The sequence below is a fragment of the Panthera pardus genome, unplaced genomic scaffold (genome assembly GCF_024362965.1).
Source record: "Panthera pardus isolate Hobbes unplaced genomic scaffold, ASM2436296v1 HiC_scaffold_13, whole genome shotgun sequence".
Lineage (NCBI taxonomy): Eukaryota > Metazoa > Chordata > Mammalia > Carnivora > Felidae > Panthera > Panthera pardus.
The window spans coordinates 18,025,005-18,313,362 of NW_026526688.1; the positions used below are offsets into that span (position 1 = coordinate 18,025,005).

The following is a 288,358-nucleotide window of genomic DNA, read 5'->3' on the forward strand; positions in this document are numbered from 1 at the left end:
AGTAACAGCTGTTCCTCTGAAAGTACATGCTTGCCTATTAAAGCAAAGCTCCCATTTCTCAGGGATACCACTAGTCCAGGGAGGAAACCTGCTAGAACTGTGACATATGGCCACTTTGTGTGTGTGTGTTGTCAGCCTCTTTTATCAGAACATCGGAGGCAGTGCTCTCTTAAAGAATAAAACAAATGGTGGCTTAAAAAAAAAAAAACTACTTACTGTCATTTTTTTTGTTCCTATTCTCTGGTGCATCTCAAAATCACAAACATCTTTTCTTAAGACTTTTGGCTTGTTACCCCAATAAGAACTGAAAGGTCTGGACTGTCATTATTTTCAATTTGGAGGCAAATGTCAGCCTCTTTTCTATTATGAGAATAAATGTGCAATGTGGAAAGGAGGTTCACTTTGGCATAGATTTATCTTAACTTAAATTGAAGGGCTTTTGTGAAGATTACTGAATTGATGTTTTCAAATTCTTTGGCATCCTTAGATGAAAGTACTAAGAGTTTTTTTTACTATTACAGTGGTGTTATAGTAAACAAACTGCTTAGGTGTTTTCAAGTTTCAATCCTTCCTGCCTCCAACACAGCAGGTGTGGTTACATGACACGTGTTCTTCTCAGTTGTGAGGTGATGAGAATATTTTGAAATATGTAAGATTTTTTTAAAAATATTTTTTAACATTTATTTGTTTTTGAGAGACAGTGAGAGACAGAGTGCGAGCAGGGGAGGGACAGACAGAGAGGGAGACACAGAATCCAAAACAGGCTCTGAGCCGTCAGCACAGAGCCCAATGTGGGGCTTAAACTCACGAACCATGAGATCATGACCTGAGCTGAAGTCGGATGCTTAACCAACCGAGCCACCCAGGTGCCCCCAAAATATGTAAGATTTTAAATGTTAATTATACATGCACATAATGCCTAGTTAAGTTTTGAATGTATTTCATACTTTGGAAGGAGAAGTAAAGTAAATATCTAATCCTGTTGCTTATTCTATGATTCTATAGAGCATCTTTTTGGCCATTTCCCTAACTGAATCTAAGAGGAGATGTTCTTTAACATTGAACTTATTCTAATTCTGAAATGAGAATTCCAATAGTATGGGATTGTTCTATTCTATTGTGTCTCCAACACTCCATGTTTTCTTCATGTATCTAGCTTATGATAGAAAAGGATAAAAAAAAATACCAAACACACAGAAAACCAAAAGATAGCTTTAGAAAATTATGTACATTTCATCTTTTAAAGGCTTTAACCTTTGGAGTTGGGAAAACTCATTTTTTCTTGTCTCTTAAAGATATATTAAATAGTCACCCTGATTCACTCAATGGACCTTGAACATATTATGCTAAGTGAGATAAGTCAGACAGAGAAGGAGAGGTACTGTATATTATATGTGAAATCTAAACATGTCAAATTGTTAGAAAGCACCATGGTGGTTACCAGAGGATGAGAGATGGGGGGGGGGGGGGTAGGACAGATGTTTAAGAGTACACACTTGCATGGAATACTAAACTAGCACTAGGCATCTAATACCCAGTATAGTAAATATAGATAACAAAATTGTATCATAATCATCAAACTTTCTAAGAGACTAGAACTTACTGCTTCTAACCACTAAAAAGAAAAAAGATCATTATGTAATGTGATAGGCAGAGGGGCTAATTATGACTACAGTGGCAATCATATCACAATATATATCAGATTAATATGTTGTTCACCTCAGATTTGTACAACGTTGTATCTCCAATATATTTCAATTAAAAAATTTAAAATGGAACAAGAAAAAAAAGAAACATCTTTCATGTAAGAGATATAGCAGAGGCTTCAAAGGGTAAAATAATAAATGCCCAAATGCCCAGTGCAACCATTTAACTGAGATGTAGGCTTTTTTTTTTTTTTTTTTACAAACAATGGACCAAAACTATTTCTGCTGACATTATTCCATGGCCCAGCCCAAGATTTAAAATAATTTTGTTGAAAAAAAGAAGTCACATCTGTTTGCTCTGAATTTTCTTTGATAAGGATATACTTCCTAGAAGAAACTGGCATGCTACTGACCTTGTAGGGGTTTATGATTTCACTGACAAGAAAATAATTACATACATAAAATAATTATTAAATATTAAAACATCTTATTTTAGAATAGGCAATCATTATAAGACATTATTCCAACCTATTTACTCTAAGTGGCATAAGATTTCATAGAAAGATATATTCAAAGAAAAGCTTCTTGGGGATGATGGTAGTAGTGTTCATGACACAAGTTATAAAAATGATACGGAAGCATTGGGAATATAGCAGCACCCAGGATGCCATGAATCGATGTGCCTGAAAATTTTCAACAATACCAATTTTAGATTTTATATCAGAAGAAAGACCACTTTCAATGGGGAAAAATATCGTTTTATAAAAACAAGCTTTAAAAGTTATAGGTATTTCATAAAATGAGAGACTATGGCCAAATAATTCACACTAAAGATGCTGATTCCTTGGACAAAAGCTTAATGAGTTCCTGTTAGGTACAGGGCAGAGCTAGATCATTGGAGGATATAAAAATGCACCTGCTGGTAAAAGCAGATAATCTAGAGATGAATAAAGGTAGCTAATCATGTTACAAATTAACTTATGATACATGCAAATGAGAGGCCATTGAATCATAAAAGACATGATAAAAATTCCAATGGAGGTATATGTCAAGATTTAACAAAGGTTCTGAGAGCTGCAGTATGTAAGAACCTGATTTAATTATGAAAATCTACCACCTTAACTATTTCCATGAAATTCAAAAGCTATGTTTATAAATACATCAGTGGACTTGGGAACAAAAACTCAGAACTTTAAGAAACTTTTGGTAATGTCGTTTAAGTTCTTAGGATAATGTGCTTTATTTTCACTAAACTACAGAACTGGTTATGATCTCAAGTCCAACCTCAGGTGAGAACACAGACAAATGTTTAGATATAAATAGTTGATTCCAGCTGGATTCAGCTTCCTTTTAAGTAGCCAGTCCTGTAAAAGGTACCTACTTGCTGTGATGAGCATTGAGTCTCACGAGTTACTAATGCTAGATAGATATTTACTGGTGAAACTTATTCCAAAGACAAGTGATATGGCAATTTGGTGGTTTGTGGATGATACTGTGTTTTGAAAAATACCACACTGCATCCAATTCCATTGCTTCTGGTCTATACTCCTTCCTAGCCCACAGAGACTCTGAATTTGAGACGTCCCTGCTGGGCACATAGTTAGACAAGGAGCCAGTTAAAATTCACTGTTGTGGTGGGAAATAGATACATGATTGACTTAAAGTAATAAAGAAGGTAATTTCAAAAACAGAACCAAGGCTAACAAAAAAATATTTTGAAAATGAGGTAAAAAAAAAGTTCATGGTTCAACTAATTGTTGAAAGATTTCGGTTTAGTGAGGAAAAAATGAGAAACAGCTCAGCTTCTCTCACACATAGGCTGTATCTAAACAAACTTGATTATTCATGGAACGATTTTTTTTTTTATTATTAAGATATTTTTACTATATAGAGAACAGGCATAAAAAACTCTGTTGCATATTGGATCTCACTCTTTGCAGATAGGTAACAGTTAGTTTTAGAAGAAATATGATAATTAAATATAGAATCACATAGTGTTACTCAAAGCAAAAATTTTGCTTATGTAATGCTTCTTGCATTTGCTCATTGAGCCTGATATGTTCTCTATAGAGGTTTGACTATGGAATATATGAATCAGTAAATTTTCTTTCTCTTTATGGTACATATTCAAGCACATTGACTGGCCATATTTTCTTCCTACTGCCTAAATCACTCCCTAGATGTGATTTAGCTGCTTGAATATTTGTATCTAGTTCATTTTCTACTTTACTAAAGCAACGCTTTCCAAGAGTAAGAAAAAAAAAAAATGAATTCCTGAAAATAATTAGCATATGACCAGACAGAGATTTACAAAGTTTGTGTTCAACATCTATCTTTGGCGTAGTTAGGGGTAGGGGTTGAAAGTTCAAGTCCTAAATAGTAAGTTTAATTGCTGTGTCGTGTATCTTCTTTTCATCTCTTCACTCTCCACCCTTCTCCACCCTGCTCTGGGCTCTGGAGGTTGACCTATAGGTTTCCCATCAATGGGTCTTTCTTGTCTTCAGGCTATGTGTTGGGCACAACCTCTAGGGACACTGGAAGGAACGCAGTAAGCTCACTTCATCTCTTCTACAAAGATCTGTCTCTTCCTGGTGTTTGTTTCATGTCCTCTCTTTGTTGGTCTCTCTCTCAGGGTTTTGCTCCCTCTTTGTTATCCCTAAAGGCCTAGTGTGGTAACTGTACCCTGCCATTCCTGTCTCCAGAATATTGCCCTCTTACAGTTTCCTATAATCTTGCCTTCACCTTATAAATAGTCCCTCTACTATACTTTTAGCAAATTTATTACTTCACCACTGACTATCTGATACCACCTTCAACACAAAACTCATACTACTTGGCCAGTGGATTAATGATATTTGTTGTGCACCCAATGGCTTTCAGGTACTGCTGCACCACTTATTTGCAAGATAATCAGAAAATTTATCCCCATTGTGGGACTGGGGAAGAAAAACAAACATTTATTGTTCAAAAGAGTGTAATTCAGGCATGGTTTTTGAAACTACATTAAGGTTTTTGATAAAAACCATAGTCACAGGGTCTCATGTTCTATTTATTTCCAATTTTAAAAGCACTTTGAATACACCCATGTTTCATGGTTCAGCTGAATTCAGGAAAAGTAAATACTTGTATGAGAAAACAACTTGAGTCAAAGAAGCTGTTGGGTAGTTGTGAAGAAAGGGAAATTAATCTCTCTCCTCAAATACAAACATCTGCAATACATCTATACTATATAATTTTGATATGGAGATACTGAACACATGGTCAAAAGAATTCTACACAATGTGATTATGGGGATATTCTTCATTTATCCATTGGTCTGCAAAAGATTTCGAAAAATAGGGCTACCCTTAAGCATTCCAGACAGATTTAAAGAATTCTGGAGTTTGCCAAAAATCTAGAAGATATGATACAGTCTGTTGGTCTGATAGGATATTATATACAAGGTAATTAGGTTTGTTATGTTCTATACAAAGAAGACTTTCTGATACTACTCAACTGAAAATCTCAAATTTTTCACTGGATGCCCATTTAATTATATATAGATTTACATGAGTATTACATACATAATATATTTCTTATTTTGAACCTAATGAATCGGAGCATGGTTTTAGTCTAGTTTTCATTATATTGTTATTGTAGAAAAAAATTCACACGGCTTTCTGTTCATAGCACTATTGTTTTTCAGTTAGCAAATGCAGATGTAACTTCTCATGTCCTCTTTTTTAAATGTTTATGTATATTTACTGAGAGAGAGAGAGAGAGAGAGAGAGAGAGAGAGCAGGAGTGGGGCAGAGAGAGAGAGAGAGGGAGAGAGAGAATCCCAAGCAGGCTCCTTGCTGTCAGCATGGAGCCCCATGTGGGGTTTGATCTCATAAACTGTAAGACCATGACCTGAGCCAAAATCAAGAGTTGGATGCTTAACCGACTGAGCCACCCAGATGCCCCAACATGTCCTTCTTTTTGAAGGGAATTCAGCTGCATTTTTCTATCGAAAATGGGACTTTAATAGAAATGAAAGATTTTTCTTCTACTATACATCAAAATGAGGGCTGATATTGTCCGGAGCTAAAGTAAATGCTAATGATTTCTCTCGGGTGTCTGTAACTTTATACATTCTTAAGTTTTCTTTCTTCTCTGGTGTGAAAACAGAGAATATATGTATCTTGTCAATGCCCACTCTGGTAAGTATTATACCTAGACCCCTATCCTGCCACCCTGTGAAACCATCCTTCCCGGCCTGAAATTCCCCCTTCCTTTCCACCACTGCATAACCAGCTCCAGTATCTTACTCTATCTTAGTCTGGCAAACCCAACCTGATGTCCCTGCAAACAGAACTTGTCATTTGCTGGTTTCCACATTTCTATTATGCATGTATCATACTGCAACTTTTCTATGTCTGTTTCTGGACCATCCTGTGAGTTATTTGTGGGACTGAACCTTGTCTTTGATGATTAGCAAACTCTTTAGAAAGTCAGTAGTAGGCATGCATGCTAAACTCTTCAACACTATTCTGCTTCTCATTTATGCAGAGAACATAGAATAAAATAACTTTTACTGGGTTTATGAGAACCAGAAATTTAACTTGAGTATAGTTTTTTTTTTTTTTTTTCTACAGTGTAAGCTAAGGGAAAGAAACTATGTTTGTGATTGTATCTCCAGGCAAATGTATGTCCATTAAGAATCAGTGAATGTTTGTTAACTAAATAAAGAAGAAATAAAAAACCACAAACTTTTACCATGTATCTTCCTTCATGATATAAAATGCATCAATTTTTCCACTAAAAAAACCCCAATTTTTAGGGGGTCCCTGGGTGGCTCAGTGGGTTGAGCATCTGCCTCTTGATTTCAGTTCAGTTCATGATCCCAGGGTCATTAGGATCGAGCCTTGCATCAGGCACTGTGCTGAACATGAAGCCTGTTTAAGATATTTTCTCTCTCTTTCTCTCTCTCTCCCTCTTCCTCTCTTCCCCTCTTCCCTGCTCTGTCTCTCAGAACTTAAATTAAATTTAATTTACTTAAAAAAAACAATTTTTAGCCTTTTGCTGACTCGTTATTTCCATTCAAGCTTGTGAGCATTTCCCCATGGATGGGGTTCACTTTCCTTTCAATATATTTCTCATTTTCTATTGACTAAAAAGGAAAGGGGTGTGTGTGTGTATGTGTGTGTGTGTGTGTGTGTGTTGTGTGTACACGCGGTTTATCAGGGAGGAGAAACGCCCCTTCCCTGATCATGCTGAGTTCCGCACAGTCCCTGACAGCAGCTCCACTGACCTCTGTTTCCGGAAGCGGAAGTGGAAGCGGAAGGGCAAGTAGGGCTGTCGCGGCACCCCTGCCGGTCTTCTCCTCTGAAGATGCTGCTCCTCATCACACAGAGTCTCCTAGAGCTCTTGCTGCCCTTCCAGCTGGCGGGCTGCTCTTTTCTCCTGATCTAGGGACTTCCTTTACTGAGTACCTCAGGACCGGAAGGCTAGGCCTGGGACACCGAATTTGTTCTTGAATTTATGAACTGTGCCCGGTGAGAAACTTAAGTGCTCCTGTCCTTCAGTTGCCATTACAGATACGGGCAAAATAATCCTTTTTATCATCCCACAGTCCATAAAATGAACACCAATTCATGGTGTGGGCATAATTAAAGGAAATATTAAATTAATTGGACAGACACCGATGTAAGGTCTCAACAGTAACTGACTGTGGCTAAGTGCATTGCTTTAACTCTCAGATTGTATTTCAAATGACTATTGCTGAGAGAACTCCCAAATATATTCTTGGCCAATATGATTTCTTTTTTCTTTTCTTTTCTCTTCTTTTCTTTTCTTTTTTCTTTTCTTTCTTTCTTTCTTTCTTTCTTTCTTTCTTTCTTTCCTTTTTTTAAAATTAAAAATTTTTTTTTTTTTTGAGAGAGAGACAGAGCAAAAGTTGGGGGGGAAGCAGAGAGAGAGGGAGACACAGAACCTGAAGCAGGCTCCAGGCTCCAGGCTGTCAGCACAGAGCCTAACACGAGGCTCGATATCATGCACTGTGAGATCATGACCTGAGCAGAAGTTGGACACTTAACTAACTGAGCCACCCAGGAGCCCCCATCTTTATTTCTTTCCTTTTTTTTTTTTTTTAAGTTCACCGCTCTACTGGGCCTTGACAATTACATTAAAAATGATATTTTGAGCCTCCCCACAATTTTTCCTATGGCCTCACTGAAAAATGTTTGCTTTTTTGCAAGGTTGCAGCGCTTAGAACCAGGACTAAGGATTATGGCCACTAAATTCCAAGTCTTCTTTTATATGTTTGCTTCAAAGCAGGCTTATATTTTCTTAGTATCTTTTATCAGTGTATCAGTCATCAATAAAATAGAAGAGGATAATTCTGACCAAATTAATAGCCATTTTTCCTGACACATCTGATAATGTCCTTTAGAGATAAAGAGTTATATGCACTTAGAATAATCTCTTGAAACTCTTTCTTCAAAAAATATATATATTTTTGGTGAAGTCTTATGTTATTTTTCCTTTTTAAGAGTCTAGATCGTGTATAATAGAGAACATAAATTCCCTTTCCAGTGACTGCTATGTTCATGCTTCTCATTTTATTTTATTCATTCTATTTTATGGATTCTGCAAAGCTGACTTTCAGTTAACCTTATGCTCCCTGAGGCTAAACTTTTGATTTAAAATTATCTGAGGCTTTGAACTCTGGATTCCCTGGTGCATACAGACCCATCTTTAGGTGACTCAGAGCTGGAAGCCCAGCTTTCAGAGTTGGCATCGACCCTGGGTGCACTAGGTGGCTGAGAGTTGGACAGTGTTGTCCTGAAGCTCAGCGACCTGCTAAGAATTCCTTGTCTAGGGCCAAATGATGCTATAGACACAGGTCCAGTAGTATGCAGTCCATTTCAACCTCTTCGGCATTTGGCCAAGCAATTTATGGAAGACCTCATACCAACACCATAGACTTCTTTTTCCCTTAACCTTCAATGTTGATCATTGAGCCAATTCTGGAATATCCACTTCACCTCCCCCATCAATGCCCTTTGTTCTTATACCAAGCTTAAAAGGTTTGAGAAAGTTCCAGACCTATTGGACCCAGTAGCTCTGTCTCCCTCCCTCAGTAAGTAATTTGTATTCCTATTTCACTGCAAAGACCCACGTCATCTCTGGCAAGTCTGTTTTCCTAATTTGCCCTGAAATCTTTATCACTAGGTTTTACATTTATTCGGAGTGTTCTCCCTATAACTGAATAAGTGATTGTCTCTTATTAACCTCAAACTCAAACTCACGTGCAAATTCAAGTCTGTCTTCCATGTAAACACAATCTAAAGATAGAGGAGCCCATAATTTGAAGTTGAAACACTTGAGTTTGGGACCCGGTTCAACTTCTTATAAATTTAGGTGACCAACTTGAAATGTGACCAGCATTACTAGTATTACATGTGTTATAATATTTTTGCCTCTTCCTTTTTATTTTCCCATCAGTGTCTAAATCGTCTATTCATGGAAATCCCAGACATGGCTTTGTGAAACACTGCTTTGATAAACTCCTTGCCCAGAGTCAAACTCCTTGGTGTCATGCCTAAGAACTACCTCATATTTACCCAAAGATATGCTTTCACATCATCATTTTCCCTTCAAAACTCTCTGCTTCCCAGATCTGCTATCTCTTGAAACCAATAACAGACTACAATTACTTCCCAATTACATACCACTCTCCTTCTCTTTGCCTTGCTTACTCCAATTATTCAAGCCCAATCTGACTATGATGTCCCATATATCAACCTATTAATTTCATTTAATATCTAGTTGAAAAAATCACACTAGCTAGGATTGTGCTTTATTCCTTGTCTAGAGGCCTTGTCTAGAGTCCTGAATTGCATTATTATTATGTTAATTATTTTATAGCCCCTTGCTTAACAATTTATGCCAAAGAAAGACTTTATTTTCTTTGTCCTGATTTTCTGATACGTAATATGACGAACATTATATTTTTTCTCTTCATAGGTCTTTATGGGATTTTATAGGTTAACTAAAGCATTCTGATGAGCTTCTTGAATAAAGATTAATAAAGATAAATACAGTAAAACCTTGGTTTGCAAGCATAATTCATTCCAGAAGCATCCTTGTAATCCAAAGCACTTGTATATCGAAGCAAATTTCCCCACAAGAAATGACGGAAACTCAATTCATTTCACCCAAAAATATTCATATAAAAATGATTACAATACTTTAATATAATATAGAATAATAAATAAAATAAAAAATAAAAGAAAAATAAACAAATTAACCTGCACTAACCTTTGAGAACCTTCATGGCTGGTGTGAGGGAGACAAGTGAGAGGAGGATTATTGTGTAGGATGACTTTCCTTATCACTAACAGAATCACTGCTATCCATTGGCTCAATGGAATCTTTCTCTGCTTGGGGGCCTTTGTATATGCTTGCACGGAGGTTGACTACAGTACAATACTAATAACCTCTTGTCCTTTACTGTATTTAATGTAACTAGCAATAAGACAGCAGAGGAAAGGGTCCATATCTGCAGGTTAGAATGAAGCAAAGCATTCCTAAGCTTATTCTTGTATGGAAAAGCAAAAGACTGTCCATAAGGGCTCTGAAATGACAAAAAGTGCACTAATGCCAGTTATGGGCACTTTCCAATGTTCTGAAAAATCACTGATTTCTGCCAAACACCATGGCCAGAGACCAGGCATCCAAGCGAGGGAGATGATCACCCACAATCCATCGGGGAGGGGGGAGAAACCATTGGCTCAGTTGTGATCATGTGACATTCAGTGTCACTAGTATTACAAAACATCGCTCATTTATCAAGTTAAAGTTTATGAGAAATGTTTGCTCATCTTGTGGAACACTCGCAGAACAAGTTACTCACAATCCCAGGTTTTACTGTATTTTTACATTTGCCTGTCAGTTTATTTCCCTGTTTATTAGTGTCATTTATATGCAATTATTGGTGAGAAATTTATTTTTTCTCAGCTTTTAAACATCAATTCATAAATGAAAGGTCAAACTGTGGCCAGTCGCCATTGTGGTGTAGATGGAGTAAAACAAACACATGTAAGTTTATGTGTATTTGTTAAATATACTAAAGAAGAAAGAAAGGAAGGAAGAAAGGAAGAAGGAAAGAAAACAGGGAAAAATAAAGAAAATAAGAAAAGGAAGGGAAACAAAAAGAAATTCCCTAAGGCAAATGACTGAGAATTTGCTAGCAAGTTTTCACTGAGCTCATTTACTTAAACTCTGATTTAAAGATAGAATATTTTATAATAGAACCATATATGATCCAGAAACCTAATTGCATCTTTACTGCTGGAAGCAAGTGGATGAAGTGGATGAAGAAATCCCCCTTCATCCATGGTCTTGCTTTCGCAGTTTCAGTTACCAGAGGTCAGTCCCAGCCCAGAGACAGATGACCCTCCTGATGTATCATCAGAAGTTCAATAGTTGCCTAATGCTACATCATTCACCTTAAGATATCTTAAGGGAGAGAGACACTACATTCACACGACTTTTGTTATAGTATATGTTGTTATAATTGCTTTATTTTATTGTAGTTATTATTCTTAATCTCTTACTGTGCTTAATTTGGAAGTTAAACTTTATCATAGATATACATGTACAGCACTTGTACCCCAATGTTTATAGCAGCACTTTCAACAATAGCCAAATTATGGAAAGAGCCTAAATGCCCATCAACTGATGAATGGATAAAGAAATTGTGGTTTATATGTACAATGGAGTACTACGTGGCAATGAGAAAGAATGAAATATGGCCCTTTGTAGCAACGTGGATGGAACTGGAGAGTGTTATGCTAAGTGAAATAAGTCATACAGAGAAAGACAGATACCATATGTTTTCACTCTTAGGTGGATCCTGAGAAACTTAACAGAAGACCAGGAGGGAGGGGAAGGGGGAAAAAAAAAGTTAGAGACGGAGGGAGCCAAATCATAAAAGACTCTTAAAAACGGAGAACAAACTGAGGGTTGATAGGGGGTGGGAGGGAGGGGAGGGTGGGAGGTGGGTATTGAGGAGGGCACCTGTTGGGATGAGCACTGGGTGTTGTACGGAAACCAATTTGACAATAAATTTCATATTAAAAAAAAATAAAGAAAAATTAAAAAAAATATATGTACAGGAAAAAAGCATGGTATATATATATGGTTTGGAACTATCGGCAGTTTCAGGCATCCCCTGGGGGTCTTGGAATGTATTCCCCCCATGAATAAGGGGGGCCATTTATACTGTGGTTCTGTCTGTTTTAACTCGGTCTTGAAAGAAAGAGTAACCTGCAGGCAAATAACAATATCCAGTTTATAAAATGCTTATATTTTTCCCTAAGATGAAGACCTTTTCTGTGTCTGCCAACAAGTTTTCTTTATCTGGTGACCAGTGAAGGTACCTGACAGTTTTCATAAACTGAAAAGTTATTGGGGGATATTAATTTCAATTTGAAAACCTCTAAATATGATTCAGTTTGTTTGAGCAAAAACAGCTTCACTTTTCTGAGTCCCTACACTCTAGCCCTTGTGTTGATCTTGCTAATGGGTGGCAGTGTGTGGTCTCTTAATCTCTTTGGGTCTCTAGTCATTCTGGAGGTAAATCATTCCTTTTATAAATCCTATATAATAGGCATTCTTAGCCTGGTTGGATAATCAATACTTATAAAAAACCTGATAAAAGGCATGACCTCCCTTCTCAATATATATACTACTTCTTTTTTTTTTTTTTTTTTTTTTAAGATGCTCATATCTTCTGCTGGATAAGCAGCCATCGTGCAAGAATTCGTGGCAATCAAGCCCCATCACCAACCTGGAACTCAGAATGTGCAAAGGCCCATTGTAGTCTCTCAGCCTGCATAGATAGTACGCTGGCACTTACCCTAAGCTCTGCCACTTGAATCATCACACCTAGCCCTGGGAGTTTGTAGGTAAAGCTAGTGTCACAAAGAGACAGGGATCACTTTGCATTTATTCTGAACATTCAATGTTCCAGACCCAGTGGTGAAATATCGTGTCTGTTGGCAGTGGGGTCCTCATCAATGCCTCCTGTGGTGTGATTTTCACTATTGCTTTGGATGTTTAGCTTCCTTTGTTTTTGTAAATGATTTATAGACTCTACAATATCTTTCTAATAAATTCAGTGAAGTATCCAATATCCTTCAAGTAAATTCCTTTTTTTAAAAAAAAAGCAAAGTTAATTTATTTATTTTCAGACAGAGACAGTGTGAGTGGGGGTGGGAGAGACAGAGAATCCCAAGCCGGCTCCGTGCTGCCAGCGCAGAGCCCAACACGTGGCTTGAACTCACAAAACCAGAAGATCATGACCTGAGCTGAAACCAAAAGTCTGATGCTTAAGAAACTGAGCAACCCAGGCATTCCCACACCCCCAGTAAATTCCTTTTCTAGGTAAATTCACCAGAACTGATCTCTGTCATTTGCAAACAAGAGCCCCAATACACATAAAGGTAAGAAAAAATCCAGCCTATAATTTCAGTGTTTTAACGGGCCCCCATAAGCCCATCCACGGATTCTGCCTCCCCCTCTCAGTCTAATGGTGTTGGTGATTTTGAGGGGCTGTGGAAATGGGGGAATAGCAGGAAGGGCTGGTTAAGGATGTCTGCTCTAAAGTGCATCCAGTTTATTTTTTTTTAAAAAATTAGGGGTCTGAAAGTTTCTCAGTGCATTAATATAAGAAGAAAAGTCACGAGCTTATGAATATCAATTCTAGAAAGTCAAATTTATTTAGGAAGTATATACTTTTCTTCCCAATTATGTACTTTAAATCTTAGTTCTTGTTCATTTTGAGCTGAGGAACAGGGCAAATCTCTGCTCACTGAACAAAGTTAATCAAGAAAGGTCCTTCATTAATTCTTCTGTAGAGGAAGAGGTTTTATTAGTGAGAGACAGCACAAGCACTTACATATGGGTTATCAGTAGACTCACAGACACGTGAGTCAACACTTCTCCCACACAAGTCTTTTCATAAAGAATTTCAGGAAGTTTTACCATGTGAGTTAGTCTCCCGGATATATTCTACAAAGACAAGTTATAAAAATCAACTTCAGAATGTTTACAGAGCGAGAGATGGCCTGCTGTTGAATGTCTAAGTTAACATATAGTCACCCTACTGCATATCTCAGTGACCAGCTAGACACAAACACTGTATAGATTTTGTTAAAATATAAGTAATTGGCATTTGGGCTAACAAGATGAATAAGTGGTGTGTGTGTGTGTTTGTGTGTGTGTGTGTGTGTGTGTGTGTGTGTGTGTGTGTGTGTGTGTGAGAGAGAGAAAACTCTCTTCCAAAGTCATCAAACTCTCCTAGCGGAACTTACAGCAGCACTTATGAAGCAATTATTATCATTAAAATTGTGAACAGGGTCAGCTGGGTGGCTCAGTTGGTTGAGCATCCAACTTTGGCTCAGGTCATGATCTCGCGGTCCGTGAGTTCAAGCCCCGCGTCGGGCTCTGGGCTGACAGCTCAGAGCCTGGAGCCTGTTTCAGATTCTGTGTCTCCTTCTCTCTCTGCCCCTCCCCCACTCATGTTCTGTCTCTCTCTCTGTCTCTCTCCGTCAAAACTAAACATTAAAAAAATAAAAAGTAAATAAAATTGTGAACATAAAAGAAACCAGAAAGTATGGGATCCAGAGAGTAGGTGAGCTGGGCAGGTGACATGACTTCAGAAGACGGAGGCAGGGGGAAAACAATTTTCTTGGCACTCTTTTGTGCTTTCTCTTGTGATTATGTAATCTCCTTCTAGATGGGCCCCCCAAAAGTTCAAAAGTAGTCTTTCCTTTCCCCCTTTCAGAAGCCAATTTCCTTGGAAACACAGAGACAAAATGTCTGCTGGCTACCTCGTTTGTTTATTAAAATGTATGGTCTTCCCTCCACTTATACCTCAGCTACTGGTAGGGAAGGCTAGCAGCACCTTCTGCCTGCACGCACTTCTTGCCCACAGCCGGCTAAGTACCATCAGCAGCGGCAGCCAGACGATGCCGCTGGTGGGAGCCTTAGAATTATTCATTGTACACAGAATTTATCTTAATGCTTCCGGAAGTCTCCAAAGTGAGATCTGTTCCCCAGGCAGGCATTACGTACAGGAAAGCAGACCTTTCCCACTCAGGCTGGGGCTGAGTGATCATCTCCACGACAGAGTGATTCTCCATGAGAATGGAGTCTTTGGCTTCTCTGCTGTCAGGGGAGTTGTTTATGGCCATTTACACTTTTGGTATAATGAGGACACCTGTTTGCTAATAACTGAACTGCGGGTATCACGACACAGGGTATTAAAAACTGACACGGGACTACACTGCCGATCGCAAACAGAGACAGATCTTTGCTCTTGGTAGCTTAACAGACCATAGCTTTCCTAAGTAGCTAAACTGTCTTACAGATTTTCTAGTATTTATTGCATCTCACTTTAATAAGCAGTTATTATAGTTGAATAACTAATTATTTTATAGCAGGTGTAACAAATACCCTGGAGGTGTCATCAATTAAAGTGTTTTATCGCTGCTTTTTCTGTGTCGCAAGGTAATAATCAAAGGCAGGGCCTAAAGGAAATAAAATGAGTTCCATTAGTGAAGCAAATTAAGATTTCATTTTCAGTGAGACTCGTATGCTTCAATGCTACATGCTTCAGTTCAATACTAGCACAGACCAGAAACAATAATTTTACTGAAGTGATTTGTGCTGAATGTGTGAATAAGCAAAAAAAAAAAAAAAAAAAAAAAAGATCTGCCAAGTCTATTCAGGGGCCATCCCTCCTGGAGGAGAGTGGCATTTGGGTTCCTTTTCTCTTTTCGCTGGAAGATTGTATAGAGAAGACAAAGTCTTTCTCAAGTCCTAATTTGTGACTATGGTACGGAGGGTGAGACTGAGAAATTAAGACAGGTTAGAAAAAGGATACCTCGCATACTTCCATGGGTCTATATGGAGGTGATACTTGAAATTAAAGACTAAAATCAGAATGCTAAGGTATTGTTTTTTAACATGTCTGCAGCAAGGTATGTCGATTAATATCCTTTTTGAGGAGTCAGGGGTCAGACAAACTGTAATAGGAATTTACTAGTTCTCTCAGGATATTGATAAATATAACTGTTGATGCAAAACATCAAAAGTAAAAGTAACCAAGCAATCAAAGGACTTAACTCCCAAATCACCAACCCCCTTTTTGATGACATATATTTATGTAATCATGTGTATTGAAATATTTATGCATCTGTGTGTATAAATATATAAATAAAGTATATATACACACACATATATACTGTATATATATACATATATATATAAATATATATATATGTATATATATTTGTTTTTTAGAAGCAGTTAATGGAATCATGGAATATTTGAAATACAGAACTTACAGGAAGTTTTGAGCATCACATTATCACAGTATTTCTCTATTTTTTGTAATAAAAAGATGAGGACAGAGAGTTGAATTGACATGTCCAGTTCCCACAGTTAATGGCCAGGGATAGCACTTCCTTAGTGTATAACACTATTTGCACACAATTAATAATCTTTCTATGTCTCTACTTTAAAATTTCAGCTTAACTCACTCTAAAAAAATAATTTTAGTTTGGCCTCAAACTTAATCTCCACGTTTACCAATATAAAGAGCATCTGCAGCCTCATGTAAAATAAAAAGTTAATTTAAGTTGCTTTTGAAATTCATTTAGTGCTTAGTATCAATATTCTGACCTCTGTTATCTTGAGAGTCAAATGTGATCATATTCACATAGACTTCCGACTCTAATGAGCTACAAATGCCCACCTGGCCAGACAGAACCTCAGGACCAGTCTTTTCTCAAGTGATCTCAAGAATCCCCAAAGTGGGGCACTTGGGTGGCTCGGTTGGTGAAGCGTCTGACTCCAGCTCAGGTCATCATCTTGTAGTTTGTGAGTTCGAGCCCCGTGTCAGGCTCTGCGCTGACAGCTTGCTTACAGCCTGGAGCCTGCTTCGGATTCTGTCTCCCTTTCTCGTGCCCCTCCCCCCGCTCACACTCTGTCTCTGTCTCTCCCAAAAATAAATAAACATTAAAAAAAAAAAAAAAAGAATCCCCAAAGTGGCAATGATTTACTCAGGAACACAGCTCTTGGTGTTCTTTATTTGCAGATTCTTCCTGGAGGTTTGCTGTCCCTAAGTCCCAAGCCTCTGCTTAAGATGCTACTTGTCTTGTTTCTCTGCAAGCAAGTAGGGAGACTGTGTGTGACCAGTCCCTGTGAGGTTACTTGGGCCTCAGTACAACGCCTCCTGTGCTCAGAGTCTCACAACATCTTCAGGACACTTTTACTGTGTTCTTCAGATGGAGTGTTCAGATTCCAATGCCCCCCATTTTCTCCTTTCTCCCTTCACTCCCTTCTAGCCCCGAAAACCTTCTCCATCTTCCAGAAAACATTATAAGGTAAATGAATCCTGGCAGAAGAGGAGAATGCTGTTTACCTGCCCACACTGAAGAAACATTCAGGTTCCAGCCTCACCCTGCCAAGACCCTGCCAACTTTTAGGGAAAATCTGGAGACGCATTTTACTTTCTGAGAGACGGCACAAAAGATTGGTCATCATTACTCTAATTATTCACTTCTATTTGCAGGGATGATGAAATTTTTTGTGGTTTGGCCAAAATATCCAGGCTCCATTAAGATATACTTTCTTGAGTTACTTGAATAAAAACCATCTCTGAAGCAACCTCGAAAAGGAAAACTTTACTTTAGTCTATGCTTCTAGTGCCTTACTTTCTAGAAGTTCCAAATGGACCTCAAGACTTTTTCCGGGCCACTGACATGGAAAATGATAGTTGACAGTCAGTGGCCATTAAAAACCATTCTTGCTGTGCTGCCGTGGCATTGGGCAGCCATTACTGTCATGTTGTGAGTAAAAAGGGTAGAATCATGGTATTTTAAAAATGGAAGGGAACTTAGAAATAATTTTGTTCAACTCCCTTGTCTTATAGATAAAAGTAGTCATGTAACAATTTGTCATTTTATACCCAATTTGGAAGCTTGCAATATTCTTCTATAAAATGAAAACATACAATCAAATACGGCACAATTCCTTGCAGACATACTTGACTCAAGCATCACATTTTCACTCCATTTAACGATTGCAGTGGTTGTATACAGTGGTAACTCCCATCCTTGATTTATAACAACTTTGGGTGCACGTTAGACTCCATCCATGAAATTATTGAAACACCTCAAAAATAATTCACATTTTAGTAAAGAATTCCACAAAATTCTTTCATAGTAAGGGAAAATTTCACAATAAAATAAGATGAGATAGATAAAGCAGCTCCTAAAATAATGGGATTCTTGGAGCACTGATAAAATTAGTTGAAGGCCGAATGAATATCTCGATGTGTGAGGAGGAGAGCAAAGATAAGGAAATTTACTTTACGTTTTCATGGGTAAATGCAATAATATTTCAGTTTCTGAAAATTCTATCACTATGTTAAAATTCATTTCCAACTCATCTGATTGCCTAGTTTCCCTTGTATCATGTTATACCAGCCTTGGATCTTCATGGCTCCCCAGTGAATTTCCAATTCCTTGCCCTTCATAAGAGCCATCTGTTGTATTCGAGTTTGCACTGGATCTGACATAAACATTTACGTGTGAGTTCCTCTTGAGGAGGGATTGTGCCTACTAAGTCCTTGGAACTTGGTACCAACCAATACATAGTTGCTAAGTTTATTTTTCTCAAGGTATCTTCTCTAACAAAGGTTACGTTACAGGGCCAATTTAGCTGAGGCCAGCACACTAATTTTATATAATTAATTAAAATGTTTGAAGTGGTGATCAAAGCATTCATTGGTGGTCACTGAGAGCCCTAGACCATAAGAGCTCTTTTCTCAGGGGTTGAAAAATCTCTACTTAAACAAATACAATGGTCATAGGAACGGAAAATATTTAGACAATATTTTCCCCATGAGCCAAATTCTGATGATGGAGATCCACTAGAATGACTGCGTTGACATAGTTTATATAAGGGCCATCAAGGTACCATTGACTGGAAGCAATTTGGTTATAATTCACTTGAGAATGTTGTGATGCCTGCATTGTCTTCTGAAGTCGACTTATAAAATCAACCAGCATCCTCATAGACATATTTAATAATGCATTCAAGCAGGCATTTTGCCAAATCCCTTTGAGACAGTATTAAATAGAAAGATGTTTTAAACATTCATTTTGATGAAGGGCACGTAGGTAATGACCTTCTTCAATCCACAGAGCTGATACACAATAAAAGCACTGGCTAACAGAGAATTTATTATAGTAAGATGGAATTCATTTTTGGTACACTGGATATTTAATCTATCTGTGTGTTCTTTATTTCAATTTTAGAGGAGTTTTTTTTTTTTTCCTAATTGTGAGATTAATACATGCTCACTGTAGAAAATTAGGAAAATACAGAAAAAAAGGGAAAGATAATAAAAATTAACTCAGTTCTAAAAAATAATTACTTACTGTTGCATAAATCCTTTTAAATAAAAAATACACATATATATGTATATAATTTTTCTAACATTTATTCATTTTTGAGAGACAGAGAGAGACAGAGCACAAGCAGGGGAGAGGCAGAGAGAGAAGGAGACACAGAATCTGAAGCAGGCTCCAGGCTCTGAGCTGTCAGCACAGAGCCCCATGTGGGGCTCAAACCCACGAACCAAGAGATCATGACCTGAGCCCAAGTCGGACACTCAACCGACTGAGCCATCAGGGCACCTGGATGGCTCAGTCGATTGAGTGTCTGAGTCAATATATATATATATATATATATATATATATATATATATATATATATATATAAATACATAAATATATATATATATATATATTTATATTTATTATATTTTCATACTGGCTTTTATATTTAGTTCTTTAATTTTATTAAAGATTTTTATATTTATTATCAAATTAAAATTGAACAGTACATACTATTGTATAATTTAATACTTTTAAATATAATGCATTTAATGGAAGTTTTAATTATGTTAAGCAACATAATTAATTTCTCTGACTTTCTATATTTCATCATTTATATAGTTTCCTTGTTGTTATTATGAGTAATTCTTTGATGAGGGGTTTGTTATTATGAGTAATTCTTTGATGAACATTTGTGTATTTAAATATTATTAGCTCCTTTTTAATTACATAAAATTTAAGCATACCAGAATATGATTATACCTTGTGTCAAACTGCTAGAAATAAACATTTGTATAAAGGGGTGGGAGAACCGTTAAACTCTCTTGACAGAGTCAGATTGTTCTCCATAAAATTTGATCCAGTTTTTTGGATGACATTATCAGTTTAGGAGAACCTGTTTCCTGCTCCTTAATAAATTTTATGGTAATATATCATCTAAAATCCAGGTATTTGTAGGAGAGAAAGATATTGTTACTGATGTTATACTGCATAAATATTATTTTAATAAGGTTTACTTTCCAAAAGAAGTATTTGTATTTATAGTTTATGGAGAATTGTGGTAGTTCCTTCTTCCCTTTCTAGTTCTCACCCTTTGACTTTTTTTTTTTTTTTTTAATTTCCTCTGCTCTTCATGCTAACTGCTTTCAGGGTCCTGAATATGCCATAATTTTTGTTATCTCTGGGCTTCTGAATATTTCTGCATTCTTCTGACCCATTTTCTCCTGGCCTCCTCCTTGGCCACATTTCATCCTACTCATTGTCTGAGGCATCCTCTGTGTCCTCCTTGGGGTGGGCTAGGTACCCCTTTTCTGGGTTCTTAAACACTGGGTGACACCTCTAATATAGCATCCTCCCCCTCTCTCAGAAATCAAATTGATTGTGCCTGTCCAATTGATTGTGTTCTTTGTGAGATGGTGAAATACCCAAGGACACAGAATTTTATCTGAATGGGATAGAAAAGTACTCAGCACAAACTAGGCTTTTGGTGAATGTTTGCTGACTCCCTTGTGCATTATGTAATTTTTTTTAAGTCACCATGTAGATTAGGGTTTTCAGTCTAGCACTCAAGAATATCTGCAATTTATTTCCAGAAAAGTTCTTGAAATTTGTACAGCCTATCACTAGATTTCCAGTAAACTTAAATAAATTTAATAAATGTTTTCTGTACAATGACGCTTAAGAGCAAGAGCCTTTAGTAAGGCATAAAAATAAACATTACCTAGTCTAACTAGTAAAACATGGTTAGAGAAAAATATGTGTATCAATCCCTCTAAAGATGATTATTGAAGAACATTTTAAAAACGTTTTTGTAATTGGATTATCTAAATGACTATCAACAGGACTTTAGTTGTACTGGCATGAAAAGAGGGCCACATGAAGTTGTCAGGGAAAAACGCAAGCTGTAGAACAACATTACAATAAGATTTGATTATGTATGTTGAACATTGTTAGAAAGCATATGATAAAAGCACGAATAGTGTTTACCTCTGAGGAAGTTGATAAATGGAACATGTGCATTTTTTACAACCAATATTAGTTTTATTATGAATAAGCAAACAATTGTAGCTTATACTTAGAACACAACAATCTACAGTATATTCAGGTTGAATAAATATTATTGAATAAATAAAGATTATTTACAGATTTAATTTGCTCACTTGAAGAGAATGGTGAATAAATGTAAAGGTTCCAGGGGGTAGGGGATGCTACAGCTAAACTATTAACAACATGTAAAACATAATATGTGGGTGACAAAGTAAAGGAGCTAAGATTACTTATTTGAAAGTAGGACATATGGGAGTGATTTCACAATAACCATTTTGTGAGTGGTTACTACACATAATGCCCCCACTGGGATGGCAATGAACAGAAATCCCAGACTCATGGAAACTTGGAAAAGGTGTGTGTAATTAGGAATCGGGATCTGTCCATGATCTGGAAGGCAGACCTCTGGACACAGCCCAGGGACAACAGTTGGTCTACACGTGAGCAGATATTCTGAACATGGAACACGTGGGGCAGCACAGGTGTAGGCCAATCAGAAGGGACACAGGCTGTCACACTGGGGGAGAGTCCTAGAAGCCCATTTATGGCAGTATTAACCTTTTAGTTGCTGGACAGAGATCAGCCAGGGGATCATATGGCATAGGTCTGGGCAGTACTCAGTAAGCCATGGGGCTATGTCCTTATAACAATCCTATTTTTCAGGGTTTGTAATGCTTACCCTTACTATTTTTTCATATTCTAGAATTTGTTATTAGATGCTCTGCTCATGAAATATGTGTTAAATTAAGACACTACATATGTATTAAATGAAAATACTTGTAGATTCCAATGGCTTAAATTGTGGTTTTCTCCTTGGGTTTCTCTGCCTCTTTAACTCCCAGTCATGTAAATATCTTTGTAACTACTCTTTGGACCACTTTTACCCTGAATAAAATGGCCTACTTGGATGTCATTCACCTTAGCTTCTTTGGCACGGTTTCTAGAAGTTGGTATTTCTTTATAATAATGACTTTACAAACATGGGGAGTTTAGAGATGTCCTCGGGGCTACTAGTGAGTTTTGCTATTGTAACTTTTTACTTTAAGAACAGCTAAAATGTTTCAAACTATGTTAGTTAATAATGTATTTATTTGTAAATATAGTTCTTGGTGGGCCCTTCACAATAACATCTTAATTTTTCTATAGCATTTCACAAGACACTTGGTATATAATATTTCATTTACTTATTGTAACAATCATTTGAAGTAGATAATATTATTCATATTTTATAAATAAGGAAGCTGAGGCTCAGAGAAATCAAACTATTTGCCTAAATGTACATGACTTATAAGTTGCATAATTACAGCTGAAAATCTGTGACTTTTTTCTACAAATCTAATGTTCTTTCTACAGCATTCTACTATCTTATGAGTTTGCTCTTTTTTTTTTTTTTTTTTTTTTTTTTCATTTTTAGCATTGACTACAAGTAACAGTTATACTTAGTTTGGCTTTCAAAGATGTTTTAAAGGATTTATCAATTTTTAATGGACTAAAACCCTTTTCCTTTCAGGATGTAATAAAAATTCTCAATTACATAAATGTTGATTAGTTGGTTTTATAATATTGAATAATAGCCTCCATTGACAAAAATGTATCAGTGCACTCTCATTCCCTTCTTTCACATCCCATTTTCATTAACAAACCTAAAATACGCGATGTGGTATGAATTCCTCTATGTATTTGATAGTCCATTGGGGTTTGTGCTATATATCCCACAACTGTCACCACCCTCTAACCTACAGAAGCTGATGCCTGCCTGATGAATTCTAGATTTTTGCATAACAGAAGTCAATGGCCACAAGTCCATTTGGATTTTAATAATTCAGAACAAATTTAGTACAATTAGAGTGGGACAGTTCCATCTTACCTGGCAAAATGAGAAAAAGGTAGACAAACAATTAATTTGGTTAACTCAGGAGTATTTTAAATAAAGACTGAAATTAAAGTCTACTGATTCCATTCATCAGTGTAAGCACTGTATGTCCAAGGGAAAAATCATGTGCAGATGACAAGGATTTGTCTATTTTCTTTCCATTAACAGTAAAATATAGGCACTTTTGCAGCCAAAGAATCATATGCTATATATCTATGGAATATGAAATGTCTATTAGAATATAAAATATCTTGTACTATTGTGATGGCTAATTTTATGTGTCAACTTGATTGGGCCAAGGGAAGCCCAAATAGCTGGTTAAACACTAATTTGGTTCTGTGAGGGTATTTCCAAAAGAGGTCGGCATTTGAACAGGGAGACTGAGTAGAGCAGATATCCACCCCCCGCCCCCCCCCCGCCCCGGCCCGTGAGTGGGTGTCATCCAGCTCACTGAAGGTTGGAACAGGACAAAAAGGTAGAGGAAATTTGGATTTGCTCTCTGCCTGCCCGATTAAACTGAGAATTAGATCTTCTGCCTTCAGCTGTCCTGGTTCTCAGGCTTCCACACTCGGACTGGAGTCTACATGACCCGCAATCACCCCTCCAGTTTCCGGGCTCCCAAACCACACTACTGGCTCTCCTGAGTCTTCACCTCGCAGATGGTAGCTTGTTGAGACTTCTAAGCCTCCATAATCGGGTGAACCAATACCCTACATTAAATCTCTTTCTACATATAGATCATAATAATATATCATTATACTTATAAATTATATATCTAAAAAGAGAATTAATGTAAGAGATGTAATTATATGTGTTATATATAATTATATGTCTAGAAAGAGATTTAATATAAGATTTAAAGGTATTTAATATGGCATTAATTAATGCATAATGTATATTATATATATATCTTATTGGTTATGTTTCTTGAAGAATGCTGCCTAACACAACCATAAACATCCTTATTTGCTGGCTGTGCTGGACTGAATAATAATGCCTCCAAAAATGTCTATGTTTTAATCCCAGAAACTCGAGAATGACCTCATAGAGCAAAAGGGACTTTGCCAATATGATAAAGTTAAGGATCTCCCCATGGAGAGATTATTCTGGTGGGCCCTAAATGTAATTACAGGGTCTTTACAAGAAAGAGGGAAAGGGGGATTTGATTGCAGAAGAGGAAGGTACTATGATGCTGGAAGCAAGATGCTATGCTACTGGCTTTGAAGACGGAAGAGGGGCCACCTGCCAAGGGATGTACTTGGCTTATAGAAGTGGGAAAAGGTAAGGAAATGGATTGACCCCTAGATCCTCTAGAAGGAACCAAGTCTGCTGACAGTTTGCCCTCAGTCCCATAAGACTGCTTTCGGACTTGACTTTCAAAACTGTAAGATAATGTAACTACATTGTTTTAAGCTACTAAGTTTGTGACAATTTGTTATAGTAGCAGTAGAAAACTAACACAGTGGTGGAGCCTAGTCTGGATTTTGTACTCTCCTGATAAAATCCCTATATTCTGTCTTTTAGACATTATACATGGTACATTTGCTCCTGGACATTTTAATCCCATAACACGGAGGAAGGCATATGGAGAGGCCCAGGCATAGACCCAGGGCTTGATGAAGGTCTCACTCAAAGCTGGAAACATTCCAGGGGAAGGTAACTGTGGATCTATGGGTCTGGTTGGGCTCTAGGCAAGCCTGCCTTGCTGAACCAGTGTTCAACAGCCAGTCCTTGGGAGAGAATTGTCCAGCCTGGGTGCTGCCCACTTACATATCAGTACACACAAGCAGATCACGGATGGATAAACCAAGAGAAGAAGTCACATTCTCTGGTAAAATATCCCTATAAAGTACGATCACTTACTGGACTCATCTGATCAAAGGAGACAGACATGCAGAATAATGAAGCCCAAGAATTGCCCGGAGAAGGAATTTAGCATAATTTAAGAGAGAGTTTTTTGGGTACAATTTTAACAGAGAAGAAATACAAGAAATACCAAAAGAAAAAAAAAAAAAAAAAAAAGTATAACACCTGAGGTTTGGGAACACATGCTTTATTTGCCCTGTGCAGCATCCTTAGCTTTTACCAAGTCAGAAATGGCAAGAGAATGGTGACCATCAGCCGGCTACTCTCTCGGCAAGCAGGCTGACCACAAAGGAGCTCGATCATTTTAGGGTGGATTTATCAACTCTCACATCTTTTTTGGTGGCTTAAGACTCGGTAAGCTGTTTCGTAAACCAATAAACCTAAACTGCAAGCACAGAGTCTACATTTCTGTGTGATAATCGGTTTACCCCTGGGCACTCTGACTTTGTTTGACACACCCGCTGCTTTGCCTTGTTTCCCTCTGAGTCATAATCTACTTGAGATGCTTCTGAAGTAACTCTATTGTAGCCCAACGATTTAGAGAGACTTCAGGATTCAAGGTTTTCACCTTTGACTCGCAGCTGTCTTTTTCCTATGAAAATGGGCTGGGGATAAATTTAACTGATACGGCACTCAATCATTACTCATGTTTGAATCTCCTAAGAAGTGTGGCCAGTCAGCTTATAAAGCTGTAGGATAAGTTCTGTCTTAGAAGGATCCTTGACCACAGATTCAAATAAACCTCACAGAGGCAGTTTTGTGCATCTTCTATACCTGACAACGTGTTTGAGTCCTAAAAAACCAAGTCATTTTCCAAGAAGATTTTCAGCCCAATGAGTATAGACGTCTATTGGACTCTGCTATCAGTCTGTAGTGTTTGACCGGAAATGGACACAGAGGGAACATAGTCCGTGCTCAAGCCAGATTGCTATTACACATGTAGGAAGGACAAAGCACAAAAGGGTTTGAAGTGCAGTGCCTGTAATGAAGACTTTGTGTAGCCTATGATGGAGGCAGCTCAAGGGCACGCGGGGCACTGTGGAACACCTGGGAGAAGGGCTTTGAAGCACGATGTCAGCACGTCCATTTGATCTGTACTACATGAGACATCACCTAATACTCTCTGTTCTTTCATTCAATGCCCTGATTTTTGGCTCCTTCTGGATCTCTACCTCTGATCATTATCTCCTGCTTCTTGGCAGAGAGAAGAGGCATTCAGGTGAGAGAAAGCATGGGCAGAAGGGGACTCTCGGTATAAGGGTGAGACCGGTTTCTGGGAAAAATTATTTTTCTTAATTAAGAGGCAGATAATTCAGGTTGAACACATGGTGGAGAGGGTGAGGACCTGAGTGGATGTACCATTGTGGATCTCAGGTCTCTGAGTGTTTGGAATTAGTATCAGTGATCATCAAATACGTGCCAAGAATATTATCATTGTTTATAGATTGAATAAATACTATACGTCAATTGTGCTACTAATTTTCAAATATAACAAAATATAAATTCATTTTTAAACACTAGTAAATTCAAATGAACTTAATACTTTTCTACTTTTCATTTGTTCCTCAACCTACCACATAAAAGTAATAGTACCATCATCTGGACATCTGTAAAATAAAGAGGTTTTTTTGTTTTTTTGTTTTTTTGTTTTTTTGGTTTTTTTTTACCCTTCAGATTCTGGAAAAACAGGAATAGACAAATTATGACACCTTGAAGGATTAAATGCTTTTTGGATAAATGGAGCCATATTTTTTTCAAGTACATATAGATATTCTGTCCACACAATATAAACCTGCCATTGGATGAATTTTGTTCATTCATGAAAATGAATGCATTAGGGAATTAAACTAGTTTCTTTCTTTCAAAACCAGTTGTCATCAGGTGCATCATTTAAAATGAAAACATAAACATTTCTTTTTTTCCTCTTAGAAAAATAGTAGATATTTAAAATATAGATATAGATAAGAAAAAGGGGGCAATTTCTCACAATTACACCACCCTAGATATTTACTATTAATATATTAATATCTAGGTATATATCCTTCTAGAACCTTTTAAATATACATGCTTATGTATGTTATTAAAACAAAAAAAATGTTTTTCTAGGTTGTATTTATAGCCTGTTGTATTTTTTCCTTCATTTACCAACTTAGGATCAACATCTTCCATGAGAAGACATGCTGTTAAAATCCGGAATTCCCTACTAAATAATTTTCTTTAAAAAAAAATTTTTTTTTAATGTTTATTTATTTTTGAGAGAGAGAGACAGACAGAGCACGGGCAGGGGAGGGGCAGAAAGAGAGGGAGACACAGAATCAGAAGCAGGCTCCAGGCTCTGAGCTGTCAGCACAGAGCCCCACGTGGGGCTGGAGCCCACACACCCTGAGATCATGACCTGAGCCGAAGTCAGGCTCTCAACCGACTGAGCCACCCAGGCGCACCCCCCTACTAAATAATTTTCAAATAAATCTGTGATTGAGGTAAATTCCGGTTTCTAGGGACAAGACAATTCTTATGTTTCACTTTGAAATCATGCTTGGAAGGTATGACAAGTTAATGTGACTGCACAGATTTTTTTCCCAACACAGCTTCCTCCCAACTAAATAATTATAATTTCTTTCCTTATGCTACATGTTCTTTTGTGCTTTTTATTCTTTGTCTGTGATTAAAACCTTTTTAATTAGGAGCTAGAGAATTCACTCTAATTTAGGGTTCATATAAAAATCAGTGGCCTGGACTTAACAATTCTAATCTTTCACTACTTATGGTCCTCTACTAGGGTGCTTTTAGGCAATACATAGCTTCCTATTTCTAGAAATAAAAGCTTCTTTAAAAGCCTATTAAAAGGGCCCTATTGATATCAAATAGCACTCTAGTATTACACAGATTTTAGTTTAAATGAGATAGAACCATGTTAACTAAGTTTCCTTTAATAAAAATACAAGCTTGCAAACGCAGACCTGTAACATTTCCACAAGCTGTAACCTCGGGAAGGGCAAACCACATCTTCAGAAGATAAATTTCAGACTGAAAGAATAATGGAAGGGACTCCAAAGAGAATTTTAAAAAAATAATTAAGCGTATTAAAATTATATTTATGGAGCAGCTGACAGGATTATACTTATTGCCTTTGGTAAAATGGCTATTAGTGATTATAAACACTACTTATAATGGCAAATATGTTCTACGTTGACTAGTGACCAGCTATTAACCAATGCAAGAGACAAAATGAGAACTAGAAGCCTTGATATAAAGACTTAGGTAATATCTCTCTAAAAGGGGATTTTCAAAAACCCAAAGTCATTTATTAGAATGAAAATGAATTTGGCAGAAAGTACACTGGCCCACCTGGAAGTCAGAGATCTGAGTTTTATTTGGCCACCGCCACGGATTCACCACGCAATCCCTCATATATCCCATTATCTCCCTGGATGAGAGTTTACTTATCTTTAAAATGAAATGATGGAACTAAGGGCTCACGAATATTCCATCAGCCCTGACATGCTCTGATCAGGGTACTATCATTCTTACCAGTGTCGCAGAGACTGTCACCTGCTTCCTCCAACATCCATTTTTTCCCTTCCTCCTTAGAAACAAATCTTGATACTTTTAACAGGGCATAATTTGTCCTGGAATAAAAGAGAACATTTCTCAGTTTTCTTGTAGCATGGTGTGGTCATGTAACAGATCACATCATGGAACTAAGGTCATGGAACTAAAACAAAAAAAAACAAACAAAAAAAAAGAAGCAAATGAGTTGGCATGGGACTTTGGGAAGCTAACTGAAGCTTTTTCCTCCTTTAGGTCCAAGACTCAGATGTGCTGGCTTAAGCCAGAGAATCACCTTGGACATGAACTGACGTTGAGAATGGAAGCCATTGCCTAGATGACAGAACAAGGGCAACATCTTGGGTCTCCCTAATGATACCACAGAGTCACCATATATGTCCTGGTGGCCTGTTCTGTGCTGCTTTTACATGAGAGAGAAGTTCACATCTCTCTTCTTTAGGCAATGACATTTTTTTTTTCTGTTAAAGGCAGCTATATTGAATTCTAATTGATGCAGTCAATAAAATGTGATTACTCGTTGTTGTAAAATAACTACAACTACCAATTATTTTGCACTTAGTAGATGCCAGACACAGTGCTAAGTGTTTTATGGACATTGCTTGATTTGATTTGCACAACGAGAATACTTATGAGTTAGGTATTATTATCTATAATTTACAAATGGGGAAATGGGAGCTTAGAAATATTAAAGAGTATCTACAAGGCCATGTAGCTTATGTGACAGAGCCTAGATTCTAAACCAGATTGGGATGATTCCAAAACTTATTTTCTCAATCAATATCACCAGTTTAATGCAGTCATTATTCCCTGTGGGTCAAAGATGCACAAAGAGCACAGTGTTAGCTAGTATTTCAAGAAAGCCTTATACAATTGTCAAGACATAGACAACATTAAATGCAATCTATTCCCTGAACAAAATGAGGAGACAAAGATCCATCATGGTTACTATAACACTGATAATAACCGTCCCCAAACCTTACCTACCTAGGTCATCAAACATTTTACCTTTACGAGGTCAAACATAGAAAGTAACATTATCTAATAGTAAAGATTCTGTTGGGGATTAAATATGACGATGTACAGAAAGTGTGTAGTAGAGTACCAGGTTCACAATAGGTGCTCAATAAATGGTATCTTGTAGCATTATTATTTAAAAGATCCATAGTGATGTTGTGAAAACTTGGGAGAGTCAGAAATATTAGGTTCAAATACAACCTCTGCAACTTGGTGATTATGTGGATACAGTCCAGTCATTTAATTTTTTGGCATGTAGTTTCCTAAGGAGTGGGTTACTTATCTTACAGAATTGTGATCGAGGACAGCGTCTCCCTTCCCGATGGCCGACATGTTTCAGAATCCCAGCAAATGGAAACATTAATATTTACTATTGTCCTCACAGGATTTAAATCAACTTATTTGCCAACAGTTCTTTTCTTGGAGGTGGGGGTGTCGCCCAACTCCCATGGGAGAGTGTTTGCTGTGGGTGTGGCTGCACTACAGCAACGTGTGTCTGGAATTAAGAGGCTACTGAGGTTGGCTTCAGCTGGAGGCTGCCGGCTGCAGTACATCCTGTGGCAAGGCGGCACCCTGGGCCCTTCGGCTGGGCCTGCCTGACTGCTTTGCAGTTCAGGTTTGTCTCGTTCAATTTTTGTTTCTGTATATGAGATGGTCTCCTTTCTACCTTTGCACTATAGCCAAGGCCATTCCAACCTCGGTGGGGCAGCGGGAAGACTTTGGGGTCCTTGTGGGAAACAGAGCGTAACTGCTGTGGGAGAGAAGGACCAGGCCAGCTGTGACCGTACACAGAGGGCACCCCATGTGACAGCACTGTCATGTATTTGTTGCTCGTTCTCTTGGCAAATCTTCACTTTGTTGAGAAACTTGTTTCATAGAAATCAAATAAGAAAATAATACAGAGTGAAAACAAGGCTTTTCTTAGGTAAATAACACTTACTTAATTCCTTCTGACACTAACAATTTATTTAGAACGCTATTAGAAGTTCTAAAGTTATTAAGTTATTAAGTCAAAACCTCGTGCAAAGTTCTAAACTAGTAAAAAAAACAAAAACAAAACCAAAAAAACCATTTTCCCGTCTCCCCTTCCTCCTTTCCCCTCCATGCCAGGTGTTTATCTCAGGTCTAAATATCCATAATACCACTTTTTCTTCCATTTTAAAATTCCCAAATTTGTCCTCTTCGCTGATGGAAAAAAGGGTGACTCTAAACTCCTGCTTCTAGGCTGCTAGGGATTAGATGGAATGCACTGGAAGCCTGGAGAGGACAGGTGACTACTGACTCTACCCTTGCACATCACAGCTCTCCTCTCTCAACCTACTGCCCCAGGAAAGGCATGCTTTGCCTGTGTGGGAGGGAGCTGAGGAAGTCTGAGCCATCCACAACCGACCATCTGAAATCACTTTCCCAGGGAGCCGAAGACGCACATGGCCAGACACTGCTCTGCTTTTCAAAGAGTGAGTCCTCTCTTGTTTCCTAACTGCCACTTAAAAACTCCAGACAAAAATTAAACTGTTGATACATGCAACCGAGCCTTAGCATGGAATAACTTCTTTCAAAGAGATAGCAGTTTTTTGGGGGTGGGGGGTGGGTGGGTTGCTAAATTGTGATGTGAAATCAAGGTCAATTTTCTTTGATAATAAATATGTATAAATCAGAAAGGCTGATAATACTACAACAGGAAAAGAATGTAGAGCATTTGGGGGCTTAATTGTGCTTCCATTCTTTTTTACGACTGTGTACTTTGAAGGAAAACGCCAAGTTCTGTTTAGGTCTTTTGTTGAAAATAATTTCCAAAGACCTACCTTACCTGAGTCTTTCTCCTGCTTTGCTTTTCTATTACCATTAGAATTACCCTGCCGGGTATTAGAATTAGAATTAGAATCAGAATAAGAATTGTGCCCCTGCCGGGATATCACAAACAGCAGTGGTGTTTGCTTACTTCTAGCCCATTGCACATCTTCTTTAACCTAGAATTAACCATGTTTTATTTAAATCATCAGTGAATTAACCAAACTGCAAAAAGAATATTTTAATCTCTGTTCAATGGGTTTTCTCTGATCTAGAAAAAAATATGCTTTATGATGGAACTCATGAAAACTAATACATGGGGCGTCTGAGCGGCTCAGCTTGTTAAGCAACCGACTCTTGATTTTGGCTCAAGTCATGATATCGTGGTTTGTGAGTTCGAGCCCCCCATAGGGCTCTGAACTGACAGCATGGAGCCTGCTTGGGATTCTCTGTCTCCCTCTGTCTCTGCCTCACTCCCTCTCTCTCTCTCCCTCTCTGTCAAATAATAAAAATAAAAATAAAAATCAAATCAAATCAAATAAACAAACTTAAAAAAAGAAAACCGATATTTATCTCTGGCTTTCCTCTGCTCTAAATGTTGTGTGACTTTTAAGGCATTCAAAGATTTCTAAGCCAGTTTATACCTTGACTTTTCTTAGAACTCTATAGTTTCTTTTGTGGTATCTGAAGACTGACCTGGGCATAGAGTTTCTGTGCGCATGCAAAAAGCATGAGCGCCAAGACCAGAAACCAAAGTCCACACGCCTGTCTTCCCGTGGCAACTTCTGCCCCCCACACTGGGCCCACGTCACAGCCCCTGGGGTTCCAAGTGAGCAAATGGGAGCCTTGCTTTCTTTTTGCTCCTGGGCATGAGTTGGTTGTGGTCACAGTCACACAGTCATCCTCACTGGGGTCACCTTTCCCCCTCCGGACTATGTCCCCAGGTCTCCTCACTTCCTGGCCCCTTCTTTCCCTTCTGCCTCAGTTTCCCAACATGCTCCTGGTCTTTAAAGAGCCCAATGGTTATGACTCCCAAGGAAGTCAAATGACTAACATGTATGCTATAATATTTTTTGAGTGAGATGGCAAATATGGGAGAGAGAAGGGTTAAAGATTTACCTTGGACAAAACTCAACTTTGGAATTTTCATACATTTGTTTATATATTAGCTCCTGTCTACATGGGTGAAGGTAAGGGAGAGGAAGGGAGGGGCTGGTGGCCAGGAGAACAGAGGGAGCGAATCCTGCAGAGTTGCTTTCTGCAGCAGCTCAGAGGCCTGGGATCTGGGCTAGGCTGGGCGGCCAGCTAGCTCCTCCTTCAGACAGACAGTCTCCTCCACTCCCTCCTTCTCAGCTCTGGCCCTTACATCAGAGAGTGTGGAGTAAGCATTTTCTCTCACTGCCGGGGGGCATTTACGAAACTGGCTCGTTCTCCACACACCCCACCCCGCCCCCAACAACCCCGCCTATTTTTTTTAATCACAAACTGGAGTGAGGGGAAATACTCATTGTTGGGAAGTTAGATCTTCTCACAAGGTCAGTTTGTGCCTATTACCCAATGAGAAGAGAACAATTTGAGCAAATGATCACATTTAATTAGAAAAAGAATGAGGCTTAGCTCATAATGACAATGGGCAATTTGAGTAATTAAAATTATTTTAGAAAAGCATTGATTTCTTCTAAATTAAAATATGCCCAGAAGCTATATATATACATATGTGTGTGTGTGTGTGTGTGTGTGTGTGTGTATATTCAGATAACTTTTTTGTTATTCAGTCTTTCTCATTTTAAACCACTTGTGAACTGACTTTTCCATTTATGCAAGAGGATGTTCTATATCTCAGAATAATAATTGAAAATGCCCCCATAAATACTTTAAATTTATGAGGTTCTCACTGGCTAAACTACAATTCCTTTAGTGTAACAGCTGAAGAAAAGCATAGAATTCTAGAGAAAACAGTTCTTGGCTTTAACTTCTTTATGTTCAGCAGCCTTATTATTGTCAAAATTCCCCAAATTAAAATGTAAAACTCCGCTTCTTGGCTGGGCTCGGTTACTTAACCTTAATAAAATATAAGAGTCTGTTTCATTAATCGGAAACATACCAGACACAGTGCATGAATTTTATCTTCCACTCTGTCCTTTGTATTTCAGAATGATGATAATAATAATAATAAAAATCCTAGGATTTGGCAGCCAGACAATTGTGTTCTCTTTGTTTCTATCATGTTCCTATGTAAAATGAATTTCTCAGACAGACTAAATGCCTTAAGGGGCAAAAATTCCAATGATCCTCTCCCCTGGAAATCTTTAAAAATAGAATAAACTTTCATTTGTCTGGGTGTGGTTTAAGCACCGTCTGTCTTTGGCAGAGGGATGGTTTAGTTGACCTACTGATGTTGCTTTAAGCTGCATGATCACTTAGGGGGAGAATTTTCCTTTAATCCTTGCCAGATTCAATTTATCACAACAATGCATGCTCTTACAGATGTAGTAAAACAAAAAAGGGGGTGCAATCTTCTTTTCCCCTGTAAAGTAATAAAACAATTTCTCAAATTTGAGAAACTAAGATTAAATCAAGAAAATGTTTGATTTGTTTCCCCCTCTTCAAACTTCTACTGAAAGATAGTGAAATATGATAAATAGCATGCTTTTTAAGACAAGATGTTTTCAAACAACTGGACCAAATCAACAAAACGGAACCATATGCTTCATGAAGACCACCTTCATATTCCTCACAGGAACCTGAAGCTGGGCATCTGGACAGAGGTGGGGGGAGGCACTGACCATGCCAAGGGGTGCTGATGGGCACTGACAGAATGGGGAGTGGGAGAGGGCTGGGGAAAGTGTTTTCACAGATACGGAACCACCAGTGTCAGCCCAGGCCCTTGTTATATGTGCGTCATGTGCCCTCCTGTTGACCGCCCAGACACTCTGTGGACAGCCACAAATTCCCCAGAAGGCCAACTGCACCCCCCCCCCCAAACCCTTGCACCTGGAATCATTATATAATGAAAGTTTCCACTTTCCTCAGAAACACCAAGGGAAAAAAATAGTGTTATTATGTCAGTACGTTGCTCATTAACACATATACACACACGGAGGCCTAAGAGTGGGTCAGTTTTTTAAAACTATTATTTATAGTCAAATTCTAAGTCAAATGTATTCAAGTGTTCACCAATTCCTTCTCTCTCTCTCTCTCTTTTAAACTTTATTTTGAGAGAGAGAGAGAGAGAGAGAGAGAGAGAGAGAGAGAGGCAGAGAGACAGGGAGACAGAATCCCAAGCAGGCTCTGTCCTCAGGGTTTGATCTCAAGAAGGGTGAGATCATGACCTGGCAGAGATCAACAGTCAGACGCTTAACCAACTGAGCCACCCAGGCACCCCTTTTTCTTTCTCTTTCAAGAGAGAAGCCAAAGTTTGTTTTTAACCATCAAGCTTTATTTAGGTATTATTTCCTTATCTGAAAATACACCCGTTGTATGTGTGGAGATCAATGTTTTTTAGTGAATTTATAAAACTGTGTAATCATCACTACACCCCAGTTTTAAAATGTTTTCCTGCACTTCAATAAGTTCCTCATGTCCATTTGTAGTCAATCGCCTCTCCGATCCCCAGCCCCAGGCCAAGCACTGACTGCTTTCAGCTCTACAGATATGCTTGTTCTAAAAATTTTATCCAAAAATTGTTTCTTGGCCTTTCGGCTAAGATCATGTGTAAAAATTTTACACAAATCAAATAATACAACAGGGGGTCTTTTTTTGAATGCTTCTTTCACTTAGATGATTTTGATGTTCACCTGTGTTGTATATGTGTCAGTAGCTGATGCCTTTTTATTGCTGAACAGTATGAACAGTATGCCAATGTATAGATATACAGCATTGCTTTTGTTATCAGTTCACTAGTTGGTAGACATTTGGGCTTCTGATTTTGGATTACCATGAATACGCTGCTGCGAACATTCAGTTGCAAGCTTTGTGCAGATTTAAGTTTACACTGTTCTTGGGTAGATAGCCAAGAGTGGAATTTTTATTCCAGATGCTAAGTTTATATTTAACTTTTTAAAAGAAACATTGCTTTCCAAAGTGATCGCATCATTTTACATTCCCTTCCGCAATGTATGAGGATTCCAATTGTTCCTCGTCAACACTTGTTATTATCTGAATTTTGATTAGAGCCATTCTAGAGTGCGTGAAGTTATGTCTTACTATGATTTTGCTTTGCATTTACCTAAAGATTTATGATGTTAAGCATCTTTCCAAATGCTTACTGGATATTTTTTATATTTTCTTTGGGCAAATGTCTATTCATATCCTTTACCCATTTTTAAATTGGGTTGTTTGTTTTAAAGTTTTATTTTTTATTTGAGAGGGACAGAAGCAGTATGAGCGGGGAGGGGCAGAGAGAGAGGGAGAAAGGGAATCCCAAGCAGGCTCTGTGCTGCTGACTCAGAGCTTGATGTGGGGCTTGAACCCATGGAACCGTGAGATCATGACCTGAGCCAAGACCGAGTTGGATGCTTGGACTGAGCCACCCAGTCACCCACTGAGTTGGACTGAGCCACCCAGCCACCACAGGGTTGTTTGGTTTTTTTATTATGAGTTGTAGATGTTGTCAACTGAAAGGAAGGCACTCAGGGTAGGTTAGTAAATGCTTTATTCATTGCCTTAGTAAGAACACAGCCCAGGAAACAGTCCTTCGCATTGCTCTGAAGAATAGCTCTGGAGTTATAGGGGATTATATGTCAACAGGGGAATGGGGTTTACACGCCTGCAAACACTTCTCCAAATATTTGTGTGTCACAAGGCATACGGTTTGGTTGATAAAATTAAGGTTTACTGATTTCCACAGAGACATGTGTAAGACCCCTAGGTGAGCTTAATAAATTATGTTTCTATCATAATTGATTATTCAAAAATATCATTTGCATGCCTCTGCTTAACTGATTTTCCAGTTCTTCCTGTTATGTTTTTAAGTTTTTATTTTTAATTCCAGTTAGTTAACACACAGTATTATATTAGCTTCAGGTATATAATACACTAATTTAACACTTCCATACATCACCCTGCATTCATCACAGGTGCACTACTTAATCCCTATCACCTAGTTCACCCATGCCCCCCACCCACCTCCCTCCCTTCTGTCAACCTTTGTTCTCTACAGTTAAGAGTCTCTTGGTTTGCCTCTCTCTTTTGTTTCCCCTTTCCTTGTTTTGTTTTTTAAATTCCACATATGAGTGAAATGATATGGTATCTGTCTTTCTCTGACTGACTTATTTTGTTTAGCAATATAATCTCCAGCTCTGTGTCATTATAAATGACAATATTTCATTCTTTATGGCTGAATTATATTGCATTATATAATGCATTGATAGGCATTCTTCTTTTGTTGTTGTTGTTGAAGTTTCCTTTTTCTTAATAATTTATTTATTTTTTAATTTACATCCAAGTTAGTTAGCATATAGTGCAACAATGATTTCAGGAGTAGATTCCTTAATGCCCCTTACCCATTTAGCCCATCCCCCCTCCCACAACCCCTCTAGCAACCCTCTGTTTGTTCTCCATATTTAAGGGTCTCTTATGTTTTGTCCCCCTCCCTGTTTTTATATTATTTTTGGTTCCCTTCCCTTATGTTTACCTGTATTGGATCTTAAAGTCCTCATATGAGTGAAGTCATATGATTTTTGTCTTTCTCTGACTAATTTCACTTAGCATAATACATTCTAGTTCCATCCACGTGGTTGCAAATGGCAAGATTTCATTCTTTTTGACTCCCAAGTAATACTCCATTGTATATATATACCACTTCTTCTTTATCCATTCATCCATCGATGGACATTTGGGCTCTTCCCATACTTTGGCTATTGTCGATAGTGCTGCTATAAACATTGGGGTGCATGTGCCCCTTCGAAACAGCACACCTGTATCCCTTGGATAAATACCTAGTAGTGCAATTGCGGGGTTGTAGGGTAGTTCTATTTTTAATTTTTTGAGGAACCTTCATACTGCTTTCCAGAGTGGCTGAACCAGTTTGCATTCCCACCAGCTGTGCAAAACAGATATTTCTCTGCATCCTTGCCAACATCTGTTGCTGCCTGAGTCGTTAGTGTTAGCCATTCTGTCAGATATGAGGTGGTATATCTCATTGCCACCACTTCTTCTTTACCTATTCATCAGGTGATGGAAAGTATGGCTGTTTCCATCATTTGGCTATTGCAGATAATGCTACTATAAACATGTACATCTATCCCTTTGAATTTGCATTTTTGTATTCTTTAGGTAAATACCTGGTAATGCAATGGCTGTATCACAAGGAAGTTCTATTTTTAACTTTTTGAGGAACCTCCACACTGTTTTCCAGAATGGCTGCACCAGTTTGCATTCCCATGAACAGTGCAATAGGGTTCCCCTTTCTCCACATCCTCACCAACATCTGTTGTTTCTTGTGTTGTTGATTTTAGCCATTCTAACAGGTTGGGGTGGTATCTTATTGTGGTTTTGACTTGTATTTCTCAGATGATGAGTGACATTGAGCATCTTTTCATGTATCTGTTAGCCATTTGGCTGTATTCTTTGGAAAAATGTCTATTCATGACTTCTGCACATTTTTTAATTGGATTATTTGTTTTTGGGTGTTGAGTTTTATAAGCTCTTTACATATTTTGGATAGTAATCCTTTATTGAATATGCCATTTGCAAATATCTTCTCCAATTCTGTAGGCTGCCTTTTAATTTTGTTGATGTTTCCTTCCCTGTGCAGAAGCTTTTTATCTTGATTATGTCCTAATAATTTATTTCGTTTTGGTTTCCCTTGCCTCTGGAGACATACCTAGAAAGAAGTCAGTAAGGCTGATGTCAAACAGGTTGCTGCCTGTGTTCTCCTATAGGATTTTTATGTTTTCATGTCTCACATTTAGGTATTTAATCCATTTTGAATTTATTTTTGCGTCTGGTGTAAAAAAGTGGCCCAGTTTCATTCTTTTGCATGTAACTGTCCAATTTTCCCGACATCATTTTTTGAGGAGACTTTTTCCCATTGGATATTCTTTCCTTCTTTGTCAAAGAGTTATTGCTATAGGTTCATTTCTGGGTTTTCTATTCTGTTCTATTGATCTAGCTGCCTTTTCCCCCCCATACCATACTGTTTTGATAACTACAGCTATGTAATATAACTTGAAGTTGGGAATTGTGATGCCTCTAGCTTTCTTTTCTTTTTCAAGATGGCTTTGGCTATTTGGGGTCTTTTGGGTTCCATACAAATTTTAGGATTGTTTGTTCTAGCTCTGTGAAAAATGCTGTTGGCATTTTGATAGGTACTGCATTAAATGTGTAGATCTCTTTGGGAAATATAGATATTTGAACAATATTTGTTCTTCCAATCCACGAGCATGGAATGTCTTTCCATTTCTTTGTGTCCTCTTAAATTTCTTTCATCAGTGTTTTATAGTTGTCAGAGTACAGGTCTTTCACCTCTTTGGTTAGGTTTATTCCTTGGTATCTGATTTGTTTTTGGTGCAACTAAAAATGAGTTTGATTCCTTAATTTCTCTTTCTGCTGCTTCATTATTGGTGTATAGAAATGCAACAGATTTCTGTATGTGGATTTTGTATCCTGCAACTTTATTGAATTCCTTTATCAGTGCTAGTAGGTTTTTGGTGGAATATTTCAAGTTTTCTATATAGAGTATCATGTCATCGGCAAATAGTGAAAGTTTTACTTCTTCCATACAGATCTGGATGCTTTTTATTTCTTTGTGTTATCTGGTTGCTGTTGCTAGGACTTCCAGTACTGTGTTGAATAATAATGGTGAGAGGGAACATCCTTGTCTTGTTCCCCACTGTAGAGGAAAGCTCTCAGTTTTTCCCCACTGAGGATGATATTAGCCATGGGTTTTTCATACATGGGCTTTATATGTTGAGGTATGTTCCCTCTAAACTTACTTGGATGAGGGGTTGTTTTTTTTTTTTTTTAATCACAAATCGATGTTGAACTTTGTCAAATGCTTTTTCTGCATCTATTGAAATGGTCATATGGTTCTTATCCTTTCTTGTATTAATGTAGTGTATTATGTTGATTGATTTGTGAATATTGAACCACTCTTGCAACTCAGAAAGAAATCCCACTTGATCATGGTGAATGATTTTTTAATGTATTGTTGGATCCAGTTTGCTACAATTTTATTGACAATTTTTGCATCTGTGTTCATCAGGGATATAGCCTGTAGTTCTCTTTTTTAGTAGTCTTTACCTGGTTTTGGTATCAGGGTAATGCTGGCCTCATAGAATGAATTTGGAAGTTTTTCTTCCTTTTCTTTTTGGAATAGTTTGAGAAGAATAGGTATTAACTCTTCTTTAAATGTTTGGTAGAATTCGCCTCTTAAGCCATCTGGCCCTGGAATTTTGTTTGGAGGTTTTTTGATTACTCATTCAATTTATCTGCTGGTTTATGGTCTGTTCAGGTTTTCTATTTCTTCCTGTTTAACTTTCATAATTCATATGTTTCTAGGAATTTATACATTTCTTCCAAGTTGTCCAATTTGTTGGTATCTAGTTTTTCAAAGTATTCACTTATAATTGTTTGTATTTCTGTGAGTGTTGGTTGTTATTTTTCCTCTTTCATTTGTAATTTTATTTATTTGGGTATTGTCTCTTTTTCGACAAGTATGGCTAGAGGTTTATCAAATTTATTATTTTTTTCAAAGAACCATTTCCTGGTTTCATTGATCTGTTCTATTTTTTGTTTGTTTTTTTGTTTTAGTTCCAATATGATTTATTTCTGCTCTAATATTTATTATTTCCTTCCTTCTGCTGGCTTTAGGCTTCGTTTATTGTTCTTTTCTTGCTTCTTTAGGTATAAGGTTAGGGCGTTTGAGATTTTTCTTTCTTCTTTAGGTAGTTCTGTGTTGCTATATACTTTCCTCTTAGGACCACTTTTTTTCTGCATCCCAAAGGTTTGGGCCATTGTATTTTTTAAAATTTTCTTCTTTGATTTCCTGTTGATCTATTCATTGTTTACTAGCATGTTGTTTAACCTCCATGTATTTGTGGTCTTTCCAAATTTTTTCTTGTGGGTGACTTCTCATTTATAGCATTGTGATCAGAAAAATTTGAATGGTATGATTTCAAGTTTTTGGTATCAGGGTAATGCTGGCCTCATAGAATGAATTTGGAAGTTTTCCCTCCTTTTCTTTTTGAGGCCTGATTTGTGACCTAATATATGATCTATTCTGGAGAATGTCCCATGAGTACTTGGGAAACATGTGTATTCTGTTGTTTTAGGATGGAATGTTTTGAATATATCAGGTCCAGTGTGTCATTAAAAGCCATTGTTTCCTTCTTTGTTTTCTGTTTAGATGATCTGTGCATTGATGCAAGTGGAGTGTTAAAGCCCTCTACTATTATTGTATCAGTATCAATTTGTTACTTTATGTTTATTATTGTTTTATATATTTGGGGGCTGCCATGTTGGGTGAAAAAATATTTACAGTTGTTAGATCTTCTTGTTGGATTGTCCCTTTTATTATGGTGTAATGCCCTCCTTTATCTCTTGTTACAACCTTTGTTTTAAAGTCTAGTTTGTCCAATATAAGTATTGCTTTCTTTTGCATTCATTAGTGTGACAGACGTTTCCCCATCCCCTCACTTTCAGTCTGCAGGTGTCTTTCAGTCCAAAATGAGCCTCTTGTAGGCAGCATATAGATGTGTCTTCTTTTTTGTCCATTCTGACACCCTACGTCTTTTGATTAGAGCATTTAGTCCACTTACATTCAAAGTAATTACTGATTTATAGTTACTGTCATTTTATTACTTGTTGTTTCTGAACATTTTCTGTAATCCTTTCTTGTCTTTGTTAGTTTTAGTCTCTCCTTTGCACTCAGTGAGTTCCCTTTAATATTTCTCGCGGGGCTGGTTTAGTGGTCATGAACTCCTTTAGTTTTTGTTTATCTAGGAAACTCTTTATCTCTCCTTCTATTCTGAATGATGGCTTTGCTGGACAGAGTATGCTTGGTTTTTTTCTATTCAGCAGATTCAGATTTTTCCTATTCAGCACTGTAAATATATCAAGCCATCCCCTTCTGGCTTGCCATGTTTCTGTTGAGAAATCTCCAGTAAGCCTTATGGGTCTTCCCTTGTAAGTTAAGGATGGCTTTTGCCTTGGTGCTTTTAAGATTTTTTTCTTTTTCACTATATTTTGCAAATTTACTTATAATATGCCTTGGTGTTGACCTGCTTTTGTTGATTTTGATGGGAGTTCTCTGTGCCTCCTGGATCTGGATATCTGTTTCCTTCCCCACATTAGAGAAGTGTTCAGCTATTACATCCTTAAGCAATTTTCTGCCCCCTTTTATTCTCTCTTCTTCTTCTGGGATTGTCATTACATTTGATAGAGTCACTGACTTCCCTAAGTCTATTCTCATGTTCCATAATTCTTTCTCTCCTTTGTTCAACTTCATTATTCTCCATTATTTTGTCTGCTAGGTCACTAATTTGTTCCTCTGCTTCTTCCAGCCTGCTCTTCATTGTATCAAGCCTGTTTCCAATCTCATTTTTTAAACTCTTTTATCTCTGTGGTAAGGGTATCCCTGATTTCTATCCTTTCTCAAGCCCAGTGAGTATCCTTATGATTGTTGCTTTAAATTCTCCATCAGGCATGTTACCATATCTATTTTGCTTAGATCTCTGGCCATGGCCTAATCTTATCCTCTCATTTGGGATAAATTCCTCCATCTTGGCATTTTGTCTAGGTCTCTGCCTTCATCTGTGTATTAGAAAAGACAGTTATGTTTTCTGCTGTTCAACATAATGTCTTTATGAAGAAGAGCTCATGTAGTGTCCACAGCCTGGCACTTCAGGGAGTGTCTCTGGTGTGTGCTGCCTGCACTCTGCTGTTGTGTTGTGGCTTCTCTGTCCTTCAGGCTGGTCGTCTGCAGAGGCTCTCCTCGCCTGTTGTGGGCAGTGTTTGGTCCTTGGCCTGAGTGTGGTGAGCTTTAACTAGGTGTGCTCTGGTCTGCTTGTGAAGTGATATCTGATACTACTTTCAGGAGAACTAAGGCCCTGCAGAACTCTCTGGTTGGGAGATGTGGTGTGGGCAGGGGTTTGTGCTGGTTTTCTGGGGGAAGGGCCCGCCCCATTGGGATAAAGGCAAACTTGGCAGAGAGGGGTAGTTTCACCACAGCACATGGGGTTGGGGCTTGGTATAAGCAAGTTAGGCAGCCAGTGTAGGTGCTGGCCTGCTTCCTGCAGGTGGCTCTATCTTTATGCTGAGGGGTAGGAGAGGGAAATGGCTCCAGTCAGCTCCTTTTTTCCCTTAAGAGGTGTCTCCATGAACACTGCCTCTCAGAGACATGCTCCAAGAAATCAGATAATTTCCCAGCTGTGTACCCCAGGCGTTTTTCAGATCATTGTTTCCATGCTGTCTGCTTCCGGGGTTTTTTGCCTGCCTACTTTCCAGGAGCAGCACAGTGCCCTCCGTGCTCTATCTCAGTCAAACTGCTGACTTTTAAAACTCTAGACTTTAAGCCCTACTAGTTGCAAGAACTCATGAAATTTAGCCCCTCTCATTTCCAAGCCAGTGGCCTTGGGGAAACTTTCTCCTTGTGCATTCCCCTGCATGCTCCTCTCTCTCTCACTCTTCTCTGTGCCCATGGCTCCCTCCTCTCCACAGTACCCACGATCCATTTCTCCCCTAAACTACATCTCTGCACTTCCTATCATCCCTGATGTGGCCTCTTCTCTCCCATTAGTCAAGGAGGTTGTTCTGCCAGGCTTCAGGTCTATTTCTGGGGTATTTAGGATGATTTAATAATTATCTAGTTGTATTCATGGGATGAGACAAGCCTCAGGTCCTTCTACTCCACCATCATCTCCCCTCTCCTATAAGCCAGTCCTTCCTGTTATTGGTATCTCCTTCAGGTATCAAGGAGTCACAGAAGGCACGGGGCATGGAAAGGTCACAAAAGGCTGACATCAGTCACCTACTACAGTTTTAGTGTACAATGTTCTTCATAGATTATGGATACAAATCCTTTGTAAGATACATGATTTGAAAATATTTTCTATCAGGCTAGGGCTTGTCTTTTAACTTCAATGGTATCTACTGAAAAACAAAAGTTTTAACATTTTGATGCAGTCCAATTTATCAATTCTTCTTTTATAGATCATGATTTTAATGTTACATCTAAGAAATCATTGCCTAACACAATTTCAAAAATATTTTAGCTCACATTTCCACTAGAATTTTTACAGATTTATCTCTTACATTTAGGTTTATGATCCGTTTTTCGTTGATTTCTGTGTATGGTGTCCTATAAAGATTTAAGATTATTATTATTGCTTTCTTTGCATATGAATATCCAATAATTCCATTGCCATTTGTTGAAAAAAATGTCCTTTCCCCATTGAATTTCTTTGGCTCTGTCAAAAATCAATGACCATAAATATTAGGTTTATTTCTGAACTTTCTATACTGTTCCATTGACCTATATGTCAATTTTTATGCTGATCATACTGCCTTGATTATTGTAGCTTTATAATAAGTTCTGAAGTTTATAATAAGTTCTGAAGTTCCCCTTTGTTCTTTTGTAAGTCATTATCCCTGTACTACTTCTTCCACTGTAGGCAATGGTTTAATTTCTAATCCTAGAAGATTATGAAAGAAGAGATCATCTTTTCCTTTACACTTCTCTCATGTGTTAGGATCTTCTTACTGGCTCTTATGTAAATCAGTTTTTGCAACATAACATACCACCTCAGAACTAGTGGCTTAATAGAACACACATTTATTTAGCCCACAACCCCAGGAGTCAGCAATTTGGGATGTGCTCAGCTGAGCAATTTGTTTTTCTCTGGCTCTTTTTCATGTGTCTGTGGTCAGCTGCCAGCCCCTTTGGTAGTTCTCCTTCCGGAGGTTGACTGGATGGCAGCTGGGGCAGTGGTGGGTAACTGGGTCATGTGTTTCTCACCATCCTCCAGGGTAGCCTGAGCTTGTTTCCATGGTGGCAGAGTACCAACAACTCTAGAAGGAAAACTTTTCAATTCTCTGCTAGCGTATCCTCTGTCCCATTGGCCAAAACCAGTAACAAAGCCAAGACTAACAATAATTTGGAAGAGTTTTGCCAAAAGTGAATACAAGGATGTATGAACTAATCGAAGGTACTGCTGGGGTCAATCTACCACAGGTTTTGGCAACATGGTGAAATTACCTGCTTCAAATATGAAGAGAACCAAATTTCTGAGTATGAACCAATCAAAATTTAGCAAACCAGTTATTTCAAAGTAACAGTTTGGGGTCACTGGGACTTATTCTTCCACAGATTTCCAATCCATAGAGCCCACATCTCATCCAGTAGCTAACACCAAAGACTAAGGACATAGGGAAAGAAAATGGTTCCTTATAATTTTCCTTAGGATCACAAAACTTTTAGATTGGGGAAACTAAAAGAGTCCAAAATATTTCCTCAATTAGAACATTTAGGGACCTTCAATTCCAACCCTTCCTATCTTAACATGATTTACTTTTAGAACAGAATAATCTTAGAGATCTTCAGGATCATAAAGACCAAACCTGAAGGTTGTACCTTAGAGCTTCATTGAAAGGGTAGTGCTCTTTACCTAAGTCTAAGCACCAGGGCATCCTGACATTAGGATTCACCACTCCTGTATAAATAATCAAACCACACAAGTGTTTTCCTGTATTTTTTTCTGGAAAAAACATCACAAGCAGCTATCAGCGTTTTGGTAGGAGATGAAGCTTTAATTCCTAGTTCATAATAGTCAAAATTAATTCATTTTTATCTTTTTTCTCACTATCTATGTTAGACTCTCTGCTGCCATCACTGTTATGAAAACATTTGGAATATTTTAGCAAATGCGTGGGCTTGGAAGTAGATGAGAGGCAGGAAGCTGCACGGTCTGGGCTCAGATTGGTGAGTTAAGATTACCTGCTTCAAGCTGTAAGTATTTGGTGAATAGTTTCAGTATGTTAGAACAGTAGCTATGGATTAAATATATTCTTGAAAAAAATTTTTAATGTTTATTTATTTTTGAGAGAGAGAGAGAGAGAGAGAGAGGGAGAGAGAGAGAGAGAGAATGAGTGGGGGAGGGACAGAGAAAGAGAAAGACAGAGAATCCAAAACAGTCTCCAGGCTCTGAGCTGATAGCACAGAGCCCAACATGGGGCTCAAACCCACAAACCGTGAGATCAGGACCTGAGCCGAAGTTGGATGCTTAACAACTGAGCTACCTAGACGCCCCTAAATATATTCTTTGGGTCAACCAGGAAAACTCACCACCTGTGACATTATATTGAAAACAATAATTTAGCAAATAGCTTTGCAAATATAATCTCTTTGAAAACTGGGGTAAATCTGAGTTGTCTTTATTTCAGAACATTATAGATAAAGCTGGATCAATATGAGAATTTGGAAAGACTTTTCTGGCTAACCTAACCAATTAAATCAATTCCATCCAGGCAATATAAGTAAAGTTGATTTTCTCCTCCTCAGGCAAGTTTGTTGATTAAAATGATTATTTTAGTATTTTATGGTGGGATTGCAGATGTGGAACTGGACCCTACAAATTTAAGTCATTGCCAGTCCAGATCACTTCAGGTGCCTAGTAAGACTAGTTGCTGTTTGTTTGTTTGTTTGTTTTTTAAGGTTTATTTATTCATTCTGAGAGAGAGACAGCATGAGTTGGGGAGGGGCAGAGAAAGAGGGAGAAAGAGAATCCCAAGCAAGCTCTGATACAGGGCTCAAACCCACAGACTGTGAGATATGACCTCAGCCGAAAACCAAGAGTTGGATGCTTAACTAACTGAGCCACCCAGGCACCCCAGGACTAGTTTCTTAATGTTGGTTGTCCTGGCTGTCATTGTATAAAGAAGCTTCTGAGGAAGTGAAGGCTTGTCCTTCGTCAGAGATAGGTGTAGTTGCTGCCTTGTAGAATGGAGGTTTAATTGAATCACCTGCGGGCTTCAGACTCTGTTTAAATATGTGGATGAAACAAGAAAGATGATGCCTGACAAAGACGAGTGGCTTTGTTAATTGAATTTGCAGTGGAAAATTTACAAGCTTTAATTAGTATAAAATAAGCCACAGAAATAAAGATAGTGATTAAAGCAGACTAATCTGATTAGAATCACAATGTGCGTTGTTACAGGCTAGTTGATGGTAGAGACTCCCCAGCGGAGTCTGGCCAGATGCAGGAACCCACTTGGAGGAAAAGGGTACTTTGCACCCAAGCCTGGAGCTGCCTGTTGGATCGCTAAATCATTTGGGGGGCGGGGGGGGGGATTATGCCGGAAAAACACTGTGAGAAGCGTGGGCACTGGTGAATTGATAAAAGCCTTCTTTCTGGGAGAAAGCCTATAAAATCCATGACCACCTGCAGTGAAGGGAGCTAAAATTAAACTTCAGAACCCTCACTAGCTGAGCAAGATTTCACCCAGCCTCTCAAAACTTCAAACTTATGAAAAGTCTGGAGAGTCAGAAGGTGGTTAAGTTGTCCATACTTTCTTAGTTCACACCCACACAATGAAAGCAGTGTCCATTCGAGACATTTAGACAAAGAATATCCAAGTATCCTGCGTGTTGAGAGAAATGTTAAATTCAATGCAGTACAAATCACAACATTAAATTACCATGTAAATCCTCTCCAATGTTCAGTTTCTTGATCTAACTTCTATCAAATTAATTTTAGTTTATGAGTGTAGGTAGATGGAAACTGTCCATTTCCCTTCCAGCAATTCCCAGTTCTCCCCCTATTTTCTAGTTTGTAAAGCTTCCAATCACCTCAAAGCTGAATGCTAAAACGGGTCACGTGTCTCCATTATTTTCTATGTGCATATGCGGCATCGTGCATGAGGCTCTCGTAATATTTAGATAGTCATGCACCAACAGAAACCATGACAGAACTTCACTTTTCAAACAAATCGTAACCAAAGTTTTTAGAAGATATTCAATTATATATTAAATAAAATGGCCTGGTTTATATTGACTTAGGCTTCTAATATTTGGTATCAACTATTTTAAATGTTTATTCCTTCAGTATGGGTTTATTATAAGAATAGATTTTCCTTCGGTGTTGCAAATGCTGAGACATAAGAAGAAATTCATTTTAAGTGGCTCGTCTTATGACAGAAGGTTATGGCCATTTCAAATCAAATCATTTAAAAAAAATAGACATTTTTATTGTTAATTTGATGGCATAGATTTCAGCCACAATTGTGTCACCGTGGTCTACTGAGATGATTTAGTTCAAAATAAACCAACATTCTTCACTATAGAGTTTTCATTAAAAATATCTACTAAAAGAAGAGAATTTTCTTTGGTGCTTATGGCTAGAATACAAAAAGGTGGAGCGAACGACTGCCAAAATATACTTGGATTAAGTTTATTAATTCACTTCGTTATCTGTATCTAATTCATCAACTATAATTCACAATATATAATTGATGTCTATCACAAAAGATGATATGAAGTTCAATTTCAATTGCACTGCTATGCATTTGATAACAGAAATGTTTTTGTCTCAGCCAATGAATGTTTGTTGAGAACCCCAGAAGATGCAGTATTCTGTCCTGTGCGTTGGTATCTTTTTCAAAGAATATATGTGATCTGGTGAATAGATAGGATACTTATCTTTCTTAGATTTTTAATAGAGACACACTGCTAATGTGTATTCAATACAGATATTTAGAGATACAAATAATAGCTAGGTAGGACATTGATTCTTTAAGTTCAGAGTCTGTTCTCCCTTCCTCCCTCTCAGTCTGAAAGCTCTTAGGTGGGGCTGAGCAAAGCGGGCAGCTGTAAGTGGCAAAGGCAGTGACACAGGACAGGTGTTGCTTGAGCAGGTCGAGGATGGTGTCTGCACTGACTGGGGTGGGGAGTTGAAGCCCCACTGAGAGGGGTTGGGATAAGCAGTTTTCCTGCACAGGGAAGGACAGGTGGAATGCTTATGGAAGCCCCAGAAATGGGTGGAGAAGACCGACTGGGTGAAGAGTCCACCTGTGGGATGATTATGGCCTGGCCTGTGGCGTTGGGGCTGTGGAGGGTGCAAAGGGCATGTGCATAGCCTGCCAAGGAATACAGAGCCCAAGAGGGAGGAGGAGGCTCCCTGTGTGCGGGCACCGGTGGTGCGAGCCACCATGGGATATGAGGGCTGAGAACAAGGTGAGGAGGGCACCCTGGTGGGAGACAAAGGTGATGGCAGCAGCATCTGTGTGCGGATTGGAGCCCTGCATGCAGACGGCACCTGTGCAGGGGCGAGGCGACTGTGGAGGGGGTGGTAAGGGAGCATCCACATGGGATTAGTGGTGCGGTGGTTTGCTGGGGGCACTGGTTACCCTGTGGTGACTGAGTGAATAAGAGAGTATAATGAAGATAAAGGGAGACAAGTTTCTCATCGTAAGAAACTGAGAAAGATAAAAAAAAAAAAAAAAGGGAACAAACCCATGGGGTTAATTTGGAATTATGGTATTGGTTTGAACTCATGGTTTTCAGTATGTAAGTATAGATAGATATATACCTATATAAATAAATATTGATCAGGATGTACGTGTGTGTGTATATCTATATCATATGTGCATGCACACACACACACACATATATTTACTACCTGTATCCAAAGAGAGAGCTTAAGAGCAATGATATTCTTGTGTCACCCAGATGCTGAAACCTAAAATCCATGCTCCAGTACAAGAACTGGGATGCCTTGGAGAAATGGCGGATTCTAGGACGGATCAGGATAATTACATAATAAATGTGAGGTATCTCAGTATGATGGAAGATAAGGAAGTACTCAAAAGAAAGAAGAGGACATTTCAAAAAGACATAGAAATCCAGATGGCCAAACAAGAGACAGGTTTAGCATCAAAACAAATAATAATAGTAAACATGTTCCTTACAGTAGACTACCAACTGCTTAAGGTATAAAAAGTAAGAGGAAAACCATGTGGCAACCATCATAATAATAATTCAGGCAAGAAACATCAATGGATGCAATGAAGTGGTAGAAAATTTGATGAAGAGTAGAATAGGCTCTTAAATTACCTTCACAAAGGGATGAAGAGTAATTTCTTCGGTAAAGAAATCTGCCACACAAAACTTAACCAAGTGATCAAGGTGAACATTAACACACAGGACAAAGCAAAATTACATAGCGCTTGATAGGGTGCAATGAGACCATAGCATCACATTCGCGATATCTCTGCCAAAAACAGATAACCCAAACATAATCATGAGGAAACATCAGACAGCCAGAGTGGAAGATATTTATCTGAACAACTGGCACGTAATTTTCGAAGTTACCAACGTCATGAAAGCCAAGGAAACCCCAAGGAACCGTTTGAGATTGCAGCAGATTCAAGAAACATGGTCACCAGATAGGGTCCTCAATTGGAACCTTTTGCTAAGACACATACTCTTGCCCAGTTGGGGAAGCTTGTATGTGGATTAAATGGTGGTAATAAATTAATATTAAGTTCTTTATTTTGTTTATTTATTAAAAAAAAATTTAATGTTTATTTTTGAGAGAAAGAGAGAGAGAGAGAGGGAAAGAAACAGAGTGTGAGCAAGGAAGGGGCAGAGAGAGAGGAAGACACAGAATCTAAAGCAGGCTCCAGGCTCCGAGTTCTTGCACAGAGCCCGCCTCTGGCCTCGAACGCATGAGCTGTGAGATCATGACCTGAGCTGAAGCTGGACGCTTAACTGACCGAGCCACCCAGACATCCCCTAGGTTCTTTATTTTGATTATTATATTGGGACTTTGCAGGAGAAAATATTACTTGTAGGAAGTACATTCTAAAATAACTGAAGGTAACGGGACACAGAGGCAGCAAAACTATTCTGAATGTTTGAAATCATTTCAAATCATTTCATTGAAAAAAAATATATCAGGAGTCTAAAACAGTCTGTTTTCCAGAGCTGCCTGTGTTATGACCTGGCTGTTTGAGGGAGGAGGACAAATCACTTCAACTCTTTATGTTTCTATTTCTTCACCTCTTAAATAAGGGAGCTGGACTAAAGCACCTCAAATCTCTTTAGAGATCTAATACCCTCAGGTTCTCAGGTGTCAATCAGGAACATTGTACTTAGGGGTTAGGCAAGAAGGGGTAAGTGGTAAAAAGCTCTGGAAGAGGAATCATCCTGGCTGCATTTTGTGAGAGTGGAGATTCGCTGTGTGCCAGAAAGAGGAAGAGGGATTGTGCAGGCAAGGAAAGTGCTCAAGCAAACAGTCTGAGCAGAAGTTACACAACAGGAAGAGACAAGATCTTATCTTTTTGCTGAAAGGCTTCTTGATTCCCCTCCTTCTCTTCATCCCACCTTCCTTCCTCCCTCTAGCAGTTATTAAGCAGTTCCCACATTCAAGGCACTGGGTGAAATACTGTGGAGGGTAGAGGCAGAAAGGATAGTTTCTGCTCTCAAATTGTCTTCAGTCTGGTAGAAGAGGAAACACATGGATAAAGCAACAGCAACCACAACACCAAAATCCCCCCCAAACTCTGCTTAAACTACACCAAGTTTGCCACTCTGAGGTTCAGAATTGAATTAGCCTCTTTCTTGTTCAAAAATCATTCTCCCTCCCCTCCCCCAAAGCATTCTTTCCCCTTATTTGACTGTTTTATAGACTAGGTGACATGTGGCATTGATAGCTGTATGTTTTATCAGGAAAAAAATAAGCCTTGGTCAAGTGAGCAGTACTCTACAGACTATCTGCTTAATGCCTCTAGGAATAAAATGGAATTTATCTCTTTGATTTTTAAACCTCAGAGAAACTCTGCTTCCCTTTTCCTACCACAGGAAAAACTGCAATTTAACAATTGATACATGAAATGATTAATTTTATTAGGGTAAAATTGTGAAATAAAATACAATGTGAATTGGGTTCCTCTTAATATAAGCCATTTTTTAAGCTGGTAAAATAATAATATGTATTAATTTATATAATATTGTTATAACACTGTACTGTGCATTATATTGTAACGTCAGGGAATTTGTATGTATGCCACTGAAAATCAGTAAGGGACTTAATCCACAAAATCCATATTATTTTCTTTATCAGTCGTTTTGGAAAAGACAGAAAATTATAGTGCTTGAATGAAATATGTTTTTAAAATGAATTTTCCAAATAAAATTTCCCCTAATGTTCATCCTTGTTCATTAAGCCCACATAAAAGGGACCAAAGCAACCATTAAGTGGAGGTTCAATGGCTCTCTGTTTAAAGCGAACACTACGGTTCCAACCCATAATGTGTCTATTGTTTTGGAAAATGCTAATTGTTAAATTGATTGTGATATTCATGTTCTGGCACTCCAGTTGAACACTGCACAATGCCCCATGTGATGATGGAGAAGAGCTTGCTGTTTGATGCACAGTGCTTGGCATGTCCACGTCTATCTCAGTTGTGAAAGGTTGTTTCAGGGCCTTGTTTTTCTAAATGTGAATGGCTCAGACAAGAGAACGGTAACACAAGATACTAAATTATGCTTATTCCTTTCATCAGTGAAGTCGCTCAGATGAATAGACGGGGAGCAAGGAAGCTGCATGTTACATATTTATAATGGATTCTGAGGGTGGCTGAGAAAGCCAACGCAGCATGGTTGAGTGCAGGATGTACTGGGAGTTGGGAACGTGGTTCTGGTCCTGCTCTGGCTCTCTCTGACTGTGATATTGGCACGTTACTCTTTGGGATCTTATCTAAGGAGAGAGGGTTAGGACAAAATATTTTCTGAGTCCCTTCCAGTGCTTTTAATATGAAATATCATCATGTTAAATTTCTCGCTTGTTACGGCACTTAATATGGAAAAAACTGACAAATAACTTCCAAGTAATTTTTCATCAGATAGATACCAAGTCCCTTTTATGTTCTGAGAACAGTGTCTATACCAAAAGTGTAGGATTAATACATGTAGCATGTGTTATCAGGAGTGTATAATTTAGCCTAATACTGGCAGACTAATGATAAATTTAGGGCGGTGATATTATAACAAGTCCCATAATATAACTAAATGTAATGCACGATCCCAGATTTGATGCTCAAACAGAAAATAAATATTGCTATAATGAACATTTGTTGGAAAAATTATACTGAATTAATATCAAATTTCCTGAGGGAGATAATTGTATTGTGGTTATTTGAGAGAATATCCTGGTTCTTAGGAGAGACATGCTGACATATTTGGGGTCATGATATCTGCAACCCAGTCCCAAATGATTCAGTAAAATGTATGTTTATACACACACGCTTATACATATGTATGAGAGAGGCTGAAAGCAAACACAGCAGAATGTTTACAATCGGTGAAAGTAGCATATGGATATTCCCCACCCCCTCTTTTTTTTGAGAGAGAGACAGCAAGAGGGGAGCGGAGGGGCAGAGGGAGAGAGAGAGAACCTCAAGCAGGCTCCACGCTCAGTGTGAAGCCTGACGCGGAGCTTGATCCCATGACCCTGGGATCATGACTTGAGCCGAAATCAAGAGCCAGATGCTCAATGGACTGAGCCACCCAGGTACTCTGGGTATTGCTTTATGATTCTTAAATCTTTTCTGAACATAATAGCTAGAAAAAGTAATGTGTGATAAAATGTTACAGGAATGCAAGGATAATTGCATGCAAGATAATTATAATAGCTAGTCTAATAAAACAGGATGTTAAACCATCTCATTTTATAAGTCTGCGGCCCCACAGATGAAACATATTGGTGACAAGTGTCCAGTGATTGATTGTGAAGAGTAGCTCCATTCTCATCGCCCCCCCCCCCCACTGGATGAGGTAAGATGTGGCCCAGATCATGTCCAGCTCATTGGTTTCTTCCAGCTCATAGGCAAGAAGATTATTCTGAGGCACAAGAATGGTTAAGTAACTTGCCCGAGGTCACACAGTAGGTAACAGACCAAGGAGTCAAAATCAGGCTTTGCCAAGTGGTCTCCTACCTTTACCACTCTATAGTGCCTCAAATAATCCTATGTGAACTCAGTTTGGATGTTTCATGTTTTCTTTTTCTTCTTTCTGTCTACTTTTGCAAGTTTAGTTTGGAACAAAAATGTCCAAAGGAGCTCAAACCATGGTTGGATTATTATTAGTGAATTAGACAAATTGAAACTTTGCTGATCGGATTACTTCCAGAACCCTGATCGTTGTGATTTGGCCTGTCATAATGATTGTAAATGGTTATCCTGATTTATCTGGTCATTGATTTTGAAGACTTTTAGAGCAATAAGATCGAGTATATGTAGCAAATTGGGTCTTTAAATATATTTTTTAATGCATATAAAATCTGTATATCTTATAGGAAATAACATCCAATCCATCATGAGGAGAACTGAGATTAAAATCGGAAGACTGAGGGGCGCCTGGGTGGCGCAATCGGTTAAGCGTCCGACTTCAGCCAGGTCACGATCTCGCGGTCCGTGAGTTCGAGCCCCGCGTCAGGCTCTGGGCTGATGGCTCGGAGCCTGGAGCCTGTTTCTGATTCTGTGTCTCCCTCTCTCTCTGCCCCTCCCCCGTTCATGCTCTGTCTCTGTCCCAAAAATTAAAAAAAAAAAAACAAAAAATAAACAAAAAATAAACGTTGAAAAAAAAAAATCGGAAGACTGATATTGAGCACACCTTCTCCGAGCTTTTCTGAGCGCGACTCTTCTAGGAATGGTGTCTCAGGAAAGATGCTAGATCAGCTTGAGGCAGGATAAGACTTCATTTTGAGTTTAGGGAGCTGTAAGTATTTTGGAAGATAGGAATAAAGTCATGAAATTTTCTTTTCACGTTCATAAAAATATAAGGCACGGTCACTTAGACAAAGACACTTTGGGGTGAAAATGGTGAATGCTCAAGAGCCTTTAGAAAAATTATCTACAAGGGTGCTTAGAAGAGGAGCTGGCATGGGAGGAGAGAGGTTACACTTTAAACTTAAAGGAATATGGTAATCTTTGGATCCTGCAATTTGGAGCAAACTAGTCTTGCATTTTATTCCTCTGATGTTTGTTTCTTTTCACTGTGAAGATTCAACCTTCAAAGCAGAACCTGACAGGTTGTGCTCTGCTCATCCAGCCTTCTGGGCATCTGTCTTCAGGTGAATTATAGCAGCAAATCTGGGAGTTCACTCCTGTTCTCGGTGCTCGTTCATCTCAACCAAGTGGCAGCAGAGGCCTTAAATGAGCCATACAGAAGTGCGTGCCACAAACATCTTCAACTGGGAGTTTTGAATAATGTTACTTTTAGGTTTTTAGAAAAGTTTTATCCTGTTCATCACGAAGCCTAATGAAACCCTATTTTGCATTCTGAGAGGAGGAATTGTAATGTGAATATGTCTCAGAATCCAAATTATTTAAGCAGTAATCCAAAGAAATTCCTTGTCAGAAGCAATATTATTTTGTACATGCTAGAGACGAGGAACCCTTGAGCGCTATCCCCCCAGAACTCTTGAACAGTGACTAGTGTATATATATCGTGAAGAGAGTTACGCCATTAATTCTTGACATGTAATGCATTCCTTTCTTTGTATCTGATATTATTTTTAATAGTATTTCTGTCAATTCTCTTGAGATAACAAGTTGTCTACATTGGAGAAATTTTTATTCATTTTGTCTGAAATTTATACCTTTTCCTCATTTTACTTTCTTTTTTTCAGTTTCACTGAGATGTAATTGATATACAGCACTCTATAAGGTTAAGGTGTATAGCATAATGACTTGACTTACACATGTTGTGAAATGATTCCCACAGTAGGTTTAGTTAACATCCAATATCTCATATAAATACAAAAAAAAAAAAAGGCTTTTTTTCCTTGTGATAAGAACTTTGAGGACTTCCTCTCCCAGAAACTTTCAAATATGCTGTATAGTTGTGTTAACTATAGTCACCATGTTATACATTCCATTCCCAGGCCTTGCTTATATTATAACTAGATGTTTCTACCCTTTGACCACCTTCCCCCATCTCCCCCACTCCTTGCCTCTGGTAACCACAAATCTGCTTTTTTTTTTTCCAGATTCTAGATGTGAGTGAGATCATGAAGTGTTTGTCTTTATCTTATGTCACTTAGCATAATGCCCTCAAGGTCCATCCATGTTGTTAAAAATGACAAAATTTCCTTCTTTTTTTTTATGGTTGAATAGATATTTTCCTTTTGCTGTTATCCTGTGACAAATACAGGCCATAATATGAATTAACCGTTGGTTGCATTTAATTGATTTATTATATAATGCTTGCTTTACTTTCTGGTTGGTTCATGTATATAAGTACTGTTTCTGTTCAGTTTGGGAGACATGCTGGGGCCTCAACAGAGAGGGGGGGAATTAAAGATATACACAGGATCAGGCTAAAGGAATTCTCCTGTGGAGAGCTGGTGGTCTGTACACGGGGAAGGCTGGTGTTTTATATAACAGTGCCCAGGGAACAGTGGTGACCTTGGTGACAATCCAGGTAGGGTTGCTGTCCCAGGGATCTAATCAGTTGAATAGGACATGGACACAGGAAGTCACCAGACAGGGGTAAAGATGCAGTTACAAAGATGTGATCACCTTAGTTTCAGGGAGTTCTAGCTTTAAGGAAGGTCACAGCCAGAAATTTAAGGGTGGAGGGAGTATGCCTAGTCCCTGAGGTTAGAAGTTTGTTGGTAAAGTCTTAATGCATTTGAGGCCTAACCAAAAGGGCTAAATTTCAGGGCAGAACCCCAGCCCCGGTGGCAGAAATAGTAGGCTCTCTCCGGAATGCAAAGGGTCTTCAAGATAAATTCAGACTGTGACCAGGCCTTAGTCTAAGCTGGTGACTGGATTACGGATACTGGGTTGGGTCAGAAAAATAAATTCCATTTTTCTTTGTTGGTAGTCCTGGGGTTCATTGACAGTTAGGATTTGTTCAGGTGCTTAGTGAGGCTAAATTTTTCAGATACAGGATCAACAGTATTAGGGAAGATTTCAGCGGTCAGGAACCAATAGATTATAAAATTTTTGAAGATGCTTATGTCTGTTTCTATCTCAGCTCCCAAAGCCTGGCACAAGGCGGATGCTCAGAGTAGGTGCTGAGTTGATATTTGTGAATTGTGCGGTCTGGTTCCCAAAGGATATTAAGTAAATAGTTACATCCATGTCAAGATTTGCATGTCTAGATCTGCTTAGAATGATTCTAGGATATATTCAGATGAAAGATCTAGTTTATTTTCCTATTTATGAGAATGATATTTAAAAATATTTCCTTTTAGTGTTTCACTTACTAAACTAAGTTAAAATATTAGCCTTTTTAAAAATGGAATTAAACCTCATACTCATTTCTTTATACCTCTAGATCAGTTATTAAGAATGCAATCGTGGTGAGGCTTGCCACATTGAAAAATTAACATTACGGAGACGATATTTCTGCCAACTTCAGAGTTAAGACATTGCTGTCATTATTAAAGCAGGATATTTTTCATATATATAAATGACGCTTCTGAAAACAATTAGAGGAAGTGCCACTTGAACATTAACAGGGGGGATTTGTCCTATGTCATTCACATTCCCTCAACTTATTTGCCTTAGGAATGTTGCACAGACTTACATCTCTCATACATTTTGTCCTCAGGGGTAGTATATTTCCTCCCCCTGCCCCCATACAGCAATTCACAATCCAGTGTAACAAAGCATGTATATTTTCCATTGTATTCCATTATTTTTCCTGCCTAGGGGCTCTGTTTCCTTATAAAATTGTGCTTGCTGAAATTTCCTTGGTAATTACTAAGTTCAACATGCTCTTTTTTCCATATACGAGACCAAAACTCAGAGAGTTCACATAACTTTTTGCCTGTGGCCCAACAGTTGCTAATGCCTACATCCAGATATCCTATTTTCCAAACTATTCATTTTTAAATATCATCTATCTCAAATTTGAAAACCACTGATGAAGTACTTATTTGATTATTTTTTTATCACCATCTATAACCAGTGGATTTGTATGATCCCTATTGCAGGCTTCTCCCCTTTTTGAGTACCGTCTACTGTTCTCTAATTAACTCCATTGTCAAGCCACATGACAACATCTAGATATCTGAAATACTCTGTAACAAGTCTTTGTGTTCTCATGAAGGGCAATACTCAAATGAAAAAAAAATTTTTAGGGCACCCGGGTGGCTCAGTCAGTTGAAGGTCCAACTTCAGCTCAGGTCATGATCTCATGGTTTGTGGCTTCGAGCTCCGCGTCCTGCATCAGGCTCTGTGCTGACAGCTGGGATCCTGGAGCCTGCTTTAGTTTCTTTGTCTTTCTCTCTCTCTGACCCTTCCCTGCTCATACTGTCTCTCTCTCTCTCCCTCTTTCTCTCTCTCAAAAATAAATATTTTTAAAAAATTTTTTAAAAAGAAAAAAAAACCAGGAAAACATTTTTTAAAGTAGCCAAATATCCAAATGTTTTCTAAATTCCCATGTTTAGGGACACCTGGGTCGCTCAGGTTGGTTGAACACCCGACTTACTGGGCTCAGGTCGTGATCTTGCGGTTTGTGACTTTGAACCTTACATCAGGCTCGCTGCTATCAGCACAGAGCCCACTTTGGATCCTTCCCCCCCTGCCCCCCCGCCCCTCTTCTGCTTGCGCTCTCTCAAAAATAAGCATTAAAAAAGTAAAAATAATAAAACGAATTCCCATATTTATGGCATTCTGTGGAGAAAGTCTCCAGATAAATATCTATAAACCTTAACCTTCAAACAAAAATGTCTTCCATGTGGATATTTCCTAAAGTCTATCCATGTTGTTCTGTGTAAGAAACTGAAAGACTAATGTTGCCTCTGCAGAAATACCAACTTAATGTTTTTAAATCCATCTTTCATATTACCTCATCTATTAGAATGTAACTACATTTACGTTTATATGGGTATTGTGTTCTTGATGGTATCTTCTGATCTGTATCATCATCAACGTGAACATTAAGCCCATAATTAATGTAATACCAGCAAATAGAAAGTAAATATTTGCCAAGCATTATCAATTAATATGTACTCTGGGTCACGAATTTATGTATCTCTCTGTATCTGCCTTTTTTTTCTTTATAGATGATGTTGCATAAACATACTGAAATATTCTGAAAGCTCAGGTTAACTGTATTTAAAATCATATTTTGCATGGCAATACAGGCAGCAATTGGCCTTGTTCAGGCACTTCTTTGAAAGGGATATAGAAGGGTGCCTGGTTGGCTCAGTTGGTTTGGATTTCAGCTCAGGTCATGACCCCAGGGTAGTAAAATTGAACCCTGTGTTGGGCTCCAAGCTGGGTGTGGAGCCTGCTTAAGATTTCCTCTCTCCCTCTTCCTCTGCCCCTCCCTTGCTCACCAAATGTGCTCTTTCTCAAAAAAAAAAAAAAAAAAGGATATTGAAATTGTCAATTCTCATTTGCATTAGATTCAAGTTTATATCCTGAATAATGCCTCATGCAATTATATTGCCTCAGGATTTTATAAATTACTCCTATAAAAATAAAAAGGAGTTACTTGAAGAGAATTGAACTTATAGAATACTAAACAATGTTTGGATTATTAGTTAACTCATGTATATAAAATTAATGTATAAACATTATATGTGTGTTTAATATAACTCTATATGTATATGGCCACTCATTTATGTATACATACTCCTGCCCATATAGTCAGTACCTATTAATTGAGCACTTACTTGATTCCAGGCACGTGGCTAAGACAGGAAATACAGCATGAACAAGACAAACCTGGCATCCATTCTCCTAGATCCTGTCAGGCACAAGAGCGCCCCTAACTTCTCCCTCGGCAGGCATGGCACAAAGACGTCCGTGCTCCTGAGCCTGGATCTCCTCAGGTCGGGGCTCTTTGGCAGGGCTCTTTGACTGGACCAAGAATGGCATGGGAATCAAAACCTATTTGCCATTCCTGACTGTATATTTACGTGTATACGTAGTAGGCTGTTAAATTAGATGTTTCCATCTAGAGACCCAGGCACAATAGATAACAAGAACCAAAATAAAATTTGCCCTAGACCACCATGATGAAAATTATTAATTCAAGTTTGAACTTTTTATTTGGGGACTGGTTACATGATTTGGGGTCTCTTTCCAGGAGCCCCTCAAGAAGATCAAAAGTAAGGGTTGACTGAGATTGGGAAACGATTTTGTGAGAACAGTTTCTCTGTAGAAATGGTATTAAGAGCCACAGTGCCCTTAAGGGGTATAGCCCTTTCACCTAAGGCTACGGACGACTTGGCAAGTTTGCAGTTAAAGGACCACAGGGCACTGGTGCCCCAGTCAGGCTCGAGATAGCTGCACTGGCTTGCGTGGAAGAGAAGAATGCTACGGTTGGGAAGAAAATGCATTCCTCACCAACACACGTCAATAGGGTGTGACTCCAGCATCAGAGGGCATCACACTGAGGACATTTAAAAATGAGTCCTGCCCACGGGGTTTTCCCTCCCGGGTAAGAGGATCCAGGTGGTAACTAGCCGTCCCATCGGGGACAGAAGCTGAAGTGGGACTGAAAGCCATAGGCTCAAGGAGAGACACTGCCATGTCACAGGAGTGGCAGTTGATGGGGCCTGCAGAGGGAACTTCAAAGAACTCAGATAAGCACCTACACAGGAAAGTCAGCTTTAAAACACCTGCAAGGTCTAGATAGCATGACACCTGCCTATGACAGTGGTGGTCATGTAGGAAGTACAGGTATTTCCATCAATTTTATATCTAAGCTCCCCAAACATTAGCTGGTGGAAGCAGAAAGGAAGCTTCTTCTTCCCCACTGCTTGCTACAGGCTTCAGCTGAAGGCAGAACTGAGATTTAAGTTTAAATCAAGTTAGAACTTTGCAATATCTGGGAAAGGAAATTTACATTGCTTGAGCAAATTTGGTAAAGTTATCATAGCCCTTTCTATTATCTCAGAGTGGCCAAAAGGTTTCTAAAGGTCTTCATTGTCACTCAAGGGCAGGAGATGGGGTGCAAATACTGAATGGGTTTAAAGGGATAGAGGGAAGCAAAAATAAAACTGCTTATATAATTCACTCATTCATTTATCCATTCATCCATTGAATATTTATTAAACACCTTCTATGTGCCAGGCACTGTTTTCAGTGCTACATACACGCGAGTGAAAAAAAAATACTAAAAAAAAAAAATCTTCTGCTCCACAGAGTTTTGTTTTTAATTTTTTTAAAATGTTTTATTTATTTTTGAGAGAGAGACCAAGTGTGCATGGGGGAGGGGCAGAGAGGGAGGGAGCACAGAATCTGAAGCAGGCTCCCAGACGCAGGGCTCAAACTCACGAACCGCGAGATCATGACCTGAGCTGAAATCAGACACTTAACCAACTGAGCCACCCAGGCACTCCTGCTTCACAGAGTTTCACACTTAGGGAGTGTATGTTTAATGTCAAGGAGACATATACATATAAGCACACAATGATGAACAGGTGTACGAGTGAGTTGCCCAGACATTCTATTTATTTTCTACCTTTTCTTTAAAAGTTTTGGTGAAACCCAAAGGTAGTATAGATAAGGAAATCTCATGATTCTGGTCTTCTCTGTTGACACGATTATATGTGAGGCTGTCCTTGAATGAGTTCTATGATCATGTTCATTCATATTGCCGTATTCCTGCATCATGGTTGCTAAGTTAATTACCCAGCTCTCCTAGTCTGCAAAGTTCAACCTTCAAGTACTGCTTTTTTCCCCAACTATGTATATAACTCAACTTAATTTGGCTTTGGATATTTTGTTATAACACTTCAGGTTTATGCTTAAAATTATTTCTGGGGCATAAAAATGGGCCACTGTCCTGCTCCTCAGTACACAAGACCATTGAGAAGAAATCTGGACTGTGCTGACAATTTCTGCATGCGTTTCCAGGCAGGGATGAATGAGCAGGATTTGTATAATGCGATTTAACCAGGATCTGGCTCGTCATTTGCTTTGACCACTCCTCTCTCTTCCCACCCCCGACTCCCAAATGCACACGGAGACATAGCTTGCCCAGCAGTTCCTACTGGTGAAGGGCTGGACAAAAAGATCGCTTTGACTCACAATGGGAAGAGAAAAACGTTTATGCTGAATGCTCTGTTGTGGTGTAAAATATCTTAAATGTAGTGTGCAGCTGTCTTTCTGAAAAATTTGCTCTATAATTCTTTCATCTTCACTTATGTGTGGTGGACCTAACTTAAAACCAATGAAGTCCAAATTTTACAGTTGAAACATTTTGATCATTTAGCAGAAGGAAAATGAAGTCCTCTTTTAATTAAAACATTAAAATAATTATTGATCTATATTTAAAATGAAAAATTTATAAAACACATAAAATTTTAAATTCTCCTGATAGACATTTGCTTAAAAACTTTTTGGGCATACCTGGCTGGCTCGGTTGGTAGAGAATGTGACTCTTGATCTCGGGATTGTGAGTTCGAGCCCCACACGGGTCATGGAGCTTACCTAAAAAAATAATGTAAAAAAACCTTTTTGAAAATATCATGCCCAGTTTCTTCTCATAACAGGGGTACCTGTTGCCTAGTTTCGGGCCCATAGGCTTCTTTAAATGCCATACTGATATTCCTTAAACTGTCATGTGAATTTTTTTTTTTTAAGTTTTAGTTCTCATATGTATAGTAAGAGCCCTTCAATGTTTTTGTCAATGTAATTTAGCCGTTTTGAACAACCGGTTTGGATGAACAGTGTTTATTATATACTGGGCCACTTCTACTTGTGATATGGATAGATAACATTTTACCGTCAAGTTTGTTCAACAAAACCATTATTGCTTTCTTGCTGTGCGGACACGGCATTGGTTTCTGCGTCTGCTAAAAAATAGTACTTGCCTTTGAGGAGCATATCATCCAATGTGTTGGGACAAAAGAGAAATGTAGATTGTCATTTATACTTTTATAGTGCATAGGATGTAAATTTGTAATTTTAATAAAATGTGTTAAAAGGCGAGGTAAAAATATGTGCAGATTGTTACCTATTTCTTTCTAATTTCTAATTCCTGACTAACTCCTATTAATGACAGGACTGGCACTCTGACACGAGACAATAGGTTATAAGGAAAGGTTACACATAAAATTGATCAGAAAGACTGCAAATGCTGTTGTTGCACGCATGAACTGTGAAGGGTGCTGTTAATCCTGAAGAAGTATGTGTTAATAAACAACGTATATTGAATATACTGATTAAAGCTGTCTGATTAATCCAACAGTAAGTGCTCTAGAGCCATTAAATTGAGCTTTCAGAGAATTATCATCTACTTGAATCTTTTTAATTTATCAAATGCTCCTAATATATTATTTACCACTCACTGGTTTTTGAAGTCACAAGAGAAATGCTAGTTGCACACTTAAAAATACATAACTGGGGATAAATTAGCAAAATAATAAATCATCCAACAATTCATCTTACCTTTCTAACCTTACGTCATAGTTAAGTGTTACTCCCAAGTAAATCTCTGGAGACACTGTGATAGTACAGTGCCTAGTTTCAAAGTACGTATTCATACAAAATTCCCTTTGCCTGCCAGCTGGAGCTAGAATTCTGAGAATTGTACACTTCAAGTACATATTTAAGGAAGAGCAAGTATGTCGACAGGCCGTGATAGAAGATACATAGTGAACAGAGTCCACACACTCAAAGCTTAAGTGTTCAGGGAAGTAGAAACTATGTTATGGGACCAGAAGATTTAGGAACATTACAATAGCCACAGATGTGGCTTCATCTAAACATTAACATTTTATAAAATACAAAAATACATATTATTAGTTTTATGAATAAAGTTAAGAAGTTTTTAGATGGGATGAGCCCACAGCGGTGGAAATCAACATCACCTGCAGACCTCTGACGGTCAAAATGATTCTCTGTCCATAGAATGAATAAATTAAATAAAATAAAATTTGCAGTTGCGTGTATGGGTGAGCATTTCAGTATAAATAACATTAAATTAGATGTGGCTATTCTTGTACATATTGCCATTTTTGTCCTGCTCACAATCCATTTGCCATTTCTCCCCCACTCCCAGCTCGCCCCAGGGAAGTAAGATAGAATCAGGGAATCTGAAAGAGTAGTGTGATGTGTGCAGGGAGTTGAGGGCACAGACAGAGCAGGAAGTGAAATGTCGAGTGGGTACAAGAAAGAACAGGAGCCCAGGATAAACCACAGCAAGATGCAATCACGCTCTTTTTAGATGTTACATTTCAAGGTTGTTCCTGAGTTTTATTTTTTAGGAACTCCTGTGGTATTTGTTGAATCTGACCATAATTTGGTCCCTGGGGCAAAAGGGCAAATGTTTTGAAAGAGTTTCTATGTATAGATTTGGGGGGGGGGAAGCATTTTTATTCTTATACAGAGATTTCTAAAGTCAGTAGTTGGTTGACCATCTGAGAATCTCAGTCATTATTGTTGCTTCCCCAATGATGGAGGAAGACATGATGCCATTTGATGCCTTGTCATTTCAACCTTCTTGCATCCGCTTTCTGTGAGATGTTCCCTAATATAGTTTATTAAATCTGAAGCTGCATACCCATTATTGAGTAGCTCCTAAATAGTTTTTAAGCAAAGTATATCACAACAGTTCAATAATACTCTTCTTACTTGACTTTAAAATGCCTTCTCTTAGCCTGTTGTTGCAAACAACATTTTATTCTATACAATATTTAGGTGAAGGACCATGGGAAGGAAATGTAGAATTAGTTGTAGAGATAATGACCATTACTATAGATCTTAGTGTGTTGAAAAGTGGGTGTCCTGGGCAAATTCTACAGGTAGAATTCTGACACATGGGATCAAATATCTCACATATAAGAAATTACCCCTAGAAATATTCCAGCTTTATTTAGAAAAGTAGCTAATTTTTTGTGAAGATGCAGTTCTGTCTCTAATTTTAGTGCATCTAGACAGAGAAACACACACACATATGTGTATATATGTATGCATATATAATATATAATCCTATATTTATGTAATCATATTATATATAGTCATTATAAACATATATATATATATATATATATATACACACATACAAATAAATTTGTCATCTAAAAAATGTTCTAATGGTAAGACTATGGGAATACCTTTGGAACCTATAAACATCATGCTTTTTGGAGAAAGTGTTCATTTTCTATATCTATTTAAATTATTCTTTTGAGAAGCATTTCATAGGCTTTCTGCATGTACAGGATGTTAGGTAGAAATCTAAATTATATTCTAGTTTGGTGGGAATATACCTGCCTTTAATACATCACAATTACCTCACAAGAGGTATTTCTGTTGCCTCACTTGTAACTCTGTGATGTAAATTCTGACGCTTCACAAATTGGCTCTGATGATTATGATATCAACAACTGCTATACATCTCCTTGGTTAGGTTACATGCTTAATTAGTCATGTTTCATTTCCTTTCTGGCTTTCACAGAAGTTTCTCTTACATGACATGAGTTTTGGAAGACAGCATCCTCTGAGGACTCCCATTCCCCCATCTTTAGAGAAATTCCTTCTTGAAAGAGGCAAATAGCACAACGTTGCACCCAGACAGGAAAACGGGGTTCTGGATGTGGAAGGTGACTGCGGACAGAGATTTCAAGATCAAAACTTTCAAAGTATGTTTCTGCCACTTCCCGTGTCACCTACGGGATTGCACTTCGTCTTTCTTTACTTCGTTTCACCTGTCAGTTAAAAAGGGCATAATATTTATGTTCATCATGTCTTGCAAGTCTTTCAGTTTTTTGATTTTTTATAAAATGAACTCTTTGTTCGTATTGAAGCAAGCCCATATTATTAACAAATGATACAGTCACAATGAAAAACTCCCTTCCTATGCAGAGAGCCCAAGGGACAGCACCCTTTCCTATTTTTCAGCTGTACACCTTTGCAAATGGATGAGCCTTGCGCCACTGCCTAAAGGTCAGAAAGCAAAGGATCTGCTGATTCAGCAGGAAGGATAAAACCCTAGAGTTTCCATTCCCTACCTAAAATACCTAATCTCTTCTTCTTTGTAGAAATAAAACCTGGGAACACTTAGGGAAGACCAAAATTTTATTTTTGCTGAGACCCCAAAGTTTTGTCCATAATGTCTGTCTTCTGGGACTCTATTATTCTGGTAGCTGCACCAGAGAAATAAGAGTTCAGGTGTAGCTCACCCAGCTCTCAAAGGTTCTTAGAACCCCAGTCTTCACCACTGTGCACAACTCAAGGAAGCTTTCTCCTGCAGTTGTTTGTTCATTTAGAATGAGGGAATACACATAAACTCCTGACTCATTGGACTGATGGAGTCCAAATTTTGAAAATATCTTCCCATTTTATTCTTTTTCTTATCTCTCATCTGGTGTTGTCACTCCAATGAAGAATACTAACACTAAAGATTTTTTTTTTTTATGTTTATTTCTTTCTTTTGAGAGAGAGAGAGCACGGAGAAGGGACAAAGAGGGAGGCAGAGAATCCCAAGCAGGCTCCAGGCTGTCAGTGCAGAGCCCGACATGGGGCTCAAATTCATGAACTGCTTGATCAAAACTGAGCAAAAATCAAGAGTAGGATACTTAATCTAATGAGCCATCCCAGGTGCCTTAAACTAAAACTAAACTAAAAACTAAAGATCTTAAAGCTAAAGTACTTAATTCTAATTACCATTTTGGAGCTAACAGTTTTTAGGGAGGCAAAACCATCACAAACACTAAAATTAGATTTGGGGACTGTTTCCATTATAATTGTAAATTTTCTTCACATTATTACCAGCCTACTTCTTTCAGTAATAATGAGGAATACTATGGCCATCGCTGTTTAAGTCTATGATTTAAAGTGTGTTTACTATTTCCCATGTAGCATTAAGCACTAAACTAAGAATTTCACCTGCCGAACTTGAATTTCACTTGACAGGCATAAGCAGGTGGCCACTGTTACTGCCCTCATTTTATAGATGAGGTGTAAGAGGTTAAGAAGCATTTACAAGGTCCCATCCCAGTAACTGGCTGAAAGAGCACTGAGACTCAGGTTCGTCCACCTTCAAAACTATCTGTGCCCTCTCCTGATGACCATGCAATGCTCTGTTAAATAGCATGATGCACTACTGGTTAAAGACTTCTCATGTGAATATTTTTTCGCTGATTTAGGGTTACAATAATCCCATAAAATAGACTGTCGATGTAATAACAATTGCCAATGTAGTCTGTACATTTTATAGCCCGATGAATAAAATAAACCTCTCCTCTTCTACGTGAGCAGGAGAGTGGCTTGTTTGCGTAGGTCTCCTCTTGTGCCTGATTCCCCAAAACCGTAGCCTCTATGTTTCTAATCTCTGCAGAATTCCCTAGTCTGCTACTATGGCAGGAAGAAGGCATGGGAAAGATGCAGTCATCGATTACGTGAGAAAAGGGATTGAAATGAGAGACACAACCTGTCAAAATTTCTTCTTAACCACTATGAATGCCTCAACATCGGTCAGATGTTCTTTTGTGTGTTTCTCAAAAGTGTGCTTACTGATTTTCTTTTCCGATACATTTTAATTTTTAAGTGGTACATACATATAATAAAAACTTAAATAGGAAAAAAAAAAAAGACACCTAAAAGGCGTGTAACAGGAAAAGTCTGTGTTCTCTCTGTTTCACCTCTCCCACTTTCTAGTTTCACTGTCCAGAGTGACATTCAATTCGTTTAGCTCAGTCCACTGGTGGTAAACCTCCACATCTCTAAAGAATATGCTTAGTAGATTGGTACTTGACTTTTTAACTGCTGATATTACTTTCATCCTATTATAAGAAGCACGATATGAAGTATTTCACAACTTTGGCTAAGTCAACAGAATGTACTATCAGTCACTGATGAACTAAATAATGTCCCAGAAAATTAGCACATACTTTTGTAATTTTTTTTTTAATATATAGTTTTCTTCTCCATTCTGTTTTCTGTCTCTGGAATGACTGTTTTTCAGATTAAATCTCTAATATCCTATATTCTTTCTCAATTTTTTTATCACTGTTATTACATATTCTTAGAACTATTCTGTTCTTCAGCTTCTGAGCTTTTCTACTTATTAATTTTTATGCATCAACTTTCAAGCACTATTTTTTGATCTCTAATTATGCCTCTTTAAAAGTAGTGGATTTTATAATTTAGTGGAAGCACTGTCTTCTCTACTCTCTTTGAGGATACGGATTATAGGATTTATTTCCCTTTTGTGTGTGTACATGTGTCTCTGTGTCTGTATATTTGTTATTTCTTTTGCTTTTATATCTCTCAAATTCTGCATTTTCTTTCAATGTCTTGTGATTTTTGTCCATAAACTTATTTTTTTAATTTTTTAATGTTTATTTATTTTTGAGAGAGAAACAGTGCCAGCAGGGGAGGGGCAGAGAGAGAGGGAGACACAGAATCTGAAGCAGGCTCAGGTTCTGAGCTGTCAGCACACAGCCCGATGCGGGGCTCGAACCCGTGAACTGCGAGATCATGACTGAGCTGAAGTCAGACGCTCAACCGACTGAGCCACCGAGGCTCCCCTAAACTTATTTTCTAAGAGCAAGGCTTGAAAAAATTGTTGATTAGCTCTGTTTTTTTTTAATTAATTAATTTATTTTGAGAAAGAGAAAGCAGGGGAGGGGCAGAAAGAGAAAGAGAGAGAGAGAGAGAGAGAGAGAGAGAGAGAGAATCCCAAGCAGGCTCTGCAGTGTCAGTGAGGGGCTTGAATCCATGAACTGTGAGATCATGACCTGAGCTGAAACCAAGAGTTGGACGCTTCACCGAATGAGCCACCCGGGCACCCCAAGAAGCTCTGTTTAGGAGGAGAGGACTTGTCAGTTATTGGCACCACTAGAGCACAGGTCAATTTAGCTTTTCACTAGGTATGTCCGAACATCAGTATCTAGAGGCCTTTCGGAGAGGAATCTGCTGAGAAGTCCTTATCCATCTCCTATGACAGGCAACACAGGGCGAACAGGGTGCAGGAGGACCAACTTGTGTGCAAGCATTCTGAAGTAGGTCCAGAGAAAAGAGGTGAGAATTCCATAATCCTCCATTTGCGTTTCCTTTTTTCCCCTACTTTATTTTGTTCACCCCAATTCTCTACTGTGTTTTGTGTCCCCCACATCCAGAGATTCTGTTCAAATGATCCACAAAAGAGCACCCAGCCTCCTGAGGGGGTGAGGGTGGATGATTTTCTAGAAAAACAGAAATTAGGGTATTGATCTCACAAAATTGGAAAAATTTAATAATCTGTTTACCATAAAGTAAATATTATTTCTATTTTAAAAACATAATTTATTTTCAATTGCACAAATATTATATTAATCTATTCTCTTTTGACCACATTTGACCAATACAAATAAAATCTTTTTCCGCTACAATCAACTTCAATCTCCTTCTCTCTTCTTAATAATAAAGTATTATTAATTTAATACGTGTGCTTCAGTGACCTATAGTCTGTGTACGAAAACTGATTCTCAATATTTTTATTATAATTTACGTTCACGTTTCTTTATTGTGGTGGTTCTTCAAGTGTTGTGCCCTGATCAGCAGCAGCAGCATCGTATGTGAGGCTGCTACACATGCACATTCATGGGGCTAAAATTAACAACTCGGGAAACAACAGATGTTGGTGAGGATGCAGAGAGGTTGTTACACTGTTGGTGGGAATGCAAACTGGTGCAGCCACTCTGGAGAACAGTAAGGAAGTTCATCAAAAAATTAAAAATAGAGATATCCTACGGCCCAGCAACCGAACTAATAGGTATTTATCCAAAGGACATAAAAATGCTGATTCGAAGGGGCACATGCACCCCAGTGTTTATAGCAGCCCTGTCAACAATAGCCAAAGTATTGGAAGAGCCCAAATGTCCATCGACGGATGAATGGATAAAGAGGAAGTGGTATTTGTATACAACGGAATATTTCTTGGTAATCCAAAAGAATGCAATCTTGCCATTTGCAACAATGTGGATGGAACTAGAGTGTATTAGGCTAATCGAAATAAGTCAGACAGAGAAAGACAAATATCATATGATTTCACTCTTCTGTGGAACTTAAGAAACGCAACAGTTGAACATAGGGAAAGGGAAGGAAAAATAAAATTAGAACAGAAAGGGAGGCAAACCATAAGAGACTCTTAAATACAGAGAACAAACTGAGGGTTGCTGGAGAGGAGGTATGTGGGGGGATGGGCTAAATGGGTGATGGGCATTAAGGAGGGCACTTGTTGGGATGAGCACTGGGTGTTATATGTAAGTGATGAACCACTAAATGCTACTTCTGAAACCAATACTATACTATATGTTAACTAACTGGAATTTAAATAATAAAAAAAACAAATGCACATTCATGGGCTCTACTCCAGACTACGACTGAATCAGAAGCTCTGGCAATGGGGATTAGCAATCTGATGTGCTCTGAAGTTCAAGAACCATGGATCTTGAGAATTCACAGTGACGATGGGGAAGACAGATTATGAAAATTGGTCCAGAAGTCCAGTGTTAGACAATGTTCAGAGATGGCAGAACATGATGTTTCCTGTCTCTTCGAATACTTTTCATGAATACTTTTCATGGTAGGTCAATGAATAATGATAATAGAATTTAGATCATAGAGAACTTAATCCTGGTCTTATTGTTGATTTCAGGGAAGAGAAAATACTTAGATTCCTCCGGCCCTCCCACTCTCCTAAAAACTCTAGGGAAGCAGCAGCGTTATTAGAGATGACGGCAATGGTGACACCCTTTTTCAATGCTTAATAAAAGCTGGACAGAAGCAAACGCTTTCTATCACCATCTCTTACCAAGCAGAGAATAAGATTACATTTCTGGCTCTTTCAGTTTAGTTACACATCAAAATTGTATTTCCCTTTACACACTAGTAAAAACTTCAGGTTAAGAATTTGGAGAATCAGATGCTTGCAGGGACTGGGCTGTTTCTTAAGAAGCTGTGCACCATTGGGAAAATTACTTTTGCTCACTGGTCCTTAATTTTTCCCATGAGCAAAACAGAAATTGGACTGTATGACACTCTGTCATCCCAAGATCCTGAACACTGGTGATACAAGGCAGAAGGAACTTTAAAACGAGAAGATGCCTCCAGGAAATTGGTTCCCGTCACCAAGTCAGAAAAACTCCAGAGCCTGGACATTCTTTATCTCATCTCACTTTGGAGGACCTCATGACTCATGACTTATCCTGCCTTTTCTTTCTTCTTCTACAACCTACCCAAGGCCAGCCTACATCTCTCAGGTGGCACTCAGCTGCACACACCTGCCCCGAGAACACGTGCCAGGAAAGCAGCAGGTAGAGTGGTCCTTGCCATGGAGGAGGGGCAGGATTAGCGGGGGGCTCTGCTGTGGCTCCTGATCAGTGAGCAGTGACATGGCTGGGAGGTACTGGCCTGGTCAAAAGAATGTTCTTTCACTTCTAGCCTGTTCTCAGCACGCTCCACAGAATGTACTATGCTGGCTAAGACTAAGAGTGTAGATAACATAGCCTCAAGCACAAGCCTATCTCCTAATTGGAAAATTCCAGGACTGTAGGGGAAAGGTGAGGTGGTGGTGTTGCGCAATCAGGCGACAGGCAGCTTAACACTCACAATTTGACTGAGAAAAATGGAATTATTTTATAGTCCAGTGGGGTCCGAATTGTTATTCTACTCAGATCTTTATTGCTTGGCCCTTGTTAATTTAATAAGCAATCTGTATCCCTAGTACAGAAAACAAATAGGTTTTATAAGAGAAGGTCTAAAACTGAAGTGGCAATAACATAACTGAGAACATAGTTTTATTTATTTTCCTCAGTGGCAGATTGTATTTTCTGTAATTTCTGTGCAAACAAACCAATATGGTATTCTTCTGAAGGGCATAATTGGAATGACAAAACTGTGAAGTCTCCACTGACTGTACTACCGGGGAAATGGACGTGGGGACACAGTAATTTAATTTTACCAGGAGTTACTATTCGGCTAGATTACCACAAACACGAGGAAACTTCTGCAACACTTCTCACACACTTTGCCCCCAAATATTGCTTCTGCTTTGGAGAAATTACTTTCCTAAAATAGCACTTAATTAAAAAACATCTGTGTGTACAGTGAACAATAACTACATTAATATGAGTTAACCCTCTAAAGAATAACTCTGGCATCTTTTTCTTTGCAAATGTCTCTGGGCGACGTGCCAGGAAAATACAATAAAATTTACTAGGCTGAACGTTGTGTCTTTCCTTTCCCTTTCTGTCTATCCATCATCTATGCCATTCTTAAAAAAAAAAAATTCTTATGATTTTACTCGAAATTTGAGAACCTTGCTTTACAAGGCAGAAAACTGCCTTATATTTTCAGTGTTACAGTTTGTTTCAATGGCACGATATTACGGTCTCTTTGTAAAACCATCATCTTTCTTTGAAGTTGATTCCACACATTTTCAATGATCTATATTTTACACATACTGATGCAAACCCTTCATCACTACACCTCACGGGGCTCTCATCCCCGCCTTGTTGCACTTTGCATGGTCTCTTCCTCTCTCTGAATCATAAGTCACGAGGAGGCAGGGCCATTTCCAAAATCAATTCCTGGCAGAAGAGAAAGGGCCTCCATGCATCAGGAAACCATTTCAAAGGTTAACAGTTTATCCAAGGGCATTAATTAAACTTCTTTCATAAATAAAGGCTCAGTGCTGTCAAAAGGTGGAGTGCATGAGGAGACAATTCCAAGGCTATAGCTTCCTTCACAAAAAAGAAATGAAGCTCTTCTCAGACAAAGCCTATTAAGCACATTCACTTCCAGATTGTTAGATGTAACAAATGAGCGGGAGAGACAGACAGCGGAAGAGCCCTTAATTCAAGGAACAAAGGACACTTTCTATGTTTTCTGGCATTGTGGTCCCGTCTCTGAAAAATTCCAAGAGCACCAAAGAAGGGGATAATTAAGCAATGATTAATACCAAACCAAAGATGACTCTTGAGGTTCATTTGATATCAATTTCCTTCAGGGAGAGTATCTGCTTATTCCTTATAGCACTGATCCCCATCTATAAGATTAAAAATTACACAGCCCTTATTAAACAGTTTAAAAGAAGTGGAGAATTTTCTTCCCTAAGCTTTGACTGATGAGATTCTCTGCAAATTTATAAAATAAGAAAAATGGAAAAATTACAGAATAAACCATCATAGTCACTTTTGTTAGTGAATTTTTATTTTTAGGTTCATTTTCAGCATTGGGCAAAATAACATCAAGGGCAAGGAAATAAACAGCCTGACTTTTGTTGTCACGTGGGTACCAAGCCATATCAAGATGAAGTGCAGGCATTAGAAAATTGTAAGTGAATACTGGGCAAACAGAGACCCAGAGCAGCTTATCCACTACTAGGCACGTATTTCTTCGATGTGAGTGAGAGACATTGTTATGGATTACACAGAAAGTAGATAATGCAGAAAGAAAAATCAGTTTAAAATATATTTAATAAAGGGGCACCTGGGTGGCTCAGTAAAACATCCAACTCTTGATTTTGGCTCAGGCCATGACCTCACGGTTCATGAGTTCGAGCCCAGATTTCGAGTCCCCATCGGACTCTGTGCTGGCCGTGCAGAGCCTGCTTGGGATTCTCTCTCTCTGCCCCTACCCCACTTGTTCTCCCTCTTTCTCTCTCTCTCTCTCAAAATAAATAAATAAACTTTAAAAAATATTTAATAAAAGTTCAAAAGATAGTTTAATTTAAGAGGCCTTTTTTTTCTTTTTGTATAGAGATTCAACTGAGTTTTAAGTGGAGACATCATAGCTGCTAAATCTTTCAAAGCTAATTGACACAAAGGGATAAAGTATAATCAATCCCTAAGCTTCAGCTTCAGGTTTTTATTTTTGGTCAGAAGAACTCTTTCCAGGCATCCATTTGCAGTGGCTAGACATTTTCCCTTTCTCTTGAAGACCCAAACAGTTAAGGGCAGAAAAGCAAATAAGGTGGATTATTTTTAAGGTGGACAATGTCAGGGATGGCCAGGCCTGGATACTGGCTAAGTGGATAAAGGCAAGGGAGACGCACCGAACGTCTGACCACTACTAGGTACAGGGGATGGTACCACCCAGAATCTAAAGCACCAGAGGCAGGGTTAGGGCCCAAGGTGCAGAGGAATCAAGAAGAGATGGGGAATACCTCCCAGGACACAGAGACGTGCTTTGTTCCATTCTGAGAGTAGATTTTCTGACTGAGACAGAATTGGCTTAAGAAACCATAACTAGGATACACTAAAGATTCAGCTACTTTATTTTTTCTAAATATTTATTTATTGAGGGTGGGGGAAAGGGAGGGACAGAGAGAGAGAGAGAGAGAGAGAGAGAGAGAGAGAGAGAGAGAGAAAATCCTGAGCAGGCTCCACACTGTCAGCCTGGAGACCAACAAATGACTCGACCTCACAAACTGTGAGACTATGACCTGAGCCCAAACCAAGAGCTGGACACTTAGCTAACTGAGCCACTCAGGAACCCCAAGATTCCCCCATTTTAAATCACGTGATATCCAAATCTTCTTCTCATATAAAGAGAGGCTGGTATATTCTATGTAGGGAACCATACTATAATAGCAGGGAGTATCTCATTCAAAACTAATCAGGGAATCAAAACCCAGGGAGAAAGGGAGATTTGGAGCCTTGCAGGGCCCTGGAATTCACAGCCCAGAGACTAGAATTGTGGAGACATGGAAATCAGATGAGGGATCCAAGAATTCCAGAATTGGAATACATGAAAATAAAAATCCCACAAAATAGATGAATCTGACAATTTTCATCAAAAGAAGATACAAATACATAATATTATGAATGAAAAGGGGCCCACACTACAAATAGAAACTAAAAAGATAATGAGAACACTACCAATAACTACGTTCCTATAATTTTGGAATCTGAGATGAAACAGAAAAAATGTAAGGGAGAATATATATACATGCAGACATTATTTCAAGATGGTTAAAAGCTCAAGTAATCCTGTAGGTATTAGAGAAGTTAGTCTGTAAATCTTCAAATAAAACAGCTAAATAAAAATAAAAATAAAAATACTGAAATAAAATAGCAGAGCCAGGAGTTTTACAGATGAATTTTACCAAATGTTCAAAATGCAGACTATCCTTTTTTTTTTTAATTTAACAAACTCTTTCTAATGGTCAGAAAAGAGGGAATATCTAACTTACTCCACAAGAGAAGTATAATCCTTATATCAAAAGCCAAATAAGGCATGTAAAAGGATACTACACATCAATTTTACTCTTTAAAATATATGTAAAAATCCTAAAAATAGAGATTTAAAAAACTAGAAAATCAAATCCAATATATATTTGGAAAGAGAATATACCAAGACAAGATTGGGTTTACCCTAAATATATAAAGAGGAATTATCTTTAAAAAAATGTTCTTCGGTTAGAATATTGTATGCTAAGCTGGATCCCCATAACTGCTCTTAAAGGCAAGACTTTTTTCTTCTTTTTTTGGGTAAATTATTGTATTCCTAGTCTTCAAAACAGATCTATACCCATAGCAGATAGATTAATAAACTAATTATTGTGGTTGTTAAAGTGAATGACAAAGGGTGTACAATCTCATACAATATACATTGATAAAACACACACCATATGTTATCATATGATATGTATGCATTTTAAGTAAAGTAATGGAAGTATGTGTAACACAAAGAATAAAAGTAACTGAAGACTTAGGCAAAGGTGAACTATGTATAAGAAAGTAAAAAGATAGCTTCTAAAATGGTCCCAAATCCCTCACCTTTTGGTATTCATGCTTCTGTACAGTTCTCTTCCCTAGAATATAAGCTAGACCTAGCGACCTCCATCAAATAAACAGAATACCATATGGTTTCACTCTTATGTGGATCCTGAGAAACTTAACAGAAACCCATGGGGGAGGGGAAGGGGAAAAAAAAAAAAGAGGTTAGAGTGGGAGAGAGCCAAAGCATAAGAGACCGTTAAAAACTGAGAATAAACTGAGGGTTGATGGGGGGTGGGAGGGAGGGGAGGGTGGGTGATGGGTATTGAGGAGGGCACCTTTTGGGATGAGCACTGGGTGTTGTATGGAAACCAATTTGACAATAAATTTCATATATTAAAAAAAAAAAAAAAAGGTAACCATTGATAAGACAAAAAAAAAAAAAAAAAAAAGAATACCCCAGCAGTGATGGAACATCACTTCCAAGATCAGGTTACAAAAAGACATTGACTTACATTCTATTCCCTCTCTATTGCTTTCTCAGTTGCTTGCTCAAACTGCCATGCAGTGAGCCATCCTATGAAAAGGGCCCTTTGGCAAGGTACTAAGGGGCGGGGGGGGCCTCTGACCAACAGTCAGAAACTATGGAACACAATCCAGCAACTATGGAATACAATCCAGCAAACTGTGATGCGCTGAATCCTGTCAGCAATCCTGTGAGTGAGTTTGGAAGAAGATCTTCCTTTTGACAAGCTTGCAGATGAGAATACAGCCCAGGCCAAAATCTGATCACAAACTATGAGGTCCTGGGGCAGAGGCACCCAGCAAAGCTGTATCCACAGAAATTGTGAGAAAATAAATGTTTGTTGCTTTTAAACACTAACATTTGGGTAATTTGTTATGCAGCAATAGCTAACTAATACAGTTGGGAATAAAATAAATACATCAAAATGTATATATTTGTATTAGCTGGTGGATACACAATTGCTAGAAGCCAAGATCCTGTCTCTAAGTTAATGGAGAGTCAAAGCAAAGAGGGACATGGTTTACATGTAACACACTGTTCAGATCATAAATTAATTGCTTAGGAGAATCATAGCGTTTCTTCATTTGGGAGCCAGAAGCTAAAAGGACCAGTAGGAAATATCTCTTCTTTTTAAGGTGATCTCTGGTAATAGACTAGGTTATGTCTTTAACATTATCACTACACTGAATAAATAATGATCCACAGGTCCACTCTCAATAGCTACCATCTCTCAATATTTGTCAATGACAGAATACTGAAGCTTTATGAGTGCTTTTATGAGAGGCTACAAAAAGAGTATTAACACATGATTCTGATGGTCAGGCTTGACCTTAGAAAAAAATGAGAACATCCAGATGTATGGATGAATTAAGGCTCTCTATATATTTTTAAATTTTTTAATGTTTATTTATTCTTGTGCAAGAGAGACAGAGCACGAGTGGGGGAGGGGCAGAGAGAGAGGGAGACACAGAATCCGAAGCAGGCTCCAGGCTCCGAGCTGTCAGCACAGAGCCTGACACGGGGCTGGAACCCATGAACCGTAAGATCATCACCTGAGCCGAAGTCAGACACTTAACTGCCTGAGCCACCCAGGCGCCCCCTAGCTCTATTCTTAATAAGAATTGGAGAGCATAAACTTCAGGGTTGTAATCGGAGCCAAGAACCAAAAGTAAAGATAATTTGTCATGCAGTTTTGAAAGAGGTCCATACATTAAAAATAAATCAATAGGGCAGAGGGTAGGATCAAGGTCCTTCTACAAAAAGTAAGTACAATATCTGACGCTTTTCCAGTACCCAATATAGACAAGTCACTGCAATAGGAAGTTGTTCATGTAGGAAAAAGCAAGAGCAGTCCACCCTTTTTCAGCTCTTGTGGTCAATGCCAACTAGTTATGGCATGTTATCTTGTCAGTGAAATACAATAGGCCTATGGAGGGCTACCAAAGCTTTCCAGGCCCCATAGTTTCAGATGTTATGCATTTCTCTCCTTGGAACTGCCCATTTCATCTTGAAGTGGGAAATAACTACATAAGGTGTTCAGAAATGGATAGTATCTGCTTCCCTCAGAAGGTGAAGTTTTACTTTCTTCAAAACCAGATGACCTTAAAACAGGAACCTTATAACAGGAACAGCATATTTCATGTGCTATACAAAACTAGGTAATAATTTTTTCAATTAGAAGATTTTATTAAATCTACTTCTCTTTTCCTTATACCCCTATAATTTTCTGCAACTATTACTTTTTCTGTCATACCTATCTCCTTGATATAATTGATAGGCTTTCTGTTTATGTAGCCTATTAGAAGAGCAAATCTTTTCTGCTCTGTCTTTTCCTCAATATGACCAAAGGGAACATGAAATCATGGGGATTTATGGAGGGAGATTTGTAAGTCTTTTCTTATTTAGTTGTACTGTGAGATATAAGTTAACTTTTGGACCCTCTCTTCAAGAACAAGTTATTTGTTATCAAATAAGTTCATGTTAGTGGATCAGACACGGATAAAGTGTTTCTATTATAACCTTGTTAGGTGTGTTAGAGTGCTCTGAGTTCTAGAATAATGGTTTGCTCTCTTGCACACACTTGACTTCCATTTCCGACTACCCTCTCTGAACCACCCTTGGACTGCTGGAGAGTAAATGTCTTTTCACATAAACCTGAACAGTCTGAGGACGGCTAAACTACTCACTGCAGCCATTTTAATAGACACAGCAGATTAGCGCATGACTGCCTCAGCTATTGTAACCATTATTGATTGACTGAAAACACAGTCTACGAGAACCAATTAATAATGTCATGGCTGCTTTGTAGCTTGTTGAACTCACGTGGCCTTACCCACTGGTAATTGTGGCACTCTAGTGTTCAAGGAATAATCAAAACTTACAAGAAAAATAAAACTATAATGAAAACCATTTTAGAATATGAATGTGGCATATGTGAATTGAATCACTCATTATCCAAATTTCTTAGTTGACTTGTTCAGTATTTAGATAATGATCCCAGTTAGATATGGAAATGGTGAGACCAACTGATATTACCTCAAATGTACTGAAGAACATTCACATATGTGGAATAAAGTATTACCCAAAATAATTAACATTCAGCCGCAATTACAGAATGAACATATTGCCTTCTCTATCTCGGCACTGCTGTGTTTTATTTTTTATGGGACTTACTTATTTAGTAACTAATCTAGGATATTTGGTAATTTACAGTGAGGCTCCTCATCATTAGTGTGAATTAACAAAATGGCTCTGTTGTCCTTGGTAATTAGTTTGAGTAGGAAATGAGGAAAAGACGACACATTTTGAGGGTTGCTCAATACTACCTTTATCTTTCTTTAATGTCTGTGAGCTAAATATGGAATTTTAATTTCCTCCCTAATTATCGAGGAGTTTTTTTGCTAAATGGGCATATCCCCCAGGCACACTTGCTTATTTTCACAATCTGTATTTTCACCTCACTCTTCTGAAGTGTGCTATTTATGAACTTGCACGGTAGTACCCAAACATTTCTATAGGAAAGAAGGAAAAACTAACCAGTGTTAAACAGCACTGAAGAAGGTGTTAAGCCTTCTTCAGTGATATCATCTCCTGGGGTCTTCCCGTTATCGCTTTGAAATGGTGTGGGGCCTGTTGACATGAGTACTTTCCTGGCATTCCAGGTGGGTAAGCTGGTATTCACACTTAGGTCTAATTCTGAAGCCCACAATCATTGTGACAAAACAGCACATTCTGGTGCACATCCTGAATTGGCTTAAATTTGGTCATCTCTTAAGCATTCCTTCTCAGTTACCCTTGTCATGTGAGGCTGCATAGCCTTCATACCTTTAGGTGGTCAGGGAATATGAGATATTCAAGTTCATATACCTCTATCTCCCCTAGACTTGGCAGATTCCATGGAAACTATTTCTGTACGCACCAAAAATTCTTCTGATATTAGTATCAATGGACACTTTCTGCCCAAGTAGAGTATGTGAAATATTTGAGTTAAAACTGGGCCCACATTGGAGTATATATCTACACTCCAATCAAACAAGCTAGATAAAGACTTGTCATTTTGGTCAAATCCTACATTGCCAACATAATAATAATGCAGCGACACTTTATCGATTGTGACATATATTTTAGGCTTTTATCCACCTCCTGCTAATAGGTAATAATTATCCAAGTTTTTCAAATGAGAAAAATGTGGTTAAGAAGTTCACCCCAGGTCTCATAGCTAGTAAGTGGCGGTGTTAAACTAATATTTTCAACTTGCCCATCATTGGCTGACAGTTTCTATTTTCCTGGTATTAGTTATATGTAATATTCTCTCCTAATACTGACCTTTGGTATTGCATTTATTGTGCTAAGATTTTTTTGTCTGCTCTACCAAGAATTATAATGGTGACTGCAGAAATTGTTTTGAAATCAGTGGTAATTCTTTATATGAAGAGAATTTTGAAAATCCAAATCTTTCATCTTATTAAGAAATTAAGACAAAAATATGTATCAGTCTTCCTGTTGACACAAAGGTAAAACAGACCCTTATGCTTTAGTCTATTTTCCCCATACAGTTCTTGCTTCATACCTTGAGAGGGTCATCCCTGGATTCCCAGATGAGTATTATTCAGAAATTCAGGTAGTGAGGACGAGTAGGTTGTGGCCACTCACAGGGGTAACCAGCTCTGAGAAGAATGATATAAACTTAGATTAAAACAAATGAAAATGCCATTTGCGCTCAGTTATTATTAACCTATGACCAATGATCACACATAGGGATCTAGCTATAGCTTTGGAAGGGAGACTGATTAAGGACAAGTATTAATAACAACAAGACTGTAAAGAGCCTAAGCTTACCCCAAATTCCCATTTACTGTTCAAAAGTCTTAAAAAGAGAAAATTATCAGAGGATTTATTTAATATGGCTAAAAATAACTTGTAGGTGCAGAAGACCACTCTTATTCTGTGGTCTTCCAAAGCTTCAATTGCACAATGTCGATTTATACATATATTTATACATTTTATTCCTCCATGTGTAATAAGTGCATTAAACATATACAAAAACAGAAAGTAAAATTTATCAAATAAAATATATTCTTCCTATGCTCCTAATGTATTGTCTTGTGATCTCTCTTCCCTTGGATTTTTATATTCCAATATGGAGCCTCACTCAAATTTTTGCCTTCACGTATTAGCTCACAGAGCTTATATACAAAAGCTATAATTTGGTGTTTTTAGTTCTAATCTTACCATGTTAGGTAAACTGTGGATTTTCTCTAGGAAAGTAACAAACAGGAAATAAGCCTTATTTTACAAATTCCCCAAACCGTGATCGGAACTTGACTGGAGCAAAAATGTTCCTATTAACACTGTGCATCACCATACAACTTCTGCTGAATGTATTACACCCTCAAAGAGATGATCCAGTCAGAAGTTGGAGAAAAGAAAAGTATCTGAGTGGTATGCCTGCCTATTCATATTTTCCACTTCTAAATCATATCCTCTTATCTTCTACTGCAAACAAGAAAGGTGGGTTGGGGAGGTCGAGGAGTAAGAGTAAGAAGCAAGGGAACTACAAAGATAGGGAGGAAAAGAACAGACAAAGAAGAGAGGAGAGAGGAATGAAAACTGGTAGGACATTTGTGAGAACATTATTTACTCTCCAGTAGGGCAAAGTGAAAGTCAATTAGGCCACCAAAGACCCAGAAGCCCCTTTAGCGACCCTCTGTTGATGGCTTCTTTCCCAGCTAAGTGGGGAAACTGGTTGCATAAATTGCTCAAAGTGCTATTGAAATCTATCTCCTGGAGGATTCTGGAATATGTCTCTATTTGAAGAGCCTCCTGACTGTGACAATGACAAACACCCATTGTAGGACATTGAGAGATGGTGTTAAACTGTGGAAATACAGGGCTTTGTGATTCACATACTGCAGAATATATGCCTATTGATTTTTCTTTTCTTCTAAGAAAATGTCCCTTTGATACATTATGGCTGCAAGATTGGAAAGTATAGCTTTTGTTTTGTTTTGTTTTAAATTGATTTCATTTGATTTTCCAAAAAAATAAATGATATAGAGATTCCATTCAGGTGGACAGTTGTCACACCAAGTTTGACACTCCTATAAGTTACCTGGGCCTTAAGACTATTGGCATCTCAGGCACATGAGTGATATGTACATTTCAAGGAGGATTTACTATTTTCTCCACTCCTCCTCCAAGTTTCAAAGGGACAAAAATTACCAAGAGCCAGGAAATGGTATTAATACACCTCACTGGATTTGTAACATTAATATTTTCATATTCATTAAAAGAGAGTAAAGCTCATAAAAATAATCCACCTTATCATCATGATCACATAGTTATGCTGTGAGGCAAATTCATCTATTGGCTACCTACCTCTCTATTTGTATCTAATCTGTTATTCTTAGTCCTTTCTTTAGCGATTGAAAAGAAACTGACAAAAGTTAAGTTTTTTGTTCTTTAGATGCAGTTTCTTTTAACAGCACAAATATGTTTGATAAATGCTACTTTTATATATGTGATTTATGGCATATGAAAATGATCTCTTGCTAGCTGTTTTCAAATGTCTGTTCTCTTGATGCTAATTGAAATCTAAATGGGAAAATAAAACCAAAAAATCTAGAATAATTATCTTAGGACAAGTGTTTACAGCCCTTTAAACCGTTATCTACATGATGAATTGCACAGGAAGGAGCCACAGCCATTGAATGCAAAGTAAGAGGTTTCTGCAATGGTTACATTTTATAATTCCCCCTTGATACTTAATTCCTGGTGTGAAAAAAAAAAAAACAAAAAAACTTTTGGCTCTTTATTAGCTAACTTGAATATATTTTGTGGTCTATACGAAGTAAATTCTTCCAGGAGTTTATAATCCAGAAAGTATACTTGGTACTTTGAAACCTCTTCGGAGTCATGTATTGTTATTTCATCCAGGATTATACTTTTTGAAAGGAGCGTGTTACCAAGTTAACTGCTCTGTGGGTGCCAGAGAGAATGAAAGCTAACTCAGGGAACTGACAAGAAACTTGGAATAAGCAGCCTTTTTTTTTTTAAATCCCAGGTCTTCTTAAAGAAATTTTATAACAACCTTGGAAAAGTAATTTAACATCCTTTTCCCAATTCATGAAACAGAGGAGGATTGCACTTCATTTACAGGAAAAAAAATTTGTGACAATCAAAAATGTTGATAATATAAATCGGGATGAAAATAAAAACTGTGTCATGTTTTACACCTTTTAAAAAGTTAGAAGTTGTCGAAAATTATGTAAGAAATTAATTTTTAGCCTTTTCCTCTGTTTGTATTACATTGGGGATTTGTGGTTACAAAAGAATCATAAACTTTTAAAACTGGAAAAACCTCAGAAATAATCTATTTTACAAATGAAGAACTTAAGATCAAAGTAAGTAAAATGGCATGCCCGAATCCTGCTGAAGTTATCCTTCTTAGCACTCAGGTAAGACTGAAAATCATAATCACGCACCACTGTGCCTTCTCGGAGCAAACCCCACTTCAGCCTTATGATGTGAAGTTTGACATGGAAGACGCTTCCACATTCTTATGTGACAATGACTTCCTGGCAGTAGATGGTCGGTCTGGGGATATTGTTGATGATGATGATGATGATGATGATGATGATGATGATGGTGATGAAGGAGGAGGAGGAGGAGGAGGAGGAGGAGGAGGAGGAGGAGGAGGAGGAGGTGAAAAAGAAAGAAAGAAAGAAAGAAAGAAAGAAAGAAAGAAAGAAAGAAAGAAAGAAAGAAAGAAGATGGAGGAGGGGGAGGGGGAAGGGAGTAGGAAAAGGAGAGGGGAAGGAGGGGGAGGGGAGGAGGAAAAGGGAGAGGAGGATGGGGAGGGGGAGGAGAAGAGGGAGAAAGAGAAGGAGAAGAAGGAAAAGGAGAAGGAGAAGAAAGAGAAGAAAGTGATGAAAACAGCCATCACTTACTTGTTCAGGGGTCACCATAAGCCCTTAGTTAAAGGGTTTACTTTGAAGCCCTAGGATGCATAAATTTGTTTAATTCTCACAGTGCTCTGGGATTGCTACTATATTATTTATATTTTCCAAATGGAGAGACTGAAATAGGTTCAGTACTTTATCAAAGATCAGACATCTGGGAATGGGCAGAGCTATAATTCAGGGTGGTTCCAAAGCCTGTGTACAATATATGAAGCCCCAAATTAAGGCAGTCAGGACAAACTCCTTAGAAGATGAAGCAGTATTATGAAAAAAAGATACATACTACTGTATTCTGAAGTGCTTAGCACTTTATTATTTTTATTCTTGCTTTCTTTCATTTAACCAGTATTGATGACCACCTCCTCTGTGCCAGGCTCTAGGTTCTATGGGGGCTTACAAAGCAGTGAAAAAACAAAACAAACATGGGCCCCATCCTAACAGAACCTACATTCTCATGGAGAGAAGCAGAAAATATACAAACAAACAAATAAGTACGCAACAGTTGTAAGTACTCTGAAGGAAAGTATCACATGCAGTGCCAGAGATCTCTCTCTGTTGGGCGGGCACAGAGAGGTTGAAGTTTGAATGGTGAGAAGAGACAGCCACACCAGGATCCAGGATGGGAGAGTTCTTGGCCCCAGAAACCACTTATGGCAGAGGCACAGTGGCAGAAAGGCACTTGTTGTGGTTGAGGCACAGAAGGCAGCTACGGAACTGTGGATTCATAAGCTGGCTGGGAGGGAGAGTTGGAGGAGGGGGGTGAGTATGGAGAGACAGCTCGGCCAACAAATTTGGGTTTTACTGGAAGTCACTGGAGGGAGCCACATGATTTGATCTATGCATATCTATTCTCAGAGATAGGCTCATATTTTCTGTGAGAACTAGACAGTAGATATTTCAGGTTTAGTGGACTCTCTCACATGGGCACCACTGTCACTGCTCAGTTCTGCAGCTGTGGTGTGAAAGTAGCCATGGGCGACACATAAATGAATGAATATGGCTGTGTTCCAGTAAAACTTCATGTACAGAATAGTTTGCTGACCTCTCTTCTAAAAGATCACCTGCACTGCTATGGAGATAGGACGAAGATCTGACAATTATAAAGAGTGAGAATCCCCTGTGTAGTTCAGACAGGCATACTCTCAGAGCAGGGTCATGTTCAAAGAAAAGCCAATCCCACTCCAAAACACACCTGTAAAGCAGTTGTAAATCTTTGAAGAGGTGCCTCAAAAAAAATGTCAAGGAAGATTTCCTTTCCTTCCTCATGATAGACAAGCCCTCCTAAAATCCTTATTTATCATTGTTTTCCCCAATCTCACATACAGTGCTGTCACCTAGACTTTTCTTCCTCTCTCCAAACTCACCAAATCCAGCCCACATCGACTCTAATCTTCTCCTCCTTAGTTCTTCAGAACCTACTATTTCCTTTCATGCCAACAGTTTTCGGTTTTCATTGACTCCACCACTTTGTAAATCATCCATAATCCTCACCGTGTCTACCTTTTCTCCTTTCATGTTTTAATTTACATGGACTATAAATCTAATTAATCCCTTGAAAACAGCCTTGACTTCCTTGTTACTCCTTGGCAACACTGTTTTTACCAGCAAAATCCCAGACTTGGGTTAAACCCAACTATCTTACACTGACTTCCTGAGCTCTGTCTAGATCCATGACCATGATGCCACCTGACAGCCCACCTGCCCCTAATCCCAGCACCTTCCCTTGTACAGCTTCCTTGTTCACTCTTTGAAAGAATAGTTTTATGACTTTTCCTCTTTCTCTGCTACCTCTAATATCCCCTCATTAAGATTTCAGTGAATGACATTTTCACATATTAGTTGAGAAAACAGAAGTTCTCGGAAGGCAACTTTTTTTCCCACCATTAAATCCGTCGAAACATTTCTATCTTTATCCACATGTCCCACCTTCCCTTCTCTCCTGTGATGGTGGATGAAGGACTCCAGCTCCCATCAAAGGCAGGTCCTTCACCAGTGTCCTGAATCTCATCTTTTTCCACTTTGAGGATTTTATCCTGCAAATAATTCTCCTTGTCTTTGTTTTGTTTTGTGTTTTGCATTTCAGTGTTACATTCTCTTCTGGATTATTACCATCCACTTGCTTTAGTATTTCCTGGCTTAAGAAAACCCTGCTCTGGGCATACAGACCCATATCTCCCTACAACTACTGTCCTAGTTCCCCTCGTCTCCATCCACACTGTCTTCACAACCCACTCCGTTTGGGCTTCCATTACCACCAATCTGCCGAAACTACTCTTGTTCAGGTCACCAGTGACCTTCATGATATGCAAGCCAATGGTCAATTCTCTAACACTGCTGAATTTTCTCTCTCAGAAATATGTGACATCATTCATCACTCCTTTCTTTAAAAAGTTCTCCAAAGCATCACAATTTCATGGCTTTCTTTTTCTTACTTCACTGATACCTATGTATTTCAGTGTCTACACTGTCTTTTCCTTCTGTGCTCAGCACCTTAATATGTGGATCTCAGAGTTTGGTACTATGCCCTGTACATATCAGGATCCAAACCTCTCCCCTAGGATATCTCATCTAACATTAAGGTTTTAATACCGTCTATATGTTCATGACTTTCACATCTATATTTTCAGCCCAACCTCTCCAGGATCATGTGATCACCTATTTGACATCACCACCTCCTTCTCTAACAGGGAACCCAAATTTAGCAGAGCCCAAAGAAAACTCTTGTTGGTTTTATCACCTAATTTATTTCTGCTCTTACCTTTCCATCCACCCTGTTGCTCAAGACTAAAACCTAGAAGCTAATGTTGGCACTTCAATTAGCTTCAGTTTCCATATCTAACCCCATGCTGAGTTTTGTCAACTTTATCTCCAAAATATACCTGGTATTGATCCATTTTTCTTTTAACCTCTACTGTGATCTTCATATTCCATGTCACTTTCATCACAGCATGGGATGCAAAAATTTGCCATAAGTAATCATTAAAAAAACAAAAGCATGATTTCTTAGCAACCTGAAGCAGATCACATTTTGTTCCTATTCAACATCTTCCCGGGGCTTCAATTGCCTTTAGATTCAAATTAATAAAGTTGAAATCCTTCATCATAACCTACACGCACCCTATTCTCTCTCCACTCACCTCAATTTTTCTGCCTCTCATCCACTACATTCCAGCTAATAGGTACTGACTGTTTCACATCATTGTTTTATCTCCTTTTTGCCAAGGCCTCTTCAGATCACCCAATCTAATAGAATTCATTCCCAGGTAATTTTTAACATCATTATTCTGTATTACTTTTCTAGGAACTTCTGATCATGTCTGAAATGATTTTGTTTGCACAAGTACACAAGAGTGGGGCCTCATATGTTTAGTTTCACCAGGACCTAGAACTGTCTCACACAACGTAGGAACTCAATAAATATCTGTATAATACATGAGCCCTATTTCTTCTCCTTAATTCTCCAACAATACATCTTTCATCTTTATCTTTAACCTGTAAAGTAAAGGCCCAAGAATTGGTCAGGAATAAATAGACTTCTTGTCTGTAGGCAGAAACTAAGGCTAGTCCATGATTATATTAACATTTTATTCCAATAATTAATAAAAATCCACATCTATTGAGTTTTCTTATGTCTTTTATTTCTCTTTATATCATCTAATTTACCTTATGTATTATAATGGAAAGTGTTTTTTTTTTTTTTTTTTTTTTTTTTTTTTCCAATTATCCCCTCCTTGAGAGAGCATCCCTTCCTTATTCTGCAGTAATTCTGCTGGAACCCTGTGATCGGGTGGAATTGATCTTGCTTTCCTGGACCAAAGGCTGGACCCTTTGGACCCATGACCTGGACAAAGTCCTCCTCCCTGGAAACCACAATTAGCTCAGGCTAATTGATCAAAAGCATGATCAAAGCATGACTAATTGTTTCTAGGAATTTAAGAGTAGGAAGTTGCTATATTTTTCTCTGACAGTTCTGGAATTTTATGGGATGTTATAGCTCATAGTACCAAAAAAAAAAAAAAAATGAGCTAGCTACTTTGTAACCATGTTCATAAGACCTGGCTACTGACTGGGAATGAAGCTAACCTAGGGAAAATAGTCATGAATGGTGTAAAGAAACAGAGGAAGAGCTATTGTTTGAGCACATGGATGCCATTTGAGTCAGTTAGCACTTACCATCTTTAGCACTTTTCAATAACTCATGAGCGTAAATTCCTTTTTTGCACCTAACACTAATTTGAATTGCATTTCTAAAACCCTCATCCTATGAAGTCTTAACTAATTCAACTTTTCTTCTCATTTTACAGTTGGAGAAAATGAAGCTCAGAAAGGTTAAGAAACTTGTCAGAGAGAAATTTTTTTTAATGTTTGTTTATTTTGAGAGAGAGAGAGAGAGAGAGAGAGAGAGAGAGAGAGAATGAATATCCCAAGCAGGCTCCTTGCTATCAGCACAGAGCCTAACATGGGGCTTGAACTCATGAACTGTGAGATCATGACCTGAGCCAAAATCAAGAGTTGGATGCTTAACCAGGTGCCCCCAGAATGGAAATATTTGAGCAAGCATTTCTGAATTCAAGTCCTATGCTCTTATTCATTACTATATTTCCATATATCAGCAGACTCAGGAAATCTTCATGGATTATAGCTTGAAATTTCATATTCATAAACTACCCCTTTCAAAATTTGATTCTAATGGTAAATAGAATAGGTCTAATATGGACCAGAATTTCAATCATCCTGATAATATTTAAGAGTTTTTCTTCCACTTTAAATAAAATGTTTTATTAGATTTTTTTCCCTTTGGTGTATATCCAAGTTTCTGCACAGGAAAAAACATATTACATTAGCATAATGTTTTGAATTTTATATTTGTTTTTTATTCTGATTTTCTCAATAACCATTATCTAGTCACGGAATGAAGCTCAATTAAATGATGGCATCTGAAGCAATTAAAAATTATGTGGAATTATGTAGATATTGAGATAAGGGTTCATAAAATTTATAAATCAATACCCACAATTGAAGTAAATGTGCAAAATTGATTACTAAGAGAGCGTAGTATCTTTTAAGACAGTAAAACATATAAAAAAATATTCTCTCCTATATTGGTTGCTTTCCAAATTACACAGAATGAATATGAAAGACTAAAGGAATACAGGTAGAAAAAATAAAAAATACTTAAATTCTCATTTCATACTATTGGTAAGTATTCCAGAATGCACAAATAAGTAAAATCAACATTAGCTAATGCAGGAATAGGAACGAACAAACTAGAACATTCTTTCACTTAGAGGGGAGGTTGACAGAACTCAAAGTTTATGCATACTGAATTGCACCACACTAATGGCCTCATCATACATCATTTTGCTTGTTGTAGATGGTTCTACTGCCCACTCAGTTCATCAATCAGAAAACTTTGCCATCTTAAGATTCCTCTCTGATTTGGGTTCAACTTCCCTGTTAGAACCATTTCAGCTTGGCCTTCCTGTCTTACTGATCTTTTTTTTCAGCTTTAATGAGACATAATTAACAAACAAAATTGTAAGATGTTTTAAACGACCGTGTGATGATCTGATTTACACTGTGAAAGGATAATCCCCCCATGAGTTATTTAATGCATTCGTCACCCCCCATATTTATCCCATGCCCTTTTGGTTTTGGTGAGAATATTGAAGCTCTGGTGTCTTAGTGAATTTCAATTGTACAATGCAGTGGTACCAACTGTAGTAATCAGGTGATATATTAGATCCTCAGATCTAACATATTCATCCTAGAGCTGAAAGTTTGTGCCATTTTACCAGCTTCTCCTGATTTCCCCCACCCCCTACTGATTCTTAAAGACTGGCCACTGCCCTTGTTCAGCATCTCTTGCTTGCTTGATAGTAGAGTCTCATCTTCTTATTAGGCTTTAGTAGGCTCTATTACAATCCAACCTCCATAAAGCTGCTAAGTGGTTATTTAGAAGCACAGAATTGACCATGTCACTTTAATGTTTAATACCCTTGAAATCTCTGTTATTTGAAGGATAAAGTTTAAAAAAAGGTTCATCCAAGAAGCATTTATTTGTTAGTCACCTTACCTGGAGATGGGATTCAATGTGGAATAAAATATGGGTCTTCCCCTAAAGGAATGTGAACATAGGTGTGTGAACATAGGGGGCTGTGGAGTCGGCCCACACCAGATCATTTCAATATAACACTGAAGGCGTTACTACAGAGGGAACCCAGAGTGTAATGGAGCTCAGGGCAGGCAGATTTAGCATAGCCTAGATTTTCAGGAGGGTTTCCTGGAAGGAGGATGCCAGAGTTAAGGTCTAATAAATCATTCAGGCTCAGAAGGAAGGGGAGCATAAAAGGTTATCCAGGTAGATCTAGGATCAGAAGAAACCATATCAAAGGATACAGCATAGCATTTCTCAATAACGGCAAGCAATTTAGTGTTATGAAAACACGAAATGTGAGGTAGGAGGTAGAGGTTCAGACGCGTGGAGAAGAAAGTAGAAATGAGGTATTATGAAGATCGCATGCACGACACAATCATTCAACAACTACTGATTGTTTACTGAAAGCTGCAATCAGGCACTTGCTGAAGACGCAGAGTAAACCTTAAGTAACTAGAGTTGGTAACATTGTATTGTAGACGTGAAATGTGCTAAAAGAATAGAACTTAAATGTTCTCCTCTCAAAAAATAATTTAAAAAAGAGATAAATATAGGAAGTGATAGATAATTCCTAGAAGGAGGAAATCCTTTCACAAAGTACACGTACATCAAATCATCTCAGTGCGCACTTTAAATATCTTGTAATTGTGTCCGTTATACCTTAATAAAGCTGGAAAAAATGTGAAAAAAAGGAATAAAACCTCCTTTCAAAGAACATGCAATCTAGCAGATGGCACCAGGAAATGCTGTTGAAGTTGTTATATTTAGTAGAACTTCTACACATAGAGCAAAGAATTCCAACTCTAGATCATTGCCCTGGTGTTTCATTGTTGGGGAGTCTCCTGAGATGGCTGGGAGTCCTTGTCTGGAGTTTCCTGTTACTGCCTTTAGCTGTTGCAGAAAAGACATGTAACATTTGGGCTGTGCCTGGGTCTCTCGCAGGGGGGCTGGCCCTTTCATCTGTCTTTGCAGAGTGTCATACAGTTAGTGACAGAGAATGGACCTGAATTCTCCAACACTCCATGGTTCTTCAAGGGATGAGGTAAGGTTCCTGCCCCTCTATCCACTACTTTCTCTGTTCTCCGACAAGTAGATGGATTACTAACCTCATTGGCTCAGAGTTAGGGAATGCTTGATTGGCCACATTTACTTATTAAATAAGCATGTCTCATTGGTTTCCTACTCCATAAAGCTGGCTAGACAAGAAAGCCAACAGATATCTACTTTTGTCCTCTTTTTTCCTTCACATGTGAGCAGTGCTTGCCTTAGTTTCTTGTGGCCATCTGGTGGTACGATTCATTCCTGGGGGAAGAACAGATTTTACTTGGGTCTAATTTAAGCCACCCACCTGCTCAGTTCAGTTTACCGAACATCTAGGTTTTGTGCTTTAGTGTAGTTAATAATTGAATAGCATTTTAACTTTGCTTCCATTTGTACCACTTAGGTATCCCATCAGAGAAGACATGAAGCCCTGGCAACACTCAGGTGTTCCTGGGAACTCTGGACAAAATCACATCTTAATGCCTTTGGAACCACCCCCTATAGCTGTAAATGCTCCCCTGTTAGTGGGGAGTAATACAGAGACACTTGGTTTTAATTCTATTTACACTGATATAATTATATAACCCAGACAACTATACTGATGGCAGTCCATTTTTCATCTGGCAAATTGTTTCATGTTACATGTGACTAATTTGATCATGATTTGTAATTTATGTGGGATTCTCCTCCCTTCCCCACTGCGATAACCTAACATAACCCATTTGAATTGAATCCCTGTGTGAACACCAGATCAAGTTCATAGACTATCCTCACACTTGTCAGAAGAGAAATATTTACCTGAAGGCCTTTTAAGGCATTTGAAGAATGGGAATCAATGCTTTCTCTTCTGGGCAAAACTGGTAAAAATTCGAGTAACTCTTTTATTACATGTAACAAAAGCTCTTGAACAGAGCTATTGTTAGACTCTGTGGATAATTATCAAGGGAAATGCTAAGCTTCCTTCATTAAAGACTTGAAGAAGTTATCTTGGTGAGACAGAATTCTTGAAATCAAAAGCATTACTTTGATGAAATTCTGTGTTTCCCTTCGATACCATAATACTATGCCATATTAATATTTTTAAGACTACACTTGGTTTAACATTTACCATGAGAACTATAACTTACAAAAATTTGTTGTTCTCAAATACAAATAGTAATGGAATCTGTAATCTATATATACCCTCCCTGCTACAGTTAATGATGGCTCCATTACTTGAAGTGCTCAATAAACCAACTGTTTCATTACGCTGATGACGTGATCAACAAAACTGCTAACTTCACCAAATGTAAGGTTTATACATAAATGGAGACAGGCTGTGGATTCTAGTTGTTTTAGCTTCTTCACATCAATTAAGAAAAATCTTCACAGCCCCATGCATTTCTGGAGGAAATGTGTGTGTGTGTGTGTGTGTGTGTGTGTGTGTGTGTGTGTGTGTGGTGCAGGAGAGCGACAGTCACTATATTCCACAAGCCATTTATGCTGTACCGAAAATAAGAGGTCAGTTTTTGTATAAAAAATACCAGTTTTACCTTTAATTGTTTTCTTGGAGAACATACCTGCCTTAGTTTTGTCTTTAATTTTTTATTTCTTTTCAGAGAGTTCACCTCACTTTACAATTGTGTGGCAGCTTTGAAAATTTGTAGGTGGTTGTTAAAAATTTTACATTTCATTTCAGTTCCAAACCTCAAATAATACATAATTTTTTGTGGGTTATTATTTTTCTGTAATTTAGCATTTTCTAAGGATTTGATACTTTACAACTGTATGGGTACTTAACATCATGATAAAAAGTTTTCAGTAAGTTGCATAAGAATATGAATAGTATTAGCACAACCTTCTGCCCTCTGAGCCAGTGTTGATTTTATGAAGTCTTTTTGTGTTCATAAGTACAATACTATTGTACCTATTGAAGATTCACTTGACTTTTTTCCATAATTTCTTTAGCAAAAATTGAAACATTGTTCATGGTGGGTATATGACTTTTTCAGACTTAATATGATTCTGCCCACATAGAAAGTTTCTTTTTAAAGTGCAAATATGATATTACAACAATCAGTGACTAATAAACAAATATAAATAACTCGTGAATGCATATACATGCACACATATGATAAATTTATAAAATGATATGAAAAATATGGAAATTCTTTGTGCCAATCTGATGAGTGACATACAGAAGAAAAAATAACTTAAGATTAATAGTATCTTTCCTAAAACAATGAAAATTCAAAAAGTTACCCAAATCCAGATGAAGTATTTAGAAGGTTAGAAAGAAAAAGCAGTCATTTGCTTTCTTACATTTGTACTCTATCCAGTTCAAGACTGGAAGCAAAAATTATAAACTACGGAGGAATTGCTATGTTGGGCCATGGAGTCTAGCCCCAAATTACAGACTACCTATATCCCGAGGATCATCCCCTATTTACCAACTAAATTACTTCCAGAAGCCAAATCGTTCTTCAGTAGTAAATTGGGCATTTAGGAAGTCTTGCACATTGTTTAAAATCCCTGAAAGAATCCCACACCCTGTGCGGGGCTGTGCTCTCGCATGGCAGATATTCGACACGAACCCCTGAAAGTCCCCCTCTGCTCTGCTCAGCGTGTGCTCTCGGCCCTCCCCTGACATCCAAGATGGATCCCCCAAACTTGAAGAGCTGTGAGGATGTCATGCCTCATGGATAGGGTACACCCAATTAACGTGGTCTCTCCAGTTTTCAGTCCTGCAATTCTGGGAGAATCTTATTAATCTTAGGATATAGCCTTGACACTGCTTTGTGCCAGACCGTGGCGTAGTAACCTGATGAGAACATCTCCTGATGAGCTTTTCCAAACCCTGATCATAAACCAGTTCTGCAGCCTGGGTGTCTAAAAATAAAGAATATGCTTCCTTCTAAAGAGGAAATATACTTTCTGTGCTGCAAAATTTTCAACAATGTACACTTTTAGATGACTGCAGGATGCCATGTATTTGGACTAGAATAAGAAATGTTCATTTAACCCCCTGCCTCCGGATGTTTATATATTGGTTGTCATGTAGACTTCGCTAAAAGTGATGTTTTTATAAGGAAGACAGGTTTTGGGTAGCACCTTCCTTTTTCTACATTACTTTTCTCTATACATTAACATTTCATGGCTGTAAGGAGAGCTCCACAAAGACTTTGACTGTGGTGTCACATGATAACACATTTTAGCGTTCAAATACTGTGTTTTACGCTGATTGAAAAATGACAATCTAACTTATGGCCTCTGCTTTTCCTCTTGTTTCCTTCTATCTTCCACTCTCCCCCGACCTGAGACCTGTCCAGGGTAAATTAACATTAACGATTTTATTTGGTTCCAAGAATGCCTTTCTTCCCCTCTCCATCCACCTCTCTCTCTCTTTCTCTCTTTCTCTCTCTCTCTCTCTCTCCCCCTCTCCCTCTCTCTCTCCCCTTTTTCTTTATTTTAATGTTCACAGGAGTGGGAAACAAATGCTCTAATCTATATATACAATTCAAATGATCAAATGTGCTTGGGAACTAAGCTGGACTTCTATGGGTTAAACAAAGTTCAGTTTGAGCACTTAAAGTGTGTGAAAATTAATTCTCTTCAGATGTCTGTGCGTGGAAAACCAATACAAGCCTATTTGCTGGGCTTTTGTTTGTTTTTTTTTCTTGCACATCACGGTGGTGTTTTTCAATAGCTCTTTTGCACCAATCAGTAACAGGCCACAATGGTGACACAAGCCTTTTGTTTGCCTCATCTGACTCTGCCTCATTTGCCCTCCTCAGATCCTGCCAACATGAGGAACAAACATAGCCAACACTGGCTGGCTCACAACATGCCCAGTAGTTCCTGTAACAGAGGGAAGCATTCCAGTGCCCTGTCTGATCCTTCTGACCTCTGACTTCTCTGGATCCACTCTAGCTAATCTTCTTGAGATAAAAAGGCAGTTCTTACTAGCTTCTTACCCTCAGTGCCTGCAAAGCTAAGAGAAGAGCGAGAGGATGGTGTTTTGTCTGCCTCCTGAGTACTAAGGTCTTGGAGCAAGGTCGCAAATTACCAAGAGCCTGACTTCCACACCTCGTTTTACCCTTCTCAACAAAATGCGCTCTGGGGCTTAATTGCTGGGCCCTCCTGGCAGCCAGCTCTTTCTTGCACACTGTTGAGCAAGGGTCATGAAGAGGTGAGTGGATCATAGGGAAACCTTGTATGTGTATTCTATATGCCTCAGATCACTAAAGGGAGCTATGCAAACATATCAATTTGAGTATCTATCCCTGGGGCTATATTTATGTTCTGGTAAGAGCAGGGATCCAAAAACTAAGACTGCTAAACACACCTGACTGACCAAAAAAAAAAAAAAAATTGACCTTGTTTCCATGTATGTTACTAAAAGAGTAAAACAATCATTTAAGCAACATAAAAAAGAAACTACCTGAGACAGAAAGAAATGACATTTATAAAGACAACCTACCATTAACGTTATTTTTGCAGAACGTGTATCTTCTTATAGCTTTGTTTTGAAACTGTTTAGATGATGTCAAAGCTGCATATTTTAAAACAGCAGTAAGATGAAAATAACAAAATAATAATAGTAAAATAATAAAAAAATTTCTCAATGGCCACTTTTTTCCTTAAAAAAAATTTTTAACTTTTATTTTAAGAGACAGAGAGCATGAGTGGGGGAGGAACAGAGAGAGAGGGAGACACAGAATCCGAAGCAGGCTCCAGGCTCAGAGGTGTCAGCACAAAGCCCGACGTGGGGCTCGAACTCACAGACTATGAGATCATGACCTAAGCTGAAGTCAGACACAACCGACTGAGCCACCCAGGTGCCCCTTAATGGCCATTTTTCAAAAAGTCTAATAATAATCTGATACTTCAATAAGATCCCAAGACTTTAATATGTCCCTCACATTTTACATGTGTTATTTTAAGTAATTATTATATAATCTTGCTGAGGAATTCTTGTTGCTTTCCATTTCATACAAAAGAAAGCTGTGGTTCAGAGAGGTTTTAACATTTGGTCCTGGTCACAGGGTTCGTAAACAGTAGACCCAGGACTGAGTTCTTTTCCTATCACCGAAGTTCTTTTGCATGTTTGAAATTTATTAATAGATTAAATTGTTCTTTTTTTTTTTCTCTTTGGTGTAACACTGCCATAGTGACCGCAAAAGAAAGAGATCGATTCAAAATGGTTTCTTCTAAGACTTCCTCCTTGGACTTGACCACTGACATAATATGCGCCTGTGTCTGAGCTCTCTCCACTCCAAGAATGAATGAGCCCCAACAGTTCAAGAAAATTGAAAGGATTATAAAGTGCTGTATTGGAAAAGGAGCAAGAAATCCGAGGAGCATCTATTAGCTGCAACATGCCAATAAAGAGGGAGCCGGCACTTTTCTGGCTCGGCCAGCGCCTGCAGCCTCGCGTGCCCACAGAGGTTCGTTAGCACACTGAACTCGCCTCAGTCTTGCAAACAAATTGCAAAAGAGAGAGATAAACTGTGAGAAAGTGACCCTTTTATAGCAAGATGGTAAAGGTAAAAGGAGAGAAGTAGCCTAGGTAGCTCATGCTTTTCAAATGAATACAAATTTTAAATAGGAAGGAAGATGCAGATTATAGTAGATTCTTAAAACTCAGGAGTGCAAACTTGTCAAATCACTCAGTTGCACACCTGAAGCTAATGTAACATTGTGTGCTGACTATACTCAAATAAAAAAAAAATAGAAAAAAACACAACACAAACTTTAAACACTTTGATGTTTCTTTAATTCACATTTATCCAATGACTCTAGTGAAAATACAATTCCCATGTTGAAACGATAATGGAGTTAGAAGTAAAACTCATGACTCATGTTTTGTGCATTTACCTTAGTTCATTAAACATCAGTGATTCTTTGGATTGAACCATTTTATCCCTTCTGCTGCAAATTCTTGAAGTGAAAAGATTCTTGCATTTCTTTTTTCTTTTTTTCTTTTTTTGTTGGGGGTGCAGATACTACATAGCCATAGTAGAAATAGTAAGAGACAAAATTAAAAAAACTGCAAATTCAAATGTATTATTATCTTTAAGGGAAATTCCAAAGACAAATTTCTCTTCATTGTATTCAGATTTGTGCATAATTTCTTATTAAAATGTATTAAAAGAGACATGTGCTATTTTTTAATGTTTATTCATTTGTTTTGAGAGAGAGAGAGAGAGAGAGAGAGAGAGAGAGAAAAAGAATCTCAAGCAGGCTCCGCACTATCAGTGCAGAGCCTGACGCGGGGTTCAACCTCATGAACTGCGAGATCAGGACCAGAGCTGAAATTAAGAGGCAGATGTTTAACTGACTGAGCCACCCAGGCACCCTGAGACGTGCACTATTTTTAAGAAGGATAATACAGAAACAACGAAGCAAGGGTTTAAAGAAAATGGAAAGACGAGTCCCCTAGGAAAACCACACTTATCTGAAATGTAAAGCACCACACTGCAAAAAGTAAGACTCTTCTAGTCCAACCCGCAGGATCTATTAGCTCTGCCTCTATCTAATTGACTTAAGGAAAATCACTAAACCTCTTGGAATATACATTAAGTGAGGGGAAGTAATTCACGTGAGTGTGGACTGCAAAGCGCATTACTGATACGTGCTTCTATTATTATTGTTTATCAGTAGCTACCTGAACTCCCATCTTACAATGATCAGAATATCTAAAGAAAAGGAATCATTGACATCATGGTTATTAGCATTTTTAAACAACTAGTTATAGCATTCTTGCCCTTTAACGATGAATTCATTGCTCCTTTCCCATAGCTCCATGACAGGAGTTGGGAGTTTAGGAAATACCTTCTTGGAGGTATTTCCTAAAAACTGCTGGATGGAAAGTGCTCTAAAGAGACACTCACTTCTTACCCCATGACCTTTCTCCAGAAAAGCACCAAATGCCTACAGCTCTCTCACATTCATGCACGTTCTCACAGCTCACACCTACCCCACCTGTGGTCCCCAGAGAAGGTTTTGCTTCCTGGACCATTTGAAATTCCCTGCCACATTATTCATTTCACTACCTGGCACAATATAAGGTTTTGATGTAGCTCCCTTTCACAATCCAGACTCCAGATAGTAGAGATTTCCCAGGGGCCACTCTGCTTAGCTACTATTGCCATGTGTGTTTCGAATGGCAAAATCATTTCACTGCAAATATGAGACATTCTGTGTGTGTGTGTGTGTGTGTGCGCGTGCGCACGCGCGCGTGTGTGTGACATAAGAAATGCAAGAAGTGAATGGTCATATTTTTTAAAAAGCAACTAAAATGAGAAAACTATTAAAATCTTGGTTAGAACTCTAAAAGGTCTACAGAGGAAACTCTACAATTTAAAAGGCTGCCCAGCCCCATTCTTAGAGATCTGGAAATGCACGTGTTTCTTGTCGTCTCTGAATGTGCCCCTCTTCCTGTCTGATTGAGCTTGACCAGCAGCTTCTGACTCAGGCCTACACTGGTTACACATGGTTAGAGGAATGTTAATTACCACCTGTAATCTGCACAGTATTCTGGAGAAAATAACAAGGGTAACTACCCTTGATGGAGAAAGATAATAGAAATGTAAATGCCATACTCAAAGGTATGGGAATTTCGTGGGCACGTATTTGGGCAGGAATGTGGACCCTCCCATCTTACCAACTCAGGTAAGCACCTGAGGAATAGATTCACCCAGCCAGAGAATGTTAATGCTGATGTTGTAGTCGTGAAGCGATCTTAGCAAGCATCCATTCTTTTCACAGGTAAGGAATCTGAGGCTTGGAGAGACTCAAGTCATTTGCCTCATGTAACAGAGATAATAAAATTTAGTGGAGGAGCAAAAGAAAAATATTTTTGAAATTTTACCTTAAGGAGAGTTCCTTAAAATTTTTATTTAGTTTTAATGCTTTCTATTGGTATTAAAATATATTCATCCTTTTCTCCCACCTTGTTGGAATCCGCAATACTGATAAAATGCTATTCCCTGCCTCTTACAGATACTGACATACAGTTCCCTCTGTACCTTCTCCACTTTCAGACAATGGCTGATTCTATCCTTGTCATCCTGAACATTTTAGCTTTCTTTAAGACATGATAAATTAGCGAACAAAAGGAACTCCTTTCCATGACAGAAGCACTTTTGGGAGGCTGAACATATACCTCTGATTCAAGGCTGAGTTATTATAAGAAAAACAGAAAAGGAAGGAAGAAGGTTTTACTTTCCGACCGTTGAAGACAGTTTGTCAGGACGAGAGACAGACACACAGAACGTGCACAGACTTGCACTTCCATTCGGTGATGAATAGGGCAAGGGTTTCACCCATGTTGTCTTTAAAAGCACTGTCTGGAATACAAGATGACATGGTGTTTCTGGAATACAATTCTGCTTGAAAGGCCAAGAAAAGGTGATAGGTTTTTAATGCACATTTGGGTGTCTTCAAGCTCTCTTTCTATAACCAGAATGGAGATGTTGCTGAAATGCTGTCCTCAGAGAAAAAAAGCCAACTGGTTAAAATTCCATTATGTTTCTCTTTGTCTGGCATCGTATAATTGAAGACATCTTCAAAACAGAAACAGAGTGTAGCTTCTTGTGGGGTGGGGGGAGAGGAAAGCAGACATCGGATGGCAGAGAAATAGAAAAAAAGCATTGCAGCTCCCCTGCAAAGAATACATTGCTTTCACCAGGAAAGTTCCTGCTGCCCATGCTTCCTTCATGAAATCCAGTCCTTTTGTCTCTCTGCCACCAGAGCCATGTTTCCACCTTGATCTGATCTTGTTTCTATTCTCAAAGCCCTTGGCTTGCTTCGTTTTAGTGGACGCTTCAGACTTAGGCCTACTGTCTCCCCATCTCCCCTCACTCCCTGATTGCCAAATCACTTTGCCCTAATAAGTCTCACTTAAAAACAAAAACAACAATCCTACTGGTACTTGATACAAGTTTTCTCTTTTGTCTGGACTGTTCTCATTATTTCAAAGTTCTTTCCATCCTTCAAGGTACCGTCAGCTCCTAGATCTCCCAACGGCAAACCTTCTCTAATTTTCCTGTGTGCAGTGAGTACGGCCATCCAGTCCGGACGAGCCAATGTGTGCGTGACCTCTAGCAGCCACATGGGGCTCTGTGCTCAGAAATGGCCTGCACCTGCTTTAACGCCCTGCTGCTGCCATCTTAAAGTTTGAACAAAGGGCTTAACATTTTTGTTTTGCACTGGACCTGCAAATAACACACCTGGGCCTTCCTCCCATACTCCCGAAGTTAAGAGTTTCATGTCTCCGTTCTAACAGTTATCATCCACATTGCTTTTCGCAATTATTTAATGCATCTCTACCTCCACTAGAGAGGAAGCTCCAGGAATCATAGATCTCAGGTCTCGGGTTCCCACAAGCACCTGCAAGAGCAGTTTGCACAGAGTAAAGTATTGACAAGAAGGCAAGAATACTGCTCAGAATACTCAGAATACTTCTCAGAATACTGCTCAGAATACTGCTTTTAAGGTGTCAAACCAATTTCTAATAAAAAAAATCATATTTTAGGATATATAAACATTTTGCTAAATCTGCCTGTAGCGCCCCCACCTAAAGCCATCCCTTTAACACAGGAAAGAAAGGAATAAAACCAACATCTACCGAGGATGATAGTAGAAAAGCTAATATGTTTTGCAAACTTAATATGCACACATCACTGTGCTCTGTACCGCACGAGCAACAAGTCTAACCTAATCCCCAAAACTTGAGGAATAGGTGCTATTATGACTTCATATAACCTCATATGCCAGGTAAGGGACCAAAGGCTTACAGAGGGAAGGTGTCAGAGGTCACGGAGTAAGTGGCAGAACCAGAGTCAGAGTTGTGTCTGGTTTATATAAAATTGATGAGTCTCTGCTCTTAACTTGTACAGAATGGTGAAATGTTTAAGCAATAAAAAAATCCTACCTATGTTCTGACTGGAACCAACGCCAAGGTAACAAAATTGGCCTATCTCTAGCAGTCCCAACCATGAGTTCATAACACCCAGACTTTTTTTAATGTTTATTTTGAGAGAGAGAGAGAGAGAGAGAGAGAGAGAGAGAGAGAGAAAGTGAACATGTACACAAGTGGGGAAGGGGCAGAGAGAGAGGGAGAGAGAGAGACAATCCCAAGCAGGCTCTACACTGTCAGCACAGAGCCCAACGCGGGGCTCAATCTCAGGAACCGTGAGATCACGACCTGAGCCAAAGTCCAAAGTCGGACGCTTAATAAACTGAGCCACTGCTGGTGCCCCACATACCCAGACTTTTAAGGTGTCAAACCAATTTCTAATAAAAAAATCATATTTTAGGATATATAAACATTTTGCTAAATCTGCCTGTAGCGCCCCCACCTAAAGCCACCCCTTTAACACACATACTGTCTCTATACGTTAAAGTTATTTCTGAGTCATAAAATTTTATATGTAGAAAGAAAAAGTGCTTCAGACTCTTTCTGAAAGACAGACAGCCTAGGGAGAAGGGAATATCATGGATTCAGCTGAGCAAGTGAATATGGTGGAAAGTCAAACCTGCACCAGTTCTGGGCCAGGACCCTCAGGCAGGTCCACAAGGAGGGTCATGGTTTTCCACTCCCTTCTAACCACCCATAAGCACACCAAACTCAGGAGACTGATGACAAAGGATTAGCGTAAAATGACAATTTACTGAGTTATGTCCATTAGCTGTTTTTGCTCATTTACTGTTAAAATTAGATTTCGTATAATGAACAAAGCAGGACTTCTGTTTCACTGCTTGATCCAAATACCTACCATGGACGAGATGCATATAATGCTTGGAATATATTATTTTAGGAATTTGCATTAAACACATCAGGATATTTCCAAATACACATACATCTGCCATAGCCCTGAATATGTATTATTTTCTGTATCACAAGAGAGATTTTCCAATAAAAACCTCATCAGGGTCTGTCTTGCATGTTTTCAACTTAACTAAGCATTCAGAAGCTTGAATCTTTTTACCACTGTTACTCATCTCAGTTGTTTTCATTAAAGATTCAGCTTTCACTGCTTCATCCTGGAGGGACCATTACCACATCCCTGAGTCTCCTGGAGCTTCGAGTTGTTTTCAACATTATTTTTAAAATTCTTAAAAGAATCATGTCTCTTCCTCCCAGCCCCAAAAGAGCACAATAGCAAGACATAAGAGGTTTGGGCTTCTACTTGGACAAAACTGTACTGATCCAGCATATGCCCACTTCTGCAATGTTGCTCTAAGTTACCTGAGTGCATACTTATTCTCACCCCCTGAAAACCAAAATTCCCCTTAGTTAACTCTAAGGACAAGCTAACCTAGGGTGTCATGTTCCCATCGGGTCCCAGTTTGGAGACAGAGAACCATGTATATAATGACTGATAACAGGTAACGTGTATCAAAACATAGTTCTAATATCACATACATGTCGATTTTGTTGGCAACAGGGAATTTATGAGAAGGATCCAATCTCTTTCTCACCCAAGTCTTGTGTTTCATAATTTTTCCAGCTGACTAATCACTCTGAAAATCAAACCTTTTTCACTGCAAAATGAAATTGATTTGGACTTCCACTTCAGATAAGTCAACTGGTCACAAAGCAGCTGGTAAAACTGCCAGATAAAGGGCAATGGTTGTATATATTTTTATTAATGCCCAAATGTAATCTAAGTTACACCTACAGTTTTGGATGACAATAAGAAGTTCAGAGATTTCCCAACTAGATAGTAGGTACTCAACTGTCATCTTGCCAATGCAGTATTTGAAGCAAATCCGTTGTAGAGAATAAAACTTGAGGTTCTTTAGACCCAAAAGCGAGAAGAATTTTTAAAAACTTTAAGTATGTTAGTAAGGACCACTCAGAGAGAGAAGGCGTTTTGTATTTTATTCCACATCTACCTAGGATTCTTCTAGCTGCTGGAGATATTAATTGACACTTTACAGAATGAAAGGGCAGGAATTCTTAGTTCTTTTTGCAGATGGAGAAACTGAGGATGAAATTAAGTTACTTGCCCAAGACAGGACAGTAAATCTGGCTCATCTAATTCCAAAACTTAGGTTATTTTCATCACACAAAGGCAAGAATCATTTAGATATTAAAATGGCTTCAGGTTTTTTAGCATCTTGATCTTCACTTTCGCAAGTAAATGAGAAATGAGATAGTTTTACATGTTAGTCCCTACGTGGCTAATAATAAAAGGTCTGTATTTACTTACTGAAATTCCTTAATGGCAAAATTTGTAATAATAATCAGGGAAGAACGAGTGATGACTTCTTTCAGTTCCTCCTACAAAAAAATTCAGACAAGAATTTTTCTTTCGCTTCTGCATGCTTCATCGATAGGTGATATTTAAAGTGAAGTTACCAGCAGATCATACCGGGAATCAGTTTGTGCCACAAGGCAAAATAAATCGACCATATTAGAAGAAAGGCTAATAGCCACCTTCGCTAACCCCAGCTTTTGAACCGGGTTTATTATCACCCTTGAAATAGAAACCGCGTGATCAATTTCAAATATCAGAGCATAACACACACTCCACAGGGAACCCATGAAAGATGGCAGAGGAGGCAATGGCTCTCCAGTTAGAAAAAAACCACAATTTTGATCGTGCGTGGAAAACATCAAATTAAAGCCAGTACTTGGTATTGACTCAGCATACCAGCTTCTCCCAACATTCTGGCTGAAGTTTAATCTTCTGCTAACTCCCTGGAGTGAGGCCTTTACTCCTGTGGCACCCATGCTGGCAACACAGAATTGAACAGGTGCTGGCTTCAAGGGAAGCTTAGGATTTGTTTCTTCAGATGTGCAAAAGAATGCTTACAGGAAAGTGTCTCATAAACAGCTTATAATATGTAAAGAGTCAAGAGGAGTGAGGTTTACAAAGTTCCTTCTTTTCCTACGAATTGATCTCAGGTTTGATGGAAGTTTGTTTTAGAAGGATATTCTTTTTCTAAGTTCCCACGTTGGTCTTCAGTCCTCTGTTAAAGATTTCTTGTCATTGGCTTCCTTATCGCTTTTATTTTGCATAGCTTTAGATTAGTCATGCCTAGACCTGTGTGGTCTTTAGCACACTGCTTCTCCTACATCCCAGCTGAGGGCACGATGTCTTTCTGTATGTCAGAATGTTGGAGGCATGGAAGGCAATGATGCAAGAGTCACAGTTGTCAGAGTAGGTTGGAGAAGGCGGCCAACTTCTCCATGGACAGTAGCCCATGGACAGACCCTGTCTGGACCCTGGGCTACTCTGGAAATCTAGAAGATAATATCATTGCACACAGCACCAAGAAATAGAGCATTCTGACACCCCGGTAATAGGCCAGCAACTTGGGGGTCATTATTTCACTACCTGGTTGGTGCCAAGAATTTATACTTTAGGCAGATATCAGGATAATTCCACAGGATGTGAAGACAGCAAACTTGAATGAATGAATGAATGAATGAATGAATGAATGAATGAGTGAATGAGAAAGCAATATGAATTCTATAGATGAATTCAGACTTTTAGAGATAGCACTGAGAGATAATCTTCCAGAACTATGAAAGACAGTTCCACAACGCATGAGTGTCTAAGTGGAGCTAATGATCTTCTAATTGCCTACTGTGTGCTCCGCACCATGCCAGGTACTTTACATTTATGATTTATATAAATACAGGCAATCTTCCTACTAATTATCTCTGAGAGCCAAACTAGAAGATGATACCCATTGATCCTCACCCCCTGGTCTCTGTGTCTTTGTGCAACCTGTGTAACCAGTAGGATATAGAAATGATGGTGTATGACTTCCCAGGCTAGATCATACAAGCCACACGGCTTCTGTCTTGCCTACTCCTGGATCACTTCCAGACAGAAGCTGGCTACCATGTCATTAGAACACTCAGGCAGTTCTATGAAGAGGAACACATATGGAGGAACTGAGGCTTCCCGTCCACAACCTGCATGTCAGGCCAGCCTCCAGATGACTGCAGCTCTAACCGATTTCTTGACTGCAACCTCGTGAGAGACCTTGACTGCTACACCATGGTTCTAGTAACCAGCTAAGCAACCCCCCTCACGTTTCATGACCCATAAAATTTATGCAAAATCATAGGTTTTTGTTGTTTTATTGTTTGTTCATTTAAGCCACTAAATTGTGAGGTCATGTATTATACAGCAGTAGACAAATAAAGCTTTTATTGTCTTTGCTTTACAGATGAAGAAATAAAACGTATGAGAGCTAAAGTTACAAAATCCTAAACTTTACTGAGCACCGACCAGTAAGGCCTGGGCCATAGGAACTGACCAAAGCATGACACAGGAGCCAAGGAGGAAAGCAGCCAGGAGTGGATGAAGAGGCAGAGTTCATCTGCTCATCCATTCAACAAATAGTTCTGGAGTGTCTACTAAGTGCCAGGGGCTGTCCTGGGTTATGAAGATGTAGCAGTGACCAACACATAAAAATTCCCTTCCTGCTTGGAGCTTAAAAGAGAAAAAGGTCCCCACCTAACAGGCTTCAAGTCCGAGGGCAGTGCTGTGCACCGAGGCAGGCTCAGCTAAAGGTTGTTACAGGGTTGCATATACAGGAAGGAATCAATTCCAAGGTCTTTTCTCTTCTTTCTACCTGCTTCTCCTTCAAGTTCTACTGGATTTCCTAACTCACCTTTTTGTGTGTTTTTATCATCAGTCACCCATCATTAAACCTTGTAACAACCTTTAGCTGAGCCTGCCTCGGTGCACAGCACTGCCCTCGGACTTGAAGCCTGTTAGGCGGGGACCTTTTTCTCTTTTGTACATACATCATGTATCCCATTTGATAAGAGTTTCGCCTGGCATATAATATGTGTTTAGTAAATATTTACTGCAGTGACTTAGATTCTCAGAAGAATAAAACTTTGGCGAAGTTAGCTGCCTTAGCGGTTAAACATTCTTCAGCTATTTTAAGGCGAGCGTGTTAAACCAGAGTGAATTCTGCCAGTGTAACTCCTTTTCCATTATCGAGGAGAACAAAACTCATTGTGTAATAAATGTGACTTTCTTCTCAGTAGCCAGACCTGACATTAAGTTGAGTATGTGAGATCTTACACTCTAAATGGAATATATGAAACATTCAGTGAAGATTCTAGAATCCTCCTAGAAACAAAATACGCGACATGGTTACAAGATACTAAAGCAGACATCCATGGGCCAAAGAAGAAATCAGTCTCACATAAATACAGATTTCCTTGGTCTGCTTAGTTCTACAAGGATCTGTGGGAGCTACACATAACGTACCTCCAACACAATACAGGGACGGCTAGAGGCTTAATGCTTCATGGTCACAGCTACCCTGGGGGCACAGGAGTGTCTCTTTTAAACCTTACACTCTAAAAATATAAGTACTACCTTTATAGAAGGGAAAAATTTAGCACTATGTGTTGATCAAAAAGGTTTATTACATTATAAAATATTAATACTCAAGAAAACTTCAAATATCAAGAGGTTCAATCCTCCTGCCCCCAAAGAAAAGTCCAGAGAAATGAAATGACTAAGCTAGTACCCATACCTGGGTTTTAGATGAATCCTTTTAAGGATTCTTATACACATTGTGTTTCTTCAAATAATTCAGATACTGTCCCATGTTGATTCCCAGGAGTTGGCTGGTTAATTCCCAAGGGACTGTCACTGAGCTGGCACATAAGACAGTATTGTAACCAATTTAGAACTTGGTTTTAGAATCTTATGATCCTATCTCAAACACCAAATCTATCATTTGCTGAGCAAAGTTAATTGGGCAATTTGAAAAGAATTACTTAATCTTTTTTTTAATATGAAATTTATTGTCAAACTGGTTTCCATACAATACCCAGTGCTCATCCCAACAGGTGCCCTCCTCAATGCCCATCACCCACCCCCCCTCCCTCCCACCCCCCATCCACCCTCAGTTTATTCTCAGGTTTTAAGAGTCTCTTATGCTTTGGCTCCCTCCCTCTCTAAACTCTTTTTTTTTCTTTCCCTCCCCCATCATCTTCTGTTAAGTTTCTCAGGATCCACATAAGAGTGAAAACATATGGTATCTGTCTTTCTCTGTATGACTTACTTCACTTAGCGTAACACTCTCCAGTTCCATCCGCGTTGCTACAAAAGGCCATATTTCATTCTTTCTCATTGCCACATAGTATTTCCATTGCGTATATAAACCACAATTTCTTTATCCATTCATCAGTTGATGGACATTTAGGCTCTTTCCATAATTTGGCTATTGTTGAAAGTGCTGCTATAAACATTGGGGTACAAGTGCCCCTACGTATCAGCACTCCTGTATCCCTTGGGTAAATTCCTAGCAGTGCTATTGCTGGCTCATAAGGTAGATCTATTTTTAATTTTTTGAGGAACCTCCACACTGTTTTCCAGAGTGGCTGCACCAGTTTGCATTCCCACCACCAGTGCAAGAGGGTTCCCGTTTCTCCACATCCTCTCCAGCATCTATAGTCTCCTGATTTGTTCATTTTACCCACTCTGACTGGCGTGGGGTGATACTGGACAGCAACATGCAAAAGAATGAAACTAGACCACTTTCTTACACCATTCATAAGAATAAACTCAAAATGGATAAAGGACCTGAATGTGAGACAGGAAACAATCAATAAAACTAAAAGGCAGAATGGGAAAAGATATTTGCAAATGACCTATCGGACAAAGGGCTAGTATCCAAAATCTATAAAGAACTCACAAAACTCCACACCCGAAAAACAAATAATCCAGTGAAGAAATGGGCAGAAGACATGAATAGACACTTCTCTAAAGAAGACATCCAGATGGCCAACAGGAACATGAAAAGATGCTCAATGTCACTCCTCATCAGGGAAATACAAATCAAAACCACACTGAGATTAATCTTTCTAAATCTCTTATAACATTGAAGTAAAAACAATACATATCTCATGGGGTTTGTGAAGATTAAAGGCGACCTCATAGGTCAACTGCTAGGGTAGCTTCTTAGCACACACAGAACCAGTTCTATTTGAAACACTGTTGTTGTTATAATCAAGATTCTCAATATGGATAGGATGAACAATATAGGTGTTAAGTAGACATGTGATGATCATTTCACAATATATACAAATATTGAGTCATTATGTTGTACACCTGAAACAAACATGTTACATGTCAATTATATCTGAATAATAGTAAGTAGATTCTCAATATTTTTAGAATGCCCTGAAGTCTAAGAGATAAGATGCTCCCCATGAATCAAAAGAGGCAAGAAGCAGTGTAGTCCAATGGCTGGCACCTGGTGTAAGCAGGCAGAGACAGTAACAGGGAAGGAGGTTCCTTTGGCTTTAGCCTCATTCCCAAGTCAACTCAAATAATGGAAATGGAAAAAAAATGTGCTTGTTAAGACAAATTCAGCATTAAAGCAGGTCCCTAAGCCCCCTTTTCTGAGCCTGCCATTTCCAAGCCCCTTTAAGTAGAAATTCTCACCAATTGTCCTCTGAAGGAAGATCAGGAAAAGTGACTGGGTGTCCCCTTGGTGATATTTTATAGTTCAAACTGGGCATTAACATTAGAGAATTACATTCACAGGGAACAGAGACCCAGTTTCTGAGCTTAGGGGCAGGAGCACATGAGTCTAGCTCTCAGAGAGGCAAGAAATCTTCAAGTCCAGAAGAGTCCGTCGGATCCCATGGTACAGAGTTTGACACAAGTAAGAGATCCTCAGATTGTGAGCCTGCACTTGAATCTGAACCAGGATCCATGGTGTCTGCCTACAGGGAAAGGAGATAGGGTTCTTAGACTTTGATGTGTCGGTATAACCATAACCTTATCAGAATCAGGCATCGCTGGGATTAAAATGGCTTCAATCTGGGAAACAACATGGGAGTGGATTTAGCCATAGCAACTCAAAGCTTTAACCCCTGGAAATCAGGATGAAAATGCTTTCCCTCCCTTGGACAGGATTGGTTCAGAAACCTGATGAGGCGTGTGGATGTGTATCTGCAAGTGGGTTTGCGTGTGTGCCAATGTGGTAGTACGCCTGTGCTTTTTGGAACACAGGTTTCTGATCAACCTCTCATTATAAAAAGTAGGTTGGAATAAGGCAAGATCTAGGGCAGTGAGGCCGAAGAGCTTACATTTATTCTTGTGCATGTAGCATGTGATTTGTTTTATTTAGGGATATCTATAGTATCACGATACATCTATAATACAAAGTGAGATTCCTTTGTATACCATAGGTCACATATATGCTCAAAAATTCATCATCTATAGATCTGTAAATATGTCTACATCTAGGATTACGGAATACTTCCAATCTAGGAGTAAAAATGTTTGATTACTGAATACTTCCATTTCTAAATGTATCAGAGTGGGGTTTATCTGTATGTGTTTGTAGTTGGCAGAACAATCACCTCTAAAATATGTCCCTGTCCTAGGGGCACCTGAATGGCTCGGTCGGCTAAGTGCCCGACTTCGGCTCAGGTCACGATCTCATGGTTTGTGAGTTTGAGCCCCGTGTCGGGCTCTGTGCTGACAGCTCAGAACCTGGAGCCTGCTTCGAATTCTGTGTCTCCCTCTCTCTCTGCCCCTCCCCTGCTGGTGCTTTGTCTCTTTCTCTCTCTCAAAAATAAATAAACATTAAAAAAATGTTTTTAAATATGTCCCTACAAATTTTGAATCCCTAATCCTTACAAACTTTGAATATATTAAATTACGTGGTAATGGGAATTAAGGTAGCAGATGAAATTAAATTAATCTGCTGATTTTAAAATAGAGAGAGCACCCCGGATTATCCAGGTGGGCCTGTTGTTAACCCCCAAGGTCCTTCCTTAAATGCAGAGGAGGAAGGCAAAGGGTCAATGTGAGTGACAGGATATGAGAAAGACACGATTGGCCATTGCTGGCTTTGAAGACGTCAGGAACCTATGAGCCAAGGAATAAGGAAAGCTTCTAGAAGCTGGAAAAGTCAAGGGAATGTTTTCTTCCCTGGAGTCTCCAGAAAGGAATGAAATTCTCTGACACCTTGACTTTAGCTCACAGGGACCCAGCTCAGACTTTGGATGTCTAGAAGCGTAAGATAGCAAATCCATATTGTTCAAACTACTAAACGGGTGGCAACTGCTTACAGCAGCAACAGAAAACTAACATAGTTACATGCGTTTTTAAATTTTATGAAAACACAACTGATGTTGAAAAGTGAAAAATTCAGGAGATGCTTCAGTACTTATAGTCTGAGGAGTTCCATCTGGAAGTCAGAGCACAGGAATGGTGTTTTTGCTCCATCCAACATCCTCATAAATAATACTTATGTTATCTCATGTATACTCTTTGACGCCTTGCAAAACTGCACACCACGCCATATATTTCCTAAACAGCAACATTTAGAGCAATCGTTTCCATTTAAATGCTACTTTCTACAACCATTTGTTTCTTTTTTCTTTCTTTAATGCATTTTAATTAAAGGTAAGAAGAGAATAAAAAAGAGATGGGAGAACTACGGCAGCTGTAATGTGCGGGTGTAAGATATTGCAGTCTGAAGCCTTATGCTCAGTCTGAAGGTAGGATAACAGTGATTATAGATATATTTCTAAATGAAATTCTACATAAATCCTAGCTTTCAACATGAGACCTTATGGCAGTCCAAAATAACAGTGGTTCTTTGTGAATACACAGTGTTTTTTCTTGATATTTAATTAATTCTAATGATGGCAGTCTATGTCGTAAGCGTACATTCAACAGAGAGACATCTTATTTAGAAAATATAAAAACTGCACAAATAATTATTGGGTGAATGCCTGCAGTTACTAAAAAAGTGCCAGTTTTGAACATAATATTTTAATGCACAGAATTGCTTGTCCTCGCCTAAAACTTGCAAAATTAAACAGTCGATGCAAGAAGTCTAAAACTATACAAAGGATAGTCCGTTTAATACTGGCTTCCTGGGGCACCAGGTTGGCTCAGTAGGTTGAGAGATCAACTTCGGGTCAGGTTGTAATCTCATGGTTCGTGAATCTGAGCCCGGCTTGGTGCTATAGGCACAGATTCCACGTTGGATCCTCTGTCCCTCTCTGCCCCTGCCCTGCTCACACTCCCTCAAAAATAAATAAACATTAAAAAAAATACTATTTTCCTTCAGGGACTACTACTAGTCCCCTTCAGGGACTCTACTGTATTTAGACCAACTGGAATGTGCTTAGGGAGGGCAAACTCATTTTAACATTAGCATAAGCAAAACAAGTGTACCTCAAAAATATTCTACTGTGAAAGGTCTCTGTCACCCTCTGCTTTACATATACATTGCTATCTTTTAGTTATCATGAGTGATCATAAAACCTGTGAAATACATTTCTAGTAAAATGTAGAAGTCAACAACGGCAAAATTAAAATAAATAATATCCCATTTCCTACATCATTAGGCTAATAGAGAATACTATTTGTGTGAATTGCAGGAATTGCTAGTGTATTGTCATTCATTATTAATAGTAATAATTTTCTTGCCATGGAACTAGTAGCTGGCCTTGTATTTTAAAATACAGTTAAGTCCCACTGCTCCTTATCTACCTCATAAACAATTCTATTTCCTGATGTTCCACTCCTCTTTCTATTGTAAATTCTGCTTAAGTCTTTCAACATATTTATGGAAATTAATACCTTACTGACTAGAGTTCAGGGAGGTATTGTTAATTTATACAATAAATATGCACACATGCAAAGCTGAAGCAAACATACCCACTTCGGTTAAATTATTTAACACTCAAAAGGGGAAATAATAAACTCTTAGTACTTAATATTAAGAGTTAAACTATGTAGAGAGAGACTTGGATTTAATCTTTCTCTACTCCTACCCAGTTGTATGGTCTAAGGCAAGTTACTTATTATATTTGAATCTCAGTTTTGGTCAAATGGTCAAAATTATCATCTAAGTACTATATATGTTCATTTAAATTAAACACAGTATATTGCCTACCCCAAAGTATCCTACCCCTGACCCTCTTCTTTCCCACCAGAACCCTGATTTGGTTCAGATAGTTTGATCTGAAGGTAAGAAGACCCAGAACCTGTTCTAGAGGTAGATATGATGACCTCCACTGGCCAATGAGATATAAGAAGGAGGGAAGGAGTCAAGGAGACTCTCTTCATGCTGTCGCCTGCTTTTCACTTATGCACACAATTGCAAGAGAACGTGGTGCTTTAGGGTTGCTCCCCCATCTAGTGGCTGAGAAAGCAAGGAAGATCAGGAGAGATCCCAGCAACCACCTACTTCTGAAATTACTATTTGGTGGGAAGAAGCCCTTCTTGTTTCAGAACTGTCGGTAGGGTATTCTCATATTTTCAGCTGAACTCCATACCTAGTAGGGATTGAGAGACTGTTAATGCACCAGGAAAGGTTAATGTTACTTTAGTAGAGTATGAAGTATTCCACAACAGATATTGGTGATATGTTTTGATAAGTTCCCAGATGGAAGAGAAAATTCCAGTTGAGAAAATTATGGAAGACTTCATGGAGGAGAGATCAATCCCATTGGACTTTGATGGGTTTTCAGTCTTTGAGCATGGAAAGGCTGGAAAGGGCATGTGACAGAATTCCATTTTGAGGGACCAAATGCTTTCCCACGGTGATAGTAACGGTTCAAGCTTCAGTGTAACTAGGAGGAGAGCAAATGAGATATGTGAATATCTGGAGTTTTTACTCAAGACTCCAGGTTTCCCTTCTCTCCCAAAGCTCTCCAAGCATATCATCTGTGGGTTATTTAGGACTTAGACCAAATGAAGCATAGATTTAGTTTGGTAACTGGCTTTAATAGTTTCAGAACATATGCTTCTGCTTACATTTTCTGGTTTTATTATTTTTAAAGAAAAATTCATTAATTTAGTTTGTCAATTAGTAAAACACACACACACACACACACACACACACACACACACACACACACACAACAACAACGATTCGTAGGATTTGTGCTACTTGATTCCAATATCACCACTAAGCAACACACAGTATACATGTAACAGAGAAGAAATGGGCAGAGAAAGAATAAAGTATGCACAACCCCATCTTTGATTATTCTATAGTATAGGCTGGGCATGGTTGCTATCATCATGGCTCAGGCTCTGGCATAGAGAGTGCTCCCACGGCTGATCCAGAATACTCAGGGCTGGGATGAGCCTCTCCCCACACCATGTTATGGGCTAGCCTAAAACTGGCTAGGGCCCACTTAGTTTCTCTCAGAAACAAAAGGCATAACAAAGAAACCTCAGGCCCAGGAACAGAGCTAGGGAGTATGAGATCACATTAGCTATTGATTCCCTTGTATTCCCTGGCTGGGCTGGAACAAAACCAGAAATAGAAAAGGTGGGATTTGCTCACTGTCACATAGTATCTCATCATCATGTCATCTATTTTGAAGCATTTCAACTCGTCTTCAACCTTTTCCAAAATTTTTATCTTTTTGGGTTTCTCCAACTGACATTTTTAGAATTTTCCTATTTTTGGTAGAAGTTTATTTTTGAAAGACACATCTTTGATTACCTTGAATAATTAAAAATAAAAATAATATTGAAAAAATTACAGAGACCTATGAATAGACAAGGACTGACAGTTATTAAATATTATTATGTTAGACAATATTATGATTTTGTTAGGTGGTGTTACGAGGCATTAATTTTGCAAGTTGGTAGTTTGCTCAGAGTTACATGCTAGTGAGTGGTGAAATTAAGATATAACTTAGTTCTTCCCTCTGTTCATTCATCTCTACTGTAGCTCAGTGCTTACCACACTGGGTAGGGGGTAGAGAAATTAGAAACAGAGAAAGAAAGAAAAAAGACTACAGTTTAAATTCAATCAAATTTTTGATTTTTTAATCAAGGGAGTCTACATTGATCAAGTACAGAGGAATCATTTGTTGTCAGAGTAATTGATCTTCTTGTTTGTTTTTCTTACGGCTGTGCATTTTAAACATTCAGTGAAAGAGAAATTAGTGACACACTGAGATGAAAACAGAAAATGTCCCTTACCTAATATATTTACCATTAAATAGAAAACACAACAATTCTTGGTTGCACGTCTACTAGAAGCAAGGTGCATCCTTACACATGAAGATAAAGATATGGTGCTTGTCTTTACTTGAATATATTATGCCCCTACATTGTGAGGTATAATTGTTCATAGTAGTTTGAAGCCGCTAAAATAGGTATTAATTTAAGACCAGAAAAAATTATTAGGATCAATTCTTACTTTGTACCACTGACAATTAAAGCATGAGATAATTAATGACTTCTGAGGAATGATCAATGTTTAGTTTTAAAAAGTTTTGAAATAAAGATTATTTTAGGCTTTAAAATTTTTAACTTTTAAAAATTAAATAAATGTGACATTTAAAAAGAGGGCTGTTTTCCCTTTAGTTTTTGGACTGTATTCTTTGAACGGCCCCATTAACTAAAAATCAATCTTAACTGATAGTAAATATTTGCCATAATTTTAAGAACTCTGAAAAAAATGGAAGTCATCAGGTTTTAATAGCATAGCTTTGGGGATACAGTATACACCTAAATTATATTCACCCGTAACTTACTACATAAGTTTGATTAATTTAAGTGTGCGGTAAGTTCTTTCTTGTTAATGTAAATGGAACATTAGTGTTTTCAACAGAAGAGGAAATAGAGTAGAAGAAACAACACAAATATTCTAGATTATCTGGGCTGTTTTTAAATGCTTTGTTTCTTCTCTTTAATTAGGTTATATCTCCAGTCTATAATTGAATTAAAATGGTTGTATCTAAATAATTTTCCCCCATACATGTTTCTTTGGTAACATGTAAATGTTATAGTGTAACATGTACAGTCAAAGGATGGTGTTAAGTCTTCTAAAAGAAGTAGAACTGTATGCTTTTAGTCCCCTCCCGCATCCCATCAGATTTATTTCTAACAATGTAAAAACAGAATTTTAAATTACTCTCATATTTTTACACTGTGTTTTTTCTACCTCTGGAGGATGAAATTATCTAATTTTTATTTTGTTTTACTTTATTTTATTTGCACTCCATGAATTTTTTAAACATCAAAATACATACTTTATAATCAGAAAAAAATAAGGCTGTTTTATTTTTTAAATAATCATTTTATTATCAAAACCTTATCAGAATAAGGGAGAATCCTTGCCATTTTTAATGTTGTAGACGCATTATTCGCTAAGGATGATTTGTTAAAAAAATTAAGTCCATGATCCTCTAGGGTTAACTACAATATTGTATTGAGTGGATTAGTGGATAAGCTCATAAATGCTGGCATGGAAGGGGTAGAGTTGAGATTCCAGCTCCCTTGTTTGTTATCTGTTTACCTTGGGCAAAATAGATAATGTCTTTTTTCTTCAGCCTCCTCTTATGGAAATGGCTGTAAAAATAGTAGCTAGCTTATAGGGTTGTCGTGTGCATCCAACGTGTTAATCTACATACACAGAGCTTTTAGCATGATACCTGACACATAGTCAGCACTCTTATAATGCTATATTAGGTGTATTATGAGCCATTAATAGAATGTGAAACATTGTAGAAAAAATAAGTTAAAAGACAGAAAGTAAAAAAAATATTAAAAAAAAAAAAAAACCAAAATATCCACTAGTATTTCCCCCAGGCCCTTTTCTCCCTGGAATTACTCTCTAGATAAGAGGGAAACTGAATGTTTGGCTTAAAAAGACAGAGGTGAATGATGTCAGCAGATCTGTGAGCACTGGACACACAGATAATTTATAGAAAAGAAAATACAAATGACTAATTAGCAGTGAAAATTTTCCAACCTTACTAATAATCAAGGAATTGTAAATTAAGTATAAGATGTGGTTCACTTATCAAATTAGCAAAGATTATCAAATAAAGGTGAAAACCTAAGGCTTCCAGGGTCAGAAGCACATTTTTACACACTGCAGATGGGAATGGAAATTAGTCAACCCTTTTGAAAGCAATTTAGCTACATACAGAGAAAACATGTAAATTACTAACTCTCTTTTGGGGGAGTTATGCTAAGGAAATAAAGAAATGTTCATGGCAGCAATATTTATAGCACTAAAATTTTGAAATAATCTAACTTCCAACAAGAGGTGATTAGTTTAATAAACTAGAATACAACTTCACAGATGGATATTGCAAAAAAGAGGGATAATAGTGATACTCATAAGTAATTTCTATTGACTTATATTGGACAGGGAGTGCTACTGGATTACTGCTGATTTAGTTTCTTCTATGTGCGGGGAACTCCGTGAGCATGTTCTCCTAGTCTTATGCTGCCCCATCACTCATCCCCCGACATGACTGGTAAATTCGGGATAGAAAACTGGACATGAACTGCTATATACTTTTTTTTTACTTTGGGAAACCTTCTGCTCTCTGTTTCTCCTCAGCAACAGAATCTTTCTCCAGAGCCATATTCTTTCTACCCACATAAGAAAGCCTGTTGTTCTATCTGGTGTTGCCCAAGATAGCGCTCTATGTCTACCTACTTCTGAGATTCAGTTAGAGAGCTTGTGTGACTATCACATTAAGCCAATTAGGCAAGCTTAGCCTTTATTAATAAAAGTGGTATATTGATTTCCCATCTCTTTTTCAAAAACCTGGTGGGAAAGAAAAGTGTTATATTCTAGAAGTCTCTCCAGACATGCCAATATTTGAAACTGCCCATTAATAAAATCTCCATAACAACTTCCTCCAAAATGTGGAAGCGATTTTAAATCAATAAGTATATTTTATTTCACAGTTTCTGTGGATCAGAAATCTAGGCATGGCTTGGCTGGGTGCTGCTGCCTCAAGTTCTCTCACATGGTTGCAAGAGCATTTGGGTGAGGGCTGTGGTCTCATCTGATGGCTTGAATGGGGAGAATTTCTTTCCAAGCCCATTCGTGTTGTCAGAATTCATTTTCTTGCTGGCTGTTGGCATGAGGCATCCCTCAGCTCCTTGCCATGTGAGCCCTTTCACAGGACAGCTGACAACATGGTACCTCCCCCACAGTGAGTAAGGGAACAAGAGATATTGTGCAAGACAGAAGGCACACATGGTCTGTTTGTAACCAGTTCTCAGAAGTGACATCCTTATTAGTTTGGCATATTCTATTCTCTAGAAATGAGTCACCAAGTCCAGTCCACTCTCAGAGGGAGGAGTTAGCATAAGGGTGTGAATGTAAGAAGGCTAGGATCTCTGGGGAGCATTTTAGAGGCTGCACATCCCCCAAACTAACATTTACCACAAGGCATACACATACATTATCACATTTAATCTTTGTAACTGCCCAGTGAGACAGTTATGTGATTATCCTATTTTTAAAATCATGAAGCTGAGACTCAAAGATGTTAAGCATCTGGCTTAAGAGCTCACAGGATAATAAGTGGTTGATCAGGTATTGGAACTGTGGCCATCTGCTCTCAGATTGTGTCCACTTAACCACTTGGAAAATAAGGGAAAAGTGAAGTGTAGATATGTGAACACATTTCAGGACCCTAGTCGTGTTAAAAAATACACAGAAAAAGGTGGAAGAAAATATGTTAAAATGTTAAAAACATTTAAGTCTTCGTGTGGAAAGATTATGGATGGATACCTTTTTCTATTTCTTTGTATGTTCACATTTATTTTCCAAAATAAACTGACTTTTCCTTTATCTACTATGGGAAGAAGCCATGAGCCAAACAGAAGATATCCTGTTCTCGTGGAGCATATACTCGTGCACCAAGGGTGTGGCAAACGGAGTGGTCCACCCTTAATGCAGACGATAAAGGGCATATTGTCTGTACAGAACCAAAAGAAAATAATAAACCCGCCAAATGTCAGTCATCTTTTAAATATTACTCAATTTTAGACAAATTCAGGGGTAAAACAGTCTTTCCTCCTGGAGCATACTGTTCCCAGCATTCTTCCCCTTCACCATTTGATTAGCCTGGGGAGATAGAAACACAGACATATGCACGTGCACATGCACACACGTGCATACATACACACGTTTATATGCATGTCTATATATGCATAAAATATATAAAAAATTATTTATATATAAATAAAACTATGTTAGTACTAAATTCTACAAAAAAAAAAAAAAAAGCAGAGTCTAGGAGATAGTACATGATGGGAAGGAGTACTTTTTAACTAGGGCAATGACATATAAATGAAGAGCTGAATAAACTGAGAAGGCAGTCTCTTATGGGGTGCCTGGGTGGTGCAGCCGGTTAAGTGTCCAACTCTTGATCTCAGCCCAGGTCATGATCTCACAGGTTGAGAGAGTTCCAGGCCCTCATCAGGGCCTCATTCCAGGCCAACAGCACAGAGCCTGCTTGGGATTTCTGTCTCTCCTTCTCTCTGCCCTTTCACGCTTGTGCTCTTTCTCTCCCTCTGTCTCTCAAAATAAATAAACGAACTTAAAAAAGTTGAGGAAGCATGTGCTGTTTTTATAATCAGAGAAACAGACAAAAACTAGAACTTGGGTGTCCCATGGAGCCTACGATCCATGAAAATTTTACTATTCTTTCCTTTCTACATCCAGTTCTGTAGTCATCCAGTTAATCTAATTTTACTGAGTGTCTACTATGTGGCAAGCACTTTGCTAGGCACTGGGAATTTAAGAGTGAGAAAACTAGATACTGTGTCTTCTACCATTAGTTTTAGAACAGAATGGGGAACACAGTGTTAATCAGAGGATGACTGAGATACAGAATTGTGAACTGTGACGAGTCCTAGGAGGAAAATGCATGGGCTACTTTGAGAGAAGAAAACATCTATGGGTGGTCAGCCGTGCAGTCTGCCACGGAGATTACTAAAATTGCAGTCACAAATGCCATCCATGTGGGAAAGATTATATAACAAAACAGAGAATCAGGTTAAGGTAAGCACCTTGACAAATTTCAAAATATTAACGGTCAAGTACAGGGAATGAGCTGCAAGGTTCCCTGAGGGGAGCAGCTAGGTAGAAGGAAGGTCAAGTACACATCAATGGAAGAAGGCTTTTCCAGATGAAGGGGAGGGCAGTGGGCAATAGTGTTGAATGAGGTGAAAGGTCAGGTGGACTAAGAATGAAAAATACCTCAGTATTTAGTGACCTGGGTATTAGTAAGCCTAAGGACAGCCTTTGTAGATTGGAGGGGACTGACAAATTAATGGAAGAAAAGGAAACAGAGACCACATGTGTAAATAACTTTTAAAAGATATTTGAGGGGCGCCTGGGTGGCTCAGTCGGTTGAGTGTCCGACTTCAGCTCAGGTCACGATCTCACGGTCCGTGAGTTCGAGCCCCGTGTCGGGCTCTGGGCTGATGGCCCAGAGACTGGAGCCTGCTTCCGATTCTGTGTCTCCCTCTCTCTCTGCTCCTCCCCCGTTCATGCTCTGTCTCTCTCTGTCTCAAAAATAAATAAATGTTAAAAAAAAAATAAAAAAAAAAAAAGAAAGAAAAGATATTTGAAATAAATAAACATTTAAAAAAAAAGAAAAGGGGTGCCTGGGTGGCTCAGCTGGTTGAGTGTCTGACTTCGACTCAGGTCCTGATTTCATGGTTCATGAGTTTGAGCCCCACCTTGGGCTCTCTGCTGTCAGTGCAGAACCCATTTTGGATCCTCCGACCCTGTCTCTCTGCTCCTCCCCGGCTGACGCTCTCTCAAAAAGAAAATATTTTTTAGAAAGACAAAAGATACGCGATTATAAACAAGAAAAAAAAAGGAGTAAGTTGGTAGCTGAAAAGTAAAGCCAAGAAAGGGTTTTGGATTTCCTTTCTTTTTTAAATATGGAAGAGACTATAATTATTGACATACAATGACTGTGATTTTGTAGAGAGAAAGGAGGTTGGCTGACAGTGGGCGTTGCCTGAGGAGGATGGGGAAAGAACCCACACAAGTTTAGAAAAGAAGGAGTCTCCTTTAAGACCTGTTGAAAGTCCTATTCCTGCAGTCCATCCCTCTCTTTCACGCAAACAAAGGGAACCTTTAAAATGTTTAAAAAGTGTAGATGCTTAGAATTGGGGAGCCATGAAATGCAAACATCATGCCCAAAGATATTTTTCCTTACTCATTTCACTTTTTAAAGCACTTTTATATGAATTCATTATTTTTATCCCCACGACAACCTGGTGAGGTTGTCAGGACACACGCCAATCAATTCATGTGACTTATCTATAGCAACCCAATGTCAATCTTGCTATTTATAAAGTATCAAGTGCCCCAGATCTCTTGACTGTCATGCCAGTGCATTTTTTAAAAAGTACACTACATCCCCCTTGGCTTCAAAATCCATTAAGTACAATCACAAAATTCATAGCTTAAAGATATAAGTTGAAGACAGTGAAGACAACACCAAAGAGAAGGTCTGGCTCATTTACATCTTGAGATCCAGTGAGCGGTTTTCTTTACTCTTATCTGAAGGGAACTACTTCAAACACCAAACATAAAGTATGCTCATGAAACCCACGATGTCTTCCACGTGAATTGCAGTACATAGGCAATAACTGCCTGCCTTTGTACTTTTTCAAAGGTCTGCCTTCTCAGTACAGTTCACCTGAACCAACCCTGGGGACAGAAGCTCTCAGAGAACCGAGTTCCTTAAGCTCTGAAAAACCTCTCAGAACCCTATGCTTCTTGTTCTGAGAACCCTGTGCCTCTTGTTTAATAATAAAAGCAACAAAGAGTGGAGAGAGCCTTTGCAGTTGGGTGACATTGGATATTTTTTCACTACATTTGTGTGTATGTAGGAATATTCTGGAAAAATAAAGCTGAGCTATACAGAGGTAAGTAATAACATGAATACAATTAAATAAATACTGTTAATACTTATTGAGTACCTACTATTTTCTATTTTCAACAGGTTAAGACCATCTCAACTTAGTGTTTTACTATTAGTCCATTTTTAATGCACAGTCTCTTGACACAGCATTAATCCTCTTACCAAATGAATACCTTGGCTGGTACACGTACGGAGACCTGGATTTCCTTGGAAGCACAAGGAATGTAGACCATAACCAACTTTTTGGAGACAGGCTATGGCCTTTTCCAACATGTAATGAGGGGCTTAGAAAAATACTGATCTTATTTCCAGCTCATCATTTTGCTCTAAGACACATTCAGGGGTGCAGTCAGTTCTTGTCCATTCTCTTCTCCAGCCATGCTGAGCTGTCCCATGTTCTGTCATAACTCTTGGCATTTATAAATCCTCTCCCTGTTTCTTGGAACGCTCTTCATCTCTTCTGCCACCTCCAAACTCCGTCTCCCCCTGACACCCCATTAGTCTCATTAATTCCAATTCACCCTCAGTCTTTCTCTATAAAGTCTCCTCTGACCACTGTGCCTCCCAGATGGTCTGCATGAAGAGTCATGACACTGTCTGTCTTTCTTTGTACCACCCCTCAGCCAGATACCAAAGAAGGAAGATTCCTCAGGATAGAAATGATGCCTTGGACACGGCTGAATGTCTGGAGCCTAGCACAGTGCTAGATACACTTAAGCATTTGAATCCAGACCTGTTGTTGGGCCTTTGGCCATTGTTGGTTCCTGCTCACACTACTGCCATTTTCCCTTAAGATCAACTAATGGTATCTATTTTGCAAGGTACTCTAAAAATTAATGTTCACTCGGCACCAATTTATCATTGTTTCATTTGGAAATTATTTTACTTTAGACCAGTGTTTCTCAACCAGGACACGAGCCGTTTAGCAATGCCTGGAGACTTGTCATAACGGGCCTACTGGCATCTAGTGGACGAAGGCCAAGGATGTTGCAAAACATCCTACAAGGCACAGAACACTCGCCACAACCACAACCAAAATTATCTAACCCAAAATGTTAATAGGGTGGAGACTGAAGAACCCTGCTTTAAGACTATTCTCAGTCTTTTTTATGTGAGCCCATCATTTCTTCTTCACTGTAACTCACTGGCTTTTTACGGTATACACTGTGCTTATTTCACACTGTGCCTATTCTACTTGCTAGGGTAACAGGTGAAGTGTGGTTGGCAATGGGATTTAAGGCATAAGAATAATCCTTTCAGAACTTGGAACTGAGACTGTACAATCAGGCATTCACTAGGTATGGAATAATTGCCAAGCATTAGTATTCTAAGATAACCACATACAAAATGTTCTGGAAATTTGTTGAAATAAATTGATTATCTGTAAGAGTTACGCTAATTCTTTTCAGTTACCTTGGATTATGTGGAAAACAGAGAAGCAGCAGAAGTAATGAGATTCAGTTTATCCCCTCTTTCTATGCAGGTTGTAGGGCTGGGATTTACTTCTGAATGCTGCTGCTATGCTCAATTTTCCAAACAAGTATGAGGATTTGTGCTCAAACTTCTCAAAGCACTTGAAAAATATATTTTGCTTGACTTCAAGTCGTTTAAGGAGTTCAGCAAAACCTCATGCACTTGAGGATAGGTCAACCTATAGTAGATATGTTTAAATCCGGCCTTAAAAAGATTTGGCTCCTAATCATTTTATAGTGATTTTACAGTTTGTATTGATTTTTTCTGCTAAATTCTATAAATTGTATAGAAATTCTTTTTTACATTCTACCTGTGAGGTTGGTCATTCCATTTCAGTTTTCTTCTCAAGACTCCTGTGATATTTTCCTTCCCCCTTGATTCTTTCTTCTACAACTAAATATCCTACAAAGGAATGCCTGGTAGTTCCAACCAGATTGAGTGTTTACCTGATGCTCAGATTACTGGTGGCTTGGTTAATTCCACTAGATAACTCTAACATCTGAGTGTACTTACTATAATGAATTTAATTTAAGTGACTGGTCATAGTGGTCAAAATGGCAGCTTTTAGCCAGTGCATTCAGAGGAATAAACGAAATACAAATCTCGGACTCTGGATTCAGGGTCCTATTTTCACACTTAATTGCTTTATATATAAATGACGGGAAAAAGGGAGGAGGCCAAGATCAGGGAAAGGTCGACTATAATGGAAAGCCTGCAGAAGGCACAGCTTCAGGGTTGGTTTGATTTGACAACTCATCCTTGTGCGTGAAAGAACTGGTCCTTCTCATGTTCCCATCCACAGTATATGTGTTTTCCTAAGATTGGCTGCCTATCCATGATAGCAAAACGCTATTGTTCTGGGGTTTGATTAGCACATCACACAGACTAGAAGAGAAAGTGTTTCTTTTGGTGTATCTAAAAGAAACTGAAAGTTTCTTTTCCAGAAATCACTGAAAAATTGCCCATGCATCTCACTGGCCCTTAAATGTCATGTGCCATTTTCTAAAACAAGGTCTGACCAGGATAATGCCTAAACTGACTGACTTAGGCCTGGAAAATGGAATCTGTTTTTAGAACAAGAGGGTGGCATTATCCTGATTTGGTTTGAGCAGTCAATTTTTACCCCTGAAAGTGGGAGTGTACATCCTTCCCCATGTTCTGTTACAACTGCCAGTTTTGTGTATCTATCTATCTATCTATCTATCATGTAAATTCCTAAGATCAAGGCCTCTGACTTATTTCCCTTCATATTTCCAGATCACAGCACATTTCCTTTCATATCACAGCCACTCAAAATTTTGTTCAATATGAACCAAAAAGGAGTTTTCTGATATAAGCTGCTATTAGGCATGTTCCATTTCATGGATTCTAATGTCACTCATTTAGAGTGTATGTGATGCCTGGGAATAAACAGGTGAACAATGATCCAGTCCCTGCTCTTAACGAATTTATAGTCTTAGAAGAGAGACTAAGACGAGTATATAAATAATTTCAAAAAAATGCAACAACACTACAGCAGAGCTGTAGTGAGGCACTTGCTAGACTTTTCTTGGAGATGAGGAGGCATTCGAGAGGAAGTCACACCTAAGTAGAGATCTGGAACACTTGTGGAAGTTCACAATGAGAGGCGGCACATGGGCAGGGGCAGGAAAAAGAATGGTTCACTTTGGAGATGGCTATGATAAGACATGTTATGATGTCCCCAATTTACTTCACACAGTATCACTGGATACAGTGTGATTTTATGTATGTTCCATGGGAGTGGTCAGGAACACACATCTCTGTATCCTTCCATTATACTCTTTCTTTTCTTTAGGGCCAAGCCAATCATTCTGAAAGACACCTCTCTATTCATTGTGTGTCCTGTGGCAGCCCTGGATCTAGGCAGCTGGGGTTGAATTCCAGTGTCCATTGCTCTAATCAGGAACACACACCTTTGGGGTATTCAGTTCATGTATAATGAGGAACATAATTCTACAGAGTCAGCTCCTAAAAGTGTTTCACCTTTATTATCTTCTATCAACACCAGAGGGGTTTGTTACTTAGCATAGTTAACCTTAGAAATGCGTTTGCATTGGTGACATTAGGGATTTGCAGGTTAACATGATGGATGTTAGAAACAGGCTTTGCACTGGTGAGACAATGGTGTTCAAAACATGTGGATTGGCCAATGGTACAGAACAGAGAACCCAGAAATGGACCCACAGACATATGGCCAACTCATCTTTGACAAAGCAGGAAAGAAAATCCAATGGAATAAAGGCAGTCTCTTCAGCAAGTGGCGCTGGGAAAACTGGACAGCGACATGCAGAAGAAGGAACCCGGACCACTTTCTTACACATACACAAAAATAAACTCAAAGTGGATGAAAGACCTCAGTGTAAGACAGGAAGACATCAAAATCCTCCAGGAGAAAGCAGGCAAAAACCTCTTTGATCTTGGCCGCTGCAACTTCTTACTCAACACGTCTCTGGAGGCAAGGGAAACAAAAGCAAAAATGAACTACTGGGACCTCTTTAAAATAAAAAGTTTCTGCACAGCAAAGGAAACAATCAGCAAAACTAAAAGGCAACAGACAGAATGGGAGAAGATATTTGCAAATGACATATCAGATAAAGGGTTAGTATCCAAAATCTATAAAGAACTTAACAAACTTAACACCCAAACAACAAATAATCCAGTGAAGAAATGGGCAAAAGACGTGAATACGTGAATAGATACTTCTCCAAAGAAGACATCCAGATGGCCAACCGACACATGAAAAACTGCTCAACATCACTCATCATCAGGGAAATACAAATCAAAACCACACTGAGATACCACCTCACACCGGTCAGAATGGCTAACGTTAACAACTCAGGCAACAACAGATATAGGAGAGGATGCAGAGAAAGAGGATCTCTTTTGTACTGCTGGTGGGAATGCAAACTGGTGCAGCCGCTCTGGAAAACAGGATGGAGGCTCCTCAAAAAATAAAAAATAGAACTACCCTACGACCCAGCAATTGTACTACTAGGTATTTATCCAAGGGATACAGGTATGCTATTTTGAAGGGACACATGCACCCCAATGTTTATAGCAACACTATCAACAATAGCCAAAGTATGGAAACAGCCCAAATGTCCATTGATGGATGAATGGATAAGGAAGATGTGGTACTCAGCAATCAAAAAGAATGAAATCTTGCCCTTGCAGCTACGTGGATGGAACTGGAGGGTATTATGCTAAGTGAAATTAGTCAGAGAAAGACAAATATCATATGACTTCACTCATATGAGGACTGTAAGACACAGAACAGATGAACACAAGAGAAGGGAAGCAAAAATAATATAAACACAGGGAGGGGGACAAAACATGAGAGACTCTTCAATATGGAGAACAAACAGAGGGTTACTGGAGGGGTTGTGGGAGGGGGGATGGGCTAAATGGGTAAGGAACATTAAGGAATCTGTTCCTGAAATCATTGTTGTACTATCTGCTAATTTAGATGTAAATTAAAAGAACAAAATTAAAATAAATAAATTTTTGAAAAGATAATTATTGAGGTTTAAAAAAAAAAAGAACATGTGGATTGGCAAAAACCTTTGGAGACATTCCCATCCTTGCAAGAACATGGCGAAAATATGACACAATCCACATGACCTCATCCCTCCAGGATGGTGCCTGAGGCCTGACCTATTAATGATTCTGTGTCCAATTATTATTTAAGAGGATGCCAACTATAATATGGGCTGGATCTTAGCTGTAACATGTGGTTTCTTTGCCTTGAGTGAACCTCTCCTAAGAGATATGATAACAGCAGGCAGGATGGGGAGCTGGGGCTGAAGCTTAGCTGACACCGATGCACAGTGAGGGTGCTCTCAGCCTGTTGTCTCACTCACCAATCTCTACTGGCAATACCTATTATTAATAACAGCAATAATAATAATAATAACAATAAAGCTCCAACATATTTTGTGAACCAATCGACCTAGAACATTTTTTTAAACTTTTTTTTAATGTTTATTTTTTGAGAGAGACAGACAGAGAGAGAGAAGAGAAATGAGCAGGGGAGGGGCAGAGAGAGAGAAAGACACAAAATCTGAGGCAGGCTCCAGGCTCTGAGTTGTCAACACAGAGTCCGATGCAGGTCTCGAACTCATGAACTGCAAGATCATGACCTAAGCGAAAAGTCTGCCACTCAATGGACTGAGCCACCCAGGCGTCCCAGAACACTTTTTTTTTTTTTTTAGTTAGTTAGTTTGTTTATTGATTGATTGATTGATTGAAAGAGAGAGAGAGAGAGTGCATGTGCAGGGGAAGGGCAGAGACAGAGCGTGAGAGAGAATCCCAGTCTCTGTGTGTCAACACAGAGCCTGACATGGGACTCGATCCCACAAACCATGAGATCATGACCTGAGCCGGAACCAAGAGTCAGATGCTCAACTGACTGAGCCACCCCAGGCATCCTGACTTACAACATTTTCAAAGAACCCGGAGTCAAGGAAGAACACAGCCTAATCAGATACATCGGCAGTTCAGAAAAAGGAACAGATACTACACGAGTGGGGAGAAAATGAGGATGGCCGGGCATAGAAGACAAAGACAGGGGTCATTCCAAGGTTGTGGGGCGGCTGGTAGAGAGTGTCACATGCTCCAGGAAAGTATGACAACATAAAGACTGAAGCTTATGCACTAGATTCAGAAACGTGAGGATCTCAGATGGCCTGAATGAGTGAGGCAGCGAGGTGACGAGAAGTAAAGTTCAGAGTAGGGAGCTAATACTTGCCGTTTGCTATGTGCATGCCACCTGTCCAGCCCTTTAGCTGCATCAACTCTGCAGCCAAGATAAGTAGGACTATATTTCCCTTTTCCAGGTGAAGAAACTGAGGCACAGAGGGGTTGGGTCACTTGAACTCATTGATATCAATGACATATTGAGTCATTGATAAAACCTGAAAGAGGAGACTCTAATTGGTTCCCTGAATTCAATTCCTGAACTTTGAGAAATTGGCTTAAACCAGCCATCAAACTGGCTACCAAGATTTTACTTCCCTCTCTAGATGTATGGCACCCTAGGTCTGTGGCACTCATTCAGTGTCCTGGTTATTCGGACCCCCTCTGATCTATCTCCATCTCCAGATTTATGGCCCTAACTCACCATTCTGTTATTGCAACACCCCCTAAATGGTCCCCTTCCCCTGACCTCACTCTCCTCCATTGTACCGTCTACACTGCCTCTAAATTCAGCTGTCCACTCCTCACCTCTGCATCCGTTTCCTATTGCTGCTGTAACAAACTACCATAGACTCAGAGGCTTCCACACAAATTTCCTATCTCGCAGTCAGGTAGGTTAAAAGCGTGCTATGGATCACACTCAGCTAAAATTGAGGTGTCATCAGAACTGCATCACATTCTCAAGGCTGGAGAAAGAGTCCATTTCCCAGTCTCGTTCAGCTTCTGGAGGCTTCCTGCATTGCTTGGCTTGTGGTACCTTCCTCTGTCTTCAAAGGCAGCCATGCTGGTCATGTGCTTCTTACATCGTATCACTGACGTCTTCTTCCCCTTCCGCTTGTAAGGGTCCTTCTGATTATATGAGGCCCGCCCAGATAATGCACGATAGTCTCTCTCCATTATGGTCAGTGGATTAGCTACTTTAATTCTTTGCCATGAAATGTACCATATTCACAGGTTCCGGTATTCGGCCGTTGACGTCACTGCGGGGCAATACTCCGCCTACCACGATGGTGCCTCTTGCTACCACCTGCTTTATGCTCCAGTCAAACCAGAGAACTTGCTGTTACTGGAAGAATCATTCACATTTACACTTCCACGCTGCTCACGTTGTCTCTATGTCTGAACGACACTTTCCTCCCCTTCTCTATATATCCTTAAAGTCTCAACTCAACTGTTATTTTCCCCAAAGCCTGTTTCAAGTGCCCAGGCAGAACCAAAGCTTCTTCCTCTATCCTCCTACACCACTTGGCTTACACTACCCATTCCAGGTCGATGTAGTTTCTGGGATTCTCGTGTATGCATAAAGAGAAGCAGAAACGTTGCTGAGATGCTAACAGGCAATTCTGTGCAACAGCTGAGTAACTCATACTCAAAGAGAAGAGTAGGAATCTCATGTTAATGTTATCATTTACTGCCTTTATAAGTATGACTTGTTTCTGGCTAGGTCTCCAACCTGGCTAAAAAAAAAAAAAAAAAAAATGACGTGGAGGTACATGAAGAGAGGCATGCTGTGCTAATTAGTAGATCCTCTTTTCAGTGAGTGGACAAAGAGCAAGCTCTCAGACCACAGATTCCCCAGAGAGTAGAACAAAGGAAGATTTATTCTGGAGTATCAACATCCATGTTGGGAGCATCAGATTTCCCCAAATGTTTGCTTCAATTTTGTTGGAGAAGAACTTCTGGGGTTTGGCAGCTGGGTAGCATCAGCCATATTTGTTTTTCACCCGGGATAGGGATTGAGGGATGTAAGTGCTGATTCAAATAATCTCTGTCTGGCTGCATGCCACAACCTCAGCCCTCAGCAGCACCTGCTGACTGGAGCCTGGTGCCCCCCACAGCCTCGACAGACCTGGTCTAGAGCATCTCCACAGCATAGCAGTAGAGAAGGCTGTGCGCACCCCTATCCCTCAATGCCTTTCAGAAATCTGTCAAGGTCACACACTGGTGTTGAAACTTCACCTGCATCATTGTCTTTCATAATTTAATTTTATTCCTCAGTGTACTTATGGGCCTTTATTTCATTGAGCCCTACCGCAACAGAAGGCCTCTATCTGACCCTCATAACTTGATGCGATGTGTTACACTGCACGTGTGCAAACTCATGTTTCTCTAATCAAGCCTGAACTGCCTTCGGAAGTGCCCATCTTTGACTCAGTTTCTTTGGGGCTCTGGAGGACCCTTCTTCCCCCTTTGTTCCTCTATGTTTACGAATAACCCATTAAGGCCAAGTGAATTCCTATTTCCTTCATCAAGGTGATCTAGCTAATTGTGGCTTCCCCTTCTTTGAACTGTAATTAACTATTATCACATGAAAAAGACATGTTTCTATAAAAGACAATGTCACACTAAAGATACTTTTATTGTGTAATTATTTGTATGGTCTAACTAATTAACGCCCTACCTTATTCTAGAAGTCGTTTAAGGCATGCCACATATATCTTCACTGTAATTCGAATTAATTTGCTAAAATCAGTGCCTCTTTCAAATTACAGCATGGTGCTGGAAATACAGCAAAATATCAGTACAAGGATGTACAATTTACTGATTACATAGAATTTATCCTACAACTGAGTCCTCTGTCTCTTTCCCACACACACTTTCTTTGTAATTATCTTGCTCATCTTTTTTTTTTTTTTCCTTTTCCGAATCTTCCAGAGGAAATGGGTAAAGAAGTCAAACAAATCAGAAGAGATTTAAAACAAAGTGGGAACAGAATTTAAAAAGGTTTAAATTTGACTCCCAGTTGGTCCCTCTCCTCTTCCTTATTATGTTCATGAATTGTGTTTATCTTTATTTGTGCAACAATGAACATTAGCATTCAACGGTCGATTGGTATGTGATAGTTGAATGAGCATTCTTATGATATTTAGACAATTTCATAGTGTATCCTGTTAAATTAACATAACTTAAATGAGGTCTACAATTTGAACATGTTCTAGGTACTGGTTTTTTTTTAATTTACTTTTATAAACAAGAAGACTCTGCTGACAAAGTGAAGTAAAACTTTTTCCATCATGAGGACTAGGAAAAGAGAAGGGAGGGAGTAGTTATCTCCTTGGTTAGACAGAGTATATCTCTCTGGCCGGGCACCACAGGACATGGCCGTAGGTTTCTGACAGACTGTTGCATTATTAAAGTCGAGCTCTCTCCTGGTAGCACATACTATTATGGCAATAATCTCTGTAGGGAAACCCTTCTTCTTGTTTTGGCTGGAGGCACCACTGCATCCTTGAAACGAGTATTTTGTTTGTTAGTCAGAAGCTTCCTGGAGAGCCAGTAGCTTTCCCCTCTGGTGCTGGAACCCTGGCCCTGAGCAGTTTTTGTGACATATTATTTAAGAATCGTTAAAGGCCTGCTTTGGTCATGTTTCTTATCTAACACCCATTTGGAAAGTAAAAGCTAGAAATTATGAATGACAGCAAGGGGGAATTCAAATTAGGGTCAAAATTTACCCTTTTCCAACTGTTTCAATACTTTATTTTCCATTAGCAGAGATTATTTTGCATTAATTTTCATAGTCTTCCTTTTTCCAGAGTACAAATTCAAATTTTGTATAAAAATGAATGTATACCTTAAATTAACATGCAATGAAGATAAATATTAATTAATTTTTATAATTATGTATATATATTTTTAAAATTTTTTAACACTTTTATTTATTTTTGAGAGACAGAGAGAGCAGAGCGAGGGAGGGTCAGAGAGAGAGACACACACAGAATCTGAAGCAGGCTCCAGGCTCTGAGCTGTCCGCACAGAGCCTGCTGCGGGGCTTGAACCCACCACCATGAGATCATAATCTGAGTTGAAGTTGGACGCTTAACCGACTGAGCCACCCAGGCACCCCAGAATTACATATATTTTATCCTTCTATCCATCTACCTAGCATTCATCTATAACATGAGTGAAAAGAGACTATATGTAATATTCACATGTCACTATGTTATGTACCAGGCAATTTAAAATTAGATCTGGATATTTGCAGGCTAGCTAAATCTGAACTGAAATGAACACTCTATTAACAATGTAACTAAAGACTATCACTCTATGGCACATAGACAGGGCATGTGATAGAAAGCAAGCCAATTATTAAGTAAGTGGAAAAGGCAATGGAAAGTACAGCTACGGGGTGCAAACAAACTTGATTGAGAATTTAGTTAATTAGAACTGAAGAAACATAAGGAATTTAGTGTAGGACACCTGGATATTTAGTATTTTGGCCTTTGTTGTACAGAGTCCTAAAATATCATCTTTGGAATACGTGAGCGGGCCACATTCATTTTCTGCTTAAAGAATCTATTTTTTTTCTCAAATTTAAATTCTAACATTTAATGCTATAGATAGCACTGTCCAACAGAACTTCCTGTAATGACAGACATCTTTTATATCTGCACTAATAAGGTAACCACTAGCCACATGTGGTTATTAAACATTAGAAATGCGGCTAGTGTGACTGAGGAAGTGAATTTTCAATTCTATTGAGTTTTAATTCATTTACATTTAATAGCCACATGTGGTTAACAGCTACCCCATTAGTGTAGTAAGAGACTATTCAAAGTATCAATTTGCCAGTGTTTAAGACTACTTAAAGTGTAAGATATTTCTTAATTACAAAAAAAATAATTTTTTGAAAAAAATATGTGTGTGTGTGTGTGTGTGTGCGTGTGTGCACGCGTGCGCGCTTGGAAAAAGTTCACGAGACTTGGTTCTATAGTAATATTATATAAAAACTAAAAATGGTGCTATAAAGTAACATGGCTAAAAAACATGTGGTCAGTGAATATTGGTACATATGTAGCAATAAAACACAACAGATTTACTTTCAAATAAGTCCCATGCAATACCAAAAAAGTACAGGTGGGACTACGTTTCAATGAATCTCCCTAACTAAAAAGGCCATGTAAAATAAATTTGATTAAATTCTTCTTAAGACAACCATAATTCATGAATACAATCCATCAAAAAGCAACAGTAAGTATACATAAAGTAGTGATTTTGAAGAACATTAAATGCTGTGGTCTTGCACTCAGCAAAGTGAACATATCATTGATTGTTATTACATAACTATAAGCAGGTAAACAAGAGTAATAACTCTAGGACTTTTAATAGCGGTAGCTGTATATTTTAATCTCAGATATTAATACAATAACTCAAATTTCATCTTCAATTAGCCTTGTGAAATAAGATTTATTGTTTGGTGTTAAGAAAACAAAACGACTAATAAGCTCTGAAGTTCCTGTCTTTGCTGTGATCGCAGGTGGCATTTCTTGCCATCACCTGCCTTCCCCCCCCCCCCCACTTTTCTTCTTTGATGCTGAGATTTCCAATATTAATATTTTCTCCTTGGACACATATTAATTTTGGGAGAAAACAGACCTTATTCACTGACCAATATATCAATGCATGGATTTTTCACACATACCTGATACACCAATCAAGGTCCAAGTATTACTGTGGTTTTCAATGTGTGTGTGTGTAAGGGGTACATTTGGGGAAAGGGAGATAGAAAATTTTTAATTTGGTAGAGTCAGGAGTTAAATGATGCAGGCCTGAATCTAGTTACAGGCAGTCTTATAATAATGAGCAAAACCCAAGACAACATAACAGGCTGTTCTTAGAAAATATTTATTAGACCAGGCAGCATCTACATTTGGAATAGTGAAGACACTAGCTCCTGTAGCTTGGAATAGATTTTGTGACTGCAGCTAAGTCTATAACTAGAGTTTAAAAGGATGATAAAGAATTATGTGTTCTTTCAACCATTAATTTTAAATTCCTTTGCAAGTGTGTGCATTGAAAAAATAGCACAAAACAAGTAGTTAGGAGACTGTATTATTTTTCTGACTCTTCTTTACATCTCTGTGATCTAAAACAGATAACGTCATTGGATCTCTGTTTCTATATCCATAAAATGAGCAAATAATATAGATGTTCTCTATGACACATTCAATTAAAAGAAAACATTCTCTGGAATAGAAAAGACAAAACATTGTACAAGTAGTGATGTTTTCGGAAAAGGCATCTGTACTAGCTTTGTAGGGCTGCTGTAATAAATTACCACAAACTGGGTGGCTTACAACAACAAAAATTCATCCTCTCACATAGTTCCAAAGGCTGAAAGTTGGAAATAAAGGTACAGGCAGGGCCATGCCTTTTCCGAAGGTTTTGGGAAAAGATCCTTTCTTGCTGCTCCCTAACCCCTGATGGCTGGCAGAAATCCTCACTGTTTTTCTTGGCTTATCAATACATCCCTCCAACCTGTTTCTGTCTTCATGTGATCTCTTTCCCTGTGTATCAGTTCCTCTACGTCCAAATCTCCCTCTTCTTATAAGGATAACACCCTAATCCATTATGACCTCACTTTAAACTGATCACATCTACAAGAATCCTATTTGCAAATGAGACACAATTCAACCCACAAGGACACCTGAAGGCACAGTCTATTTCTGTTGAAGGAGCCACAAGTCTCCAAGATATTATTGATATAGTCCTTCTATAGACATAGAAGAATGCAAAACAGACACACAGTCTTAATATATCTTGTGTGTGTGTGTATATATATATATATATATATATACATATATATGTTTTTCAATGTTTATTTTTGAGAGAGGGGGGGGGGGGAGGAAGAGGGAGGGAGGGAGGGAGGGAGGAAAGGAGGGAGGGAGAGAGAGAACAAGTGGTAGAGGGGCAGAGAGAGAGGGAGACACAGAATCCGAAGCAGGTTCCAGGCTTCAAGCGGTCAGCACAGAGCCCACTGCGGGGCTCAAAACCCACAAACCGTGAGTTTATGACCTGAGCCAAAGTTGGACACTTAGGTGACTGAGCCACCCCGGTGCCCCAATATTTTGTATATTTTTTGACACAAAAGTCTGCACGTAGACACAGACATAAACTAGCGTTTGTTATGAATGCAATAAATATGAAGTAAAACAAAGAGATAACTCTGTTTTAGTTTTAAATAAAATCAACTCATTTGTTTGAAGGTGTGAAGAAAGTCTCAACAGGAGAAATGAACTTGGGAGAACCCAAGAGCCTTCACAAAATTATCTTAAACTTGGACTGACCATAGACTCATCTCTGCACCCAGCCTTGAATTCTCCAAGACTGGGATCTTACTAGTACTGCAGAATTGCCAGCCTCCGTCCCTGTGCGGTCTCAGATTAGCACAGTTCGGAAGAAGTGAACATAGCAGTATAGCATCCCTGTTAATTTCCAACAACACACCTCACAGCCAGGCTGACCAGAACTCACTGTCATTGTTCAGGCAGTCTCACCCTACAGCAAGTTACGCAGCAGCCAGCTACACGTGTTGCAAATATTTAAGGACACTGGGGTTTGCTCATCAGATGCGTCTACGCAATAAGTAGGTATGTGTTAAGTGGTCTAGATACTTGAGTCAGCCTGACCTATCTTTGGAAAATTCAATGATTTGGACCAAACTAACCATGGAGAATGTAATTTCAGAATTAGAATAAACATTTTTCTAAGTGATTTCTGAAATTATATCTATGGGTGAGAGAGAGTAGGTTAGTTTGGAGGGCAGGGATAAATAAATTATTTTGAAGGCCCTGACAGGGGACTAAGACCAAACACATGCATCTTTATTCTCTGCAGTTTATTACGCTCACGCATTGTTCCTTTCGTGGATGCCAGAGGGACAAGGATCCCTGAAGCAAGTAGAATATTTATGTATGTATGTATGTATGTATTTATACATTTGAACAATCAATTCTAATTACTCATAGGTTCAACATTTGTGAATCTGCCTACTCACTAAAATGTACTTGTACTCCCCAAATCAATACCTGTGCAGTTTTCATGGCCATCTGTGGAGACCTGTGCAGAACAGCCAAACATGTGAGCTGATCTCTGCACATGGTCCCACCTGAAGTGGAACAAGGAGATTCTCTGCCTTCCTGTTTCTCCTCTCATACTATAAACATGTGTCCTTTAGACGGTGTACTCAGTGCCACTTTTATGCTTCTGGTTGGTGATTTTGCTGTTTAAAATGGCCCCTAAACAGGGGATGCCGAGGACTGTCCAGTGTTCCTAAGCGTAAGGTTGTGCTATCTTACAGAGAAAGTAAGTATGCTCGATAAGCTTTGTTCTGGCATGACGTATAGTGCTGTTGGCTGTGAGCTCAATGTTAATAAATCAATAATGCACCTTGAATAGGATTTCTTTAAACACAAACACGCATAAAATAAGGTTATGTATTGAATGGTTGACATAAATGTGACCAGAGGTTTGCAACAGACTATATTCCTTCTAGAGCAATGATTCAGTATTCCCTAATTCTGTGTTCACAATGGCTGTATAGAACACAACTACCATGAATAATGAGAATCAGTGGTGTGTGTGTGTGTGTGTGTGTGTGTGTGTGTATATATATATATGTGCGTGTGTGTGTGTATGTATATATATATGTATTTTAAATATACCTTAAATATATATATATATATATATATATATATATATATACACCTTATATATATACCTTATATATGTTCCCTGTATATACATATTCTATATATATCCACATATGAAACAATGAAGTTGGACCCTTACCTCATACCATACACAAAATTTAATTCAAAATGGATCAAAAACATGAATGGATTAGCTAAAACTATAAAACTCTTCAAAGAAAACTTAGGAAAAAAGCTTCATGACACTGGATTTGGCAATGATTTCTTGGATAAGATGCCAAATGTACAGGCAACAAAAGAAAAAAACCTGATAATTGGACAATTAAAATTTTAAATTTAAAAACTTTTGTGTAACAAAGAACAGAATCAAGAGAATGAAAAGGCGACGCACAGGATGGAAGAAACAGATGCAAGTCACGTATTCGATAAAGGCTTCATATCCAGAAGATGGGAGGAATTCCTACAACTCAACAACTAAAAGTAAAACACCCGAAAAATGGGCAAAACACTTGAATAGACATTTCTTAGAAAACAGATATACAGATGACCAATTGGCACATGAAGAGATGTCCAACATTCCCAACCATAAGGGAAATGCAACCAAAAGCTCAATAACACACTACCACATGCCCGTTAGGATGCTTATGCTAATAATTATAAATAACAGAAAACAGTAAGTGCTTATGAAGATACAGAGACATCTGAATACTTGTTTACTGTTGATGGGAATGTAAAATGGAAACCAGTATGGCAGTTCCTCCAAAAATTAAGCACAGAATTACCGTATGACCCAGCAGTTCTACTTCTGGATATATGCTGAAAAGAACTGAAAGCAGGATCTCAAAGAGGTATTTGTACACCCATGTTTACAGCAGCATTATACCCAACAGCCAAAGTGAGGAAGCAAACCAAGTATCCAGGAATGAATGAATTAATCAAATGTGATAAATACATGCCACGGATTGTTGTTCAGCCTTAAAAAGAAAGTCTGACATGTTCCAAAATGGATGCACCTTAAGGACATTATGCTAGGTGAAATAAACCATCACAAAAACCCAACATTACACTGAGTGCCTACAGTAGTCACAGGGACAGAAAGTAGCCTGGTGGCTTCCAGGGGTTGAGGAATGAGGAGTCATGGTGGGGGGCGGGGGAGACGGGGAGTCATGGTTTAATGGATACAGTTTCAGTTTTGAAAGACGAAAAGTGTTCTGGAGATGGATAGGAGTGACTAAGTACAATGTGAATGTACTAGATACATTCACAATGTACTAAATACAATGTGAATGTACTAGATACTACTTAACTGTACAGTTAATAATGGTTGAGATGACAGATTTTGTTATGTGTATTTTGCCATAATTAAAAAAAAATACGTGGCTTACCACAGTGGAATTTAACATTATGATAACATTCTTCTCCTGTGTCATTTTAACCTATAAAACCTCCTGGTCAGTTTTAACAGCATGTAACCAATAAGAGCATGAAAAGAAAACTAGAATAAAAACTATAAAATCTAATGTCTGACATAAATGTTTTTCAGAAGCCAATAAATTACATTAAAGGAAAAACAAAAACTTAAATGACACTGAGTTACCTCATTACTAGCACAATGGATTCTGAGAATAAGATTCAATGATTCAGGAAAACAAGTGTTTGAGAAAAAATTCCTATGAAAATCTGCCATTCATAGGGAATTTTAAGGTAATACACTACTTCCTTCAAAACACATGCATAAAATATTCACACACACGTTAAGAGCGGCTGTAAAATTCTTGGAACTTGAAAAGATGACATGAATGTCCTAACACTTTCTTTACACAGTTCAAGCCTGCTCAGCCTTGATTTGCATTTGCAAATGACTTTTTCTAAAAAAAAAAGAAACAAAAAAAAAAACTGTTCAACTATTTATTTTGCATATTTCAGTTCAGACTGGGCATGCACAGCAGAGGTTCATGGCATGTAACTGTTACTCAGGTGCTGACATTTGCAAGTCTGATCTATTAACATGAATGTCCCCGTGGCCCACTGGTTACCATTCTGCTCAGCTAGGAAACCCTGGTAACAGTGAAGGGGGTAGGCTCTGTGGGTTTAGTTAAGACTGGTGTGGTGTATGGAATGCTTTCTTATCTTCAGTGATGGCAGGTGAAGTGCCTCTGGGAAGTTTTTTCTCAGGTTACAGAGCAAGCTTTAGTATTTTGTGAAATGATCTGAGGTGTGTAAGAAGAAAGCAAGCCAGAGCCTCTATAACTGTATTTATTCTAATGTGCCGCTTCACAGCTTCAGTATGAGACCCTGGAGGCACTTTTTTCAGGCAAGCATAGCACAGTGGAAAGAATAGAGGCTTTGGTGAATGACACCATGAGTTTTGAATTTGGCTCCTAGTTTAAGAACTTTATGACCTTTAGTTCAGTTAATTAACCTCGCTGATGTTCAGGCTCTTTATCTTTAAGTTGGAAATAATAAGACTTCTGCTTATGAGATTATGGCATGAATTAAAGAAGATGATGTATTAAAAGCTACTGAAATGCCTGGCATGTAGTATGTGTTCAATAAATGATGGCTGGTATTGCCATTTTAATTCTATTCCTACTAATTTTGAGAAGGATGTCTCGGGAAGGTAAGATATTCTTTCAGAATTCAGAAAGGACTCCTCACCCTTGAGAGAAGAGAGAATCACAAAGAAAATATTGCATCTTTACTCCCTATAGAAGTGAGTAGCTGAACAGGGATTTGATTAATTTGGAGCTTTTAATTTTAACCTGATAGTTTCAGAAGCATGCTGAAAACAATGGAAAAATTCAGACACCACTTTCTGAAACTATGTTTATCTCAGAGATTACGTACAAGTTCCTGGAGGCCAGACCCAAGGTTGTTGGTTTTATTGTTATTAATAACTATTATTATTCACAACTTTACCACGTTGAATACAGTGCACCCTGTTAATTGAACGGAATTTAATTCCTGGGAAACCTTGGAATGAATTACTCGTGCTTTTGCTACTAGAGTTGCATGAGATATAAACTTCCTGTTTTACATGAAATCTGCTAGAGAGATTTAAAATTTATCAATCCTCTTAGCTTTGCTGCTTTTAAGACCACAAAAAAAAAAAATGGCCTGTCTCGGAGAAACCTTGCATATTACAATTCAGTTTTCAGACATGGCAGGAGCTCATTCAGGGTGGAATTTATTTCACATTACATTTGGGGCATGCATGAGATTTAAAAGCAATGCTTTTTCTCTAAAGTACTCACTACAAAAGATATATCACACATACTCAGGCTATTTAAAACTCAGCGAGGGGAATATCAACAGACTTTTTTTTTTTTTTTTTTTTTTTTTTTTTTTAACCAAGTGTGCTCTCTGATCAACTGGGGAAATAAAACCTTTCTTATGAAAAGCAACAAATTGAAACAATTCTGGTGCATAAGGCCTAGGGGTACCTGTCCTATTTGGTTAGAATTTTGGGCAGCTTCTAATCTAGAAGTAGTGTTTATATAGGTGTATGTGTGTATGAGTATTGTTTCTGCCCTTATGCATGGTTTTCTGACTTTAACACCTTCAGTGCTTTTAAAGAATTTTATGAAAGAATAAACCGTTGGCAATTTTTTTTTGCTTGGGTTACAGATGTGTCAATCAAGAATCCCTCAATTGCAAGTAGCAGAAATAAAACTAATGTTGCTTTTCTTAAAAAAGAAATGTATTGGCTCTTCAAGTGGGTCATTCAAGAGGTGACTAGTTTCAGACACAGTATGATCTCTGATGGAATATTATTAAGGGTGCTGTTTGTTCAGGGAAACTGTGCAGTTAGTCGTGCAGCCACTATGGAACACAGTATGGAAGCTCCTGCAAAAATAGAATTACCTTGTAATCTGGTAATCTCTCTTCTGGGTATATATCCAAAGGAAATATGAACAGGATATCAAAGAGATATCTGCACTTCTGTGTTAATTTCAGCATTATTAACAATAGCTAAGATATGGAAACAACCTTAGTGTTGGTGAATGGATAAAGACAATCTCATAAATATATACAATGGAGTATCATTCAGCCACTAGAAAGAAATCTTGACATTTGTGTCAACATAAATAGAGCTTGACAGCATTATGCTAAGTGAAATAAGCCAAAACGAGAAAGACAAACACTTCATGGTATCACTTATACAAAGAATCTAAAAAAAAAAAAAAGTCAAAATCATATAAATTGTAGAAAAGTGGTTTTCAGGAGGGGGATGGTGAGAGAGATAGGGAGAGGTTGATAAAAGGGTACAAACTTTCAGCTACAAGATGAATAAGGTCTGAGGATCTAATATAAAATGTGCTAAATAGAGTTGATAACACTGTATTGTATCATTGAAATTTGGTAAGAAAGTAGAACTTAAATGTTCTCACCAAAAAAAAAAAAAAAAAAAAAGGTAAATATGAGAAGTCACGGATGTGTTTGACATGGGAGGAATTATTTTACAATGTATACATATATCAAATCACCATGATGTATACTTTAAATATCTTACAATTTTGTATGTTAATTATATATAGCTCAATAAAGTTGAAAAAAGAAGAATGTTTTTTTCCTCTCTCTCTCTCTCTATATATATATCCCATTGGTTTTGTTTCCTCCAGATAGAGTCCAGAGTGGAGGAACATATACATATGAGAGAGATACATACAGATCGTTCTCATATTCCCCAGGGAACACTGCTATTTTTTTCAAATGCCACATTGTCTCACTCTTCCTTTCTTTGCCCATGTTCTATCTCTACTGCCTCCCCTTTTATCTTGGTAGTGCCTACACGACTCTCAAAAATTCTCTAAGAAGCCTTTGCTGATTTGCTAGTCGTAATTTGGTTTTGTGTTCCCACTGCACTCGGTGCATGCCCCTGTTATGTCATTCTGCAGTCATGAACTCTGACTGCCCTCCTTGAGGACTCTAAGCAACTCCAGGGTAGGGACATGCTATCTCCAAAGCCACAGCGAAGACCTGACGTTAGTGGATCTTACTGTTATTTTATTTTGGAGGCGGGAATAAATGGAAGTATGTCATCTACTTACTCCAAAATTTCTTGAAGGAACCGAGTTTATCACTTATTCAGAGAGATTAGATGAATCACTGCACTGACACAAATCCAGGTGGGCAGTGCCTGAGGAAGTCATCACACTGGGAAGATCTCTAATACCTTCTGAGTTCTCGACACAACCACTGGACCACGAGGTTTCGGAATCCAGTCCTCTGCTGTGAGTTTTCTACCCAGGGGCTCAGTCACACCAAACTGCCTGTTACAAACCAATCTTTTCTTAACCTGCCCTTCAGCATGATTTTTCCCCTTGGGAGAAATAAAACAAAATGTTAACAAATCAATAACAAACGTCATGTGAAAGCGATCACTGATAAAACCTAAGAGAGGAGACTCTAATTGGTTCCCTGAATTCAATTCCTGAACTTTGAGAAATTGGCTTAAACCAGCCATCAAACTGGCTACCAAGATTTTACTTCCCTCTCTAGATGTATGGCACCCTAGGTCTGTGGCACTCATTCAGTGTCCTGGTTATTCGGACCCCCTCTGATCTATCTCCATCTCCAGATTTATGGCCCTAACTCACCATTCTGTTATTGCAACACCCCCTAAATGGTCCCCTTCCCCTGACCTCACTCTCCTCCATTGTACCGTCTACACTGCCTCCAAATTCAGCTGTCCACTCCTCACCTCTGCATCCGTTTCCTATTGCTGCTGTAACAAACTACCATAGACTCAGAGGCTTCCACACAAATTTCCTATCTCGCAGTCAGGTAGGTTGAAAGCGTGCTATGGATCACACTCAGCTAAAATTGAGGTGTCATCAGAACTGCATCACATTCTCAAGGCTGGAGAAAGAGTCCATTTCCCAGTCTCGTTCAGCTTCTGGAGGCTTCCTGCATTGCTTGGCTTGTGGTACCTTCCTCTGTCTTCAAAGGCAGCCATGCTGGTCACGTGCTTCTTACATCGTATCACTGACGTCTTCTTCCCCTTCCGCTTGTAAGGGTCCTTCTGATTATATGAGGCCCGCCCAGATAATGCACGATAGTCTCTCTCCATTATGGTCAGTGGATTAGCTACTTTAATTCTTTGCCATGAAATGTACCATATTCACAGGTTCTGGTTTTAGGCCGTTGACGTCACTGCGGGGCAATACTCTGCCTACCACGATGGTGCCTCTTGCTACCACCTGCTTTATGCTCCAGTCAAACCAGAGAACTTGCTGTTACTGGAAGAATCATTCACATTTACACTTCCACGCTGCTCACGCTGTCTCTATGTCTGAACGACACTTTCCTCCCCTTCTCTATATATCCTTAAAGTCTCAACTCAACTGTTATTTTCCCCAAAGCCTGTTTCAAGTGCCCAGGCAGAATCAAAGCTTCTTCCTCTATCCTCCTACACCACTTGACTTTCACCATCCATTCCAGGTTGACGGCTTGCTATTGCTAGGCTAACTTTCCCATCACACTTTAATTCCCTGATGTTACCTTAACGTAATCATTCTTGCATCTTCTCTGATATCTAGCAAAGATTGTAAGCACAGAAGGAGCTGAGGAATATGTGCTTAGTGGGGTGGATTTCCAAATTTATGAATTATCTGTGAGGGAATTATGATCTTAATTTTTTTTTTTATTTTTTGTTTATTTTTGAGAGAGAAAGAGAGACAGAGTGTGAGCAGGGGAGGGGCAGAGAGAGAGAATTTGAAGCAGGCTCCAGCTCTGAGCTGTCAGCACAGAGCCCGATGCGGGGCTTCAACTCACGAACTTGGAGTTCACGACTTGAGCTGAAGCTGGATGCTTACCTGACTGAGCCAACAGGTGCCCTGGAATTATGATCTTTCATTAAACAGTTAAACCCATTAGGTAGTGAACTTTATTGTTCAGAAGTTCTATGTATCAGACAATTGATGCCATTTGTGGGGAACCGTAGGAAGGAAGTAAAATTTTAGGCACAGTTTCAGTGACTGAAAGGTAAGACCCCATGTCAACCCAAAGGGCTCGACACTTCCTTCACGTTGCCTCTGGGTTTGAACTGTATTTGAATCCTGATACAATTACTATTCTTATTTAGGAGAGCGTTCTCAATTATAGAGCAAGACATTTATTTTTTTTCACACTATTCTTATGTGTTGTAGGTTTCCAAAAGGAATTATAAAAATTACTCTGATGCAAGTGGTACATATTCTTAAAATGAAGATGTGATAAGCAGGTCCTTATAATAATAGTTGTGAACACCTTTTTATCACTTTTTGATACCTGGATTATTTTTCAAAGATGGGATATTTTTCCACTTCTCAAAAGTATGAAACATTAAATAAGGATTATGTCTACTTTTGCCAGGCTTTTAAATACAGCAATTCATTTAAATGTCCATTACCCTTCACTGGACAGGTGAGAACGATTCTCAGGATCTTTGAAGGCCTTTTCCCTTAGTCTCAGAACTGGGTAGGTGGGATTCAAACTCCTCTCTTTTTAGCTTAAAAGCACCTGGTATTTTAGGTATGAGTCTTACATCCTTGGGGCACCTGAATGGCTCAGTCAGTTGGGTGTCCGACTCCTGATTTTGGCTCAGGTCGTGGTCTCATGGTTATGAGATTGAGCCCTGCATTGGGCTCTGTGCTGTGTGTGGATCCTGCTTAGGATTCTGTCTCTCTCTCCCTCTCTGTACCTCCCTTACTCATGTCTCTCTCTCTCTCTCTCTCTCTCAAAAAAAAAAAAAAAAGAAAAAAGAAAGAAAAGAAAAGAAAAGAAAAGAAAAGAAAAGAAAAGAAAAGGAAAAAAAAGATTATGGTGTGATGAAGTAAAAAAACATATAGAGCATTTGGAACCTAGAGTTACTGAGGTCTGGGCAAGTCAGCGTCTCTGAATTTTAGTTTATTATAAAAATAGAACGAAGTCTACCTCATCACTTTGCAAAGATGAAATGAGATAAATAAAGCCGGTTTATTTTATTATGTTTCATTCCCTACCAGAGTTTGGGGGAACGGGAGACTCTGGTGCCATAAAATCCAACGCTCCACGGTACCACCCCCTCAAACTACAAATGAGAATTCCTCCTGAGTTGAACACCAGATGTCCTGTAGGATACAAACATCCGCTGACTAGAAGGTTATTTTTCACATTCCCATGGGCAAATTATTTTTATGACATGAACCCATAACTGGCATAGGATCTCCAAATGGAATGTTTTATAATGAAAAAGGAGGGGGGTGGTAGCTGGCAGCCTGAGGTCCTGGTGACAGGGGAAGCAGATTTTCTTGGAACTGGCATCTGGGTGTTTTGCACTGAGTGAGCGAGAGGGTAGATTTCCTATGGAAGCTGGAGGGACCAGGAAGGAGCTCTGCCCCACTGCGCGTGTCCGAGGCTGGGGTGCCACCAGCACCACTCACACCTGTGCAGGCCGCCCTTGGGTCCCCCTCTCCGCACCGCAGCCAGCGCCTGGCTGGAATGGCTGGTGGGTCTTTCTTGGCCTGGCAGACTTTATATGTGGGTAGTGGTCATCCTGCAGTTGGCCTGGATTCTAGGAACTTGACTCCAAGTCATTTTTCTAAGACTGACGAGAATCCCCGCTTCCTTGATGCTTATGTGCAGAACCACTGAGGGTCCTCTCCTCCCCACCACACACATCCATTAGGAAGAACAGGGTTATCTCACCTTTTCCCAATACACACACACGGGAAACAAGTATCTGAAGCTTTGGAATCTCAATCTCTTCTACTGGAAACACAGCTTTTTCCAGGAAAATAGGCAGAGGAACTTGAAGAAATCTGACATTAAATTCTTGTGGCTCTTTTACCTTTGCTCTCCTGAAAAACTCTTTATCCCTTCTCTTGTTCTCAGGAGAGTGCTATTATGGGTCTAAGCAGAAGGTAACTGGTCCAGTGTCTTCCTCACCTGGCCTCTATGACACTGCAGCCATGGGAACAGCGAAACCTTGGGACCTGCTGGCAGTGAGGAGAGGAGGGATGCGTGATGAGAGGCGGCACCCAAAATGCTCATTTGTTGTCGCTTTGGCTCAAGTGCCCCCAGGAGAGAAGCCAGATTCCGTGTGATTAGAGTATCTGGTTTGTCGCGTTCATACAGGCATAGCAGTTTTCACCTGGAAAAGAACGTGAGTTCACCTTCCCACTGGACAGAGAGGGAAACTCCCCACCACGGAATGACGTGAATGGTTCTGGACAGATCAGGGCCATGGTCCAGACCTGTCGACTGTTCTCGCACGCCAGGCTGCCAGTGACCTTCTGCGTATGACTCTGCTCCGTGCGTGGAGCTTCAGGAGCAAGAGCTGGTGTGTTGCGAAAATGGCCAGGTTGCATATGCTGAAACTCTATTTCAAGTTCAATTTGGCAAAAGTCTTAAAGACCTTAACTGAAATAGTACTATTAAGCGAGGCTCAACTCTCTCCATCTATCACACTTGAAGCTTTTTCATTAGGGCCACTACTGAACCTTCTTTACTCGGGAAACCTATTCAGCAATAAAGAACCTGACTGATCAGTGGAATATGAATTTTACTGCTGTGTGGAGACATGGTTTTATTGTGCCGTCAGGGAAAATGAGATCTAATTGGGGAATGAGTGACTTATAATCCTCTCTGCATCATTCCTGCTGTCCATTAAGGCACGAAGCCAAAGACTGCTTCCTCTTAGACGCAGTCTGATTTTTAAACTTTTCCTGGATTTCTTGTTTCCCTTAGATCCTAGATCCGGCATAAACCTAATGCATCTAGCACACATTTTGGCTCCCTAACAGTTCCTGAAAAATTCCACTCTATTTTTTTTGGCTGAAGGTCGTGAAAAACCAAAAATAAAAAAATACAAAAGAAAGAAAGGTTGGGGAGGACATTTAGAAACTGCATCTAGATTGCCAATTCAGATGGCTAGGCTGGGACCATACATGTGGAAGGAAGGGAGCCATGAATCAGTAATTCCATGTTAACAATGTAATCTCACTTCAATTACATGATTATTTTAGCCAGAGCAGGCTCACAGATGATGACTCCAACTTTTCCTTGCCCTGAGAGCCTGGAGGTTGTGGACTGAGCCTCCACTTGCTCTGTACACAGGGCTCTGGTGCTCCAGCCATTTAAGGAGTGGTGGGAAAGTGACAGTCCGTTTCCAGCACTCCTCTGTGCTCTCATATCAAAGCAGATGTGCTCTTGGGGAGGGTAGGATTATTAGAACATCCCTTTCCTCTAATGGCTTCTTTTGCACTTCATCCAAGTCCACTTACTCTCACGCCAGTGGTTCAGAAAATCAGGCTCATTTATTTCTCTCAGAGGCAGTGGTTTCCCACTGCATTGACATATGCTATGTTATGTTGCATTTTGCATCAAGATAGTTTTGTACACGGGTACCCTTATTCACGGGTTTATCTATTGGAAAAGAATAATGGCTGCATCATACTGATGGACATCGTTGCTGAGATGGACGAAACCTGATTTCAAATCTGGAAAGATAAATTTGACTATCTAAATAGCCTTGGTCAATGCAAAAATCTCTGGCTAGGAAAGTCATGTTTCCTTCTGATCTGGAGCAGCTTAGTGGGAATTTTTTTTAATCAAGTGGGAACAAGAGAGAAGGGAGAGACGCCCAAATGGGGCTGGAGAAGAAGCAGATTTGTTTTACATCATCGGACTGCAAGGAGAACCTCCAAGAACAGACATGATCACCCCCGGGGATTTCGAAGTTACCTGAAGCCAAGTGGAAAACAAGGGCTTCTTATTTAGGAAATGCACTTAAACATCTTCTAATGTAATAAACAGGCAGGGACACTTTAGCTTTTTACCAAAGAACAGTAAATAAACATAACCATACCCAACTCTGTAAGCTGAGCTGATTCTCCCAGTCGGAAGTGTACCTTTGGAAATGGCAAAGGGACCCCCGCAAAATGTGGGTAATGAGAGTCAAACCCGAACAAAGCAGCAAGTCTGGGAAAAGAAACCCAAGCACCGAGACATTCAGTGAGTGGAAAGTGCTCGCGCACATCTTTCAGGAAAGTTAGAATGCGTATTGAAATCAGAGCCAGTGGAGCCACACCCAGTGCTTTGCGAGATTTTTGATACCATGTGATTTCTGTGTGTGTGTGTGTGTGTGTGTGTGTGTGTGTGTGTGTGTGGCTATAAAGACAGCAATAAAGACAACACAAATCCATTCCTTTCCTTCTGTAGAATCTCACTAGATTTTTTTAAAAAATAAAAACTGTACTATCAAACTAAACAAAGCCACCAGGATTGAGAAATATTGTCCTGGGAGTTGGAGTTTTTAAACTGGAAATTAGTAATACAGAAGTAAACTGGAAAACAAGGCAACTCCCGTTGAAAAACCCTTTCAGGGGTGAGAAGAATGTATTTCTACTTCCAGCTCTACTAAGTAAGTTATTTCACAGTCTTTGTCATATTACTTAATCTTTTTAAGTCCAAGTTTTTGTTTCTTTGTTTTTTACCTATGAAATGAGGGCCCTGGATCTACTGTGTTCCAGCTCTAGTTTTTGCTATAATTTTTGAAATGTTAAATCAGACAAAAACGTTGGCTCAAATTTAGGCAAACTGATACAAAAATGTTTTAGGAGGAGGCAGCACGGAGGTTGACCTAAATAATTTAGAAATCTGCTTTGGGGCACCTGGATGACTCATTTGGTTGAGCATCCGACTTGAGGCTTAGGTTTGTGAGATGGAGCCCTGCATCGGGCTTGCTGCTGTCAGTGCAGAGCCTGCTTGAGATCCTCTTTCCCGCCTCCCCCCTCCATCTTCTCCTCTCCCCTCCCCCCCTCCCTGTTCCTCTGTGTGTGCTATCAAAAATAAAAATAAACATTAAAAAAAGAAATCTGCCTTAATATTATACATCATTTTTAAAGTGTAAGCTAAAAACTCGTGAAGAGTAAGATGTTGTTAGAAATTAAATTTGAGAAACAAATTAAGTGCATATTAATGATGAATTATTTTTGTGGACTATCATCACACTCCACATGCTTATAAATATTAAATGGAACTAATGCCTTCAAACACACCACGGAAGGAAGAATCAAAAAAAACATCTAAAGGTAAGCAGACAACGCTGTCGGTTCTGCAGGGTCTCAGTCTTCACACAGAACTGAGGGTTTAGGGTGAAAAGGAATTTCAGTTTCTGTTGTGAAGTATGTTTCTTCAAAGATACTTATTTAAAGCAAAGTTTACAGAAGAGACGAAGGAAATAAAAAGCAAGCATGGGATTTTTTTTTAAGTAACAATGTCCTAATTATTAACTTCTCTGACACTGAACACTATTGTTTCAAACCCTCAATTTCAATATTTGTTTTATCTGTGTATCCTAGAAACAATGACATTAAATGGTACCCTTTTGTTTCTTCCTTACACTCAGCGAACAAACTCTAACTTTAGCTGTGTCTGTCCTTACACGTTTTTGTTAGGTATATGAAAAACTTCCTGGCATAGTTTTCTGTCCAGGAGAAGCACAATTTTTTTTTACTTCTGATGTTTTTTTCCCAGGTGCGGATAGATCCTGAGTTGCAGCAATGCTGGACTTTCTCCACTGCTGGTGGAGTGACCCATCTGATAGGTGAGTCTGGAGAGATCTAGACTTTTTCTCTTTATTTTCTCTTAACAGAAGCTTGGGTAGAGAAGGAACACATATCTCTAGTCCTTCAAGCTTCAGGTGTTACGGGAACTGCCTGTAGCCTGGATAGGTAAGTCTGTTTAAAACTGGGATTTAAATTTAGGATGCCTACTTTGCTTCAGATTTAAGCCTAACACATCGGTCTAAAGTTCATTATTATTTCTTAGTTATTTCTAAGAAGATAGTAGATATTTTAAAATATTGGACCCCCTTAAAGATTCATTAAAATGTCTACATCCTCCTTCATGGAAAATAGGAGAGATGAAAAAGTCTTTTTAGATACCCAATTGTGTAATCTTTATGGCCATACTGTGAATACAGAATAGTCCTCCAGGATATAACTTATTAAATGAAATGTTTTCAAGGACCAAGTAAGGACATTTGCTTCTCTACTGATTGTCCTAGTATGATGCAATTTAGAAAATATATCAGCAGACTTGATTTTAAATCCTGATGCTATTACTTACTAACTGTATGGTGTTGGAGATATCTCTTAATCTGAACTTCAGTTTTTTCAACAGCAAAAAGAAGTATGATAACCAATCTGTTATTAAAAGAGTGCATATGAGAAGCTTAACAAATACTGATCTAACTTTCTCTTCCTATATACACTCCTTTTCATCAAATAAATTGTATGAAATTTATTTATGAACTGTATGCTATGTTGGCAATTAATTCCTAATGGAAACATTCTTGGGAGTGCCTATAATAGAATGTAAAAATATGAAAATATTTACATGAAATGTATATTTATAGAAAATAGAAGCTTGTCTAGGTTAACTACAGGAGTTATCATACTTTTTTAAAAGTAGAATTGCAAACAGTACAAACAAGTCACTTCCTAAATTAATTCTTACATAAAAAGTTGGTTGTAACAATGCTTTCAAGTGCACAGCACTTTGATGTTCAAAGACCCCTTACAATTAAAGAGTGTCCTTTCTGTGATCATCTTGTTCATTAGACTATCTCGAAGATCCCCTGAAGAGGATGCTGAGATGATCTAAACCAATCTTCAAAAATCTCTAGTCCTCAGAAAAGCGATTTTCTTGTGGAAAACCTGACCCCATCTATTTGCCTGTGTTCAGAGGTGTTCATCTTTGCTGTGCATCAGGAACACTTATGGACATTTCTTTAAAATATATACCACCAGGGATTATGATTCAGACATTCTGTGATAGGCTATAGGAATGGGTATTTTTTTTTTAATTCCCTACATATAATCCTGAGAAATAAAGATTGAGAACCACCACTGGGAAGTTTTCAGTCTCTATTGGGTGGGTTCTAGTGAATCCAGGGGGATCACACAGTGATCATCAAACAGTATCCTGAATTCTTGGAGGAACCCAGAACTAATTTTATTTGACTGATTTCTATAAGATATAACCCAAAGCTCACTGCCATCTCTGCCTATTAGGGGGTATACCAGGCTAGATTTCCCCTATAGTGTCCAGGAGGCTAATCCAGAACTTTTTTTTTTTTCCTGGTATGTAAAGAGTAACATAACTGTAACCTGACTTGCTTTTATCAGTCACCACTGCTTAACATTTCTTTCCTGAAACTTAGCAACATGTTAAATGGGAATTCAAGGATTCCATAAATGGTCTGTGACTCTATTAATACTCTATTCCTTCTTCTATAGACGCGGCTTAGTGTCTCTTATGCCCACTTGGTCTACTTTGCATCTGGGTAAAATTTGGTTGCGGATGGTTGGCGGTTATTCGAAGTCTTTCTCCAGATTCAATTTGTATCCTATAGGATTTAGAACTACAAGAAATTCACCCAAGTATAAAAACAAATAATGAAACAACACATTTGGTGAGCTCAGGGAAGGGATTTGATGCTGACTGGCGGTTTGGATTGAAGGGAAATATTGAGGATTCGCTTTTCAGGGTAGGATGTGGTTGCCTCATCCTGCTGCCAAATATATTCTGAAAGACACCCTTCTAGGTGGTGGTTTCTTTAAGGAGACATGATTAACTGAGCAAGATTGTTCTCTGTTGTGGTTTTGGAAGAACAACTGGGTAAGGTCACTGTGTTTTAAAGAGCATATTTGTTGTGTCTAAATTCCAGTGTCTGTCTATAACTAGACCCACAGTTTAGATCAGTAATTTATTTAATTTCTGATTTAAACTCATGCTCTGACTCTCAGAGAAAACTATGCCCAGGAAGAAGAAAATTACCAGAGCATTCACCATTCCCAAAAACCTTTCAGTAACAGAGGACTTTGACTTGTTTAGCACATGACTTTAGAGAAACCACAACGCTTGAAAATACTAATTTTTTCATTAAAGTGCCAGAAAATTCAAACCCAGAGTTTTAAACAGTGGTTGTTATATACTATTAATAGCTCTAAAATAAGCAACTTTTGGAATCAGGATGCAAGCTAATTATAGAACTTCTTTGCCGTAGCTGTTTCTATTTACATCTCCAAACCACAGAAGCAAATAATGTAGACTTTACTAACACATCAGCATCTTCTTGTCCTTCTCTTAAGTTTCTGACTTCTTTGAAGCTACTCTTGAAGCTTTCCCTTAAAAACACATTGTAACCGAATATTCCCAGTTCAAGGACAATTTCAGTTTGTAGTTTTTAGTCTAAAGGAAGTCTTCTTAAAATGCCGAATTTCAAGTCACTTATACCCCCAAGTAAGACAAAAGATCAAAGCTGTTGTATACAGGGTGCATATTATCCAGTCTGTTTTGTATGTAGTCCTTTCGTGATTGTTTGCTTCATCAACAGCAAACACAACATAGTAGGAAGAGTCAAGAGCGTGAAGTTATCTGCTATGTAGTGATCATTTCCACCACCAAAATGTAAGTGTGACATTTGGGTTGATTTTTAAGAAAAAGAAAAATTTGAAAGTGAAAGTAACTATCCAGAGCAAAAATTTTAAGATACTGCAAAGTCTAGCAGAATTGGATGTTTTGTTTTCAGTCTTAGCCAATTTACATGGCGGCAATTGACTCCGTTGGGGTGGAGAGCTGACTGATTATGAACGTCATTCTCTCCAGCACCCGCCTCACAGACACGCCCAGCTGACCCTGAATTAATCAGTACCCACCTACACCAGTTTTGGCTGCACATTAGAATCACCTGGGGAGCTTTTAACAATCCCTATGCCAGGTAATTAAATCAGACCAATTAAATTACCATCTCTGGGGGTGTGGTCCAGTCGTGAGCAGCTTTTAAAGTTTCCCAGGTGATTACAATGGGCAGCCAAGGTTATAAAACCGCAGCTCCCTATCTAGATACATCCATGAGGTTCTGATTACCTTAGCATTTCTACTTTTTATTTTATACAGAATGGGGTAAGAGGCTGCCTAGGACTCCCAGAACATTCTCCGTTTGTAAAAATATCCCTGAAGTGGACAAACAGCCTAACAGAAAGTGAGCACAAGACAAAACATGTATGTCTATCAAAGATTGTAACCTCATATTCAATCTCATAAGTAACTGAAATGCATTTTTCTAAAAGAAAAATCTGTAAGTACCTATTATATTATAGCAATGATTGCAAAGAACTTAATTCCCAGTGCCCTTGGGATTATGAGAGGGAAGACATTCTCATATATTCCCGGAGGAGTGAAAATTGGCAAACTTTAAAATAACAAAAACTACAACTACTAAAGAAAATACCTAACATTTAATGAGTGGTAACGATGAGACAGTTCTAAATACTCCTAACTCCTAACTAAGAAACTGTTCTAAGTACTCCTAACTCATTTGATCCTCATGACAGTTAAGTGAGATAAATATTGTGATTATCCCCATTTCCAGCAAAGAGACTAAGGCACAGAGGCATTGAATCACACAACTAATAAAGAAATGGTACAGGGATGCACATACCAGTATTCTAGATCTAGAGCCTGTGTCCTTTGGTACTCACAGCAAGGTAGGGAAACTTGACATTGTGTGTCCAGGTCTTAAAGAGGACCCAGAATATCAAAATTCCTCTTTTGGGAACTTGTCTTAAGAAAATGATCAGATATATGTTTACTTATGTCCATTAGGAGTAAAATAAAATATTGAAAAAATGGGAAACAAGATGAAAGTCCACTAATAGGGGGTTGGTTAAGTTAACCATGTCATAATCATATGATGGGATGATATGTTCCCATTAAAAACCTTGTTGTAAAGCGATTCTTTCCAACCCTTTTCACATCATGACAGGTGAAGAAAATGACAGTATTTTTATATCACACGAGGGCAAACAGTCAAGGGGGCTGGAGAATACTGGTTCTGGAAGCTGGTGGCACATGTCCAGCCAGCCACTGCAAGAGGTGATGGAATCATTATCTTGACATGTCTGTAGTGCATCCCCAAAGATTAGTTACAAAGTACTCATTTGTAGGAACATATTATGCTACAGGCAAACGTTCACTAGATTTTGCTAAATGAAGACAATGCCAACTATAAGGAATCGTAATACATTCCAGGCTAATAACTCCATCAGTACATATTGGTACAGGTAGCCATAAACCCATACCAGTTGTCAAACCATTAAAGGAATTCTGTATCTGCTGGTAAATAGCCCATGCACTGACAAGCCCACCAATGCCACTGCCACTGCCACCCATGGCTTCTCCCAAATATGGCAAATCTGGACTTCCTCAAGATAAAGCAGCTATTAAGTAAAGCCTGAAAGGGGAGTTTGGAAGGAAGGTTCAAGATCCTTCTCCACTACCAGCCAGGGCTTTATTCTGATTGGTTGGTGTCTAAGCTGTGCAGGTAGTTCAATGTTTTGAATATTACCTCTGCATATTAAAAAAAAATCTCGGTAGGGAAGAATTTTTGGAAGAATATGTATTGTAGATGTTAATATTTATTCGCTTTGTACTTTTCTGGATTTTTCTACTTATCCGCTTTGATCAATTATATGTTTATAAATAGGAAAAATAAAGACCAATACATAATACTTTTTAGAATTGATCTTGTGATTATGGTTGAATCTGAATTCTTAAATCCAGATATTTATGAAAGTATCTTTGGCCTTCAAAGTAACAGAAGGCTCCTAAACTGGCTCCTTGAAAGGACCCACTGGTTGGGATGAAGAGGAGACTGTATATCAGCATGGTAACCTAAAGATAAGAGTCCTTTTCCCAATTGCTAGATACCACAAAAAATTCTCATAATCTTGTGGAACCCAGGGAAGGAGAGAGGCTCCCAGTAATAAGTGAGATGGAGTTTTAAAGACAAAATATGTTGATTTAAAAGTAATAAAGGACTATGTTCTGTCTTGTCATTCTGGGTTTCTGGGCCAAAATTCCACACAAACACATTGCTGGGGAGAGAGCCCGCCCATGCTCAAATCAAACGACACTTCCAACCTCTGATGGGGCCAGTGCTGCTGTGGACCAATGCTGCCATGATTTATGCCAGAGAAGGTCACCACTGCCTGAATGATGCGGTTCACTTCTCAGGGTGGCCCCCAATCTGCAGCCATCTCTTCTGCCCAGCGAAACAAAACACCACCATCTCTGTGTGCTTTCTAATTCCCGTTAGAGCTTCAATGTGTCTACCAAGAGGATCCTTTGGTGTGGCCTTCAGCCCTTCACTCTAAATTCACACACACACACGAATGAATGTCTGGCTTTTCCTGATCTTTTTTTTTTTTTTTTAATATTTATTCATTTTGAGAGAGCATGAGAGAAAACAAGTGGAGAAGGGGCAGAGAGAGAGGGAGAGAGAGAAGTGGAAGCAGTCTCTGCACTCCCAGCGCAGAGTCTGACACGGTGCTTCAACTCATGAACCAGGAGATCATGACCTGAGCTAAAATCAAGAGTCAGACACATAACTGACTGAGCCACCCGGGCGCCCGGTCCAGATCTTTTAAATAACATGTGCAAACAAAAACTACTAATTCCCTTTCCCGCAACACAGTAGGGAATCTTCTCTCTTTCCTCTTAGCTGCTGGGACTGTCCCCCCACCCCCCCCCCCCATCCCACTGGTTTATCCTAGCAAAGGACACTAAAAGAGCTCTGCTTTCCTCCTGGAATCCCATCCTTCCCTAAGTATGACAAGAGGGAACAATGAGGCCCACTTGTTCCTCACTGGGGAAGAAATACACAAAGCGAGCTTAAGTAAATCTCCATCTCAATAAATATCCTTTCACATACTTTCAGATGTGAGCTGCTATTGAAAAACACTCAATATTCATTGAATGAATGGTGGCCAAGGATATATTTGAACAAACAAAGTGTCATCACAGCACCTCGCTAATTTGGAAGTTGTCTATCACACAATGGAACCATAGAACATAGCTAAGAACTGAGAAGAAAACAAAACAGATGTCTTAGAACACTTTACAACTGGGCACTATCAACAAAGGCATCATTTTAGTCTGTTTATATGTTACTTACAGTTCAAGTCAGCCAGGTTTTTGGGTTTCTTTGGTGAAAGGCCTTGAATTTTGGAGCCAGAAGGACTTGGGCTCGGATTCAAATAAATTTAACCCTTTTCTTAATCTGCAAGGTAGAAATAATGGCATCTAACCACAAAGTCATACTATGAGAATTAAAGGAGCTAACATATGAAAAGAATCTAATGAAATCTTATAGATAAAAATGTATTTAATAGTGACTTCTTTTTTCTCCTTTTCCAAGACCAAGGCAGACGGGAAGCAGAAGTTGAGGAGGTTTCAAAGATGGACAGATAACAGTAACAAGAAATAACAGGCCTAACCTGACCAGAAAGGATATTATGTGGAAAAATAACTCAAAACCACCAGGATCCTTCTTCACTTCCAAGGCCATCACTGGGTCACAGTAACCAAGAAAAGGTGAAATTATATTCAGTATCTTTCTCAGAAGTTGGTGAGACAGGACAGGGACTGTAGACTACTTCTCTCCAAAATAAATAAGATAGAAAATGTTGGGGCTGGGAAACTTTGCTCAGGGTAGAGGAAAGGGGAGGTGCCACCTTACAAGAAATGGATATACCCGAAGAGCTTGGGTTAACTCTATCCATGGAGCAGAGGTTAGCAGTCTTTCAGTAAAGGGCCAAATAGTAAATATTTTCAGCTTTGTGAGCCACAGAAGGCCTCAGTTACATATATTTCTTTCACGTGTGTATGTTTGTTTTGCCACACTTTAAAAATGTAAAGAAAAAAAATTCTTAATTTACATGCTGTACAGGAGCAAACCACAGATTGGATTTAGCCCACAGGCCATACTTTGCTGACAGTGATGTCCTGTACAGGATTCAAGTTAAGCGCCTTTTAAAACCCATTACATAAAATAATGGGTGAAGTGTTGACGTCTGCATTTAAGTCACCTCACTAGAATCGAAACTTCATTTACTATCATTTTAAATAAATGCACTAATTGGGGTTTACTCATGTTAATATGCCTCTGCTTATAAATGGGAATTTTAACCAACCCAAACAATAAATGGCAAAACTAGGACTCCTATACACATCGGGGAGAAAAGTAAAACTGTATCACAAATAAGAGCTGGCGTTTATTGCAAATGTGCTCCGGGCAACATATATGTGACTTGTTATGGACTGAATTGTGCGTCCCCCCGGCCCCTGCCAAATTCATGTGTCGAAGCCCTAATCCCTGGTGTGACTGTATTTGGAAACAGGACCCGTAAAGTAGTTAAGGTTAAATAAGGTCATAAGGGTGGAGCCCTAACTCAATAGGACTTGTGTCCTTCTAAGAAAAATGCACACCAGGAGTGTGTGTGCCCAGAACAGAGGTCACAAGAAGCCTGCTTGTCTGCCAGCCAGGAAGAAAGCCCTCACCAGGAACCAACACTGCCGGCACATCGATTTTACACTCCTGGGGTAAAGTCTGCTGTTGAAACCACTGAGTCTGTAGTATTCTGTTGTGGCAGAGTTGGGGTTTGAACCCAGGCAAACTAACTCAGGGTCATGCTCTTAACCAGGTTACAGTGACATTCTTCTCTGGTTTATGGTAAAGATGGCTTCCCACTTAATTAAATAGCACTCATAGGAAGAGCTAACTAGCATATAATAATGGGACTTGAAATGCTTTCACACATGACCACCTGAAGACTTCTCTAAGTGTCAATCATACAAATTTTACTGCTTCCAAAAGGAGCTAAACAAAGAAGAGATTGATGGCCTATTGCTTGGCAGGGTGGATGCTGGAATCTGCCCAAGGGAAGAAATGTGAACCAGATTGTATTTTACCCCTTATGCCTTATATAACATATATGTACCTACAACGTACACCATGGCAACTTTTGTATAGACACTTTTATATAGACACTTTTATATAAACCATTTTTTTGTGCAAAATGAAATGTATACTAAAGGAAAGATTAATTTCCAAAATAAACTAGTCTTCCAGATTTTATAGATGTGAAGGGGATGAAGCAGACATACCCAAGCGACCCAACCTTTATTTTGGCAATCTTCTTTTACCCTCTTTCTTTCCTCGTTGCTCCTGATCTCTGAACTCAGAATCCAGCATTGGCTAATCCCCAGTGGTGTTACACTAGAGAAATGCTCAGGCTGGGCTTAGAGGTTAATCCTGAACTGAATTAACTCCTAACTGATTCCACAATCGAAGACTGTTGCAGGAATAGGAAAACAATGGCTAATATGGGCAGAGAATTATCACTAAAGGTTGTCAACTCTTGCGCTTACCCGGTCTGCAAGTTTAATAATCAAATACATAACCTACATGATTTTGAAGGGGCTCATCTGAATATTCTGAATGAAAAATGACAATCCAGGAGGGCACAAAAAGACCCCACACTGCAAACCGGTTCTCTGGCACCAGTGTTAGATGAATCAAATTTATTCCATCCTGTACCTTCAGAGGTATAGAAATGACTTTCTGAAATGTTGAAGTAGGCATTTTTAAAAATTTCTTTTCTAGAAAACATGCACTGAATACCTCTTATAAATATTCAGTTGGATTATGGTGGAAACAGCCTGAAACATAGATAGTAGACTTCATAACTTACTAAGCGTTTTTTTGAGAAACATTTATTACAAAAGATTAGTAACTAACCCAATACAAAGATACTAAAGTTGATTGTCATTTTTTTTCTCTCACTCTTACTTTATATGGTTGGTATTCAAAATGTTAAATCTATGACTGGTGTGGTTTGTTCGCTGCTAAAAAAAAATGGAGCAGTGTGATTGTTGTACATGTGTTCAGGCAAGAGTAGCTTATGTTATTGACAGTATTAATATGATAGTTAGCACTTTTTGCATTCAACCATCAATATTTAAGAAGCACCCAAAATCTAGAGTGCCTGGATGGCTCAGTCGGTTAAGCATATGATTCTTGATTTCGGCTCAGGTCCTGATCCCGCAGTCCCAAGAAGGAGCCCATGTCGGGTGGGGTTCCGCACTGAGAGCGGAGCCTGCTTAAGAGTTTCTCTCTCTCTCAAAGAAAAAAAAAGAAAAAAAGAAGCACCCAAAATGTGTCAAGCACTCTTCTAGATACTTTGGATATACCACCAGTGAGTAAAACAAAGATCTGTGCCCTTGGGAAGCTCACTTCTAACAGGTAGAAAATGAACAATAAACAACAAGCAGGACAAATAAGTAAATCACTGTATAAGTTTGGAGGGAGACTCCAGACAACTGAAAATGCCCCATGGCAGGACTTGGTGTTTTGAGGAAAAATAAAGTGACTGGTCTAAGGGTGGAGTGCTTGGGCAGGTGCAAGTAGCAGGAAATGAAATACAAGATGGGACTGAAGAGGTGGCAGGACGGATCAAGCCACACAGTGCAGGGTGAGATATGGGCCAGGATCTGGTTTGGTTTATGTAGAGTGCCGTGGGAGAGAGCTACTGGAGGGTGCCCGCTGGAAAGTGATGGAATGTAACTGACATTTTCACTGGAGAACTTTGGCTTCTTTGTGAGGAAGACTCTAAGGGGGCAATGGAGTAAAAGGGAGGACTTCGGGGCTTTGAGCCAATTGTGGCTTGGACTGGGGCGATGGTCAGGGAGATGGTGAGGGGTGGTCAGCTGGAAAATAATTTGGAAAGAAGCCAATAGGATGTTCTAATATGTGAGGGGTGACAGGTAAAAAGAAGTCCAACTTAGTTTTGCCCTAACTGGGACCGTGGTAATTTTGGGAACAGGATCTCTTCGTCTGTACCAGGCAAACTAGCCGTGTAGAACCAGCCAGAGTAGCTACAGTCAGGCACCTTTTAGGAAATTATACCCAGTGATCATGTGGAGGCAGAGAGCCTGGGGCATGATATGTAATGGTTTGGAACAAGCATCAAAAACAAAAAGAATAGAATGGAAACAGAATATAAGGTATCAGAGAACATCACATATAATAAAGAAAATATGCATATTTATATATTTGTATGCACTTAAATATCTATATCTATATCTATATCTATATCTATATCTATATCTATATCTATATCTATATCTATATAAAGGAAGCAGTGTTTGCATATAATAGATCAGGATTAAAAGTAATTCTTACTATGGATTTAGGTCAAAAAATTTGAAAGCACCTGACCCAGTATGCCTCTCAGAGCACAGCACATTGTAGATGATTCAGTGGTTTTGTTGAATTAGAATGAAAACAAAAGAAAAAATATGAATTGGTCTGGTAATAAAACATTTCTTTTCTTCGTCCTAGGGAAGGGGCACGGGGAGAGAAATGTAGTCATCTTTTTCCTCCATGTTAGCTATGACCACAGACCCAGTAAACTGTGCATACAAAAAAAAACCTTAGGGGCAGTACTTCATTATTATGCAATTTCCAGGGACAGCACTGTCCTTAATTCAGTGAAACAGACTGAAAGGTCAGGGTGAGTGGTGACAAGCAGTTCTGCCTATTTCCAAGGGTAATAAAGTTTTGATTCCTTGACCAAGGTATTGCATTGGTTGACATGGGCCTGGAGCCTATATTCAGGCTTACAAGTCCATATTCTTTTAACACTTAAAATATATTAACTAGAAAGCATGCCAGCTTTGGTGAATGGAAAATAGTTTGTTGTGTTTGGTGCAGTTAGGGAGAGGCACAGACTAAACTGGAAAGGCCAGTGGTAATTTCGGGGCTATGAGACATGCAGCCTATATGCCAGGGATGCTAGGTTTAAACATGTGCGTAGCCGTGTTGTAGAGCAATCCCTCCACTAAAGTAACGGATTTAGTATTTATATCCATGCTTTTTTAAAGTTTGTTGTCAGTGACTCCCTATCTCCTGGATGAACAGAGCTAGTCAATTGCCTGCCACAGGAGAGTTCAGATTACTACATCAGAAAGGCAGAGTGGGGGAGAGGGGGAAGGAAAGAAAACAACAACAACAAAAAAAACAAGTAGATGTTTCTTTTTCTGCAACATTGTTTTTTGAAGCTCACCCACCCTTCCATTGCCATTTTCACTGACTACCTGAAACTATTCTTCCAATGAGGTGAAATATTCATAGGCCTTTTGACACAAAGTGTGGAATTTTTGAGGGACTATTGGTGATATGGAAGGGAACGCTCTTGCTGCCCTAGCACCTGACTCACTATGGGAAGTCGGGACAGTGGAAGGAACCCAGCGCCCACTCCCTCCACGGCCACTGGGCTCTTTTTGGGCTACAGTGTTGAAAAGGAGGAAGACTGGAGAGGGGGAAAGCCATGGGGAGTCTGGTTAAGATGTAATGGAGGCCTGAACCAGAACACAGGGACACCAGAGAGGCCACATTTTCAGAAAAATATGTTTCAGATTTGTAGTTTACAAATTTCATGAATTTTATCTTGAAGATTTTAAAACCTAGGCTGCTTTCTCTTCTATCTGTGTAATATGAAATAGCTTTTTCGCTGGCATGGGAATTAAAAAAATTACTCTAAGCAAAACATAATTAGAAAGATAAACATACTTCCTTCTTAAGCATATGATATATGCATAAGCCTAATCGAAAATATTTTGCTGGCTTTGCTATTCAGTATTATCTGTGTCACAGCTCCCCATTCCCACCCCTCCCTCTGAGGCCCATTAGAGCAGATAATTATGAGTTGACTTGATATAGGGAAGAGCCAAATTAAGCGGTGATGTAACCAGTGAGAGCCACGCTAATCCTTTCCATCCCACACAGCAGGTGATTCTCAGATAGGCTCTTTACCAGGCTGATGGTTGGAAAGTTTTAGAAACGCAGTCACAATTAATGTCCGTGAACCTAGGCAACAACTTAGCCTCTGTAGAGATCACAGATATCCTCCCCTCTTTCTTTCTTCTTCTTCTTCTTTCCCTCTTTTTGTCTGGAGAGTTTGGCATCATGTTAAGATACCTGGCATTCTGATTCAAGTTCTAATTTCTGAGATATTCCAAATGATCCACTGCTGGCGCAAATAGAAAAATCTCATATTGTATGGAGCACCTGTCAGGCTTCACTGCAGGACATCAAAACACTATTTCTCGTCACTTGACAGTATTTTGGTTACATTCACCACAGCTTCCTTATATAAAACACTGTTCTCTCTCCATTTGTGTAAGTGTGCAAAAAGTTCCCTTTAGGTGTTTTCTAGTGCAAAAGTTGGAGAAGGCATGAGTAAAACTTCTGGATATACATACTTAAGCTTTCTATAATAAATGATTTTTAAGTGATGATTTTAAGCATAGTTAAGGTAACGTACATTCTATTTTCACTCAAGCAGATTTATATACAAAAGCATTCTATGGCCCATGAACAAAAATGACATGGCTGGGTCACTGTCATCAGGCTTACATTTAAAATTATCTTCTAGGATTGGGAATGAATGTATGTTGGTCCCACCTTCATTCCCTGCCAGATCCCGTTTGCTGCAAAGTTTCCCTCTGTAAGTCTATTGGTTGAGAATAGGGGAGCGGTTGCCAAATATCTGAGAACAGAAAAGAACTTGACTTACATTACCATAATGTTTTGTCCAGTTGAACCTAATGACTCCATCAACAGTATGTAGCATATAATGTTTTTATTTATTTAATAAGAAGTGTAGTGAAGCATTTGAAACAACCTGAATCCCCAATGAGAGACTGGTTAAGTAAATTATGAGTTATAAAGAGATATAAAAATGCTATAATATTGGAAATGGAAAAGGAAGCAGATAAAAATCATATACTTTTGTTTATAAGTATTAAAATTTAGGAAAATGTACATTTATTGAAAAAAGAAACTAGTCATTAAGATAGCAGAATGGTTGTATTATTTCTTTGTTTGTGTGTCTCCTGATATGATGCTCTGAGAATACGGCATCAGTTATACAAATACCCCTGTGAAAAACGCATGAAGTAGATCTGATCATGAGGAAACATCTGACAAAGCCAAGATGAGGGCCAGTCTCTAAAATAACTGGCCTCTACTCTTCAAAACTTTCAAACCCATGAAAGACACACACACACACACACACACACACACACACACACACACACACACACAAAATGATGCCCCATTCTGGATTAAAGAAACTAAAGAGACATTTAAAACTAAAAGCAATGTGTGATCCTGGGCTAGAAAAAAATTTATAATAGATCCTATTAGGACTGGTATACATTTGCTAACTTCAAAGAAAACTCATTCTTAATAAAAATGATTGCAATTTTAGCCTACGGCCACTTACCACAAAACATTCATGAGGAAAATAATTCAATAAATAATCACATACTTATTTTACAGTAAAAATTCAATATTTAAATACAATATGTAAATATCAGTGATAAAAAAGTAAAGCTTTAAATTTCAGTGAGTATTTTATTGACTTTTTATTATAAAAATTTGAATTTTCTTTAAAAGTCTTATATTTTTCATTTGCCTTTCCAATATTTTATAATAAAAATTTCTTGAAGTTGCTTTTCTATGTTGCTTATATTTTTTAGAAAGTTTAATTATCTTTGATATCCCTGTCAATATTCCAGGAAAAGACAAAATATCAGTAGTCTAACAAGGACAAGTACTTGGTCATTATATTGCTTTTTTTCTTGGCTTAGTGAAACTAAATTTTTAATAATTAAACTTACAATGACAAAAAGGGATATTCTTTTTTCTTAATAAAAATTAGCCCTTAAGAAATCAAGGGATATTCTTTGTTCTTAAAAACTAAAATTTGGGGTGCCTGGGTGGCTCAGTCTAGGTTAAGCATCTGCCTTCAGCTCAGGTCATGATCTCATAGTTTGTGGGTTCAAGCCCCACGTCAGGCTCTGTGCTGACAGCTCAGAGCCTGGAGCCTGCTTCGGATTCTGTGTCTCCCTCTCTCTCTGCCCCTCCCCCATTTGCTCTCTCTCAAAAACGAATAAAACATTAAAAAATTTAAAACTAGAATTTAATGATTTCAGATTATTTGAAGAGAAAACTTCATTTGTAGTTGAACTAAAAACAAAGCAAAGAAACAACACAAAAACAAAGGAAACATATTTGACCATAATTATATTGTTACATAGAAGCAAAAAAAGAAAAAGAGTCATTATATTGTAACTCTCTTTTTACACTGAAATTTTCTATATAGATTGGGCTTAGGATCCAATTCTGCAATTTATTCTGTCTGATAGTCGCCACTTTCATTTTGCATATGACACCAGAATCTATTTTATTTACCATAGCAGCAAATCTCATGGGTTAGAATTAGATTCTAACAAAGACGTCAGTCTGTCTTGGTGGATGAATTTTCAGTTCAACTACAACAAAGAAAAATCCTATCTCAATACCTTACCTGCTTAAAAGATTATTTAATGTTTTGCTTTGTTCTTTTGGATTAGCTGTAATTGCAGAAAAGAAGTCTTCATAGTCCAGAATGACAACTGTTACAACTGTAATTGTTGCTCCAGTCGTAATGACAGGTTTAATTTAAAACTGCTCCTTCTCACTCAGAGTACTGTGAGACCAACAACTCTGAACTGCTGTTTGGAGTTAAGAGTTGGCCATGGTATAGAGTGAAGATAATTTGATCTCCACAGGAATTCAGATTCTAATTTGAGCCTCACTAATCAGTGTTCTAATCAGGGAAACTAATCAACTGTATATACTGTAAGTTTATCTATTAGAAAGCCTTGGATTTCTCCCAGAGCTACAGCCAAATATTTCAAACGGCAACCAACTTTGCCTTGTCATTGCTCATACTTGATCATCAGAAAATCATGTCTATGTCAGGAAAACAAAGGGTCTTTGATTCCATGTGTATGCCAGTCATTTGCCTGCTAAATGCTAATGGATCCCACAGTTATGCCACATTGACCTGCTTCAACACAGTGTAAAGTGAAAATTTTCCCTAAAGTCCTTGTCTTTCTTATACTTACATTTGCATTTGATCAAGATAGCATGAAGTTTAGTACTACCCACATTTACACATAATTTTGTATTTTAAAACTTAAAAAAGTATTACTAGGTTTCTTGCTTGGGGATGTGACTCTTCTACTCAATGGCCATTTATTATGAAGCTATTCTGTACCAGACACTGTGCAGATAAGAGTAGATAAGACAGTACATGTGGAAATGAGACAAAGGGAAAGACTGCAAAGGAAATATGAATAACTTGTATTCACCATGTATTAATTTACCTTGATGGATTTACAGGTATAATACATCTGAACTATAACATCAAGAGACAACAAATAGATACATATGCACATTTGTTGGTTTTAATTAGTTAGCACTTGAAAATAAAGTATTGAAGCTTTTCCTTCTCTCTTGGTTCACAGAAGCCACTCCATAAGATGGGTTGAAAGTACAAGAAGGTACCAAGTAATCTCCCCCAATTATGAGTTCCTACAAGAAAGTCTAGTTCGGGGTGCCTGGGTGGCTCAGTCGGTTGAATGTCCGACTTCAGCTCAGGTCACGATCTTGCAGTCTGTGAGTTCGAGCCCCGCGTCGGGCTCTGGGCTGATGGCTCAGAGCCTGGAGCCTGCTTCCGATTCTGTGTCTCCCTCTATCTCTGACCCTCCCCCATTCATGCTCTGTCTCGCTCTGTCTCAAAAATAAATTAAAAAAAAAAAAATTAAAAAAAAAAAAAAGAAAGTCTAGTTCATGGACTTTTATCTGTGCATTTAGACTAGAGTTATCTTAGAGATAAAAAGAAGAGGAAACTGTGGGCCAAATGAGGCTAGAAATAGAAGGCAAATCAGATTTCGCAGTAAAAATCAAAGTTTTTGCATTAAGACCTCGGAAGAGACTATTATAGACAAAGCAGACAAATCTTTGCACTTGCAGATTTCACATTTAAGATTTAATATTACAATCTGTCTTTGCCATGAGACAGGGAGTCGTTTTGAAAATTGTTCGATATTCAACAATACAATGGAAAAATAATATAAAACTTCTGTAAAATGAAAGGGTGAATATTATAAAAGATGCAATATTTCATGTGGCCAATAACAGTGAAAGGATTGCTCAGGTCACGACAAACTCAATGACAAATGAAAGACTAGCAGTCTAGATGAGCTAACAATGAAAGAAAAGGAAAGGAAACAAAGTTAACAAATAATAGTAAATAAAATAGAATGACTTAACCACTAAAAAATTAAGAAAGATTATGGGGAAAGTAGATAAAACCTAAAAATTATTTTAAAAATTATAAATATTTAAATTTTGCTTTAAACTCAAATGGGGACTAAAGAGAGAAGAGGGCTGCGTAGGAGGATGCTGGGCTCTCCACATCCTGCTAATCACTTAGATTCCACCCACATCTGCCTAAATAACCCAGAAAACCGCCAGAAGACTAGCAGAACAGACTCTCCGGAGCCAAGCGTAGATGAGAGGCCCACGGAAGAGGGTAGGAAGGGCGGAGAGGTGGTGGGCGCTTCACGGACTGGCAGGAGGGAGCCAGGGCGGTGGAGGGGCAGGCAGCCCATCCAGCAAGGCAGAGCCCACGAGTCTGACTTGCAAAGGCGGAAGCTCCAGACTCCATGAGTTCTGACAGCCAGTGGGAATTAACATCTGGAATGTTATAAGTCAACAGCTCTGCTCCAAAAGCGGGAGAGCTAGAGGACAATGGGAGGGAGAGTTGTTGAGCCCCAGAAGATAGAGCTCAGCTGGGCTGGGGAACAAAGGTGCTGGGAAGCACCATCTCCCTTGCCCATCCCCCAGCCAAAATCCCAAAGGGAACCAGTTCCCATCATGGAACTTGCTTGCACCGTGCAAACACCCAATGCTGTGCTCCTGTGGATCCATCCCTCTGACGGGTCTGCCTGCCTCCCTCCTAGTGCTGCAGGGCCCCTCCCGCAGTGGACCACCAAAGGCAAAGTGAGCTAAGCCTGCCCCTCTTGCCCTGTGCACCTTGCAGATCCACCCCGGCTAATACGCCAGATCCCATAGAAGCAGTACCACAAGCCTGGCAGTGTGCAAGTAGCCCAGACAGGGGCCACACCACTCCACAGTGAGTCCTGCCCCTGGGAGGGGGGAAGATAAGATACACACCAGTCTGACTTTGGCCCCAGCAGTGGGCTGGGGGCAGGTCTGACTGCAGCCCCGCCCACCAACACAAGTTACTCCAGACATAATAGGGGAAGAGCCCTGCAGTTCCGCACCACTCCAGGGACTATCCAAAATGACGAAACGGAAGAATTCTCCTCAAAAGAAATTCCAGGAAGTAGCGACAGCTAACGAATTGATCAAAAACGATTTAAGCAATATAACGGAACATGAATTTAAAATAATAGTCATAAAATTAATCACTGTGCTTGAAAAAAGTATAGAGGACAGCAGAGAATCTATTGCTACAGAGATCAAGGGACTAAGAAACAGTCAAGAGGAACTAAAAAATGCTATAAATGAGGTGCAAAATAAAATGGAGGCGACTACAGCTCGGATTGAAGAGGCAGAGGAGAGAATAGGTGAATTAGAAGATAAAATTATGGAAAAAGAGGAAGCTGAGAAAAAGAGAGATAAAAAAAATCCAGGAGTATGAGGGGAGAATTAGAGAACTAAGTGACGCAATGAAACAGAACAATATCCGTATAATAGGGATTCCAGAGGAGGAAGAGACAGTAAAAGGGGATGAAGGTATACTTGAACAAATCATAGCTGAGAGCTTCCCTGATCTGGGGAAGGAAAAAGGCACTGAAATCCAAGAGGCACAGAGAACTCCCTTCAGACGGAACTTGAATCGATCTTCTGCACGACATATCATAGTGAAACTGGCAAAATACAAGGATAAAGAGAAAATTCTGAAAGCAGCTAGGGATAAACACGCTCTAACATATAAAGGGAGACTGATAAGACTAGTGACGGATCTATCTACTGAAACTTGGCAGGCCAGAAAGGAATGGTAGGAACTCTTCAATGTGATGAACAGAAAAAAATATGCAGCTGAGAATCCTTTACCCAGCAAGTCTGTCATTCAGAATAGAAGGAGAGATAAAGGTCTTCCCAAACAAGCAAAAACTGAAGGAATTCGTCACCACTAAACCAGCCTTACAAGAGATCCTAAGGGGGATTCTGTGAGTGAAATGTTGCAAGGACCACAAAGTACCACAGACATCACTACAAGCATGAAGACTACAGACATCACAATGACTCTAAACCCATATCTTTCTATAATAACACTGAATGTAAATGGACTAAATGCTCCAACCAAAAGACATAGGGTATCAGAATGGATAAAAAAACAAGACCCATCTATTTGCTGTCTACAAGAGACTCATTTTAGACCTGAGGACACCTTCAGATTGAAAGTGAGGGGATGGAGAACTATTTATCATGCTACTGGAAGTCAAAAGAAAGCTGGAGTAGCCATACTTATACCAGACAAACTAGACTTTAAATTAAAGGCTGTAACAAGAGATGAAGAAGGGCATTATACAATCATTACAGGGTCTACCCATCAGGAAGAGCTAACAATTATAAATGTCTATGCGCCGAACATGGGAGCTCCCAAATATATAAAACAATTAATTACAAATATAAGCAACCTTATTGATAAGAATGTAGTAATTGCAGGAGACTTTAATACTCCACTTACAACAATGGATAGATCATCTAGACACAGGATCAATAACGAAACAAGGGCCCTGAATGATACATTGGATCAGATGGACTTGACAGATATATTTAGAACTCTGCATCCCAAAACAACAGAATATACTTTCTTCTCGAGTGCACATGGAACATTCTCCAAGATAGATCATATACTGGGTCACAAAATAGCCCTTCATAAGTATACAAGAATTGAGATCACACCATGCATACTTTCAGACCACAATGCTATGAAGCTTGAAATCAACCACAGGTAAAAGTCTGGAAAACCTCCAAAAGCATGCAGGTTAAAGAACACCCTACTAAAGAATGAATGGGTCAACCAGGCAATTAGAGAAGAAATTTAAAAATATATGGAAACAAATGAAAATAAAAATACAACAATCCAAATGCTTTGGGATGCAGCGAAGGCAGTCCTGAGAGGAAAATACACTGCAATCCAGGCCTATCTCAAGAAACAAGAAAAATTCCAAATACAAAATCTAACAGCACACCTAAAGGAAATAGAAGCAGAACAGCAAAGACACCCCAAACCCATCATAAGACAAATAATAAATATCAGAGCAGAAATAAACAATATAGAATATAAAAAAACTGTAGAGCAAATCAATGAAACCAACAGTTGGTTTTTTGAAAAAATAAACAATATTGATAAACCTCTAGCCAGGCTTCTCAAGAAGCCTGGGATAAAAGGGAGATGACCCAAATAGATAAAATGATGAATGAAAATTGAATTATTACAACCAATCCCTCAGAAATACAAGCAATTATCAGGAAATACTATGAAAAATTATATGCCAAAACTGGACAACCTGGAAGAAATGGACAAATTCCTAAGCACCCACACACTTCCACACACTTTCAAATAGGAAGAAACAGAAAACTTGAACAGACCCATAACCAGCAAAGAAATTCAATCAGTTATCAAAAACCTCCCAACAAATGAAGAGTCCAGGACCAGGTGGCTTCCCTGGGGAATTCTACCAGACATTTAAAGCAGAGATCATACCTATCTTTCTCAAGCTAGTCCAAAAAATAGAAAGGGAAGGAAAACTTCCAGATTCATTCTATGAAGCAAGTATTACTTTGATTCCTAAACCAGACAGAGACCCAGTAAAAAAAAAGAGAACTAAAGGCCAATATCCTTGATGAATATGGATGTAAAAATTCTCAATAAGATACTAGCAAATCGAATTCGACAGCATATAAAAAGAATTATTCACCATGATCAAGTGGGATTCATTCCTGGGCTGCAGGGTTGGTTCAACATTTGCAAATCAATCAATGTGATACAGCACATTAATAAAAGAAAAGATAAGAACCATATGATCCTGTCTATCGATGCAGAAAAAGCATTTGACAAAATTCAGCATCCTTTCTTAATAAAAACCCTTGAGAAAGTCGGGATAGGAGGAACATACTTAAACATCATAAAAGCCATTTATGAAAAGCCCACAGCTAATATCATCCTCAATGGGGAAAAACTGAGAGCTTTCTACCTGAGATCAGGAACACTACAGGGATGTCCACTCTCACCGCTGTTGTTTAACACAGTGTTGGAAGTTCTAGCATCCGCAATCAGACAACAAAAGGGAATCAAAGGCATCAAAATTGGCAAAGATGAAGTCAAGCTTTCACTTTTTGCACATGACATGATATTATACATGGAAAATCCGATAGACTCCACCAAAAGTCTGCTAGAACTGATACATGAATTCAGCAAAGTCGCAGGATACAAAATCAATGTACAGAAATCAGTTGCATTCTTATACACTAATAATGAAACAACAGAAAGACAAATAAACTGATCCCATTCACAACTGCACCAAGAAGCATAAAATACCTAGGAATAAACCTAACCAAAGATGTAAAAGAGCTGTATGCTGAAAACTATAGAAAGCTTATGAAGGAAATGGAAGAAAATATAAAGAAATGGAAAAACACTCCATGCTCATAGTTTGGAAGAATAAATACTGTTAAAATGTCAATACTACCCAAAGCTATCTACACATTCAATGTAATCCCAATCAAAATTGCACCAGCATTGTTCTCGAAGCTAGAACAAGCAATCCTAAAATGTGTATGGAACCATAAAAGGCCCCAAATAGCCAAAGTAATTTTGAAGAAGAAGACCAAAGCAGGAGGCATCACAATCCCAGACTTTAGCCTCTATTACACAGCTGTAATCATCAAGACAGTATGGTATTGGCACAAAAACAGACACATAGACCAATGGAATAGAATAGAAACCCCAGAATTGGACCCACAAAAGTATGGCCAACTAATCTTTGACAGAGCAGGAAAAAATATCCAATGGAAAAAAGACAGCCTCTTCAACAAATGGTGCTGGGAGAACTGGACAACAACATGCAGAAGGATGAAACGAGACCACTTTCTCACACCATTCACAAAAACAAACTCAAAATGGATAAAGGACTTGAATGTGAGACAGGAAACCATCAAAACCCTAGAGGAGAAAGGAGGAAAAAAACCTCTCTGACCTCAGCCGCAGCAATTTCTTACTTGACACATCCCCAATGGCAAGGGAATTAAAAGCAACAATGAATTACTGGGACCTCATGAAGATAAAAAGCTTCTGCACAGCAAAGGAAACAACAAAACTAAAAGGCAACCAACGGAATGAGAAAAGATATTTGCAAATGACATATCAGACAAAGGGCTAGTATCCAAAATCTATAAAGAGCTTACCAAACTCCACACCTGAAAAACAAAGAATCTAGTGAATAAATGGGCAGAAAACATGAATAGACACTTCTGTAAAGAAGACATCTGGATGGCCAACAGGCACATGAAAAGACGCTCAACGTCGCTCCTCATCAGGGAAATACAAATCAAAACCACACTCAGATATCACCTCACGCCAGTCAGAGTGGCCAAAATGAACAAATCAGGAGACTATAGATGCTGGCGAGGATGTGGAGAAACGGGAACCCTCTTGCACTGTTGGTGGGAATGCAAACTGGTGCAGCTGCTCTGGAAAACAGGGTGGAGGTTCCTCAAAAAGTTAAAAATAGACCTACCCTATGACCCAGCAATAGCACTGCTAGGAATTTACCTCAGGGATACAGGAGTGCTGATGCATAGGGGCACTTGTACCCCAATGTTTATAGCAGCACTCTCAACAATAGCCAAATGATGGAAAGAGCCTAAATGTCCATCAACTGATGAATGGATAAAGAAATTGTGGTTTATATACACAATGGAATACTACGTGGCAATGAGAAAGAATGAAATATGGCCCTTTGTCGCAACATGGATGGAGCTGGAGAGTGTGATGTTAAGTGAAACAAGTCATACAGAGAAAGACAGATACCATATATTTTCGCTCTCATGTGGATCCTGAGAAACTTAACAGAAGACCATGGGGGAGGGGAAGGGGGAAAAAAAGGGAGGGAGGCAAACCATAAGAGACTCTTAAAAACTGAAAACAAACTGAGGGTTGATAGGGGGTGGAAAGGAGGGGAGGGTGGGTGATAGGTACTGAGGAGGGCACCTTTTGGGATGAGCACTGGGTGTTGTATGGAAACCAATTTGACAAGAAATTTTATATTTAAAAAAAAAACACAAAACAAAACAAAAAAACTCAAATGGGAAGTAGGAAATCCGATACCTCTAGAATATAATAAATATTATGAGGAAAAATAAAAGTCCAATCTGTTAACTATTATTTGATTAATTTTTATTCTTAGAACACAATTTAACTTAATTTTTATTAAAAATGAAACAAACTTATTTTATAATTTTGCAGAGAGAGAGGGAGACACAGAATCCGAAGCAGGCTCCAGGTTCTGAGCTGTGAGCAGAGAGCCCGACATGGGGCTTGAATCCACAAACCATGAGACAATGACCTGAGCCCAAGTCGGACGCTTAACTGACTGAGTGACCCAAGCTCCCCTACAATTCACTGACTTTTATGGAGGAAATTTCAGTAAAGCCTTGGCCTACCCCACCCTCCAATATTTATTGTACTATCTGTCTCTTTTATATGGGTGTACTTTAAAGGGCTTTTATCAAATACCAGTGATCAAGAGTCATCTTTATGTGTGAACAGCTTTCAATGCATTCCAATTTTGAAGTCCATCGAAGTCAAGCAATTCACTTTCATTTTGGATCAGCAAATTGCATAATCCTCTACAGTCCCTATTATCATATTCATTTCAACAGATCATAAGACTGTCTTCTGTGTTTAGGACTCTCTATGCTAAAAAAATTAAATAAATACCTCAACTTTTGTCTCATTCATTTATCACATCTGTATATATGCAATTTCTATCATTGCATAAGAAGTCATCACAAAATTAGCAACTTGGAAGAGCACACATTCATTATCTGTTTCTGTGGGTCAGAAGTCTGGGCAGAGATTATCTGAGTCCCCTGCTCAGAGGTCCAAGGACTTGGCTGGGCTTTATTGTCATCTGGAGGCTTGGCTGGGGAAGATTTGCTTCCAGGGTCATTCAGATTATTGGCATAATTTTCTTGAGGCTCTATGACTGGATGGCATTCCTTGGCTTTTCACTGGTTGTCAGGTGAAGGGTACCCTCAAGTCCTAGATGTTGCTTAAAGTTCCTTGCCATGTGGCTTCTCCTAAATAGTCACTAATTCATCAAGCCCACAAAGATGGACTTCAGTCCAGTCTGCAAAGACAGAATCTCATATAATACAACATAACTTTGGAAGTGATATCCATCACCTTTGCCATATTTTATTCATTAGAAGCAAGTCATATCCTACCCAGACTCAATGAAAGAGATTACATGAAGGTATGAATATCAGTGGGTAGAAACCATTAGGGGTTATGTGAGGAGCTGATTGCTCCAATTCCCCTCCATCAAAAACAAAAATATGTGACTCTGGAAAATGAAATCCAAGGTTACATAAAATGGGTTAGTTCCCAGTCATGTCATCTTTGCATATTCAGAAAAGTTATATGAAGTTTACTAAAAGTAAGGAATGTCTTAGATTTTTTAAATTCTTAGTACTATATTAAACTTTTTTTTTAATGCTTCACGAATTTCTGTGTCATCCTTGTCAGGGGCCACATTAATCCTCTCTGCATTGTTTCAATTTTATAAGCTAACTTTTTAAATTGCTGGCCTATTTAAATTTCTTGAAGACTGGATGTGCTTACTAGTGATCTCAAATTGTAGAATGTTGTGAACTTCTGGAGAAAGATGGTGGAATGGGAGGACCCTAAGGTCATATCTTCCCATGGATACAACTAGATAACATTCATATCAGTATAAATGACCCAAGGGGAAAAAAAACCCAAAGACTGGCAGAACCAACTCCAACAATTAAATATAGAAAAGAAATCATATCAAAGAGGGTAGAAAGGGTGGAGGTGGGGGAAGCTAAATGGACCTGTGGGTCTGTCTACTGGAAGGAGAGACCCAGAGGCCAAGGGAGGTGAGAGAAACAGCCTATCATGCCAGGAAGCCTACACAGAGAAGACAAATCCCATAACATTTGGCTTTGAAAAACAGAGGGGCTGAATTTTGTAAGTTCTTATAACCAGCGGAACTTATAGCCTGGAACTTTAAAAATCAGTGGACTTGGCCCTGGGACAACTGGGAGGGTGATAGGAAATGGAATCCCCATCTCCAAAAAGACAGCACAAAAATCAGCCCAGCATAAAGGCAGCAGTTTGAAAGATGCCTGGAGCATACTGGAGGGAGAGTTATATACTAATCACAGAGCATGTCCCACCGGGACACAGATCCCTGGGAAACTCTTCCAAAAACAAAGGAGATGGCAAGTGCCAATACCCTCCCATGTCTCCAACATAAACATCTGACCATCTGTGCGATCCAGTGTAGTTCAGGCATTCAGTACTTAACTTGCTTATGCTGCACTCTGCACCCTCCAGTCTGACCTGTCTCAGCCCCAGCAATGCAGGTCCCTTTCCCCAGAAGACTGGCATGAACCTTACCAACACTGCATCCCCCAACTGTGCACTTGCAGTGCCTTGGTCTCCTTGGTGATGATAGTGGCTGGTCACCTCCTGCTGGAGGACATGCATTACCTTTTCAAAACCACATGCCTTACCCTCCCACACTTTGTGTAGTGGCCTCTGCCTCCTCTTGGGCAGACGAACAGTACCACCTTGTTAAAAGTGTGTACCCCACTATTTCAAAAACAGGAGACATGGTTGATTTTCCTAACAGCTAGCTAGACACAGTGAGGAGACAGAGGAATGTGTCCCAGATGAAAGAACAGGACAAAATTACAGCAAGAGATCTAAGCAAAACAGAGACAAGTAATATATCCAATAGAGAATTTTTTTTCAATATATGAAGTTTATTGTCAAATTGGTTTCCATACAACACCCAGTGCTCATCCCAAAAGGTGCCCTCCTCAATACCCATCACCCATCCTCCCCTCCCTCCCACCCCCCATCAACCCTCAGTTTGTTCTCAGTTTTTAAGAGTCTCTTATGCTTTTGCTCTCTCTCTCACTCTAACCTCCTTTTTTAAAAAAACTAATGATCATAAAGCTACTCATTTGACTTGAGAAGAGAGTGGAGGCAGTGAGACCCTTACCAAAGAGATAAAAAAAGAACCAATCAGAGATGAAGAACACGATTGAAATAAAAAATAGACTAGACAGAATAAATAGCAAACTAGAGGAAGCAGAAGAACAAATCAGTGACCTGGAGAAGACAGTAATGAAAAGTAAACAGCTGAGCAGGTGGGAGAAAAACAATACACAAAATGAGAATAGACATAGGGAACTCAGTGACTCCATTAAGAATAATAACAGTCACATTACAGAGATCTCAGAAGGAGAAGATTGAGAGAAAAGGGGGAAATGAAAACTTACTTGAAGAAATAATAACTGAGAACTTCCTGAATCTGGGGAAGGAAACAGAAATTCAGATCTAGGAGGCACAGAGAGCCCCTAACAAAATCAACCCAAGGAGGTCCACACCAAGACACACAGTAATTAAAATGGATAAAAGTAGTGATAAGGAGAGAATTTTAAAAGTAACAAGAAAGGGCACCTGAATGGCCCAGTCAGTTCTGCATCCAGCTCTTGATTTCAGCTCAGGTCATGATCTCACGTTCATGGGTTTGAGCCCTGCATTGGGCTCTGTGCTGGCCATGTGGAGTGTGTTGGGATTCTCCCTTTCTCCCTCTGTCTCTGCCCCTCCCCAGCTCATTCTCATTCATTCTCTCCTTCCCTCCCTCCCTCTCTCTCTCTTCTCTTCTCTCTCTCTCTCTCTCTCTCTCTCCTCAAAGATAAATAAACTTAAGGAAAAAAAGCAGCAAGAAAAAGAAAACAGTTATAGGGAAACCCCATAAGGCTATCAACTGATATTTCAGCAGAAATTCTGAAAGGCAGAGGGGAGTGGCAGCATATATTCAAAGTGCTAAAAGGAAAAGAATCTGTAGCCAAGAACACTCATTCCAGCAAAGCTATCATTCAGAATATAAGGAGAGAGAAAGATTTTCTAAAACAAAAATTAAAGGAGTTCATGACCACTAAATGAGCACTACAAGAAATATTAAAGGGGATTATTTGAGTGGTGAAAAAAGACCAAAAGCAACAAAGGCTAGAAAGTAACAGAGAACATCATCAGAAACAACAGCTTTTTTAGGTAATACAGGGGCAGTAAATTTATATCTTTCAATAATTACTGTGAATGTAAATGGACTAAATGCCCCAATCAAAAGACATAGGGTAATAGAATGTTTAAAAACTAAGAACCATCTATATGTTGCCTACAAGAAACTCATTTTAAGACCTAAAGACACCTGCAGATTGAAAGTGAGGGAATAGAGATTCATTTATCATGTTAATGGACATCAAAAGAAAGCCAAAATAGCCATACTTATATCAGAAAAACTAGATTTTTAAAACAAAGACTGTAAGAAATGAAGAAGAACATTATATCATAATTAAGGGGTCTACCCATCAAGATGTAACAATTTTAAATATTTATGTCCCCAACTTGAAAGAACCCAAATATATATATCAACTAATAACAAACATAAAGAAACCCACCCATTGATAATAATAAAATAATCATAGGGTACTTTCACACCCCATTTACAGCAATGCGCAGATCATCTAAGCAGAAAATCAACAAGGAAAACAATAGCTTTGAACGACACACTGAACAAGATGGACATAACAGATATATTCAAAACACTTCATCTTAGAGCAACAGAATACACATTCTTTTCAAGTGCACAAGGAACATTCTCCAAAACAGATCACATATGGGGTAACAAATCAGCTCTCAACAAGTACAAAAAGAATGAGATAATTCCATACATTTGTTCAGACCACAAGCTTATGAAACTTGAACTGAGCCACAAGAAAAAATTTGGAAAGACCACAAATACATGGAGGTTAAATAACATCCTACAAAAGAATGAATGGGTTAACCAGGAAATTAAAAAAGAAATTAAAAAGTACATGGAAGCAATTGAAAATGAAAACATGACAGTCTAAATCTTTTGGGATTCAGTAAAGGCAGTCCTGAGAGGGAAATATATTGCAATACAGTCCTAACTGAAGAAGCAAGAAAAGTCTCAAATATACAACCTTAACATTAAACCTAAATGAGACAGAAAAGGAACAGCAAATAAAGCCTAAAGCCAGAAGAAGAAGGAAAATAATAAGGACTAGAGCAGAAATAAATGATAGAGAAACAACGACAGCAAAACAGTAGAACATACCAATGAAACCAAGAGATGGTTCTTTGAAATAATTAATAAAATTTTTTTTTAATTTTTTTTAACATTTATTTATTTTTGAGACAGAGAGAGACAGAGCATGAACGGGGGAGGGTCAGAGAGAGAGGGAGACACAGAATCTGAAACAGGCTCCAGGCTCTGAGCAGTCAGCACAGAGCCCAACGCGGGGCTCGAACTCACGGACCGCGAGATCGTGACCTGAGCCGAAGTCGGCCGCTTAACCAACTGAGCCACCCAGGTGCCCCGGAAATAATTAATAAAATTGATATACTCATAGCCAGACTGATCAAGAAGAAAAGAAAATGGACTCAAAGTCCTGAACAAAAGAGGTTAGGTCACAACCAACACAACAGAAACACAATCATAAGAGAATATTGTGAAAAATTATATGCCAACAAACTGGGAAATCTGGAAGAAATGGAAAAATTGCTAGAAACATATAAACTACCAAAACTGAAACAGGAAGAGACAGAAAATTTGAACAGGCCCATAACCAGTAAAGAAATTGAATCTGTAATCAAAAATCTTCCAATAAACAAAAGTCCAGGGCCGGACAGCTTCCCAGGGGAATTCTACCAGACATTTAAAGAAGAGTTAATACCTATTCTTTTGAAGCTGCTCCAAAAAATAGAAATGGAAGGAAAGCTTCCAAACTCATTCTACAAGGCCAGCATTACCTTGATTCCAAAACCAAAGACCCCACTAAAAAGGAGAACTACACGCCAATTTCCCTGATGAACATGAATGCAAAAATTCTCAACAAGATACTAGCAAACCAGATCCAACAATACATTAGAAGAATTATTCACCACAGATCAAGTGGGATTTATCCTCGGGTGCAGGGCTGGTTCAATATCCACAAATCAATCAACATGCTACATCACATTAATAAAAGAAAGGATAAGAATCACATGATCCTTTCAATAGATGCAGAAAAAACATTTGACAAAACGCATCATTTCTTGATAAAAAGCCTCAAGAAAGTGGGCATGGATGGAACCTAACTCAACATCATAAAGGCCATATATGAAAGACCCACAGCTGAGATCATCCACAATGGGGAAAATTGAGAGCTTTTCCTATGGTCAGGAACAAGACAGGAATGTCCCCTCTTACCATTGCTATTTAACATACTACTGGAAGTCCTAGCCTCAACAATCAGACAACAAAAAGAAATAAAAGACATCCAAATTGGCACGGAAGAAGTCAAACTCTCACTATTTGTGGATGACAGGCTATTCCAATTAGGAAATCCAAAAGATTCTGCCAAAAAAATTGCTAGAACTAACACATGAATTCAGCAAAGTTGCAGGATATACAGTCAATGTACGTAAATCTGTTGCACTTCTATACACCAATAATGAAACAGCAGAAGAATAAATAAGCGAATCAACCCCATTTACAACTGCACCAAAACCCATAAGACACCTGGGAATAAACCTAACCAAAGATGTAAAAGAACTGTACTCTGAAAACTATAGAAAACTTATGAAAAGAATTAAACAGGACACAAAGAAATGGAAAAGCATTCCATGCTCATGGATCAGAAAAACAAGCATTGTTAAAATGTCTATACTACCCAAAGCAACCTACACATTTAATACCATTCCTATCAAAATACACCCAGCATCCTTCACAGAGGTAGATCAAAGAATCCTAAAGTTTGCATGGAACCACAAAAGACCCCAAGTAGTCAAAGGAGTTCTGAAAAAGAACAACAAAACTGGAGGCATCACAATTCTGGATTTCAAGCTAGATTGCAAATCTGTGGTTATCAAGACAGTATGGTATGCCACAAAAAAGTGGATACATAGATCAACAGAACAGAATAGAAAACCCAGAAATGGACCCACAACTGTATGGTCAACTCATCTTTGACAAAGCAGGAAAGAATACCTAATGGAAAAAAAAGACAGTCTCTTCAACAAGTGATGTTAGGAAAACTGGACAGCAACATGCAGAAGAACACTTCCTTACACCATACACAAAAATAAATTCAAAATGAATGAAAGACCTAACTGTGAGACAGGAAACCATCAAAATCCTAGAGGAGAAAACAGGAAACTACCTCTTTGACCTTGGCCAGAGCAGCTTCTTACTAGACATGTCGCTGAAGGCAAGGGAAGTGAAAGCAAATATGAACTATTGGGATTTCATCAAGATAAAAACTTTTGCACAGCAAAGAAAACAATCAACAAAATGAAAATCAGCCTATGGACTGGGAGAAGATATTTGCAAACAGCATATCTTATAAAGGGTTAGCATCCAAAATCTATAAAGAACTAATCAAACTCAACACCCAATAAACAAACAATCCAGTTAAGAAATGGACAGAAGACATGAACAGACACTTTTTTCCAAAGAAGACATCCAGAGGCTAACAGACACACGAAAAGATGCTCAACATCACTCATCAATAGGGAAATACAAATCAAAACCACCATAAGATACCACCTCACACCTGTCAGAATGCCTAAAATGAACAATACAGGAAACAACAGGTGTTGGTGAGGATGTGGAGAAAGCGGAACCGTGTTGTAGTGCTGGTGGGAATGCAAACTGGTGCAGCCACTCTGGAAAACAGTAAGGAGGTTTCTCAAAAAGTTGCAAATAGAACAATCCTACGATCTAGCAATTGCACTTGGTATTTACACAAAGGATACAAAAATACAGATTTGAAGGGGCACATGACCCCAAAGTTTAGAGCAGCATTATTAACAATAGCCAAACTATGGAAAGACTCCTAATGCCCATCGACTGTTGAATGGATAGAGAAGAGGTGATATATATGATATATACATATATATCATATATACACATATATATCATATATACACATATATGTGTGTGTGTGTGTGTGTGTGTGTGTATAATGGAATACACACACACACACACACACACACACACACACACACACACACTGGAATATTACTCAGCCAAGAGTAAGAATGAAATTTTGCTATTGGCAAAGATGTGGAGGGAGCTAGGGTATATTATGCTAAGCAAAATAAGTCAGTCAAAGAAAGAAAAATACCATATGATTTCACTCATAAGTGGAATTTAAGAAACAAAGCAGTCAAAGTTATGGGAGGGGGAAAAAAAAGAAAAAAGAGGGAAACAAACCATAAGAGACTCTTAAAGATAGAGAACAAACTGAGGGTTGTTGGAGGGGAGGTGGTCGGGGGATGGGCTAGATGGTGATGGGTATTAGGAGGGCACTTGTTGGGGAGCCTGGATGGCTCTGTCAGTGAAGCGTCAGACTTTGGTTCAGGTCACAGTCTCATGGTTCATGAGTTCAAGCCCTGTGGTGGGCTGTGTACTGACGGTACAGAGCCTGCTTTGGATCTTCTGTCTCCCTCTCTCTCTCTCTTTCTGTCCCTCCTCCACACACGCTTTATCTATCTCAAAAATAATTTTTTTTTAAAAGGATGGCACTTGGGGGACCTGGGTGGTTCAGTCAGTTAAGTGTCTGACTTAGGCTCAGGTCATGATCTCACAGTTTGTGAGTTTGAGCCCCACATCGGGGTCTGTGCTGACAGCTCAGAGCCTGGAGCCTGCTTTGGATTCTGTGTCTCCCTCTCCCTCTGTCCTTTCCCCTCTCTCTCTCTGTCTCTCTCTCTCTCTGTCTCTCTCTCTGTCTCTCTCTCTCTCAATAAAAAAAATAATTAAAAAAAAGGAGGGTACTTGTTATGATGAGCCCTGGGTATTTTATGTGAGTGATGAATCCTTGAATTCTACTCCTGAAACCAATATTGCACTGTATATTAAGTAACTAGAATTTAAAATTTAAAATTTTGAAAAGAAGAAGAAAAAAAAGGAGTGTATGCAGCCAGTGCTTTATATATGAGACTTTGATATAGAATTGAGCTGGCATTAAAAAAAATCATTCATAAAAAATAGAATCTTTGTTAAATCATAATAGAAGAAATGGTTTCATTATGTAGAGAATAATGAGCCTACCTCACATCATATTACAAAATAAAGTCCTGATGGTCTGTTGAGATATATATTACAAACAAATCTATAATGCTAATGAGCAATATGCCTTTATATCTACCAATTTTTATAAAAAGATTTCTAAAAATATCATTATCCAATAGTGTCATAAATCCTCAAACTCTGAATTGTATTATTCTAGCTCTGTTTAGCATGTTTACATTCAAGAAAAGGCTAGGTCTTCAAAGAGAGAGTGTCCAAACCTATAAAAGTAAAGAGAATAGGTTTCGAAGAGGCCATTAGATTTGGTATCCAGTAACTTGTTTGTAAGTTTAGAGAAAGGAATTTCAATAGCCAGCTGGGGGCATACTCTTAAAAGCACTCAGAGCAGTTTGGACACACTATAGGTGTGGACTCACCTTCACCAAACATTTGGCAACAAACAAGCTTTTCTCGTCAAGCCATTGAGAAAAACAAAAATGCTGTTTATTTTAATTTTATTTGGAGATGCAGACATGTTCCTGTAGCCAAAGCAAAACTTGGAACCATTCTGGATTTTGGTCTCTGAGCTTAGGTTTACTTTTGTGTTTAATAAAAGAGTCAACAGTACTTTTGACAATCAGTGGTTTTCCCCCAAGTCCTAGCTAACATTATCTCCCTTTGCAAACCAGGGTCCTGCAGCCAGCCTGTGGTAAACAATTCCTGAAAGCGTAATAACCACTGCCACTCTTGCCTCCTCAATTACTGCTTTGCCATCTTCCCAGCTCATGTTGTAAACATTCTGAAATGAAGACTCTATAAACCCAAGCTATTGGCTTCCATAAGGGAACATGTCATTAAAAAAGAAAAGGTTTATAAAGGCATTATTTTTTTTTGGCCAAGATAATTGAATGTATTCTTTTCTTTCCTCATGATTCATTCTAAATGGTAAGAGTTTTATTTCCAGAAAATATTTTTGAGATTACTGGAATTTAGTAGCAAATACAGAAAATAATCCATCCAATATTCTAAATAATGGGCTGGAGAGTAGGAAGCATTTTGTACGTGTGTCACCCTATAGAGAGAAACCTGAAGCCAATTTATATAAGGAGAATAGAGTTTGCCACTGTAGCAGAAGAGGATTTTCACCTTGCCTCACTGCTATGGGGAGCAGTCCTCTTGGATACAAAAGTCAGAAGACAGCAGAAGATAACATTTCTACTTAACGTGTGAAAATAAAATTCTAGTAGTGAGAATTTTCAGAAGGAAGTGTGGACTCTTCAGAAATAGTGAGTTCCATGTCACTAGAGGTATTCAGGCAGGGGTTGGGTAGTTGTAAACAAACAAACAAACAAACATTGTAAAAGCATTCATAAGGCCTCAGTGACTTTCCAGTACTAAGAGTCTATATTTCTGAAAATTCATTTGGGGGCTAAAGTTGTATACAGCCTTGTCATGCATGTGATTCTCCAGCCTCAAGGGTCAATGAATTGGTTTTACACTTCACTTGACGCAGACAAGTTGAGGGGGACAAGTGGAGGCTCTCGTATGCTCTTTGACTCCATAGAGCATTCTCAAGGAGTCAGGGTTGGAACAAGGAGGAAAAATAAAAGGCATAAATGTTTCAGTGAGCATCACTGGTGTGGGAAACTCTTGCAGTCTTCCCTGCATGAGAAAAACACGTGGCACAAACAACAGTCCCCATAAGGACTTTGTCAGGGATTGTGTTTATCGTTCTTCCTCGTTTGAATTCTTTTCCTCCCACCCTCTCTCTACCCATGAAAATTCATGTTTTCCTGTCCTAAGTCACATGGGACTTCCCCCATAGAGTAATTTACTGATTCATAAAATAAAATAAACACCAAAATCTCCTCTTACATGCTTCCCATATGTCTTTTCCTCTATTTGGTTTTAGTGCTTAGCAGGTACTTATTACTATTATTCTAAAAATATCTTCCCTCACCTACTAGAATCTAAATTCTTGAGGACAAAGACTGTGTCTAATCGATCCTTATATCACCTAATGTGTGTAATTCCCTACCTTAAACCTAGTAAATCTCAAAAGATATTAAACGAATGGGTTAATGAACAGGATGTTCTGTATAGAGGGAAAATGGCAAAGTTGACTTCTTGCTGCAGACACCTCCATCCCATTCCTAAGATCTCCCCTACATGCTCTTTTATTTCAGACTTTGTGCTGGAAAACAACAGAATTGAGAAAATACGAGGGGTACAGAGCTGGGAAGTTTGTCAGGGGCATATGTAACTTCATGAAATACCAGTTTCAAAGATCAACTTACAATTTTTTCCCCTTTCAGATAAGGAGCACAGTGTGTGAGTGGCATTGGAAAGAGGGAAAAGGCCAAGTGAAGTTCAGTCACTCACCACAAAAGGCAATAAAACAAGACCATTGAGAAAGGTACTGGGAAAATGACTTTCCTTCAGAACGGCAAACCCTGTCAACAGCATGAGGTAAACCTCAGTCAACACACCAAGTGTGGGGAAGGTAAGAAGATTTCAAGCAACTCAAACACAAAGAAAAAGCTTTTGAAAACATTAGTGACTCTTTTCCACATTTCCACTTAAGCTCTATCCATAAGGGAAATATTCTCCCTTATTCCACAGCAATATATCTTTTTTTTTTTTTTTTTAACATGTAGCCCATTGCCAGCCACCTAGAAGTGGAGGTGGAGATGCTGAACAGCTACCTTGGAACCGAGTTCTTAATATGTGTTCCGAGGGTTAATACTCAGTGAAGCAAAGCGGATGATGGCCAGATAAAACAGTCACAACCCTCAGATGGAAAATAATGTCGCTGGGCAAGCCAAAATATAATTTCTCCTCTGACTTTTCCCTCCAGGAAGTTCTTGTGAAAAACACCTTTCCAGCACAATAGTCATCGAATCCAATTATATATTTTTAGACACTACTAACCATTCTTTTTTTTTTTTCTTTTCTTCCATTTCAAGAAAATTCTGCACATCTGGAAAGAACAGCAATGAAGAACAGGAGCTGGCGCTTTCGTGCTCGGCTCCTACTGGGCATGTTTCGCTTAATTTCCTCCGTTTTTATGACACTTTCCTATGCTGCTACTCCAGACATTCAATAAAACACCTCTCCACGTAGGAAGCATGAGGGAAGGAAAATCTAAAGAAAGTCTGACAGAAGTTCTGAGCGTCTGCTCACCACAATGATCAGCGAAGGCAGGCAGGCGCATATACTCAGGTTTCCGAAAAACACTTCTCTAGGGTCTCCCCTTAGTCTCTGTGCAAAAACTCGGCTGCCTTTTGCAACTCTGATTCCTTGTCACACAAACCGTCTTACTTGCATTCGGCTTCTATAGTCTGCCCACCTCTTCAATGTCAGAAAGAAGGAGTACAAATGGCCCTATGGTTGATTCGGTTTTCCATACATCTCTCATCTCATCTACAATCAATCAGGTTTTCCAATCAGCAAGTGAGAAGCCATTTCTTTCTATCTTCTTATTTACAGAGAAGCAAGAACTAGTTATGGAAACTATCTAGAGCAAGCCCATGGTCTGGTCAAGACGAGGAGGAATTAGATATGGGATTAAATAGGTCAAGAGCTGAGTCATGACCTGGGCTTTAAGCACAATGAGGAAGCAAGCACGACAAGGCTGAATTACTGAGTGCCTAGGGAAGCCATTTGTTTAGAAAAGGATCTGAAGTAAATGAAGAATACTTAGCCCCTAGTCTCTGGGGATTGATTACCAAAGAAGAAACTATCTTTTGTTTGTTTACAGTATGTGAATGAGTTCCAGATCCTTGCTGGATGTGAGGTGACGAGAGTCTATGACAGTACTGGGTGCCCACAATATGTGAGAAAAGAAGAAAAACACAAGATGAGGAGGACATGGGCATGAAAGCCAAATTTTAACCATTCTGTAAACTTTTCAGGGAATGACTTATGGCCTATTTTAAATATCCCAAATTGGCATTTTCCTTTACCACATTTTCTTCTTGATACAGGCACACTGCCAGTTAAATGGAGAACAATTTCTCTGTCATATCTCTACTGGGAGGGGTGATAAATAAATCCCTTGGTTTATTTTTAATTTTTTCTTATTCATCAAATATTTGTAAACTTGTCTTCAATTCATGCAGGCCTGTGCAAGACACTAAGCTTAGAATTGACTTACTCTTAAAATTTAATTTTTAAATTTTACTGTGGAAACAACATGAGATCTACCTCTTAAAAATTTTATTAAATGTACAATATATTATTGCTGACTATAAACATGATGTTGTACAGCTGATCTCTAGAGCGTACTCATCTTGCTTAACTGAAACTTTATACCCATTGCTCAGTTATCTCCCAATTTCCACCTCATTGCCCAGCCTCTGGCAACCACCATTCCAGTCTGATTCTACGAATTTGACAATTTTAGATATCTCATACAAGTGACATCACTCAGGATCTGTCTTTCTGTGACTGGCTTATTTGACTTAGCATAACGTCCTCAGTTCATCAATACTGTCACATATTGCAGAATTTCTGACTTTTTAAGGCTGAGTAGTATTCCACTATATGTATATACCATAGTTTCTTTGTCCTTTCATCTGCTGATGGATTTTTAAGTTGTTCCCACAGCCGTTGTGATTAGTGCTGCAGTGAACACAGGGGCACTAATATCTCTTCAAGAGCTTGATTTTGATTCTTTTGGGTAAATATTCAAAAGCAGGATTACTACTTCACATGGTAGTTTTATTTTTATTTCATTTTTTCCACAAAGATTGTATATACGTAAGGTGTGTGACATGATGTTTTGATACCCATATACAGTAAAATGGTTACTACAGTCAGGTTTGACCGTGTCCCCATTCTTCCACCTTATTGCCCTTGGTAAACAGTATTCTGCTCTCTGCTTCTAGGTATTCAATTTTTTTTTTTTTAGATTTCCACATTAAAAAAAAAAACGAGATCATGCAGTATTCTTCTTTCTGTGCCTGGCTTATTTCACTCAACATAATGTTCTCCATTTTCATCCATGTTGTCACAAATGGCAGCAGTGCCTTCTTTTTAAAAGCTGAGTAATATCCCACTGTATGTATATACCCAAATTTCTTATTCATTTATTCATCTGCCAATGGACAGACTGTTTCTGTGAAGGCTGCTATAATGAATATTGGAGTAAAGGTATCTTTTCAAAGTACTGATTTTATTTCCTTCAGGTATATAACCTGAAGACAGACTGCTAGATCATATGATAGTTCTATTTTTTTAATGTTTATTTATTTATTTTGAGAGACATACACACACATACAGAGAGAGAGAGACAGAGAGAGCGTGCATGAGTAGGGGAGGGGCGGAAAGAGAGAATCCCAAGCAGGCTCGGGGTATAGCCCAATGAGGAGCTTGACCTCATGTACTGTGAGATCATGACTTGAGTTGAAACCAAGAGTTGGACACTTAACTGGCTGAGCCACCACAGCACCCCGGCAGATCTATTTCTAATGTTTTGAGGAAGCTGAATACTGTTTTCCAATTTACAAACTTCTCAATAGTGTATAAATGTTCCCTTTTCTCTACATCCTCACCAACATTTGTTATCTTTTGTCTTTTTGATAATAGTCATTTTAACAGGTATGAGGTGATATCTCATTAAGTTTTGGTTTGCATTTCTCTGATGATTAGTGATGTTGATAACTTTTTTATATACCTGTTGGCCCTTTGTATACCTTCTTTGGAAAAAATACCTATTCAGATTCTTTGTCCATTTTTAAATGGGTTGTCTGTTTTACTATTGAGTTGTATGAGTTCCTGATTTATTTTAGATATTAACACCTTATCAAATATATGGTTTTCAAATATTTTCTTCCATCCCATAGGTTGCCATGCCATAGAATGCCTTTTCATTTTGTGAAAGTTTCCTCTGCTTTGCAGATAATTTTTAATTTGACATAATCCCACTTGTTTATTTATGCTTTGCTTGCCTGAGCTTTTGGTGTCATGTCCAAAAAATCATTGCCAAGCTCAATCGCAGGGAGGCTTTTCCCTACGTTTTTTTCATTATATTTTTATGGCTTAAGGTCCTATCTTTAAGTCTTTAATCCATTTGAGTTGATTTTTGTGTGTAGTGTAAAAGAAGGGTCCATAAATTCCTTGATTTAAAACAACAAAATCCTTCCTTTCCTCCTTTCTTTGCTTCTTCTTTCCTTCATTTCCATCCTTCCCTCCAACCTTTCCTCCATTTCTTTCTTCCCTCCATTCCTTCTTTCCTTTCTTCCTAATTTAGTAGACAAACCATTAGATAAAGATATGAAAAACTATCATCCTCACAGTTATAGGAACAGCAACCTGGCAGGGGCTTCCAGAATTTGAGTGAGGTAAGGAGTGTGTCTGGGAAAGTTGGTGCACTGGTGGTAGCCTGGCACTGAGCAGTGGAGCATGCCCAATTTGGGGAAGATATCTGACAGGGGAAATGGGTAGTGGCAATCTGGTGTGGAATATTAGAGACCGGGTTGGGTGAGGATGTCTTCCATGTGAGAGAATGACAAAATTAGTTGCTGTTACAAGGTACTGAGGAACCTAGCAGATTGAGGAGTTTGTCTACAGCAGTCATGGAGGATGAGGAGGGTGGATAGGAGAATGATGATGGCTATAATAAGAGTTGGGTACATTATGAAAGGAAATAATCAATTATATACACTGAGAATAACTGAGTCAGATTTTTGCTGGGGGAGAAGGAAGTTACAAATGTGGAAAAAGGGAAAACTAGAATAGACTCTGCAGTGTTGGACTGGAAATGGAAATATTAATGTGAATTCATAGTTTTCAACTGATAGATCATAGATAGATATGGATATAGATATATAGACAGATAATATAATTATATGTAATTTAATTATATATATATCTTAGCTCTGTCCTGAGACAGTCTGAAAGCAGAAATACCCCACTCGCAATAAGCATATCTTTCACTCAGCTCTTGCTTTATAAATACCATTCTCCACTGAAAGAAACCAGGGTACCTTGGAGAAATTTCTGATTCTTCGGCTGGGGAAGAGAAGAAAGAGAAGGAATATTTTGTTGTACCATAAAATAAGGAAATGTTCCATAAATGATGAAACCAAATGTCAAAAGGATACACGAACCAGCGTGAGACTCCTTCTAGTCTAATCTGGGATATTTAAACATCAAAATAAATAGTAACTGATTATAACCAATTGAATAAAAGAAATCCACAAGTACATGCAAATATGAATGAATGAATGAGAAGTGAAAGATTTTAATAGTCAAATGCCAATTAATAAATACAGAAAGAACTACCATCACAGTAATAGTAACCTTGGCAAAAATATCAATGCATGTCAAACATTCGGGTGAAAGTTAGATGATATACAGGAATTTTACATAGATTTGGTGAACGTCTGCACAAAACACTTAATTAGAGAGATAAAAGAGAGAATCTTTACAATGGGGAAACCTGGAGGAAACTACCTTAATCAAGTAGTTATGTTTAATATCACCAGGAATGTCACAAACTGAATTTGCTTACAACTTGCTTATAATTTGCTGAGGTACAATGAGAATATTGCTATATCTTTGTTTTCTGATATTCCTGACAATATTTAAATTAAATCTAGACATGAAGAAAAATCAGACAAACCTAAATTGAGAAGCATACTACAAAACAACTGGCCTGTAATTTTTAAAAGTTAAGTCATGCAAGCCAAGTAAAGATGAAGGAATGGATCCAAGGTGAACCGGACTAAAGAGACTACGCGTCAACTAAATAGAACTGGATCCTTTTCTATAAGGGATATCATTGGAAAACAGTGAAAGTTTAATGAAGTCTATGGATTAAGTGGTAGAAATGTATCTATTTTAAATTCCTAATTTTGATGGCTATATTTTAGTTAGGTAGAATGATGTCGTTGTGAGAAATTCATATGTAGGAGGTGACAGGGCATCAAGTCAGAATCTTAACATAAAATGATTTAGGAAAAAGAAAAATAAAAAAGCTCTTGGTACTTTTCTGTCAACTTTTTGTAAGTTTTGAATTATTTTTAAATAAAAATTTAAATATACCCACAGAAGTATGGATAAAATTGGGGAAATCTGAAGAAGAGCAATAAGTTGTATCAACATTATAAACCGGCTGTAATATTGTACTATAGTTTAGCAAAATGTTTCCACTGAGGGAAATTGGTTAAAGGTTATGTGGAAATTTCTTATCCTTTTTTTTTTAACAACCCCATGGGAATCTACAATTATCTCAAAATTTTTAATTATGAGAAAATTAGATTAAGGGGAAGTAGTATTTACTGAGCATAGCCTCTCGTTCAATGTTTGTAACAGCCATGACATTGGTATTGTATTCATTACACAGATTAAGAAAATAAAGTGAGGAATTTATTTATTTTCATTTTTTTAATGTTTTGTTTATTTGTAAGACAGAGAGAGACAGAGCATGAGTGGGGATGGGGCAGAGAGAGAGGGAGACACAGAATCTGAAGCAGCTTCCAGGCTCTGAGCTGTCAGCACAGAGCCCGACGCAGGGCTCGAACTCACGAACTGTGAGATCATGACCTGAGCTGAAGTCTGATGGTTAACCGACTGAGCTACCTGGATGCCCCCCCTTTTTTAAATTTTTTTAAATGTTTTATTTATTTTTAAGACAGAGAGAAGTGAGGAATTTAAATAAAAACTTTAAAAAAGAAAATAAAGTGAGAGAGTTCAAATACTGCTTAAGAGTCAACCGTTAGTAAATAGAAGAAATGGAATTGGATTAGAATTTTGTCTGGTTTTACAGTTGGAAGAAAATCTTGCTAAAAAAAAAAAAATCTAAAAGAAACATTCCAAATATACTCAATCACTGTTATTAACGGAAACTAATAAATGCACATTTTTTATTACGTGGATTTAAAATTAAAAAAAAAAATAAAAGAACGAAACCAAATTCTCTGGTCAGGCCACGGGGGTACATAATTTTGATTACTAAGATCCCAGAGTACTCAAAGTTCAATATAAACCTGCTAATAACACTTTCACAATTCAGCTAAAAGGAGAGTAGTAACACCCTAAATGGAGTCCAAAGTGCAGGAGAAATTCTGTCTTTGGTATTTTCATGGCAGAAATTACAATTTATAACCGAACAGTTAACAGTAAATATGAAAGCACAGGTTTTCGAGTAGAAGAATGGACACAAGATGTAGGGGAGAGTATGTGGATTATCTAAGAAGATTTTATCCTCTGCAAGTAGCAAATGTTTAGTGTTGTATGCATAGGATATATTCTCTAAGGGAAGATAGATTCTTCTATAAAAAAAAAATCACACCACAAGGCAAATAAACTCACTGCTGGTTGTCCTTTCTCTGAAAACAAGGCTTCTGCTCTATGACTAGAACTCCAGCTGTAGTGCATAGAAACATCATTTGCAGAGCGAAGCATGGGGTACACTCTAGATGAAAAATGGCTGCAAAGTGGAGAAAAATTGCATATACGTATGTGGGAGCATACTGGAAGGCCAATTATTATTTAGTATTAATAACATTATTAAAAATAGAAATTGGAAAGATATAAATTGCTCACAGAGAACATATTTCTGATTTTCTCTGGTCCCAACAATGAAGAAAATCAAAAAGATTGTAACATCTGAATCTATGCAGGAAGGTTCAAGAATGCAATCATCTTTCTTCTCCCAGTCTGACATAAAGCTTAGTATATTATTCACTGAAAAATATGCTTCAAAGATGAAGACACATAATAATAGCAAATATTAGGTAGCCTTCTCTAAGTTTTCCAAAGTTACCAGTTGGCAAAACTGACCTAGCTAAAAACTGAAAGAACAGCTTGGATATACTTACACTGATATTTTATTTTATATATTTTTTATTTATTTATTTTGAGAGAGAGAGAGAGAGAGAGAGAGAGAGAGAGAGCAAACGGGGGGGAGGCAGAGGGAGGGAGAGAATCTTAAGCAAGCTCCTTGCCCAGCACAGAGCTTGATGTGGGCTCGTGGATCATGACCTGAGCTGCAATTGCGAGTTGGACACTTAACTGACTGAGCCACCCAGGCGCCCTTTACTAATAGTTTTAAAAAGCTATATCTTTATGTATTTTGTAGGCTGCAACTCAAGAATTTAAAAAAAAACTATCTTATGGGAAGTATATTTCAAATGTCTACATTTGTCTACCAGGTGTATGGAGATAGCTGGGCTAAGACCTCATATTAACCTCTAGACTTCCTGTAAGAATGAATAACTGAGAGATTTAAAGCAATGCTCCTTTTCTAGTCTTTTAAAACACCAAGAGTGCTTAAAGAGCTATACTTAGTGTCTACTAGAATTATTATCTAGTGCATTTAAATAATGTGCATTTAAATGAATAATATATAATTTAGGTCAGATTTTTTTTTTACGTTAAGTGTGATTAAATACATTTTTCCCTAATCTTCAATTATTATTCATGCAGGTTTTCTCTCATTCTTGAGGAAAATTAGCTCATCCCTAGTCTTTACTCGGTCATACTGATTTTATGGTACTTATCACTGGCTCCTCATGTGGGAGTTAAAATACCTTATTCAAGTATCAAAAATTTTATAGCCTTTTTCTCTATCTTCTGTAGACTTCTATTTCCCCTTATTATCCCTCTGTTAAGAGAGACATAATTAATTTCCTCTTGAAAACTATCAGTGCAAAGTTATAAGTTACCTTTCAAGTTTCAAGTTTTTGCTCTGCTTGTCCACTTCCTTATGTTCCAATAGAAATTATGTATCTGAGCAAGAAAATGGTCTGGAAAAATGATGAAAGTCTTTTTAAATTTTCAAATAAATGTTATCTGCACATGTACTTTAAATGTTTTTCTCTAGGTGACTTTCCCAATCAGGTATTTTACAATATTGTGTTTTACCTCCTTTCCCCTTACTCAAGTCTAAATGTTTCTTAATAAACTAGAGCACACTAAGAAACTATTTAAATGTTGGGGCACCAGGGTGGTTCAGTCGGTTGGGAGTCCAACTTTGGCTCAGGTCATGATCTCATGGTTCGTGGGTTCAAGCCCCACATCGGCCTCTGTGCTGACCATTCAGAGCCTGGAGCCTGCTTCAGATTCTGTGTTGCCCCCTCTCTCTCCCCAGCTTGTGTGCTCGCTCGCTCTCTTTCTCTCTCTCTCTCAAAAATAAACATTAAAAAAAAGAAACTATTTGAGTATCTTTAATTGTTTTTTCAAGAAAAGGGGGAAAGCAAAATACTGGACAAAAACTTAGAGATGTGGCTCAGTTAGTTAACAGGCATTTTCACACATATGTTCAGAAAATATTTTTCAGACTTCAAATGTTGACCATACTTTCTCCCACATGTATATCTTCAGGGTGAGTTAAAATGCTAATATTAGGTAGTCTGGTCATTGAACAATGTCCTATTTCGACCCTGCCCTTGGAGAGCCCCAGGTCATCAGGCAACAATGAAAGAATTCGAAAGATTATCTGACATCATACATTTTATTTGTTTTTTTTTTTTAATTTTTAAAAGTTTATTTTACTTATTTTTGAGAGAGAGAGAGAGAGAAAAAGAGGAAGCAAGGGGTTGAGAGAGAGAGAGACAGAGACAGAGACAGAATCACAAGCAGGGTGCAAGCTGTCAATGCAGAGCCTGATGCGTGACTCAAACTCAAGAACCATGGGATCATGACCTGAGCCAAAAACAAGAGTTGGACCATTAACCAACTGAGCCAACCAGGCATCCCTGAGATCATACATTAAAATTTTTTTTTCCTTTGCTTTTGAGGCTTCTTTCTTTACGGAAAATTTAGAAAAGTCAGGTTGGAGTAGAAGGACTATGAAGGAAAAGCCTAGATTTGTTAGCTCTGCTTTAGGCTTTAAGGAAAAGAACAGGTGCAGTTCTTAAGGTTTCCACAGCTGGCCAGCTGAACGAACATTTGGCAAACAGGATTGTGGCAGGAGCCCAGCCAGGAACAAATAGTTGTATTTGTAGGGGCATATTCTTTATCCTCTCCTTTGGGAACTTAAGAGTAATCAACAGGTAAGGGGATACGTCTGTAAGGCCAGTGAAGGCAAGAGCACAGCTTCTCGTGGAGCTAGCAGAATGGAACTCCCAAATCCGGAAAATGGTGGACAGCATTCCATGCTGAGTGTCATTAGTTGTTCTGAAAACAGCAAGCGCCTTGACTAATAAAAAATCCTGGTGCGCCTGGGTGGCTCTGTTGGTTAAGCATCTGACTCTTGATTTCGGCTCAGGTCACGATCTCACAGTTTGTGGGCTCAGGCCCCGTGTTGGGCTCTGTGCTGACAGCCCGGAGCCTGCCTGGCATTCTTTCTCTCCCTCTCTCTCTCTGCCCTGCCCTGCCCTCCCCTCCCCTCCTCTCTTCTCTTCTCTCTCTCCCTCAAAATAAATATTTAAATACAATCCTTAGTAAGAGAAATGCTGAAATGTGATCTTATCACCTTAGATTTTAGGTTGAGATGCCAGGAAGACAAGAAGTAAAAGTTATTCTGAGAGACTGTATCATTCACAGAGAAATAAACTGTCATAAGAAGCTGATTCTGGGCTCATCAACAGAGAGAAACAAAAATAACCCTTCCTTACCTAAGATAAGCCTCCTTTTACTATTGATAAAAGTGTGTCAGGGAATTTAAAATATCTATTGCCTAAGATGCTTAAGAAACTTTAAAAAAACAAAACACTTATGAACATGAAAAGCAAAAATATTAATTTCTATTTCAATTCTTGCTAGTATTCATTTTACACACTTATAATTTGTTAAAATTATTTTGTTTCCTTGTTATTTCTTATCTCATTGTGACTTTTGCAATTCACAAAATATTAATGCTTCCAAATACTAGCATAATTCTATAAAGCATTTTAATATAAATATTATATTATTCATGTAGCCTGATCCTCAACAGTATTATTACATGTAAATAGGTTTTTCTGAGGGAGGAATGAGCCAGTACAGAGCACTATAGGGTTAGGCAGCACTGCAATTTATTTTTAAACTCTTACTGCAATTTGAAATGGTAACAAAATTGTTTTTATGTTTTTGTCCATTTTATTTGGTAGTGCTTGTGATTTCTATTTCCTTATGGGTAAGTTTTGTTTTGTTTTGTTTTTAACTATCACGACTACTTATTCAACAGATTGTGCCTGGTAACTTTATATATTTGTGTGTGTGCGTATGTGTTTGAGATCAAGCTTTTATCAGCTCTATTTCACATATATCCTGTCATTTACAGGTGTCATTACCCTATTATAATTTATCAGAATTAGTTCCATTTTTATATATGTAAACATTCATTGGCTATATTTCCTTTGATGATACTTTTCTTAATAATACTGCACTTATTTCCTCATTCACACAGGCCTTTATCAAAACAGAAGTGTGGGCAACTCCATGTAACATGAGAAAGTCATCTACAGAGAAAAATAAACTGAAGTAACGTATTTTCCCACCATGGTTACAAATAATCCTGACGTCTCTAGGCTTAATTTGCCATTTTCTAGGGTGTATTTTGTCCAATGAAAATGAGTTAAAGCAAGTTTTTTTTAATCGGAAATTTATAAATAAATATCCCTACTAATTTATATGTTTCTGTTTGTATTTATACTTGGCAATTCCTGTACTATTCCTTCCATTATAATGTATCTTTCAAAATTTACATGAAAATATATTTTAAAAATTATTTTTACACCAGGGTAATTTCAACTGCATAAACACTGAAGTGTACAACTTTTCAAATGTGAGAACTTATAATTTTTTGATCATTTATCTTAATATTGGGACTCCATTTCACTGGCAACTACCCACCAGAACAAAATAGAGTATTCTCCATCTCTCTCTTTTTCTCTCCATCTCTCCCTCTCTAGATAGTCCTGGGGTAAACATTAACCATCTAGATCAGTTTTTTGGAAGTTTCTCCCCATGCATCTACCTGCTTCAGATCACATGAGATGGTTATTAAAATGCAGATATGTGGGTCCAACAAACCTCGTGAATTCGTTTCTGTGGTGGAGCCTCAGGTATCTGAATTCATAACAAGTCCCCCTGGGGACTCTCATATACAATAAAAAGTGAAAACCAAGATTCTAGATATTTTCCTTCTCTAATCTCAATAACACCAAATATAGTAAGAGTTGTATTACCCAAATTAGAGGATATTTTTAAAATAAGAAATATTTAAGGATGAATTAGAAATTATTTTTCTACACCAATAATGAAGGTTGTTAAATATTCTGCCCCGAGATTTGAAATAAAGAAACTTAGTTCCTTTACCTATAATAATATATAAGTGAGCATGACTCGATATGTGAGTTTCTTTAATTTGATATTTTAAAACACACACTGAAGGAGAGCATACATATACAGCAGTACCCAAGGCCCAAGAGTAAGCTCAATACATTTTCAAAAGTGAGCATATCCATGTAATCAGCACACATATCAAAAAGAAAATGTAGTTGGAATACTTTCTCCCGCTATCAGTCACTGCCATCTCCCTTTCTGACTACTATAGACAGAATACCACAGAATAGTTCAGGCTAAATTTGAATTTTATATACATTGATCATACATTATATGCTCTTCTTTTTCTGGCTTAGCTTCTTCAGTCTTATCTTTGTAAGATCCATCCATGTCATTGCCTCGTGCTATTCTTATCACTATATAGCATACCATTTTATGAATATTCCACACTTTATCATAGATAGAAATTCCTGGACCAAGAATAGGAGTATGAGTTTCCCAGCCAGTAATAGGTATGCTTAACTTCAGTCAATGATGTGCTGAATATTAAACAACTAGGTCTCTGGGGTGAGGGAAACAAGCAAACTCTGATTTGTGGCATTTGTCAACTTCTGTGGTGCAAATATTATCACCTTTGTCAGTTTCAGTCAATCAGTGGTGGGTCTCACAAGCCAGTTAAGTCTGCTTCAGCATACCTTACAGATACCGCCAAATTTTTCAAAGAAGTGCACAGCACTGTATGAAAATTTTGATTACTTCCACACTTGACAAGGGCTTTTACTGTTGTTTTTGTTGTTCTGTTTGTTTTAGCAATTCTGGTGAGTATATAGTGATACTTATTACGGTTATAATTTGGATTTATCTGACAACAGATATGTACAGCATTTTTCCATAAATTTATTGGTCATGCGGATATCCATTTCTGTGAAGTGCCATCCATTTATTGGAAATGTACTATCAAATTTTTCTGTTGAGTTGTCTGCCTTTTCCTTACATTTCTGTATGAGTTTTTAAAATGTTAGCTATCTAAAATGAGAGTCTCTCTCATTCATCGTAACTCTCCCGTACAGCTGGATATCTATTCGGGAATCCCACACTATTGGGCATAGACTTTGGGTTGCAGACAGACAGGGCCCACTGAGTCTTTTCAAAAGTGACTTTGCTGATCTTTAAAAGTGTAAATCAGAGCATAACGTTCTTCGCTTAAAAACCTTCTAACGACTTCTTTTTGAAGTTAGGATGAAAACGTTGCTTTCTACAACATACACTTCCCTACATTATCTGTCAGACTTTTGCCTACTTGGTGCCCTTACCTTCTACTGTCACTTCATCTCCTGGGCCTACCCCTAGAACATGCTGGGCTCCTTCCTGCCTCAGGGCCTCTGAACTCACTCCCTTTCCTGTGCCTGGAATGATCTCTCAGGTTTGCACATGGCTCTCTGCTTCTCACTATCTGGTTCTCAACCAAAATACCCTCAGACAGGCCTTTCCTGACCACACACAGGCAACCTCCCTTCTTAGAAAGTTACTCTTTTCATCACTTCATAGCAATTACTACCATGAGAAATGGTCTTATTTATTTGTTACGTATCTATTTTCTGTCTTCTGCTTTTTAAATAATGTGCTGTACGAAAGACACTCAATCTCTTCATTTCACCACTGTATCCAGTGCTTAGAACATGGCCAGGTACATAATCAGAACTGTCAAACAAATAAATAAAATACTTGTATTTTCAAAAAACACACAATTTTGGGTTCTTCCTAAACTCTGGCTCCTAGAACACTGCAAACAATTACAAAACATCCTTTGGTCTTAGCCATTTTTCGTAAAACGATTCTCTGCTCTTTCCAAAGATGTTATCTTTCCTATCTTTAACTCGACTACTATGAACACATTTTTCTCCTCTGATGATTCAAGTCAGTGCAGATTCTTTATGCCTCCTTAAGATGCACAGTTTGAGCTATTGGGACAGAGACAGAAGTCAGAAAGATACAGAAGGCCACATGTGGACACCTGCTATATACCAAACATTGTTCTAGGTGCCAGGAATGCAACAGTGAACAAAACAGGCACACTTAGGGGAAACACAAAGTTAGGGACCAGTCCAATCTTCACAAGATAGGAAACAGCAAATGAAATAAGTGTCAACATGAGGATATCCTTCTGAGGGATAAAGGCAGACAAGGCTGTCAAGGAAAGTGAGAAACACAAGGAGATTACATAGCAGGTCCAGGGGAATTCTTGAAAATAGCCTTCTTTCTCGAAGTTTTTATTTAAATCCCAGTTAGCTAACATACAGTGTAATATGTTTCGGGTGTACATTTTAGTGATTCAACATTTCCACACATCACCTGGTGCTCATCACCAGTGCCCTCCTCAATCCCCTCAATCACCTATATAACCCATTACCCCTGGGTTTCTTTTGCAGATATGTGCAAATCTTGCTGCCACTGTCATAGCATTTGAATTAAACATCTGCTGTATTTCCAGGGTTACCCCCTTCATTCTCCTGCCAGGGTGAGTTCTGGTGCTCTTGGCATGGTGGTGGTAAAAGGATGCCATGAGATATAGAGGAGTTTATAGATGGATCATGTTTTCTCAGGCTTTCTCTTAAGAACCATGCAATTTCATAAATACTGTAACCAGCATTGTTGTGACAAGACTTTAATATTGCTCAGATGACAGACTTATGTACCATAGTCAAATGAGATGCTGAGGGTGCTGTGGTCAGGCTAAAATGGATTAATGCAAAATATGATATGGGATTACATTAGAGTTAAGAGGAATTTGAGATAGAATATAGTTGGTGTTTGCTATGCAAATTTTAGTTAGATGGATGGAGCAAAACTTATGGCAGGGGAGCCAGACTTGCCCCTTAGTACTGGAGTGTTCCCTGGGAGCTTGTCATCAGGTCAGAGTGGTTGATTTTTATTTTATTTTATTTTATTTTATTTTATTTTATTTTATTTTATTTTATTTTATTATTTAACTTGATTTTGGAGAGAGACAAAGTGTGAGTTGGGGAGGGGCAAAGAGAGAGGAGACACAGAATCTGAAGCAGGCTCCAGGCTCTGGGCTGTCAGCACAGAGCCTGATGCGGGGCTCAAACTCACCGACCATAAGATCATGACCTGAGCTGAAGTTGGACACTTAACCAACTGAGATACCCAGATGCCCTGAGGGTGGTTTTTATTCTAATTTCACTTGTGTGAAAGTGGTCAGGACATGTTATTCAGCTCTTGACCAGGTGATCATATATACAAGCTATGTCCCCACAGACACCCAGTCTCTGCAGAGTCACATTAAAAGGAAACACAGGTCTGACTCCAGAAGCTGTGAGGCATCATCTTTGCTTTCCACCTTCTGAAGAATTCTAGCCCAGGCATTTTGCTCTGTGTATGACACAGGAAGTTTCACATTACCTGCTTTCTAGACAAAATGTCCTCTTTTTGTATCATACATTCAAGAACATCATGCACACATATAATAAAATATTTTCCTATTCCTTCATGCCATTCAATACTTTTTCACTTGTTCCTACTTCTTTCTTTTTTTTTTACATTTATTTATTTTTGGGAGACAGAGTGAGACAAAGTGAGAGCAGGGGAGGGCAGAGAGAGAGGGAGACACTGGATCGGAAGCAGGCTCCAGGCTCTGAGCTGTCAGCACAGGGCCCGATGTGGGGCTCGAACCCACAGACCGTGAGATCATGACCTGAGCCAAAGTCAGATGCTCAACCGACTGAGCCACCCAGGCGCCCCTGTTCCTACTTCTTTCTTAACCCTCACTCAACACATTCTCATGAACAATGTCCAATACATCTCTTCCAGACTATTGTACTACACCACTGCCTTGCCCTGTGCAACCACTGGACAGTGCAGTCTCAGACACTACTGAGATTTGGGGCCTGCTATTTGGATCTGGGATCACAGTGAAGAAGCCAATAAATGACCTTTCAAACACGAATCCCTGGAATTCAGGGGAGAAAAGCTGTGAATGACTTGTTTTTTTTCTATTACATTGCTATCATGAGAATCACATTGTGCAGATAGCTTTGGGAACGAGAGGATGAAGCTATAACAATGGAGAAATCTGGGTACATGTGGAAAGAGCGTGCTATCATAAAATTTTGCAATGCACAATGGAATAGTCCATTGATTTTGTTCACTGGTTATATAGCACCAGAAGTTGTATTCGAGAGTTTACTGGAAATTTTAGTCTTTATCTGATAAGGAGAGGCAAAAATATGATACATGAAATTTAGTTTGATATTACTGAAAGGAATGCCTCCAAACTAGAAGACAAAGTGAAGGTTGGACTTAGACATAGTATGGTCAAAAAGCCAAAATACTCTACAGTATTTCTGAAGATATGGTGTGAAGAAGGTCATCTTCCAAAGGGTCTCCACATTCACAAAAATAACCACATGGCCCTGGATAGGGATTGATTCATCATGAAATATAAGGATAAAGATGACCAGAGAAAGGGAAAGAGAGAGAGAGAGAGAGAAATACCAACAGAGACTGAGCTAGAAAAAGGAACTAAGCATGAGACAAAAACTGCTTCTAGATTTCTAGTTCTGTCCTTGATAGCAGCATATGATTTGATAACCACTTAAAAATAACCTTAGAAAAACAATTTGAACAAATGCAATTTCATAGAACATAATTTGCTGAAAGCAATTTAGTTGAAAGCAAGTTGGTCAACAGGTCATTTTGGCTAAAGTGATGATGGGGTTTAAATGAAAATTCCTAGACACTGGTTTTTCTAGTATTAGTCATCTTTGGTAGACCATGGGGCACTTTGAAGACCTTCATACATCATTACATATTCTTTTCCAATATAGAGGTATTTTTCTACTTTTGCCATTTAATACCTAATAGAATGTTCAGTCATGTTCTTTTCATGTTTCACCAATTATTTCTTTTATTCTTACCTTGTTGTTTTTACATTTATAATTGATATAGAAATTATTCCTGCACACTCATAAAGACGTTGGAATAAAATAAATACCTAACATTTAATAAGGTGCCTAAATAAATTATGTTAAGTTACAAAATAATGATGTGATCTCACTTCTGCTGACAAGTAAGATACATAGATTTATATAACATATACTAACCATACTTTACACTTTAGAAAGTATAAGTTGAGATAATAAAAAAGTTAATGGAAAGTTTAGAAAGGTATAATTCTAGTTTTTTTCCTGCTCCTATTTTATTAATCATATTTTTTATGTTTAAAATAAAACAAATATCTCTTCCAACATGGAAAAGTAGAAAGAGAAGCAAATAATCATTAATTTAAAAAAGAACTGAAACTTTGAAGGATGGGATTTTTCTACTTTAAAAATGTCAATTCAAAAACTATTATGCCTATTCTGCTTATCTGGGTATATTTCCTTTTTGTGCAAGGGTAAAATGGAACATGGCTTGCTTGCTTTTTTATTTCTTTTTTTAAAGTTCATTTATTTGACAGAGAGAGAGAGTACACATGTGAATTAACAGGGGAGGGGAAGAGAGAGAGGGAGAGAGAGAATCCTAAGCAGGCCCTGTGCTGTAAGCACAAAGCCTGACTCTAGGCTCAGTCTCACAAACCACAAGTTCATGACCTGAGCCAAGATCAAGAGTCGTATGCTTAATTCTTTCTTTCTTTTCTTTCCTCTCTCTCTCTCTTCCTTTCTTCCTTCCTTCATTTTCTTCCTGTCTTCCTTTCTTTCCCTCCTTCCCTCCCTGTCCTCCCTCTCTTCTTTCTCTCTCTCTTTCTTTCTTTCTTTCTTTTTCTTTCTTTCTTTCTCTCACCACTTTAGTTTGACATTTGAGTTACTCTAATATTTCTCTATCAAAAATGAAAGAGTGGGCATAATTGCCTAAGAATGAGTTTAAAATGTAGGTAAAAATAGGGAAAGTAACAAGCAATATAGGAATAATTTCTTGATAACTGGCACTGAAATATTAGAGAAAGATATCTACAAAATTCTAACATGGCAAAAATATTCAAACTTTCCACAAATAATACTGTTTGCATTTATTTTTTTTTATTTTTTTAACGTTTATTTGTTTTTGAGACAGAGAGAGACAGAGCATGAACAGGGGAGGGGCAGAGAGAGAGAGGGAGACACAGAATCTGAAGCAGCTCCAGGCTCTGAGCTGTCAGCACAGAGCCCGATGTGGGGCTTGAACTCACAGACCATGAGATCATGACCTGAGCTGAACTCAGACGCTTAACCGACCAAGCCACCCAGGCACCCCCTGTTTGCATTTATTATATATAAGCATATTCCTGTGTTACTAGTAAAGGTAACAAGTATAAAAGACTTGAATAACTCAAATAAATATGGAACTAAATGGAAGGATATTTAACATTTCAAATCTTTTAATACCTAACATCTAATTGAGTCTTCAAAGTATTACCTCCTCTGAAAACTATTTCCCCACCTGCACCCTCAACTAAAAGGAAGAAAGGAGAGGGAAAGTGAGAAGATAACAATTATTGAAGATCCATACTACATACAGGGGTTTCTTAGGCTTACAGAATTCACATACTGTAAGAGGTAGAGTCAGAAATTATATCCCAAGAACTCTCTGGTTCTGGGTTGACTACACATTACTATAGTATTTTCATGTTTTATATATGAACTGAAAAATAGAGAATGCTCACTGAGTAAGAAAAAGAATTCTCATGGGTATTTTCTTTGTATGGCTTTTCCTTAGAAAGTGTTGAGTGATGACCATAACTAATGAATTAGGACATAATGGTTAGCTAGTTGGAATTTTCCTTCAAAGATGAATACATTTAAGTACTTCAGGTTGATGAATTCTTGTCTACATATTCAAGATGGATTAGGCAATTATCCAATAAATCAGGGTGAAAAACCTATTACAGAATAAAGATAGGGGTGGGGGTTGTTTCTGTTTCTAAGATTGATGGCTTAAATTAGTTGAACTTACTATCTTCTTAATTTTCCTAGGACAGGGATGACCAAACAAATACTTTTCTTAATGGGTCAGTGTCTTGCATATACAAGGCCCTCAATAAATATTTGTGGCAGAAAAATGAATTTAATGTAGGGATGGTTCCAAAACATTTTGTATTCATGTAAAATGCCATCATATATCTATTGTATAATGTTTTTTTAATGTTCTATTATATTTAATTTACTCTTTATAAGGTAAAAATATGTTTTTAAATAATTATTCAACATCAATATCTGAACCAGAAAATAGCAGAGAGTAACAAACCTATGGAAAAAGCTCTTGGATCATTTGATTCAAAACTGAGCAATGAAATGGACAACTTGAAAGAAATCACTGAGATGTGTTCTACACAAGCACGTTCAGAGACACCCCAGTTTGAGGAGGCCTGGGTGGCCTGTGCACTGTTCTCATACTTTTCTATATTATTGTTACACTGCTTATCACATACATCTCAGATCTAAACTGGTTGTACATTTCTCCCAACCCTTTCCAGGGTGTGCTACTACACCATCTTTATCTTAAAGTAAACAGAAAACCCAGAGAAATCTACAAAGTGGGGATTAATAAAGTGGTTTAACAAGGTTGCTGAATAAAAAACTTAAGGTACTAAAGTCACTTTTAGTACTTTAGTACCTCTAAGCAAATAGTGCTTAGAAATTGTTAAATAAAGGATACTATGGACAATGACAGCAAAAATGTGGCATAGGAATTAGTCCAGAAGCAATACACAAGTCTCCTATGAAGACTCACATAATAATGGAAAAATATCCAAGATGACCTAAATAAATGAAAAGTGAAGTCATATGATCATGTATAGTGATTGGGGGAAGTCAGTACGATAAATGTGTCAGTTTTCCCCCAAACTGATCCAGAGTTTCTTGGTATTTCCAATCAGATTTCCAAAAAAAAAAATTTTTTTTCATGGAACTAGACAAGCAGATTTAAAATCATATATGCAGAACAAAGCACCATAAATGGCCAGTTATTCCTGAAGAAAAAAATTAGGTCAGGATAAGGTGCTCTAATATATGGAATTCTTAGTAAATAGCTATAGTAGTTAAGATGGTCAATATTACAGAAAAAAAAAAAACAGATAAATGAATACAATGAATAAAGAATCCAGAAACAGAATCATATGTAGATGGAAATATGACAGAAATAAAATTATAGACCAGTGGATTTGTTTTGGGTTAATTTAAGATAATTTCTAGATTGATCAAAAAATTCTATGATAAAAAATGTCTTAAAATGTTGAAGATAAAATAGGAAAATAAATCTATTTCTTAGTGGTAGCAACATAGTTGTCTAATAAAAACAATTATAGCTGAGTAAGTAAAAATGGCTAAATTGTACCACATTAAAATTAAGAACTTCTGTTCTTAATAAAAGACAACAGAATGAGAAAATAAGCAAACTTAGGACACAATATCAGCCACATTTAACACTTCCAACTGATAAAAGTTAGCCAGAACAGGGGCGCCTGGGTGGCGCAGTCGGTTAAGCGTCCGACTTCAGCCAGGTCACGATCTCGCGGTCCGTGAGTTCGAGCCCCGCGTCAGGCTCTGGGCTGATGGCTCGGAGCCTGGAGCCTGTTTCCGATTCTGTGTCTCCCTCTCTCTCTGCCCCTCCCCCGTTCATGCTCTGTCTCTCTCTGTCCCAAAAATAAATAAAAAACGTTGAAAAAAAAATTAAAAAAAAAAAAAAAAAAAGTTAGCCAGAACATATAAAGTTGAATATATAAAGAAATTAGTAGACTTCTGGGGAAGATGGTGGAATAGGAAGATCCTAGGCCACGTTGTCCCATGGATACACCCAGATAACACCCAGATCAGTGTAAATAACCCAGAAATTAACCTGAGGACTGGCAGAACAGACTCTCCACAGCTAAACATAGAGAATCCCTCTCTGTTCCTCTCCCCGACTCAGACAGGCAGGCAGGCAGGCAGGCAAGCAAGCAAGCAGCAATAAATAAATAAATAAATCTGAATTTATCTTTAAAAAACAAATTAAAAAACCCAAGACCCATTTATGTGCTTCCTACAAAAGACTCATTTCAGACCTAAAGACATACAAATTGAAAGTGGAGAGCTGGACAGAATTTATCATTCAAATAGATGTGAAAGAAAGCTGGGGTAGCAATACTTACATTGGACAAAATAGACTTTAAAACAAAGACTGTAACAAGAGCCAAAAATGGACATAATATGACCATGAAGGGAAAAAATCCAACAAAAAAATATAACAATTGTAAATATTTGTGCACCTAACATGAGCACACACAAATATACAAAGCATTTATTAAAAAATATAAAAGAGGGGGGCGCCTGGGTGGCTCAGTCGGTTGAGCGTCCGACTTCGGCTCAGGTCATGATCTCGCAGTCCGTGAGTTCGAGCCCCGCGTCGGGCTCTGTGCTGACTGCTCAGAGCCTGGAGCCTGTTTCAGATTCTGTGTCTCCCTCTCTCTCTGACCCTCCCCCGTTCATGCTCTGTCTCTCTCTGTCTCAAAAATAAATAAACGTTAAAAAAAAATTAAAAAAAAATAAAAAATAAATATAAAAGAGGTACTGGCAGTGATACAATAATAGTAATGGACTTTAACATCCCACTTACATCAATGGATGGATCACCCAAAGAGAAAATCAAGAAAAAAACAGTGGCATTGTATGACACAATGGACCAGATGGATCGAATGATATATCAGAACATTCTGTCCTAAAACACCAGAATACACATTCTTTTCAAGGTCACATGGAACATCCTGCAGAACAGATTACATGTTATGTCACACAATAAGTCTTGACAATTTTAAAAAGATTGAAATCATACCATGCATCTTTTCTGATCTCAACACTATAAAACTAGGTATCAACCTCAAGAAAAAAATCTAGAAAGAACACAAATTAAAAACTACATGAAGAAAAATGAAAATGAAAACACATTGTCCAAAATCTTTGGGATGCAGCAAAGTTGTTCTAAGAAGGAAGTTTATAGCAATACAGGGCTACCTCAACAAACAAGCAAAAATGTCAAATAAACAACCTATATTTACACCTAAAGGAGCTAGAAAGAGAAGAACAAACAAAACTGAAAACCAGCAGAAGGAAGGATAAAATAAGGATTCAGGAAGAAATAAATGAAATAGAAACTAAAAAAAAAACAAAAACAAAAAACAAAAAACTCACAATAGAAGCCAGAAGCTGGTTCTTTGAAATGATTAAAATTGATATATCATTAGCCAGAATCATAAAAAAATTATAAAAGAATATAAAGAGAAGACTCAAAATCAGAAATGAAAGAGGAGAAATAACAACCAACACTACAGAAATACAAAGGATTATAAGAGAATATTATGAAAGATTATATGCCCACAAATTGGACAAATTACAGGAATGGATAAATTCCTTGAATAATATAACCTCCCAAAACTAAAGCAGGAAGAAAATTTGAACAGACTGATTAACAGCAATGAAATTGAATCAATAATTAAAAAACTCCCAACAAACAAAAGTCCAAGACCAGACAGCTTCACAGGTGAATTCTACCAAACGTTTGAAGAAAACATAACATCCATTCTTCCCAAACTATTCCAAAAAATAGAAGAGGAAGAAAGGAATGCTTCCACATTAATTCTGTGAGACCAGCATTATCTTGATATCAAAACCAGATAAAGACACTACAAAAACAAAACAAAACAAAACAAAAAACTAGAGGCTAATAATGCTGATGAACATAGATGCAAAAATCCTCAGCAAAATATTAGGCAACCAATTCCAACAGTACATTAACAAATTATTCACCACAATCAAGTGGGATTTATTCCTGGATTGCAAATGTGGTTCAATATTTGCAAATCAATCAATGTTTACATCATATCAACAAAGGATTGGATGAAAAACATGATCATTTCAATCAATGCAAGAAAACCACTTAACAAAGTAAAACACCCATTCATGATAAAAATCATCCACAAAGGGCGATTAGAGGAAACATACTACAACATAATAAAGGTCTTCTATGAAAAATAAACACAGCAAACATCATTCTCAATGGTGAGAAACTGAGAGCTTTCCCCCTAAGATGAGGAACAAAACAGGGATGTCCATTCTCACCACTTTTATTCAACATAGTACTGGAAGTCCTAGCCACAGCAATCAGACAACATACATACATACATACATACATAAATGGCATCCAAACTGGCAAAGAAGAAGTAAAACTTTCACTATTTGCAGATGACATGATACAATATATAGAGAACCCTGAAGACTCCACCTAAAAACTACCAGAACTGACAAATGGATTCAGTAAGGTTGCATGATACAAAATCAATGTACAGAAATTTGCTGCATTTCTATGTGCTAATAATGAAGCAGCAGAAAGAGAAATTAAGAAAAATCCCATTTACAATTGCACCAAAATAGTAAAGTATAAAGGAATAAACCAAAGACATGAAAAACCTGTACTATGAAACATCAATGAAACAAATTGAAGATGACACAAACAAATAGAAAGGTATTTCAGGCTCATGGATGAGCCTAAATATCCATACTAGCCAAAGCAACCTACAGATTTAATCCTTATCAAAATACCAACAGCATTTTTCGCAGAACTAGAACAAACTATCCTACAATTTATACGGAACCACAAAAGACCCTGAAGAGCCAAAGCAATCCTGAAAAAGAAAAACAAAACTGAAAGTATCACAATCCCAGATTTCAAGATATACTACAGAGCTGTAGTAATCTAAATAGTATGGCAATGACACAAAAATAGACACATAAATCAGTGGAACAGAACAAAGAGTGCAGAAATAAATACATGATTATATGTCAATTAAATGACAAAGAAGGCAAGAACATGCAATGGGTAAAAGTCTCTTTGACCACTGGTGTTGGGAAAACTGGGCAGCTACATGCAAAAGAATAAAACTGGACCATTTTCTTGCATCATAGAAAAAATAAACTCAAAAGGGATTAAAGACCTAAATGTAAGACCTGAAACCATACAAATGCTGGAAGAGAACACAGGCAGTAAGTTCTTTGACATTGACCATAGTAACATTTTTCTACATAGGTCTCTTGAAGCAAAGGAAACAAAAGCAGAAATAAACTATTGGGAATACATCAAAATAAAAAGCTTCTACATGGTGAAGGAAATAATCAAGAAAACTAAAAGGCAACCAATGGAATGGGAGAAGATATTCACAAATGACATATCCAATAAAGGATTAGTATCCAAAGTATATAAAGAACTTATAAAACTCAACACCCAAAATACAAATAATCCAATTAAAAAGTGGACAGAAGACATGAATAGACATCTCTCCAAAGAAGACCCATAGATGGCCAACAGACCATGATTCATCACCACTTACCATTAGGGAGATGCAAATAAAAACTATAATGAGATATCACCTCACACCTGTCAGAATGGTTATAATCAACCCAAGACACAACAAGTATTGGCAAGTGTGTAGAGAAAAAGGAACCTTCTTCCACTGTTGGTGGAAATGTAAACTGGTTCAGCCACTGTGGAAAACAGTATGGAGGTTCCTCAGAAATTAAAATTAGAACTACCCTATGATCCAGCAATTACACTACTGGGTATATATCCAAATAATACAAAAACATTAATTCAAAGGGATACCTGCACCCCTATGCTTATAGCAGCATTATTTACAATAGCCAAGATATGGAAGCAGCCCAAGTGTCCATCAATTAGGAAATGGAAAAAGAAGTTGTATATATACATATATAATGGAATATTATTCAGCCATAAAAAAGAATGAGATTTTGCCATTTGCAACAGCATGGATGGAGCTGGAGAGTATAATGCTAAATAAAATAAGTCAGTCAGAGAACGACAAATACATATGATTTCACCCATATGTGGAATTTAAGAAACAAAGAAACAAGTAAAGGGACAAAAGAAAAAGAGAGAGAGAGAGAGAGAGAGAGAGAGAGAGAGAGAGAGAAACCAAAAAACAGACTCTTAACTATAGAGAACAAATGGATGGTTAGCAGAGGGGAGGTGGGTGGGAGATGGGTTAATTAGGTAACGGGATTAAGGAGTGCACTTGCCGAGATGAGCACTGGGTGATGTATGGAGTTGTTCAATCACTATATTTACACCTGAAACTAATGTAGCACTGTACGTGAACTAAATGGAAATAAAATAAAAACTTTAAAAAAAATTAAAAAATCATAGGTATAAAGGTATTATCACAATTAGTTGCCATTTGACACTCAACCTACCAGGAGAAATTTTAAAGTCTAAAACTAGAATTGTTCAAAAGATTGGGATTCTCATTAATCAGTGGTTCTCTGGGATACAATTTGGCTTTACCTAGTAAAGGTAAACACACACATTACCTAAAAACACTGCAATTCCACTCTTGAGAATGTACTCTAAAGAATCTCTTGCCTATATGCAGCAAGAAAATGCACAATAAAATGTTCATAGCTATGTTTTCACAAGAGCAATAACCTGGAAGCAAATCAATGTCTTGTAACAACAAATGAGAGTCGGGGGCGCCTGGGTGGCTCAGTCGGTTAAGTGCCAGACTCAATCTCGGCCCAGGCCCAGGTCACGATCTCAGTTTGTGAATTCGAGCCCTGTGTGGGGCTCTGCTCTGGGGGTGTGGAGCCTGCTTGGGTTTCTCTCTCTCCTTCTCTGTGCCCTGCCCCTGCTTGTGCTTTCTCTCAAGATAATTAAACATAAAAAAAAATTAAGAACAAAAGAGAGTCAAATATTTAAACATGCATTCAAGTCAAAAGGATAATATTGAGCAACAAAAGAATATCACATGCACACAAATCTACATACATATGTGGTATTATAAGAGGGAAATCAGGCCAAACTAAGTAACATATCACTTAGGAATACTAATATGTTTACGTTATTATTAATAAATTCAACATAATGGAAAAGCAAAGTTATTGATAATATACAATGGTGGCTAAATGAGTATCTGTCTTATCATTCTTTAAATATTATATATTGTACACATGTTTGGCATGTATTTTGATATAATATAAAATAATGTGATGAAATAATTAAGTTACAACGTGAATTTATTTTTTAACAAGTTACAAAGGAAAAGTTGAGAGACTTTCTCCTCCCTGCGTCTGAAAGTACCCTCTCAGATGTTAAAATTAGACACCCAGTTTTGGTAAATTACTTGAACATCATTTTCAACAAGATTTCATACTTTCTTGTTAAAAAATAACTCACAAATATTTACTTTTGCTGTCATTTCAATTTCCATAAACGAGTTTATTTCAAAAAACAGTGAGTTACTGTTGGATTTATATTTGGTTTTTCTTTTTTAAGAAAAAAAGTACATTCTTATAAGAAAAACAAACAGTCTAGTGCAGCATCAAGTCACCAGAGACAGGTACGAGGAGGGTGGTAGGTGAAAGGTTGGATTCCCTTGGGTATGAAGAGATCTGGCGTATTCTAAATGTAGATATCATTTTTCATAGGCAAAGTAACATGAAGTGTGTTGCCTCCCATTGGTCACTGACACAGTGAGGAAGACCAGCTGAGGGAGGCTCGGGTGGTGGGGAGCAGGACGGAAAACAGACTGCCAGCCAGATGGACACCGTTCATTACAAACTGAGCCACTGGCTCAGGGCACGACTCTGGATGAGCCGTTTGACTGCCTTGTGTTTCAATTAAGACAGCCCAAGGAGGGAGGAAAAAGCACAATCTAATTGAAAAATAGACATTGTATGTCAATGGAGATTTCTGATGATAAATCTTTGATAGCACTGAGAAGTAACTGTTGGGTGACGGTTAGACCCCAAAACCTGGGTCACTGAACATCAGCAAGTTTATTTTTAAAGCCTTATTTTTCATTGTGACACCTTCGACTGGGGATCAGTGCCTTGGCAAAACATCAAGTCACACATTGCGCTACAAGTGAAATATGCTAATTACATCTTTACCGTTTCATAAAGAATTTCACAGCAGAAGAAGCTAATAAGAAGGTATGATAGATAAAACACTTATGTCGTGGATTTACTAATTTTTGACAGCTCTTTTAAAAGCAGGCAGAAGACATTATTGCTGAGACAGCTTCAAAGAGCTATTTATTATTTAAAGAAAGCATGCGAGTATCAAAAAGAGGTTGGGCTAAGACTTGGGAGAACCAAGGAATCAAGAGAATACAGAAGAAAAACAGGTAAAAATTTTCTCCTATTCTCTCCATTTCATTTGAGAAGCTCAGAATGAAATACCTTCTCTTACATAATGGAAGAGAGCAGTTTGATGCAGGCAGAAAACGATACTAAGTGCTCATTACTTTTAACTGTGCAATTTAAATACTCAAGTGCATCAATGGAAAGGAGATTTAAATAGCAAGCTTCATTGCTATTTGCTCCTAAAAGAAAACGATCCCTACAGATTACCACATTTCGTTAAAGTCAACTTGGGGATGAACAGTAATTCTGCAGTTTGAGAAGAAGAGGGGCATGTGGGAAAACTGAAGCGTGAACAAAACAACAGTTGGGCTGTCTTCCATTGTTTATCGGGGCTTTGGGAATTCTCTGCAGCTTTGTCTTTCATGGTTGCTTAATAAATAAAAATACAGTACACAGCCTACATGTTTGGGGCGTGATTCACAGAATGGTGCTAATTCACCTAAGGGACCCTGCCTGGCTTAGTCCAGGGAGCACATCTTCTAAGCATCTGGAACCACACTGGCAATTTTCCCAAAGGCCAAGGGCTCTAGCTATTTTGCCAGTCATTTACATAGACTGGCTTAAATTATGCAGCCATCTGTATTCTTATGCACCTAGATTGAGTAAAATGAATGTACAGTCTTGAAAGCATCCATCCCTGATGTCCCCTTCACGCTGACTTTTATTCGTTTCAAACAACGGTGGAATCCGGGACATACTGAACGGTGTTCATTTAGAAAGCTCATCCGTCCTCATTTGCTTCATAGCCCACCACTCTGCCTTCTCAGTATTGTCCACCCGAACTACCATGGGCAATTTGCAATACTGCCGGGAAAGCAGGCTCTGTAGTTGGGCTGCTGGGCGTAAAATCTCCCCTATGCTATGTGTTCATGTGCGATGTTGGGCAAATGCCTGCATTTCTCTGTGCTTTGGCTTCTTGCTTCTCAAAAATCTAAGGGCAATAATCTTACAGGGTTCCTGTGAGGAAGCAATGAATTTAGCACACTGTTTGACATGCAGTAAGTTCTCAACGAGTACTGCATGTAATTATCAATATCACAGGTCATGATTGTTATTTTATCCCATCCTAGACAGAGTCACTTTCTCCAGGCAGCCCTGACTTCCTCCACTGCGATGAGGGTCACCTATTAGTGACACAGGGAACAGAGCCAGGTGGCCACGCTTCCCAGGGATGGGAGCTAATCCACAGGGGAGCTGCGAAATATGGAAACTCCTTAGATGGCATTCACAATATTGCAACCTTGGTAACGTCATACAAATGCCAGGTGATATTTAACTGCAACTACAGCGGGAGGAAAGCAGAGGGTGGGGGCGCGGAGGGGAGAGAAGATCAAAGACAGATGACTCAAAAGTGTGTGCGCATTACCTCAAAGGGCAACTTCACGCCACTCCCCTGATGTTTTAGGAACCCCAGGATTTTGGTTACAAGAGTTGGGTGGCAGCCTAACATAGAGTAAAAGGACTTTCTGATTTTGACAGGAGGGCAATCCGCACTATAGGCAGAAAGACAACAAGTACTTAAGATTATTTTAGGTCTCGAAGAAAAATGACTCAAACATATATTGCCAATAAAGTTTATAAAAATTCTAAAGATGTGAGTTTAGGGGTGCCTGGGTGGCTCAGTCGGTTGAGCGTCTGACTTCGGCTCAGGTCATGATCTCGTGGTCTGTGAGTTCGAGCCCCGCATCAGGCTCTGGGCTGACCGCTCAGAGCCTGGAGCCTGTTTCGGATTCTGTGTCTCCCTCTCTCTCTCTGCCCCTCTCCTGTTCATGCTCTGTCTCTCTCTGTCTCAAAAATAAATAAAACATTAAAAAAAATGTGAGTTTATTTGTGGATATCAGCTAATGAAATGCCTAAGGCAAGACAACTAGATTTTTTTTTATGATATTTTGAGGAAGATTGCTTATTTGATTGCTGGAAATTAAATTCGTTAATAGATGTTGCCGGTGCAGACGTATATGTTATTCTCCATATAATTATCAAAGAGGGATTTGAGTTAGATCTGGCATACAAATAGGGAATTTAAATTAAAAAATAAATGTACATCAATTGTATACAAGAGCTTTCTATTCTGTCTTGTTACTTAGCATTGTCATTGCCATCTTCCCAGGGTATGTATTTGTGTGCACGTCACAGTTCCAAAACAGGAAAGAAACTACAAGAGAAGCTGGTCTTTCTATTCACTTGGGTGGAGTTAAAAGTTGTTCACACTGTGTAACATGAGAGAAAATCTAGTCTTCAGTATTTCACCTGTCCAGCTGCCCCCAATGCAGCCAGATGGACAGTTGAGGGAACAAGGGCTTGCCTTTCTAGATATTTGGGTAGATCTTTAAAAATGCTGTTCTGGTGTGCCTGGGAGGCTCAGTCGGTTAAGTGTCTGACTTTGGCTCAGGTGGTGATCTTGCAGTGGGTGAGTTCGACCCCACATCAGGCTCAGTGCTGACAGCTCGAAGCCTGGAGCCTGCTTTGGATTCTGTCTCCCTCTCTCTCTCTCTCTCTGCCCCTTCCCCACTCATGCTCTGTCTTTCGCTCTCTCTCTCAAAAATAGACATTAAAAAAATTTTTTTTAAATGCCTTTCATTAGGTGGGCAATGTAAGTTGGCCAAATGATTCAGGAATAAATACTATAGTAAGTATTGATTTATGAGAGCACTTTAGGGAGCTCCTGGGTGGCTCAGTTGGTTAAGCATCCACTCTTGGTATCGGGCCAGGTCATGATCTCACTGGTTCCTGGGTTTGAGCCCTGCGTTGGGCTCTGTGCTGGCATCATGGAGCCTGCTTGGGATTCTCTCTCACTCTTTCTCTCTCTGCCCCTCCCCCACTTGTGCTGTCTTGTCTATCTCAGAGTAAATAAACTAATAAGCTTTAAAAAAAATGAGAGAACACTTCACTTTCGACAGGTAGGCTGGAGGAGCATTGCAAATGAAGGCCGACCCTACAGGGGGAAAGGTAAAAAGCAGTGGTGTTTTGAGCCTGGGCTCTGATTAAGTAAGACCTATATTCAATTTCTGACTTTGACACTTTCTAGCTGGATAAACAATGGCCTTGGGCGAGTTAATGGAACATGCTAGGGCTCCTATTTTTCCCTATTAAAACATAAAGATTTTAGGTTGTGTTGTGAGCCTGATAAAAATAATTAGCAATTATTATATTAACTAATAATATCGTTGACTTTGCATGAGTATAGGCTGTTGTAAGCTGACAGTATAGATACTGTATGATACAGAGAAATAGGCATGGGTATAAAGAAATCGATGATGTGAAGACAGAGGAGAGGACATATAAATTCAAATTTCACAGCAGTAATCAAATAATATCTACCATCAGATGGAGCATAAGTAGTTCCCATCCAGGCCTGCAGTCTTCTGGACCTGTGTCATGCTGCTTAATGGCCTTGATGGGCTACATCTTGTCCCTGGTTAACGAGGGTTCAGTAGCCTTGGCTGGTTGCAGCTTCACAAGACACAGAGGCCATGCATGCTCACGTTAGCGTCTAATCTTATTTTTCCCCTAGAAGTTGTTCTGAATTGACAATTTAGTGTTCAGCAATTTAAAATCAATTGGATTTGTTTTTCTTTTTAAGTATTTGTTTCTGGGAACACCATGGAAAAGCAGTGTCAGGCTTTTGAATATTTATATTAAAAGCAAAGAAAAAATTATAGAAGGAGATTAAATGCTTTAGTTTTCTTGTAATCCTTTCACCTTTCCCGGTCTTCTTTCTACCTCCTTCCCTGCCCCTTACTTTGGTGGACAAATCACTTATCATCAATTTACTCCTGAATATCTTGAACAATTTTGATGAACAAACATATTCTCTGTGTCACAATGCTTGGGTAACCACATGTCCTTTTTACATTTCACATTCACCAGAGCTTTGGATTTAATTATACTAGAGAATTCTTTCCCACTGAATTAAGTATCACACTTCAATATCAAAACTGCACTGAAAGCTCTGATATTGAATTGGTGTAATTTTAACCTTCTAAGAGAATTGGTTGGTGTGGAGTTTCTATCCAGCTAGTACATGCTTTGACTTTATGAAACCTTCTTTGAAAAGTGTCTGATTACTTTCAGGGGTGAGGTCTGTCCTTTTGTCCTGACAAAGCTCACTTTTCCATTCTTGCTGCCAAAATGTTTTGCCATTGTGGGATTTTCCCAACTGTTGCTTGGAAGTCAAATCAAAGGTCTTAGGCAATTTCAGCTTTAAAATGCCATGTAACAGACAGAATGGAGGCGAGACTGAATTCTACCAGTAAGTAAGTTAGGTCAGTTCTACACAGCCATGGACGAATATGGATAGAACCAAAACATTTCGGCTTTTCGCTTTGCTACTGCTTTATAAGACAGACTTAAAAAGAAAAAGAAAAAAAAGGCGGAAACTAACTTTCTGCTGCTAGAGGGAAAATTATTCTAGAATTTTTTTTAACAGACTCGGATTCTCAGAGTCTTTAGGAAATACAATGGATGTTTAATTAATTCGTGCATCTAAAACTTAAACCACATTATTTCTTTTTCATAGGCTGAGTGGAAATAATTCTTCTACAGGGACAATCTAACCTTCCTTTATGCTTCTTGCTTTCTCAATGTCTCATCTCAGCATGTGTTTTTACAGTCCCCTTCCTACCCAAAGCCTGAGTTGGCTGATAACAAGAACAAGATGGGAAAAAAGTGATTAGATTGTGTATGGTTTAATTACTTTCCTCCTGCTCTGTCCCCACTCCCCACAGCCCTATGGAGCTACTCATGGAGAGAAATGCTGGAGCTAGACCCCAAACTTCCAAAAAGCTACCAAAGAACTAAGTGGCCAGAATAGAGAAGAACTGTAAGTCAGAGATCCTCACTGATAGATGGAGGGAGAAATAGAAAAAGAGCTGGGAGGGGCGCCTGGGTGGCTCAGTCGGTTAAGTGGCTGACTTTGGCTCAGGTCATGATCTCGCGGTCCGTGAGTTTGAGCCCCACGTCGGGCTCTGTGCTGACAGCCCGGAGCCTGTTTCGGATTCTGTGTCTCCCTCTCTCTGACCCTCCCCCGTTCATTCTCTGTCTCTCCCTGTCTCAAGAATAAATAAAACGTTACATTAAAATTTTTTTTTTTAATTTAAAAGAAAAAGAAAAAAAGCTGGGAGTCTTCAAATAACCTAGTAACATGCAAAGAGGAGAGAGACCTCTTAGAACAATTTCCAGACTCAGAGAATGAAACGTATTTAGCACTGGACCTGTTCAATAAGGATTTTCCTGCTCCTTCTTCCTACCTTCAGTCCCTGCTGCCCCACACCTGGAGGCATAGAAGCAGCAGCTATTAAGAAAGGAGGGAAGGGGCACCTGGGTGGCTCAGTCGGTTAAGCATCTGACTTTGAGTCCCACCTTGGGCTCTGTGCTCTCAGAGCGTGGAGCCTGTTTCAGATCCTGTGTCTTCCTCTCCCTCTGCCCCTCCCCCTCTCATTCTCTGTTTCTGTCTCTCAAAAATTAATAAGCGTTAAAAAAAAGTTTAAAAAAAAAAAAGGAAAGGAGGGGAGGGGCACATGGGTGGCTCGGTCAGTTAAGGTCTGACTCTTAATCTCAGCTAAGGTCATGATCTTGTAGTTTGTGAGTTCAAACCCCGCGTCGGGGCTCTGTGCTGACAGCTCAGAGCCTGGAGTCTGCTTCGGATTCTGTGTCTCCCCTTCTCTCTGCCCCTCCCCTGCTCATGCTTTCTCTCTCAAAATAAATAAATAAACTTAAAAATAAAAGGAGGGGAGAAGGGAAGAAACTGATCACTTCTTTTTCCTCACCTGCATGACAGAGAAGGATTATCTTTGAATGAAGATCAAAGTGTTGATTACTTCATAGAACCAAACATTCTATTAAAAAAAATTACTGTGTATTTTGTGTCTTAGGTCACCACTGGACTCTAAAAATGCTCAGAAAATAAAGGAACTGCTTTTTATTTTTATTTTTTGCTTAACCCAACAGTAAGGTAAAATAGATTCCTGGAAAACTCAATGAACATAAGAATTCAAACAAGTTTGCTTTGTGATAAGCATCCCACACATCAGGTTTGTGCACTGTACTAGTTACAGATGACCTCATGAAATTTGGCCACAACCAGAATCCTAGAAATCTAGTTTCCCCATAAGATGCTGGAAAAGGATAGAAAATCCGAACTATTTGGAAGAGACTCCTTTTAGGGATAAATATTTATCATCTGTAACACATTGGTCAAGAATCAACAGCTCACGAGTGAGGCCTGAAAGACGGCCGAGAAAAAAGTGTAACGTTATGGCTGACATTTTCACTAGTTTATGGTGAACCTCAAAGGGTATCAAGTTTTCTCTCTCGTCAGGAACATGTGTAAATCCCGGTGGAGATGCAAGAGGGCTTTGTGGCTTCCTGCCGCTGACTCTGGAGTATGATACTACTTCTCAAAACTGTATTTACCTGACCAGTGAAGTCACTTGATATACAAGGTCACAGGTCATATCACAATTCCTGGGCTTTGCTTTTATTTACTTATTAAACATTTTGTTTCATGTTTGTTTGCTTATTTATTTAGAGAGACACAGCGACAAAGCGCGAGCAGGGGAGGGTCTGACAGAAGGAGACACAGAATCTGAAACAGGCTCCACGGTCTGAGCTGTCAGCACAGATCCTGAGGCTGGACCTGAACCCACGAACCGTGAGATCATGACCTGAGCCGAAGTCGAAGACTTACCTGGCTGAGCCACCCGGTGCGCCCCTCCGGGGCTTTGCTTTTAAATCTCTCCTTCTGGCATCTCTCTCCTTTTGGCATCGCTCCTTCTTGCCAAAAATCCATCTAACAATCTTAAAACCGGAAGCAATTCGTGAGTGAATATGTTCTTACCTTAAAGCATCACAAGACTCCCAGTGTGTGGTTCCCATTCATTTCCAAGAAAAGTCTAACGCCACAAGAATTCAGAGAACAAGTTGGCTGTCACCGCTCAGAGGGATTAAGCAGGGTCAAGGATTCTTTCAAGCATCTGTTACTAGGGGTATAGGTGCCACAGACCCAAAGAGGAAGATGAGGGATAAGTATACAGTAGACGCCCCCCCTTCCCGTGGGGGACACCTTCATTCCAGGATGCCACAGGGATGCCTGAATCTGTGGACAGTACTAAACCCTAGGTATACTGGTTTTTCCCATCCATATTTACCTATGATAAAGTTTAAGTTATGAATGAGGCACGGTAAAAAAAAAACAAAAAAAAAACCAAAACAAAACCAATGACTAACAATAAAATAGAATTATGAAAATATATTGTAATAAAAGTTATGTGAACATATTCCCTCCCTCTCTCAAAATATTACACCGTATTGCATGGACTCACCCTTGTGAGGATGAGAACGACAAAACGCCCACGACTGAGGAGAGGAAGTGAGGCGAGTGACGTAGGCCTTTGCTGCGTAAAGTTAGGTTACTATTCACCTTCCGAGGATTCGTCAGACGGAGGGTCTTCCGCTTTCAGACCGCGGTTGATCTCGGGTCATTGAAACTGCGTCAAGGGAATCAGCAGATAAAGGGGAACTAGGGTTGGGGAGTTGAAGTTAAGTTTTAGGTGAAATTAATGCTACTTTTGAACTGTAATGTTAATGAGACAGATGGAGACATTTGAAGTGTGGAGGAGATGACAGTGTATTAAATAAGGTCAGCACAAGGTTAATTCAAGGTGAAGCTACGAGGACATTGCTCACCTTGAGGCTAACCACAAGATACCATTTCCAAACTGGAGTTAAAGTAAAAGAGAAAGATGGAGAGCTTCGAAGTTAAGAGAAAGGAAGAACGTGTTCCTATTTTGATGACCTGAAATCTTAGGAGTCAAAAATAAAAAAATATCTTGTGAAAATCCATAATTACTAAAGACCTTGATCATATCAGTAAAAATACTGGTCTTTGTATTACTTTTTAAAAGTCAAATCTGGGTAAAAGTATTTGAAAATGGTGTTAGAATGGTTTCATATTTGTGGAAAGTATGATTTAGTTATAGTGTTTATAAACCATAAACATATTTAAAGATTTTTATTTTACAGAAAACAAAATACCTTTGCAAAATATTAGAGTTAAAACCAGAAAATATTCTACTAATTTTATTCCCGACATTAAAGTACTAACCATCATAGTCTCAACTTCTTCTAAAAGTAAATTTTACCCGGAAGGGTCAAAATAATTTTAATGATCTCACTGCAAAAGTCAAAATGCTGTGTTCATTGGGATCTTTCATAATAGCCTCGCCCATTGTAATTATGCTTATATTTAACTTCTGAATATATGTAAAATAATAAAAATCCAAAAGGCTGTCTTCCTTTCCCCCTTTCCACTCATTTTTTACCTTTTCATGCCCCCTTCCCATCCCTTCCTTCAGTAAATATGTGTATATCCATGTTCAATGTGCTGTACTAGGTGCTTTGGCTGATGATGATAAGATAGAGTCCATAGATAATATAAAGCAGGTACAAATATAATTATAACACAAGTTAGAATATTGTCTGGTTCATTAGATATGAATTATTGAATGGTGGTTATAAATGTTGAATGAACAAATTCTCTGTTCATTTCCGATTGATTCTGTCTAGGTGTTAATGTAAGACAAATTAGGATGGAGTGATGGTTAATTTCAAAACTCACAATGCTATAATTTAAAAAAGTAAATAGATGCATTATGAAGCAAATAAGCCTGTTGTGCACTTTTGAATTTCATATTGATTTAGCTTTCTGCAGAATATGTGCAGCGGTGTAATTAATTTTGAATGATCAGATAATGTTATTGTCAGGTTATACAGATTTAATTCATAGCAAGCTCTTAAAAGTGAGAAGTACATAAAATCCAAGCTGTTGACTATTAGTTCCAGTAAGTGCATTGAGGTAATTTTTAACAAGTGCCCTTTAGGTAATTCAGATTTTCAGACTTGATCATGAACCTTTCTGGTTCATTTCTATGCCACCTGAATTTTAAATATAAACAGGAAAATTTGTAGGTCAACATGGTGATAAAGTCTAATTTGGCAGGTTAAGGAAAAAAATTTGTTGCGATTTTAAAAATTAAAGCATTTCTTACTGTGCACTAGTTATACTTGAAAAGAATTTCCTAAATCTTATGAATTCACTTAGCGGCACACACACATCTTAATTACATAATTACTTGAAGCAAGCACTCTAATCCATCTTGTTCATTTTACACTTTATAAAAGAAACAAGCTAATTATGGCTTTACACTGAAGAAAAATACAAACTTGTATCATATTTACAGGCTTCATTGTACACTCTGCCGCTCAGACATGAAATAAGTAGAGAAAAAACACAAGTGGTCATTATGCTGCATGCTGTAACAGTGTTTTTAACATGTTAAAGATACCATTGAACCAACCCTTACTAAAGGGTGGAGGGCATGCTGATCAGGGAGCCATGCTCCCAGAGAATAACTTGAAACGGACAGGGTGAAGATTTATGTGCAGTGATGGAAGAATGAAGGAAATGTTAGTACAAGGCACAGGCCAGCCTGATGACAAGTGAAACATTAATGCGTAACATTCAGGCGTACCATGCAATATACAAGCAAGGAGAATGGCAGAGAGGAAATATTTGAACATCTACTTATATAGGCTCACTCTCAAGGAAGGCAACTTTGCTACTGCAAAAGCCTTCAATTGAACTATACGGTCCTTCAAACTTATGTTTAGAAAATAATAGACAAATCAAGAGCACTGGAACCATAGGAAAATACTAGAGTGTGGTATATTTAGAGCCCTGGAACCATGGATACTGTCATAATCGCATGGAACTCAGGTGGTGCAAGAGGTTCGATCCAGTCTCAAGCCCATCAGGTGTGATCTTGGATCAAGTTCATGCTGGATCAATGGCTGGCATACAACTCAAATGATGTGTATTAATTCTGTGGCAACTCCTCAAAATGCCTGTCTTGTTTGGGGTCCCCTACATGAAGTGGCAATCTAAAAAGGATATAATCTTACAACCATCAGGGTAGGCAAGGCTCAATTTGTGCCCAGGGTAAGAGCTAAAGGTCCTTCATAAGCAGAAATTAGCCTGGAAATGGGATCACGGCTTGCGCCAGAACTGTGAGCAAAGCGTCTATGTGAGTCGTGTGTGTGGGTAGTGGCATTTTACAAATCTAGCAAATTTACAGTCAAAACATCGGAATTACTTCAATCACTTGATTAAACATTACAGGGGAGTGTGTGTCAAATCTTATTTCTAGTTAGCAATACCATAGTTTTAAACTACTACTTGATTACAGATTTTGATTATAAAATCTGAAGTGAGATCATTTTTGGCATATAGATGATGCTTATTTTAGTCAATTTTATATTTTATCTAAAGTAAAAACTGATGTCCTGGGTCACACGCAATTAATTTTCATATGTTTTGCACATTTGTTACAAAGGCAAACCAATGTCCAATGTGAACTACACCATCTTCAAATGATTGATTTTAGATAGATGAAGCTGTTCTTCTAGACATAAAATTGTCCTGTTTTCAATGTGCGTACCACTTTTCAAATAAAATGAGGATAAAATGGTAACTATTTCCTTTTGAAATTTGAGTGTTTTCTGAATGTATATATTGACAGTATTTCTCCCAATTATATGACAGTTATTAATATTACACTCAAAAAAAATCTTAGTGAAAAGTTTTATCATGAAATCTATTCATCACTATTAGTTTAATTTCACTTATATTACTTTTAATAGGAACAAAACCTTATTGACCAACAAATAATTTGTTGTACCCATCTGCTGGGAGATCAATTTCCATGTGTCTCTTGTTTTTACATGTCTTGTGATCAGAGGCAGTGACTGCTGTTTTTCTGTGCTATTTTTTTCAAGGATTTTTTTTTATAGCTAACAGCCTTGGGAGATACAGTGTCTCTCTCTAAAGCAGAGGCAGGATTTCCTAATATAATAATGATAGGACATGATATGTGATATAATATAATGTAATTCCTCTAGAACACATGAGCAGACAGGTTTACTATCCATTATAAAAGATTTGAGTTCCCTAGGCTCAGGGATCTTCTTTAACACAACCCATTGCAGGTACAAATATCACCTGACCCACTTAGAGTTGCTCTTCGGGAGTTTTGTTCATAGAACTGGAGGAAGGCAATGCTGATATTTTGGCTACTGATATTTCTTGAGTAATAAAGTCCTTTGTCTCTGTCTATGGGTCTCATGGCTTTTGACAGAATCTGTGAAACTGTGGTGTGCTTCTAGTTTGCTAGAAGCAAACTTCTAACTTCTAGTTCACTTGTAGTTTGGATTGAACCTCAGACCGCTCATTGTTCTGAACATCTTGAAAAGAAACAAAGAACAGTGGGACTACTTCAAGAGGGGAGGAAGGTGACAAGGTTTTCCTTCCATGCACGCTTTCTGAATTTCTACCCTTGGCATTACATGTGTAGGTGTATTATATTAGTACGGTTTCTTTAGTTTGTCATAATCTCCTTTGTTTGTGGATATGTGGGGAGGGGGGCTTATGCATTCATACGTGTGTGTTGTGTGTTTGTTTTTACAAGGGAACAGCCCCCTAAACAGTTGTTGCAAGGATTCAGGAGCTTAGATTTTAGAAACAGCTGGCTGATTTTCCCCCACCACTACCTTGGCTAAGAGGAATGAGACAATATAGCAGATAGAAAACTATATACCACTGTTTAACTTTGGGTCTACAGAATATTGAAATATATTCAAATAAGGTTTGACAGACTTCTGAACTGATCTATAAAATGGAGTGTGTGCAGCCTTTGCCTTTATGTATTTTATGTTAATGAACCAGGTCAGACTTTCTCTCTTTGCCTAGAGTGGGCCTGGTGAGCGGAATATACACAGTGTGACTTCTGACAAAGGAGGATTAGCTCCAAACACATGGTGGGCTTTCAGGGGCTCTGGGAAAAAGTCTTCCTGAAATAACTCTTCCATTTGCTCTCAGATGCCTGGAATTCTTTATCACCAAAAGGAAATCCTTTCATCCAATGTTTGTAGTAAAGGATTAAAATGCATATACACTGAGAAAGGTGACTCCTCGCTTAAACTGACTCTGTGGCATATATGAATAATAGATTTCCTGAAAGCAGGTCTTCAGTCTTAAATGGGTAGCAGGACATACCTTTATGCAGAAGAGGGAAACGGCATCACAATGATTTTGTTATTTAAGATAACTCTCACTAACCTAATCCGGGGCTGGCAGGTAGATTTTACTTCTCATGCAAACTCTACTTAATTGTCAGCGGCTTCCTAGTGGGCTTTTCACGAAGAATTCTAGGGCATAGTGAAATAGCTCTGGGGTCAGTTAGCCATGGCTGCCAAAGTACCAAGGGAAAGTCGATACACACATGCTGGATATTTGGTATCTCTGATCTACATTATTAGTTGCAAATGGCTTTCTAAAAGTAACTGTGTCCATTTAGAATATCACAACATCTATGGCCAGGAACTGATGCTTCTGGTTCTTGCTTCTGAGTTGAGTGCCCAGGTTCAATCAGAAGGTCACAGATATCAGATGACTAATAAATTCTGGCACCAAATAAGTCATCAAGGATCTACTAGTGACTGGGCAACCTGGCTAACTCTGCTATTGTTAAAAATATTTTTCTGCAAGTGAAAGAAACTCAACTTTAACCAGCTTAAGCCAAAGGGGAAAATTAATAGCTCATGTTACCAAATTACAAAAAGGGCAGGGGTGTGGCCTCAGAGCTTGCTAAAGCCATGAATTTGAATGCCATCAGGATGCCCTGATGGATGGCCAGGTCCCTCATTGCTACCAGTTTTTGTTTCTCTGCTTAATTCTGATAGACACATATTCTGTGTGATGCTGGTAGTAAAGATACCAGCAGCTTTTGAGTTAACTTACTGTTTTGGATTTAGCATCAAGCAGAAAGGGACTCTGATTTCTTAGACTCAATTAGAGAAAAAAATAAATGATGACAAGGGGCCAGAGACTTTGGGCAGAATCATGATAGACTACTACTGACCTTACTTGGCTTCAGGGTTATCATTGGATATATCTGTGGCCAGGGAGGTATGTTTCTAATATGTCAGTTTCCTCTTAAACCACAGACTTAAGTCATTTTGCAAAAAGGGGAAGAGTTCTGCTCTTCCCATTGATTCCATTGCTGGGCAGTAAAAACCATGAAGTGTCTTGCCAATTCCTAGATTCCATAGGCAATTTTGATCAGGGACGGAAATCTTACCTTCAAGAGATGTATTTTATCTCTATACAACAAACAGAAGTATGCTAATTTTCTTTAACAAAAATTCTAGTAGCTTTCTGTCATCTACAAGGAAATATATCATTCCCTAACATGGCCTAAAGAGTTCTCAGTCTTGTTTTCCACCCGTCTTTTTAGTCTCCTTACCTGGCATTCTCTACCAATCCAACTACCTTCCATCCCATAAGTCTAGGCTCTCATTACTCAATCATCCTTCAGATAAGCTATGTTCTTTCCTGGGTTTGCTTCTGTCCTTTTAAAAGGAGCTTCTCAACTCAGAGAACTTCTACCTATTCTTCAAGATCCAGCATAAAACTTTACTCTTCTAGGAAAACTTGAACATTTCATTTCCTCCCTCATCCTTCCTCACAAGGACTTACTCAGTCTACTTTTCATCCTTCAGGAGCACTCCACTTTTTATTGTTCTATTATGACACATCTCCTTGTATTTTAATAGTTTTATTGATGTGTAATCTATGTGCTGTAACATTTACTTAAACCTGTAGTTCACTTGTTTTTAGTATATTCACAGAGTTGTGCAACCATATCACCTAGTTTTACAACATTTTTATTAATTATTCCACAACCTTTGGACTCGTTAGCAGTGATTCTCCATCTTCCTTCCCCACCCCCACCTACTCCTCTCCTACAGCTCTAGGGACTAGTCTTCTACTTTCTTTCTCTCTAGATTTGGCTATTTTGGATTGTTTCGTATAAATAGATAAATGTATGTGGTCTTTTGTGACTTGCTTCTTTCACTTGGAATATTTTAGAGGTTGATCCATGTTATAGCATGCGTCAGTATTTCATTTTCTTGAGCTTGTTGAATAATATTCCACTGCATGGATATCACATTTTATTTATTCACTTATTGGTGGATGGACATTTGGGTTGTTTTCACTTTTTGATTATTACGAATAAAGCTGCCATAAGTGTTTGTCTACAAGTGTTTGTGTGGCTGTGTATTTTCATTTCTCTTGGGTAAATACCTGGGAGTGGAATTGCTGGATAATGTGATAATTCTATGTTTAGCATTTTGAGAAACTGCCCAAATCTTTTCTGATCTGGCCGCACCATTTTCTATTCTTGCCAACAACCTATGAGGGTTATAGTTTCTACACAGCTTGTATCTTAATTATCATTTACATATGTCTTTTCCAATAGACTGAAGACTGTGTTCTAGTATGAGCTGGTTTTCATTAATCTTTATCTCATCAGGATTTTCCTAAAATATGCAAAACACTAGAGGAGAGAAGAAAGATTGAGGTTAGGAAACAGCTTGATAAATAAAAATTATTCCAGGCTTTCCACGAACTAATTTTTCACAGCATTCTTAACAGGGTGGGTTTTAATATATTATTTAGCATGATTTCCACACATACTACTGGTCCTTAATATCTAAAAATAATAATTTTGTCAATATTTCCTCAGGATTTGACCAAGGTTCCCTGAGAAAGTGATATTGTAATATTTCTGGATTTGATTTTTTAAAGTATAAATCATTCAAATAACTACGTCCTTAGCAGCAATTCCATTAAGAGGGGCAAAATTATGCTCAGCAGTGATTCTGAGAAAAACACAAGAGAACTTAGAAAATCTAGTTTTACCCCAAAATAATTTAAACTAAAAATAAAACTATAAAACTAATGGGATATTTCTCAACTAAAAACAATCAAATAATATTTTGTTACACAACAGACATTGAATTTCACCATGGTCCTATCTGTTTAATATAAAATTTTCCGAATTTACACGGATGGTGTGAATTACCCACAAGTTCAAAGGGGTGATTTTATAATATGTACAATTCCGCACCTAAATCTTCATTGTGCAAGAATGCCAAGCATTTTCCTGGGCATTGGAAATACTGTAGCAAATCAGGGAGGCAAGATCTCAGCTCTCATGGGGCTTGGAGGCTAATGGGAGAGACAGCCAGACAGACAATTAACAAAAGAACAATAAATAAAGATCAAAACGCTGTAAAATGCGTGACTTAGAAACGCTTCTGTCCAGAACTGAGACACCAGTCAATCAATCACCAGCGGTTATAGATCATCCCCCAGGGTATTAGTGCTTGCAAGCATCTTGGAGTAAATAATTGAAATTTCCCTTTGTGCAGTGAAATAGAGGCTCAGGAATTGTTCTAACAACTTTGGATTTTAAAAATGTTTCAAAATGCTGTTACACCGTGATTACCGAATATTTATTAGGAGGCCCCAGGAGGCTTGTCCTGGATGTACACCAACGTGTCTCCACATTGTTTCACGATGAATTCTTCTATTGAGTTCATAATTTGTATCACTGATTTTAACAAATTGACACTTAACTTCTACAGGTTTAATATTTTCCCCAACCTTCAACCATGTAAGGACATGTTCTTCATGATAAATCTTCAATGCAATCATATGTATTTCCAGCATAAGTAGGTCAGATTTTCAGAATCAATTTTTCTTGATGGTCTGACTTGAAAGATATTACATTATAAAAAGAGACTCAGTTATCATTAAAAAAAAATCTAGTTTAGTAAATCCACATTTATCCACATATGACTATCTTTCAGGGTAAAAGAAATCCTGATCCTAAAATTTTATTATATTTTAATCTAATTTTCATATTTTGGGTACAGATATTAAAATGAATCACATATATCTTCACTACTGGGGTCTAACCTAAAACAAAAATTTTCCCAAATGGCAAGATCCAGGAAAGATGTACAAGTTAAAAAACATAATTTTATATGCTATGTTTTTATTAATACAATACAGAATGAATTGAGATGATTTTGTTCTATCCTATATACAGTGAGAATAGCCACTGTGAGTCTGCAAATGAATTTTTCTCGTTCACAACTACTCTGGAAATCTCTGCCTTACAGCAGATTTGACACTTAAAAATAGGGGGAAAAGGTGTTTCATACAAATATTCTTGAAACATGATTTGATTGAAATCTTTCCAAATAGTCATTTCCTTTAATTATAGTATGTTTTTGAATGATATAATTTATGACATTTTTATAGCAAAAAGATAAGCCATAAAAAGTACTCTACGAGACATACAACCCATATTTTGATTTTATGGGTAAGAAAAAGCATTCTTTTTTTAGGGTTTGCTTTTCATGAGAATTCAAAATCAAATTGTGCAACAGCATGTAACACAATAAGAACACATATTGAAAGAAATGATTTCTGTTGTTTTGTATTATGTTGATTGGTTGTCCATAGGTGGCCCAGGAGGGAACTGAGTTATAATTTTTATTTTTATTGCTGCAATCTACTTTAATTTATAATTGCTATCTTGCATGAGTTTACAATGAAGATAGAGTTAGTGTGCCTCAATATGCAAATTTGTTAAAAAAAGGGCAACTTGATTCTTGTTCAATTACTTAGGAAATCAACTGTAAGCCCATTGTCACATTGAGAAGCACAGATTTGTTGATTTTACTTCACTACTTTCCATTTGTCATTGCTATTTGTGTGTTCTTTTTGCATGTTCTCCACAATTATATGTGATGGCTATTATATGTGAAATTTCAGGAAGATTAATATACTGAGGTCTGAAAATTCAAGTGTGCCAGTAAGCATTGTCTGGTAAACTATGCAAATATTTCCATGTAATGCTAGTCTTGAACTTGACTAGCAATTGGTCACCCTTTTATTTTTATGCAATCCTTTTCTTTACTGATTTTTTACAGTAAACACATTTTATTTATTTAATTCATTCACTGATCAGATATTCATCTGAAGATGCTATATGGCAAGCATTATCCTGGGCATTGGAAATACTGTAGTGAATCACAGAGGCAAGATCTCAGCTCTCATGGAGCTTGGAGGCTAATGGGAGAGACAGCCAGCCAACTAACAACAATAACAAAAAAAAACAATAAATAAAGATCCAAATGCCAAAAAACTAAACAAGGTAATGCGGAAAGGGAGCTTGGGGTGCTTTGTGAGATGGGATAGTTAAGAATGGCCATTGTTAGTAGGTGACATTTGAGCTGAATCCTCAATAATAAGAGAGAAGAAACCATGCCAAGATCTTAGAAAATTTCCTTCCAGACAGAGGAAACAGCAAGGCAAAGATTCTACGTCTGTGATTTGCCGCCATTTACATTTACCTAGCTATTCTTTACATAAACATTTTACCCATGCTAATGGGGCATAAGAGTGTTTGTCCTTATTCATTTTACTTGGAGGGTTGTACAGTTTGGAGGAAAGATCAATTGATGATCATTCTCTATATTTATCTGCCAGGATAACATACTGTATTTTACTGGTGCAAGTAGCTGTTGGGGTTGAACTCTCCTGTGTTCTCGAAACTAGACCTTCTCAGGGCGCCTGGGTGGCTCAGTGGGTTAGTTGTCTGACTTTGGCTCAGGTCATGATCTCACAGTTTGCGGGTTTGAGCCCTGCATCGGGCTCTGTGCTGACAGCTCAGAGCCTGGAGCCTGCTTTGGATTCTGTGTCTCCCTCTCTCTCTGTTCCTCTCCCGCTCATGCTCTGTCATTTTAAATAAAAACATTTAAAGAAAGAAAAAAGAAACTAGATCTTATCTTGGAATTACCAGTGCTGAGAGTATCATATAGAGTACCATAGAGTATCATATAGAGAGTATAATATCATATATAGTATCATATAGAGTATCACATAGAAAGCGGGTGGGGGGGGGGTCAGGGTGGGGGATGGATAGATTTTGGGATGAGAAGAGAAACCAGAAGTGCCAGCCTCTGGTCTAAAACAACAGTAAAACTCTGTCGTATTTCAGGTTTTGTTTTGTAAGGAAAAGCAATGAGCTTATTTTCCAATATATCTGTGTTACCATGCTGAATTGCTATTTTCATTTCTGTCCTTAAGAGCACACAGATGCATGAATCCTTAAAAAATAGACATTTCTGATTATTGTTCCAAGAGTTCTCAAATTGGCTTTTGTACTTGGTAAAAGTACAATAAAAAATGTGACTATAAGGCTGTGCATATATACATATATATATGTGTGTGTGTGTATATATATATGCATATATATACACACACTCACATATATATATGTATATATATAATGTATTATATATAACATAATATGTATACATTTTATATACACACGTAGATATGTACATGTATATACATATTTATATCAGAATTACCAAAATCAACTAAAACTACCAAATAAAACAGAAAAAAATTAGTGATACTCCCTCCAAAAAGTCAAAGTTAAGAGGTGTCAGGCATCTGATTAGCCATATCCAGATGCTTGCACATACACACTCAAGCACAAGCACTCATATTCAACCCCTAAAGAGAGGGGTGAGGTCAAAAGGCTTGACTGAGGTCATACAGAGTCATAGTGGTTGATCTGAGACCATGGCTGTCAATTCAGTTCAGGGTTTCCTCCCAGGGAATATGACAGGCCAGCATAGAAGGTACCTGCACATGGCCTTATTCTTTCTTACTCTCCTAATTTGATTATTTTTTCTTGCCACAGTAGTTAAGTAGGATATTTTGGCAGGCATTTAGAAAGAGGAGTGCCAGATAAATGTAAACGAGCCGGTGGGCAATTCTGCTGTGGGACTGAGGAGAAATTAGGTATTGGCAATGTCCAAAGGCAGAGAGGGCCATGGCTTAATGAATACCCAGTGTTGCTGATAACTCTGACCTTCTTTTTTCTCTGCTGGAAAAAAAAAATTATAGAGCTCAATTGCTCTTTAACCATTTACTAAGGGGAAAAGAAAAGGCTAGCGTTTGAAACACTGCATTTTTTGGCTTTCTTTTATTTTTAAAATTCTCCTTATTGTTACAGCCCTTTACATCATGGTTGTAAAAATTATTCTATAATGCCATGCTTTTCTGTTTTTCTTACCTTAAAGAATAGTAACCAATAATGACATTTTTTTCCAGTTGCTACCTATCACCCTACTGCAACCAATTATCCCTAATTATAAGACACTCTCTTTAATGCATAATGGTTTTGAAGAGTGTTCGTCTTAAACCTGATATCTTATTCCATAGCTGGAGCTGTAGGGACTGTTCCTGAATATTCTCTAAAACATTTCTTGCAATTCAAATGAGGCTAGCCAACATTGTTCCCTCAAATCTTCCTCATATGGAGATTCTTTTGTCTTTTGTCACCCATCTGAACGTCAATGTGCCTACTAACGGGCAAATTTTAAGAGGCACAAAAATATACGTATGCTTTGTATGAAGGACCTGAAAAGACTAGATGTGCGTTTTCAAATCCGATATCCTTGTAGAGTGTTTCTTTGTCATAGAGTTTCTCACTCTCAGAGATCATTTGCTAATCTGGGACCGGGTAAACTCAGCCATGAACAAAAACTCTTAGAGAAAGGGGTTGCTGATCATTCATCTTTCAATGGCCAATGCATAGTCAGAGCTTGAGCCACGAGCAGATTCTCAATACAGGTTCATACAATTCATCACTGCACGTGTTCCATCTCTCCTCTTATAGAAGAACTTGAATAAAGCAAAGGAAGTCTGTCTCCATAACTAAAGTGTCTCATCAGATCAATGATCTGATACATAATTTTGTGTGCTTATTCTTCTTTTTGTAGCTGAATGGATGCAAATGATAAATACTAATGTCGCAGAACTGGCATTAGGTAACAATTTTCTCAGGGTTTCGGTTATACAGTTTCCAATATGTGCAACCCTGTTTTATAACACCATTCGTAGATGTTACAATAATTGGCAAAAGACCACATATATGGTTCCCATCACCTTGAATATCTTCCAGAACTCACCTTGTGAATGACTTCTTAAACCCTTATCCCCCTCTGCCTTTTCTCTACCAGCCAGAGCCTTCCCAGTTTCACCCAGACTAATTTCACAAAGCAAATACTCAGAATCAATTGGCAAGTGATTACAAGTCATTAGCTTCTTGCTGGGCTAATTAGAAGTCATTAACTTTAAGGGTCAGGACACAGAATATCCTTGCCTTAGGTTTCTGAACCCAATTTGAAGCTATACATGAAAAAGAACATCTAAATACACTTCCCAGAATACATTTAAAAAGTAGTAAGAGTTTCAATTCTGAAGAGCCTCAGTGGTGTTACAAAATAAATAAATAAACATACAAAACTACAAACTCACTTCTGAAACATGTGACATCCCACTGAGTTGGACTCTGGCCAAAAAGCCTACGAGATCAATTCCTATAATCCAAGGTGGTTACCCAGGGGCACCTAGATACTAAAGTTCCAGTTTCTTTGCCCTAGAAGTGTCTTGGCTACTGCAGCACTGTCGTATTAGCCCACATTACCTGTGGAACTCCCACGTGTGCGTGCACATCCACATCCACCTGTATACACACATTACCATCACACAAATACGCATACACACCTAATTACTTGATTGCCTGAGAATGAAAGGCAGAATAGAAGCCAAGCTGTAGAACGTAGTTCTATTCTTTTTTTTTTTTTTTTTTTTGAGGGGGGGGGTAGGGGCAGAGAGAGAAGGAGACAGAGGATCTGAAGCAGGCTTCAAGCTGACAATAGACAGCCCGACATGGGGCTTGAACCCACTAACCGTGACATGAGATCATGACAGAGCCAAAGTCAGACACTTAACCAACTGAGCCACCCAGGCACCCCAGTAGTTGCCTTACTTGAAGCGCTTGAGTCTGTACTTAACATTTGATAACTTATATACTCATCCTTAACATAGTAAAGCTAACTTTGTTAGGCGTTCACTAGGCATTTAAATTATGATGTTTCACAGTTCTGTAATAGTACTAATGTTTACTTGCTAATGACTTTATTCATCAAAGAGATAGACTGTATGAAAATAGGATAAAGAGATTTGAAACAGAAATGATTTCAGACATTGAAACTATTTTATGAACATTTCAATTTAGGTTCAGAACTTAAACTTAGCTTCATTAGAATTTTGAATCTCACTCTTAATCACTGTGTATATCTCAAAAAATGTATGTACTGAACACAGGCTATGTTTTAATTGATTGAAAATAACATTATAGGTTATTGATTAAAGAATAGGCTGGGGAATGAACAACCCTGGCTTTGAAGAAGTTCTCAACCCCTTACAGCTCTGTTACATTGAGAAATATAGTTAACTTCTTTTTTTTTTAAGTTTGACACAGAGAGACAGAGACAGAGAGAGAGCGTGCAAGCAGGGGAGGGGCAGAAAGAAAGACAGAGACAGAGAGAAGGAAGAGAATCCCAAGCGGGCTCATGCTGTCAGTGCAGAGCCTGACGTGGGGCTCAATCCCATGAACTGTGAGATCCAGACCTGAGTCAGAACCAAGAGTCAGACACTTCACTGACTGAGCCACTCAGGTGCCCAGTAAACTTTTCTAAGTAATATGGAAATAATAAAATATCGATGATGGTGTATATCAATATATGAAAGCTCCTAAAACAGTGTTTTGTACATAATAAAATCAATAAATATTAGTATCATGAAATGTCCAGTGATTAATTTTAGAGCTAACCCCTTCTGTCTTTATACAGATATTTTTGTACTGGCCATATTTAAGAATTTTAAAACAGACTTAATTTATTCCCAATATTAATATGTAGGTAAGAAGCTAGGAAGTATAGGTATTTCCTGTGACTACAGTCCATACAGAAAGGTAAAAAGGTGGCATTGTGATATAATCTTTTGGGAATGGCTTATGTTATTTTCCCCACCCCCATTTACTCTGTCACATTTTTTGTGACCACTGACAATTTGCACGCTGAGATTACTCTCACTTATTATGCCACTTATTCCTTTAAATCCTTGAACATATTGACTATAGTTTTAAAAATATCATCTGCTAATATCAATATCTGGATTATATTGGATTGTGTTTCTAGTAACTATTACTTCTTCCTAATCATTTGAGTTTTCACTCATAATTATAGGGTTTTGCGTATTAAACATCTTGGAATGATATGTCATCAGGACTCTGGCTAATATTCTGTTCTTTAAAGGCCACTACACTTTCTTTCTTGGACAGTTAATTACCATTATATCCTTTTGATATTGTTAGATTTAGCTTTTCTCCTTGTTAGAGCTGATCTCCTTAGCCCTAACTCATAGCATGTGCCCATTATTCTGGACTGTAGCTCTCCCTCCTAAGGTGTGGCCTTTCCAAGGTCTCCGCTGAATGGCCAACAATCTCAGCAAGGTCTCTCCATTCTGAGCAGACTGGAACTTCAATCTCCAGAGACCGTATCTCCATTCAACTCCCAGTCTCACAACAATTGCTCCCTGGTAGGCCTGCCAGAGACTTGCCTCTGATTTACCTGATAGTTCTCAAGTAAGAACCTAGGCAGAACGTTCATTCAGACATCTAAGACTCCTCTATATTCAGCTGGCCCCTCTCCAGAGTCCTTACAACAAATTCCAGCCATTTCTGTATCTCTGAATTTCAATTTGTGCCTCTTCAGCTCTGCCAAACCACTGGGCTCTCTGCTCATCCTCCATGCACTGTGGTTTAGAAAGTGTCTAATTGGAGAAAGCTTGGATTAATATTGGATGAAGCTTACGCATTTGCCTTTATTCAAGCAGGAATCCTACACTGCCTCTTGTCCAAAGTTGGAAAAAAGTTCCCTTGTATTCTTTTTTCTGCTTTCCAATGTTTACAGTAGAAGGCAAGTATAGTATGAGTTACCCAGTCATAACTAGAAGTGGAAATTTGGAAATTCCCTTGTTTTGATAATAAGGCTAGGCTTGCCTGAATCGAGTTGAAGTGTACTTTCTCCCTTTCTATTTCAAGAAATAGTTTTGTTATTATATTATTCAGATACTTTATTACATAAAGTTGGGAATATTTGCGTTGATCTCGCTCTGGTTTCTCTGTTTGGTTCCATTGACCCGTATCTGTTCCTCTGCCAAAACTACACTGTCTTGACTATCATAAAGCCTTAGCATGGAGTAGAGCAGTTCTATGCACTTTTATTCTTTCCAAGATTAATTTAGTTATTCCAGGGTCTGTGTCATTCTATATAAACTTAGAATATGCTTCTCTATGTCTGTAAAAATCCCTGCTGGAACTTTGATAAATATCGTATTAATCTATAGATCAATTTAGGGAGAATGCCCGTTTTTACTATGTCAAGTCTTCCAACCCATGAACACAATATGCCACTCCTTTTCTTTAGTTCTTCTTCAGTTTCTTTCATCAACATTTTGTACTTTTCAGGATATGAATGCTGTATATGTTTTGTTAGATTTATAGCGAAGTACTTCATTTTCTTTGGAGTAATGATAAATTAAATACGTCAAGATAAAAACTTTAAAATGTTCAAGTAACTTACGGGAAGGCTCCCAATGAGAAACAGAAGAATGAGAAATATAGAAAAATAAACAAAAGCAAATGATAAAATGGCAGAAGCTCTAACCTATCAATTATTATGTGAAATATTAATAGTCTAAATATATCAAATAAAAGCAGAGTGGCACAGTGGATTAAAACTCATGGCCCAACTAACTATATGCCATCTGTAAGAAACTCACTTAATTTTATTATTTTAAAATTTTTAATTCCAGTACAGTTAACATACTAGTGCAATATTAATTTTAGGTGCACAATATAGTGATTCATCAATTCTATGTTTTACTCAGTGCTCATCAAGATAAGTGTACTCATAATCCCCTTCACCTACTTCACCCCCCCATTTCTTAAACAGTGTTTTTTTTGTTTGTTTCTTGGGTGTTTTTTTTTTTTGTAGTTTTTAAAGTGTAAAACCTGTTCATTATTTGAAGATTAACATAAATCTTTCTATAAAATAATCTGGACTCAATAATATTTAGATTTTGATTATTCTATTAAATAATTATATCATGATTATCAGCCTTTTTAAGGTTTCTATATGTTTATAAATAATTTTTCTTTATCTTATTAAGGAAATTACAAATTTCATTTAAGGCTAAGAACTTTGGCAAGGAATACTTTTTTTTTTTTAAGTTTATTTATTTTGAGAGAGAGCACAATCTGGGGAGGGGCAGAAAGAGAGGGAGAGAGAGAATCCCAAGTAGGCTCTGCACTGTCAGCCCAGAGTCTGTTGCAGGGCTTGAACCCATGTAAGATCGTGACTTAAGCTTAAATCAAGAGTCAGACACTAAACTGACTGAGCCAGCCAGGCACCCCAGCACAGTAACACATTTTTAAAATATAAAACCCCTTACAAATCCATGTAAACCAAGTATAAAAATGTCAAAGAATTTGGATAGGCACTTCACAGAAAAATAATTGTGCAAGCTAGACGTTCTGCTAGGCAGTGGAGAAACAATAGAAAAAATAAAGCAAAATTAAAACAAACTCACTCATAAGTTACCTGCTTTCTTTTTTTTTTTTTAATTTTTTGAATGTTTTTATTTATTTTTGAAGGAGAGAGAGAGACAGAGCATGAGCAGGGGAGGAGCAGAGAAAGAGGGAGACACAGAATCAAAAGCAGGCTCCAGGTTCTGAGCTGTCAGCACAGAGCCTGATACCAGGCTCGAACCCACAAACTGTGAGATCATGACCTGAGCCGAAGCTGGACGCTCAACTGACTGAGCCACACCCAGGTGTCCCAAAGTTACCTGCTTTCATGAAGCTTACATTTTTGTGAAGGATTCTGAAAATAAATGCGAAAAATAAATAAGCATTTATACCAGATTAGGGTTGCAATATAAAGGACAGATGGAGCCAGGCAAGCCAACATTAGAAATAGAGAAATGCATAGATCCTGACATAGTAATGTTTTATTCAGATCTGAAGGACAGACAGAGCCCAGTGTGCCTGGAAAGTACTAAATGAGCTGGAGAATGAAGATGAGGTTGAAGAAGTAGATAGTACCCAGATCAGATAGGACATGTTACCCCAGAATGTGGATTTTTAATTACCTATTCTGGAAAGGCATTAGGCGGTATTAAACTGTTGGTGACAATCTGATTTGTATTTAGCTGTGTGGGGAATGCACTGGAGGATACCAAGGCAATAATGGAAGGTGGGAGACCAACAGGAGGTCGAGGCATTAACACAAGTGAGAGAGAGTGGTAGCTCGAAATAGAGATGTAGCAGTAAAGAAGGAGACAAATTCAGATTCTGGAAATACTACAGACTTACTGATGGATTGGAAGTAGGTGGAGAGAGAAAGAGAGTAATCGATGCTTCTAGGATTTGGGTTTGGGCTATTCAGGGAGGATGGCATGCAATTTCCTGAGATGGTGAAAACTAAGGATGATAGACAAGGGGCTTTGTTAAATTTGAATTTAGACTGAAAAAGAGATGACATTCAATAAAGGATCTATAAATCCAGAAGTCAAAGGAGAGGTTATAACTAGAGAATCATTAACCTAGACCTACCTGGGCATTTAAAGATAGTTAGGCTTAGCTATGGCTAAGAATAAAAGATAAAAAGAAAGGAGAGTCCAGAACTGAACTCTCACTGGAAGAGGGTTAGGTCTGAGAATCCGAGAGGAGAAAAGATTTTAAGAAGAAAGAAATAACACCTTGAACCAAATGCTGGTGAGTAGGTGAAATAGGGGCAGAGAAGTGACCACTGCCAGAGGCGACGTGAAGATCATCAGTGATCCTGACACGAGCCATTTCCATGGAGTGGAGAGGACAGACCCCAACCAGGTGGAGACTGAGAAGAGAGACAGCAGAAAGCAGGCATAGACAAGAATTGTGGTACACAGTAAAACCTTGGTTTGAGAGCCTAAGTTGTCCTGGAAACATGCTTGTAATCCAAAGCCCTTGTATATCAAAGTGAATTTCAAGAACTATTGGCTCAGATGTGATTATGTGACTTTTGGTGTCACATACTACTCATATTGCAAAGACATCACTCGTTTATAGAGTTAAAATTTATGAGAAATGTTTCCTCGTCTTGCAGAGCATTTGCAGAACAAGTTCCTCATAATCTAAGGTTTTACTGTATTTTGTTCTGAGTGGAAGCAGAGAAATGAGGCAGTAACCGAAGTAGGATTTGGAGAAGGATTCTCTTATTTTTAAGGTGGGAGAGCTATAAATAATCCAATGTTAAATGACTCCTTGAATAGGACAGTGACCAAGAAGGGAAAAAACAGGTCTACCATTTAAGTTTGAGGGCCTCAGAAAGAGTAACTGTACCAATCTGAAAATGTATGAAGGCAATAAAAGCTACGAGGTGAGTTGACCTAATTTTTTCCTTACAAGTATAAAGTCTTTTTAAAACCTATTATATTGAGACTTCTCAGTGCCTCAGAAATTGTTGTCCAGCTCCATAATTTTCACTTAAAAATTTGAGATCAAAGATTCAGTCTTAGAAAATACCCACAGACATAGAAGTTAAAGGAGGAATTATGCAGAGTAAGACTGGGTTAATGGGAAAGAGGGTCAGCAATGTTGTCCAGTGCAGTGTGCAGATGGCAGGAGAAAGGCTGTTGACTTTGATCTAGGAAAAATCACAGGTTTCAGTGAACTTAGGAAACATGGAGACCAAATTGCAGAGAAAAGTGGATGGTGAGTGGGAGAAAATCATCTGTTCAAAGAAATGGAGGCACCATATGTAGGAGAGAAATGAGATGGTAGAAAGGAGGGGGAGCAGTCAATCAATCATTATCACCAAACAAGAACCTACCAAAGTAAACATGATGACTTTATGGTATACTTAGAATACTCGCTTCTCATTGAAAATGTTTACGAAGGCACCCACATCATCAAATGAAAATTAAAAAACAAACTGCTCTAGAGTTAAGTTAAAAAACTCTACACGTGTTCCTGTTCATAAAGAATGATGACTTAGAGAGTAGACAGACAATAAAATTCCAAAAACAGAGTAATTTGATGTAATAATAACAGAATTGAGCTGTGGGTCAGAAGTTTTGAGTTGTACTACAAATGAACTGTAACCCTGTAGGTTTCAGTTGTCTTATCTATAAAGTCTTATCTATGAAGGTCTGAGTTAGACCTTCGAAGTGGAGGTCTAATGCATCCACTTTATAGATAAGACATATAATATATATTTCCATTAAAAATTTTTTTAATGTTTTTATTTATTTTTGAGAGAGAGAGACAGAGTACAAGCAGGGGAGGGGCAGAGAGAGAGGGAGACACAAAACCTGAAGCAGTCTCCAGGCTCTGAGCTATCAGCACAGAGCCTGCCGCGAGTCTCGAACTCGTGACCCGTGAGATCAGGACCTTTGCCGAAGTCGGACATTCAACAGGCTGAGCCACCCAGGCGCCCCTATAGATTTCCATTTTTGAAGGTGGGTCCAAAGTTCAGTGAAATATAGGAAGGAATCACCAGAAGGAAGCATGGAGATCCCGCGATGCGCTTCTCCGGTTAGAAGAAATCCTGCAAACCCACAGATATTTTTCCTCGTCTATAGGTCTATGACGTGTAGATGAGTCAGAACAGGATACCTTAATTCTTAGTTTACATTGGAGGCAGGATCTGTGAATAGAATCATATATGCTGTTCCTTGTGTAGTTCCTGTGGTTGCCTTATGATTAGTAGCATGCGTGGACTAGCATAGAGGGATTTCATTTTTTGAGGGCTTGGAGACATTATCTGATTATTTAATACTTCCTTGATTGATGCTAAAACAAGATAATAGTAACCTGGTATTTGTCACTATTGAAATCTTGCTTCAAGTGCTCAGTGTAATCCTTGTAATCTTAGCAAAGAGTTACAATAAAGATCAAGCTAACACCTGACAACTGTTTAACATTTCATTTGTTTTTAAAATACAAAGCAAACATTCAGATTGAATTATTTCCTTAATCCATGTGGATCACTTTAGTCATGAGCAAACTAGATGAAAGTCAGCAACACTCAATACCGTAGGTCTAAAAAGATTTCTCCAGCCTACTATTTAACAATATAACTTTCAAACTGCATACGATCATTCGTGGGTAAGCTTTGCAAAAGCGACAGCTAACTGTTCCGGCTTCATTCATTCGGTAAAGGTGACTAGGGAGCATTTGTCCCCGCGTCTCTCACTGACTGCAAAGTGAAATTCCCAAGGAGTTATTTTGACTCCAAGATGGGTGTTTCAGCAAATATCACAGACCTAGCTGCACTTAGCCCCAAGTAGGCCAATTAATTGTCATGACCCAGAAGGGATCATGGAAAGGGATATATTAGAAAGCAAACCCCTTGATTTTCACATCCTAATCACAGAGGTCTGATCTCTAGAAAGACGTCTATGAAAGCAGCTTTGTTATTTCTCCAGATCCTTTTAGGTAAATAACCTAGGCTCTGATTTCTGCATCAACCTTTCTTTAGCCCCTGTGAAATGTGCTGTTCTTTAGACAGCCTAAGTAGAGCTACATTATTTTCCACAAAATAAGCTTTTATCTGTAAAACAAAACATAAATCTTAGAACCGGGCTGTTTGCGGCACATCCAGATCATAGCATTCTGACTTTTTCCCCCATAGTGGAGATTTTCCATAATTATGTTCTACCACCATCTGAAACAAAAAGTAACATTTTATTTTACTCTGGAACACCAGGCCCTGGAGTGACTCTAATGGGCTCTGAGAATTAAAAGCAAGAAATTAGAGCTCTTTCTTGTGTCTGCTCTTGTGGGCTAGCCTCATGGTACAGTTGAAAGAGAGCTCACACAACCCATGAAACGAAGGTATCCTAGTATTGAACACTTCCATAAAAATGGCATATGACAAAATGGCAGATAGGTTAGTAATAAGTGTCTATAAGCAGACAAAGTATTGTAGGAGTCAAAAGTTTCCAGAGAGAATGGGCCTAACTTGGTGGCTTTCCCATTATCTGTAGATTTACCATAAATGAACAAGCCATGCTGGTTTATGACGTAATTTATTTGCTGTGCAGATTGCCATTAATTTTAGATCAAGAAAATGCTCTACAATTATTCTAATCTGGTTTAAACTTTTCAGAGGGATGTATATTTTTTAATGTTTACTTATTTTGAGAGAGAGAGAAGAGAGCGCATGTGCACGTGGGGGAGAGGCAGAGAGAGAGAGAGAGAGAGAGAGAGAGAGAGAGAGACTGACTGACTCCAGGAGCAGGCTCTGTGCTGTCAGCACAGAACTCGACATTGGGCTCAAACTCATGAACTGTGAGATCATGACCTGAGCCAAAATCAAGAGTCTGATGCTGAACTGCCTGAACCATCCAGGCGCCCCTGAAGAGATCATTTTTAAAAGTCTATTTATTCCTTTCCCTCTTTTGTTTGCTGGGACTTTGCTGGATTTAGTTTTCTGTCAAAATACGGATTTAAGTTAATCAAATAAAGTTTAAAATTTTTTTATATTAACTCATGATGAATTAATGATTAAACTGATGGCAAGAGAAATAGTACATTGGTCACATATATACTGGTATTTTTCATCACTGAAAACATATATCTTACCCTGTATACATTCACTATATATCAGAAATTACTCACACATTTCTAAATTACAAGGCTTTCAAAATTTGCCATCCCCCAATACATCAAGCCAGTGCTGAGCATATGTTTGCCTTTTAATTATCACTTAATAGTAATTCTGGGCCTTATTTTTAAAGATAACTTGGCACAGAAATTGACATACTTTGTTTATTGGCAAGTTCCATGTAGCTTCTTTTCCTGTATTGTTGTGTTTCTTTAAACAAATCTGTCAATATTCACAGAATTAGATAAATTAGAGTTGGAAAAATCTTCCTGAATGATCGAGACTTTCCTCTGACTCACGCCAAACTACCGTCTACAGCTTTTCTTATCGTTTGGCCTCGTTTTACCACAACATTAAGAGTAATGTATGTGACATCAACTTTCCTCTTCTAATACTCACGTCTGTCCAGAATTCCCTAGTTTGGAGATGACTATTTTTAATCTCTGTTTTGTTTCTTATCGTGTATTTTTCCAAACTGGATTGTGTTAAAATTACATCTAATAACTTTGTTTGCTTTTTGGTTCCCAGGTTCACACACTCCAAAGAAATCTGCGTATGGTAGTTACTGCCGGGAAGCTCATCCAACAGGCTTATTGAAAGGCCCACGGAATCATGTTATTGCAAACCATTCATTTGCCAGAATTCCTCTGTAGAGCAAAGTGGAATAGAAATAAACAGATAAAGGATTTCACCTAGTAGGTGAACCAAAGATGTGGGATTCATCTACTTGCTCTGTTCAAACCTACACTGATGTAACACTGAAATTTGTGCTGCTTGAGAAACTCAGAACTCCTCTCTCAGGATTCCATGGCTTTTTTTTTTTAAGTTTATTTATTTACTTTTGAGAGAGAGAGAGAGAGAGAGAGAGAGAGTGAGAGAGAGTGAGAGAGCACAAGCAGGAGAAAGGCAGAGAGAGAGGGAGACACAGAGTTCCCAGCAGGCTCCACAGCATCAGCACAGAGCCTGATGCAGGGCTTGAACCCAGAAACTATGAGATCATGACCCGAGTCGAAATCAAGAGTTGACTACTCAGCTGAGCCACTCAGGCGCCCCATGGATTCTATGGCTTTGTACATTCTTTCCTTTTTTCCCAACACAGTCTTCCCAACCCATTTAATATTTTATTTATTTTAAACACCTTTATAGAGATATAATTGGAGCATAATAAACCGCACATATTTAATGTATGCAATTCGATGAGTTTCTATTTCCCAAATTTATTGTTATAGGATTGACATATAACATTGTGCAAGTTTAAGGTGTACAACCTAATAACTTTATACATGTATAAATTGCAAAATGATTACCACAGTAAGGTTAGTTAACACATGATCACATAACTATAATTTTTTTTATCCTGGTAAGGCATTTTAAGATCTGCTCTACTATGCCACACTGATAAATTAAATTTTATCCTAGGTATGTATATATAAGAAAAAATGCAGTATATATAAAGTTCAGTACTATGTATGGTACAGTATTGTTTAACTGTAGTCTCCATGCTGTGCATTACATCCCTAGAATTTATTTACCTAATAATTAAAAGTTTGTATCCTTTGACCACCTTCCAACATTATTATCCTCCCCACCCCCAAGAATCTATTCACTGTATGAGTTTGGTTTTTTTAGATTCCACCTATAAGTGAGATCCTACAGTATTTGTCTTTCTCCATTTGACTCACTTCACTTAGTGCAATGCCCCCCAGTTTCATGTACGTTTATGCAATGAGATATCACCCCACATATCTGAGATGATGGAGAGAAGAGAAAGAGTAAGAAAAGTAGACAGCCACAATGATCATTCAGTTCACTCTTGTGGATAAAAACCCAGGGAGAATGAAGGTGGGGCGGGGGAGGGGGGTTGCGGATTAGATCATGAGAAAAAAAAACACTAAGATCAGAGGGGGCTAATACTCCTTTTTCCATCTGGAACTTTGAGAGAAGGCTGCTTACTGGGAAGTCTCATATTAACAAGGGAGACTGCAGGGGAACCGCCAGCACCGTCAGGGAAAGCACGGAACCTCGGGGCTCAATAGCTGTGGCACAGCCATAGCAGGACCGCTGCGCCATGGGGCTCTGAGAAGTGGCATGGTGCAATTAGGCAGAAAGTGGCCTGGGTTATTCTTTTCAAGCTTCTGTGTGTCATGGAAAGAATCCAGAGGCAAAGGTCCCTTGAGGTAAGGGTGAACAAGCCTGCCTAGAACCACCACGCTGAGAGATCCCGCGCTGGGTGGATGGCCCTGTAAGGTGCCACACTGTGGATGAAGCTGAGATCCACGGGCATCGACAGCACCGTGAGCAAGGAATGGCCACAGTCCTTAACAGTAATTACAACAGGCAACAATTTCACCCAACACTTTGGAGTAAAGGCAAGCAAAGATGCAAATAAAACCTCATTAATTTAAGTCCCTCTTTCCCTCTTGCTAGCAGGGTATCTGCTTTCCCCTTCATTCACCTAGATGCCATCTTGTACAGGAGTTGTGTGTTGTCCACATACACTTATCGCTCACACGTGTGTGCACGCATGTGTGCTATGGAAATGCATGCAAGAGGGTGGTATTAGCTGCAATCCAACAGATAGCTTTCATCTGAAATAGCGGAAGTTAATAGACTATTACTGTTTAAACACGAGAAGAATGACCTATACTATCAACGGACAAATGAAAGTATTTCCGTTTTTCTCCTTCTCAGCTGGATGGTATAGACAAAGATTAGACCTACTACAGAAAATGTTTCAAACCCCAACATTTTATTTCCAAACACATATAATTGTGGCTGTCACTCTACTCTTGTGCTACTCTTAGATTCAATACATAATTTTATTTGGGAAAGAAGAGTAAAACTATATTAAAATTTTTAAATGTGCTTTTTCCCTAAGTATTTTTTTAAGTTTATTTATTTTGAGAAAGAGAGAAACAGCACAAGTGGGGGAGGGACAGACAGAGGGAGGGAGAGAGAAGGAATCCCAAACAGGTTCCCTCCCGCCAGCACAGAGCCTGATGCGGGGCTCAAACTCATGAACCATGAGATCCTGACTAAAAGCCAGACACTTAACAGACTGAGTCACCCAGGCACACCAATGTGCCCTTTTCTAAAAATGGAATCCAGTATTATTGGCATTTGCATTACATTTTCTGTCACAGTATGCATGCTCTGTCATTACGGTCATTAGAATTGAGGGAAAAGGAGACAAAGGGCACGTCTGTGTGACGAAGTTTTGCTTTATGCTAGGTGTGCTTTCGTGGATCCAGTTTATCTTGCCAAGTTTGGCCCTCCTTAAGGATCTTTCACACTTTGAAGGAGACAAGTTGAATAAGACAAGGTCCCCATGCTCAAGAATTTTACACCTTATTAAGGGAAATAAGACAGACACAGATAAATCTATAAAGTCAGGACGTAAGGCAGTGCAACAACAGCCATGTGAACAGGGCAAATGAAATATATGCCTCAGGCAACAGAGACTGAGTCTTACTGAATTTATTTTCACTTCTGTTACATCGCAAGCACTACACTTGTATGTCATGGGGAAAAAGTAAATGATAAAGAGAGATTTCTAAGGCCAGCTGATTTAAAAGACCCTTTAAAAGAATTAGTAAAAAAAATTATTCTGATTTCACAGCAATAGCTATATAGAGAAACTAGGTTTTCTCAGTTTTTCTAGATTTCATCCTGCATGCTCCAGAATGAAGAGATTTTCTTTTAACTTTCTCTTTGATTTTATTCTCTATTCTTTACATTCCTGCTGCCCTATACAAACAGCCCCTTGGTCATATCTGACCCACAAGGCCCCCGAGTCACCTCTGAAGAAGACTGGCATTTAAATAGCATCAAAGTCTGTGATTTCCCCCAACAGGGTGTAAGCTGACATGGGACTATGGTGCCTAGTGGCTGGATTTTTGACCCCGGGATTCCCACATCCCTAACACTTTTATCTTTGGAATACTGCATGGCTATTTCAAGAGTCCGTTCAGGTCTTTCGAGGAGTAATACCCAGCATTTCTCTTTCTGGGAGAAAGTAAGTCAATCCTCTTGGAGATGCTAGGGAGACAATAGCCACAGTGTTCTAAGTAATCTACTTTAAAGGTCTAATTCTTAAAAGATGCATTTTACAATTTTTAAGGCATATTATTTTCACAGTAGAAGCACTCAGGGTAAAGAGGCATACAGGGTATTTTTAAGAGATTACACACCGTATTTTGTCAGAAGATTTTTTTTCCTATGATTTCATAGCCTCTCCCCCTTGGAAGGGAAGAAAAAAAAGTTTCTCTGTTTCTCTCCTTCTTCTTGTTCTTATAACTGTACTAGGAAGTCCAAGGAAAGAGTTTAAAGACACTCTAACAATTGGCTGATCAATAATTAGATCTCTTCCCTCCCCCATTTAAAGGGGGGTAGATTGTGTAATTGAACTGGTATCTTGGCTCAATGCCCAGTGGAAATTTCAGGAACAGAGGACAGTGTGTCTCCGCAGGTTGTTTCAAATAACTCTTGTTGGCTTCTTTAGGGAGATGGGCATTCACATTGGACCAGAAGGTTATTAGATCTCCATGAGGCTCCGTCCCACTACATGCCATGAGCATTATTCTGTCAACACAAACGTCATTAGGATCTGCTAAAATTGAATTACTCTTAGCAGCTTTACAGCTGTCTTACAACATTTGACAACTACCAAGAGACGCATCTTGGCACCGGTGAGTATTCTTCATTGGGCCGATTTGTATCTAAAAAGTGTGGGAAATGAAGTGGAATAACAGTATCACTGCTCCAATGTATAACATTTACCAAATAAGTATTGAGTTTTTTCTCTTGAATGCTGGGATTGATTTTTCTACGCCACCCACACCCTCTCCGACTACCTTTATAGCCCTGGCGACTATAAATGATTTGCAGGAAAATTGCTTCTCTACTGTTTCACAATGCTCCCCTTATCTGACTGCCACAGCTGTCACACATCCAAATGCTCTTATTTAAGATGTCCTATGGCTGGAAATATTATTGTTTATGTTCTTCAGTGGCTGAAGAACGTTATCATATTATTTGGTGGATTTAATTCATTTCTTCTCTTTTGCTTCATGTCTAATGTTTTATTATCTCCCAAACATACCAAAATAGATGCTTTCTGTCTCTTCCATGTTGTTTCTGTGTCTACTGTTAGTATTTATCCAAAAGAAAAATTAAATTTCAGATTGTGAGGGATGAATCTACGCTTCGCAATTTACTCTTTAGATTTTGGCATTTCTAGTGTGAACCCACCAATAATGCTGATCCTTTTTGATATTACTAATATGTCTTCAAGGTCATTACTCAGGCTCCCAAAATATGAAGCAGTAAATATTTCTACAAGTTCTTCTCTATGTTGTTCTGCTCATTTTCTTCAAAATTAGATGTCCTTAAAAAGCACACAGAGAGTAAAATATTGCATAGAACAAAACACAATGGTACGCATTTCAAAATTCATAGGATTAAAAGCTTTGGATGCAGTTAGATTCTATGTGCCTATATTTCCTTTTAAAAGTACTTTAGTTCAGTTTTTTCCTGTAGTTAATATTATTTATTCTGAGAGTTCTTGTCATCGAAAGTATGCATTCTGAGATTAAAACAGAATGCAGTCAAAATATCACATAAAAGATACTATATTAATATTTTATAATATGTTGCCCAAGATATAGATGGATCTATACAAATAGAAATTTCATGAACTATTCTTGTCTAACAAGTGTAATCAACTCTGTTTGAATGGATATCTATATGGACAGCTAGCATACTTTGATGACATTCTCAAATAAATTAAAATCCTTTTTAACATCTTTTAGTTGTCCTGGAGTCTTAGAATGAGGTAAAAACTAACTCATATTTGCCACAAGAATGGGGGCAGGCTATTAGTGAAGTTCATGGAAATGGCAGACTTTCATATGGAGCACCAAATTTTCTGTTTCATAAAATTTCCCTCAAAATTATTTGTCTGAGAAATATATCATTTACTAAGTAAATGCAAAATGTTGGGGAGAGAGTCAAAGTCATCACTCACAAAAAACACTGAAAGCCACAGTGAAAAACAGCACAACTCTGATAATGGGCAAGAATGTATTTTGCGATTATTTTCCACAACTCCAAGGACTGGGAAAAAGCCCATGGTATCAAGTAGAAAAAAAAAAAAAAAAAAAAAAAAAAAAACAACCTAGAACCCCTGGCCATTATTTTGAGGATTTGATCAAACTAGACACTCAATTGCGATAATTTTAGCCAAATTTCTCATTTTTTTCCACAGTAGTACTATTCTTCAGTTAAGTTCTTTTCCCATCTCAGTTGTCAGAATAATTGTTTCAACCCAAGGCTTTCTCTCTCCAGTTCAACGGTGGATTCATTCCAAGAGTGTAACTTCTGAGTATCACAGTGCCATGTTGTGATTGGTTTAAAATGACTTTTTTCCTTTCTATTCCCAATAACCATGACAAACAGCATAAAAAATATAATCAAGTGTCTTTAAAAATATGTAATTGCAGGTATTACTAAAGAAGGCCCTGTTAACATTGAAGACAGACTTTGGATTAGTTCTGAAAGTGAGGAAGAAATCCAGGAACTCAGCACTGGGGTTGGAGTGTCGGAGAATGAAATTTTTCTATATTTGGAGGAAGAAGTTTTAGCTTAAAAGTAACACAAGAGATTGTAGAAATGTAGCATAAGGTTGGGAAAACCAAATTCAACTAGATTTCATACTAAAGGTAACTGGAAACTACTAGAAGATCTATACTAAAACAATAGAAAGGGGGATATAAAGAAATGATTTTTAGAAGACAAAAAATGTGTAGCACTTAGAACCCCATTACAATATAAGTACTCATATCAGAGTGACTGTAAAACATACTACTCTGTTCTTAGAGACAGATTCTAAGGTTATGAAATGCAGAGGAATTTTTTTTGAGAGAGAGAGAGAGAGAGAGGATGAGTGCATGGGAGCAGGGGTGGGGAGAGGCAGAGAGAGAATCCAAAGCAGTCTCCAGGCTCCACAGCCAACGTGGAGCCCCAGGTGGGGCTCAATCTCATGACCGATATCATGATCCATCTCATGACCAGGAGAGAATGACCTGAGCCAAAATCAAGATCTGAAATCAAAAGTCAGACACTTAACCAACTGAGCCACCCAGAAGTCCCATGGTAGAATAATCTTAAAATTATCTCAGTTGTTTACTTCTAATGGTAACTGTTGTTTTGTTTAAGAACCAAGAGTTGCAATGAAATAGACAAGTGATATAATTATTGGGGCGTCTGGGTGGCTCAGTCAGTTAAGCGTCCGACTTGAGCTCAGGTCATGATCTCATGGTTCGCGGGTTTGAGCCCTGCATTGGGCTCTGTGCTGACAGCTCGGAGCCTGGAGCCTGCTTCAGATCCTGTGTCTCCCTCTCTCTCTCTGTCCCTCCCCTGCTCACACTCTGCTTCTCTCTCTCTCTCTCAAAAAGTAAAATCATGAAGTTATGATTTTAAAAAGTAAAATTTCTAGCTCTCTCCATTGGGAAACTTCAAAAGCAGTAATACTCCTTGTAGAAACCAGCACTCCTCAAGAGTACCTGGGTGGCTCAGTCAGTTAAGTATCAGAATTTTGATCTCAGCTCAGGTCTTGATCTCAGCATTGAGAGTTCAAGCCCTACATTGGGCTGCACTGGATGTGAAGTCTACTTTAAAAAAAAACCCCACAAAATCAGCACTTCTCACACCAAAATATCATAATCTAATTGTCATTCACACTGAAGGAATCAGGGACCCTTACAAAGTGGCTGATTCTAGAGGGGGAAGCAAGGAGGTTGGGCGAGAGCAGCCGTGACTTTTACAGCACATGTGTCTTACAAATTCTAAGAAACAAAGTATGAAGGACTAATGGGGCAATGTCAAAAGGACACAGTAACCAGCCTGAAGTGTCTCCTCCCACTCCAAATTGGGACAGTTAAACGTTAATAACAGTAACTATAAAGCATTGGAATCCATAAATATATACTACTGAGTAGACAATAAGATACAGCAAAGAGAATAAATCAAATAAACTCATTTGTCATCATCAGACATGAATAATATTCTCACTTAGATAACTGGTAATTAAAAGATGTGAACTAGGGGTACCTACGTGGCTCAGTCAATTAAGCCCCGGACTTTGGCTCAGGTCATGATCTCATGGTTCATGAGTACAAGCCCCGCATTAGGCTCTGTGCTGACAGCTCAGAGCCTGGAGTCTGCTTTGGATTCTGTGTCTCCCTCCCCTGCCATTCTCTCTTTCTCTCTCTCTCAAAAATGAACAAACATTTTAAAAATGTTTAAAAAGATGAGAACAAAACATTTATCCCATTTTTAGGATCCTATTTTTAGGGTTTTTATTTAATTTTTTTAAAAGTAGGTTTCATGCCTAGTGTGGAGTCCAACACAGGGCTTGAACTCATGACCCTGAGATCAAGACCTGAGCTAGGATCAAGAGTTGGACACGTAACCGACTGAGCCATTCAGGTGCCCCATTTATCCTGTTTTTTTTTTTTCTAATAAGAACTGTAATTTTAAGGTAAAAAAGTCACTCTAGTTGATAAAGAAAACCTTTTATTTATTTACAGAAGCATATTAATGTAAAAGCAATAGAATTAGAAAAATCATCATTTTGTTAATTTTAACAACACATCTAAGAGAAGAAACTTCAATGGATGTGGACACTTTTTGGTGAAATGTTAGGAAACAGAGCATTCACGTAATGCTGAGTATCTCTCCACAGATCACTTGTTAATTGCAAAGGAGGAAACGTACATTTCTGGTGGAAAATTCTGACTGTAACAGAAAGGATTGTAATCCTTTAGCACCACTTACTAGTGAACCACTCAGACATTCTGTAAATGAAATGCAACAAGAAATACCAATTTTCTCCATGAACTATTCTTGCCAAAAGTGTTTTACTTGTATCTAATCATGACGCTGGTTTTAACTTTTAGTTTACAAAAAATACAGAGGATGGAGAAACACGCAGATTACATCATGAAAACACCATCAGACAAATGCAGAATGTAAGACATTCTACACGGCATCTGGTGTGATGTCTTTAAAAAGTTAATAGCTTGGGGAGGAAAAAAAAGGAGCAAGCTATACTTGATTTAAAAAGACTTAAGAGACATAAATGTATTGAGTACTTTTTGATTGAATCCTGATTTAGAAAAAAAAAAAAGTTAGACATTTGGGAAAATTTGAATATAGACTATCTGATATTATGAAGGCATGGCTATTCACTTTCTTAGGTGTGATAACGCTCGTGTGATCATATGGGAGTGAGATGGTGAGGGATTCTGAGGTGCCTGCCTGGAAAAGCATATCTTGGGATAAAGTTGCTTTATGCCCTCCCTAATCTTGCAATTTCAGCCTGTTTCAAAATGAAAGCTCTTTAAATACCTGTCCATTTGTAGTCCTCTCTTCTGAGGCATTTCTTTTACAAAATAAGAACTTGCAGAAAACCTCAGGACCTCTCATACACCCATTTCTCTAGCTCACGTAGCAGGTGCTAGATACAATCAGGAAACCCAAAGATATTCACTAGCGTGAAGCAAACTCTAGGGTCCACCTTACAAATGGTTTGTTCCTGCAAAGACCAGACCAGTGAGAGCCAACATGGACCCGAGCCCCGACTTTTCACTGATTTTCCCCATCATTGTAATGCCAAAAATCACACCAGGGGTGAAGGCTTAACGAATGCAAATAAAACATACAAGGTCTGAAGAAGCATGTTCTGTCAATAATGCCTGTGTGCCCAGCTTCTTGTGTTTTCTGCCCCTACCTGCTTAGACATCACTCCTTTCCTGCCTCAGCCCCTTCAAAACCTTTCCTTAGCCACTGTTCAGGGAGGAGCCCGGTACCCCGTTACGAAGGCTGTTCTCCCCCATGACAGAAGAGTCAAAGGACCTGGAGATGGGTAACAGGAGAACATTGCTTTTCATACTGGAGAATCTAGAGGAAGGTGTCATAATCTTTATAAAAAATATTTTAAATGATTAGCCAGATAGACATAAATAATGATATAAGTATAGATTTACATAGAGTACAGATCTCGACTGGCCTAAAATGCAAACCATTAACCATAGTTTAATGTGGATGGTGAGTTTATGTCTTTTTTGTAGTGTTCTTTCTATTTTTCTATATGTTTTAAAATTTTTCCTTTATTCATTTTCTTATGAATGTATGTAATCTTAAAGGCCCAGAAAGTACAATAAAAGGTGTACTAGCTCTATTCCCTCAGGGCTTTCGCATAAGAGACTCAAATACTTTGCTTCCATGATTGAAGTTCAGAGAGATAAGAAATTAATTTGGGGAAATCAGTAGTTCTAAAGGGAACTCCACCGTTGCAAACTCTGGAAAGGTTACCTGTGAAACAGACAGTCTGGAATTGCTTCAACGTGTATCGTTGGGAATTTAGAATATCCTGGAGGATTCTTAAATCCAGAAATTCTCTGGGGGCAGTTTCAAAGTGGGATGGCCCAAATCAATCTACGACCCTTTCTCTAAGCCTTTTTTGGGGCCAGGCTGTCCTTGTAAAAGTCCTCCAGGTCAGCTCATGTCTGAGATCTCACCTCTCAGCCCAGATATTCCTAAGCCAAAGTAAAAACACTGACTGTCTTGGTGGGCGCTTTTGCTTCCAGGAGAGCAGGCGAAGGTAACTAAAGGTCTCATGGCCAAGCCGTCTAGTGCCTCCTGCCCCCCCCCCCCCCCATCAGAATTCCCTAGGATGGCAGCAGGTTAGTTTAATAAATTCATCCGCTCAGTAACACTTGGCTAGTCTGTAAATGCCCTGTCACAGGGAAAATACATGACAAAAAATGCCTTGTCCATAAACTTCCACCTTGAGTCCAAGCCCTATAAATCAATTGTGCTTTCAACAGCCTCTTTTTAATCCATACCAGTCTTATGACGGGCCCTCTGCTTCTTAGTTCATTGAATATGAATTTCAGTGAGTGCCACTTATTTTATAGGGAAAAATGTTTTTCACTAGGAAGGAAATTCTTTTTATCTTACTAAACTTGGACATCATAGTTTAGACATTTCCATTCTCTAAAACATAAAACATCTAGTGCCTGGCCATTACCCTAAGCACTAAATCAAAATGTTCTTCTAAGGTAGAATGTGTTAGTACTTACAAAATTCATTAAGTCAGAAAGTATTCATTGAGCTCCTACAGCTTGAAAAGTACAGGGTTGGTCACTTAAGGAAATTGTCAATATGAGCCTAACTCCATTTCTTCAGGGAGTTACAAATATATTTATGGGAGAGAAGGTAATCAATGTGATAGGTTTTTCTTGAATTTAGCCATAAACTATTAATTTTGTACATATAGATTTTATGCCTGGTTTCTTCAAAGTGTAAATTCTGTAAGTTAAAATAATGACTGTCATTTCTGATAATGATATGTATACACTTTCTGTAATCTTTTATTTTTAAGTGTTATGAATGAATCTTACCAAGTATCATATTTATAAAAAAAACCATGAATATACCATCAGAGTTTCTGGCATGCAAAAGCTAGCATTAAAAAGTGAAATCCTATTCTTCTAGGCCAAAGCGGTTGAACTGAGGTTACAGTCTCAGAAAATGGATTGGTTAGTCATTACATGTGGCTTTTCAAATTACGTATCTATCAACGTTTGCCAGGTATTATTTATCGAAGCTTCTAAGCACTCTCTAGTCAATATCCGGTGTGATAATTTCTAAATGAAAACATTTGACTGTGCAACTCCCCTGTTTACACGCTTCCGTGGATTTGTACTGAGAGCAGGACGAAAAGAAATCCCCTCCCTGTAGTCTGTGGATTTGCCATTGCAGCTTCATCCCAGACCACACTGCCTCTCCCTCTTCACTTAGCTACCTGGGCTCTCTTTGACAAAGATCTGCCACAGGCTCTTTGCACATAATGTTTTATATGCTTGGAAGACACCACTCTCCTTCTGTCACCTAGTTTGTTGCTGCTTACTCGTTTGCTCTCCGCTAAGATATCTTCTCCTCCAAGAACCCTTCTCTGACCACCCTGACTAGATGGTTCCTCCCTCATGTATCTTTTTGTCATACCACTATTCCTACTTCGAATTTCACATACCGACTGAGTTTGTTAATACGGGTCTTCTCCGCCAGAGAGGAAACTCAATGGGGACAGAACCTGTGTCTGATTGGTTCCCACCGTACCCGGCCCCCCGCACAGAGCGCAGCACACGCAAGACATTCAAAGACCCTTGTTGAATGGATAACCCTTCCCATCTCATTAAACACACTGCGCTTACATGCTTTCCACCCTTGCTCATGCCCTGTGTGTGTGCACCACCGTCTTCTTTTGGGCCTGCAGGCAACTGCCCAGGAGAAGGGATTTGAAGTGGCAGGTGATGGTCACAGTCGTGTCCGCGGTGACGGTTCAAAGCCGCTAAGGGCTGGCTTGGCGGAAGTGACGTCATGCGACACCCATGGGTTTGGAAGGTGAGACACCTCTAGGGCTCCAAGGAAGCTTCTAATGTCTGGAACAAACTTCCCTTCCTGAGTCCGCTCTTCTTGCGGTTTATATCAATTCCCATTTTATTTTTTTTAATTTTTTTTAACCTTTATTTATTTTTGAGACAGAGAGAGACAGAGCATGAACAGGGGAGAGTCAGAGAGAGGGAGACACAGAATCTGAAACAGGCTCCAGGCTCTGAGCTGTCAGCACAGAGCCTGACGTGGGGCTCGAACTCACGGACTGCGAGATCATGACCTGAGCCGAAGTCGGTCGCCAACCGACTGAGCCACCCAGGCTCCCCTCAATTCCCATTTTAATATATTTAGATCCCAACTGTGTATCATTCAGGTTAAATTTCAAATGTTGCATCTGACCCAATCCATAACTTGGTTGCAAGGACTGTTCATATCCCTCCCCCCCAAATTCACGTATTGAAATCCTAACCCCCCAACGCGATGATATTAAGAGGTGGGGCCTTGGGAGGTGAATAGGTCATGAGGGTAGAGCTTTCACAAATGGGATTAGTATCCTTATTAAAAAGCGAGAGAGGGGCACGTCGTGGCTCAGTCGATTGAGCGCCTCTTGATTTCAGCTCAGATCATGATCTCATGGTCTGTGAGTTCAAGCCCCAAGTCGGACCTCTGTGCAGACGGTGCTGAGCCTGTTTGAGATCCTCTTTCTCTCGCTCTCTCAAAATAAGTTTTTAAAAACTTAAAAAAAATAATTAAAAAGCTAGAGAGAATTCTTTTATCCTTCTGCCATGTGAGGGTACAGTGAGAAGATGGCTCTTTATGAACCAGTAAGTGGCCCCGTTACTGGAAGAGATCAACTCTGCCAGTACCTTTATTTCGGACTTTCCAGCTTCCAGAATGGTGAGAAGCGAGTGTTCATTATTTAGAACCCACCCAGCTTGTGGTATTTTTGTTACAGCGGCCCAAACGAACTAAGATACTTGTATAATATATATATTAAATATTATATAAAAAGTTCCTGAGTTCGAGCCCCGTGTCAGGCTATGTGCTGACAGCTCAGAGCCTGGAGCCTACTACACGTTTTGTGTCTCTCTCTCTCTCTCTCTCTGCCCCTCACCCCTCATGCTCTCTCTCTCTCTTCCTCTCTCTCTCAAAAATGAACATCTAAAAAATTTTAAATATTATATATCAAATATTATATCAGATATTTAAGTAATTATATTAAAGCTCAGTGGCTTTATGGCAGGCAGCTGGAAATTCTCTTGAGAATCATCCTTAAAATCCTCTCTAAAACGATATGTTTTGGCAAATATTGTGTTATGGATAATAAAAGTCTTTGAGAAACACTCCATTTCTAAACACAAATCAAATATCTTCAATTCTATTAAGAGACTGTAAAAATCTCTTAGTTATACTAGAAATTTATTCTCTCAATATCTAATTGAGAGTCATTATAGGCAAAATAATTTTGACATATAGAGCTTTGTGTTGATGCTGTTTTGATAACTGTTTAACTGTTTATATGGTGTCTGTCTCCCAGAATATTTTTAATAAATAATCTGAAATTGATTTACCATGTGGTCGCTACATTTGGTTCAGGTGCCTCACAAATTCAAATTTAAAAGAAGTGATTACGTGATACACACGAGTCAGTAGGGCTTCTTGGGAAAGTTTTCAATGGAAATGTCATTGGGTGGGGAATTGAGGGCATAAGGTATCCGTATAAGGTGTCTGCTTTTTAAAGGTATAGTTTTCTTTTGGGAGAATTTTTCAGTCAGTAGAAAGGATATTCCCTAAGGCCCTGAAGAGACAGGAGTTGATAAGTGGTCCTTTGAGACTCTGACATAACATGGAAGAACTCGTACTACCCACCACATAACTCCTAAATCCTGCACTGAGATTGCTTCCCGGGATTCACAGAGTGGCTGTTCACAGTAATTATGGCTGAGGGAGGGCACCCCGGCTTCCGGGGGAGGTACTAATGCTGACTTTACGGAACAGCTTCTCCTGTTTGTGCTGTTGAAAGACTTTTTGCCAGGCTTCACCTACCACTATAATAAAATGAGAAATTTCATGTCCAGTTTATGAATGCAATTAAAGACAGGGATAATGACTCTGCTGGATTCAGAGTTCCTAAAGTACCTAGTGAGAACTTGATGAAAAGCAGAATTATTCTTGATTACAGGTACATTTGAGATCATCTTGAGAGTATCTAATAAGGTAAGGTCTAATAGGATACATCCATAGGACATTTCCAAGATGGTCTTAATTGTATAGAGAAAAGGAGACAAGAAGGGGAAGAGACAGGGAGAAAGAGGTTACTTCTGATCCCTGATTATTATGGAACTAATGATAATATTAAAATTTAATTTTGAAATGTACATGTGCTTTTTTATAAGATGAAAGGGAAACTTTAGTGCTTTTCAGATGAATTTCTCAAAGAAGAATTCAATGAAAATATGGAAGATAAATGTTCTGGACTAATTGGGTAAAATAAAATATATGCAACAGCATACTTCTCAAGAGTTCTGAAAGATATTCCAATACTTAGAAGCAAATATCCAGTGCCCTGCATGCATTTACAGTGTGAATAATTTCTTTACTGTGGAAGAATGTTTGATTTTTTAAGTTTATTTATTTATTTTGAGAAAGAGACAGAGCACAAGTAGGGGAAGGACAGAGAGAGAAGGGGAGAGAGAATTTCAAGTGGAGCCCAACATGGGGCTCGAACTCACCAAATGAGAAATCATGACCTGAACCAAAATCAAGAGTTGCACACTTAACTGACTGAACCACCCAGGTGCCCCAGAATGTTTGATTTTTATACCAATAGATTTTATAAATTTAAGGAATTTTTTGTACTTCTAAAATGTTAGAATTTTGTATAATTTGATTGCTTGAATCATTAGAAAATCAACTGAAACACAAAAATCATATCTATGATTCTTAAGAGAAACTATTTTTTCCTACTGTGTACTGACATTTAACTTTATTTCATTCCTGTAATTTGTCAATCTCCTTGCTTGTTTTCTCCTAATGTGTCCTTAATTATTGGGATCCTCTTTTAGGCCACATAATCATCAACAAGAGAAAATTCTCTCTAAAATCAAAAGTCCCACTCTTGAAGATCCCTCGTTGTCTGGTATATTCATGACACAACCATAGACAATAGCAGGATTTAAACATTGTAATACTTGTTTACATATCGGGGCTCTCCATATTAATTAGTCTGAAAGGCTCTTTGGGTCGAATAGATTCTGGGTTTATAGTGATAAACTGATCAAAAGCATGTTTAAGAGAGTCACCTGGCACATTTTGTCCTTATTCATATATTTTCTCATCATGGTTGATAAATATCACAAAAAGGAAAAAGCATTATTTTACCATATATACTTCCACCTATTTCTAAGTCACTATTCAGTACCTGCCATCCATCAGGTGCTATATTATGTTCTTTGCATAGAATATTTTATTGATTCTCACAAGAACCAAGAATATTAAGTATTGATAGGTCCATATTACAGATGAAAAAATGAAATCCGAGAAAGGCATTTTGACTACTTGCCTCTCCACAAAACAGAACCAAAAGTAAAACTATGTTAGCCTGACTTCAAAAACTGTATTCTTGCAAATAAAACAGGTATTTTTTTATATCTCCAGTGTATATGTAGGGAATTTATAGGAAAATAGATACATTACAAATAAACTTTCAGACTAAAATATATTTTATTTTTTAAAAAGTAGTGGACCTTTAATCTTACACAGCTAAATTACTGATTATATACTTGCTGACCTGACTTCAGCATTCAGAAAATTGTATCACGAGTTTTATTTTTTGACTTCAAAGTCTTCTTGAAATCTTTTGACTACAAAAAAAATAAATAAAATGATACATGTAACTGGCCAATAAGATACTTAAATAATTATCCTCGTTTATTTCAATAAGGTAATTCTCATAAAGTGCTCAATAGCTAACATAATTTAATTAAAACAAAATGTGGTCCCAAGGTTTAGCTGAATAGTTAGAAAATCTGCGTTTACTGATGTATTAGTTAGGAGAGACTGACTAGTATAAAAATGATCAAAAATGTCAGTTATTTAACAAAGTAAAGGTTTAATTCTGGCATACGTTGTAGTCCAATGTTAACCAGTAGGCGAAGATGAAGTCGTGGTTCTATCCCACAGAGTTACTCAGTGACCTCGGTTCCTTCTGTTCAGTGATTGTGAAATCTTGGAACTTCCACACCAGAAGGTTCTACCTTTGTCCCAATAGTAAAGCAAAGAGGAATCAAAGAAGACCTTGTAAGATCTTTAGGGGTCAGATATGGAAGCAATATAAATCACTTCCACACACATTACACTGACCAGAATTCAGTCCTATGGCCCCACCCTAACTTTAAGCAGGGCTGAGAAACAGTCTCCCTAAGCCCAGGAGGAAAATAAAAGCAGGTCTGGTGAACACATAGCTTTGTCTCTGCCCCAGCAAGCAAAATACATCATCATCAAAATCACAAGTGGGGACTAGAGTTTTGACAGTGACAATGAAACTCTGGGGAATAGACATAATGTAAGAGGTCTGCAAAAATTCCTCCCTTTAAGAAGAAACTCAGTCTTGGTTCCAAAATTATGAAATGAACCACCAAAGATTGTCCATGTATTTTAGCATTAGAAATATGTCTTACTGGTTTGCCTCTTTTGCAATGCCAGTGTAAGCAAAACCCAAGTGCTTTAATTATAATAGTGATTTTGTAGCAAATTTAAATAAAACTGGAGTGTTTCGTAAATTCCCAAATTATGACATCATGTTAAGGCACTATGAATTCACACCCTATTAAATGTGAAGATTATGAAATTAGACTCATTTTTAGGAATAAAGAAGTAGTTTTCCTGAAATTGTAAATGGTGTCACTGTTAAAAAGAAGAAAAAGACTAATGGTACTATCTCATGCCCAAATATAGAAGCAGCGGTTGAAAAATTGTCTTCCTCCAACTTTGCCAATGATTCCTGAGATATATTACCACATCCTATTTACTGTCCTTGGCTTGATTTCAACTGGAGACTGCCAATTCCTTTTGAAACAGCCAGAAATTTGTGGCAATCTTATTACAAATGGTCTATTTTTTTTCCTCATGGAAATATTTTACTTCCTATATTTTTCCATACTATGACTTTGAGAAGAATTTTGTTCCAAGATGGTGGCTGTTTGTCAGTTCTACCAATACCCTTAACCACCAAGCTCTCAGAAAATAATTTCTAGAAAGGAATTTGTAATGTTAGTACTGTGGACATTTTAAATTCGAATTCCAAATTTTGTTCATCCATGCATTTACTCATTCACCCCAGAGTATTTTTGGCTTATCTTCTAGATGACAGGCACTGTGTTTAGTACGAGGAATCAAACCTCAACAGATCCTAACTTGTGACTCACATTCTTGTGGGGGAGACCTAAGTAATCAGATAAATAAAATCCTGACTGTGAAAAGTGTTATAAAAAAACAAAAGTGGGGTTTCTGGGTCTTTATGTGTTAATAATTGAATCTTTAAAACAGAGAAAAGATTAGAAAACCTACTTTAAGATGGTTTAGGGTGGGGAACTCTTTATGGATTTGAAGTTTAAATGAAGACTTAAAGGAAAATCCACTCACATCAAAGGACAGGAAAAGAGTAAATTTGAAGGCCCTGATATGGGAGAGTTTAGTGTATGACTAGTGCAATGGTCCAGTGGCTGGAAAAATAAAGGATTGGAAAGGAAAGCAAGGGCCAAGCCATGCAGAACCCTGTCAGTCATGGAAAGCCAAAGGTTTTAAGTGGGAAGCGTCTTGCAGTATCTTGCTCCTATGATAGGAGTTTCATTTTCAGATCATTTTTGTGGCTTCTTGGGAGAGTAGGATGAAAGGGTAAAAGTTGAAACTGGGAGACCAATGTAATGAATAATCCAGACAAGACATCACTGTGGCTTGGATCCTGATAAAGAGAGCAGAGACAGAAAAAAGCAGGTAAGGATCTATACAGAAGCCCCAAGGCAGGCTGGTTGGTGGACCTGAGGGGTAAGAGAAGGGAGGGATCAAAGGTGAATCTTAGGTTCTTGGCTGGTAACTAAGTGTATGATGGCACCATTTACTGAAATGTGGTTGACTATGCCAAGAAAGTGTCTGGGAGGGTAAAATAACATATTGGGAAAAATTAAGCTATCATTTGAGGTGCGTAAAAGTCATTCAATGTAAGCCTGGATCTAGGAGAGAAGTTTGGGTTGAAGTAGCATTTATGTTATAGATGGCACCTACACATGGGAATGCTTGAGATCAACTAGGAAAGAGTGCGTATGAGTAAGAAAAGAGTGCTTAGAATCTAGCTGGGGAGACCTCAGTATGCAAAAGGTAAGTAGAGGAGAAGGCTTTATGCAGAGTCTATATCCACCTGGCAGTGACTGGAAAAAATGGATTCAAATCGGTGAAAATTTTCTCTCTCCAGAAATTGTCTCAACTGTGGATGCTTGAGAAAATAAAAGAGATGTAACCATGTGTCCCCACCAGATCTTTGGGTCAGGTTCTTTAATGCAAAAGTCACGTAGGAAATGCTGTTTTAATGTTCATAACAGACTTCCTACCTAATGTATCTTATAATGTTCGTGAGATTTCCACAAAACCACTGCCATTTTTATTTAGTCTAGATGTAAAGCAGACAGCATGTCACATTACACGTATTGCTAAAATTCCTGCAGCTTAACGTATACAGATTTGTGAATTTTGAATGATTGGAAGTTCATGAATATCTTGAGGTTGGTTTGTTTTGTCTTGTTCAAACCCTGGATTTCATGTTTTTGCAGGTTAATACATTTCTTGAGAGGAAAGACATGTTTAGATTTCCCGCTACACATAAAATTGTCAGAGAAGATAGAAGTTAAACATATAGAGAAACAAAGGTAACACATCTTGGAAAATATTAGGAAAGCCTTCAAATAGCCTAGGCAAATATAGTCAAAGTGTTTTACTGTTAATCAAAACTCTAGAGAAAGAAAGGTTAGCTTTTGGGAAAATTAATGAATATTGTGGGCTTAGACAAAACATAGGTGCTCTATTTTTTAGAAAAAACATTAACCAAATATTTTGATCAGCTATACAATAGTCATATCATATAGAGATAAAAATGTATAGACATTTTGATTTTTATTATTTTTATCTCTTATGCCATTTCTGTAATGAGCTGATTGTCTACACCGGTCAGGTTAACGGATGGGAAAACCAACATGCCCTTAAATGCCACAGATTGTTTTCAAACCCTTAAGTTGTCCTATCAATCCAATCCATTTGCATGTTTCTTACATGCCCCTTAAAAGGCCAATTTGCATATATCCCTTTCTCCAAACCTACTTACTAGAGTCCTCATCTATTAGCTCAGTATTCAAGGCCTTCTACAATCTTGCCATATCTAACCTTAGATCTATTTCTCCCACTACCCATTATATTAGGAACGTCATCCCTATGTTATGACTAATTTACTCATGGTTATTTATGTAGTTCATGTAACTTCTACCTGAAAATATGTTCTGTATATTTCTAACTCTACATTGTGATTACCTTATTGTGTCTTCTACTCGGTGTCATGTTTCCTTCTTTTATACAAGTGGAAGGCAAGATTGGGTTTTATGTTTCTCTGTCTCCCCGGCATTGCCTAGACAAGCAACATTTTAGAGACTGTAGTTTATCAATAATTGTTTCTTGGTTAATGAGATGATTCATATGCAAAATGCTTTTGATGAGAAGGATAAATAAACATGATCAGAAAGGTTAATGTAATTAGATTAAATCTGCCTTAGAAACTCATGCCTTTGATATTGTTCCATACTAACCCCCACAAAGAAAAACACTGCTGTCAGCAGTCACCTCCTAGATTCCTTTTTTTTTTTTTTTTCTCAAATACTTATAGGAGTAGAGATTTCTTTGTCAGTCCCTGGTGTTTTACAAACAGAACTGCCTAATGTGTGTGATATACATAAAAAGAATCTCATTTGAGGATTTAGTGACCTGGCAATCTTAGACAGATGGTTGACTTTCCGGAGATGTCTCTTTTTTCCTCCCTTTAGATTTTCCGAATACATTTGTTTATGACTGAGCTCCTAGTGGCTAGGTATTAAGGGAGCCACCTAACCAAGAGATGGACTGTGGGGCAGATGCTGTGGTGACCACCCAGATGCCCCTCTAGGATGGAGAGACCTGATTACCTTAGCTGCTGGGACACTGGGTGCTAACATCTGACAGCGGAGTCCTGATGTGAAAATCTCCCTGTGTGGAAGGAAATCACTCCGTCCAATGTTATGCCTCCATCCAAGGGAAAGCCTGCATCTAAATGCGGATCAATGTAGGGATACAAAGGACTGTCCCCTGGTCTCAGGAAGAGGCAGCTCCGTAAGGGAGCTCAGCTCTAGGGGTCCCTGAAGAATCACTTGAGGTCTGCGTTGCAAGTACATCGTGGTTCAGACTTGTCCCCTGCTTGCCCCTGATTCGTTTACTGCCTCACATGTATAATCCCCAAGACCAATCCCCAATAAATAGGGAGCACTTAGATCTCCAATTTACACTGTGTTTCCAGGGAACCAAGCTAAGACAGCCTATATGCATAACAGGCATTAATAATAGCCTCTCCTCACTCTTGCTCTGGCATGGAGAGAGATTTGTATGTGTGATGTTCTAAGCCTTTCAGAACTCCGTGTCGTTTCTGTTTTCTATGATATCCCTCAAATTTACTGGAATTAATCTCAGTATTTTAGGGATGTATTCAATGTTTCTTTAAGAAGTTATTTATATTTCTCGTACCTTCAAAAAAGTAGCTAGGCTAGGCTTAAATGAGTAAGTATGGCTCCAGGACTCAGAAAACTTGGATTTTGGGTCTGGGCCTTGTATTTTTTTCAGTATTTGAGTTTTTCTGTGGCTCAGCGTCTACACTTAAAAGTCAGTTTAATTGCATCCACCCTCCAGATATCTGATGATGTTCCAAATGAGATTAGCTGCATACAAACAAATTTGTAAATTAGAAATAGGTTCCCATTTATAAACATAATCCTATTTTTAAAAGAAAAATACCATTATTAAAAATAATCAGTGAAGGGGCGCCTGGGTGGCGCAGTCGGTTAAGCGTCCGACTTCAGCCAGGTCACGATCTCGCGGTCTGTGAGTTCGAGCCCCACGTCAGGCTCTGGGCTGATGGCTCGGAGCATGGAGCCTGTTTCCGATTCTGTGTCTCCCTCTCTCTCTGCCCCTCCCCCGTTCATGCTCTGTCTCTCTCTGTCCCAAAAATAAATTAAAAAAGTTGAAAAAAAAATTAAAAAAAAAAATAATCAGTGAAGTTTTCAAAATCATACCCTCATTAACCCCCTCTGATTTTTTTCATATGAATTTTCAAAATTGACTTAAATGTACATACCTTCAGACTTTAGACACTGTCTGTTCTAATTCTCCTTTTCCTGCATGAGGAAATGGAGGTACCGTATGGCTGAGAAGTTTATCTATTGCATGCCTAGAAAAAGATCCATAACTAGTACCTAGGGCTCCCCATTTTATTAGTGCCTAATGGGTAATTTTTAATTTATGAGAATGATAGAAATTTGCTCGTTACTTTTTGTATTTTTTAAATGTTTATTTTTGTGAGAAAGAAAGAGTGCGAGCAGGGGAGGAACAGAGAGAGAGGGAGACACAGAATCCGAAGCAGGCTCCAGGCTCTGAGCTGTCAGCACAGAGCCAGATGTGGGCTCAAACCCACAAACCGTGAGATCATGACCTGAGCCGAAGTCAGAAGCTTAACCGACTGAGCCACCCAGGTGCCCCTGCTCAAGTTACTTTTGACTTTCATCCCTACCTACCAGTATTTGCTGTTTCATAAGAAATTATTCCATTCTTTCCATTTTGAATAATTCAGCTTTCTTTCTTTTTCCTGTCTAATTTTCTCTTTTGATTTAAATATAGCCCATTAAAATGAGCTTACATAGCTCATTGTTACCAAAAAGAGCCTACCAAAAAATATGAAATGGAGGTAGGACTAAATGTATACTTAATTCAGTCAACTGACATCTCAGCAAATAGTCTTTTTACCTCTGTAGACAAGTTTGTGCCTGTGTGTGTGTTTTAAAGAATGGCATTTTCACGTTGCCACCAAAGCACTCTATATAAGAAAATAATTCACATGTGCCATGTAGGAGCAGGAGCTATGGGACCGGTTAGAGCTGACTTCTGTCTCTGATTTCTCCATTCCCATTATTCTGTTTGACATTTCTGAAGCCAGTTTTACATTTTAGTAGAGCCATAAATAACGGTGATAAGCTGGAAAGGCTGGAATATACAAGAATAGAGAAAAGAGATAAATAACGTATATATGTTCTGTTACATTAAAGGGCAAGGGGGCATTCAATGTTACGTAAACCCAATTCCAAGCAGAACACACAGAGTGACCAGAAAAAAACACATGTCAGCCTCAAACCCTTCAATTCACTAGGGCGGGAGAGGTATTCCCAGACCTGAGGCTTCTCTCAGAGTGTGCCGGCAGGGCCCTAAATTAATTGTGCTGCGGGCAAACTTAAGGTGACAAGGTATCTGTCCCCTGCCTGACTATACCTCTGGCAGCTCTTCCCCAAGCCTGTCCCTAAGGTAAGTTCACTGCATTGACCGACTTGGGTGAGAAGCAGCAGCCCCGTGCTCACAGCCGCCTAGTTACGGTGCAGCCCTGCATTAGGTCTTGTAGAAAAAGAAAAGACAGGGGCGCCTGGGTGGCTCAGTCAGGTCATGATCTCACGGTTCGTGAGTTCGAGCCCAGCATTGGGCTCCTCGCTGACGGCGTGGAACCTGCTTGGGAATCTCTCCGCCCCTCCCCCACTTGCACGCGCCTGTGAGCTCTCGCTCTCTCTCTCTCTGTCTCTCAAAATAAACTTAAAGAAAAAATTCCTTCAACTTTCACTCTTTATTTTTTCTTGCTTATTTTTGAGGAGTAGATATTTAAATGTTAGGTTTTCCTTTTCCATGACAGTGCAGAATATACAGAGTTCATTTACAATTTATCAACTCAGCAAATACAGGCACTTCTTTCAAATCTGGCTAAGAAAATGACTCTCTGTGGCTTCTGGTTAGGCTTGAAAGGCAGCAGGATCTTTGTCCCCAAACAGTATACAACAACTGAAGATTTTGAGACTATTCAATAGCCTATTCCCAAGAAGTGAGTGATTTCAGTGCAATTTGCTGTTTCCGAGTGAGAAATAATGGAAATCATAGATACACCTAGAGGAAGGCTGGATGGAGGCTTCTGTTTCCTTGGAATCTAACAGTCTCACCTGAAAGTTGCCTACAAAGGGGCTGGAATCAAGGTGACAATTGATTTGCCAAAGGCCTGAGGTAGCAACCGACCAAGATAGCAGCAGTCACGAGGGACAGCCTGAGAGAATTCCTGTCTGATAAGAATGAGGCTCTTACTGGTAAATCTGAAGACTAACTTGCCAGGATTTGAGAGCAGAAGCAAATGATTATAAGGATTACGGACAATACAGGGACTCTGCTTGAAACAAACAAACGAAACCCAAAAAAACACCACTACTTTCCTGCCTGAGTAATGCCAAGAATATTAAATCAGGAGCATCGACCACGCTGACATTCCTGTCCTGGTGGGTGGAAGGGGGCAGGGATTCACGTTAGTGCTAAGCTATCCAGTGCATCTTCCCTGCACTGGCCTCTGGGACCAGATGATTATATTCCCCCTTTTCTTTCCAATTCATCTTTCATGGCAAAGCCGTGTGACCCATCCTGTCAGTAAAACCAACCAAGATGGCTGGGAAGTAAGTGACCAGTCACTGCAAGCTGTCCCAAACCAAGGAAATTACATATTTCAACCACTGGTACTGATTTTTTTTTTTCCTCCATGTCAAGCTATGCAGCTTAGCTGTCAGAGCAGTGAAGTGAAAATAAAATTAGGGGCCAAATGCCTAAGCCCTCAAGAAATGTCATGGAGAAGAAGCAAAACACAAGTAAAAGGTTTACATTATCATGATTTTTTTTTGATGTTTAAATATATGGATTTTGTTATCAGTGTACTGAAAATGGAATCAGTGACCCATGGGACCAAATACTTATGTTTTAAGAAATGCCTCAAACTTTAAATAAAAACCCTATTTTCCTCTTTTGGATTAATTTTCTTGCAGATGTGTGACGCGACTTGGGAATACACACCTAGCTGAAAAACACAGACAAGGGCAGGGCAGAACCTAATTTTCTTACCGTTCAGTGTTTATTGAACAGACAACATAGATTTCAAAAGAAACATGAACTTCTCTTTCGTATCCACTTTGGGGACAGAGAAATCGGATAAGGCAGAATTCAGAGTTTCCTCCAGTGACCACAAAATAGCATTTTAAAATCTTGTAGTGTTTTGCTTTTGCTGTTTTGGGTTGTTTTTTTTTTTCTTTTCCTTTTCCTTTGCAGGCTTGTGAATTTCTACGTAGCCCACCCCCATTACCTCCTTATTCCTGCATTTACTAGCAGCAAAGATACATTAAGTAGCTATGCAGCTGTAGGATATTCACATCACCTGGCTGGGCCTGAGCTTTTTCTCTGTAAACTGAGGGAGTTCAATTAAATCATTTCCTGTTCCAGTGTTTGAGTCGATTTTCTGGGTCTATGTGGATTTGATGTTTGGATGCCCACCCCCCCCCCCACCCCCTGGTGAGGGGGTGGAATATCTTACTGTAGCCCAAAATACTACAGAATGGGTCACAGGCAAAGAGAGCGTTCCCATCCGTGTGTGGAGGCGAGCGTGCATGGCGAATGCAGTCAAGAGTCCTTAGAACCCCTGCCCCTTTTCCCTTTCCTGTTTTCAGTTTCATATTCTATATATTTGCACTGCACGTTGGTGCACATAGAGAAAAGCAATTATCATTCCCAGGGATGATTAAGAAACAAAACTATGAAAAAGGATACTCATGCAAGAATCTTCACATCTTGGGAAGGAAAATATTCATATTGGATGTTGAGCTTATGTCAAATGGCTGAATATACAATTATGGGGAGGTTACTATCCCTGTTATAAATGATCTCCTTGTTATGATTCGAGTTTGTTGAATATTTTAATTTTTTTTTAGTGTTTGTTTATTTTTGAGAGAGAGAGACACAGAGTGCAAACAGGGGAGGAACAGAGAGAGAAAAACAGAATCTGAAGCAGGCTCCGGCTCTGAGCTGTCAGCACAGAGCCCAACATTGGGCTCGAACTCACGAACCATGCCGAGGTTGGGCGCTTAACCGACTGAGCCACCCAGGCGCCCCTGTTGCATATTTTAAGATTTTAAATAACATTTTAATTGTTCTACAATAATTCTATTGCCTTTGGAAAATTATTTATGCATAACCTCTGTTTTTTAGTAAAATTAAGCTGTGCTCATGTTAGGATGAATTATAAGATTTACAGGGTATGTTAGTTTCTCAGGGCTGCCGTAACAAATTGCCACAAACCAGCTGATATAAAATGAGAGAAATTTATCTCCTCACAGTTCTGGAGGCCAGAAGTTCGATACTGTCAGCAGAGCCGCCCTGCCTCTGAGGATGTTTGGAGAGATTCCTTGCTTGACTCTCTCCTAGTTTCCAGTACTTGTCCTACAATCCTCACCTCTCTTGGCTTGTCTAAGCATTACTACAATCTCTGTCTCTGTCTTCCCTTTTCTGGTCTCTTAACAGGACACCCATCATTGGATTTACAGCTCACCCTAATCCAGAATGATCTCATCTTGAGATCTTTACCTTACTCATATGCAAAGGCCCTGATTTTAAATAAGGCCACATTCTGAGATCTCAGATGGACATAACTTTTGGGGGGCACCATGTATCTTTGTAAGTTTGGGCTCTTAGAGCAAATTACCACAGACTGAATGGCGTCAACAACCAACATTTAGTTCTCACAGTTTTGGAGGCTGGAAGTCCAGGATCAAGCTGTCGACAGATCCAGGGTCTGGTGAGAACCTACTTCCCGGCTTACTGATGGCCATCTTATTGTTCCCTCCTCAGGTAGCAGAGAGCAGAGACTGGAAGCAAGCTGTGAAATGGCTCTTATAAAGGCACCAGCCCCATTCCTGAGGCTCCACTCTCATGACTTAATTACCACCTCCTGATAGCATCACATTGCAGATTGGGCTTTCAACCTAGGGCTTTTGAAGGGACAGAGACACTCAGTCCATAATGCCATTCACCCCACCACATGGGGGAGGTCATGGAACTCAAGTGAAGGGGCAGCTGCCAGGCCTCAGAAGCCAGTGGAAACAGCAACTGGGAAGCTCGTTCTGTCAGTCACTGTCCCTCTCCCTCTGTGGCTGCCTGGATCCTAATTCTTCTTCTCCTTGTACCTGAGCTTCAAGCATCATCCTCTGTAGCCTGGCTCTCTCTGTGGCGGAAGAATATCCTGCAGGTCTTGGACTCATATGCCTTTAGCTCAAGGGGCCCATAGAGAGTGATTAACTTCTCAGTCTCCATTCTAAATTCCTACCATAAAAAACAAAACAAAAACCACAATAACCTCATGGTCCAGTTTAGTTCAAGCCTCTATCACGAATCTCTTCAGCTACAGTCAAGAGAAAGATCAGGTAAGTGAGGTCTTGGACAGGAAAAGCATTGAATAAAGTCATAATAAACTGAAGATTATTAGTAAATAAGAAGTTTTTATACTATTTCCACTGTTGATTGAGAAACCACTGAAGTTTTTAAAACGATTCCCCAAATACCTCAGAGCCATCTAAAATAGCTTCTAGGTTTAGATTTGCCAGACACGTATGATCTATGTCATAAAGTGTCAATTTTAGTGTTCCTTTATCACAGTAGCACCTGCCGGGACTGTCAGGGGAGTGTATGCTTACTTTCTTGGAAAATATTCAAGAAAACTCCAAGCTGTATTGCCTGTAATTAGGACAACAGGCTAGGCTTTGGTCTGACGGCTTGAGTTCTGTGACGTTTTCTCAATATACGCAGGGCAAGTGATCTATAGGGCCTGTGAGATACAAGCTCTCTGCTGAAAAGAGGTCATTGCATGGCAATAATGGACAAACGGACCCTGAAAGGACAGTGTTTATGTGCTTGGAGGTAAAGTGGGGGTGGGCATAGTGCATGTGTTCACGGGCATGACGGGAAGAATACTCAGAAGACTTTAATGGTAAGTAGAGGGAAATCAAGAGTGATATACTGGGGTTGGACTCTGCAAAACCTCAGGGAGACAGGGTGAAAATACAATGACCACAATTAAGGTCTCCTTTTCTTGACAAAGAGTGAGGTCTCAGAAGTGTGGGGAGCTGAGCTTCAGACACGACACGCCAACTCATATGGATGTGAGGCGGCCACTACTTCCGGTACAGCTTCCACATCTCAGAGACATTAGGTATGTAGTGTGCAATGAGCTACTAGAGAAGCCCGAAGAGGAAAAGTGCCACAGGTTCAAATGTCAGAAGATAGAACTGGCCGGTATGACGTAAGAAATTGGCTGGTGTGCGAAAAGCAGCGTTGTTGATTTTATGTACCGACTGCTGAAATAATGCTGGATGTGTTGACTGAACTCATCAGGAATAAAAGGTGATAAGAAAAGCTATCCTATTATTGAGAGAGGCCTAGAAGCAAAAGACAGAGCGACTGGTATGGGCTATAGAGTAAATAGGATGACTTCACAATTGATTACAATATATTAATTTCCTGAATAAATTTTTATGAGTGATGTCCATATGACCGTTATAGGATATGGATGGAATTGTGCCCCTGTCTCCAAATTCCTACACTGAAGCCCTAACCTTCAATGTGACTATATTTGGAGATGGAGCTTTTAGGAAGTAATGAAGATGAAATGAGGTCATAAGGGTGGAGCTCTAATCTCAGCAGATTGGTGGCTTTATAAGAAGAGAGACATTTCCATGTGCATGCACAGAAGGAAGGCCATATAAGGACACAGCTATTTGTAAGCCAGGAAGACGGGTCCCACCAGACACCGACCCTGTAAGACCTTGATCTGGAACTTCTCAGCTTCTACAACTATGGGAAAGTAAATTTCTGTTGGTTAAGCCACCCAGTCTATGGCATTTTGTTATAGCAGCCCAAGAAGACCGATACATATAGCCATAATCATGACCACACATACATATAAGTTTACCTAATTTTTCTTTAGGCTATGAAATTACCCTGACCAAATGCTTCTATTTGCAGTAAAGATATCACCTACTATAATTTTCTTTTTGGACGAGTATAGTATTTTGTGGATAATTGGATTTTTGATCAAAGGTCAGAGCCAAACTGCCCGTACCATGGCAGAGTAAGAGATGAGTAGAGGCTGGAGCTTGGGAAATGGGAACACTGTGAAATTAGAAATCAGGAGCACCAGGCTGACGGCTCTTCCTCCTCCTTCTAGATGCACATGGAGTCTTGCTGGTCGCTGGTTCCCATCAGGAATCAAGAGGGGCACCGTGTCTGTCCATCCATGTATCAATTTTTAGCATACTCCTTTTTCCTGAATGAATATGCAAGACTGTCAAACAGGGAGAAACTGACGTGCTCCGGTCTACAAGACTCTACCTGCTGTGGACTGTGTCTACATCTTCGGCTAAATATATCAGAAACTCAATCTAATTTTGTGGTAATTGTTTATTGGTAGTTTCCTCCCGCTGAATTCTGGGGCCACCTTACATAATACATCTTTCAATTCCTTTTTCCATCCTGGGTTCTATGCTGGGGCCAAACAAGCGTCATGTTAATACAGATAGGCACTTTTCGGAGAAGAGTGAAATATTTGTTTTGAATTAAAATCTGGAGGTATTCATATCTAAAGCTCCCTCTTAGTAAAGACATAGGAGGAAAATGGGGACAGCCCAGGTGAATGATAGAAGGGCTGGTAGGCATCGTAGACTTGGGGCATGTGAGAAGTTTGAGAATAAGGGACAAATGAACAAATTTGTAAAACTACCTTCGGGATGTTAGCAATCAAATAGCTTAAAAGGGAATGTTTAAAACATTCTGCCCCTAGAAACTGAGTAGAACACAACTTACTGAAAAAATTGATTTGGGATGACTCAATTTGCATCTTCTATTTGTGATTTGTATACTGAAAATATTTGCCAGATTCTTATCTGCTGTAGAGTGAACGTGCTTTTCTTCAAGCATGCATTTTTACTTGCCTTTAACTGAGTTATTTTTCTAGCACTGATTCAAACTGATCCACTCGGTTTTTACTGTTTGATCCAGTAACGGTTAATACATAGGATTGCTTGAGTGCTTTTCTAATTGTATACTAATTCCTGAAATCCTTACAATAATCACAGAAGGTCTGCATTACTGTTTCACAGTCAGGGACACTGAAGCTTGGAGAAGTTAAGGAACTTGCCCAACGTCAGACACAAGTAGTAAGAGTAGTAGAACCAGGATGTGAATGTGGATAGCCCAAGTCCAGATTGCTTCCTCTTCGCTACTTTATCAAAACAACTAGCATTGCCCATTGAAACTGTACAGGGTATCCTAGAATTTGCAACTTCCATTCAGGATGCCACATTTATTTTTTCTTATATTCTGAATTTTTAGCCATCTAATCATTTCTATACATCAGTGCGTTCCTACAATAAATAATGTCATTGCAGCATTGAGGCATGAAAACTGAATGTACTACCTTGAACGACTCAAATTTGGCTAGTGAGTAGAACAATAGTACAACTATTTTGCCTTTTTCTTTTCTTTTCTTTTTTTAAAATATTTATTTATTTGACAGAGAATGAGGGTGGGGAGGAGCAGAGAGAGAAGTAGAGAGAGAATCCCAAGTAGGTTTCACACTGTCAGGGCAGAGCCCAACATGGGGCTCGATCTCACGCATGATCAGATCATGACCTGAGCTGAAATCAAGAGTCGGACACTTAATTGACTGAGCCACCCAGGTGCCCCTCTCCTTTCTCTTTTGACACTCTAGCACAGTACTTTATGGTGTAAGATGATGTCAGTGTTGGCATAGCTCCAACTCACAGATTGTCTTAACTTTTCTTGAAGGCTCTTTAATCCTCAACATTGTCTAGAATGCATATAAGCAAAATGACGCTACTGGGCAACCATTAGGAGAGGGCTGGAAGTGTGGGAAAGCAGACATGTATGTGAGATGTACACCAAGAACGAGAAGCCCAGGGTCATAGTAGACATCTGGGTGGAAGCTTGCTTTAGCCAGCAGAGATTGTAAGAAGGCAACTCTTCGAATGGAAGTCTGTTGTGCCTATGACACGAACTGCAAACATAGTCTGGAGTCAGAAGTTCTGGTCGGTGGGCCAGCTGTGGGATACTCTCAGGAGAGAGTGGTGTTACCAGCTCTGGGCTTGCAGCAGGGCCCAGGGAGTCTTGTCAGTCTAAATCTCATCTTCAGAGATCTCGAGGGGATTCCAGCACCAGTTAGAACTCAGAATTCCGGGTAATAAAAAATGAAATGATTGAGAGACTGGACTTGTTGCTAGACCACAGACTGCTCTGGGTCCACCCGCTCATTCTTCTCCTCCAATATGTCAAGCAGGCCCCAGTGTATCTTAAACAACAGGATCCGGGTTCAGAACAATTTCCCTTGTGCTTGATCTTCAGATGACATACTTCTTTATGAACCAGAAACGTTGTTTGGCATCTTCAGCCACGTGGACACAAGAGGTACAGACGTACAGTGGATTTGAGGTGAGGCCATATAATGTGGCTTCGCAGTCTTGTTTCCGGGTTATTCATATTTTCAAGGTTGCCACCAGAATGTCTATCCAGGGAACAAAAAGAGGGTGTCGAGGAAGAAATGACAGTGACAAATCCCTATAAAAGTCTAAATTCACTGATAATCCAATGGGGGAAAAGACATTATCAGCTGCATACATTAACACATTATTAAAACACCCACTCAGGTTTTGAAATATCCATTTAAAATAACTTAATTAAAACCCAGCTGTAAAACTTTCCACACTAACAATGAGACATCTATTTTATCATTCTGCATGTCAGTGGCCTTTAAATTTTGAAGATGAAGTGCAGTGCCTTTTAAAAGGAGCGCCAAAAGGGAAAACCTACATAAAATCCATTATGGTCTCAAAGATACTTTTTCCTAGATTTGAGAACATGAATTCCAGTCATCCCCTGGAATAGGGGAATAACAGAAAGCACTCTAAGTACAGGACGTCTGTTAGTGTTTGTCTTGTTCGGAGAAATATTAGTCTTCGGCACATTAAGCAATTAAACTGGAAATTTTGAACTGATAGTGTAAAACTGTCCTAAAAATTAGGAAAAAATACATATTCGCATGTTGTTTTATAATGTGCCGTCCAATTATAATTTTTTGAAGTATTCATTTATAAACAACTTACTGAGCCTTGTGGAAACCCTAAGAAATGTAGTAATGTGAATTTAAAGCCAGGTTTTCAGAAAGCCACCTTTAATTTTGTACTTTTGGCCAAAGTCCTCTTTCAGCAAATACAAGGGTGAACCGGGGCTCACACTGTGATGCTGATGCCTTTGTTCCTGGCTCGCAGAGCACTTGGTACTCCTGGTCCCCTGCTGGCCGCAGTCCTGGGTTTGGTCCAGCATCCACACATGTGATTTGCTGTTGCTTCCGTCTTGGAAACCCACACCCGTCCCAGCTGACACGAATGGCTAGTTTTTCCAAGGTTCCTCTCAGATTCCATTACATTGTAGTCACCTTTAGATTTCCTTAGAATCTGTGTTTCAGGACCTCAGAAATAAGAATATAATTTCATACCCCAAAATAAAGTGCTACCAGTGGCTATCCTACCTAAACGCCCACAGACACGATAGATGTCAGGCTATTTACCTTTGTCATTGTCATTCTGGTGACGAAGCTGTCACAGCCATTGCTAGAATTAACAAGTGACGAAGCATTATAAACAAGCTCTGAAACGAAGAACCTATACTGTTAATGTTAATGTTAACACAAATTGAGAGATTATGAGCTTCTCACGGCAGAATGTCAATAACACATTTGTTGATTTCTACCTTCCCCCAAACAAATTTTTCCTTACAGGATCTATTTGTAATATGTGAGCGCACAAGAACTTCAATGTTTACACGTTGGAAAATTGAGGTTTTAGAATTAAAGGTGCCATGTGGCTTTTCACCAGGCTTTCCCCTTACTCGAAAACACTTGAGTTTTTCCTGTTTTCTATATTACCAAACCCAGATTCCTCTATCTGGGGGTCAGTCAATGCCTTCCCCAATCGGGCACCATCCAATCCACCAGAAAATATACTCTTGAGTTTCCCATGTACACACTGCAGTTAAGCCCTCCTTCTCTTCATCTATGCTAACCTTAACCAATCTTGAGGCAACTCGCTCAATCCAAAGATTAGTCTCTTGAATATCTAGGTCCTGGCACACTCAACACCCTAATTTAGCACTGAATTTGGTACCTAGGTATACACTACATCCATTTGTAGCATGATGCTATTTAATTATTTTCTATGTCTCACTCTACTTCTTTCAACTGTTCTGGAGGCACGAAACAACTAAATAATGAAGTCCAAAAGCAATCAAATGCCATTTTCTGGGTCAGACACCAAGTGGGTCGGGATGCTTAAGAGCGAGAGTAACTCTAGAACCAGCTGCTTGCCAACAAGGATAGTAAGAGCAGCCCCTCCCTTACCAATAGCTCCTACAGACCCTGCAGCTGTCAACCCAACTGAGAGGCAGTTTCTGCTGCTGTGACCCTGGCTGGGAAACAAGGGCTGAGAAAGTAAAGAGAGGAACAGCAATCTATAATCAACTCAGGACTTTCCGTTGTTATAATCTCATCACTCAAGGAGTTATTTTTAAAATATAGTTGAATGGAATTAAGTCTGGCACTTATTTTCAACCCAGATTGGGGGGGGAAAAAAAAGCAAAAATTCATGAAATACAAATCTAAGATTACTTTTTTTTTTTTTAATTGTATTTTCTTCCTGGAATTGGCAGACCAAAAGCTATAATAAAATGTTTATAGAATTTTAATATATTAAACTGTAAGTCAAATGCATTCATTTGAAATGCATTTATTGTAATTTTTTATAGTCTTATAAAGTTAAGTATATACTGTATGTCTCTATATTTATACAGATTTCTTGAATAGATCTCTCCAGCAGACATCACCCGTTAAACTTTTATATATCTTAATCTCCAGTGAGAAATACCAAAGTGAAATAGGTCATTTCTTTCCGTGGTGGAGCTGCTGGCTGATTCCAAGCTGTGACCAAATGATCTCTCTTTGAGGCCAGAGGAGAAATATGAACATGGTCTTATTTTTCCTTATGTGTATTTTCAAGAGTTTATTAATAATTCTACTTTAATGATCATGAGAGTTAACTTTTAGGACCGCTTATTTCATGCAAAAAAAAAAAAAACTAAGAGAAGAGGTCTTTATCTCTTCAAGACGATATAACTTTGTGGAATTTTTAAAAATCTTAAAGGACAAATGTGTGTTTGGAAAGAAAAATGGACACTGACTTGGAAGCTTGTAGTTAAAACACCTCCAGTTACCTTTATATAATCTATACTCTGAAGACAGGAAATGTGTTCCAACTGTTTTAACTTTTAATTGAAGCCAATTTGTATTTTCCCGCTCAGTCATTAATTCAGTTTGTTAGAACACAATTCTTTTTTTTTTAAACAAAGTGAAACATAAACAACCCAGAGACTTCCCAAAGAAAATTAAAGAGTGCTACAAGATCCTTATACATTATTCTAAATATTTATTGATTCTGACTCCATATCCTGCAATGTGCCAAACTCTCTGCATGAATCATCTCATTTAATCATCATGGAAATCATAGGAAATAAATACAATTATCATCACCATTTTATGAGGAGAAGACTAAAGTTTAGAGGGTTTAAATTGCCTAAAGTCATAGAATTTTGGCAGATCCAGAATTCACACCTGGACCTTCTGACTCCAAAGCTAAAGCCTTAAGTCACTATTCTATTTTGCCTCCAAGACAAAAGTAAGCCTTATCTTTGAGCTTATTTTAAGCTGAAGATGAGAATCTTTTTGAGAGCAACAGTTATATAATGATAGCCCAGAAAGAAGCCTAAGATTTTGTACCCAATTTGTACCCATGCTTGGGTTTTTTTTGTTTTGTTTGTGTTTTTGCCATACCAAGCAAATCTCTGACACCCGCTTAGTGTCCTACAATTCAACTCAGTTCTGACACTCATTACCTGGAGACAGTGTCAGACCCCACAGGTTAAGGGCTCAGTCCTACAAGACTGCCTCCCGCCCCTGCAAATGCCAACTGCAAATCCACATTGCCACCTGTGATTCTGATGACTAGGCTATAGGTTGGAGTTTCCCACAACCTCCTCCATGGATTTGGTTAATTAGCCAGAGTTGCTTACAGAACTCAGAAGTGCAGTTTACTGACTAGGCAACTGGTTTATCATAAAAGAATATAACTCAGGAACAGCCAAGTAGAAAAGACGCACAGGGCAAGGAATGGAGCAAGGTCATAGAGTAAAATGCTCTCTTAAAGTACCACTCTCCACAAGTCTCCATGCGTTCCCTAACCCAGAATCTCTACAAACTCTATCCTTTTTGAGTTTTTATGGAGGCTTCATCACATGGGCACTGTTGATTAAATCATTGGCCATTGGCAACTGATTCTACCTGCTGTCCTCTCCCATCCCTGGAACTCAGGAGGTGGGACTGAAAGTTCCAACCCTCCAATCACAAGGTTGGTCCTCCTGGTCACCAGCCCCCAACCTTAGGTGTGTCCAAAAGTTACTTCATTAACATAACAAATGCCCTTTACTGCTCTTATCACTTAAGAAATTCCAAACACTTTAGGAGTTCTGTGCCAGAAAAGGAATCAAAGACCAAATCTATATCTTTGTTATGAATCACAATATTACAAAGCCCCAGGCCTTGTATTTTTGATTGCAGGGAAATTTTTCCCCTAAGAGAGGATGAGACGCAGCTGGGTAAAGACTTCACACAGTCCCCTTTCTCCAGCACATAGTCCTAGTGGTCTGCTTGCTTTAGACTAGGGTATCTTCGGGGACTGGGGTGTCTCTTGCTGAGCTTACTGACCTTGGGGGTAAAAGTATGTGCACTAGTCTGTTCATTTCTCTTCATCTTTAACTCCATGGGGAGGTAGGAGGACTCAGGCTATTTTTCAAACTTCTTGGATCTTTAGTATCCTCAAGCAATGAGCAGTCATCTCTGTGTGTTTCCCAGAGTTGATGTAATGACATGTTTGAAGACTTTTTGAAAACAAAACAAAATGCTATCCAAACATTGGTTTTCTTTGATATTCCATTAAATTGAGGGTATAAGGATAAAGCAGTTACAATAGACCATCAAATATGGCTCATGAAAAATATTTCTTAAAATGAGAAAATTTAACAGATACACACTTTAATCTTTAAATGGCTTAAATATGGATCATGGCAACATATTGGTGTGATCACTTGTTTTTGTGTAATCGCTTGTAGGATGATCTAAGTGGGAATATTTTATTTTTTATTTTATTTTATTTTTAATGTTTATTTATGTTTGAGAGAGAGAGGGAGAGCAAGAGACCTAGCACATGAGCCAGGGAGGGATAGAGAGAGAGAGGGAGACACAGAATCTGAGTCAGGCTTCAGGCTCTGAGCTGTCAGCACAGAGCCCAACACCAGGCTCAACCTCATGAGCTGCAAGATCATGACCTGAGCCAAAGTCAGACACTTAACTGACTGAGCCATCCAGGTGCCCTCTGAGTGGGAATATTTCAGATGAAGAATCAACTTGTGTTGCCAAATACACTACCAGGAATTTTGGAGTTTGCTAATGAAGGTGGGAATGTGTGGTTGGTAGAACTCTGGAACAGCAGGTGGAAGGAAGGAAAGACAGGCTGGGCAGGATGGCAGGATCCCTGACCACTGGTAACAAAACATCCTTTAATAGAGACTGGTTACTACATATACAGGAAAAGTAGTCTTTTTTTTATTAAAAAAATTTTGTTTAATGTTTATTTATTTTTGAGAGAGACAGAGAGAGACAGAGCACGAGCAGGAAAGGAGCAAAGAGAGAGGGAGACACAGAATCCGAAACAGGCTCCAGGCTCTGAGCTGTCAGCACAGAGCCCGATGAGGGGCTCGAACTCACAAACCATGAGATCATGACCTGAGCCGAAGCCAGACGCTCAACCAACTGAGCCACCCAGGCACCCCAGAAAAGAAGTCTTTTATTTTGTTCTAAACATTCTCAGTAAAACACAAAAGGAGACACACTTGCCCTGTGTTTCCAGGACTTTGGGGAAAGCAGGAAGCGGGCAGGACTCCGGAGTCGGACTGATCAATAGCCAAGCCAGCAGAGGCCCAAGGGTGAGCCCAGAGCAGTGGTCACTGCCCAGGTAAGAGTGGGAAGATAGGTGAAGGTGGACTCTCAAGCAGATAATAGAAAACCAATCCTATTTTCAAGTCCTGGAGGAAGAGGCTCCACCAAAGAGAAGTGAAACAAACATTCTGTAACATGTAGGGTAGATCTTTAGTCGCAGTACATTAAAGGGAAGGGACCATGTGTACAGATGGCCTCACATTACACTTATCTCAGGGCCTTTCTCATGCCTGTGTGGCATTTTCAGCCTCCCTGTTTGTAGTGACTCACACTTAAGCACAGATGCTTCCTCAGTATCTCTAGGGCTGTTTCTAGTAACAGATGCTAATACCGTCTCTAAAGTGCCATCAAGAAGTTGTTCTTTAAGTGCACCTGCAAGTGTGGGCCCCACTTCTGGTTGCCCTAGTGGTGACGGCTTTCCCTCTCTAACCCGGGAAGATTCTGCCACCCTCAGTCCTCTGCTCTGAGCATTTTCACTCTCCAGTGCCACCAGCAGTGACTTTAGATGTAGCCCTGTTGTCTTGGGACAGGAAGATGTGACTTTCAGACTGAGTACAACCTGGAAAACTGACAGACTTTGTCACTTGCTGTGGTACTTGGGCAAACTTCTCCAATTTCATCTACACCAACCACACTGTGGCCTCAGGCTGCCCAAGTTACAGCAGTTGTTTTTGTACCTCTTCCAGGCACTCAGCTCTGCTTGTTTTCAGAAAAGAGATCCTTTTCTCCCCCGGTCTTTGTATACTTGTGTCTTTGGTTCTTTCACCTTCTGAGGTATTGCCTTCTCTGGATTATCTTTCTATATCACTATCCTAAAATTGCTTTTTCTTTTTTTTTTTTTTAGTGTGGATCTTTCATATATGGCTTTTGTATATGTTGAGGTATGTTTCATATATGTTGAGGTATGTTCCCTCTGTCCCTACTTTGTTGAGGGTTTTTATCAAGAATGGATGCTGTGCTCTGTAAAATGCTTTTTCGGCATCTATTGAGGGGATCATATGGTTCTTATCCTTTCTTTCATTAGTGTGGTGTATCACATTGATTGGTTTGCAATTATTGAACAACACTTGGAGTCCAAGACTAAATCCCGCTTGATTGTGAATAATTCTTTTGGAAAAGAGTACGGGGGTTCCTCAAAAAGTTAAAAATAGAACCACCTTACAACTCAGCCATTGCATTACTTGGTACATACCCAAAGGATACAAAAATACTGACTCGAAGGGACCCACGCACGTCAATGTTTATGGCAGCATTATCAACAATAGCCAAATTATGGACAGAGCCCAAATGTCCATCCACTGATGAATGCATAAAGATGTGCTATATATATGTATGTATAGTGGAATGGAATATTGTTCAGCCATCAAAAAGAATGAAATCTTGCCATTTGCAATGACACGGATGGAGCTAGAGTGGATCATGCTAAGTGAAATACGTCAATCAGAGAAAGACAAACGCCATATGATTTCACCCATATGTGGAATTTAAGAAAGGAAACAGATGAACATAGGGGAAAGAGAAAAATAAGAGGGAAGCAAACCATAAGAGACTCTTAACAATAGAGAACAAACTGAGGGTTGATGGAGGGAGGAGGTCGGTGAGAGATAGGCTAGATGGGTGATGGGTATTAAGGAGGGCACTAGTTGGGATGACTACTGGATGTTGTATGTAAGTGATGAATCACTGAATTCTGCTCCTGAAACCAATATTACACTATATGTTACCTAAAATTTAAATAAAAACGTGAAATAAATAAATAGGTAGGTAGGTAGGCAGGTAGGTAGATAGCTTTTTTCCCGACCACTGTATTTCCTAGTTTTGTGTGTGTGTGTGTGTGTGTGTGTGTGTGTGGTAAAATACACCTGTAAAATTTACCATCATAACCATGATTCAGTATACAGCTGAGTGGCACTGTATACATTCACACTGTTGGCAATCTTCACCATCACCCATCTTTAGAACAGCTTCGTCTCCCCCAACTGAAACTCTGTTCTCATTCAACACTAACCCCCCATGCCTTGTCCTCCCCGCCCCCTGAAGACCCTGGTAACCACCATTCTGCTTTCTAGCTCCATGAAACCGACTATTGTAGGTATGAGGTACCTACCACTTTTTACCTCACCACCTGACTTTCTGTCTGCATTCACACATCACAAATTGAAGTTCTTTTCTTAGTTTATTGCTTTAGAGTTTATCACCCATATGATCTACTGAAATGTAAGTGATTTGAGGTCAGGAATCTTATTTTTCTTATTTGCCACTGTATGCCCAGACATTCAGCAGTGCTTGCCATGTGGTAAATGCTCAATAAATACTTATTAGATTCATGAGTAAGTAAACACACTCCTGGTCTTTAAGTTCTTTGGGTTTTTCTGCTTTGTGATTATATTCCTAAAATATGTGAGCTATGGTTAGTCTCCTCATTTTGAGAACGTGCTCAAAATGAGACAAATTATTAAAATGAAAATAATTCACAAAAGAATCAAAGTTACGTAACAGAGCAAGAGAGATCATGCAATAGATGGCTGAGGTTTTTGAAAACATATATGACGTATAGTTCTGTTTTCTGTTTCTTGAGGAAAAGTTTGTTAACCAAAAACAAAAACTTACTCCTAGAGCTGATAAAACTAGACTAGCGAATGCATTTTTCACAAGCTCACAATATGACTTCAGGATGGATATTATCAATAATTAATCAAAGTTCTGACATTATTTAGTAGTAGCCAGAGAAAGGCCATTGTCTTTTTCTGGGCCAGAAAATTCTTCTACATATTTCCCTTTTACTTTTTAAAAATTTGTTTTGACTCCTAGTGATCAATGAAATTGAGTTTGAATACATAGAGTAACAGAAATGCCACAGTGCCTATTCCTTTTTATTTTGGCTTTGCTTTTATCCAAATTACTTGGCCTTTCTTTGGACCAAGTTATTCAATAAGTGAAAGTCAATTAGGTACACCAAAAAAGGAAAAACATTACATTAAAATGTTTCTGAATCATAACAAGTACAAAAAAAAAAAAACCATGAAAATAAGTTTAGAAGGCCTGATGGATTTTCTTTCAGATTTAGTGCATCTGTCTTCCTTTCTCTTTTGGGGCAATAGTTGTGTAAAAAGTGGACAGTCACAATTATTAATGATCCAATAAAAAGAATACGTTTTTAAAAGTAAATCTCATGTCTTTAAACCATCACGAACCATTCACCACCATACGAGTCTCCTACAGGAATTTCTATTCCACAAGCTAATTGTGGGAGCATTTCATAACAACGAACATGTATAGGGCAGACTCATGACTGAGGATATAATCTTATCAGCTGAGGGTGTCAGGGAAGCATTTCACCCGTTATTACACAATGACTACACTATTAGCATGACAATTCTTTTTTACCAATTTCCCCAATTTCAGGCACTGCTTGTATTTAAACATCTTTAAACTAAATCAATAATATCTATACTTAAGAATAGTTAACTCATTGGGGTGCCTGGGTGACTCAGCCAATTAAGCAACCAACTGTTGATTTCAGCTCAGGTCATGATCTCATGGCTTGTGGGATCTAACTTCATACAGGCTCCATGCTGACGGCGCAGGGCCTGCTTGGGATTCTCTCTCTTCCTCTCTCTCTACCCCTTCCCTGCTTGTGCGCTCGCTCTCTTTCTCTCTCTCAAAATAAATAAATAAACATTGAAAAAAAAAGACTATTTAACTCATTTGACAACCTTATTAAAATTGATTCATTTGTGAAATGTGATCATTTGTATTTAGAAAAGAGTTATTTTGGAGAGGAGCCAAGATGGAAGAACAGCATGGAAGCTTTTTGTGTGTCTCACGTCCATGAAATACAGCCAGACCAACACTAAACCATCCTACACACTTAGAAAAATGATTGGAAGATTAACACAACAACCTGCACAACCTGAACCACAGAATTCAGCAGGTACATGACACGAAGAGCTGAACTTGGGGAGCAAGAGGCCCCGAAAGAAAGAGAAAAAACTCATTTTTATTTTCAATTTTCATTAAAAATGTCTGTCTTTAATTTTTATTACTATAATTTTTACATTTGTGTAAATTTTTTCAAATTTGACTTTACTTCCATCATTTTATTTTAGTCTACTTCAGTGTACTCACCTTTTCAAATTTTCAAACAATTTCCTTTTTATTCTTTTTCTTTTTTTCTTTTTCATTTCTTTTCTTTTTCTTGAGGCAGAAAGAGAAAAACTTCATTTTTACTTTCAATTTCTTTTAAAAATATTTTTATTTAATTTTTATTACTATATTTTTTGCTTTTATGTAAATTTTCTCTAATTCTATCTTACTCCCATCATTTTATTTCAGTCTACTACAGGGTCTTCACTTTTTCAAATTTTCAAACGATTTCTTTTTTTTGTCTTTTCTTTTCTTTTTTCTTTTTTTAATCTTTTTTCTTTTTCATTTCTTTTCTTTTTTCTTAAATACAGAAAATGAAAAAAATCATATTTCTTTTTAATTTTTATTAAAAATATTTTTCTATAATTTTTCTTACTATATTCTCTACTTTTGTGTATTTGAGTCTGCTTTAGTGTATTCATTTTTTCAAATTCTCAAACTATTTCCTTTTTTTCTCCCCCCCCCCTTTTTTTTTGTTTCTCTAATCTGTCAAATCACTTTCTATACCCAGACCAAAACACACCTAGGATCTAGCATCATCTATTCGATTTTTGTGTGGGTGTGTTTTTAATTTTTAATTTAAATATTTTTTTAATTTTAATTTTTTAAAATTTCCATCTTTCTACCTCATTAATTCCTTTTCTCCCTTCAGAATGACAAAATGAAGGAATTCACCCCAAAAGAAAGAGCACGAAGAAACAACAGCCAGGGATTTAACCAACACAGACACAAGCAAAAGAGCACAATTTAAGAATTAGAGAAATCAGTGACTCATTAAAAAGGAACAACATCAGAATCATAGGGGTCTCAGAGGACAAAGAGAGAGAAATAGGGGTAGAAGGGTTATGTGAGCAAATAATAGCAGAAAACTTTCCTAACCTGGGGAAAGACACAGACAGCAAAATCTAGGAAGCACAGAGGACCCCCATTAGATTCAACAAAAACTGACCATCAACAGGGCATATCATAGTCAAATTCACAAAATACTCAGGCAAGGAGAGAATCATGAAAGCAGCAAGGGAAAAAAAGTTCCTAACTTACAAGGGAAGACAGATCAGGTTTGCAGCAGACCTATCCACAGAAACCTGGCAGGTCAGAAAGGAGTGGCGGGATATATTCAGTGTGCTGAATCAGAAAAATATGCAGCCAAGAATTTTTTATCCAGCAAGGCTGTCATTCAAAATAGAGAGATAAAAAGTTTCCCAGACAAACAAAAATTAAAAGAGTTTGTGACCACTAAACCAGCCCTGCAAGAAATTTTAAGGGGGACTCTCTGAGGGGAGAAAAAATGAAAAAAATATATATATATATATAAATACCAAAGGAACAAAAGTTTAGAAAGGACCAGAGAACACCACCAGAAACTCCAACTCTACAAGCATCATAATGGCGATACATTCATATCTTTCAGTACTCACTCTAAATGTCAATGGACACAATGCTCCAATCAAAAGACATTGGGTAACAGAATGGATAAGAAAACAAGACCCATCTATATGCTGTTTACAAGAGACCCACTTTAGACCTAAAGACACCTATAGATTGAAAATAAGGGGATGGAGAACCATCTATCATGCTAATGGTCAACAAAAGAAAGCCAGAGTAGCCATACTTATATCAGACAATCTAGACTTGAAAATAAAGACTGTATCAAGAGATGCAGAAGGGCATTATATCATAATCAAGGGGTCTATAGACCAAGAAGACCTAACAATTGTAAACATTTATGTGCCAAATGTGGGAGGACACAAATATAGAAATCAATTAATCACAAACATAAAGAAACTCATCGATAGTAATACCATAATAGTAGGAGACTTCAACATCCCACTCACAGCAATGAACAGATCATCTAGTCAAACAATCCACAAGGAAACAATGACTTTGAAGAACACATTGGACCAGATGGACTTAACAGATATATTCAGAACATTTCATCCTAAAGCAGCAAAATATACATTCTTCTCCAGTGCACATGGAACGTTCTCCAGAACAGACCATATACTGGGACACAAATCAGCCCTAAGTAAGTACAAAAAGATCAAGATCATACTGCGCATATTTTCAGACCACAATGCTATGAAACTCGAAATCAACCACAAGAAAAAATTTGGAAAGGTAACAAATACTTGGAGACTGAAGAACATCCTACTAAAGAATGAATGGGCTAACCAAGCAGTTAAAGAAGAAATTAAAAAGTATATGGAAGTCAATGACAATGATAGCACCACAACCCAAAACCTCTGGGATGCAGCAAAAGCAGTGATAAGAGGAAAGTATATAGCAATCCAGGCCTTCCTAAAGAAAGAAGAAAGATCTCAGATACACAACCTAACCTTATGCTTTAAGGAGCTGGAAAAAGAACAGCAAATAAAACCCAAAACCAGCAGAAGACAGGAAATAATAAAGATTAGAGCAGTAATTAATGCTATCAAAACCAAAAAAACAGTAGAACAGATCAATGAAACCAGAAGCTGGTTCTTTGAAAGAATTAACAAAATTGACAAACCACTAGCCCGTTTGACCAAGAAGAAAAGCAAAAACACCCAAATAAGTAAAATCAAGAATGAAAGAGGAGAGATCACAACCAACACAACAGAAATAAAAACAATAATAAGAGAAAATTATGAGCAATTATATGCCAATAAAATTGGCAAGCTGGAAGAAATGGACAAATTCCTAGAAACATATACACTACCAAAACTGAAACAGGAAGAAATAGAAAATTTGAAGAGACCCATAACCAGTAAGGAAATCGAATTAGTAATCACAAATCTCCCCAAAAACAAGAGTCCAGGGCCAGATGGCTTTCCAGGGGAATTCTACCAAACGTTTAAGGAAGAGTTAACACCTATTCTCTTGGAACTGTTCCAAAAAATAGAAATGGAAGGAACACTTCCAAACTCTTTCTATGAAGCCAGCATTACCCTGATTCCAAAACCAGACAGAGACTCCACTAAAAAGGAGAACTATAGACCAATCTCCCTGATGAACATGGATGCAAAAATCCTCAACAAGATATTAGGCAACTGGATCCAACAATACATTAAAGAAATTATTCACCACGACCAAGTGAGATTTATACCCGGGATGCAGGGCTGGTTCAATAACCACAAAACAATTAACATTATTCATCACATCAACAAAAGAAAGGACAAGAACCATATGATCCTCTCAATAGATGCAGAGAAAGCATTTGACAAAATGCAGCATCCTTTCTTGATAAAAACCCTCAAGAAAGTAGGGATAGAAGGAGCATACCTTGAGATGATAAAAGCTATATACGAGTGACCCAACGCTAATATCGTCCTCAATGGGGAAAAACTGAGAGCTTACCCACTAAGGTCAGGAACAAGACAGGGACGTCCACTCTCACCACTGTTATTCAATATAGTATTAGAAGACTTAGCCTCTGCAATCAGACAACACAAAGAAATAAAAGACATCCAAATGGGCCAGGAGGAGGTCAAACTTTCACTCTTTGCAGATGACATGATACTCTATACGGAAACCCCAAAAGATTCCACCAAAAAACTGCTAGAACTGATTCATGAATTCAGCAAAGTTTCAGGATATAAAATCAATGCACAGAAATCAGTTGCATTCCTATACACTAACAATGAAGTGACAGAAAGAGAAATCAAGGAATTGATCCCATTTACAGTTGCATCAAAAACCATAAAATACCTAGGAATAAATCTAACCAAAGAAGTGAAAAATCTATACACTGAAAACTATAGAAAGCTGATGAAAGAAATGGAGGAAGACACAAAGAAATGGAAAAAGATTCCATGCTCCTGATAGGAAGGACAAATATTGTTAAAATGTCGATACTACCCAAAGCAATCTACATATTCAACGCAATCCCTATCAAAGTAACACCAGCATTCTTCACAGAGCTAGAACAAATAATCGTAAAATTTGTATGGAACAAGAAAAGACCCTAAATAGCCAGAACAATGTTGAAAAAGAAAACCAAAGCAGAAGGTATCACAATCCCAGACTTCAAGCTATACTACAAAGCTGTCATCATCAAGACAGTATGGTACTGGCACAAGAACAGACACTCAGATAAGACCAATGGAATAGAATAGAGAACCCAGAAATGGACCCACAGACATATGGCCAAATCATCTTTGACAAAGCAGGAAAGAATATTCAATGGAATAAAGGCAGTCTCTTCAGCAAGTGGTGATGGGAAAACTGGACAGCAACATGCAGAAGAATGAACCTAGACCACTTTCTTACACATACACAAAAATAAACTCGAAGTGGATGAAAGGCCTCAGTGTAAGACAGGAAGACATCAAAATCCTCCAGGAGAAAGCAGGCAAAAACCTCTTTGACCTTGGCCGCTGCAACTTCTTACTCAACACGTCTCTGGAGGCAAGGGAAACAAAAGCAAAAATGAACTACTGGGACCTCATTAAAATAAAAAGTTTCTGCACAGCAAAGGAAACAATCAGCAAAACTAAAAGGCAACAGACAGAATGGGAGAAGATATTTGCAAATGACATATCAGATCAAGGGTTAGTATCCAAAATCTACAAAGAACTTATCAAACTCAACACCCAAAAAACCAATAATCCAGTGAAGAAATGGGCAAAAGACATGAATAGACACTTCTCCAAAGAAGACATCCAGATGTCCAACCGACACATGAAAGACTACTCAATATCACTCATCATCAGGGAAATACAAATCAAAACCACACTGAGATACCACCTCACACCGGTCAGAATGGCTAATGTTAACAACTCAGGCAAGAGCAGATGTTGGTGAAGATGTGGAGAAACAGGATCTCTTTTGCAATGTTGGTGGGAAGGCAAGCTGCTGCAGCCACTCTGGAAAACAGTATGGAGGTTCCTCAAAAAACTAAAAATGGAACTACCCAGCAATTGCACTACTAGGCATTTATCCAAGGGATAGAGATGTGCTGTTTTGAAGGGACACATGCACCCCCATGTTTATAGCAGCACTATCAACAATAGCCAAAGTATGGAAAGAGCCCAAATGTCCATCGATGGATAAATAAAGAAAATGTGGTGTGTGTGTGTGTGTATATATGTATATATATGTATATGTATATATATATATATATATATATATATATATATATATATATATATATATATATAAAATGGAGTATTACTCAGCAATCAAAAAGAATGAAATCTTGCCATTTGCAACTACGTGGATGGAACTGGAGGGTATTATGCTAAGTGAAATTAGTCAGAGAAAGACAAGTATCCTATGACTTAACTCATATGAGGACTTTAAGAGACAAAACAGATGAACATAAGGGAAGGGAAACAAAAATAATATAAAAACAGGGAGGGGGACAAAACAAAAGAGACTCATAAATATGGAGAACAAACTGAGGGTTGCTGGAGGGGTTGTGGGAGGGGAAATGGGCTGAATGGTTAAGGGGCATTAAAGAATTTACTCCTGAAATCATTGCTTCACTATATGCTAATTTGGATGTAAATCTTAAAAAATAAAAAAATAAAGTTAAATTATAAAAAAAAAGAGTTGTTTTTTATAAATATAAAGCATTTTAGAATTCAGATGTAGACAATAAAATAAAGTGGAATGTGAACTATTTGGTCAAAGATATATTGAGATTTATTTGGATATTAAATTTTTCCTGGAAAAAACAAACAAACCTTTTTTGGATATGTATAACTAATCAAATACCTTCATATATTTTTAAGTTGCATGACCCTACATAAATGTTAATTATATTTACTTATACTTGAAGTGGTAAAGTGGGCAAAAGTAAATGAGTGATCTTAGAATATATATTTATTCCATTTTAACAGTTTAATGTGAGTACTTCTAGGTTAATCACAAAAATATACAAAATTTTATCTATTTGACCTAAAAGGCAGTCATTTTAATAGCAGAAAAAATTAAATTTCCCAGCACTATAAGGGTGGCTACAGTCTTTTTAACTAATTTTGTAAGTTATGAGCCTTGATATTTTTCCTTAAAGAATCAGTTTTAGAAGTATCAAGTGAGTTTAGGTGATGAATAATTTTCAAGTAGCACAAGGAGTTCTAAGAGCTAAGTGACTTTTTTTTTTATTGTCCTAATAAGAAAGTAGAAATAAAATTGATACCCAGAGAGAATCTTCTGGTCCCTGCTATGTAATTTCTTTCTACTGCTTGAGTGTCATAATCCCAACTAAAATTCCAATAGGCTTGGGTTAGGTTGAACAACTGTGCTGGTTTTAGCACTAAATGTCCAACATCCAAGGAAACTCTTCAACGCCAGACAAATCTAGATGGTTGTTCACCCTAATCTGACGTTGGAGGCACTCAACTCCATGCCTCATTTACTATGGTCTTGGCAAGTTTATTTTAAGAACACCTTTTCTTACCACTTGCCACCTTCTTCCTGACACACACTTCTCTTATGCTTTTGGTATTCTTTGTTTAAACAAAATACCTCAGTGTGGCATTCCACTTAGGAAGCAATCTGTGGCAAGTAACAGCCTTATTTTCAACAGCCACATCAAAACTTACTCTTTGCTGTAGGACCTCGCTCTCTCTGAGGGGACTGCAAATTGGCAAATTAAGCTGTGCTAGTTAAAGATAATGCATGGTAGTTATTTGTATTTCGGGGGAAACTAGCTTAGTACAAAGGAGTACCTACTCCACAGTAGGCATACTGAGAAAAAATAAAAGGACTCTAAATGAATGTATAGGAAACAAAAGACTGAAGTGAATGGGTGCTAGGATTTTCAACCATGGCATAAGAGGCCTGAAACAGGAGTTATTTTATATAATTAGATATACACAGAGGCCAAATTAACGATAGCACCCTTCCACAGACCCTGGAGATATTTTCAAAGTGGAACATCACCTTTCTTGACTGCATGACAGTAGAGGGGAAAAAAAACAGATTCTTTTGTATTGTGTTCATTTATCTTTTTTCTTCTTCTTCTCCTTTTTTTTTTTTTTTTTTTTAACCAGCTAGGTTTGGCATTTGGTGTTATGGTTTGTATGGGAGTCTTGAGTAGAATACATTGTCTGCGTTGTAAAACTTGACTTAATGTAAACATCTCTCCCTTTCTCATCATATATTAGAAAAGTACATTAAAAAAACAGGTAATCGGGGCTCCTGGGTGGCTCAGTGGGTTAAGCTTCCAACTTCGGCTCAGGTCATGATCTCACGGTTTGTGAGTCCAAGCCCCGTATCAGGCTCTGTGCAGATAGCTCAGAGCCTGGAACCTGCTTCAGATTCTGTGTCTCCCCTCTCTCTGTCCCTCCCATGCTCATGCTGTCTCTCTCTCTGTCTCTCAATAATAAGTAAACATTAAAAAAAATTAAAAAAAAACAAACAGGTAATAGAGACTGTGTCAGGTTTTAAGCGTTAGCTTTGTTCCCCAGAAAGTTCAGATGTGTTTGGTCATGTACACGAGACCGACAAAAATGTTCATTGTAACATTTTTCTAGGGGCACAAGTCAGGTCTTACTCAGGGCAGTGAGTCCATGAGAGAGATCTTGCTTGTATGGTTTTCTCTCTCCACTTTCTCCCTGCCTTACCCACATCAGAGACATTGTTAGAGCTCTTAAAAGCAGGGCCAGGCACAGAATATACAGAAAAACTATCTTACTACAGCTCTGTGAGAACTTAGGCGCTCAGGGAAGCCTGTAAAGGGTCGCCAATGCCATGCTATATAACCAAATGTGGTGCAGGGATTGGATCCGGTAAGAGTATAATCTGTGATTAAGGGGACCGCAAGGTCAATACCTGGAACAAGAGTGGGACTCCTGAATGGTGAGGACTGTTGGCCACATCATAAACAAATTAGGAAAAGCCATTGCTACTATTCATGTAACCTCTGAAGGACCCAGCCGTGGTTTTATCAGCTTCTTTCTCAGTTTTGTTACAGACACTCGAAATATCAGCACTACCTAGAAAATGTTGATTTATAACTATTTATAGGGATATTTTAAATGTACTTAGATGTATAGCCTGTGAAAACATAGATAATGAGTATATATATATATAACGCATTATACATATAATATATAATATATATAATATATTAGACACGTGTATTTAACCTGCCTGGTCTTCTGATTAGGGGAATTTAACCCATAGAAAGAAATTACCATTAGCATCACAGTGCTATTCAGAGGGTGTCATTCAAATTGAGAAATAATCCTATACTTACAAAATGGAAAAGTGCTTCATGCACTAGAGTTGTTAGAATAAGCAAACAAAAATTGTCAAACATTGGGGCACCTGGGTGGCTCAACCAGTTAAGCAGTTAAGCATCCAACCCTCCATTTCAGCTCAGATCAGGATCTCACAGTTTCTGAGTTTGAGCCCAATGGTGGGCTCCACACTGACTGCATGGAGGAAGCTGCTTGGGATTCTCTGTCTCTGTCCCTGTCTCTGTCTCTGTCTCTCTCTCTCTGTCCTTCCCCCGGTTCATGTTCTCACGCTTTCTCTCTCTCAGAAACAAATAAATAAACATTTAAAAAGTTGTCAAACATCAGGGGCACCTGGGTAGCTCAGTCAGTTGAGCGTCCGACTTCGGCTCAGGTCATGATCTCACTGTTTGTGGGTTCGAGCTCCGCGTCAGGCTCTGTGCTGACTGCTTGCTCAGAGCCTGCAGCCTGCTTCAGATTCTGTGTCTCCTTCTCTCTCTGCCTCCCCCTGCTCACGCTTTGTCTCACTATGTTTCTCAAAAATAAATAAATGTAAAAAAATTTTTTTTAAGTTGTCAAACATCAAAACTCCAAAATGCTATCCTTCATCCATTGTTAATTTCTGTTACAAATTTACTTTCATTGTTACTTCAATTAGGCATTTAACCACTTTTAAATTCTAAAATCTGTATGGAACCACAAAAGATCCTGAATAGCCAAAGCAATCCTGAAAAAGAAAACCAAAACTGTATCACAAAGCCGTAGTCATCAAGACAGTATGGTACTGGCACAAAAACAGGCACATAGATCAATAGAACAGAATAGAAAACCCAGAAGCAGAGCCGCAGGAAATAATATCCAAAGGCAAAAAGACATCTCTTCAACCAATGGTGTTGGGAGAACTGGACAGAGACATGCAGGATGAAACTGAACCACTTGCTTAAACCATACACAAAAATAAATTCAAAATGGGTGAAAGACCTAAGTGTGAGATAGGAAACAATAAAAATCCTAGAAGAGGACACAGGCAGCAACCTCTCTGACCTTGGTGAGAGCAACTTCTTACTAGACACGTCACCAGAGGCCAGGGAAACAAAAGCAAAAATGAACTATTGTGACTTCATCAAGATAAAAACTTCTGCAGAGCAAAGGAAACAATCAACAAACAAAAAGGCAGCCTACGGAATGGGAGAAGATATTTCCAAATGACATAGCCAATCAAGGATTTGTATCCAAAATCTATAAAGAACTTATCAAACTCAACACCCAGAAGACAAATAATCCGTTAAGAAATGGACAGAAGACAAATAATCCGTTAAGAAATGGACAGAAGACATGAATAGACATTTTGCCAAAGACATCTAGATAGCTAACAGACATATGAAAAGATGTTCAACATCACTCCTCATTAGGGAAATGCAAATCAAAACCACAATGAGTTAATATTCACACCTGTCAGAATGACTAAAATGAACAACACAGGAAACAGCAGGTGTTGGCGAGGATGCAGAGAAAGGGGAGCTGTGTTGCACTGTTGGTGGGAATGCAAACTGGTGCAGCGACTCTGGAAAACAGTATGGAAGTTCCTCAACAAGTTAAAAATAGAACTACCCTACGATCCAGCAATTGCGCTACTGGGTATTTACCCAAAGGATACCCCAATGTTTACAGCAGCATTATCAAAAATAGCCAAACTATGGAAAGAGCCCAAATGTCTATCAACTGATAAATGGATAAAGAAGATGTGGTATATATTTATGTGTGTGTACATATACAAATATATACACACATACACATATATACACACACACACAT

At 38.4% G+C, this 288,358-nt stretch overlaps 3 long non-coding RNA genes and 1 other non-coding gene across 5 annotated transcripts; 1 reads left to right on the top strand and 3 right to left on the bottom strand.

Moving 5' to 3' along the window:
- Positions 1 to 28,375: 28,375 nt before the first annotated feature.
- LOC128776494 (uncharacterized) lies at positions 28,376 to 79,553 on the bottom strand. Its single transcript, XR_008421556.1, has 3 exons — positions 79,456 to 79,553; positions 61,563 to 61,643; positions 28,376 to 28,498 (listed from the first exon to the last, which is right to left on the bottom strand). It is a non-coding gene; the product is annotated as an uncharacterized LOC128776494 (long non-coding RNA).
- LOC109250982 (uncharacterized) lies at positions 79,453 to 91,077 on the top strand. 2 transcript variants are annotated; one of them, XR_008421555.1, is made up of 3 exons: positions 79,453 to 80,327; positions 89,976 to 90,045; positions 90,448 to 91,077. It is a non-coding gene; the product is annotated as an uncharacterized LOC109250982 (long non-coding RNA). The 2 variants fall into 2 exon arrangements; XR_002073291.2 differs by lacking the exon at positions 79,453 to 80,327 and having other exon boundaries at positions 87,661 to 90,045.
- Positions 90,182 to 215,293, bottom strand: LOC109250983 (uncharacterized). The gene is made up of 3 exons (XR_002073294.2): positions 215,203 to 215,293; positions 153,325 to 153,429; positions 90,182 to 90,305 (listed from the first exon to the last, which is right to left on the bottom strand). It is a non-coding gene; the product is annotated as an uncharacterized LOC109250983 (long non-coding RNA).
- LOC128776806 (U6 spliceosomal RNA) lies at positions 170,847 to 170,952 on the bottom strand. Its single transcript, XR_008421969.1, has one exon. It is a non-coding gene; the product is annotated as a U6 spliceosomal RNA (small nuclear RNA).
- Positions 215,294 to 288,358: the final 73,065 nt, after the last annotated feature.